At 38.5% G+C, this 263,829-nt stretch overlaps 10 protein-coding genes across 11 annotated transcripts; 3 read left to right on the top strand and 7 right to left on the bottom strand.

Moving 5' to 3' along the window:
* Positions 1–26,449: 26,449 nt before the first annotated feature.
* LOC139738351 (uncharacterized) lies at positions 26,450–36,168 on the bottom strand. The gene is made up of 9 exons (XM_071648988.1): positions 35,772–36,168; positions 33,110–33,262; positions 32,601–32,747; positions 31,613–31,714; positions 30,277–30,474; positions 28,469–28,633; positions 28,008–28,134; positions 27,048–27,292; positions 26,450–26,620 (listed from the first exon to the last, which is right to left on the bottom strand). The coding sequence occupies exons 1-9, from the start codon at positions 36,012–36,014 to the stop codon at positions 26,450–26,452; spliced, it is 1,551 nt and encodes a 516-aa protein (XP_071505089.1). The 5' UTR covers positions 36,015–36,168.
* Positions 36,169–41,725: 5,557 nt separating this feature from the next.
* Positions 41,726–71,113, top strand: LOC139738361 (STE20/SPS1-related proline-alanine-rich protein kinase-like). Its single transcript, XM_071648999.1, has 13 exons — positions 41,726–41,840; positions 55,042–55,154; positions 56,299–56,407; positions 57,323–57,464; positions 59,392–59,557; positions 59,956–60,057; positions 62,227–62,360; positions 65,272–65,389; positions 66,199–66,390; positions 67,786–67,889; positions 68,568–68,689; positions 69,308–69,369; positions 70,880–71,113. The coding sequence occupies exons 1-13, from the start codon at positions 41,726–41,728 to the stop codon at positions 70,952–70,954; spliced, it is 1,554 nt and encodes a 517-aa protein (XP_071505100.1). The 3' UTR covers positions 70,955–71,113.
* Positions 71,114–82,725: 11,612 nt separating this feature from the next.
* On the top strand, positions 82,726–138,673 carry LOC139738360 (cAMP-responsive element modulator-like). Of its 2 annotated transcripts, XM_071648996.1 has the most exons (9): positions 82,749–82,802; positions 107,408–107,493; positions 110,918–111,058; positions 117,420–117,514; positions 125,313–125,455; positions 133,443–133,583; positions 134,393–134,555; positions 136,308–136,456; positions 137,267–138,673. In XM_071648996.1, exons 2-8 carry the CDS (start codon positions 107,440–107,442, stop codon positions 136,450–136,452), a joined length of 882 nt encoding a protein of 293 aa, XP_071505097.1. In that variant the 5' UTR covers positions 82,749–82,802; positions 107,408–107,439; the 3' UTR covers positions 136,453–136,456; positions 137,267–138,673. The 2 variants fall into 2 exon arrangements, with proteins under 2 accessions (XP_071505099.1, XP_071505097.1); XM_071648998.1 differs by lacking the exon at positions 110,918–111,058 and having other exon boundaries at positions 82,726–82,802.
* Positions 138,674–146,499: 7,826 nt separating this feature from the next.
* Positions 146,500–164,984, bottom strand: LOC139738350 (tRNA wybutosine-synthesizing protein 4-like). Its single transcript, XM_071648987.1, has 14 exons — positions 164,866–164,984; positions 162,872–163,075; positions 161,914–162,085; positions 161,081–161,255; positions 160,308–160,374; positions 159,338–159,369; positions 157,843–157,933; positions 156,418–156,525; positions 152,366–152,450; positions 151,430–151,708; positions 150,375–150,694; positions 149,679–149,863; positions 148,400–148,547; positions 146,500–146,681 (listed from the first exon to the last, which is right to left on the bottom strand). Exons 1-14 carry the CDS (start codon positions 164,911–164,913, stop codon positions 146,526–146,528), a joined length of 2,070 nt encoding a protein of 689 aa, XP_071505088.1. The 5' UTR covers positions 164,914–164,984; the 3' UTR covers positions 146,500–146,525.
* Positions 164,985–168,852: 3,868 nt separating this feature from the next.
* LOC139738359 (cilia- and flagella-associated protein 221-like) lies at positions 168,853–207,389 on the top strand. Its single transcript, XM_071648995.1, has 19 exons — positions 168,853–169,006; positions 169,284–169,384; positions 169,939–170,121; positions 170,900–170,997; positions 178,665–178,925; positions 179,533–179,837; positions 180,044–180,096; positions 181,004–181,068; positions 181,865–181,952; positions 182,509–182,788; positions 183,784–183,902; positions 185,861–186,049; positions 186,780–187,016; positions 188,070–188,219; positions 204,058–204,158; positions 204,756–204,857; positions 205,643–205,768; positions 206,397–206,468; positions 207,263–207,389. Exons 1-19 carry the CDS (start codon positions 168,853–168,855, stop codon positions 207,387–207,389), a joined length of 2,811 nt encoding a protein of 936 aa, XP_071505096.1.
* Positions 207,390–212,382: 4,993 nt separating this feature from the next.
* Positions 212,383–226,242, bottom strand: LOC139738358 (ATP-binding cassette sub-family F member 2-like). Its single transcript, XM_071648994.1, has 13 exons — positions 226,162–226,242; positions 224,953–225,104; positions 224,222–224,428; positions 223,133–223,321; positions 221,671–221,938; positions 220,673–220,775; positions 219,402–219,497; positions 218,870–218,989; positions 218,275–218,364; positions 216,687–216,860; positions 215,881–216,009; positions 214,687–214,890; positions 212,383–212,895 (listed from the first exon to the last, which is right to left on the bottom strand). Exons 2-13 carry the CDS (start codon positions 225,047–225,049, stop codon positions 212,767–212,769), a joined length of 1,806 nt encoding a protein of 601 aa, XP_071505095.1. The 5' UTR covers positions 225,050–225,104; positions 226,162–226,242; the 3' UTR covers positions 212,383–212,766.
* Positions 226,243–232,386: 6,144 nt separating this feature from the next.
* LOC139738349 (uncharacterized) lies at positions 232,387–233,289 on the bottom strand. Its single transcript, XM_071648985.1, has one exon. It carries the CDS (start codon positions 233,287–233,289, stop codon positions 232,387–232,389), a length of 903 nt encoding a protein of 300 aa, XP_071505086.1.
* Positions 233,290–240,527: 7,238 nt separating this feature from the next.
* LOC139738356 (uncharacterized) lies at positions 240,528–241,755 on the bottom strand. The gene has a single exon (XM_071648993.1). The coding sequence runs from the start codon at positions 241,684–241,686 to the stop codon at positions 240,859–240,861; it is 828 nt and encodes a 275-aa protein (XP_071505094.1). The 5' UTR covers positions 241,687–241,755; the 3' UTR covers positions 240,528–240,858.
* A 6,258-nt stretch (positions 241,756–248,013) lies between these two features.
* LOC139738348 (uncharacterized) lies at positions 248,014–250,764 on the bottom strand. The gene is made up of 2 exons (XM_071648984.1): positions 250,639–250,764; positions 248,014–249,358 (listed from the first exon to the last, which is right to left on the bottom strand). The coding sequence occupies exon 2, from the start codon at positions 249,307–249,309 to the stop codon at positions 248,404–248,406; it is 906 nt and encodes a 301-aa protein (XP_071505085.1). The 5' UTR covers positions 249,310–249,358; positions 250,639–250,764; the 3' UTR covers positions 248,014–248,403.
* A 4,288-nt stretch (positions 250,765–255,052) lies between these two features.
* On the bottom strand, positions 255,053–255,961 carry LOC139738347 (uncharacterized). The gene has a single exon (XM_071648983.1). It carries the CDS (start codon positions 255,959–255,961, stop codon positions 255,053–255,055), a length of 909 nt encoding a protein of 302 aa, XP_071505084.1.
* Positions 255,962–263,829: the final 7,868 nt, after the last annotated feature.

Raw genomic sequence — 263,829 nt, 5'->3', positions numbered from 1 at the left:
ATGTTAAAGAGCATACAATTCTAGAGGAATTAAAAATTTATTTGATAAAGATCAGTTTTGAAATGGCTGAGATATCAAAAAACAAATTAAATCAAGAGATCGGAATGAAAGATGGGTCCCACCTTTTATTAGGATCGCTTTGTTTTGGACATTTCAAAACCGATTTTCATCAAATAAACTTTAAATTCCTCTTGGAACTATATGTTCTTTCATATTTCATAAGAGGTTTCTCATTATAAAAAAAAAAGAAAATCATCATCGATAAGCGTTTAAAATCAGACGCCCCATTTAATCGAAGCTGTACCATCCCTTGAACTTTCTTTTAAGTATACTTTTATCGTTTATAATTTTGTGGATGACGAAATAAAAACGAAATGTTCGCTCACTGTATTCTTTTTTTTTTCAAGGTGAAACTTTTTTTCTTTGAGTGGTAATGGGGTAGTGTGTCTAACCCATCCATAACAAATTCCCATGTCATCATTCCCATAGATGATAAATGTATACTTTATTTCATCAGCACAGCTGTACAGCTGCGCTGAATCATTAGTTATTCTGAACCCACTTCCTTGATTAGCTTTGTTCTTCATTCACGTGTCATTAGCAGCTTGTAAGTATTTCATATATTTGCGTTTTTATACATTAACAATTACAGTCATGCAATGTTGCTGTTCTTTGTTGTTTGTTTATTTGTTTGTTTGCTTCCTGTATTGTCTGTCCTGTAATGTTTGCCCTGTTTTGAATTACTTAATATATATTTTACTTTCGTAAGAAAGTCAAAGTTTTTGCATCAATTGTATGTATGGGTTGCCCACAGTCGACAAATAATACTCTTTAGTTAAACCTCTCATTTTTTTAATACTTTACAGTTCATATATGATGCAGCAAATTTGTTTTGTTTATGTATATGCTTCCACTGACTTCATCATTTTTAATTTTCATTTGCCTATAGTCATCTAATATGTACTAAAGATAATTTTGTAATTCTCGTATGTTATGTTTCATGGAAGAAAAATGGAAATAAACTGAATTGCTTTGATTGATCACGTCTATAACGTGACAAGGTGGAGTCATGTAAAATCTTGTTTGAGTCATTTGAGTTGTTTAAGCTTAGATATTTGACGATGTAAATGTGATAAAGATGACAACGGCTGCTTCGAGATATCAAATTCTTCTCATGTCACCGTAGCTTGCCTAGCCGAGGAGGTACCAGGCGAGCTGACCTACATTATTTCTTTGGCCTGGCCAGCGTTCGTATTCTTTCTCTGCACACAATTGGCGCATACAGAATTCTTCATAACTTATACCATATGAATAAACACACTACTAGTACTAGAGAAAAAAAATTGTTGCCAGAATACAAAGCATGTAAAAAATCCTATTAGTATTGTATTTCAAAGTTTGTTCGCTTCATTTATATACTAACGGAATTCAAACGTAAATAACATAGGTTTTCCCGGCCAATTTCGCACTTTTGTCAGTCCAATTGATAGATGGTTCATTCAATTTAGCAAAATCCCCCAATATCGCACAGTTTGTCTTGCAAAATTGCAACTTGTGCGTTCAATTTAGCATTTCGATTAATCAAATTTACACATGTGGCTTTCGAATTCGTAAAAAGGGCATTCAAATTAGCCGGTACCCCACGTTCATTCAAATTCGCCTCCACCCGCCGAAAAGTATATTTGAGTCATTTAAACTCGCGAATGGGCAGTCAAATTCCAAACATTTTCTCTCAAATTAACGTCATGTTATATCTTCTTTATTTTTTTTTTTTTGGAAAATGTGAGAACTTTTAGATGTGTATTTCTGTGTGACTTTTTGTTTCATCTACACACTGTTAAACAGTAAAAGTATCATATTTTTGACCCTATATAACTCGAGTTTGTTGTTCTGCACCGCCCTTTTTATTCATACATGTCATTATAGGCCTACATGTACAATACTACAGATTAACTTCATCTTCTTACAGTAATGACAGCACAATTTAGATACAGACGTACATCTCAAGAAGACAAAGAAAGAATCATAGGAACATTTGATGATCATAACTTCGACTTCCTAGAACCCTGGCCGACACACTCTGAATAAAGCGCTCAACGGCCAGATTAGTTGTGGCCACATGCACATTTTTTGGACTGGAAGACTCCTTGGGGAAAAAAAACTGCTGCCGAAATCTCTAAAATGAATACGAAAATATGAAATGTAACGATATCTATAACAAAACATTGACTATGTTGAAATAAAGAAAGAAAAAGAACCAAAGCATAAACATGTGTGCTAAATTTACTGCCAAAGACGTTAAATTGGGTGCCCCAAAATAAATTCGAATGAACGAGCGCATGCAGCATATATGCGTGATAACGTGACCATATTCTAAATTGATTGAACGAATAACGAAATGGTGCTTGTTTTACGGATTTCAGTTGAAAAAAAGTGTCAATTAGAATGAGGTTAAAGGTAATGTGAATGCTCCAAAAAAAAAATGAATTTGAATTTTGAGATAATAAAATTGAAATACCGAACATGTCATCTACGCTTAATTTTGGTAAATTGAATGCAGCAATAGGGAATTGGACTGACAAAAGTGCGAAATTGGCCGGGAAAACCTATATTACATATATTTCATGGAACATGAATCCATAAAATGTGTGGGATCACAGTACATTATGTCAAACATCGTGTATTTGGGTAGGTGTTTGTAACATTCATTGCAAAGAGTTCCTCACTTGCGAACGTTGAATTTCACAGTCTGTTCTTTCATCTGTTCATTAAGTTACAGAGGTAATTCAAACATAAATATGAACAACATAAACGGAACATAATTCTCTGTATATTTATCAGCTATTTTCTATAGTACATTCATTTTGAAACAAGATACAAAGAGAATTTCCGAGGCATCAGATGCCCAGTTTAGCTTGTTGGGAACTTTCTCAAATCACTCAGACCATTCATGCTGGTGTCCCGAATTTTGTCTCTGAATATTCATTTTTCTTATTTTTTTTGTGTGTATTACTTTTTTCAATATTCCGCCAAGGTGTGCACCTTTTCTTCCGATTTGAATGCCAAAAAAGCAGCTCCCTTATTGTGTGGGAGGGGGACGTATTCTGATATGTCTTCTGATAGTTTTAAAACTTCTTCGGCATCAAGAGAGATCATTTTATCGTTAGACCATCATTGTTTGCCACACTTCTTTACATTAAACTGCTTCTTGCACAGTGCAATTTTCGTCAGAACTCTGTTGAGTAACCAGACGTAACGATGACCTCATAGTCTGAGGAGATAAAGTTAAACCTTTTTTTGGTCAACTCGCATGCGTTTGACAGTCCCAAGTCAAGGGTGAGACAATGGACGTCCTTCTAAGACGTCCTTCTGAGTTTTGGAAGTAAAGCGGGGTTCCCACTATCACGATTGGCGCCACGATTGAAATCGTGGTCTTAATCGTGCAGCAAGCGTGATGGTCTTATCAGATTGTATCAGATCTTAAGGTCAATCGTGGCAATCGCGTTAATCGTAGGAAAATTTTGGACGGTTCAAAAATTTTCTACGATTATCACGATTAGTTTTTGATCGTGATCATCTCATCAGATCGTCTAGGATCGTATCCAAACGCAGCAAATCTCTTCTAATCGTGCTTCTTAATCGTGTTGATCGGGAACGACTTTTTCACTTTACTTCCGCTTATCATTATTATTATTTTTTGCCCATTTGCCCTTATGTTACTCATAAATTGATTTATTTTGTATTCTGATAGGTGGTCGCCTGCATCTTTAGATTATTTTTTCCAAACGGTAAATTCTATGACGGTGTGGGGTTTAATTGTAATTTTTAAGGTACATTATCAAAATAATTTTTTTAATGATTTCATAAAATGAAAGTTGTATTACAGATTTTTAGATGTTTTCATACATTATGTTAATGATGTTTTCATTAATGAGTTGCTATTACCATTATACAGACACACAAAACAGGATATGGGATAACTTTTGTAACCAAAACAAAAAATTAGCAAAAATAAAATGGCAATTGTATGTCTGCACGTATTGACTAAAGTCAGTACAAAGATGAGAATAGTTTAATGAATCGTGCTTGAATGGGTACATATCAAAGGCAAATGGTTTATTTTTAAAAGTATATTACAGAGTATTTTTTTTTTTTGGGGGGGGGGGTGCAGTATCCTGCTGTTTGTGTATTGTGCATAGTAATTAAGAGTTCTTGTTTCATCAGCCATCGTTTGACCCCTTTACATCTATTTTGACACTTTTCAATGTCTTTTTTGTATGTTTGGTAGCACATAATTTTAGAGGAAAATGGTTATATTTAACTCTCATTATTACTGCAAATGTAAAAGTGACCATTGTCGTGGATGCGAGATCACTCGTATGATTATGACAATGAAGATCACTCTTATTATTTTTCACAGTTAGTTATTCAATAAGTGTAGCAATATACCCCTGCGAAATAATCTTGCGTAAAACCTCCTTTTTTGTTAAAAAGTGACATCATTTTGATTAGGGAATCACTTTTCTGTTATGTGTGTGTATCAGTTATGTTAAACATTGTTAAGTAAAACACTAAATCAAGCCGAATAAACCAAACTTTTAATAACCCATGAGATAACGACATTTTGAAATAAAAAGGCATATGATACATATACTTTGCGAATATGAAATTGAACACATAAGCAATACTATCCATTCGGCCAACTTTCTTATATCGAGCGTATATAACACACAATACTATGTTACATAACATTCAAAATGATCCCATCTTTCTTAGCTTCCATTTCATCATGTAATTATTTTCTTCATGTATTGGAGAAAGGTCATTTTGTCTTGCTGTTTGTTTTTTTCTGGGGAAGAGGGGCAATCATCTGATTTTATGTATTTGGGTTCGTTATTTCATTCTTTTTTTGTGAGGGGGGAGGGTGAGCATGTCGATTTAATAATCTATTAATTTCTTTACGCTTAATGTTAGACGAGGGAATATCTGAGGTTATGGCTGGCCTGGGTGCTGTTTTCTTTCTGATAACATAATCGTTATTAGCAATACTGCAAAGGTTACGTTGTCATCATCGTCAACCTGTCAAGCCTTGCCATCATCAATGGTTGTGGATAAAGTTAATAGGCCTAATCACTCTGCATAATTTAAGGGAAACAATAAATCTATCGTCAGCTGGACTATAATATTCCCATTCGGGTCCAATCGCGTCTTAAATGGGGGTCGCTTCTGATCCCGATCGTAAAAGATATCGTATCTTATCTCAGCAGCCCGTATTGGTTCGCGGTATTCGTATGGGAACGTATCAGTACGTTGCTGCACGTACCAGATCGAGGATCCTGATCGTAATGGTCATGTTAGATTGGTACCAATCGTGAACTCAATCAGGACAATCCTGTCGGATCGTATTTGAACGGCAGACCAGATCGTGACAGATCGTATCGCTTGAAATAGACCAATCGTGACCATATCGCATCCAAGCGTACCAACACGTATTGACTCGCATAACCTCGTATCCAAACGTGATATATCATACGAGTTCAACAAATTTTCCACGATCAGTTACGAATGTCCAATCGTGGCGTTCGCAATGGATCGTACGATAGTGGGAACCCCGCTTCAAGGTTCATTCTTTGGTTGCCTGTCATTAGAATGATGGCGCTATTCTTTAAGTGGTCGTGGTGGTACTCGCACATTCGGTCTACAGATCCAGGAATCTTGCTATCTATACTGACCGGCAAGCACCAAGTTTGTTTGTTTCTTTTTTTCACAAAGAAATTGTATTAACTTATTGACATGCAGGTACAAATGAACAAAAATCATAATTATGATACATAAAACAAATCATACGATTTGACAGGCAGCTACAGGCAGCCAAAAACAATATAAATACGATTCCAGTTATTACCGGACACAATTATACTTTCAGACATATTCATCTACTTTCTTCGTTTGCTTTAAAAATGGAAAAGAAAATCTTTTTTTCGCAGAAAATGTAAACTACTTTGCATAAAAAGCATATTGTAACACTTAAAGGCATAATTTACCATTTGCACATGAAAAAAAAAACCCAGCATTAGTGCCTTGAGATAGTTTTAGAATGTGAGTTAGGTATAGAAACAACCACTGTAAAAATCTGAACCGCCAAAAACTATATAGATATACAAAATGTGAATAATAGTTATAATAAGAATGTTTCCAGACTAAACCGTCTACAGTTACGGTTCATTGAGAAAAATACAGATATCTCTTTATATTTTAGGCTTTATTGCGAAATTTTTTTTTATATCATGATAGGATGTTTTGTGCTACAACAGACCTACACATGTGCATCAAAATAATATCATATACATGAAATGTCACGATTTTTTTTTAAATCACTGTTCTCAAAGGTAAACAGGACCTTTAAGGTCTTCTGTAGAATCAAGAAATAGAAATACTTTAAGTAATTTGAGTTTGATGTCGTAACACACTGGCGTAGCCGGGGGGGGGGGGGCGATGGGGGCGGTCGCCCCCCCCCCCTAAGATTTGGACCGGGGATTTGGGAGGCGGAAAAAAAAATGCGTGTATACTGTATGCATGCACATGAAACGGGTCTCCTTTGCAACCTTTCATCAAATAAGATATTTTTTTGAATATTTCACTCAAATTGTGCACCAGATCGTTGAATTTCAATTCAAAATATGCAAAATCTCTCGTGCTTGGGAGGGGGAAACCCCCTCCCAAACCCTCCCCCTCTGTGCCTCTTTCCCTAGCTTAGTACACTTTTTAGATTTGCACAAAAATTATGAATAATTCTGAGTGCACAAGACTTATCACTTATATTCCGAAAACTCAAGGTTCCCTCATGTATAAGGGGAGTTTCCCCTTTTAATCGACCCTTTCCTCCCTCAGTCCCCCCCCCCTCCCCATCAGTTGGGTTTTTTTTTGTGATTTCCCAAATGTTGATTCCATCAAAATAATATGCGTATACGAGATATCTCAATTTCAACCTCAAAAAGGCAAAAGCTCCATCGGAAGGGAAGGGTGGAGATAACACTCGCCCACGCCTTCTCCCTGCTCGCCCGCCCCTCCCCCCCCCTTCCGCCATGCATAGAAGTAGACTGTGGCTATACCCAGATCGCTTTATTTCAATTCTAAAAACGCAAAAGCTCCGCGAGCGGGAGGGGAAATCCCCCTTCCCCTAAGCTCTACCTCACTAGACTTTATACATACACACAGATGGTGCACATTCGGAATAAGAGCTAAATTCCGTGATTTTAACACTTCGATGAAAAAGTATTGCACCAAAAATTTGCACCAGATCGCTGAATTTCAGGTCTGAAAACGCAAAATCACGTTCGTGTGGGAGGGGATATGCCCCTATCATCTACACCCTCGTGTGCATGCTTTTTCTGTTTGATTGCTGAACAGACAGCGTTCATGATATTCAGTGTAAGAATTAATACAAGAAGATTATTTAAATGATACCTTTTTATAAGCATATTGTTCAATAATAATCTACACTAAAACATACTGCAACCTTAAACAAGTGGGACTGTTTCAACTCGTTAAAACACGCAAAAACATGCATCAAATTGCACCATTTGCAACATCAAAATGCAAAAAGTTCTCCCACACCTTCCCCTCCCCCCTCGCTCGCTCCGCTCGTTCGGGTTCAGTCGCGTTCATGATATTCAGAGAAAAAAATTAATACAAGAAGTGTATTTAAATCATTCCATATTACAGGCTAATTGTTCAATGATAATCTACATCAAGATATACTGCAACCTTAAACAAGTGGGACTGTTTCAACTCGTTAAAACACGCAAAAACATGCATCAAATTGCACCATTTGCAACATCAAAATGCAAAAAGTTCTTACCGTGGGAGGGGGGGGGGACACCCCCTCCCACCCCCTCCCCTCCCCCTTCGCTCGCTCCGCTCGCTCGGGTTCAGTCGCGTTCATGATATTCAGTGAAAAGAATTAATACTAGAAGTGTATTTAAATAATACCATTTTATAGGCAAATTGTTCAATAATAATCTACACCAAAATATACTGCTACCTTAAACAAGTGGGACTGTTTCACGTCGATAAAACGCGCAAAAACATGCATCAAACTGCACCATTTGCAACATCAAAATGCAAAAAGTTCTTACCGTGGGAAGGGGGACACCCCCCTCCCACACCCTCCCCTCCCCCGCGCTCGCTCCGTTCGCTCGGGTTCAGTCGCGTTCATGATATTCAGTGAAAAAAGTAATACAAGAAGTGTATTTAAATCATGCCATATTACAGGCAAATTGTTCAATGATAATCTACATCAAGATATACGGCAACCTTAAACAAGTGGGACTGTTTCAACTCGTTAAAACATGCAAAAACATGCATCAAATTGAACCATGCATTTACAACATCAAAATGCAAAAAGTTCTTACCGTGGGAGGGGGGACACCCCCTCCCACACCCTCCCCTCCCCCTTCGCTCGCTCCGTTCGCTCGCGTTCAGTCGCGTTCATGATATTCAGTGAAAAGAATTGATACTAGAAGTGTATTTAAATGATACCATTTTGTAGGCAAATTGTTCAATAATAATGTACACTAAAATATACTGCTACCTTAAACAAGTGGGACTGTTTCACGTCGATAAAACGCGCAAAAACAAGCATCAAATTGCACTATTTGCAACATCAAAATGCAAAAAGTTCTCACCGTGGGAGGGGGGACACCCCCTCCCACACCCTCCCCTCCCCCTCGCTCGCTCCGCTCGCTCGGGTTCAGTCGCGTTCATGATTCAGTGAAAAGAATTGATACAAGAAGTGTATTCAAATTATACAATTTTACAGGCAAATTGTTCAATAATAATCGACATCAAAATAAACTGCTACCTTAAACAAGTGGGACTGTTTCACGTCGATAAAACGCGCAAAAACATGCATCAAATTGCACCATTTACAACATCAAAATGCAAAAAGTTCTTACCGTGGGAGGGTGGACACCCCCCTCCCACACCCTCCCCTCCCCCTCGCTCGCTCCGCTCGCTCGGGTTCAGTCGCGTTCATGATATTCATGAAAAAATTAATACAAGAAGTGTATTTAAATAATACCATTTTATAGGCAAATTGTTCAATAATAATCTACACCAAAATTTACTGCTACCTTAAAGTTTAAGGTAGCATCAAAATGCAAAAAGTTCTTACCGTGGGAAGGGGGACACCCCCCTCCCACACCCTCCCCTCCCCCGCGCTCGCTCCGTTCGCTCGGGTTCAGTCGCGTTCATGATATTCAGTGAAAAAAGTAATACAAGAAGTGTATTTAAATCATGCCATATTACAGGCAAATTGTTCAATGATAATCTACATCAAGATATACGGCAACCTTAAACAAGTGGGACTGTTTCAACTCGTTAAAACATGCAAAAACATGCATCAAATTGAACCATGCATTTACAACATCAAAATGCAAAAAGTTCTTACCGTGGGAGGGGGGACACCCCCTCCCACACCCTCCCCTCCCCCTTCGTTCGCTCCGTTCGCTCGCGTTCAGTCACGTTCATGATATTCAGTGAAAAGAATTGATACTAGAAGTGTATTTAAATGATACCATTTTGTAGGCAAATTGTTCAATAATAATCTACACTAAAATATACTGCTACCTTAAACAAGTGGGACTGTTTCACGTCGATAAAACGCGCAAAAACAAGCATCAAATTGCACTATTTGCAACATCAAAATGCAAAAAGTTCTCACCGTGGGAGGGGGGACACCCCCTCCCACACCCTCCCCTCCCCCTCGCTCGCTCCGCTCGCTCGGGTTCAGTCGCGTTCATGATTCAGTGAAAAGAATTGATACAAGAAGTGTATTCAAATTATACAATTTTACAGGCAAATTGTTCAATAATAATCGACATCAAAATAAACTGCTACCTTAAACAAGTGGGACTGTTTCACGTCGATAAAACGCGCAAAAACATGCATCAAATTGCACCATTTACAACATCAAAATGCAAAAAGTTCTTACCGTGGGAGGGTGGACACCCCCCTCCCACACCCTCCCCTCCCCCTCGCTCGCTCCGCTCGCTCGGGTTCAGTCGCGTTCATGATATTCATGAAAAAATTAATACAAGAAGTGTATTTAAATAATACCATTTTATAGGCAAATTGTTCAATAATAATCTACACCAAAATATACTGCTACCTTAAACAAGTGGGACTGTTTCACGTCGATAAAACGCGCAAAAACATGCATCAAACTGCACCATTTGCAACATCAAAATGCAAAAAGTTCTTACCGTGGGAGGGTGGACACCCCCCTCCCACACCCTCCCCTCCCCCTCGCTCGCTCCGCTCGCTCGGGTTCAGTCGCGTTCATGATATTCATGAAAAAATTAATACAAGAAGTGTATTTAAATAATACCATTTTATAGGCAAATTGTTCAATAATAATCTACACCAAAATTTACTGCTACCTTAAACAAGTGGGACTGTTTCACGTCGATAAAACGCGCAAAAACATGCATCAAACTGCACCATTTGCAACATCAAAATGCAAAAAGTTCTTACCGTGGGAAGGGGGACACCCCCCTCCCACACCCTCCCCTCCCCCGCGCTCGCTCCGTTCGCTCGGGTTCAGTCGCGTTCATGATATTCAGTGAAAAAAGTAATACAAGAAGTGTATTTAAATCATGCCATATTACAGGCAAATTGTTCAATGATAATCTACATCAAGATATACGGCAACCTTAAACAAGTGGGACTGTTTCAACTCGTTAAAACATGCAAAAACATGCATCAAATTGAACCATGCATTTACAACATCAAAATGCAAAAAGTTCTTACCGTGGGAGGGGGGACACCCCCTCCCACACCCTCCCCTCCCCCTTCGTTCGCTCCGTTCGCTCGCGTTCAGTCGCGTTCATGATATTCAGTGAAAAGAATTGATACTAGAAGTGTATTTAAATGATACCATTTTGTAGGCAAATTGTTCAATAATAATCTACACTAAAATATACTGCTACCTTAAACAAGTGGGACTGTTTCACGTCGATAAAACGCGCAAAAACAAGCATCAAATTGCACTATTTGCAACATCAAAATGCAAAAAGTTCTCACCGTGGGAGGGGGGACACCCCCTCCCACACCCTCCCCTCCCCATCGCTCGCTCCGCTCGCTCGGGTTCAGTCGCGTTCATGATTCAGTGAAAAGAATTGATACAAGAAGTGTATTCAAATTATACAATTTTACAGGCAAATTGTTCAATAATAATCGACATCAAAATAAACTGCTACCTTAAACAAGTGGGACTGTTTCACGTCGATAAAACGCGCAAAAACATGCATCAAATTGCACCATTTACAACATCAAAATGCAAAAAGTTCTTACCGTGGGAGGGTGGACACCCCCCTCCCACACCCTCCCCTCCCCCTCGCTCGCTCCGCTCGCTCGGGTTCAGTCGCGTTCATGATATTCATGAAAAAATTAATACAAGAAGTGTATTTAAATAATACCATTTTATAGGCAAATTGTTCAATAATAATCTACACCAAAATATACTGCTACCTTAAACAAGTGGGACTGTTTCACGTCGATAAAACGCGCAAAAACATGCATCAAACTGCACCATTTGCAACATCAAAATGCAAAAAGTTCTTACCGTGGGAAGGGGGACACCCCCCTCCCACACCCTCCCCTCCCCCGCGCTCGCTCCGTTCGCTCGGGTTCAGTCGCGTTCATGATATTCAGTGAAAAAAGTAATACAAGAAGTGTATTTAAATCATGCCATATTACAGGCAAATTGTTCAATGATAATCTACATCAAGATATACGGCAACCTTAAACAAGTCATTACAATTTCTAAAGTGACATCTTCCATACGCAGAGCGCGTTTTGAAAAAGCACTCATCTGAGTGCATAGACAGGTATAGGGCTAATACACGCAAAGTCTAGTTCATGAGCCCAAAGCTGCGCAGTAATATCTCGGGAAGTAAAAGTAACTCATCAAAATGGAAATGTAGGTCGTACACAAGGAGTAGATGCAGAAATTTTACATTTCTGTACACATTTTACATAGGTACCTTTTGAGTTGAAAATTAGCTGTTTTTCACCTTAGGATTCAGTACTCCGCATAAGGACACACATTTTCGCGCGTTATATGAACGGCGCGGTGCGCGCGAACAGGCAGGGAGAGGTCCCATCAGAATGACCTACTTCGAGACGTAAAAGAACCACTATTCCTGTCGCACAACCAAAAAGTAACTCCTTAAAATGAATAATCATATTCTAATGAATATTCATGTAAAATATCTAGCCAATTGGAAAAACTTTCCCATAGGTACCTCTGCAATATTCATATTCCTTAGCTGCTGACGGAATCTGCCTCTGATACACTGTATTTAACGCGTGCCGCACTTTAGGATACCGCATTCTGATTGGCTAATAGGTTTTCGGGCAATCGGTCACCGCGTGATCATTTCATTAATATTCATCACTACTCACGCCACTGGATCGCTGTGATTGGCTTCATGTAAATGAACCTCAGATTCAAAAATAATGATCTCGCTGCATCGCGATCGGATACAGTGTACTTTGTGACCTCCACACTCTGTACTGTTCATGGCCGCCTTACTACATCGACACTCTTTCCTGTCCACTCATTTACACCACACACTGCACTGGCGTGCTCTGCATCTCCTGCCTTCTATAATCCCTTCCATACACTTTTTTTGGACGTACTACTACTACTACTACTACTACGACTCCTCCTCCTCCTCCTCCTCCTCCTCCTCCTCCTCCTACTACTACTACTACTCGTACTACTACTCGTACTAGTAGAGTATGACAAAATCAAAATACGGTATATATGCCCATTGAATATTAAAGACAGCTCGCACAGCTAGAAAAGTATTACATCAGTAATATAAAAAAAATATCAATTTGATCATTACAGAATTGACACTTAATCATTCGGATTAGATTTTTGTGTACGGCTATGAATAAACTTCGAACTATTAATCACTTTTCAATGTCGTTGTGTGGCTGAATTGCATAATGTACTTGTATGTCACTGCGCTCTGCACTGTCGTAATTACTTTTTGATTCCGTTGAGTTCGATCCCCCGCCACCCCCCCCCCCACTCTCTCTCTCTCTCTCTTACACACACACACACACACACGCACACACACACACACACACACACACACACACACACACACACACACACACAGGCACACCTCTACCCAGCAAAATCGACACAAGCACATGCTGTATACACATGTCATACACTGACAAAACCTTTTGGACATAAACACAAAACAGTGTATATATGAAGGTAGACCAACAGCCATTTGCTTTTATTCAGTCTTTTTTTTTTTTTAGTCATCTGCAAAATTACAATACGTGCAAATTCTCTAACAAGATACAGAACTGGTACAAATGCTCTAACAAGAGACAGAATTGGTACAAATCATCTATTGTCTTTATCAATTAAATATTTAGTCCTACAAGGTAGTAGATATCTGCAAAACTATGTGACGGTTTAGAAAAGAATCCAGCGCGTGTGAAATTGAATAACAAGTCATTGTGTCAACAATGTACGGATTAATTTCATGGCAGGATTGTACCTTTGCGCGTAAAACTTGTAACAAAAAAACAGGGGTATATTTTTGCTTATACGAATATAGTGTAATGTATACATAATACACTGAAGTTTGGAAAAGCGCTGAACTACGGGAGCTGTGTGTATAATTGCATTGGCTTGAATGGTTTAGCTAATGAGACGTACAGGATGTTTCACCATAAGGCTCATCAGTGACTGACCATTTGTTTGTTTTGTTTTGCTTCTTTCATTTATGAGGGAAGAAGACGGCACGAAGGGTTGTATCGTCTTCTCTTTTGAATGCAAAAATACTGGTCAGTGCTGATGAGCTTTCGGGTGAAGCAGGCTGCATGACTCATAAGCTAAACTATTCCAGCCAATACAATTATATTTTTGATGACTTTATCTTTAGGATATTTCGATTATGAGAGAGTCAATTTATACATTTCACGGAGGTTTGGAAAGATTTAAAATGAATTACATTATAATTCACCACATTCCCTAAAAAAAAAAAAATAACCTTATATAAATTTCATAATCTGCAACGATAACAAGGAACATCATGAAAATTTCAGTTGCAAATATAGTACAATGTATTACCTGTTTGTATCATCATTGTATCAGAGTGCATGTATTCAGAACTACCATTTAGGAATCCATATCCAAAACTCATTTCTATTTCAGAACAACTGGGCCATGTGTTCATTGCTTCTAAGTCGTTTAACTGATATACATGGATATGATTATGAACACTTTTTTAAGTGTGCACGACACAGCACTTTAGCATGTACTGTGAAGGAATACAATAGGTCCTAACAATGATACTGCACTATCATTTGCAAAAATTCAGAACACCTTATAAAAAGTAGAATTTGACCCAAAGCTGTACTCTATAAACGTGAGATATGTTTGAAAAAAATCAAATATAAACATTTTAAAAATTATTTCAAAATAAAGTTGAAGAAATACTAGTAGTTTGCATAGTTGCAAGCCGTAGTCATTATCATGATTATTGCGTAAAGACTTACGGCTCAATGAAGTGCACATAATGTTCAAGACATACCAGTAATTGAGACCTGCGATCATAGAAGCTAATGCATATTACATCAACGATTCTTTTACGGGCTTTTTAGATGGCATTGTATTCTTTAAATCATATACAATTGGTAGCATTTTGATTGATCCACGGACGGACGGACAACCCGAAAACTTCTCGGACCTCTTCTGGCGGAAGCATAAAAAGTTTGCCATGTACATCCATCATAGTAACATTATTAAACATGAAACGGTGACATTTGAAAATAGAACTTTATACCCTTATATTCTCAGGAAAGATACACAATTATGCAATGTTCTTCAAAGGGTAATTTTTAAGTTTCAAAAAGTTGACTTCCATCAGAACAGTACTGCTCTACTTTGGCAATTGGAAGCAAATGACATACCATCCAATCTGAGTTAGTGATATTTTCATACTCTATCTAGTGCGCTCTTAGTAGTCAATTCTTGTGCATGGACACTCATCCTACCAAGTGATGTGCTGGGCAAGACATCATGACATTACATTGGCGTCAATAAAGAATGACAGAAACATTTATCTTTTTTTTTTACAATAACTGTCAGTTTTGTCAATTGATTCCTTTACCCAAAGTAGGGCAGAGTACCCCAAAGTTTAAACACCTGCGTTTTTCTCCTTTTTTTTTTTTGGACATGCATACTATCTTGAACATCAACAACATCTCTGTACTATTATACAAAACGATGAACATAAAGATCCATATTAATTTTTCATTGCTTCTGTATGGTCTGGGTGACTGGATGTGCATGAACCATTTATGATTCATTGTGACATAATTCTACATTTGACAAGTAGCACTATTATGGCCAGCATATTTGCCACACTTTCCACACTTGTAGGATTTTCGTGGAAGTTTTATGCCTTTGTGTGCACGGTAGAGGCGTCTATTGCTCCTTCGCATGATCTGGACTAGTGACTCAACTCCTCTTCGATGATTAGTACCTCTAAAGTACTCCGTTGTTGTCATGTCATTTAATTTTTCTAGTCCCTGAGCATTGAATATGTGGATAGAACCTAGCCTTTCTATGATATCAGCGGCATGTACTACAAAGAGATGCATGTAGGGGGTTGCTATCTTCGAAGTGCAAGCATCTACCAGGTTGTCATACCACTCAACCAAGTCATTTCTCAACTTTGTCAATTTGGCAGGCCTGTCAGGAGACATGGCCTCAGCCTTCTTGAATGATCGAACATCGTCATACAGAACCCTAAACCTGCGCCATGCATTTACCACTACATGTCCGTGTGCATGAGAGTCAACAAGCTTTTCTATGTCATCCAAGACTTTCTCAACTTTTTGTTTTTCTGGTCCTCTCAGATCCCGGCATTTGACCATTTTGGCATCTTTGTCATAAGCCAGAGGAGCACCACGCACACCTGCTTTCTTCAAGATGTCTTCCATCTTAGCGCATCTTTTCATTTTTTCAGGAGCATAACACCTACTCACTGATCCAATTTCTTGCAAGTCAAGCTCGTTGATCATCTGAATAATCTTCTTCAGTAACCTGTCTGTGATTCTAAGATACATGTGCAACGTATCAAAAACTACGTTCTCCGTTCCGATCGACTTGAATATAGGATCTCGTACACAGGAATATCCCTTTTCACCGATTCTCCTGGGCTGTTTTGGAGCTGTAACATGCAAATGTTGACTATCAATCAGGCAGTAGATACACGGATATTTGGAATTGGCCGCTCCCATTCCACAGATGGTTAGAAGAAACTTGTAATCTCCTGATAAATGATATCGAATAGTGTACTCCAACTCGTCAATGACAACACTTGTGAAGGAAGCTACATCCTGCACTATATCCACCAAGTGTTCTTTCAACTGACTGTATTTCTCTTCATCGCAAAGTATCGCTATGGGATGATGTACACTTGCGGAAGTTGCATTGGCTTCATCGTTTAGAATTGTACATGTGACATTCACGTAATGCCAATGGCCTACCACTGTGCCATCTCCAGTTATCTTCACATCTACGTTCTGCTTACCTTTTCCAAGTATGCCCTTGTCTACAAGACATTCAATTTCTTTTTTCAAAAGTACCTTTATATCTCTTTGAACTCCTGGGTTAGACGACTTGGTTTTGGACAAAGGGATATCCATTTCGCATTCAGTGATTGTCATGTGGCTTTTTACTTTTTTGAGATTCGGGATATTGCTGATACACGCAAGTGCATTCCAAGACTCATCTGAGATGCCATGAGCATCCTTTACTAGCACGGCGAGATTTACCCTTTGTAAAATGTCCTCTTCATTACATCCTGTCATGCTACACAACTCTTCTGTATCTTCAATCAGAGAAATATCCTTCAGTTCTCCACTGTTTGTGTCTGTTACAGTGATATGTATGACACGAACTCCCCACGAATCAAGAAATTGCAACCTGGCCCGACACTCTTCTTTGAGATGCATTGAGAGTCTCCTGGCATGTCTCCTTGAGTAATGTTCTTTTCTCATCCATGCTGATCGCTTGCCTGATTGTCTATTTCTCAGTAACATAGAGAGATGCAGAGCACGTTTCTTGTACTTTTTCCTGATCAATTCAAGGCGTTCATTCTTTTTCAAAGCTTTTCAAGCTTCTGTTTTATGTCTGTCAACTTCTCATTTTTTCTTTTCAGTTTCTTATGGTATCAAGCAGACTTTTTTTGCGGACATTCTGACTGCAAAATTTTAAGCTGCCATGTCTTTGTCTTTTTAAGCCACTTACTGAACAGAGCTCGCTGCTTCCCTCCACGTCGTGACTGCTTTATTCGAGAAAAAAGTCCTTTAGGTCTGATTAGATACGATTTTATTGCATTCAGTAGACGAGGAGTTGAAGAAATATTCATAGAATAATGTTGACATATAGAAGAAAACACAATGTTTGAAACCTGTTGTGGACCCTTATGCATATGTAACTTTGTAACTTCAGTAACAAAAGCCAAATCTACATTTAAAAAAAAGTATGCCATAGTTCATGAATGAATCAAACTGCATAAAAAATATGGAAATGACGTGTGAGTGTAAAATGTCTCAATAACTTTGAAACTAAGAAACTGTAAAACTCTTAAACAACCCTGAAACAAAACGTTGTTGTGTCTTGACTTCATTTCTGTTGTTTCCACTCTTCTCGAGTTCCATACGACCTTATGAACCTCAACATCAGATAGTGCCCTCTCTCCAGGTGATGTTCTTGCAGGGTACCACTACGTTCCACAAATTCGGTAATTGGTCTCATTTTCCTGAGCTTTAGGTAAAGGCCCTTTTCTTTCACGTATGCGAAATCCCCTGCCATATTGGTTATTCTTACGTTCCAGTCGGGTCCGAGGATGGCATTCAGCTCATTCATTAGGTTACGGTCTTGAGTATTTTTACAAAGTGCAAATACTTCCTCGAACACCAGTGGATCTACAGGGACACGTGCCACGCACTCCGGATTCTGGTTTATGCTGATTGTAAGTTTTTCCTTTATGGCAAGCCTGAGCGCAGTCTTGACATCACTTGCTGTTCCGCAGCTGCCTGAAAAATCTTCTTTGGTGATGAGATCCGCCTGAAATTAAAAGTCAAGTTCATACAATCTCTCTGTAAATCAAAGATGATAATACTAAGCACCCATCATTTATTAGAGAAGTGGTAAGTATACACACGAAGGATAAGTAGGTAGAAAGGAATCATGTACAATGTATAACTGAATTATAACAATGGCTTTATCCCTTCGGCAGTTTAATGTTAAACATGGGTTACATGATTAGGAATATACGTTTTCCTGTTCAATTTCGTATTAGTGCATGGAAGAGTATAGAGAGTCATTCAATTTCGATATAGGGCAACAAAAAAAAATTCATAATGGGCATTCAGTTTCACATTAGAGCAATCTACAGAGTAAAAACATTATTTAGATTCCATATACCATAGGGCATTCAAGTAAGCACGAAAAGACACGTGACTGAAGATTCCTGATAGATTATTTGAATTATGTTACACAATTAAGAACAAGCATCTCTACCAATTATACATGTTGATTCCTGGTGACGTGCAATACCGCATACATCTCATTTTATTGCGTTACTTGTTCATCTTCACATTGTATACAATGTATGACAAATTTTCTAACATTTTTGTCAATCATATCATTTCCTCAAATCTAAGCTTCCCCCTAAAAACAAAAATATAAATATAAACAACCCTCCAGATCACACTCTATAAGGTGACATCATTTGTCAAACGCAAGTCAGCTAAACTAAATTCTACAATTGACAGTGGAATTTAACTTCCCAAGAGCTTTTGGAGCATAGGACTTTTTTAGGGACTTTGTACAACACATTCACAGTGCCTTCATTTTCCAAGAGATGGACAGCATTTCTGACATAGGAATTCTCTTCTATGCTGGTATTGTATATAATTATGAAGAAGTGATCAGCTCTGGGAAGACAACATTGCAGTATCTATTGTACGTTCCTGTTAGTTGAACTGATTTGTGTTTGGCAAATGATGTCCTCTCCAGACTGTGCTCTGGAGTATTTTTTATCTTTATTTGAGCTTAGGTTTGAGAAAATGAAAAAATGTTTGAAAATCTATTCAAGTACATGTGAAGATGAATAAGTAGCACAATAAAATGAGATGTATGCAGCATCCATGCACATCAGCAGGAGTCAACAGGCATTTGGCTTTCCATTGACCATAGTTTAAATTTTGGAAAATACATCTTACCTTTTCCAGCCACTGATCCCACTGATCCCCCCATCCGGTATAGTGAACTAAAACCGTGTGATCATCTTCCTCCAGAATCTTTCATGTAAAAATAAACAGAGCATCAATAATTAATTGTAAGAACTAGAGTTTCTATGATAAGTTATCAAATGAAATGATGAAAACGATTTTCTAGAATGAGATGAACAATCTAGACAATATACTTAATAAGCTATCACCTTGTGCTATAAGTATAGTATAATACTCACGGAAATAAGAAAAAAGCTACCCACGCACTACTGTCTCTAAAGTGTTCGATATTATTTTTTTACTGGGACTTTTATTAAATACTGCTGTGCTTCAGTGCTTTAATATGGTTGACAGTTATTAAACACTAACGTCAGATTTACAGTCGATGAAAATGAAAATGAAATGATGAAAAAAAAAATTAATCCAATTTTTTCCATTTTTTCCCCCGGGTCGGGGGGAGGGGGGGGGGAGGGGGGGGGGAGACAGGAAGTAACCATGGTGTTACGATTACGTGGTCGAGGACGTGATGCGTTTCATGAAACGGTAAACTTTTTGTCAGTGATATACACTGACAACTGTTGAAAGCTACTGAAATCCTTGCGTCTGATTGGCTGATAGCAAATTTGTCGGTGAAAACCTCCGACGAACTTGTTGATGAAACGCCCCCCAGATGGGCGCTCATATCACCCGCCTTCCTGACAACATGGTCCATGTTGGGGGACCTAATTTACACCCTAAGCCTGAGGCCTGCTCCCGAGACTGTAACTTGGCTAGAACAATTGAGGGACGTTATTTAACTGCCGCTGAATACGCAAGAAAAAGGCTCATTCGTGTTAATTACCGCTCACTGACCCTGGTGGACCGGGTTACGGTTGGTGCTGTTACTACGTTAATACTACGTACTACTAGTTACTATAGCTAGTACACTACAGACTAGAGTGTATACCTTACAGTAAGTGTTACCTTACAGTAAGTGTAAGTGTATACCTTACAGTATACCTTACTGTTAGTGTTACTGACTGTTTTTACTAGTGACTGTTTGATGAATGCATAAATAGTTTTGACTTTTACTAGTTTAATCCCCTCTATAAATTACACTAGTTTGATTCGTTATATTCTACATCGGCGCTAACAGTTACATGAGACAATACTTAAACATGCTTCAAAATATTAGAATGATGTTTAGTAGAGTTTAACGTTAGGCCTACCTCGACATCAAATGCTGACTTTTTGTTCCACTGGCACTGCAGTTGTTTTCTCCTGGGTCTCCGCGGAGGCCTAATTCTGGAAGTTCTTGAAGTTTTTTGAAATGTCCGATGCAATATGAAGCACATCTTCTCCTTGGTCTTTGGGTTGGGTGTTCATTCATTGGTTCCAGAATGAAGTAGTCTCGTACTTGTAGAATAGAGGTCTAGAGCCCTACTCGATGAAGTCCAAATATGAAATAAGTTCTAACACTTTCTTGTGTTGCATGCATACGTAATATTACGTATACAACACATCTAGTCACATTAGCTATATTACTAGTATAGCTAGCTAGCTATCCCCTCAGTGCATGCATAATACAGCTAGCTGCGCGCATCGCATGCTGGTATTTCGCGGAGCGCGACCACGCTAGCCAGCCGTCCAGCGCTAGCTCGTGATTGGCTAATATCTTTGACCTGTGTTTGTATGCAAATGAGGTCAACGCGTGATCAATTAATGAATATTCATTATACACTACCAGCAACGGGTTTCAATTGGTTGTATGTTAATGAAAATATGACATCATACCTCATTAAGAGTTTGTCCGCCGACGTGTGTAGACTTTTTGTAATGTAGGGAGAGCTAGGAACATTGGAATATCTGCAAGGAAGCAATTATGTTTACAGATCACTATGCCTACACTAAATGACTTATAAGGTGTAAAAACGTGGATTTTTAGGCGATTTTTATATGCTTTAATTAGTCCACAGTAGAGCAGCTACTGCCGCTTCCGGTATATAAAATACGCTACTATTCACTTGGGTGCGGTTACCGGCAGGGGTCATGACTTGGCTGGCCTAGAATGAGCGAGCTCATGATTGTAATAGTACAATAGTATACTGGCGGCTGCAAGAGTGACAATGACATGCATTGAAATATTAACATTTCAAAATTCTTGAAGAATCAAATATGACAACAATTACCTTGACTTTCAGTACTGTTTCCACCCGGATTCCATAATCTCGGACAGTTTTGCTTCTCTTCAGCGTCTTGCCATCGAACCTCAACGTTACTTCTTCCGCGGGTGCTTTCTCCTCCGCAGCTGCTTTTTGGCACAGCTCGGCGACGGTCGTGCCGTAGGGTACGGGGAACTTAACGGTACGACCGCTGGTCAGCTTGATGTTTACGTCGACTGTACTAGACGGCATTGTCGGAGCCATGGTTTCACGGCAAGATTTGTTGACTCTTCAAATCTTAGTAAAGAGAAAAGGATTTACAATCGCGGGTTATATTCCTGCTTGGTAGGATCCTAGATGGTTACGCTGGCCAGTGTTTGGAGCTTGTCACTGTTCACAGCTACGGTGGCTCGCTTTTAACAACACCGTTGACTTCCGCACTATGGGTGTGTTTTATACTCGTCAGACGAGACTATTTTGGTCGGCCGTTCGAAGTGATGTAATGTTCTAAAAATAGTATCACACGTACTTCCCCGACTCCAACAGTACGATGTAGCAGAGAACATGCACATACACGATCCAGGGAATGGTAACACACTCTTGCACGTTTCAGATTTAGAACAATTTGAGACAAAGTCTAGAGGTAATATAGAAAACGGGAGAAAAGAAGAAGAAAAAGATGAAGATTTAGAAGAAATGAGGAAGAAGACAAATAGGAGAAGGGGTAGGAAAAGAGAAAGATGAAGAGAAGACCTGGGATTGCCAGAGCTGGCATTTTATTGTGCTCCAACAGTATGCAAAGGTATTGGTGCGTCAGCTGCACTAGTCTTTGTGCACTATGTCAGACTAGACCGTTTCATGAAAGTTGTCAGCGCTGACAAGTTGTCAGTCTCTAAGTGACCAGAGCATCTCAGCCAATCAAAACCAAGGATTTTGCTGAAATTGTCAGAGACTGACAACTTGTCAGCGCTGACTAAATTGATGAAACACCCCCCTGGTCGCTACATTGAAAGTTGACTGTACAATCATGCAAATAAAAGAAAAATAGTGATTTCAGGTGTTCTCTTAAAGTTTGCATCATAGGCTATATAGAACGAGCAAGAATCAACTGTATAAAGACATGCAATGTTACTGCCTTAAAAGTTCTTTCGAAAAATTGCTGTTCAATGGGTTTTGTTTTGGGTTTTTTGTTTTGTTTTTGTTTTGATATGTTTTTTGTTTGCTTGTCAGCCGATGAAACTCGGAAGCGACACAGAATTGATATTTTTGGCGCCCCTCCCCCTAGTTTTCGGAATTCCTGGATCAGCCCCTGAAAAGTGAAGTACAATGTAGTAGATATATACCTTGAAAATGTTGAAAAAGATGTGTGGTCATGCTGTAATGAAACCAACATTGTACTCTCCATCTTCAAAACATGGCAGCATATATGGACCCCGTAATTCGACCATGTACATGGCCACCTCCCTGATTCGACTCACAACCGGGACCCATAATAACTATACAGTATACAATGCCCGTTATCCCTCGTGGTCGTAGCCCATGATGAGCCTCATCCACTGATATGCTGTTTCATGGTTTGTTTTTTACAGGGAGGTGGTCACCTCCCTGGTTTATAGGAGCTGCTGAAGGAAGGGGGTTGGGAAAGCTGCAGCTTTTACTCTTTTTGCTCTAAAAAATGAAAATGAAAATAAAAGATAATAGGGAAAAATCACAACAGTGAAAATAACTTTGGGTTTCTGGAGATTATTCTAGAGATCCAAGCATTAGCTTTAATCATCAATGTTTCCCTTTCCAGTTTGTTTTTCTTTTTGTGGGTGATCAAATCACTCATAAATCCTCTACATTATAAGTGGTACTTTGTGACCATCGTCAGAATGATGTTGGAGTATAGACAATCTTATCATGAGTCTTTAATCTGAACCGCGAGATGGTACGAGTTGATTCTATTGCACTTGCTCGTCATAATTATAAAGACCCTTAACAAACCCATAAAATAAGTTCAAACGTCTTTTATGATGAAAGGCACTTTTAAGTAGGCCTACAATTATTCCTAAACAACATCATGGGCGAAAGAGTTAAAAAATATGTCTTTAACTTTTGTAGGCATATTTTTTTTAGACACATGCAAAATGATGGCATGAATATTCATTGCCATACGCAGTGGCGGATCCAGGCAGGGGCGCACCGGGCGCGCCCCCTTCAATAACAAGAAAAAGGGGGAGCGTGCGCCCCCTCCCCCGTTAACTTTGTAATGGCGCCCCCCCCCCCCCCCCCTCCCCCCCCCCCCTTTTACGGAATTCCTGGATCCGCCCCTGATATACACTCACAGTCATGACGCAGCTTGCTGCCTGAGAGCCGCTTTTGACGATCCCAAAGCAATGAAGTGTTTATATGGTTGAATTACGTGATTACATGATAAACGATGAGTAGTCTTCCCCACCATTGATTAAGAATTAAGTGCCTACAATCTTCTGCTATCTTGATCATGTGAAATCTCCTTTCTTCTGTTTTTTTTTTCCTTCTTAGGTACTCTTAATAGAAAAATAAGGACTATAAATCACCGTTCTGACTCAAGAAAAAACAAGACACGACTTTGACCCTGTTATTGTATATCAACTTATGCTTTATTAGGACATAAAGTAATTTCTGTATACAAGTATATTTTTGTTTTGCTTTTTTAGCAAAGCATCGCATAGAGGTACACATTATTTAATGCAAAAAAAAAATGAAATAAATAATAAAGACCACATCATACTTTCCCGAAAAATGATGAAACATTACAATATTGCTTTCAGTTGGAACATTATGAAACGGTATACATATAGTCATTTTCTGGGAGAGAAATGAGAACGGCAAAAGATGTGTACCATAGCAATGTAAATCATGATAAATATAAGGCTTACTGCTGTACAGAAAGCAGACATTCATCTGAAGAATGCTTTCATATTAAATATACATGTATTAAAAATATTAACCACCTCAATAATAAACGGCATGTTACTGTTAAGTCGATAAAAATGTATATTGTAACTTTAACACAGTCTATGCAAACACATTCATATACAATATACATACAAAAATGAAAGACTAAAGATACGACATAATGCAGGATTTATTAAATGGCAAGACTTATATTCTCACATTGAGAATGTGTACTCTTCAAATGAAAGCAAACTAAACATTCCAAGTATACAATCGATTGACTTATAAGCATCAAGCACATACCACAAAATAATATGCGCTTAGTTTATTATTGGAGGATGATTTGTAATAGGTTGACACGACAGTTGCTCCTGCGACAATGACGAAAGACGTTTCGTGACGAATGTACAGTTACAATCAGTAATGCCGTGTGGTGGGAGAATGAGAATTTGTAGTGTCTGTATGTGTTTATGTGTGTGAGAGTCACTTATTGGATGATGAAGAGATGATTGTGTGTATGTGTTTGTGAGTGTACCTGTGTTTGCGCGTGCGTGTATGTCTGTGAGAGAGAGAGAGGGAGGGGAAAGATGTGAATACAATGTTTATAAGAAAAGGAAGTAACCGCATGGGTCCCTTTTATTCAGTTTATGTTTATTCGTCACGTACAGTGTGTTCAATGTAGTGAATGTAATATATTTTATAATGAATAATGTTGTAAATGATGTCAATTGTTATTTTTTAAATAGTGATGAATGATTTGAAAATTGTAAATACTTTCTTTTTTAATCACGTATGTATTGTGTGAACAATACTAATGTTGCAATTCAGCCTTTTAGCTGCGAGAACATTTCATCTAATAAACCATACCAACCATGCAACCAACAACTGTTTGTGGGTAGAATTTGTGTTTGGCTTAAAGAGATATTTCATATGGGAACATTGTCGCAGGAGTAAATGAGGATTGTCATGTAACCGATTTCTAAAACAGCATTTGTATATAATACAGTATTCACATTGATGGTAAAGAAAAAAGACGCTTCGTGTCGAAGAATTTTCCGGAATGTTCTATCTAATCTGATCACAAATAGTAACACGACTACACCTGGAAGATGAAATTTGCACTGTTTCTGTATGTCCACAATCATTCAATTCTTTTTATCTGTATATATCCACTATGGTCAACTATTGCCCTAGCTGTGTCACTTTCTTATACCTGCATATAACCTTATCTGGATTCTATATTATGTGACTGGTTAGCCTTCACAAAGGGTAACTCTGAATGAGTTACAGGAAGTGTTGTTAAGGCTAGCAGGAAATTATCAGGGTATTTGATTGCTACATGTCACTGAGCAAAACTTTTGAGACTATGAGAGTACAGTGCACAATGCACTTCAGCGCAAGTGACCGGTATGAATAGATGATAGAGGTAATACAGCGGTACATGGTTGGATGGTACATGTATCAACATACACATGAATGGAAGAGCATAATGAAAAATGTGCGTATACATCCAACAGTAAACTTAGTATATACAGTGCATCTTGAGCATTTTTTTCTCTTTTTCCTCTTTTATTGTTTATCATTTATGATATACATGTACGTCAATAAATAACATTTCTATAGTCCTTATACATACGCAATGAATCTATGTTTCAAGAAATCTAAGAAGATCAATCACCTAACCGAAGAAACTTATCTAAATTAGCATGGCATTTTTGGTTCGTATATTTATAATACATTTATATTTTACATCTTATTTTTCGCATGATTTTGATATAACGTTGTGTTATTTGCTTAGTGGCTATGTTTCGAATATAATGTTGATAATTTTTTGATGTTGTTTTTTTCCGTGATTTATGTCATTCTATATTTCGTTGTGAAATACGAGAAATAGATATACATATTGAAAAAAAAAACATAAGTCATAATAATTGTCATGTCAAACTCTTCTTGACCAGGGGTATCTAAGTCAAGGTATATATTATATATGCATTTAGGGCCTATAATGTCCCCCTGACCAGAGATATTACAAGGACTATCTACATTAGAATGCATTCCTCCTTCAACTGTCCACATTTATTGCGGATCGTTGCTCCTCTACCCACGTGGATTCGGCGCCAGACGTCTCTCTTAGCGTTGTAGGTGAATCGCGGGCGGGTCTCTTGATCCAGATTCTGGTCCCACCATGGCTTTTTAACGTAAGCCTCCTCCTGGATAAACAAACAAACAAGGTGATGATTTTTATAATCATCATCAGCATTGCAAACATGCCCATCATTTCCCTTCTTTAAAAGAATGGCGAATAAATGTCTTTTCTTGGGCTTGTTGGGGTTTATTGTATAAGATGTGTGTGTGTGTGTGTATATCATGGAGTGTGATGGTTAGTGCTTTCCTTTAGATGTATAAATGCGCCAGTTTTCTGTGTATGCATTTTGCCACAAACACTTGTACAGACCGTATACCTTAATACAATGTAATTCATTAAACGAAAGATATGGTTTCCAACAAAATAAAGTAATTTCTAAAGGAAATGGCTTTAATTGATCTTCATATCATTGTCTGGAATGGGTTGGGTATTAAATGAGAGTTTGTTGTGAAAATGCCGGATATTTCCCGCGGGATGTTTGAATTTCTTACCTGTGGTTTCCGTGGCGATGGTTCAGCCGCTGCATCCGCAGGTTCAGCTGTTGCCTCTTCAACTTTCTTCTCCTCCTCCTTCTTCTCCTCCTCCTTCTTTTCCTCCTCTTTCTTTTCCTCTTCTTCCTCTGGTTTCTTCTCTAACTGCTGCATCACATCCATCATTTCCTCGGTCATCCTTCCCTCATTTTTCACCTCATCAACATAAGCTTTGAGTTGGGCATCGCCGGACTCCCTATAGCACACTACAACAATAAACAAAATAAAAATGTCAAAGGGTATAATGTATAATCATTTTATTTTGTGTATTAAAAACAGTCCCTATATAGATGCTCACCCAACGCCACCATCGGTAGAAGTACAATCATATGATAATTATATCATTGCATTGATGAGTCGACTGACATCAGTGTTGGTCTTTTGTATATAAGTTTGTAGAAATTGCTATAATGGCTGTTCGACTTGCATCAGCCTCACTTGAGGATCTTACGTTTGTTTTTATGGATTATTTTAATTAAGCGTTGTAATGAAATTCACTCAAAAAAACACTCGGCATCAATTCAATATTTATCCATTTTGTTTCCGAACAACTCGTGCCCAAAAACAGTCGATAAGGTTTTATGGATCTAATATTTGGAACTCCGGAATTCCGGAAAATCTTAAAAAGCTGCCTCTGAACAATTCTAAGAAAAAAATTCGATATGCTCTCTTGCCTTCTCCTCATTTTAGTCAAAATAGGAAATATGAATTACATTTTTTTATTATGCATTTTACATGAGCTGCAATCGGTAATGTCTTCTCGTACTATTTACACGTATTTTTGTATTCTCGTTCTATACCTCGTTTTTTTTTTACATATTTATTTTTGATCTGCACATTGAAAACAAAACAAAACAAATAGAAACATCCAAAGGAACGACGCATTGTTACAAGTTTATCAGAATAGAATTGCGGTCTTACCTGCAAGGAACATGTCGGTGATAAGCCCAAATTGCTGGAATTTGATATGAGCACCACCAGATTTGCGCGCAATGTACCCGTAGAAAGAATCGGCTGGATCATGGTCTTTTACCTGCACTCCGTACACCTGTAAAACAACAAAACTTGATTTAATTGTAAGAATCAGGTTTGCCTTATACGTGAATAATTACCATCAATGCCTCGCTCATGCATGTTGTATAAGCTTCAAACAATCTCATGACATTAAAGAAAAAGCAGTGAGCCATGCAGTCTAGTAGTTATCTAATTCATGTAAAGTGTTTTGAAAGTATACCATGAAGGAATTGGAAATAAAGTGCACTTATACTCTGTATACTTATACATGTTGTAATGTGCCGACACTGGAACTCTCCATAACACCCATAGTATCTATATTGTGGTGCGTGTGTACGCGCGCGTGTGTGTTGGGGGATGGGGGTTACCTTGACTTCCTTGGCGATTAAGTCATCAAGTTCTGCCCTCCAGTCCACCTGTTCAGTGGTGTAAGACTTCTCGTGTGGGACGACATCACCGATGATGACCAGAGCTTTGGCTGCGTCCTCACGCCAGGACAGATTGTTCGCATGTCTCAAGACCCACTCGTAACACTGGAAGATAAAAGTGGATATTGTGCAAACTAATGTCAAAAACATGAAAAGTATTTGCAAGTTGTTGTAAGGAATTTCAGTATAACAAAATGTGATCATATACATAACATAGCCACAAAAAAAAAAATGATTTGTTTTACTTATAGTCAAAGTAAGTCCTCTGGACCAAAACACATCATGATATTTCATATACCATGTTGTTTAATGTGACAGAAATCAGGGGCAGATCCAGAAAAAGTGGATTGTGCAATACCATCGAAAAAAGGGGGCATGGGAAGTTATGTAAATCATTGCAGGTTTGCCCAGATGAATTGCCAATAATTAGGTACTCATGCTTGCGCTTTTGATAATGTTTTATATCAAAATCAATATATCTGATAAAAACACGTCATGTGGATTATCACATGAAATATCATTATACTATCACACTACATGCAATTGCACAGGATACAATTCTAATATTTATCAACATGAATATCATAGCTACACACACATACATACACACACGTATATATACACACACACACACGAGTATATATCATACAAAGAGAGAACGTTTATTTTTCTGTGTTTTTTTTCGCTCCCTATTCTTTTTTTTTAATTCAGATGTTTGTGGTACTAAAGTGTATAAGGGGTAATAAAGTATAATACCACTGTTGCATACACACATACATTATCATATATATATATATGAGATTAAAACCTAAAATGGCATTAAAACGCTTTATCCTGGCGAGGAAAGCGCATGTTTTAGAAACAAGACACCAAACAGATATATATATATATATATATATATATATATATATATATATATATATATATTATACAAAGAGAGAGGGAGAGAATTTTTTTCTTTTTTTTTCTCTCTCTCTCTTCTTTTATTTTTATTTCTCTTTTTTTGGGGGGGGGAGGATTGGGCAAAAGATAATCTCCAAAAGCAGAGACAAATGTGGGGTTTTATTTGACTTGAAAATACTCCTTAGGGCTTTTTACACTTGCAAATTTTTGCTTAGTACCGTACCAACGGTGGGGCTAAGGGGGGGGGGGGGGGCCCCACCGTTGGGCTAAGGGGGGGGGGGGCCGTAGCCCCACCGTTGGTAACGGACTTTCCTTAGCCCACTTTCTGTTTACACTTGTTTTTGCCAAAGTGGGCTAGCCCCACCGATTTGAGTCCCGTACTATCTGGCCCTGTAAAACTGTAGCAGGGTTAGCACCGCAATTGCGGTGCCAAGCAAGTGAGTGTAAACAGAACGAAAAAAATAATCCGGGGCTAAGCGACGGAGACGAAGTCCGACCCCCACTGATCAATCAGAAACGAGATAATCAAGTGCTGCCGGTGCGTGTGTGTATGTGTACAGTGCACAGCGTAATCATGAATATTCATGTGGTTTGGAAAGTACCGAACTAAGAAATACGAGTGTAAAAAGGTCAATTTTCTCCTTAGCCCCGGACAAGAGCTTAGTACGGGACTAATTGGCGAGTGTAAAAAGCTGAAAAAATTGGTACGGGACTAACGATAGTCCTGGATCAGAGAAAGTAAGGGGTTAAGAAACACAAGTGTAAAAAGGGCTTATTATTTTAATGTTCTGTATTCTCTTTTTTTATTAAATGGGAAGAAAAACTATCCTACCACTGAAACTCACCGCATAACATCCTTCTCCTAGAGTGCGGTCCGTTTCCGTGACAAAATTCACGAGGTCGCTGACATTGGAGGAGAGATCATGCTTCCTCAGGACGTAAAACTTCTGGTCACAGTAGTCTCCATGAGCCATGATTCCAATCTGGATGTTGGGAATATCTGCCAGGAGTTTGGTGACTGACTGACGGATTCGTTCTTTGACCTGAAAACATAAAACGTTTATATGGTATAGATGATAGATACAGAAACATATTGACGCATGCTACATGAATATATGCATACATAATACAGCTGTAATATGTACAAACGTGTATATGAAACATATATTTTCACATACACATAACATTTAAATAGATATTCATTATTGCTTATTGTAGATTTGAGAGCTGTGATATATAACTAAGCACGACTTTCCAAAGATATAGGTGGTCTTGTATAAGACACTGCAAAGGTACAAAGTCACCTCCTTTTCTTTTCTTTTCTTTTCTTTTCTTTTTTTCCTTGGGTGGTTTATTGTGACAATATAAATATACAATGTGTATGTATAAATGTATATATTATACGTGATAGGTATATATATATATATATATATATATATATATATATATATATTATGATAAGAAAGGATGACGAAGTAGGGTGGTAATGCATTTTACTCCAACAGTGCTGTTTATTCAGACCAATTTTCGACGAATACATTCGTCTTCCTCAGGGTCGACAATGACAATTCTGGAAGTCATTGTCGACCCTGGGGAAGACTGAATGTATTCGTCGAAAATTTGGTCTGAATAAATAGCACTGTTGGACTGAAATGCATTACCACCCTACTTCGTCATCTTTTCTGTACTGGTACCAACACGCGGACTACAAGTATCATAATATATAATATTAATATATATATATATATATATATATATATACACTTGTATATATATATATATATATATATATATATATATATGTGTGTGTGTGTGTGTGTGTGTGTATACGTATTGTATTGTATTGTATTGATTCTCAGTGATTTAATTCAGATACACACCACGTGTGAATATTTGTATCGTTGATGTACAATTATATCATCGTTTATTGCTCACGTCATCAACAAAAATACTGCAACAGTTAACATAACATCAAAATCCAAGCCTAATATTATAATGATTCTGACTGCTCTGACAAATATAGTCGCTAGTAAAAATTGATACATTATAAGTCGTTAATGCAAGTGGATCCCTGAAGTATGAATATTAAGCACTTGCAGCTATATCATTGTAGAGGATCAATAAACAACAGGAAGTAATAGCAAGCTGGGTCGTCCTGGAGGTCGTCCTCGACCAACCTACCGTCGATAACAAAAAGTACATGCTACAGGTCGTGTCGAAGGAGAATACTACGTCGACTTTACGCTGCGATGTCATGTTGGCAGCAAAGCTGTTCAAAACTTCCTGTACGCAGGGAAACAAAATAAACATTTTACTTTGTAACAGTTTAGGTAATTGTATATGTTTGTGCAGTGTATATATATGTTTATACATATATATATATATATATATATATATATATATATATACATATATATAATTGTGAATTGATTATCAATATATTTCATCTTTTTTAACAGTTCTTCCAATGTGTATGCACAAGTGTATTTGATTTAATTTCAAAATTCTGTTTATCAGATGTCATTCTTGCTTTCTGAATAATGAGAGTGTAGTTTTATATCATATTTGAAGAATCATTGTTTGATTATGTATGTGATTACGAAATGAAAATGTACAAAATTCTGCAATGCAGCCATCTCCACGGCTGCAAATTAATTCTTAATAAAGCATCTTGCGTCCAGTTTTTCCATTGGTTAATAGACTACTTTTGGATTAAGATGTATTTGGAGTTATGAAATGATCCTATCGAACCAGATAATTGTTTTTAACTTCCACCTTCGCAAGAGGAACAGCCCATCCTCGTGAACATCATTTTATTACAGGCTAGCATTGGCTTGATAGAACGTTGTACCGACTCATGTGCACAATTCACAGGAAGTTCCTTTCATATCTCCTTGAAGAAGAAGATATCCTCATCATCCACCCGACCTATATATATGAATAATGACAATAATATGAATTTATATTGCGCTAAATCCACTCTGTAAGGTGCTCAAAGCGCGTACCTATTATTACCCCGGTCTCTATAGATACATTATTTCCCGCCCATTACTCATGAATAGACTTCCAAACTACCTGAATGCTACGTAAAAATCTGAACAACAACAACAAGAAAACTAGCACAAGAAACAAACTGTGCAAAGAAAATCTAGTTTCACACATCGCCCACCTGCTTTTTCTCCTCTTCCATTTCTTCTCCCTCCTCTTCCCCATCTTCTCCGGGTGGATCCTTCACGTGGATTACATCAATTTTTTCTCCATCTTCGAGACAATCTTCATAGGCGTAGTTTGACAGATTCAGCTCCATGTGACCCATCTTGAAGATAAATACAGACGACACGTTGTTATTTCACAAATTTGTCATCACATTAATGGTGACACAGGGAAATAGAGCTGCCATATTTAATGATACGTTATAGCAAGTATTTCTGTCACATGATGTCAATTCATTAACTTACAATAAATCTGTCTTCTTGAATTCTGCTCATGACTGACTATCTCATCCCAAGTTATACCATGCCAATAGGTAGACTGAATTTCGTTCCATTTATCTTTCATTCCAATAAAAGTATGATATACAATCATTAAAAAAAAATATTTTAAATGAATGAAAAATATTTCAAACATTTACAACTATTCATAAGTAAATTGTTGGAATATAAAGATAATATATCTTGCCTTAAATGTTATTAGTTTTTGCTGCATATCAGGCTTTTCTTGCACAAGTTTGTCCTTGATTTCGGATAGAAGGGATGTGTTGTCGATCGCAAAGGACACAACCTCATTGTCAGGCAGTTTCAAGTGGACCTGTAACGTCTGCTTAGCGATCATCTGCAAGGATGTTGGGGGAAAAGGATGAAATCGTTCCCACTTAACACCTCCCATCATGCACATTCATTTAGAAAATTACTAAATATGCTCTGTTCTCTGCAAAACGAAATTGATAAATTAATGACGATTCCAATATTGCATGATAATGGTACCACAACCTGAAGGGGGATAATGATTATGAAAACGTGCACGTTTACTATAATAGGATGGCATGATGACATCAAATTTCTATTTTACAGCAAATATACATCACTTATTTAACCTTGGCAATTAAGGAGGGAAATATTTGATTGTGATTGATTGTTGTGCTGGATTTATTGGCATGTGAACGGTCTTTGCACATCCAAAAAAACAAAAAACGAGCAGCACAAAATCACGAGAGGCAATATAATGTAATCTGGATTTAAAATGTCCGATGCAGATCTAAGATAGGGCCCAGCTACTATATATACACAGAATCCTATACGTCCGCGTGGGCACTGCAGACGCGGAATGCAGTATATGAATATATATATATATATATATATATATATATATATATATACATGTACATACATACATAATTATATAATCCACATTTATGCTGCTCTCTGTCTCTATTCCTATCATTAAGTGGCGTTGCCACACTCTCTCGGGTGAGGGCAAACTTGAGGGCAAATCCACGCGAGACACTCGGAATAAGTTTTGAGCATGCTCAAGGCCTTGTCATACCGTATCTGGGGAAGTTTTGCGGGTTGACTTGCGGATTTGCTAACCCGAGCTCTCTGCATGCAGTTGGTCCGCACCTGACAGTACCTGCGCGTATCTCGCCCGCAGTTGCCCGGATCCTGAGGTGCGCACGCAAGTTCGATTTACCCCCAGCCAAGTTTTGAGCATGACCAAAACTTTTTCCGGGTGAGTCGCGGGGATTGCCAGCAGAGGTCCACGCAGAACGCCAGTAGGAGGCCCTTATGCAGCAGCACCTCGCAGGCAACTCCTACGCAGGTACTTCGCAGTCCCCGTACAACTTCCGTACGCGGCCAAGATAATGACCTTCTGTGGGAATTCTGGCATTTCTTCAGAGGAATTTCTTCACTGAGTTGTCAGCACCCACGCGCCTGGCACGCAGGTCACACAGAATACCCGCAAGTAGAACTTAAGTAGAACGCGTCCAGCAAGTAAGACACATGCAAAACTCGCCCAAATTCTTGTCCTCTCTCAGAAATTGTCCGATATGCTGGAAAATCCCCACACGCAACAGTCTCGCGTATAGCTTGCATACCCGGAAAGGTGTGACAGGGCCTAAACATGGTTGCGGGTAAAAAGGATTTGCGTGCGCACCTCCGGGCAACTACGGGTGAGATACGTGCTAGGTACTGTCATCTGCGGGTCGTCATCTGCGGAGACCTCCGGGTAGTAAAATTGTTCTTCGCAAGTCGCACGGAAGGCTTGTCCGGAAAGGTGTGACACGGCCTGTAGGTGCACGTTTGTCGAGGTTCTGGTTGGATAACTATGAATAGCCGAGTTAAAGCGGAACAATGTCAAGGCAGTTCGTGGGAATGGAATCTGTACACAAATACTTAACACAGCACTTTGGAGGTAACTAATGTCGTAATGAGACCGTATAGTGAGTGTACGCAATTGAAAGAAAAAAATGATTGCATGAGTCCGAGTTCGTGCTAGTACGAACAGTTTTTGTTTGTTTGTGTTTTTTTCCTGAAGACACAGTGAGTTGAGTTTAGGCTTCTGACAAGGCCAAACGAGATTGTAGTTAGAAATATAAGGCAGTATGATGGAATTATAAATGGTTAACAGCGTAGAGCTAGAGTGGGGAATTCTAGCTTGTCTCTTTTACCTGAGAAAACTCTGGTTATTTTCAAAAGAGTATTTTTCCTATTTTAAGATCAATGATGGAATCATACTGACCCGGCAGTGTGCGACAGTACCCCTTTTGTCAGGTAAAAATATATAGTTCTGCAACAGGCCAGGTACAAATATATTTCTGCAACAGGCCAATGATGCATGTGCATGTGCATTCCCATAACTATCAGAATTTTCTTTGACATCTATCTCAATATTGATTCCAAGTATACTCCCAGGTATATGTCTGCAGTCAATACACAGAAATTTAAAGTAATGTCAAATCAATTATCTATAATAATTGTAACTTTATGGTCCAAGAAAACGAATAATTTGAACCCCCCCCCCCCCTCCATCCCCCGCAGAAAGAATGCAAAAGACGTGACATACAAACTCATATACGTGCAATCAACCCCTCCGGATAATCTTGTCGGCGCCCTGTAGTGGGCGCCAAAACGAAGAAGTTGGGAGTGTCGTCTTTCTTACTCGGAGTATACCTTCAAGGATTGACGAACTTTAATCTGTGTAGAGCTGTAGCTAAAGAAATCACCCAACAAAACTCCAGCAGGAGATAGTATTGAACTATGCTGTATTAACAAAACTTCAAAAGAAGTCAAGACATTAGTCTTCTTGAAGCATCAATACAGGTCCCATATAGCAATTTTTATACCTTGACTTTAAGTACTGTTTCCTCCCGGATTCCATAATCTCGGACGGTTTTGCTTCTCTTCAGCGTCTTGCCATCGAACCTCAACGTTACTTCTTCCGCGGGTGCTTTCTCCTCCGGCTCCACAGCTGCTTTCTGACACAGCTCAGCGACGGTTGTCTCCTGTGGTACGGGAAAGTGAACGGTGCGACCGCTAGTCAGCTTGATATGAACGTCCACTGTTTGTGTCGACATTGTTGGAGCCATGGTTCCACGGCAAGATTTGTTGACTCCTATGAGTCCGACTCTTATGTGAAGCTAATATTGTTAGCTTGATTACAGATGGTTACGGGTGAATTCACTTCTCACATGCAGTTGCCAGCTACATTATACAGGACTGTCTCCTTTCCGAAACCGTGTATTACCTTCACCGCACCCGATAGGGTGCGTTTTTTTCTGTACTATATACCTCTCTGCTATTAGCTTGCCATCAAGCGACTGACGGTGATTATACACACTGTACCATCTATACTTGATCGGCTACTCGAAGCGATGTAATGTTCTAAATATAGTACAATAACAGTGAATCACTGTGCTTTCCCTATAGGCTTTTTCAAGGCCCTCTCCCTGTATTTACGGACGAGCGAATCGAGCTCAGCCGAGTGCGACAACCAAGTCAGCTGATTCGCTCACCCCCATTTTGATCACCACCATAATACAGCGAGAGGGTCTTGGCAAAAGGCCATACTTTGCCTGCATGACTCGAGCAATGCAAATTGCAAAACATGCACTCACACACACATTCAGTAGTTCCCATCGTCCGTGAAGTACATTATCTTTTTATAAAATTAACAGATAAGTTTCAGATCGAGCATAAAGTTAATAGTACTGTAAATATTTAGCATCATTCTCTCCCTCCCACAAAGTAGACTTTTCACCTGCGTCGTATTTCTTCACAAAGGGGAATGAATCCCAAAAGAATGGTGGATTGACTGATAACAAACTGGTGAAGCTTGAGGAAAATCGGACAATCCGCTCGAATTGATGAGACTGCGAACTTGATAGGATAACCTATACATTTTTACCACAAGCGCAAGCGCTTCATGATAACTCACACAGCACATTCCCATTCCCTGGGATTCAGTTAGGGGCCCAGGCACCTTTGATCTACAATAAAGGGTGCGCACGCCACCACTGTGTCCATCCAACCTCTTTGGTCCACCCCACCCCACCCATTTCTTTTGTTTAAACGAAAAATAAAGAGGGGCGTGCGCCCGGTGCGCCCCTTCTGGATCCGCCACTGCATTGCCGTCTCATTTCTTGCTTTACTATTCACTAATTAAATGTGGCGTCATGATTATCTTATAATTATAATCCATCAGTGAATACATTCATGGGTATGTTCTCAATGTATACAAATAAAACGAGGGTCCGGCGATAACGAGGTAAATTCGCCGCACCCAAGCGGTCCCGTTCTGTGGTTCCCCTGTACGTTATTCATGTAGTGATCTGTGATCTATCACATGGACAGGAATATACAATGCAACTCCATATCAGAAATTAGGATTGGACGTTTGTGACTGACTTATACACAACTGGAATCAATGGAAGTTAAGTCCAATTTAGAATTAGCTGATCTGCTGCAGCAGATCAACCGAGCAATGTATATCTGAGTGCATTATCTGTATAAAGGTTCGTATACAGGTCAGAGCGTATACTTATGCCTAACCATGCGAAAAAGGCTGAGATAATGATAAATAGTAATGAATAATAATACTGATAATAATAATAATAATAATAATAATAATAATAATAATAATAATAATAATAATAATAATGATAATAATAATAATGATGATGATAATAATAATAATAATAATAATAATAATAATAATAATAATAATAATGATAATAATAGGTATTTCTACTGCCCTTTACCACTCAGTCTGGACTAAAACAGAACTCGTAAAAAGTTTGTCTCGATCTGTGCCAGTGAGATAGCGCGCGCCTTCCGCATCTGCAACGAATGGCTCGGTTCGGTTCGGTTCGATTTGTTGGTTTTTATTTCTGCATTTTCCAAACATACACAAAAATAACGTGACACTCTGTTTTACATGTCGCAAAATGGATGCATATGTGATGAAGTGTGATGAAGACAAGGTACACTATTATGATATGACTTAAAAAATACTAAGCCAATATAGTTATGTCTCTTAGATAGGCAGTCTACACATTGATGCACTGATAACATTATCACGCTTGTCGTTAATCTCTTTGAAAGAGTTAAGAAATACAGGAGACCGCTATCATAATGCTAAATATGGGGGCCTATGTCAGAATCGCGTTCCTTTTCGTGTGTGTTGTTTTTTCAGACTATCATAATTCTCTTCGTGACATTGTCTCTTGCGTTAAAAAAAAAGAAGAGAATGATGGAAAAAGTGGAGAAATGACGGATGAAACCCTTTCCCCGTTTAAGGGAAAACGAAATCAGCAAATTAAAACACTGGGTGCAAATGAAAAAGGAGTATAGAGTGAAGATGGATAAACACGCATATACATGGAGGAAGAAAGGAATTTGAAATGAAAAGAGAAGTTGCAAACACAAAAGGAAAACGAAACACATAAAAAAAATGGGTCAAACAAGAAGTTATGGACTTTGATTGTTGTAGAAATGGTCTGTTCAATTCCTCAGTAATATTATGAACAAAACTGAGGATCGACAAAGGGGTGAGGGTGGGGTTTTCGCTTTCATTCTTTGGCTGAATAATTTGCATAAGTATATTTTGTTTATTTTACACCGCTTAGGGGAATGTTCATATCTGCACCTTCCGCAATTAATATCATGGTCACTTCTAACCTTGTCAATGTTTATTACGGTGTTTGGTTAGGTAAGCGACAGTTTCTGCCCCAGCTTTCTATCAGCTCATCAAATGAAAATTTGTTTAATGAATCCAAGTGTTTAAGGTGTTTTAAAATCTTTCGCAATGACGATTGCCAATAAATGAATGCAACAATATAACAATTAACAATTGACATGACGTCAAACTCCTTGAGCTCATTGACATAGTAAAGTGATTGTATTTGAAAACAGAAAACAAAATAAGGTAAAAGCGCCATTTTTTAAACATTTCAAAGTAAGTCCATCAACAGATAGAGCAAAATATTAAACCTTTTCAATACCTCACTTGTAACATACCAAGGAATATTCTAAAAGTTTTGATTAAAAATATCCTGTATTTTCTTATTATTTTTGCTTTTTAAGCAGCTTTAATCACAAATATCTCAACTTAACCAAAATGGAGTAAGCTCGTTTTGCAATATAGCAGAATTACTCTTCACTTATTACTTCAACTCTCTGGTATAGGCCCTATTGGTTAGCCTTTGCCACATTCCATCCGCGCGTCCGAGACTAATCCTGATACTGATGTCTTGATGTGTTTTATCTCTCTGTAGCACGTATCATATGAAAATGTTTAAATGCAAAAGAAAACAAAAAAACCCCGGATTTTAATGCACCATGGTATCAATTCCAGATATTTGGGATTAAAGCTGTTGAGAAACAAAAAATATAAAAGTATGCGTGATAACTTAATGTCTTCACAATATTCTTTGTGGGATATGTAACGAGTGCTTTAGGCCCTATCATTAAAAAACATTATATTTTCTTTAATGATGATGCCCCATAAAACCAAACTTTGAAAATGGCGTTTATCTGTTTCTGCATTTATATACGAAGGGTTTGTTTGCAAAAACCGATAAGTCCATTTTTGAAGATTTTCAAGTACGATCTCTGTCATAAAGTACAAAATAATACCTTTTAAATTATATATTGGTCACTACATATACAGGTATATTTTTTAAGTTATCGTCAAAAGAAGCAAAAATTGTCTTATTATTCTCTTTATTTTTCTTGACCTTTAATCGCAAATATCTCCATTTGACAAATATGGACTTATCGGTTTTTGCAAACAGACTCTTCATACTGTTCATATTATGAAAAAGAGCTGGAAGGTTGAACAAAACGTTATTTTCCCAGATTTTCATCCATTTCTCTTTTGTCCATCCATCTATCCATCAATATCATTAGTTTGAATGCAAAAACAGATAAACGCCGCAGTTCAAAGTTTTTAAAATGTGGTCATTGTCAAATGAAGAAAATGATGAAATCTTTTGAATGATACTGAAATGAAACTTTTGAATGATACTGCATGCACTCGTTACATAACAAGAAATATTTGCGAGGATGATATCAAGATTGCCACATTCATATTGATAATATAGGAGTTTTAATCTCAGATATTATCTCGATAAACATGGATGTATGTCCGGGGTTTTATACATGAAAATTCCTCAGTTTATATCTCGGCAAAGACCATCTGTGTGATATATATGCACAGTCACTGCAAGAACGATCTCACATACACAATAGAAAGCATGGACGATAACAATCCGGCCGTCAGATGGTAAAACGGTCTATCTCGAAAATTGCTGTTCTGAGAAAAATGACTTTAAAGTTTAGGGGTTTGAGCTTTTTTAGGAGATGGGTATAATGCATTTTAGCAATGGGACAAGAAGAAGCATATTAAAGGACAAGTTCACCTTCATAGACATGTGGGTTGAGTGAATGCAGCAATATTAGTAGAACACATCAGTGAGAGTTTGAGCAAAATCGGACAATCCGTTAAAAAGTTATGAATTTTTGAAGTTTCTGCTCAGTCACGGCTGGATGAAAAGACTATCATAGCTTGTGATGTCACATGAGTACGACGATATAAAGAAAGAATAAAGAAAATTCAACATATTTCCATTTTTCTCGCATAACAAAAGAACACTCGACTTCTCTCTTTCAGAAGGCAGGGGGAATAATATTACCCTTAACATACGTCAGTAGCAAGTCGAAGAAATGTGCACTTTATTCAAAAAGTAAAGTTTTGTGAAATTCTCTTTTTATTTTCCTTATATAGTTGTACGCATGTGACATCATACACTGTAGTAGTCTTCTCTTCCAGCAGTGACTGCGCAGATACTTAAAATATTCATAACTTTCGAACAGATTGTCCAATTTTCCTCAAACTTTCACTGATGTGTTCTACCGTAATATTGCTGCATTCTCTCAATCCTTATGTATATGAAGGTGGACTTGTCCTTTAAACAGTGATAACTGAAGAATTTTGTGCTTATTTGGGGTTTTAATTATAAAATAAATGAGATTTTTGTGCAGACTGTTTAACCACAGCACATGTATACACTCCCGCTACACATCATAAGATGGTAAAATGGTCTATCTTCTAGATAGACCACAAACACTATGTAAACTGGTCTAACTCGAAGATAGACCATTTTACCATCTGACAGCGATGATTTAAAAAATCTCAGTTAAGAAGGTTATATGGTTTATGTAAAAGATAGCTCGTTTTACCTCCAAACGATATTACCGACAATGGGCTAACTCAAAATCGGAACAATTAATTATTTTCTTTCCTTCCTTCCCTCCTGTCCTTCCCAGACAAGCGGTATCCGTATGGCTGTGGATGAACTGATGCTCCTCCTTTGGTGTAAAAATAACGGGTAAATATGAGAGAAAATAAATTTGACATATTTTTGTGACTTCTCATCACACTGTATGTGTTTTGAATAACTCTCACTTCCATAGAGAACGCACATCCACACCCACATCCACTGCAACCGGCCCATAATGACCTAGTGACTAGTGTTGTACTGTATGTCGTGCACATTACCCATTATGAGCGACCGACAGTGTATTGTTAGCACTTGTGGTATTTGCACTCGCTCTTACATCTTTGCCTTTTCACTTCGTTGCTGCACAAAAACCAACAGAAATTGCGCTTCCCATCTGCAACACACACAACGTGCACACACGTACACTGAGTGCACTACCGCATTATTGCATACATTTTATCAAACACGTACGTGTATAGTACGTACAATGTACACTCAAAATTCATTCAACTGAAATCATGGCGAGCTCCACAGGAAATACCCCAGGAGGCCCTGCTGCTCCCGCCTCGGAACCTCCAACTGCCCAGCAATGGCCGAATACTAGGGAAAGCTACGAAATCAAAACAGTTTTAGGTAATGATCTGGATATTTACAGTTCTGTTTATGACTCGATTTTGCCGTTAACAATCAAAACATTGCTGCCTTGTCTCATAGCACACAGTGCGATTATTGAGCGATCACTGCTGCATGCAGCAGCAGGCCGGCTGTAGCTGTGCTACACTGCGTCACCCAGGCACGCGCTGGGTAACGTACGGCGATGACTTTTGTGTTTGGAGTGTTGAGTGCCGTTGTTGGATGTTGGTGTACACTCATGCTGGTCAGGTGGAAAGCATGTGTAGTCAAGAGCACGACTCGATGCGATGCGACGGCTGCTGCATATGCCCATATGCACACTGCACTGGTCGTGGCCGGTCATGGCCAGGGTGGTTCGGTCTGCCGTTATATGCAAAGTCGCTGTTTACTTTTCTTTGCCCCACTAAACATTAGTTTGTCATGTGTGCATCCAGTCTGGTGGTGGTAGATAATGGGGAATTGTTCTATGCGTTAAAGTGATGAAAAGTTAACATATTTCCACAGCATGTGATTAGTGTAGTGCCACGCAGCAGTGCAGTGGTACCAGCATCGCCATCGCCGGCATCGGCATCACATAAACTGCGACCGCAGCTCAAACGCGAATGGAGCACTAGGCCACTAGAAATGCATTCTACTGCTACTTAGTGCAACGCCCAACGGGGTTAGATTTAACGTTAGATCCTGTTTCATAAAGCTGTTCATAAAGTTACGTAGTTCGTAGGTCTATCATACTTATCAGAATTTCCATTTAAGTCAGCATAAGAACTGATCATCAGTAACGTTGCTTGTTCGTCGTTCGTAACGTTACGAACAGCTTTATGATTATAAACTCCCCCCCGGTGCCATTGCCCATGATGATACCAATCTGACACTCTCGTATATAGAATCTAGACCCTATTTCAAGTGAAAATAAAAAGAGAAAAGAAATTGTATTGAACCTGTGAGTGCTGTAGGCTTTCTAGATACATTTCTGGTATCAAACAAGAAACTGCAACATGGTCACTTTTTCCTCCGCCAAGGAAGGAGGAGGTTAGTGTATAAGCTGTTATTTTCGCGTACAGATATTTTCGCGAATTAGAAGGTCACAGACATTTTCGTGAGATGTTGTTTTCACGAATTGACACCAACGATATCTTGCATGCATTGTTACTCTAAACCAGTGTGTGGTGACATTTTCGCGTGTTGTTAAATTCACGATCCAACCATGATTCGCGAAATTTGCGAAAATTAAACCCTCGCGAAAATAACCACTTATAATACAGTGATTGATCATCGGCATTGCTTATTCATGGTGTGTCTTTTTTTTTTTTTTAAAGGACTGTACAGTACTGGTGATGAAGTGAGGATTCAGGTTTATAACATTCCTAAGTGAGATAATGAGAAACCTCTTATGAAATGTGAAAGAGCACGTAATTTTGAGAAGGATTCAACGTTTATTTGATGAAAAATTGGTTTTCAAATGGCTGAGAGTGAGATATCCAAAAAGGTGATAATAATAAAAGGCAACAGGCCACGCCTTTTATTAGGATCTCATTGTTTCATTTTGTTTTTGGATATCTCAGCCATTTCAGAACCGATTTTCATCAAATAAGCTTTTGATTCCCTTTAGAATTGCATGCTCTGTGACATCTCATAGAGTGGTTTCTGAATATCTCGCACAACGTTTAAAAGCTTAATCCTCACCTCAACCAGAACTTTTTGCTTTCAAGCACATTTTAATGAAACTTGCAGGAAAAGTCAATAATGACACAAGAAACAAATGATTAAATTTTAATAGTAGTGATATGGGAATTTTTATGGATTTTGAAGGATTTTTAAAAATCTTTTGGTATTTAAGGTCAATAAACTTGGGAGTTTTTATTTTTAGCTGCATGTACATGTACTGGAGGTTTACACATGCGCACTATTAAGCACATGCTCTGCTTGGTTTAGGCTGGAAGCTGATGGTGTAACAAAAGGCTTCTAAATTCATAAATTGCATTCTTGTACTGGTGGTATTCAAGGAGTTTGCTGGCTTGGCAGAGGTCTGCACTCTCCAAGTTCTTGTCTAGTTTTTATCAGCACCTAGCTTTTCTTAGCTCAAGCTTCTATTACAGAAAGAGAAAATGTTTGCGTTTAGTATTTTATGGCAGTCCAAGGCATTTGACCATAATCAGCAATTTTGATTGTGCTATTGGGACAAGATATAATCTAGAGTGCTCTAGATCATGTAGTACTAGGCACAGGTCTATGGTCTGTTTATTTTGTATTCTGTTGCAGTGTGCCTGATTGACGTGACTCTTTATAGATGGCATTGACTCAAGCACTACACGTTATATATGCTGACTTGAAATCAGTAATAATGCATGTTACACAATTGGTCGCTGTAGATGGATGCTATGTTGTGACAAAATTTTGAGAGCATTGATTACAGAATTTATACTGCAGTCTGAATGATGGTCAGCTATAATTGCATGGATGTGCAGAGATTACAAGTTGCAAAAATTTTTATGCGTGAGATTTTCATGACTCGGCGTCCTCAGCGCGGGCGCATGCGCGCGAGCAAGGGAGCGAAGCGTCCGAGCGGCAGGATCAGGAGCCAGTACGGAGCTTTTTCAATTTTTAGCTCTTAACCCTAACTAGGCCGGGCTATTTAGGTAGTTGATAGAGCCGGGGGGGGGGGGGGGGGGGGGGGGGTTAAATAGTTAAATAGTAGTTAAATACTACAAGCAAACAAATTTCACATTTTATGATTTTTATCGAAGTCATGGGAGTTGATTGCTACATTTTAGACCAAAGGAAATGCTGATCACTTTACATGCACTTGAAACAACCGTACTTGAGCGCATGCTTTCTTCATGAACCAATATAAAAACGCAGGGCTGTCCAATAGTTTTGAGAAATTTTTTTTTTTTTCAATGACATAAAGCAACCTGCAAACAGGGGTCAAAGTGCAATAGATCTTCAATGACTACAACATTTGCCTCGTGTTTGTTACTATATTCATCTTCTATCTGATCAAACTTTCCGTGAAATAGTTACTGTTATTTTTAGTATCCTATACTTCAGTAGCATTTAAGTGCAAACAGATTATAATTATTACAAACATTGTTGGTGTTTCTCCACTAGTGTGATCATGAAAAGTAGGATGGAGTGCATGTACATTGTACATTGTACATTGTATGTACAGCCTATACAGTAAGATCTTGGTCTGTAAAATATAGGGGCATTTCCAAGGTAATGGGACCCCCCAACGTAACATTTGGTGTTTCGGACATATCCACAGTGCTTTACATTCTAAATGAAATACAATGGCTTTAAGTGATTCCTGAATAATATATTTTTCTTTAAATGAGTCACTTTTACATTTTTTATTTCTGCAAATTGAAGATGAAAATTTCATGTGAACGTATGTAACAGGTGGACGGACATTGGTGTACTACATGTAATGTATGACAGTCAAATTAAGTACACTGTATCTTCCATGGAAAATGATCCTTTCTTTACTAAATGAACTGATATGGATGATAAGAGATAACATCATCCAAAGAAATCAAATTACCTGTGCATTAAGGTACAAAAGTTTAGGCTGAACGTATGTAACATGGACGGACAAAAATGTAACATCCACGTCTGTCCACATGTTACATACGTTCGATTTTTCTACAAGTGTACTATAGTGCACAGTTAATTTAAATTTTGGGGGTGATATTGTATAGAATTCTTATCCATATCAGTTGTTTTAGTAAAGAAAAGCTCATTTACACAGTTGTACCATAGAAGGTATTTAATTTGACTGTCATGCATTAGTACACAAATGTCTGTCCACCTGTTAAATACGTTCACTATTTTTGTGTTTTTTTAAATAAATTTTTATAGATAGCCTGCTTGGAGCAAAATCTGAACAAAGTTAGTGTATCTCTCTTAGGTGAGCTTTATACAGTGCTGAAGCGTTCGGTGGGTTGTTCACATTGGAAACATAAGATTACCTTGTGTCTTTGAAATGGACCCCATTACTGTGGAAATGCCCATAGAATAAAAGTCTAGCATCTCTTCTACTTAACTGTAGTGTGCATGGGCACACCTGCAGTAGTATGGACTGATCATGGCCTTTTGCACTTGCCTAGTCATTGAGCTACATGTACAAGTATGTGCTTGAAGTCACTGAGTTTGAATATTAAATACTTGAACTCTGCACAAAATGTTGCTCTAAAGTTACCAATGTACAAAGTGTATTGAACAAGTGTGAGTACCGTATATGAAAACATTGTGTAGTTATGACAAGACGCAATGAAATTTGAGATGGCAATATACAATGTAAGCCTGATGTGACTTGAAAATGAGTGATTATGTGTAGTAGTGAGTGTGTTTGTGTGTGTGTGTGTGTGTGTGTGTGTGTATGTGAGGCATGTAAAAGCAGCTAGTGGTGGACTTGTGGTGGGCTTGTGGTGGGTAGGTTGTGTGTTGTGGTGAGCTGTGTTGGGAAGGAAAGAGTGCATGCTTGCTATCCTCTGGAATGACTCACTTAGCCGGCGCTTCTCCCTTGCCTCTCTTCCTTCCTAGCTCCTTTTTCACACATCCCCAGTCTTCTTCCCAGGCTGAGCTGGCTTATTGACATTCTTAAAGGACTCGTTCACCTTCATTACATGTCAGTTGAGTGAATGCAGCAATATTAATAGTAGAACACATCAGTGAAAGTTTGAGGAAAATCAGACAATTTGTTCAAAAGTCATAAAAAGTACATTATTAAAGTTTCATTGCCGCCATCGCTAGATGAGAAGACTATTTTAAAGCTTGTGGGTCACATGCGTAGAATATAGAAAATATATTTTCACTTTAATATCTTGAATGATAAAGAGCACTTGAGTTGCCTCTTTCAGGAGGCAGGGGAAATAATTTTACCCTTACAATATGCTAGTAACAAGTTGAGGGAATGTGTGTGCTTGTTTAAAAAAAAATAAAAGAATTAAAAAAATAGAAATAATTCTCTTTTAATTTTCTGTACATCATTCTATGCATGCGACACCACAAACTGTAATACACTGTAGCTTTCTCATCCAGCAGTTACTGCACAGAAACTTTAAAATTCATAACTTTTCAACAGATTGTCTGATTTTCCTCACACTTTCACTGATGTATTCTACTGATACTGCTGCATTCACTCAATCAACCTTTATATGAAGGTGAACTTGTGCTTTAATTCATTTTTTCATGTGCAGAAGCCCCATGGTGTGTTTGGTCAGTGATAACAAACCATAAGTATAATCTCTGTCATCACTCTGTTGTCACTCATTGGCTATCCATTTGCATACAAAGTCAATGATAGACTTCTACATGGAGTCCCTGAAAGACTGTTCAGACCAATACATGTACAATGTATGTCTTGTTTGTTCTTGTGTTGTTTTTTCCATATTTTCTTGTTATACTCATCAAATTCCATGGCTAAAAGAAAATGCGTTGGTTTTCTAAATGAAATTGAAAAAAAAAATCATGGAGAATGTAAAGTTAGGTAAGACAACCAAATTCCCTCAAAGGAATGACATGTTCACAATAATCAATTTAATGACAATTTCATTCAAATATAATACATGTCATTGTTTATTTATTTTTGTTTCCTTGTCATGATTTAAACTTTAAACCCTGAGTAGTAGAATTATAAGAAAGTGACTACAAAAAAAGTATACATTGGCATAAAGTCTGCAGTTTTAGCACCTGATTTTGTAGGCTTACCATGTGTGCAATCTGAGTTGCCGATGTGACTGATCGCACTAATCTATTCCTGCCTCTCGAGAGATTTTCATTGCTAATGCCACCTTCTCTCGATATCTGAGAACTGTTGTTACTTCCCCGCTGAAAGTCGAAAGCAATCAGTGCACAGCAAATGTGCAGGTGTGAGACGGAATTTCAAATGAGGATGGTGTGTTCAGATTCAGCGTCGTCGTCGAGCATCGTGGGTAAGGGTGAAAAGAGGGCAGTTTTGCACCAATCAGATGGATACAGTATTTTAGAGAGCTTTCAGTTTTCTGCTTTCTGTTCAGGTATAGCGGAGAGTCCGCTAAATTCATTTAAAAGCTGTTGTGGTATTGCTGTGTTCAAGCATTAATGTGTGGGAAACTTTAATAGGTACTTGTGGTAATTAGTTCACTTTCCCCTCCTTAATTTGATATCAATATGGCTTTTTAGTACAATTTTTGCCCAAAGATTCTTCCATTGGTTTGGAAATTACAACAGCAGGACCAAACAATATGAGTGCTTCTAAGGAGGGTGCAGGAACATTTGATGAATTCAGCAGAGATAATCATTTTACACTTAGTTGAATCTAGCATTTTGATTTCATGATTTCACTTCTTTGCTTCAGTTGTCAGTATATAAATATATGAAGAGTTTATTTGCAAAAGGGGTTAGATCCACTTTTAGTACTTAAGAGAAAAATAGGTTTATTTGTGAGAATTTGTACACAAGTGTATGGAAAATCTACATCTAATTTTGCAATAATTTCTATTCAAATGGTTGTCTGCAGTTGAAATTTTCACTGTAGCTAACTCAACTGGAGTTCTGTGCAGTGATGCTAATAACTCAATTTTCATCAAAAATGGATCTAACCCCTTTTGCAAATGAGCTCTTCATATGTAAAATTATTAATGTATACTGCATTTGATATATTTTATTTTGATGAAGTTGTGTTTTGTGACTGCAACTCAGTGCAAGTCAAACTAATTTTTTTTTTAAACAGTCCATATTAACATATTAATGGCATTCACAAATATGTTGAAATTTTGCATCTTGTCACTTTGCAAATATCAAGTTTAGTAAATATCAACTGAAGTAACCAGAAACAGAATTTATGGAAACAATTATCATGTTTTCCAAGGAACTACGTGGTACTTTAACCTGTTGAGGACGAGTCCCGAGTATACTCAGGCAGGTGTCTATGGGAAATGTGAGTTGTAGCAAAATCAGCCCTTCCTCAATGGGTTAATTGTGACGTTCATGTATGCCCCCTCCCCACCCCCCTCCCACCCCCATGATGTCCCCCTGAACTGAGGATTCACAGTGTTAGACTGTCATTCTGACATGGTTATGCCTTCTGGGTAGGATTGACACAGAAAGAATGTTGCAACCAAAAATACTGCACTTCTGATACAGTAGGAGTAGATCCTACATGTATTAGGACATGTAGGTCTGAATCTTATTCCTCTGCATTTTTTTTTTTTTTTTGTAATGTGCAGTGGTTATAGGGTATGTGAGAATGAATGCATAGCATGATTGTACAATGTATGGTGAGTGTGAACTGCATACCGATAATGTATCCAGTTTGTGGGTGTGTGTGCCTGTGAGAGTATGAATCAATATTTTGCCCAATTGTGCAGACTCTCTGTGTACACAACAAATCTTTGCTTGTATGTGTTGAAACATGCAGCGGCTGTAACCTTCATGCCATTGCCACTATTTTCTCTTCACAAACACAAGACAATAGTAAGATGGGGATTGAAAAAAAAAAGACTAGATGGGGGGGGGGGGGGATATCCCCCCCCCCCCTCCACCTGATACACCTCTCTCAAACATGGGGAGCCAAGGGCTCATCCTTGACCTTTAGGAGTAGTTGGAGCTGAAGTATTCCAGGGGTATTTTGAGTCAGGGTGACATGAATTGTGTGCCATTTTGCCATTTGGCGGGACATAACTCATCGCCACATTAAAAAGGGGGTGGATATATGAAACGGTTCAGTGATTCCACATTGAGGAGATTCAAATTGACGGCTTCCATTACTGCTCTGTAAAACACTGCACTTTTTGCTGTGACAGATAGATTGAAGTTGCATGATGTTTATCGGCAGAAGAGGTAGATATGTAAACTGATTGAGTGATACATACTGCAATAAAGTAATTTGAATTAATGACTTTCAAGGCTTTACAGTGTATGATATTACAGAGGCCCTTTTTCCTTGATAGGTAGGGTTATGTACTGTAGCCATGCCTGTGCATTGTTTGTTCTGCTAGGAAAAAAAAAAAATCTGACAGTAAAAAGCTCCTTGACTTCCCACAACCTGAAAGTCCTTTTGCATTAGGCATACTCAACGGTTGTATGTACAAGGCTGAGTTCCCCAGTTGCTTTTATGGAGTCCTTGATATATATTTCAGTTTATTATTGGTAATAAAATAAACTGTGCATAACATATTGCAGGTGAATGCTGTTTTGTGAGGGCTGTGAATAAATTGTTGACAAGTGATGGGTAACCCCTACAAGGCATCAATGTTGGCAAAAACTGGCTCATATACACAATGTAAATCACCATAGTGTAAGAGTACTTTTTAGGGATGTCGCTTTATTTTCTGTTTCCAGTGTTCAACCTCCATACAGTATGATCTCCTAGAACACTTAAATGATGGATAACTTTGCCCTTAAATTGCTTCAAACAAGCAATCTATGAGAATTTATGCCAAAATGATTTTTTTTTTGGGTGAACATACCTAACATTAGACAGAAATCCACAATGTGTTGTACTATACATGTGAAGGTCAAATTACAGTGTATGATTGCGCCTGAACTTTGTTGTTTTTCATTTGATTGGCCTAATTTTGATGAGAAAAGATAATAACAGAGCTCTCTAAAATTCTGTTGAGCGTTATGTCTTATACCATTTGGACAGTCCATAAAATCCAGCCAAGATGGCAAGATCACTTTGAAGTCAAAACCTTGAGTGAAACAGGATGCATATTAACTACAGCACCTGTATAGGCCTACACACTATATTCCTTAGGTGTCGAAGAAATGCCAGCTCATGGTACTGCCCTGATGAAATAATTTCATGGCACGTCAAACATGTATTTGCTGGTAGTGGTTGTACTTGTAGGGTGCCAAAATTATATTTGCTCTACTCAATGGCAGTGCTTAAAGGGATAGTATTTGAGATTGGGATTCATGTTTTAACCTTTTGTGAGATAATTAGAAACCACTGGTATGAGTATATTAAAGAGCGTACAATTCAAAGAGGAATTAAAAGTTTGTTTGATAAAAATTAGTTGTGTGAAATGGCTGAGATATCCAGAAACAAAGTGGTCCAAATGAAAATATATTTTACTTTGTTTTTGGATATTGGCCATTTCAAAACCAATTTTCATTTAACAAACCTTTAATTCCTCTTTGAATTGTTTCCCCTTAATATTTCTTATGTACACTGTAAGTGGTTTCTAATTATCTCACAGAAAGTAGAAACCTGAATCCCCATCTCAGTGAGAACTATACCATCCCTTTAAATGGCTAAGTGTGTGATCTATATTTGTATATTTGCAGGCCATTTTATCTACGGTGTACCAGGTACTTGGTGAAGCCTTTGAGAGCTTATCTGCACTCACGCAAGCAATAGATACTCTGTTGAGTGCTTTGGTGCATTCAATAGTGCTTTTACCAAGGATCGTACAGTGTAATTAGTAATTTAGTGGTTATTTGTGTTTGATGTTTATTGTATTACATGTACATTGTATATTGATGGGATCACAATCTCTCTGGGTATGAACTCAATGATTATTTTTATTTTCTTATCATGTATATCGAAGTCATCATGCAGGTCTTCTGTTTTTTGTATGAATACTGTGACATTTTGTACTAGGGCTTCAAGTAAAAGCGATCTCAAATAGCTTGCTCATGGAATTGCTGTATTTCAGTTGTTGCCTTTCCTAGGAAGACAAAAGGTAACATCTTCATGATATGCATCTTGTTTAAAAGCAGTGAAATGTATAAAACCGCTCAGTCAGAGCATTGCTGCAAAGATCTGAAAAACAAAACAAAACAAAAAAGTCCTGATGGTGTATAAAATGCACTAAAATCATGAAATAGTCATGGGGTTTTATGGTAATGACTCAGCTAAATGCTGTTATTGGATCATGCAACCCGATACTGGCTTAACTTACTGTAAGGGCAGGACACAGTATCACGGAGTGGAGATGTAACCCATGACATTTAAACCCATGAAAGACACACTGCAAAGCAAATTATTTCAAAATGTATCCTGACAGGGTGCCACAAATTCACTTACCCCCCTCCCCCCACCAGTGCCTACCTGCAGCAAACATGTAGACCCATTGTGGGTGAGTAAAAACAGAATGAGCACTTGCCTGTTCTATGTACATGTATGTTACTGTGGGGGATTTGCCCAAGTGGTCATGTGGTCATGTGGAAAAAGTGTTTTGTGGCAACCTGTCAGATGAGAGATATCAGCACCTTATTGGGGCCTGGGAAAATTTTGCCACTGTAATCACCATCCCATCCTCGTTAACTTGGTAAATCTGGATCTTATATCATATCTTACATTGGAAAAAAGATTACATAAAACTAGTTCAATTTATTTGTTCTACACAAAATAGAAATCTGACAAAAGTTTGTTAATTTGACACTAGAACATTTACTTGGATCTCATAAAATGTTGCAGAATAAAGGATAACTTTTGAGTTTAGCAATTTAAAGGGTATTTATGAAGAATATTCATACAACATGGTAACAAACGAGCACTTGCTTTCTTTTGAAATGCAATATTACAGACTCTGGAGTAGAAGTGAATATTACATACCCCACAGAATAGCCATTCAGTCACAAAAACAAATAATCTTCAATGAAATTCCTACAAAGTTTTTTATCATTTAATACTGCTGGAATAAAAACTTTCAATTAAGCCCAATTTGGGTCATGGGCTATTGTCAATTTCAGATGAAGAATTATGAATACAGGTTCTGTCTCATGGTCATGAGTAATGTAAAAGGGAAAAAAAATTGTCGGCTTGGATCTGTACTGAGTAATCTTTACTGCATTGTGTATGCAGTGCAAGCCTTAGGGTGGGATTTCACGGAGCACGCGAACGATTTGCGAAGGACGCGAATGACAAAATTCAAAATTCGGATAAGTTTTTCTCCGAATGTTTTCCGATAATGAAGCCGAAAACTATTCTTGCGAAATTTGTGCGAAGTTTCCACGACGTATGTGCGAATGTCGTGTGTATCATTGCTAAAGTACAGCATGTTACGTACACGAAGAACACGCGACGGAAATGCGAACAACGAAAAATTTTCAATAATCATGGGAGAAAATGTACCCAAGGAGAGGTGGAAGCTGTCTGGAGTTGAATTTTTTTCTTTCCTCTATTTCTCCTTTCTTTTTCTCTCATTTCTCTATCGTGTGCTAGCCTACATTTTTTTCCTAGGACATATATCTCCACTATATAGTAAAGCATTTGATCTTTTTCCGCAGTTCCTCCAACACATAATCTTTATTAATTTTAAGTGTATTCTGCGATTTTTTTTTTTTATATCAAACATTTATTTCTCTTTGCTAGTCTTTAATTTCTTTTGTTACTATAGTTGTTAATAATTGTTTGATGTTTAGATGTATGTTACGATTTTTATTTGTAGAAAACGTATAGGTCATACATCCCCCAAACGTGCGCTAAACGTTCGCGAGAATGTCTCAAAAGGTACGCGAACAGTTTGCGATTACGTCGTAAAATGATCGGAAAAACTTCGCAGATTTCGCGTAACATACGCGAGACATTCTCCAAAGTTTCTGAGACTGTTTAGGGTTTCACGAACATTTTGCGAACATCGCGCGTGTCTTGCGAAGGTCTTGCGCATATGACGAGGCTTTAAAGACACTTTCGAGAACAATTCACGAGCAAATCACGACCAAGTGTGCGGAAAAGGTTCACAGAAAATTTCAAACTTTTTTGAAACTCTCGCCGAAGTAAAAACGACATTCGCGAACAATTGACGACGCTTCCGAACCCTCACGTTCGTTTGGCGATCTTTTGCAGACCAAAATGCGAATGCTGGATTTTGCCATTCGCGTCCTTCGCAAATCGTTCGCGTGCTCCGTGAAATCCCACCCTTAGCACTACAGTTTTGAAGGAAATTGGAGAGTTGCATACTGAGGAAATAGATTGTATCTGTGCTTGTATTTTTTTTCTTCTTTTTGCTGCTTCCTGAAGTATTGACTGAGAATGCACAAGCTATGCTAACGACTATGGGAACATTCATGTCACACACACACACACATCACTCTGATGCAAGATGTGCATTGTAATGGAAGCGACACAGCAGAACCTACGTATGTCCAATAGGACAGGAGTGTGGAGAAAATATGGTTATGCAAACGCAGGGGGAAAAGCAAATAGGTGTGAAGAAAGAGAGGTGCACCTTGAGTCCCCACTCGACAGGCAGTGTCTGGGAGTCCATGTTGAAATTCTTGCCGCTTTGGGATGCTTGACTTATTTGAGTGTGTGTTCCAGATGAGTGGGGACCCCTTGATAATCTTGATTATGCGCCCATGCCGGAGGCAGATGCTGCAAGCAATCTGGAGTGATTGGGAACAGGGGTGAGGGTTACTAGGAGACGTGATCTTTAAAGAAAGAGGAGGGAAGAGGGAGGGAGGGAGGGAAGGAGGGAAGGAGGATGATGGATGGGCTGAAGACTAAGTAAGGACTGAGGGAGGTGAAGAAAAAGAGGAGAAATAGAGGGACAGAGAGGATGAAAGGGGTAATGTACACTATGTGCTGTATGTGAGAGAAAGGAAAGAGGAACAAGAAAGGACTGTGCTAGAATCGAGCCAGGCTGTATTTAACTCGGAGAGAGAGAATCAGGTTTCAAAGTGCATTTTGATTGCCATTTACAAACGTGGTTTGATATTTATATGCGATTCTCAGGGTTATTGATTAGAGAATGAAGATATCTTCCTCAGAAAGATACAGTCCCATATGAATAAAATAATGTTTAACTGTGAATTTCCCAAGGAGACATGCAGTGTATGCCTGTATGTAACTGTAATTGAAAAGGCAGTGAGATAAATCAAGCTTTCTCATTACAGTTCCATTCACACTGAAGGACCAAAAAATATTTTGATAACAGTCACTAGATTGCATTCATTGGAAGTTCTGCTTGAGATTAGAAAATGTCTTGCATGAGGAATAACTTTAAGAATTGCTCTTTTGAAGGGTTACCTGCAAAGATGCCCACTCAAAAAACACATTGGATGTGATGATGTATGGTAAAAGTGGAAATTTTCCCAGTGTGCAAATTTTTGAGCATTTTGCACTACCAGATATCAGCTTGAAAATTAAAGCACACCAACACCTTTTCGTGTTTATGTGTTATTGTAACATTATTTAATGTTTTGATTTTGCAGAATTATTGACATGTGAAATTCATCACAATACCTTCCTGTCTCATATGTATTGCAGGGCATGGAGCCACAGCGACAGTTCACAAGGCGGTGTGCCTCCCTCGCAATGAAGATTGCGCCATCAAGAGGATCAACCTGGAGAAGTGTAATACCACCATGGAGGAACTCACGGTGAGCAATTTGGGGACTGAACTGTGACCTCTCACCCCTCTGTAGAGGTCAAATGTTTTGGGATTCATGCAGGAAGAGATGCAAGTAGTGAAGAGGATGTAAAGGGTTGAGGGAAAATGTGAGCTGTTAGACTAATACCTGTGCGTGCAGGTTGAAAAGTCTCATTGACCATCAAATGCCTTATCACAGGCTTTTTTATTTGGCATAAATTTCTTACCATAATGCGACAAGAACACAAATCTCATGCTGGTCTACAGGAAACGTATTTTTCGTCTGTTAAACGATTTTATTTGTGCTTCTGTGTCTGTGTGTCTCATTAGTTTGTTTGCTAAAGTGATTCTGCTGAATCTGCAGTCAGTTTTTCATTTGCAAGCCATACTTGGAGAGACTGGAGGGCAAATGGCAGTATTTGACAGATTAAATATCGCACATTCGTTATATTTGGATGCAGGCAGCAATTTATCTTATTGGACCTTGACCTTTGCAAAGTTGATATTTTGTGTATATGTACACAATGGAGCTATCATCCAGTAAGTAAGGTAAGGCATAGCATCCACCCACCTTACAATGAATACCATAATGAACAATAAACTGATGCAGGACTGTATGGTAGACAAATGATGCACAGGTCTTAGTGCATCCAAGTAGGAATTGCGTGCACAAGATAACTATGGATTTGTTTAACCCGTGAAGAGCATCTGAGTGGTTTGAGGCCACACTGTAATTTCAATAGTTGGGATCCTACAACATGCAGAATATTCCTGCTTGAGGCACAAGAATCATGTGCATCATCCATTTTCTAGAACTATTCACAAATTTTTGCCGAAAAGTCAATTTTTTCTTTTCATCTATGAATCCGGTAATTGCCAATGCATTGCAAATTTACTGTATTTATAGCTAGCCATCTCTTCTTAATGAAACTGCTTTAACTCTTTTTACCATTGTGTGATAGCATGTCTACAATGGTTTTCATCAGTAATTGTCATAATTATTTGATATTGAATGTCTGGCCAGTAAAAATCGACACACAATTATCAACAAATGAGATTGCCAAGTTTTCTCAACCGGTTCTATTAATGTGTATTCCTTGTGGCCCTGATGAGCATTTGATCTACCCTCCCCCCTCCCACTCCCCCTCCCACAGAAAGAGATCCAGGCGATGTGTCTGTGTAAGCACACCAACGTGGTGCAGTACTTCACCTCCTTTGTTGTCAAGGATGAAATCTGGCTGGTCATGAGGCTCCTGGAAGCTGGTAAGAGGGTTTACAACGCTGACATCTTCCTCAAGCCACTTAATCTCTCGGTGACATTTATGCCAGTTTAGAACCGAAGGAATGGTGGTACCATTTAGAACAGATATGGAGATGATGTCCTCTTGCTCACAAGAGACAATAATGCTGGCTGAAAACTGTAAAGAATGTGATAGTTTTGATAAATCTCATATGACCGTGATGTTCGTTGAGAAATGGAATAGAATTAAAGCCTGCTGGAGTTAAAGCCCTCTGCTTCTTAAGTAATAGTAATGTCATAGTGAGAACCAAGAAGATGTGCCCACTGCACTGAGTATGTGGAATTTACCTTACATCCTTCTGCCTCTCAAGAGACAATGATATCAAAGTGATAACCAACAGGATGGACACGTTGTACAGAATTAAGGTCTTTTTGCCTGTGATGTTGTGATGCATGCTGTACTTTTTAGTAAGATAATTTGTTGTCCTTATCTCCAACACTGTACCATGGAGAAAGAGATAAATTATGTAGTGTAAAGTCCATATAAATCAAGGTCCAGTTTGAAATTTCAAGGGATTGGTTCAGTACCATCACTGAAGTCAGCTACTTCGATTAAACACACACAAAAAAAAATTGATTTGAAAGAGCAATGGACAGAATTCTTTAGTCAACATGTCCTATGTGCCATATATCCAGTATTGTTTTACTGTGGAATATATAAGTGGACATTTTCATGGCGTTGAAATTTTCATGCAGAAAGAAGCATGAAAATAAAAGCACACAAATATTTTTGCTTGCCTGAAAACAGAGGGGGAAGGGAGGAGTTACAGTGTGGCACACAAAGAGTTAATTTGTTGTTTAAAGATTAAAAGATATTAAATATGAAGAGGTTGTTATCTTTTCTTGTGATTTTTTATTTTCCTTGCATCTCTTCCCAGGGTCCTGCCTCGATCTGATCAAGCACATGTTAAAGAGAGGGAAGGGCAAAGGTGGTCTGTTTGAGGAGGCAATCATAGCAACCATTCTGAAGGAGACACTGCAGGGGCTGGAGTATCTCCACGGACACGGCCAGATCCACAGGTCAGTTAAAGGACAAGTCCACCTTCAGGGTCTAGGGCAATTACTCACTGGGCAATTACCCCGGACCCTTTCCTTGGCCCTAATCCTAATCCTAATCCTGAACCTAATCCTAACCCTAATCCTGAACCTAATCCTAACCCTAACCCAAACTCCTTACCCTAAACCTAACCCTAATCTTTACTCTAACCTTACCACTAACCAGTGTTTAGCCGGGGGTAATTGCCCTCTGGGGGTAATTGCCCGGATATGCACCTTCATATACATGTGGATTGAGTGAATATTAGTAGAACACATCAGTGAAAGTTTGGGGAAAATCAGACAATCCGTTCAAAAGTATCTACACAGTCACTGCTGGATGAGAAGACTACTACAGTGTATGATGTCACATGCGTAGAATGATACAACAAAAATATAGAGAGAATTTCACAAAATTGTATCTTTAGAAAAAAAGACACATTTCCTTGACTTGTCACTGACATATAGTAAGGGTAATATTATTCTTCCCCTGCCTTCTGAAAAAGGCAAGTCAAGCATTCTTTTATTATGCTAAAAAAGTAAAAATATGTTGAATTTTCTTTATATTTTCTTATATCATTTTACAAATGTGACATCACAGTCTATGACGGTGAACTTGTCCTTTAAGCAGATGTCTATGAGCAAAGTTTATGCCTGGTCGGACTTACGAAGTAGTAGAGCATCCCTGTCAGCAAAACTCCTCTTTTTTTTTTAATCACAGTATATAACTGATTTAAAGCAGGAATTGACACAGTATATGCTGTGCCATGCCGTGATACATCAAAAGCACAACAAAGAATTAAGAAAAGAATGAATACTAGTATTTTTTTTCCACTTACTTTCCCCACAGACTGTAATGCAAGATATTGAAGCAACATGAAATTTTGCATGAATTGGAGCTGTCAGCCTTTTTTTTTTTTGGTGGCATGAAATTTTCTCATAAACAATATAGCCATCCATCCAAATGAAACTTAGTTCAAGGAAAGTAAACACTCAGCACATATCTGACAAACAAGTCATTTAGATTTTTGCCACTTATGTGAAACTGTCGTCCCACATTATCAAAACACACTGTAAACCTATTTTGAGAACTATGCATTATGGAAGAGGCATACCAGTTGCCATGACAACATTGGTAGTTTCTTTTTTTTTTAACAAACTGTACACAATTTGTCATGAAGAGAGAAATGTACACCCATGTATATTGACACCCTGAATGAGATATACACAAAGTCATTGTAATGGTGACATATGAAGCCCATTCATTGTAATAATGACTTTGTCAAACCCTTTGGCCTGAATTCATGAAGGTGGTACAAATGAAACCATGATTTAAACCATGGACAAAAACCATGGAGCGCCAAGTGTCCCATGGAATATTTTGTAACGAAATCAGTCATTTCGTCGATAAAATGATTACTTTGTAACGAAATGACACCATTTTGTAACTAAATGAACATTTCGTCCAGGAAATGATAATTTCGTTAATGAAACGGTCATTTTGTCGACGAAATGACCAATTTCGTAACGAAATATTCTGTGCGACACTTGGCGCTCCATGGTTTTTGTCCATGGTTTAAACCATGGTTTCATTTGTACCACCTTCGTGAATTCGGGTCAATAGTGTAATGACTTTATCAAACCCATTCAATGTAATGACTTTATCAAACCCATTCAATGTAATGACTTTATCAAACCAATTAAATGTAATGACTTTATCAAACACATTCAACGTAATGACTTTATCAAATCCTTTCAGTGTAGTGCATTCTTTTGAAACCCATCCAGTTTGATGATGATGTAATAAACATTGTAGTAATGACTTATTAGACCTATTCAGTGTTTAGATAATGTATGACACCCATTCAGTGTAATGATGACCTGTCACACCCATTCTATGTATGCCATGCAGGGATGTCAAGGCAGGTAACATTCTCCTTGGCTCTGACGGAACGGTCCAGTTGGCTGACTTTGGGGTGAGCTCGTGGATTGCCACAGGTGGCGACCTCTCGCGAGACAAGGTCAGGACAACATTTGTCGGAACCCCATGCTGGATGGCGCCGGAAGTTATGGAACAGGTGACAGAGCCGAAGGGTTAAAGTTGGTTGAATTTTGATGCGACCTCTTACGGCCTTAAGGTCCTTCATTTCCTGTAAAAGTGTCGATGATTTGATTTTGAATGACAATCATAAGTGGGAAATTTAAATGCATCACTGAAGCTGTGAAAGCGCTGAAAGGTGTGGAGATGTTAGTGCGTAAGTTTTTGCCTGGGGAATTTGATATTTTCTGTCATATTTTTTGTTCCTTTGAGAATTACTTCATTGGTCAGGTGTGTGAGGAGCTCTGAATGATGAGAAAAGTCATTATTTTTCTATTGAGTCTTCTCTTAATTCCAATCAGGCCAGGCTTCTGCCCTGGCCTTATTTAAGGTTAGAGAAAAGTTTTGGTTCATTTTTTTTTTTATCACTCTTAACAGGTTGCTGGGTATAATGCCAAGGCAGACATCTGGAGCTTTGGGATCCTGGCCATTGAGCTGGCCACAGGTGCAGCACCCTACGCCAAGTTTCCTGCAATGAAGGTTCGTTGCAAGCAAACCTGCAGATTCAGAGAGAATCATGGTCATTTGTTTGTGATGTTGATCCAGGCGGCAGTGCCAAAATTTAGTCAGCTTTGTTGCAGTATCAAACATTAGCAATGCTGTTTAGACTCTCAATTTTGTTGTTTTTGAAAAAAAAGTGTCTTGTCCAACTTGGCCACGACCCATACTTTGAAGTCCTGCCTTACAGTTGTTTTAATGTGAGAATGCAAATAAAAGTGCAACTTTACAGAACAGATCAGTTGATGTACAGCTCTTTATCCCATAGATTACTCAGATGTGATGTTTTGTTCAAACAAACTGCTCATTTTTTTTCTTCTTCAGGGAATATTTCTAGACTTTGGGTAATAGAATAATTATGATTATCATGAAGGTAAAGTGTAACCGAGAGCTATTTAGTAACTTGGATATTAAGGAGTTTTTACGTTTAATTGTGAGTAGCTGAAGATTATAACACATAAAATACTTGTTAATTTGTCCACCCTCAGGCCATGATTATGTCATTAACCCGTTGAGGATGAGTCCCGAGTATACTTGGGCAAGCGTCTATGGGAAATGCGTGTTGTAGCAAAATCAAACATCAGGGAATAATTTTCCTGGTAGCGCATCACAATTTGCTATGCATTTTTACACCACTGCTACACAAACTATCTTTTGTGTAGCAGTTTTTTTTCCGTAGAAGTGTACAGGATATCATTTGAAATATTGTTCATCCGCTGAAATTGCTAATCAAATTTGAGTTGGAAAATTATTCCCTGAGCGTCCTTAATGGGTTAAGCGTAAAAAGATGTGCACGCATATACTGTATACGCCATATATTTCACGAGTCTGAATTTTCGCGAATAGGGAATTCCCGACGATTTCGTAAGTGGTTAAATTCGCGATCGTGGAGTCCTGTAGGCACCTACTGAATGGAGAAATGTACCATACGTCACATCCACATCGCGGTCAGAGTCAATATTTTTGCATGTCTTTAGTTTTGCGAAAAGCACCTGACTCGCGAAATTCACGAAAAATTAAAACCACGTGAAATATTCGGCGTATACAGTAAACTACCTTGATTACTTTATTCCTTTGCCTCTCATGCACAAAGACGATAGGAAAGCGTTAGTCCATGTATCACAAACTTGCTGCATTTGTGAACCGTGGGCAGGACGCATGATGGTTAAATCCATGTGTTTCATCAAAGTTTAAACTTCTGCTATCATTTTTTTTTTTTGTTAGCATCTCTTCATGTATATGACATTTTCAAACTATTGAATGATTCTCATGTTGTGGCAATGTCACTTCATTGGTCAGCTGTCATTTTTGTTGCAGAAAATTTGATAAGAAAAACCGGCTGTCCCAAACTTTAACACATGATGGTTTCATCACAAAACCCATCTGTAGACATGTGAGCTTGGAGGACTCCCATAGAGCGTGAGGGCTTCTTCCTTCTGCCAAAATTAATTAATTTGAAGTTTTCAGCCAGTTCATCATTAGGGGCCATGATATTGAGATGATTTTATCAAGAGATGCCATCAAACCTCTCTCCGAGAATGTAGAGACCCTCCGTGATGGCTGAAATGCCAGCGGCCCTGCTGTGCCGTCGTGCTCGGTGGTGCCTGTCACAGCAGTAATTAGAAACTGTGACCTTCCCCCTGCCAAAGCATGGCAGGCCCATAGTGTGTGGCCGTCTGCCATAATAGCATGCATCATAGCGTTTTGTTTTCGGGTCCTTTGCTACCTTGATGTAAGACAGAACATTCAGTGACTTTTCCCAGATATGCTGCATAAGATATAATGTAGATGGGCTGACTAGGTATTGGGAAAAATCCCAGAAGGTCAAAGGTCACTTTTCTTTTGCTAGATATCTGGGTTTGTTTTTTTTATATAGCTGTAACATTTTCTAGAGTTTCACGAAATGAATAAAATCTGGTCAGAAGACTGGATGTCAATGAACAATGTATGAAATGATATTGGTGAGAAATCATAAAATTCACATCTGGATATACCATTTTCTGAGAAAAAAAAACCTTGCCACAAGCATATATGTCTAAATTCCATCATGCCAATATTTTTCCAATGTGAACGGGTCCAGTGCTGAGAATCAGTGGAATTGTGCCTTCTCACATTGCACTTATTGCTTTACCCCACCCCCTTTTCTATCAGGTTCTGATGCTGACGCTGCAGAACGAGCCGCCAAATCTGGATTCCTGTTCAGAGAACAAGGACGAGTACAAGAAGTACAGCAAGGAATTCCGCAAGATGATCTCCAAGTGTCTGCAGAAGGACCCCACCAAAAGGTGGGTTGCCAGGAAAATGCTGCCCCTTGTGGGCGGACTTGAGATGGCAAAACAACAAATGTCAAAAATTCACATGAAAATTGACCTAGTCACATATTTCAGTTTGTTTCAGTGTAATCTACAACAGTGTAACTCTGAAACAAATCTCGAAATCAGAACGAAGTCCGTTACTGAGATATGACACCCCCTCCCTGTAGGAATTGTTATAATTTTGTTGGCAAAACAACTTGAGCGGCGATACGCTTGCCCCTTCTCAACAGGCGTTGTATATGAATTTGGCAAAACAATGTATCTACTGGGGGGTGTTTCATGAAACTTTTTGTCAGTGATTTACACCGACAACTGTTAAAAGCTACTGAAATCCTTTGGTCTGATTGGCTGATAGCAAATTTGTCGGTGAAAACCTCCGACGAACTCGTTGATGAAACTCCCCCCAGGTGATCTACATGAAATGCATTGTTTTACTGTAGCAATAGCTTGGTTAGGTTGATGCATTAAAACAATGTATGTTTTGATTCATGCAAATTATCCTTGAAAGTAAGGGGTCTAAATGAAATCAATTTGCATGCAATATATTGTTGATACTTTTGTTCAGTTTAGGGTAAGATGTGAAGTATTAAACAAAAACAGAAATAGTTGTACTTTTGAAGAACTGTAAATTCGACTGACTGTTAAAGAGGTTGCATGTAGATACATTGTTTTTGCCATCTCACGACCATGGGTTTGTTGCCCTCTGTCTCAGCAGTAATGTTGTCTTGACAGGCCTGTCCAGACATACATGAGGAGGGGGACACATTGACCCTCGACCCAACTTACCACAAGAAGCCACCTCACCCAGCACTTCTAAAAGGTTGTGGTCCCTAGAAATATGTTTATGGAGTCAATGTATGTGAAGTATGAGAGAGTGCTGACTGGAAGCTGGTGCTTCTTCAGTCATGAGAGCTGACTCGACCAACCACCAGAAGTCACTCCACCCTGCTCTATGTAAATGGTTAGCCTCTGTAAATGTATTAATCATGTCAATGTATTCCAAGTATGGGAGAGTGCTGACTAGAATCCATTGATAGTAACTAGTTCAGTAAAGGGAGCTGAATGGTGCTTCCTCATGTGTTGCTGCCCTGTATTGCTTTCTTGGGGAAAACACACACACACACAAAAACAATGACTTGTGACGAATAACACACAAAGTTGACACACTGTGAGTCATTGTGACATCATCGCCACAGTCATGTCACCCTTCATTAGTAGGATGTGTGTTGTATGGGCTGCAACAGAAATGGTCACGCTCATAGTAGTCTATGAAACTAGACCCTCTTTAGATAGTTGGGAAGAGGTGTTTATTCAGAGGAGTATGGATTGCTCACAGCAGACATATTTTGATTACTCTATGGGTGTGGTCCCTGTAGCAGAATGAAAATTTCTAAGAATGATCAGATAATGGGGTACAAGACAAATGACGGTAGCATCAACTGTAAGGGTTTGGTGTAGATTTAAAAACTTTAAAGTTCCCAAAGCACTTTAAAGCTCCCAAAGCTTTTTAAGAATTCAGTTACTGCAGCAGGTAATTATGCTTCATTTGGATGCTGTCTATCATTTTAGCTGTACAAGTCACATCCCCATTCCTGCTACATTTTCTCATAGCAAGCCAGATTTTTCTCAGTGTTTTTATGAAATCCATGATCCCCCCGACTTTTCTCAGAAGTGTGACCCATACTGATTGTATAGCTAGCTGCAAGAAGAATATACTAGTATCATGCTGTGGTGAACACAGAACTTGCCTTCTGTAGCCTTTCTTCCTAACCATTTACCTAAGGGGGGTGGGGTTGAGACTCAATTATGAGACTAGCGGTAGGCTAGGAAGGAAATGAGAAAAGGACCTATGCTTCCTTCCAGGCTGGGACAGAATCCTGGCAAAGTGGTCTGTGGAGCCATGATTAATGCTTTAATGTCCACGTTGAATGACAGGTGATAGAAAAGACAGCTCCATATCCTGCCAAACTCTTCAAACCTAGTGAATGAAAGAAAGGGTTGCAGGAGTGTAGGTCATTTATGAAGATTTTTTTTTTTTCCAGCAAAAGACCAGCACTCATCACGTAGAGTAAACTTACTAATGTGTCTACAGTGCAGTCACTTTGTGATAGCAGCACTTGTAGACTTTTATCAAATTCTGTGTGACATTAGCGTGGTATGGTTCGTGGGTTCGAGCCCACGCCAAGCCCAACACGATTGCCCTTCAGCAAGACACTTTATCCACATTGCTGCTCTCCAGCCAGGAGTATAAATGGGTATTTGGTAGGATGAGAAAGGTTATGTTGGTTGATCAATGTGTGCATGCCTTTAAAATGGCTGTGACTGGCTGGAATGCTCCCCAGGGAGTGGAGAGTGAGCACTGTCAGTGCTGGTTGGAAATTATGTATCCAATGACTGGGGTAATAATGGTATGTAAAGCGCATTGGGACACTTAAGAAGTATTAAATGCACTGTATAAAAACCAGCTGTTATTATTTTTTTTTTTTTAAGTGCAAGAAGACAATCTTTATGTTCTCTTTTCATCATCAAGGTAGGAGATGACCCAGTCATGAAGTTTTGTTGTAATTCCTTTCTGATGCCAACCACCCACTACAGATAGAGACGTGTTAAATTGCATACTGTAAAACCAGAAATGTCTGCATACATTTTAATTTTGCGAATTTCACAAGAGTCAAGACAAAAAATGCAAGTGAAAGTTCTATGCGCGTTGAATGCCAGTGGCAATTTGCGAAAATTTCATGCCACGACAAAGTCTGTCGGCTCCAATTCGCAAAAAATTTAATGCCGCAAAAATATCTTGCTTTACAGTAATTTTCAAAGACACTTTACAATTGTGAACTTATTGGGTTTGATTTTCCTCTACCCCTGACTTCCTCTGCAGGCCAACTGCCGCTGATCTTCTGAAAAGCCCGTTCTTTAAGAAGGCCAAGGACAAGAAGTACCTTGTTGAAGGCCTCATCGAGGAAGGTCTGAAGATCAGGAGTGCCTCACAGCAGACGGTAAACTCTCTTTGTTGTTGCTCAGAACTCACCCAAGAATGTGTACCAATAGTCCTTTTTTTTTAGGACTTTTACTTGTTATCAAGACAAAACATCTATAATCCTTCTTCCCACCAAAGTAATCAACCTTGAAACAACACATTTTGCAAGATACTCATTAAAAAAAATAAATAAATCTGCCAAAAGCTCCTCTTGTTAGACAGATTATGTGCCAGATTCTATCATTCTGTGCAGGGTATGCATTAACACTCCAGATCCGCAAAACAGCTTACAGCATATCGTCGCTTGGGTGACAAGACCTCGTATCTCAAAAATGACAAATGTTCAGGAGAGCAAAAAAACATGGCGGCCAAAGCACTGTAGTGAATGGGAAAGCCTTTCCTTTGACATGTTATGGTGGCTTCATTTCTGGAGTAAGACAGTTGGGATTTGGCCAAGACATCACTTGACCAATTATTTGACCATTAAGCCAAAAAAATTTTTTTTGACATTTTTGAGATACGAGGTCTTGTCACCCCATCGACGATATGTAATCCAGCTTTACAGGCTGTCATGACATTCCAGGATTTTGGATTGATACTCCTATCACAGGAAAACCTTGTTCTAAAGAGATTGCCGACTTAAATTTAAACAGATTTGACAAAATTTAACTTCGTTATTACTGGTATCAAGCCGTAAACATACTGTAAAAATGGACCAGCTAAATACAGTGATGAAAAATCAGGACAGCTGAATTACCTCATTCAAAGTGGGCCTCATTGTAAGCCTGCTTGTTATGAAGGGGTTGCCATGTACTGTCCCTTATACAGGTGAAGCGGGTACCCGGGTCCAGCGGGCGTCTCCACCGCACGGTGGACGGGGGCTGGGAGTGGTCCGACGAGGAGCTGGATGAGAACAGCGAGGAGGGTAAGGCGGCCAGCATCGGCCGCTCCCCCAGGGTTGGGGCCAACTACAAGGAGGCTCTGGAGCAGGAGATGGGAAAGAAGAAAGAAGAGTCAGAGGTGAGAATTAACAATTAAAGGACTGTACAGTATTGTTTAAGGTGAGGATTCAGCTTGTAACGTTTTGTGAGATATTTGGAAACCATTCTATGAAATGTTAAAAAGCATGCAATTCTAAGGGGAATCAAGAAATTGTTTGATGAAAATCGGTCTTGAAATGATTGAGATATCAAAAAACAATGTAAAACAAAGAGATCCTAATAAAAGCCATGGCCTGGCGATTTTATTAGGATCGCTTTTATGGATATCTCAGCCATTTCAAGACCAATTTTCATCCAATAAACATTGAATCGGTCTTGGAATTACATGCTCTGTCATATTTCATAAGAGGTTTCTCATTATCTCACCAAAAAAATGGTATAAACCTGAAGATAAGTCTCAACCTTTAATCTCCTCGTCTTCAGTCTCGTGCTCTGAGACTTTGTTTAACTGTAGAAGGTGTTTTCTCCTGTTGAGGATTTTAATTGAAATGTAAGGTTTCGAATGTCCAGTGTGTCCCTTATTATGACTGCTGAGCTCAAAACCCATAAAAAACAGGTCGAAAAAAGAATTCGAATTTGTCTATATAGCTTAGATCAGTAAGATGTAAAGCTTCAGAATGATATATAACTTGTTGAAATTGGACCATCCTAATCCATTCAAAAAATGCTTGAAATAAGAGAGATTTAGGAGGTGCAGTTTCATAGAAAAGGGGGAAAAGAGGATTAGGACCCTGAGGCGTGCTGTGCAGAAGTATCAATTTCCCATTGAAAACAGCACCTATCCAGATAAACTGCTTATATCTCATTTTCGAGTTTGTTTTTCACCCTCAAATTTTGACAGTAGATAGAAAAAAGATTACTTTCCCAGGTTAGAAATGCAAATGACTTACTGTGGTCCATTTACAGAAAATAAAGAGAAGATAAACTGCTGAAAGAAATAGAAGCATACAGCAGGGCTTGACATTAACATTTTCTCTGATGGCCCGTTCTGGCCACTAAAGTTTTCACTTTTGAAATTTTGGTGGCGCAAAAAAGGAATATAGTGGGCCAAAATAAAAGGAAACATTGAATTTCATTTTGAATCTTAGCTGCCCGATCAAACCACCAAAAGATAACTTTTTGGAAATGTGGTAGTTCAACATCAATTTTTAGTGACCCCTGGCTGCCAGGCCACTGCTAATGGCAAACCCTGCATACAGGCACCATCACCCTAGACTTTTCCTATTGTTTTATTTGAGTGTTTGAACCTTCCTTGGGTTTAATTGACAACATAGTTATGCAGGCAGCTTCATGCAGCAGCAGTTAGATAATCCTTGTATATTTGTGATGAATGTATTCCAAGTAAATCTTCATACTTGTATATAATGGATGGATCATGTTGACATAAACTTGTTCCTCTGTCAATCCGGAGCAGAAAATTGAAGAAGCAGCTATGAAATCTATCGATGCGACCAGCCCAGAGCCAAACAGCAGTGGCGACGGGACTGAGGTCCCGCTTCACCTTGTTCTACGTCTGAGGTGAGATCAGGTTGCTGTAATGATTTTAATTGAAAGCTGCCCTGACCTTTATGGGATAAAATCTTTAAATCTCAAATTATATTGTTGTATTTATTTATTATTTCTTTTTTAGTGATTTTCATATTTGAATGCTTGTCTGTGACTGTGTTTGCAATGAATGCAACATGTGTTGCAACCTCAAATTCCTTAAATGTGATTACCAATATGAGTAATAGGTTGTTCTTTTCAGAATTGATTTATCATGCTGTGCTGTAAACACTGTAACTGCATGTACGCTACAGTTGAAACTCATTTTAACCACATCAGGGTCCCGTTTCATAAAACTTGTTACAACTGCCACATTTCTAGGACAAATTTGCTCGTAGCCAATCAGATGCATGGATTTCAGTAGCTTTTAACAACTATCACAAGTTGTCACTGATAACAAGTTTTATGAAATGGGGCCTGGATGCAGTGAGATACCTGATATAACGTGGCATTGTTGCTGGTCTCATTCCTTTCATATTCTTCTGTTTCTATCCCTAATGTAATGAGGTACCTGACATAGCGAGGAAATTTGAGTGGTCCCAAGCAGTTCGTTATAAAGAGGTTCCCCTGTAGTGCTGAGTAGTGCATGTGCCTATCCATAGAACTCCAGGAGTAAGTGGGTATTTTGTCTATTTGTCTGTCAAATGACAGGAATGCCACCAAGGAGCTGCACGACATCAGGTTTGACTTCCGCATTGACCAGGACACGCCCAACGGTCTCTCCCAAGAACTGGTCAAGGAGGGGCTGGTGGATGGAAGGGACGTCATTGTAGGTCAGTCTGTCATGCCTTGGTGAAGACTAGAGCTGCAATCAACCCTGCAATTAAATCTGATTGTAGCCTTTGGTCAAGACTGGTCTCCTTATATTTTCTCTACTTTGCTACCCCCTTCCTATTTCAAAATGTGTTGACTCATTGATTGTTGTTGTTGAGGTTTTTTTGTAAATTTTGTAAGTATGTATTAAGTAAGTAATGGCGAATATCATTTTTACAGGTAAGTCTTTTGCTTGTTTATGGAAGAGCGTTTAAACTTCAGGCTAGTCTGTGACATCCTGTCCATGAATGGATTTGTTTTTGAGACTTTTTTTTTTGCAATTATTCACTCTTAATAGATTTGAGAAGATGTCTACATTTTGTCACTGGAATGCTTAGCATGTAACTGTGTTCAGTTATCAGCATTGTCTCCAGGGCTTATTTCATATTTGATTTACCTCATGTTTAAGCAATATGTTTGTTGAAACTTGTCATTTGCTTAAGTTTTTTCTGAAGATAATCACCAATTGAAACTGCAAAACATCTTCCAGCAAACTGTGAATGAATTCAGAAATATTTGGCAGATTTGCCACTTCTTTGAAGTCTTATTCTGTCTTCATATTTCCTTCTTCCATCTAGTGGCAGCAAACTTGGAGAAGGTGATTCAGAACAGGGAATGCAAGTCTCTGACTTTTAGACTGGTGAGTATGCAGCTCTATGGAGGAGTTGGCTCATGCAGCCCTACTCCCCTCCTCCCCCGCCCCACCCCACGACAAAACAATGTGACTTAACAAAAACAAAACAAAGCAAAACACTCATAACACCATACTCAAATGAATGAATGAATGAATGAAAATAAATAGGTAGGTACATAAATAAATAAATTCTTATATACATACGTACGTACGTACGTACATACATACATACATACATGCATACATACGTACATACACACATACATACATACATACATACATACATACATACATACATATGTAAATAAATAAGACATATACCTTAGTGGTTAAACCAACAAATCACTCCTAGTAACTTGTGAAATAGCGACTTAGTCCTTCAGAAGGGACTTAAAGCTGTCCGTCCTGTGGTTACTTGTTTCCAACACTCATTATGTCTTTAGGGACCACGCAAGTAAAGCAATTCAATCCAAACCAGACAATCCATCTGTGAGTGAATATGCAATCTGATGGAAAAGCTCAAAGCGCGTCTAGGTCACATGATTTTGATGTCACTGTATACACTTCTCTTCGTGTCCTTTGTGCCCAGATAGAGCAAAGACCCAAAGGCCCGAATTCACGAAGGTGGTACAAATGAAACCATGGTTTAAACCATGGACAAACACCATGAAGCGCAAAGTGTCACACGGAATATTTTGTTACGAAATAGTGTACAAAATGACCATTTCGTTATCATTTCATGGACGAAATGTTCATTTAGTTACAAAATATTGTCATTTAGTTACAAAATAATCATTGTATCGACGAAATGACTGATTTCGTACCGAAATATTCCATGCGACACTTGGCGCTCCATGGTTTTTGTCCATGGTTTAAACCATGGTTTCATTTGTACCACCTTTGTGAATTCAGGCCATAATGTTACATATTCTTGAACCATGTTTGGATGGATATATACAAATTCTTTCTTGCTTACAGAATGTAAGAGAAGATATATCCCTGATATATTTCCATAAAAGGTATCTCTCATAATTACAATTACCTTCCCTCCATACATCCATTGCACCATTATACACCTTATACCACTTTCTTCTGGATAGATATGATTACCATTTGAGCAAATCATGTGTGGTTTGTTTGTTTGTTAGTTTGTTTGTTTGTTTGTTTGTTTGTCAAGTGAGCCAGAGATATTGTTCATTAGTCAGTTTGTTTGTTAGCTGGTCAATCATTTGGTGTTTTTGTTTGTTTCTTTGCTGTGCCAAGAGTCTTGAAGACATTGGCATCCCAGGCAAACAGTACAGTGCTTGGCTATCACCCCTCCTCTCCTAGATTATCTCTTGTCTCACTTTCAAAAGCAAAGGGTTAGAAAGTACAAGATAATTTCGTTTTTCTTTTAATGTCATTTTTCAAACATTTTTCCCCTCCCTGTTGCACATTTTTGACTGCAGCAACCAAGTTCCCACATACTCTTTATCACTGTGTGCTCTTCACCATTTCTCTGGCTGTCTTCCCCCAGAACTCTGGCTGTGGAGTGAACGAAGTGCCAGACGACAAGGCCCTCATAGGCTTCGCCAACCTTTCTGTCAGCTAGTCTCCCTTCAAGTCACTCCCAAACACCGGCCACCTGAATGTGTTGATGTACAGAGAGCTCTATAGAATCAGCAGGAGGCAGTGTGTAGCTAGTGGTGAGATATTCCTCATCTGCACTGTACCTTCAAGGACTAAAATGGTAATGGAAAGTGAAAAATAAAAAGCATTTAGGATGAAAATTACTCTTCAAAAGATAGCTATGTGTAGAAAGAGAGGATTCATACTACATCTTTACATGCGAGAGAAGAGCACGACTTTTGACCTGTAATATAGTGGTTTGTTGTTTCTTCTTTTTTCAATACATTGATCATGAATCCGTGAAACCTGTGTGGATTATTTGCTATCCATGCACCATACTATTGTGAAAGTGCCACTATCTTATCATTTGATACCAAAAATGTTGCAGTTTGTTTAGAGGATTTCTCACATAGCTAGTGCCTAGTATTGTGGAAATTAAATGGGAGTGAAAGTCGAGTTTGCATGGCCAAGGACCGAGGCAAGTGAGGTTTATGTCCGTAAATCTAATGTCCAGTAGTATTTTGTCCCCGAGTGTGATGTCTCATACAGTCAGTGGGTGTGCTCATTTGAAACCAAACCCTACCTCACGTCAGATTCAAATCGGCACTGTTATCGAAGGAATTTTGTCACTGCAACTCATGAGGTCCTCTGTGAGGTAAAATATGTTATTACTTTGAGTTTACACACTTGTCACTCTACCAAATGCAGCGAAAGTTGACTTTTTGTCATCCAACTGCAGTTTCTGCTGGTTGCATCTGTCATCACTTGGCCATATTTTATCCACGTTACATGGTGATTGTCAAAGTAGATACGCTCTCATGGAATGAGAAAACTGCTTGTATAATAGTCTTTTTTGTGTTTCATACAGGGGGTTTAGGCAAGCTCATTCCCCATAGTACTTACATCAGTTACATGCATGTGTATGATTTCTACTCGATGCTAGCAATTTCAATATCCTTTGTCATAGTCAGCGAAAGAGACAAAACTCAAACGTAGACTGAGCACTTTAACAACCACCCCAAGCACTCTTCAAATGAAGCTACTACAGCTGCTTAATTCAATATTTTGTCACTATATTATAAAAGGACATTCTGACGTTGTCCTACAGCATTCTTCCTTACAGCCTTCTTGTAATATCATCTCATGAAGGTTAAGAAAAAAAAACAAAAAACAAAAAAAGAATTAGCCTCTGTTTGTTATGATAATCCCACATATAGCAAGGACTCTCTCGTACTCTCCCGTGGTTCGAGGTAGGCCGTGCCTAGTATCAGATTGAAATCTGATTTTAAAGTTGTAGAACGTTAAGCTACCGATTCTGGTGAGTGTACTGTGATTATGATAAAGAGACACAGTAGCGCTAATGGCAAACATGATGTATGAAATCATATGTGTGGTAGCAATAGGAAAGAGATGTTCAAGTTCAGGCAGTCATCGATGTTATCTTGCTGTTGCTATGGAAACTGTCAATCTGCTATGCACTCGTAATTTTTATAGGCTTGTTAAGATAACAGTGGCATTATTTCCCCTTGTATACAGACCATATCTTATTCCATGCATTAAAAGGGTGTATAATCTGTACCGGTACCGGTAGTCTTTCTCATGCTAGAGCTATTGATGTTTTAACAGAGGAATGTGAAATTGGAAAGATTGTACGTAGGGGCAAATAATGGCTTTATTTTCGAGGTTTTATAGGATTGTTACAGAGCATTATGACATGATTCTTGATCAAATTGACAATGTGATGTCAGAACACAGCAAACAAACTTTATTGAATGTTGATTTGATGAACGAAAGATTATAGTTCAGCATGTATTCCTTATCAGCTCTTGAGTAAACAGTAATTGTTTAGAGTGTAAAGAAGAGCACAGAAGTAAGCAGTGTGCAATCAAAGAAAGATTTAGTCGTAGGTCTTTGATACAGTTCATGGGCTTCAATCAATGCTTCATAAGAAATATTGATTATGGCTAATGATGCTGTGATAAGAGTTAATTCCTAAAGCCAAAGATTTGTTGCTGGCAGGTTATGTCTGTCATGTGAAAACATGTACACGATATGCAGCAGAATTTACTTGTTTTCATTAAAATGATTATTTCTTTTTTTCATATAGTCATTTTAAAAAAAAACTTGTTTTCATTTTGAAATACAATGATCGAACATCAGTTCTTTGCCATTCTAGCTTGATAATGTATTACTAAACAGTGGGATGCAGAACTGCATATCATATAATTTGCAATACCATATCTTGTGCATAGACAGTTTGGGAGGACATCAATGATTAAGGTTGGGTCAGTGAATAAATAGAAAAAAATATCCCATCATCTCTATCACAATGTCTAATGTATTCTTAAGTATCCATGTATCTAATTGCGACTTGGATCATGTTGCACAGGGCTTAACATATCTATATGCTACCTGTACCTTACTCATTAATTCCCACTTTCGGATGTGCTAGTCTAAAGAGGAAGGATTTTTGGCAGAAATAAGTGAGACAAAATGTTTGCAAAACGGTGAAATTGTGACATGGATGAAGAGGCTGCTCTGCTTGTTACAATGTGTGACTGTACAGTGATTGCCGTGTCTTTGTTCTGTGCCGTGCTCGATCAATGTTGATGATCGTCTTTTACAATAATCGTCGCGTCGTGTGATTGTGGAGTGGTGTCAGTGACGTTGCCAAATTGATATAGTAACACAAGACTGATTGCTGCATTATAATAGTATGCAAAATGACTCAACAGCTGTTTCGGGGAGACTGACAGTGTACATTAGGTTTTGTTTTTGCACAAGTCGTCTTTACAAGTAGCCAGTGTACGCTGAGGCTATTATCTGATATTCAATTTGATCAAGATATCTAGCTACTAGGGGGATTTTCATTCCCTCGCCAACTTCTCAACTTGTTAGAGTGTCATCTATTACAGCTTTTGAATATTCTTCTCTTTTTTTTTTTTTCAACTATAAGATCGCAAAATGGCTACTTGCTTATCTGTTATTTCCACCATGTCTTGTATAATGCAGTTATCATTGTAACCTATTGACTCTTTTATGTGCCAGGTTTGCACGCTCGACTCAGTCGACGGCGTGCCAAGTTCGCACATTTTGCTTGAACGCACAAACCCGCCCAAACCGATCGACAGATAGCCAAATGCCACAATGCAATGAAAGCGTTTATCACAATTCCATTCCTGTAACTTCAGCTTGCATTTAATGCGGTGATTGACTATCAAGCCGAGTTTCCTACTGGATTTGCTAGTAAATTCTAAGTTATGGCCACTGTTTTGTATGCAAATGTCATGCCTTTACAATAATGTATATGTAGCTACTGGTCATTGGAAAGAAAAACAAGCAGATTTATCATGCAATTTATATCAAAGCAAAGTATGGCATTTTCTCTACGTCGTCAGTCATTACGTGTTGTGGGTAACAAAAATATATAGATGTTACACAGATTTTATCAACAGAATGTTTTCCAAAAGCATGATTATGTTGCAGTCTCAGAATAATGTGGCACACTGGGGGTTTACACCGTGGCACATAAAGAGTTAAACAGGGGGAAAAAAAGAAACTCCCTAGGTTCTGTGAGATACTGTACATGTATGTATGTTTGTAATTTCTGTTACACTGTAGTTTCATACTCTCCTTTAAATACTGTACTCAAACACAAACATGCGGGCACACACACACACACACACACACACACACAAAAGAAAAACAAAATAAAAAACAAACACATACGCATACACACACACGCAAACACACACGCAAACACACACGCACACACATATGCATGTATATGCACCCAAAAGCCATACCGTATTAAAGAGATTCCTGTGATCTATATACCCCAAACCTTTGTGTATCATCACGTATAGAATTGTGAGATATCAAGATACAGCTGTACAACTTTGCTTTGGCGAGTACATGATGTATGAGGGGTGTCTTATATATGTCTCTATTTCTTTCCCTCTTTGTGATCTGTATGCATTATTTATCCTCTTTTTTTTTCTTTGTTAACTTCCTATATCTCCTTTAGAAAGAGCAAGATTTGTGTTCAACGATGTATTCAAACTCATTTTTGTCGGCTCCTTCTGACCAGATAGTTTTGCAGTAATTTCCATGTGATGATCCATCAGAAAGGTTTGCATTGTGTTCAACACACATTTAATTGTTTCCTGAAAGGATGTGAGGGAAAGTTGTCTTTTCTTGTGATCCATTGCCATGTACAGTTATTTGTGGATATATTGTATCCATTTTGAGCAGTTCTCTCTATACATATTACATGCAAGACTCTAGGACATGAGCAGAGAGCGCAGATTCCAAACTTACACTGTATGAAGTCTCACGATTTCTAAAACAATTGTGTTTGTATTGCTGTTGGTCGTATGAAAGTAATAAAGTGAAAGCAAAGCTGGGAATAAGTTCAGTGTGGTCTTCACTTGTATGGTTCTTTGTGGTGTTAGTTTTAAAAGGAGGTTTAAAGAGATGGAGTCGCAACATTATTCCCTTGGAGCCAGCCTTGAAGCCGCCACTCAAAAATGTTGGGAGTACAGTATGTGCCAAACTATATCTGCCCCACAGATAGCAAGACAATTGATTCATGTCTCATTGCATAATGACCAGCCATTCTTTACAAGTTAAGAAAGATATTTTTGACTCTGTGATGGTAAATAGCCTACTTTCACCATCTCTGCTTCTAAAACATTAGCGATAGGCCCATGGCCGGCGGAGCCGTGGGGGCTGTTGGGGCTCGGGCCCCCACACTTTTTTGTGCATCATACAAAGGAATACATAAGGTGTCATCACTTTGGGCCCCCACACTTTTTTTAACCCGGAAGTACGTAAGTGGCACTAAATAGAAATATATGGAAATCTTGAAGTGTGAGTGCGGTAAGGTTATGTTTTTCCACTGAAGACTTTTTTTTTTGTTAGCTGAAAAAAGAATGGAAATGGAAAGGGAGAGATGAGCTGAGGACCTTTTTTTTTTTTTTTTTTTTTTTTTTTTTGCTTGTCAGCACATGAAACCCGGAAGTGGGCCCCTACACTTTTGAAAACGCTCCGCCGGCCCTGAGGCCTACATAATGGCACAGACACAGGGATATACAAACCAAAGTTTGCATAAAGGTTGATGAAATAAAGATCAAAATTACTCGACGGACAAGTCCGGACGCTATGACACATTCATTTTTAAAGAACTATATAAGATTATATCACAACAGTTTATTTGTGGAAATTGATTTGAGAAGTGCCCCAATCAGCTTTCCAGGAGGGTTCAGTTTCAAACACTTTTACAACCTACAGCTCTGATGAACACTTTTACATATATTTGTGGACGGGATTTACTTTCATTTATATGTTTTATTGTAAGGTGAATAAACAAGCAAAGTATTCCTGACAGTGTGGTACGAGTTCAAAGTGAATCTTCAGATTGCTCAGAAAGATGGCGGCATCAAGCCCTTATCAAAGGCGCAAATGCACCTGTGGTATTTTATTTAATTCTATTGATATATATATATCTAGATATATCTATATCTGTCTATATATATATATATATATATATATATATATATATATATATATATATATATATATATATATATATATATATATGGGGTGGCAACTGTAGACTTCATAATCCATGCAAACACAGGTTTGGGTTGTAAAGCGTTACAATCGGATGTCTTAACATTCTCTTCACTTTGAAGCCATACTTGGCACCGCTCTATCTCCAAGGTGAATTTTGGAGATCAAGAAAAAGTTTCACATTTCACTAAATTACAAGCTGTATTTTCACGTAAGTTTTGAATATAATACTAGAGTTATTTATTTACAAAAGTGAGGGGGGATTCTAAGTTATTTCTGTACTCCTCGTGATATGCACATTGATATAAAATAGAAAGTAAGTCTGCTTCTTATATTTCTTCATGATGCGCACATTTTCAGAAGTTAGTTTTCTATCTCTTTATCTAGCATATTCTGTCTTCAAATAAATAATTGCACTATAGCGTGTTCCAGCGTGTTTTTCTAATTTTTTGTTGTTTTTTTTAATAGTGCGTTTTGATGTGCTGCTCTAATTCAAAGAACCGACATTGATGGTGCCAGCACAATGAAAGAGAGAGCGAACTGCAACCGTGCAGGGAGAAGTCTTTCGTCGTGATTTCTGAATGCCCTCTTTTGTCAAAGCACCAGCTGGTGCTGTACCACATGTAAGTAAAGGAAGCGAAAGCCCAAATATAGATGTGGATTGAGTAAAAGCAACAATTTTAGTTAAACACATCAGAGAAAGTTTGAGAAAAATCGGACATTAGACTCAAAAGTTATGGGTTTTTAAAGTTTCGGTGCTGTTATTGCTGGATAAGGAGACTGGTACGCTTTGTGACGTCATATTAGAGAAGAATATAAAGACAATATGAACAAAAAAAATCAACATATTTTCACCTTCTAGCAAAATGAAAGAGCACTTGACTTACCTCTTTCATAAAGTAGGGGTAAAAAGAAATGACAGTATTAACAAGTCGATGAAATGTGTACTTTTCATGTTAAATTAAATTTTGCGTATTCTCCTAATATTTTCTTTGTATTGTTATCCTTAATTACGTCATGAAGTGTAGGATCTTCTTGTCCAGCAATGACGACACAGAAACTTAAAAAAAGATCATAACTTTTGAATCGATTGTCTGATTTTCGTCAATCTTTCACTTGTGCTGATATGTGTTCTACTAGCTAACATTGCTGCTTTCAATCAATCCACATTTGTATCTGGGTTTTGACTTCCATCCTCGGCGGTGTCGAGCGTGACTTCTAAGGAGAACAAAAGCTTTCTTCATCTGTAACACCTACCCGGTTAGTTCACTCTTGTGAAGTCAGAGGTAGACCTACCAAGTCTCACGCATCAAAGGCTGAGACTTTCTGACGCTCAAGCTCTTTCTCACCGTAATCTCACGCCACATGAAATAAATAGATAAACAAAACAAAGAAAGAAAGAAAGAAAGAAAGAAACAAACAAACAAACAAACAGATTTCTAACGTAAAAAAAGAATCACATTTGGAACAACTTTTTTTTTTTTTTCATTATCCTTTTTCACATGAACTAGATCAATGCTAAAGGCTGGGGACACCTTCCCCTCTCGCACCTCGACTATGGAAGCCACCTGAAGGGACATTGAAAAATATTTTTTCTCGTCTCGAAATTTGAGTCGAAATTCACAATCATTTCACAAATATTCGTGAAATATTTGTGAATTCGTCGAAAAGTCATAAATAAAATTGTTAACACGCAGATAATAGTTTTGTAATTCAAGAACTATAGAGGGCGAACGACTACAGCGATGCAATGAAACAATAAAACACGGGGAAGGAATGTAGGAAGGGATATCAAGATCAAGAAGTGGGAAGTGGTAACAATTTTTCTCTCTTTCTCTTCTTTCTTTAAAACAACAACAACAAGTAGGAAAGATGGGGAAATTTTCTAAAGAGGACCTGATCACTTATTCATTTCATTATCATTTCATTTTCATTTATTGTTTCTGCATGGTATAATTCATAAACGAATCACTTTCGAAAATATACACGTTAATTCATCATTAATCATGGCTGACTTTGCACATGAGAGGTGAGGAAATCATTGTGATAGAAAACAGAGATATAAAGGGGGGGGGGGATCAAAGTATCCCCATACCGTAAGATCCCCAGTAAGCCGGGCCTCATTAAACACACAAAGAAATCTGAACGTCATTTAGGGAAAATGTTGAAAGAAGTCACAAAATCGAAGGAATGTTTTTGGCTGTTTCTGATTATCTTTTTAGTAGCTTTGAAACGCGAGAATGACAATGAACAGACCGGTGCGCATGTGATCAAAATATCGTACGAATCGTACACAGATCGCACATCTTTGCGCGGCTGCATGATACGTAATGAGGGCGCCCTGTCGGACTGTCTATCCACAGGGTGGATTCCTAGCGCATTATGAACCCATTGAGGAACAGATGATTCATGCAGTTCGTCATCACTTCGTGCATATCGGTGTATCAGTGTACATTATTTTTGTATCTTCATCTCATTGCCAGCGCCATCTGTCGGCAGACGCATCCACCTTTACAAGTCCAGTACAATCTCTCAAAACATTCAAGCTTACACAAAATAGTACACCTAGATCATTCAACACTAGCTTATGACATTAAACAAATTTGAAGTATCAAAAGATGCATTATTGAGCCATGCGACTGCACGAAAAATAAATCTTTCCTGAGTCAAACCTAAAGTTATTCAAGGGTGGAGCACGATTCAGAGCGATCACACGATAATAGTCACACTTTATACAAGGTTATAATAATTCTGGACAGAGGTTGACATTGAGACAACAGTAAAAACTTCCGGCATTTTTCCTTCTGTCTGTAGTGCTGCACAGGAAACGTTTTGTTTTGTTTCTGTTTTTGCACCTATACACAAAGCTCCTATTATGTTGGCAAATTGTAGAAGCATAGCGATATGTATAGGTGGATAACCACAATGTTAATTTTCATTCAATTTAATTGACAAAGTAAATGCGCCGTATTTCAAGCTCCATCATAATAATGACTGATATACCCTCTGTCAAAAATTCGCAAGTTAGCTATACCAAGGGAATGCTGAAGAAAAACCTAAAAAAACACCCAACAACATCACATTCTGAAATAAACATGGCGACGAATCGAATCACTCATGCAATTTCAGAAGTTGAAGACCCAAGTCCGTTGTCCCGTCGTGACGCGTCGGGCCGTCGTCTGGCCCTAGCCTCTGTCGTCCGGTGCCTTTGATGTTAAAGGTGAAATCTAGCTCAAGTTAGTCTGATAAGAAAGAGCAAAATATTACAAGTTCAACAGTAAAATTTTGATTGAAATTGGGTAACAGATAAGGAAGTTATATGATATTTTGAAGTTTCACTAATATTTCAGGAAACAGTTCTTGAACGGTCAATATGAATAATGCAAATGGCAAAGTGAGCATGTCATCCCCTCACAACTTGCCATCTAGTTTGTACATAAAATTGTGAATTTCCCGTTTTTCATTCAAACACAATCATGCCCGAGGCTCAAATCCTGGTATATATAACTAATCACTATTCTGAAGTTATTCAACCAGGAATAACATCATGTTTCACACTTCAATGTTAGAAACTTTGATATTTTTTTTCATTTTTTTTTTACACGATCAATGGAAAATTGGGAGGGTATGACATTTTAGCTCACTTTTTTGCATATTCATATTCACTGTACAAGAACTGTTTTGCAGAAATAAAGCAAAACTTCAAAATGTCATAAATTCCTTATTTTACCACGTATTTTTTTAAATCCGATTTCAGTCAAATTTTTACCGTTGAACACGAAAGATTTACTATTTTTTATCTGACAAACTTACATTTGGACCGGATTTCCCCTTTAAAAGGACTGTGGACAGTCAGTTGTGTATGAACGATTTGCGTTTCCCTGTGCAGTCGGCACTCCAGGCATATAAAGGGTTGATAGTTTATATTTTATTTCCCTCGCTCTACTTTTTACATTCTTCTTCCTCTCCCAACACTCCCTCTATTTTTCTCTCTTCTCTACCTCAAAAGAAACTCTCAAAGAAAGAGAGAGGAAAAAAAAAACAACAACTACAGAACGCTCCAAAAATGGCAAAATCGGATAAGAAGTAAGGAAAATATGAGATTTTGAAATTTCACATTTCTTTTAAAGACATTTCTTGACCACTTGTTATGAATATTCAAATGAGCGTGTTAATGTCATGCCCTCACAATTTTTAATGTACATTTTTAAAGAAATTCGGAAAAAATGTTATTTTTAGCTAATACAGGTAAAAGCAAATTTCCCATACCAAAATGTATAAGAGTTAACATTTGTTCTTTTGGATGTTGGGTGGTTTTAAAGCAAGTTTTATATCAATATAGAGTTGGAATGTGAGTCTCATGGCCGGCGCAGCCGTGGGGGCCCACACTTTTTTTTGCACCATATACAAAGGAATACATAAGGTGTCATCACTTTGGGCCCCCACACTTTTTTCAACCCGGAAGTACGTTAGTGGCACTAAAATAGAAATAGATAGAGATTCTGAAGTATGGCGGCGGAAAGGTTATGTTTTTTTCTCTGAAGACCCTTTTTTTTGTAACACCCGGGGAGAGAATGAGCTGAGGACCCCCCCTTTTTTTTCGCTTGTCAGCTGAAGAAACCCGGAAGTGGACGGGTAGAGATGAGCTGAGGACCCTTTTTTTCTTTGCTTGTCAGCTGAAGAAACCCGGAAGTGGACGGAGAGAGAGCTGAGGACCTTTTTTTTTGCTTGTCAGGGAAGTGGAGAAGAGATGAGCCGACGTGTTTTTTTTTCTTCTTTTTTTTTGCTTGTTAACTCATGAACCCCGGAAGTGGGCCCCCACACTTTTGAAAACGCTGCCCCTTGCCTGAGTCTTTTGCCATTTCTGTATACAAAATGAATAAGAAGTTGTGAGAACATGACATCATCAACTTGCTGATTTGTTCGTAAAGACTATAGTCAAGAAGTGTTTTCCGAAAAAATGAAATCTAAGAATATCATAGTTCCCTTATTTCTTATCCGATTTTGATCATTTTTGCAGTGTTCTGCAGGATTTTTTCCTCTTTCTTGAGAAATTTATAACATTTTCGAGTCGATCGCTTCTTTAACAGCGTGACCTTTCACCCCCTACCACACGTACAGGTATCACAGTTTGATCACCGAAGTTCAGTGGCGTTCGCCCTTGAAGAATTTGTCTTACATTGATCAGAGCAATATAAAATCTGAAAATGAGCTAAAACTCATGTAACATAAGAAGGGTTGGCTGACTAACGTACAAGATGAATCAAGAAAATGCAAACCATTTTCTTAAAAAAAAAAATCCTCACATATTTGGGACGTACACAGGCGGGCGTACGGACAACCGGATATCCGTTTTGTGCTGATGGCATAGGCCTAAACAAATATTTTTGGTCGATGCTATATCAGTTGTATCTTCGATTTTACTCAGTTCACTAAAGTCACCATGTCCACATATTGTCACGGCGCATTCAGATGCTAACCCCTCCACTGAGGCCGATTCAAAACATAGTGCCATCTTTTTTTTTTATTGTTATTTTTTGGGGGGGAACTTTTATTTTTTGTCTATTTTTGTGTTTTATTAAGATGCCACTGGAAAACAAAATCACATCCGAGGAATCAAATAACAAATATTTTTGAGTCAAATATTTTGAGAGTAATCATCTAACTGATAAATACAAATTGTACTCGTGAAGTATAGATCCTTGCATGTTTCTTCAACCGCATATTTTCTCACCTGCATTTTTATTTTTATTTTTTTTTCGTAGAGCTTTGAAAAGTGCGCATAAGCTGGGGCGTATTGGGGAAAAGTACGCAGAGTTGTGCCTCATATTCTGCGGCAAGAGACGATAGAGTCCGTCAATAATATGTAAGCGCACACTTCCTTCAATCTCCAAATCCCGAGATAAAATGGTTTTAGTTTAAGAAATATGTTGAATCAATGAATGCGGTTGCCCTGTAAATATCACAATTCACATAGCAAACTTGAGTAGATTTAGAACAATTCAAGTAGTTCCAGACAATTGCTTCCTCTTATAGAACCAATGAAATTGAGGCTTCATGACGTCATAATAGTTTCTACCAGGAATTTAACGTTGTAGCCCGCTAAGCGGATGAATCGCAAAGGGGTTAAAAGCAGTGAACAGGCTCGTTGTTGTTTGCTTGCTGTGACGCCGAACGTGTAGTTTGACGTGGTGCTACGTAGACAATAAGGTGTCCATTCCCATCGCTTCTACGCTGTGACGAGAAATACGTAACCGGTAAGTACTTGCCAAAAACCAAAACACAAAAGCATGACATTCGCGACATGTCGAAGGGTGCATATCGTACCCCTTGTTGGGCTGCTCGATAATGTGATATTACGGACGATTGAATGATATTTGGTGTTGCATTTATGGTTGATATGTTATGTGTGAATGTTCTCAACCGTGTTGTGCATGGTGTAGTAGTTGTCGTTGTGCGTACATGTTGGAAGGACAATGGCTTCGTCATTTCTGAGGTGTTCATTTAGCGTGTAACGAGAGGGGACGGTAGTAGACGACGCATACGCGTTCATTTAGTGTGTGGCTTTGAGGCGATGCTGCTGTGAGGCCAGTGCGGCGCTTCCTGTTGTTCCTGCAACCTCTGCCCTGCCCTGGGTCGTGGATAGTGACCCCTGGGCTTACCCCATCCTCAAACCCGTTATAATTGCAGCTATCACAACTTCACTGCCTGTGTTCAGTGATGTTTAGCTCGTAAAATTAGTTATTATGCTTTCAAGCGGTAGTTGTTGTACATGACCTACACAACAACACCTACGAGTCGAGTGTATGTAGAGAAACAAAAGTAAGCCCTACATAGCATTGTGTGTGTAGTAACATTTGTCATTACATTCATTGAGTGCATTCAATGAGGAACGTACACACGTTGACACAGTGAAGGTCCTACAGGACGGGGGGGGGGGGGGGGGGGGGGGGGGGTATACCGCCTACACAGGTCATCAGAGCAAAGACGTGGTGCTGGCTCAAAGTGGCTGTCGATCAATTGTGCATAGACAAAAGACGGCATAGAAAAAAGTTTAAATAACGTCTGTAAATAACCTAAAAAAAAAAAAATTAAAGACATTTCTGTATACTGAAAGGAGGAACTTTTTGGCAAGGGCACAGGGCTGGCTGCATGCGGGCACTTGGTCCGATGGTCCCAGGCTAGTAAAAATCACTGTCGTACCAATAACTTTTTCAGGAATTCAACGGTAAAAAATGGAAAGAATGTGTATCAACACTGGACTGATGGACAGGTTGGACCAGTAGACGAAATGGGTTAGTGTGCAGCCATGTCTTTCGTTAAAATATTTGTACAAGAGCATTTCCAAAATTGTATAATTCTGTACATTTATTGGTGGTAACTATGTGGCAATGAATGCTTGTTAGCTAGCAAGCAGACCAGCAGCTTTAAGTCCTCTCATAACTTGCATAATATATGAAGGACTAGCATTGTGATGCTGGTATTAAAATCCCTTCCCTTCCGGCACAACCAATACCATTTCCTATGGCCAGAGGATTTGGACTAGGGACCTTGTCTTATTTGGCTATTAAAGCGGCAACAGTTCACTATAAAGAAGCCTCCTCCCTTTGGCAATCTTTGCTTGTGACCTATGAATTTTGTCAAAACAGTCCAAACACATATCACAGTGGGTAATTTCATACCATGAATTAAAGGGAATATCATGAATTAAAAGGAATGCCATGAATTATAGGGAAATATCCACGTTGATATGTTGCTTTGTATGAAAACAGAAAATCAAGATCAAATACCTGGTACTGTTGATGGGTTACAATTTGGGGAAAATCAGCGATGCATAAAAAAGTTATTAACTTTACAAGTTTTTACATAAAGAGCAAGCCATATTGACAACTCTGTGTTGTATATATGCTCTCCACTGGGTTTGTAGGCCTACACAAATTCACCATTTTTTTTTTTTTTTTCCAAGAGAAAATTTTATCAGACCTGTTCTTGGTTTACAATAAGATTATACTTTATGTGTTTGCATATCCCCTTCAGCTGATGGGTTCTGTCTGTGCTTTTGCATTTAGCGAAAACCATAAAATTGGTGAAATTTTGTGCACAAAGCTAATGGAGAGCTGCTCAGCACCTACTGTACATTTTGTAGATTGTAGAGAGTTGCCAATTTGTCTTACTCTAATAACTTTTACAAAAATTCATACCTTTTTATGTGTCAGATTTTTCCCTCAAATTTTTAGTGATTTATAACTGATTTTTGTTTTTATACAAAGTAACTTAATATCAGGATAGAATGTCAAAAAGAGGTTCAAAAACAGTGTCATCTATTATGAATGCTGTCCCAGAAGTGTCTGTATAGCTCCAGGGCTCTGTTGCATAAAAGTTTAGATCAAACATATAACAGTCAGAAAATCAAACGTAAGTCTCTATTAAAAGTACCCGGTTCTGATTGGCTAATACCTGACTTATAGATGTTTGACTTTCTGACTTATGTTTGATTGCATCTTTTATGCAATAGGGCCCAGGTCTGTGTCAAAATATTGCTGTCTTTACCTCCTGGTATACATGTACAATATAATATCTCACTTTTTCTGTTAGGCCTATATTTGGGGATTAAACACAATTTCTATAAAGTAATCTACCGGTATACATTGATGATTGAATGAATGCAGCATTACTTATTAGTAGAACACATCAGCGAATTTTAAGGAAACTCAGACAACCATCCATTCAAAAGTTCTGAATTTGTAAAGTTTCATCTGGACAAGAACAGAAGATTACACCTGTATCTGAGATTGCACAGTAGGGAAATGATATAGAAAATGATAAAATTCCACTTAAAATTTTAATTTTTCTAGCATTATATACTGATTAATTCCCCATTATAGCAGATGAAAGATATTAAAAATATAGACCCGCTAGTCTTTTAGATTACTGTGAAATTACTGTGTGTGTGTGTGTGTTGGAGCATTTACCTTATGTGCCAGGTTAAAAGAAAAATGTATTATTTGTTTTTTCAATTTTGTTGTCACAAAAATCCAGTTATAAATTCATCTCACGAATAGCAAGCATACAGACTTGAGCAGGGATGATATCAAAAGACACACCTTAACAAACAGACATGAGAAATTTAGCTCTTCTATGCAGTGGACATTTTACAGAGATGTGAATGGCCAAACATATCTGCACAATTTGTACACCCATTTACTTACCATTAAGTTGATGCAAAGTGGAACAAGGCAGAAGGAAAAAGACAAAAATGAAGAGATTAGATGATGTTTAATTTTCTTTTGTAATTTTATTTTTCAGACTTTTTTTTTCAAATGCTAGCCGCTGCAATGTGACAAACAACCTCTATATTATTAAGACATTTCTAAGACTAAATGCACTATCTGTACTAATACTTTGTAGCCAAGTATGCAGTTGTCACTGAGAGCACATGGGGTCTATCATCACATAAATATGAAAATTGTGTGTATGGACTTAAAAATATGGTCACTGTGGGAAGTATTTCATTGACTGTGACTGTTATGAAAGGGGAGAATGGAATTTGGACTTGATTTGCGATGTTGAATTTACATCAGCGAATTTTGGTTTATTTATTGGGATTGTTTTCCAATAGACCCATAACTTGCTAATTGATGATATCACTGATTGCTTGATGAGTCAACCATTAGTGATATCAGAATAGAATGATCAATAGCAGTTTAGAAAAAAGTTTCTATTGGTGTTCAGTTTTGCTTTGTGTTGTAAATGTTCCACTGAAGTGCTGCTCTCAAAAGCTTTAATACTTTTCACCATACGCATGTACTTTACTTACATGGTCATTGTGTGCAATTCCTTCTCTATCCACTAGGAATTACCATTTGTAGGGCCTATGATACTGGTGTCTAAAAATGGTGAACATCTGTTATATTGATTTGAGGGTCAAAATTAGAAAAAGAACAATTGAGAAAAATTTTTATTGAGAAGACCAATCACTCTTAGAGTTAACTCAATTCACCATCAGAATCGACTTCAATATTTCTGTAGCTCCATTGATTTTGCAAAGATCGAAATGGAAAACCAGGGGTCGCACTTAACTTTTTTTTTAACTAGCCAGGCGGACTACTTAGAATCAATTTTGACACTGAAGCAATATTTTGGCTAGCCAGACGGACTAGTTACTTCAGAATTTTATGATTTTTAGCTAGTCCGACATGATTTTGGGTGGCCAATGGCCAGCGGACCATCGCCAATTTCGAACCCTGAAAACCTGTTATGGTGCATATCATACACTTGCACAACTAAAAGATTAAACTAGCCACAATAAATGTGATATACAGTAGCAGTCTAGTGAGTTTGAAATTGATACAGGGGGAGAGTTTTAGGAGACGAATGAGTAATCCCCGGTTTCTAGAAATAACCGTGGCTCAAAGGAAACCATTCATTACAAGGAAGGGAAGAGGCGCACAGGAAAACACTGGCATGGAAGTCGAACTTACTCACGCTGGTCTGCGCAACCAGTGGTATGTGGTGTGTGTTCAGACAGTATGGGACATGAAGTTGCAGTGCACCTTAGCGAACAGCAGGCCTCCCTAGCTCAGAAATAGTACTCAATGTTCAACATTTAAAAGGTTTGTTTTAAGATGAGTAATCAAAGAGGAGCACACCTTACGCGTTAAACCAGTCTTCCATGTTAATGTAATATGCCCTTCTCCTCTTTTATGTCAATCTTAGTGTTTTATTTGAAACCCTTCTGCTCCAGCATGCAGCAATTATTTTCTGTATATATCCCCATGAAACAAACTTCAGTGCAGTTCTTCATCTTGCCTGGACTAACAGATGATTTGTTAACTACTGGAGATTCTTTGAGAAGAGCAGTGTGCAGTAATGTCTGCATCACTTGTCAAATGTCAAATCTTGGAATTATCTGCAGAAAACCTACAGGTACCGAGAATTCTTATAGAGAGATGGACAGATACACATTATGTATTTCCAGGCCAAGCACATATGTTGGCAAAATGTGAAGCATAAAAATGGAGAAGAGAGTTCTCTCCCCTCCCTCCCCCGGGGCTCCCTGTCTCTATCCTCCTGTGAACAGTATCCCAAGCTATACCTAGGACCATTCAGGGCCTGTGTGGTGACAGGAGCACTGAGTGATGTCACCACTTTTAGAACAGACGGGCTGAGCCCGCCCAGGGTCCCAATTACGCCAGCGAGGGAGTCATTTCCAGAGCTCCATGCTGACTGGTCGGAAAAAGTGGGATTTTTTTCCCTCTCTCTCTCTCTCTCTCTTTTTATGTGTTCACGAAGTCAGAGTGAAGTCAAACTCCACAGCTACTTACTTTGTAATTTAGGCACTGGCGTCTTTCCAAGCAATTCCGTTCTTCTACTGCTCAGGGGTGTTGTCTCTCAGTCTGATCACAGCAGTGTTGTTCCCTTAACCCTTTTAATGTCACAGCCAGGAAATGGTTTGCCATCCTGTGTTATTTCTACCAAAAGATCTGTTTGTATTTGAAAAATAGACAAAAAACAGTGAAGAGGTCACTGACATTTATGTGTCTTTTTGGTTCATCTTCAAAAATGAGTGTTGAAACTTGGGATTATTGTGAGATGTAGCAACTTATCAATTTTATTTCTAGTAAGCATACTTAAAATGATCTGTTAAAATGCACATTCTATTTTATGGGGAAATCGGGCATAAGAAGGGCAACCATGTGTTTTAATATATCGCATGAAATCTGTTTGAATATCGTGAAGAATTTGGCTTTGCATAAAATAGTTAATACTGTAAAGCTGGGTAAGAACCCAGCATGTTCCACCCACCTGCAGTTTTAATATGGCGTTAGTAATGCAAAGTACATATAAAATATTCACTGCATTCTGAGAAATGGAAAATCAGAGCTCCGCAGTCACTTGGTGACGAGCAATTAAAAAAAATTGCTGTCATTTATTTTCCACATCATCGATATAGCCCCCAAGCTTTTCTAATTGGATTAAAAAGTTTTTGCTGTCATTGCTACCCTTTCCCCTTCATCGTCCCGCTGGTGTAGCTACAATGTAGTATTCTGACGTCACGAGAAGAGTAAATTGGTGTCAACTATTCCAGTATAGCCTCAGACTAGTCTTAGAATCAGACATGAAGCTAAGTGTACAGTGTATGCTTTCTGCTTTTAGTACTGCATCATTCATGTATTGAAACCAAATTCAACATTTTGTGTTGGACAGACTTTTAATGCTGATAGTCTGAGCATAAAGTACTTTAATAATCTTTTGTTTTATCATGGGATGAGATAAATTGCAAGCTTCCTTTTCATAGCACTGTACATTGGGCTTCCGGATAGCTTGGCCTACAATGCATCAATGTGCTGTAGAGGCTGCGTGATGTAGACTAGCCATTGTAGGTTATTCGGCAGCTGGCGTCCGATGGTGACGTCACTGCTACGTCGATTTGCTGGAGAGCCAGCCGAGGGCCGCTGCCTCATTCATGGAGAGCATCAGAGCCTTGGGGAGGGAGTTAATTTAATGGCATCATGTCTGAGAAAATGATGAAAGTAATTAATAATGCCAACTAGGGATGCTACGTGGATGTGATCATGCATTTTTGGTCGATATTACTTAAATTGATCATACTATTAAGACCAATGTGGAAAAAGATCAAGGAAAAGACATTCTGACTTCAAATGATGCTATCTCACAAAGTCTTTTATTATTGGGCAAGTCCAAGATAATGTCCCCTCAGATGCTCAAAATTTGTCTTGATTTAATCGAAAAGTTATTGATATCATGTTGTAGCCAAAGAGTTAAATTATATATTTCCAGCAAAGAAAATATAGAATTATGCAAATTTATGTAAGAAATATGACCTTAATTTGCATAAAGTAAAAACAAACCTTACGTATGGGACAAATTAAAAATATCCATATAAAATCAGTTGAATTTGTCCTTGACCTAGTTCCTTTATGGACATGACCCCTGTATGAGCTAGTATAATTTCTAATTGGTAAGACAAGGTCAGCACATTAATTATGCAAATTATGCACTTTCCCAGAACGAAGTGTCCCATACGTAAGGATTTGAGTATGTTTTTTTAAGTTTTCTCTGAAGATTTCTAACATTGACCAATCATACTTCAGGAAGTTCTAATTTATTCATTTTAACTCCAAATTAGCAAAACTAAATGTGGAAATTTAATTAGTCCTTCGTCTTATAACTAATTAAAGTTTGCTTACGTATGGGACAAATGCCTTACGTATGGGACATTACATGCAAAGTGAATGGGAAAACCGCCTTTTGACATGGATGCTATATGTCCTTACGTTTGTTTGGTTAATGGTTATCTGTGCACCTACTCTGAAGGATATGTCTATATATCTGCCTCTCCTACTCAGATGACATCAGGGAGAGTGTAAGAACAGCATTATTGAGTCATTATATGATTAAGAAAGGAAAATAAAGAATATTCATTTATTTTCTTATTCTCATTACAGGCTGTGCAGCTGGTCTTCAATTAGCATTCCTCCCTTTAACATTTTGATATTGGATATTTTCTTAATTCAGTTATCATTTTCAACTTTACCTCTCTACAAAATGACTTTGTCCAAGAGAATGGGATTCTCTGAGTGTCATTTTAGGTGCAGTACATTGTTCAGCATGTACTACAGGCTGTACAGCCTCAAAAGGGAAATCAAAACAATTGTGCTTGTGGAGCTCATCAATGACAACATTACAGGTCTTACTGAATAGAAAAATCACTTGGGGTGACAGCAGGTAACTTTGTCATTACTAGAGTTGATACTGGATAGCAAAGGAAAAACCCTATGAGAATACTTTTTATTTTGATATGATGTTTAATATTTCAACTGCACACCCTCAGAATATGTCATGACTTATCAAGGTCATGAACATGATTTCTGAAAATCTGGTAAAATGAAGACTATAGTTTACATTTACCATGAACCACAATATCAATACTGGTTCTCTGGTTGGAGTGCTAAAAACACAAACCACACAAAAAATAGGGAATTCATTTTTTTTTTCTATTTTGTGTTTGGGGAGACAGATGTGCTCTGAGACACCTTCATCAAATCATACTTACTTTGTACCCCACATCTACACAATTATCAACATACATTCCAATCTGGTAGTGTATGATCAAATGAGGTTATTAGAATTTATCAAAATTGTAAGTTTTGGATCAGTGAGTTACTTAAGTGTTTCAAATCTAGAATTACATTTTCTCTTAAGATTTGAATACAAATGATAATCTTTCCTGTTTCACTACACAAGCATTATGTACTGTATGTACAAAGTAAGTTGTATCAACACAAATTTTGTGGTCTTTGGTTTCATAGACTTGAAGCCATGCAATTTGAGAAAAAAAGCCAGCATAGGTACATACATTCTTTTATCTCTTTGTTCTACCACGGCTTTTAAAGTCTAAAAGTTTCATTAAAATTTGATTGATTTTGCAGAAGCTAAAATTCACGTGGCAAAACATGATGATTACAGAGCAAAATGAATTACTCTTGTTGTTGTGTTTTGTGCTGCATTTCAAACAATTATAAAGCTCTATAAAAACTTAGACAACTTGCAAGGTAAGCCTAGAACTACTGAAAGTACCCACTTCAAACTGTATTTGCAAATTACACTGTACATGACATTTGATTTTACAGTTGAAATTATCAAGACTACAAATTAGTCATGGTACATGTGCATGTATGCTACATCACGGTCACAAGCTACTGTAGAATTCACACATCTTTTTTTTTCAATTGATAAAAATATTGACCAGAGTATTACAAATGGGCTAGAAATAGAGTGTCAGTATTGTATACTGTATCTGTATGTTAGACATCATGAGGACAGTGTTAATGCATGACAGAATCCAAACTAAGATATTTAATTGTAAATTGGTAATTACTTTTATTTGTCTTATTTTAGCTTTTGTTAGGTACCTGAACTGGGAAAGCACCTACTTAGCAGTCTATTTCATTTGTTAAATGTTGTAATATGATTTGTGGAACTGAATATGACACTATGGGAAAATTCAAAGTCATTCCCATGAATACACTTGTGCACTAAAGACATATGTCCCATACGTAAGTTGAGCCATGTCCCATACGTAAGGTGTACTTTCGTTAATTAAACCAACTTCATGAAAAAATGCTTTATTCTTTTGCAATGAAACTTTGCTGAAAGATACTTCAGTATTGTACCTTTCTTCACTTCTAAACAGAACTTGATCAATAAGGTACTTTCAGAGAACTTTCAAGTCAAACCTTTTTTTGAAAAATCCAGTTTTTCTCTGGTCCCATACGTAAGTTGCCATATTTTTCTTAATAAAATAATTAACCCAAGGTCAAATGACATCAAACTTAAACACAATGTTCTTCTCAGGGATACCAGTCATCCTGACGATAAACAGTAAAATCCAAATGCTCCTTCATTACTTTTCAGAGGTTTGAAATCTCTGAATGTCCCATACGTAAGGTGCGCGATATCTTGGACTTGCCCTATTATGTTTTAATGTCTTCATTTTTAGTACTGGTCAGTTCATTTGGAATGGAAAGCACATTTTGTAATCACTCTATAAAAGATAGCCATTAAAGGTGTTATAATCATGAACTTTTGTTTGTTTGTTTGTTTGTTTTTCAAACAACACAATAGACTGATCTGTGAAGTGGCTTGAAAGACAGACAATGAGAGGAAAAATTTTGCAGGGAAACGCCAACCTAATTGGAGATAACATACAGTACAATGTAGTTGTACAAAATATCGATCCTGAGTTGGACATAGTGATGTTTTAGATAGAATTTAAGCTTTGCTCTTTTGAGTTATGACCTTCAATTTGTGATATTGTAAAACATGATATATTTGTGGCATGAAATTTTTGCGAATTAGAGCTGATGGCCTTTTCCACGGCATGAAACCACCGGCATTCTGTGCATATAGTGTAGACAAGAACTTTCACCCTCATTTTAATTCTGTGAATCTTGGCTCTCGTGAAATTCACAAAATTAGAATGCACACCAACATATCTTGTTTTGCAGTTTTTAGTTCTTTAAAAGAAGAGCCTAACCCTTAAATTCTCGCATCAACACAGGTAACTTGCTTGTATACAATGTTAATGACGTTTGTTGAGGTGATGATCCTTCATACATACAATTTTTGTACTTTACATGAGTGAGTTGATGTCAGAGCCTCAATATGAAAGTATCTGAGGGCTTTGACTGCAGTTTTGTGACCTGCAGTTTGCTGAACAATGCTCAAGCATTCTTGACAGCGAAGAAAATTTCAGGGCATGATGTGCAGTGACATTTACAATGGGCTTTCTCTTGAAATTGTGTGTCACATTGAATTTTCTGATTGCGAGGGAAGCTCAGGGGGAGGTGGAGGGGAGGGGGATGGGGATGTATCTGGGCAAGTAAAAGGAAACACATTGTCTGGTTATGTATTCTTTGTTTTTCCCCTCTACTCCTTGATGCCGAAGTACAAGTGTATGCCCTGTAACTTTTTATTTAAAGAAGAAATCCACCCGAAAAATTAATAAACTTCAAAAGAAAGAGAAAAATATTCCTTACAGAATAAACAGAATGATACAAAAATAACAAAAATCGGATAAGAAATAAGGAAGATTTTCAGACATTTTTTGAAATTTCACATTTTTTTTTTTGGAAAACATTTCTTGACCAGTCCTTACAGATATTCAAATTCAAGCAAGTTGATGATGTCATACCCTCACAATTTTTCATGTACAATGTATGTTATAGTAATAAAGTATATAAAATGTATAAGAATAGTTATTTTTAGCTAATACTTTAAGTAAAAGCATGTTCCTTTACCAAGATGTATCAGAGTTAACTTTTGCTCATTTTTATTTTGGATGGTTTTAAGACAAATTTATATACTTTATACAGCTGAAATATGAGATTTTTGTCATTTCTGTGTATGAAATAAATGGGACATTGTGAGAGCATGACATCGTCAATTTGCTGATTTGAATATTCATAAGGACTGGTCACGAAATGTTTTCCAAAAAAATGTGAAATTTCAAAATGTCATATCTTCCTTATTACTGATCCGATTTTTGTCTTTTCTGTATCGTTCTATAGGGAATATTTTTCTTTTCCTTTTTAAGTTTTATTTATTTTCGGGTTTGATTTCCTCTTTAAACTTAGATAGTCTTCTCTTTTCTCCCCCATCCCATGAAATGCAGTGAGATTATTCTTCTTTGTCTACCACCTCATTCTCTTTCTCTTCTTCTTTCTTCTTCCTTCTTCATCTTGTTCTTGTTCTCATTATTTTCCTGTTATCAATTATAAAATTATTATTATTATTATTATTGTTATTATTATTATTATTATTATTATTATCATTGTTATCATTACTACTACTACTACTACTACTAATGTTGCTATTGTATATTTTATATTGATATTATTATTGTAATCACATGCTTGTGGATGGATTGTCTTTTTTTGATTGATTTTATACTTACTGTAAGCTTAGATTGCATTAGCTGTCATCATGCTCTTTAACAATGTACATGGGCAAGTCCAAGATAACGCGCACGTTACGTATGGGACATTCAGAGACTTTTATGACCTGAAAAATAGTGTTAATGGCCTTTGATCATATTGAACTTCATCATGGTGATTGATATCTAGAAGAAGTATAATCATGTAAAAAATTGAGAAAAATGACCTTGACAATTATATTCTAGAAGAGAAAATATGTGCCGTTACGTATGGGACCAGAAAAATTTTGTTTTTTTGAACATTTTTTTCAACCTCAAAACTCTCTGAAAGTATATCATTCTACAACTTGTAACTCACTGTGATGAAAGTCACAACACTCAAGATTATCACAGGTAAGTTTCATGTCATTAGGCAAAAAGCTCTAATTACAGGTTCTAATTAAAGACAGACATGACGTGTTACGTATGGGACAGTTACGTATGGGACAGTTTGTCCCCCATTCATTTAGTGTGTGAAGAACCATGTTTATGGGTATTTTGCATAATTATTGAAGTAAAATCAGTTGAAACTACTCAAATACTGATCCAGATTGTCAAGGAAACAATATTCCCCAAATATTCACCATCATAATCATATTCAATCATATTTTTATATTTTTATGACCAACCTGGGTATGCATGCCCTTTATCCCCCATTCGTTTAGTGTGTGGAGAACCATGTTTACGGGTATTTTGCAAAATAATTTTGCAAAATACCCATAAACAAATTTTTGCATAATTATTGATGTGGAATCAGTTGAAATTACTCAAATACTGATCCAGAATGACAAGGGAACAATATTCCCCAGATATTTACCATCATAATCACATTCAATCATATTCTATATTTTTTATGACCAACCTGAGTATGTATGCCCTATTTTTTATCAGGATAGTTACTACTGAAAAATTGAATAGTTTAAAGTGTTTACTTCCATCTTGATGAAGGGCAGTTTGCTATTTAGTTTCAATAAAAAACAACTTGACACAAGAAATATTAAGTTTAATAAATAAGCAATACCTGCTGCGTGGACCCCCAGTGATCGAGTAGATATATGATGTCTGTCTAGCAGTCAGGTCATTGATTCGAGTCGCACCTCAGTATGTATACCCATGAATTTTGTTGTGGCTACTACTGAAAACTGAATAAGGACAATTTGTGTATCACTTGCAATAAAAAAAAAATCATTTTACTTTTCTTTTTAATATATATCACAACCATTTCAAATTGGATCTCCATCACATAAACTTTGAATTCCTCTAGTCTTAGGATTTTATGCTCTTAAGGAATTCATATAATTGGTTTCCAATCATCTCTTTAAATGTTGAATACTGAATCCTCATTTCTACAAAAAACTATACCATCCCTTTAAATGCTGATTTTTCATTGTGTATTTTGCCATTTTCCCCTCCCCCTTTCTGAAAATTGTTCAGTCAAGTTCATGTATTGTTTCAAGTGTCTATAACTTAAAAAGTAGCTACAATGTTGGGATGCTTTCTTCAGGATGATTGACCATTTGTGTACTGAGAGACCTTCCCAGCTAGCTACATGCATTCACATGCAATAGGTATGAGGATGTCCCATACGTAACGCATTTGTCCCATGCGTAACATTATTTCAATGCCTAATAAAAAATATTTCTTTTACTTTTTTTACTTTTTTCTCTGGTATTTAATTTCTCTAAACAATAAATTAGAACTTTCCAAAAGGGCATTAAAATAACCTTAGCAATTTCAGAAAAAACCTAAAAAAATGACCTCATTTTGTTACGTATGGGACATCTCATGATAGGACACGAGCTAATTTGCATAATCATTTGCATAATCCCTAAATTTTCATACCAAGTTAAACTATGTGATGAACTTCTTATGTCCACATATTAATCAAATATTATTTGATCTCCTTTGAATTAATATGAATTTTTATAAATGTCCCATACGTAACGCTGTGTTTCACATTTATGCAAATGAAGCCCTTGAAATTTGCATAAGTTTACATAATATCATTTTTCCCTCCACGGAAATCAAAACTTCAACTCATAAGCTTCAAAATGATACCAAACATGTCAATATTGAGCAAAGATGAAATTTTGCCTTCTGAGGGGACCTTATCTTGGACTTGCCCACATAATTACCCACTTTATCTCCAAAGTCTATATTAAAGCGCATAATATAGACTATGACACAGTTGACATGTAGTCAATGTGTCACTACTGTTGTATCAATGATTTTCCTGGAATTGGTTGTCCTGGAAATTAAACAAGATAAAATTTGATATGACAAAAACTTTGAACATGATTTTCAAAAAGAAAATAGATTTGGTCCATTCATTTATACAGTTGTACCTTTGTACAGAAAGCTTGTTCATCTCCTCTGTATCAACAGCTGATATACTTAAAGTAATACAGTTGAATGCTGTAATAAAAGTGCCCTCTAGGATACTGATCTATGAATATATGCATATCTCATGGGAATGTCTGTTACTAGCCATTTAAAACAGAAACGCAGTGTGAAAGGGTCAGTGTGAAAGGGGTTGTGGAAATGGTGCTTTTCAGTACAACACGTACTCAGCACCAACGCATGCTGACACACGTGACTCAACAACACAGTTTGACTGCAGGGATAAAGCTTGATGTCAAATTCACAATCAAGACGGAATGCTGAGTAGCCTCTGTGCTTTGGAAACTCACAACAGAGAGTAACCCTTGGAAGTTTTGAATCATTTCGTATGAAAGCCGTTAAGATTTGGGGATGGAGACTAATAATAGCTGGCCCACAAATGGCTAAAGAAAGTTGGTCTTTGTCAGTACTGAAGATTAATGCTGCGCAAGTTAGGGAAGTCAAACACAAAATATACAGCAGTTTGAGTCATGTTTCAACTGCTGTGAGGTAAGATGATTATTTATAACAAAAAGGTTTTCTGTGACATGGACATTTTTGACATGTTGTGAAAATTGAGATCACTGTGTTTCGCCAAATTTAGGTCTACAGGCCACATGTTAAATTTCTGCTGAAAAATCTGTCTGAATAAAAAAAAAGATGAATGCATCGTAATCTTGGTTTTCCCCCAATTCTTTGATGACTTGTTACTGTGAAGTGGAACTCTCTATAATGTTAAATTTGCCTCCATTTCATGTGAGGTTTGTAATATGATACACTGAATAAGCAATAACAGCATATAAAATACTGTATTATATATTTCCAACTATAAAGCAAGGCCTTTTAAAAGCTGCATTTCACAACAGGGTGGTGACGAAAAACTGGATGAAAGATACTGCCACTGTTAGTTTAGTGACTTTTTGAAATTTAATGATATGAAGTGTGTGTCTTGCGGTCTATTATTCTTTATCATGTGGAAACCTGCTTCTTTCTGTCCTGTTGCATCAGTTTTGTGGCATTTTGAGGAAATAAATTTCTTGAGATGTCTCAGCAGATATGAAGTATATTTTTCGCTTTTCTAGAAGCTCTCAATTACAACTTCCATCACATTTTTCCACCATTGTCATCTTGTTCTCAAAGATTTTTAGTGTTTAGCAAAAAGGCAAGAATTGCTTTTACACTGATACATTTTATTTACTTTTTTTTTTAAAGCTGACAAAGTCTTATCAAGTGGAATAGAGATGTAGGGCATCATGAAGGGAAAGAAAAACACCCTCTAAAATCGATTGAGTATTAAAGATAAATTGTGTGCCATACCACTATACAAAAAAGGCAAAGAGTTGTATTTTTTTTTTTCGGTGACACATATTCAAAGGAAACATGTCAACTTTCAAGGTAGGCCTACATCATCTCATCTTCTGTTTTTGACTCATTGCTGACTAAGATATTTTAATGTCCTTTTTTTAAATACCATGTTGAAATTGATATGCAATTGATACCCATTTTCTTTTCTTGTAGATTAAAAACAACAATCAGTACTCCTGCAATATCTTTTCCCCCCTTCTTTTTAAAGTCCGCACAAGGAGGCACACTGTAAATATAACAGAAATACTCCTAATGACATTGAAGTGGACCACTGAAAACTATAATTGTACCTTGACATACAGCGTAAGTACCAGAGGTAATTGACAGGTATCTTACTAATCTGTACTTTGCTGTAAAAGGTAATTTATAGACTACAAGAGGGGCTGATAATTGAGATTTCATCCTTCACTGGAGGAGATAATGCATGGGTCAGAGCTCAAATGTGAGATTACTGTGGCCTAATCAGTGTGACAGTTGATATCCGCGCTCTGTACATTGTACTTTATGCCTGTGTCTCCCCTGGCCGAGCAGTCCTTGGAGGTCGGGCCACCTAACTAGCCTGACGTCACGGGACGGCGATGGTGGCCGACAGACCCCTGGCTACCGTTGCTCCCGTCACGGCTCCATTTAACGGCAGTGATGTCATCACTGACGTAGACTGTTGAATTTGATGAAGTGGATTGTCCAGTCAGCCAGAAGGGGTTAATTCATCCTCTTTTTGAGTTAATCTTCTTGCGATATTGTGACCCTCCATGGATGTTTGTCTTGGAGATAGTTGCATCTCCTGTGGCAATTCCTGGAACAAAAATTGTTTTTACCGGAGATAACCCTATCTTGTTTGATTTTTTTTTTTTAAATTTTCTAAAGACAATTGTTGCATGTATACATAATGAAGTTAAAAAACCCACCAAACTTCCAGATACACTTTTCGTAACTCTGACTGTCCATGAAAGAATATTCATAATGCTTATAGTTAATTAGTTTCGCCTTCTAAACCATCATTACAGTAGTTACCATTTTTACAGACCTGTGTGTTATATGACCACTGCTCTGAATATCCCTTAGTCATTCATCATCACTTCTTTTTCCTCCTTTTATAAAAACTATTGTATTAAAATCACATTTTTTGTTGTTGACATTAATCAGAATTTATTTTGTGTTCATATAATACACAGCAAATGCAATGTAGACAATATGGTTTGAAGAGTGCTGTAATGGTTTGGTGATTTATGTTCAACTTTATCTTTTGTTTTTGAAGGGGGGGGGGGGGGAATAACTTTTTTGAATTGCTGGAGGTGAAGGAACACTGTAGGTTGTTAACATGCCTGGAATAAATACCTAGGCCCTACTGGATATTCCATCTAGATTGTGATCTCTAGAATTTCATAGGCTCTCTCGAGTGTGATAATATTTTCATTCAAATGTTGTAGCCTACAGTCTCATCCTTTTGTGCGATGAAAAAAATCTCCCCAGAATGGACGGGTAGCGAAAAAGGCAGAAACGAAGGAAGAAGAGCGCGGTGGAGAAGCTCTTGTGTGGCAAGGCACGATCAACATCTTGTTCGTCTTTGCGCAAATGTCATAAGGCGAAGTTAAAGGTCATTCCTGCTGGTTGATGCATTCCTCATATTGCCCCCTTCTCACTCTCTGGCAGATTTCCCCCCTCCTTTATTATTATTCTGACAAAGGAATTGGCACAGTTTTCTGATATTTAATGCTCCAGCAATTGTGAGAAATGTCGACAAAGTGTTAATCTGTTTAATGGCTTTGTTATATCTGTCTTTCTAATTTGATCACCTCCCCCAGTCTTCACATGAACCCCAAATACATTGTAGCTTCATACATTGTACGTATGTACAGTCTATGTCTCGCTGCATTTCAACATACATTGTGTTTATGTGGGCCAATGAAAGTTATAAGCAAAATATCAATTTGATGTAGGTTGAACTTTCTATGAAGTGAAATTGCCTATGAAAGGTCATGCAGACACAAAGTCATGGTTACTGCCCACTCGTGTTATAGCTTTAGCATCATCAGCAATTTGGGTATATTTGGTACTACTTTGTACATGTAGATTTAAACACAGGAAGTGTACATAAGGTCTCCATCAACCTCATTTGCAGTAAATGGTACTTTATCTCTCAGTATTTCACTTAATGCCTCTCCCATTTTTGTTTTTTGTTTTTGTTTCACTTTAATTTCATTGCATTTGTCACCATTCAGTTGCACTGCTGTTCAGGGTCATGTGCCACCATATGCAGCTAGATGAATGGAACTGAAGATAGGAATAACAGTGGTTGAGCCCTGTAAAAGTTACGAGCACATTAGATTGTATGCACACTACATGTACAATTCATGTCCCTTCATATCTGCTCTCTGCACTTAAAAAAAGGTACCCTGAAATACTAATTTATGCATGTTGGTTTGTGTTTATTTATGATACCCATAACATCACTTTTGCGGTGAAACAAATATCTAGAAACATTCCATATATTTTTAACTATTTTTCTTCAGATTACTTGGATATGCCCACAAAAAATCCTTCCAAACCAGTACTCCTGTTGTGACCTCATCTGTCAATCATTGCGAAAGTACTGATCTGTTTCACAAAAGACAATGGAATGCACCTTCCCCTCAACTCAGCATAACTTGCATGTTCCCTCGCCATATCTTTTGTTAGTCACATTAATATCACAGAAATCAGTACTTTTGTAGCAATGATTGACAGATCAGGTCGCAACAGGAATATTGGTTTGGAAGAATTTTTGTGGGCATATCCAAGTAATCTGAAGAAAATAGAAGAAAAATTAGTTAAAAATATATGGTATGTTTCTAGATATTCGTTTCACCGCACAAGTGATGTTGAGGGTATCATAAATCAAAACAAATCAACATGCATTAACTGTATTTCAGAGAACCTTTAACTACAGTACAATGCATTGTAGTCTTGCCATAGTGAGGTGAAACATAAGGAGAATGTGCTTTTAAAGGGGCATAGTCCCGGTAGTGTAGAGGGCGCTGTTGATGATACTGCTGATCACCGTTAGCATTGATATGAAGATAACCGAAGTTGAGCTGTCATCAAGAGCAAAGTGCATAGCTGTTGCTAAATAACGTTGCCTTCGTTGTCTTCTCTGCACATCGCGCAGTCTGTAGTAATGCCAGGATGCGTGCATATATGTGCTTGTTATTATGACATCACAAAAGAAGTTTGCTAAAGCTGTCATCCCCCTCAGCCGAATTATGAGCCAAACTGTGATCCGACCACTGACTACAGTGAATCGGACTTCTTCGGACTCAGGGAAGTGGGCCAAAGCGTAAGCGCTTAGGAGGAGTCGATAGCGTAGGTCTCTATAGGAAACTTGCGCCGTGCGCCCGTGTATGCATTTGACTAAAACACGGGGACCATGCACCTTTAATGTGGTAAAGTGTTCAGTCCTGATTTTATTCTATGTCTTAACCTTGATGGAAATTCAGAATTTCTTTCATTGTAAGAAAATTTTGAGCACAAAAAAAAAAGAGGAAAAAAATGATTTGTGTGGATATAAAGGGCAAAATTTACCATCACAAACCAAACAGTGGGCAAAGTTGTGTGCTGTGTCAAAACCTGCAAATTACCACTGTCTTTGTAAAAGTCTATGTGCTTGCAGTAATAAAGTGATTTAAAAAAAGTTTAACATTGTGTTTTGTGGAAAGTTCTACCATTCAGATTTCAGTAAATTTGTTAAGGTCAAGTTGATCACGATGTTGCGTTATGCTTTGATGAAGACTATAAAATGGTCAAATAGAACTGCATCAAATCAAGGTATTATGGGTTGATCATTCTTTTTTTGGGGGGGGGGTGGGAATGGAGGAAATGAACTTTATTGAGCATTTCTTCTTTCTTCTGTCAAACTCGTGGGAAGGATTCTTGGCAGTCGCCAACTCCATCATTTCCTGAATCGGTGTCTCAGCATCCTAAATTTAGTCGTTTCCCCGCGCTCTGCTTGTGCAGGACTCTGGGAATTTTTCTTCTTGCTGTTCTCAGTCTCCTTTTGTCTGCCGCAGTTTATTTCGGTACAGCATGGGCTGGAGGTGGACTTGCACTTGTAGGTGGCAAATTGAAATAAAGGGGATGGGGTGGGATGTGTATGAACATGCGGCTGTTTGGATTAAAAAACAAAAACAAAAACGGTTTCTCCACTCATGCCTCATTGCAGTTAATATACTTGGAAGGAAGTACAATGTATCATGGTGGCCAGATCTGAAGTAATTGCAAAATTAATAGTCAGGAGTTACAGTGCTCTGTGGCACTAATGCAGTCTGGTTGATGATTATTTGACATTTTCTCTCTTTTTTTCTTTGAGGCTGGTAGAGTGTGAATTTTTCTGATTTTGTTTGTCTTTCTTCAGGTTGCTGTATAAACAGAAAACACAATGTACACACACAGTGTACATCATAGACACACTCACACATGTACATTTGTACACACAGACCAACATAAGCAAGCCTGTTGAGAATGGATAGAAATAATTCAATTTGTAGTTTCATGTTTGGAGCTTTCAAACAGGCAAAAATGGTCAGTTCAGGATGTGTGGCATTGCTGCTAATATTGTAATGCTATTAGGTTCAATTGAGGCAAGCTGAACTGTAGATTGTTACATACAGACTGTTAAATACAGATCAGACTTCCGATAACTGCATCAGTGCAGTGTTTACATAGTACGGTACTGAGACATTTTTCTTTTTTTTCCCCCTGTGTGTCAGGTAGATGTCCTTTCTTGAAGAAAAATGAAGATTCGATCACTACCCTTACTCCATGAAAATAATGACTTGCAAGTACTTGTCAAGCACCAATTCTACCTCGAGTATGATGCTACATAGAGGAGCAGCTTGAAATCATTAGCTTGTAAACAGCTCAAAAACAAATGAAAACGACTCAAGAAGAGGAGGTAAATGTGTAAAAATGAGATTGATTGAATGAGCTTTCCTGAAATCAAGTCTTTTAAGATTCAACAGATGTCTTTGATAAGGGTGACTTGTAAGCCCTACACTCTGTACAATTTTGTTACATATTTTGATAGCCATAATCTGAGAAAGAATTATGTTGATCATTTTGATGAATATGACCTAGAGGGTGAATGCATAGTGTAATGAGACAGGTTTTTTTAAAATTATTATTATTATTTTTTTTTAGCAGAGACCGTGACAAGAGACCATTCTTGTTTATGATCATAATTTTCCATACTTTTTGTTACATTTTGTGTTTTTATGGATTCTATTGAAGTTATTTCTTTCCTATCTTACATGTCACAAATTGTGAGTGATCGCCATTGAGACAGGAGGATTCGTTTGTCTCTCTCAAGTTCGAGAAAACTTGAACTTCTCGTTGCCTAGCATTGCCTTCCACTGGAATTGTCAGAAATCTAATATCAGGATAGCGGGTCTTGAAATTCAGTGGTACCTTCACGTTCTAGAAAGAGAACACACTGAAATTGTAGGTATACAGTTTAAAGAAAAAAAAAAAGGATGAGGGAAAGAGAGAAAGAAATAGAAGACACAGCCACAAATAATTTTCCTGCTGGCATACGATTCCAGAGTAGAGTCCCTGAAGTCAAACAGGGAAGATTAGAAGTGGCGATGGGATGCATTGTAATTGTGATGTTTATCACGTCACATGGACCGTGAACTAGAAACACCAACACCCTATGAACCCGGGAAAGTGGTATTCCACCGCACGTGGACTGACACCACGGCCGATCGGCACTGTTTTGACTCAGACGACGTGTCGTGCACGTGATATCTCTCTCCGGCGCACTCCGCTCCCTTCCCCGATCCCCCTTCATCCCGCTATAACCTGTTGTCATATTGACATCATCAGTGAGGGAGATGGAGTGTCGGGGAATTGGCATTTATGAGTGAAAGAGAGAGTGGGCTGGGAAAGGGAGAGGGAGATTGTGGATGGAGAAAGAGGGGGAGGGGGAGAGATGGATTGATAGATGGATGAAGACAGTGATGCAGTGATGACACGAGCCAGAGACTTTGATTACATTGCAGCACGTCAGCATCCAATGAGGTAGGCAGACTTTGGCTTTTTTGTGATTTGCACTTCTGCATGTGGTATAGGGACTCGCTCTTGGGGGCTAGCTAGGTGAGCCGGTGGTCGTTCACTGCGTCCATCTCTTGCTCGGCTACATGTATCTTGACAGTGCAGTTAGGGGGTCATTTGCTGCACATCACTAAAAAATCTCATATTTTTGTCAGTTCTCATCATTTGTTACTATTTCAACGTCGTAAGCCATTTTGATTGAGTTGTAAATGCCGGATCATTGGTTCTAATCATCTACAATGATTGGTAGGCGTGTATTTAATTTCTGTTTTCTTTTCTCTGGAGTTCTGGCTTTACAGTGCTTTTTCTTTGTGTGTCTTTGTTGTGTGCACATATGTACAGATGTTTGTACATGCATTGTATGTGTGTGTGTGTGTGGTGTGTGTGTGTGTGATGTGTTGGCGTATAACACAAACTCCCACACACTAAAACTTGCTTGTACTGTATAGACCTATTTACTTGAGCAAATAATCCGTTGACTGAATTGCATTAATTAGTCATTGAATGCTCAAGAAAAATCCTTCTTCACTGTATTGGGTGAGTATAGATCATATATGTTTTGATGCTCCCTGAATATTTTTGAATTTACAGAATTGTGCTATGGAGTTTTGATGTAGTAATGTAAAAGAACATTTTAAAGAAAAAAAGTTGCTGTCTTTTTCAACACAAAATACTTGTATGTAAAAGTGAATTTGTCCATTTTTCAAACAACAGTTTACAAGATTCTTATGTGAATGAAATGTGTGCTGAGCTATGTCAAAATGATATTGTGATGTCCATTTTAAGAGGTCTGGGCATAACATTGTACATGTTGTACTAATTTGTGAAGGGATTTAATTAAGAGTACAGGTAAGTATAGAAGCTATGGCGATGGTCTTTTACACATGTGTGTATGCTGATTGTCACTTTAGGATTTTACATGTAAGGATGTGAAACAGAAGGGCATTTCCACAGTAAAAGGGCACATTCCCCCCCCCCCCCCCCCCCCCCCCGCATATAATACCAAATTAGAACACTTTATGAGTGATCATTTTGCCCCCAAATTGCTTCATAGAAGCAATCTACTGAAATGAAAAAAAAAAATGGGAGTAATTACACTGGACAGACATCTGATGCATTAACATATGGAGGTCAAATAATGAATGCTCATTGAAACTTTGTTTTTCAATTGAATGGCCTAATATTGATTAGAAAAGATAATAACAGTTCTAAAATTCTATTGGACATTGTGTTTTCTACCATGTCGTAGTGTGTAACGTACAGCTGTACGTAACGTGGACAGTCAAAACTGATTGCATTTCTGTCTGTCCATGTTACAGTACAAATACGTACTGTACCTTATACACTAATTACACAATTTTAGGCAAAGTTACCTCTCAAAACGTGTTATAAAAGATTGTATTGTATTGTATGGGGGGGGGGGGGGGTAATTGCTTATTGGAAACAGAAGATAAAGCAACATCCCTGAAATGTACCCTTTTACTGTGGAAATGCCCAGATCTTATTATGCATTATTCAAAACCACGTTGTATGGAGGATGGGGAGCTCACAAAATACAAAAGTTAATCGATTGAAAATAAGGATATGAGTTCATATTTGCTTGTTTGGAATCTGTGAAGTTTCTTGAAGGGTACGGTTAGATTTTGGTGAAAAATATAAAAGTGTGTATGAGTTGGCGCTGGCTTTTGGCAAATTTTTTGGCTGAGCTGCTTAGCACAATATTGAGGTCTCATGATTTATTCTGAACTGGAAATTTAGGAGTTTCAGACAACCCTTTATCAGTGATTCTTAGGACAGGTGTTACATAATTTTGTAATTTCACATTGATCAGAATTTCCTGTGGTCTAGGGGGCATTTACACACTGTACAAGGGTGTAGTAATCAATTTGATCATCAACCCACCTTTGTGCCCCAGCCATGCCCATATGTTGTTTAATTTTGTTGCTCCAGTATACATGTATCATGAAATATGATTGAATAATTAATTGATTCAATCTATCTGAAAAAGTAAGATATTTGTTTAAACTTAAAGGGATCGTATAGTTTTGGTTGAGACCTAATTTCAGGTTTCTAACATTTTTTGGTGAGATAATGGGAAACCTATTATGAAATATGAAAGAGCATGTAATTCTATGAGGAATTCAACGTTTATTTGATGAAAATTGGTTTTGAAATGGCTGAGATATCCAAAAATGAGCGATTCTAATAAAGTGTGGGACCCACACTTTATTACGATCACTTTGTTTTACTTTGTTTTTGGATGATTCAGTCATTCCAAACCCAATTTTCATCAAATAAACTTTGAATTCCTCTTAAAATGGTATGCTCTGTACTATATCATAAGTGTTTTCTTTGTATCTCGCAAAAAGTTAAAAGCCCAATTCTCATCTCCACCAATACTGTACCATCCCTTTAACATCAAGGTCTGAAATACATGTTATTGAAACTTGTCAAAATTGTTCAGATCAAGACTTCCAAGAAGTAAAATAAGGCATCAGTCCTCTGACTTTAAAAAGGTTTTTGAGATAGTAATACAAAGTACATAATTTGTATGCACAGTTTGATAATAACATTTAGAGCTGTTGGCACACATTTGTGCTCTTGCAAATTTATGAATTTGCTTACAAAGTTGTACCGACCTTTTAAAACCTACAGGGAGAGCTAGTCAGTTCTTCATCATATATATATAGAATTTTAAGGTTGGAAAGTTTCATTAAAGAATGAACTTGACGTTTCCTGCGTGAAACAGGATGTGTTTGATAGAGTGTGGGCTTCAGCATCAAAATGAGCGTTATGTGAATTGCTCTTTCATGTATTCATTGTGTAGAAACCAGAAATTAAGTTCACTGTGCTTGTACTACATGGAGCAAAATGTTGACAAAGATTTTTTTTTGTTTTCATTATGATGTGTAATATGTCATGAAAAATCTACTCATTCCACAAGCCACCAGTTACACATTAATTAATAAACAGTGGTTACAGAAATGCATTTAGCCTGTATCTTGCCTTTTTTTTTTTGCCACAAAAGGGAAGAAAAAATAAATTGAAGGATAATCCGTTTTAACAAGCTATCCATAATTTTGAGCATTAATTATAGACAAAGAAATTTGGTATGGATTTATCAACATTTTGCAAATTTTGTGTAATCTTAGCAGTGAGCAGTCAGCTCTGTAAAAGAGTTGAAAACTTTCCCAGATCCCTTCTATTGTCTTTAACAAGGTTGGATATCTGTGAGTATAGGAAACTCCTTCCTTTGGCGAGAGATGTAGCACTGATCTATTTGTAGAAGGCACTTTTACATCAACCTGAAAACCAAAACAACATCACGAGCACCGGCCAAATAAGTTGTTGTGGAGCGCGGGTAAGGTGGCAGTGATTTGAAGAAAAAGAAAATCATTGTTACTATTTCCTTCTTTTTTTTCTCTCTCTCTCTGAGGGGGTAATTCTTTGGGCGTAACCGTCATTCACAAGCGAGTATTTCACATTGAAATTTCATTCTTTGTGTATGTGTCTTGTCTGCCTACCCCCTTCCAGGTATATCCCCCGACAGCAGCTTGGCGTCTAACATGGACGGAGTGGAGGAAGGCAAGGTAGCCGCACAGGAAGAGAATGGTGCTCAGGTAAGAGGGAGAGATCCGCTCCAGCGGGGACGGGAAGTGGGGAATGAGGAGGAATGGAGAGGGAAACCAGATTTGGATTGGGTTGAGGAGAGATAATAAAAGGTTTAGGATGAATCCACTGACACCCCCCTCTCCCACTCCACCCCTACCCCCAAACAAAACAATTTCAGGAGGTTCAAAGTGTCATTTTGTGGAGTTAACAGGAGATGCTAGATTAATGTGTCTTGAAGCACCTAGAATTACGACAACTAGAGTCAAAATTCGTTCCCATTGGGGGCTGTGTGGAGGAAATCATCTGTATTTGCATGCTGTCTGGTCTTGTTCTGTCTGGAGAAAATATTCATGGTTGTCTGCCTATATTGGGCAGTTGATAACTTATTTTTAGTCTATGCCTAACCCCTTGAATAACTTAAAATGTATACATACACTCTTTCAGATATGGGATTTAAACTTTGCTATTTCTCATTTCTTTCATGTGTGTGTGGGATAAAACCAGTCACAGGTGGCACATCTCTACCAAATTAAAAAGAAGACATATGCACACAATGTCACTTTGTGAACATATGGATGCACTTCAATGCAATATCTTAAGCAGTATTAGAAATTAAACAATAACTAGTCAAGTGTTAACAGAGCAGTACTTAGTGCTATTTGGAATTATGAACATACTATAAAAGCTGTTGATTTGGGGCTCAGTGACGGCAGAGAGTAGTATTCAACACTTACTGTTAATGTACTGAAATAATAAAACATTTGAATGGCTCATATGAAATTTCGTGGAAAAATAAACTTCACAAAAAAACTTTGTAAAAGTAGGTTGTAGGTGGACTTACATCGCAAACCCAAATATTTGTCAAAATTTCTGTGTAGTACTGTGTCTGCGTTTCTCCCCATTCAAAGTAAGATACTGCTGTGTATCTGTGTTTTCACTCTTCAACTCCCCTTTTCTGGCTGTGTTTACATACGTGTGCCCACGATGCTGTTTACACTTAAAGTTGTTTTCTACCCGTGCACTTGTCTGTCTGTGTGTACCACCTACATTGATATAGCCTCGCTGTATTCAACAATGAGTTGAATCTGATCAATGACTCCATTCAAATATTTTATCTGCTTTCATCGAGGAGTTGTTTTCTCTGTACAATCCCATTTCGGTATCATATTTCATCTATGTATCTGTTATGTCCGCAGTCCATGTTCTGTTTTGATTACCTCTTCCCTAGTACTGTGCCTACAAACCAGTTGTTTTCAGTGGAAGAGTGAACCTGTTTATGTTTTTGAAGTGGTACATTCTAGATTTGCATGGACTAATAGAAGAGATTATTTCAAAACAGCTCTCTGATATTATTTTACTGTTTAAAACAACATCGACAATCGATAACTGACCAGTAATCAACAAAGAAGCATGTTGCTGGGGACCTTAATGAATCTTAATGTTGTATTCGACCAACATGATATCATCTCCCTTTTTGCTTACGTTGACAACTACATTGGATAACATGTTTGTTTGCGGAAAGATGTTATTTAACATACAATACACAGTGAAGGGTTCATACAAATGCACACTCTGCAAAGATGAGCACACAGTGTGGTTCTAGGAAAGACACTTGTCCCAACGTTCATGCTGTATTGAAATGGCTGCCGTCTAATGTTTCCTTCTTGTTGCCATTTAGATCTAAGCATACAAACGTGTATATTCACAATGACCAACCAACAAAAACAAGTGTGATGCTCAATATTCAGATAAACAGGGCATAGCATAAATGCAATTGTGCACATGTTGTCAGTTTTCAGGCAGCCACATACACGTATGCAGTGGTCGAAATGAAGAGAAGAAAACAGTCACAATAAATTTTAAATACACTTCAAGCAGAGAAAGGTGAACTAAACCAGAATGGACTTGCCAGTGATTTTAAAGGGGATTTGCATAGCACACTGCTCTATCTCTTTAAAAGGTAGTCACATGATATGACATTGATGATGGAGTCAAAAGGACAATTTTATAGTTAGAAGTGAGATTGAAATTTAAGAGTGTCACTGCATTCTGTGCAATGTCATTGAAGTTCAGCTTGAATATTATATACTTTGTGTTGATATAAATCAAATACATTCTTTAATGATTAGCACTTTTTAGACTAAAACCTTAGAGGGTTTGTATGAAAACTATAATCTGTGCATCTTCCCAAAAGGTTCTTAAATTCTTTAATCATTTGAATAATAATGGAAAATGTTTGGAAACTCTGAATGCGCGCTGTACAAATTACCGTACGTTAGAAAATGGGAATATGAGTGACAGTAAGAAAAATATTACGGAATAACAAGGCAGACTGTTTGCAAGATTATCTAAATCTGGAAGTGAAGAAATGGAGAGAAAAATCTTGCTTATTTACCATGTACTGATTGACTTTGCATCTTTAGTAAAAATGTGTGTCTTGTTGTGTGGAAATTTGATGATATATAAAATGAAAAATGTCATGCTGAAATACTGTACTTTCAGTTGCATACATTACTGTGCTTCTTGTGTTTACAATGAATTGTTGAACATGATGGTATACATTATTATGTGCATGGTACGGTTGATGTGTGGTATCATTCCTTTTCTAACCTCCTAACAACCTTATTTACATTTACGTATGCTTCTTGTGTATACTTCTTTGATATCATATGCATCTACTAATTATTGCTAACATCCATCTCATTATGCTACACTAATACTCAGTACCCGTTCTCACCTTTTGTTTCCTTATAATCACAAATCTACTCTATGATTATGGTTGTGTGCAGTGCGGTGCATGTTCCTAACCCTACATTTTGGTGATTGACAAAGCCAAACGTGCCATGCTAAGGTGGGACCCCTTAACTTATAGCTGTTATGCCAGCATCAACTTCATCAACACCTGGCAACCTCAAGCTGTTGTACCACAACTGAGGCAACTTCAGCAACAGATCTAATCAAGAAACACGCCCTGCACAGCTGTAAATTTGGCATCAGAGCATAGTAAGGGAAGCGGGGATGCATCGAGACTATGATAGTGGATACAGGATAGCGTATCATGCAGATAAGTGCTTTAGCAGTCAGTCCCTTCTCGGGTGTGCAGAAATAGCTCATTCACTTCAAATTCTTGCTCGAGTGTGGAAGATGATTTTAGATGAAACGCATCAAACAGATGACATTGCACTGCCATTGTCAGTAATAGAAAGGGGGGGGGGGGTGATGGTGGTGTCAAACCATTACACTGATATCTAGTGAATCATTTTACGAAACGGTGGGAAAAACTTTGGAGGAAACCTGCGAAGTGGGAGGAGGAAACGTTTGACATGACCCCATCTAGGAAGGTCGATGCTCTCCCTCTGCTAGACGCTGCAGAGTTTTGAGATCCATCCAAAATTCTGTTTGGTTTCACTCTTTGTTCCCCCTTCCCAACAGGTGAACGCCTCGTCACCTGTGCCGGTTACCGTGGTGATGGCGGCGTCGACGCCTCTCAGTCAGGCGGTGCCTGTCCAGTCTGTCATTCAAACAAACCACCAGCAGTCTGTCATTCAACCCACACCCATAGTCCAAGTTCAGGTTGGGACTGATTAAAGATAGAAAATGCCATGCAAACTATCATGCCTTTGAGCTCATTGTCATTGCGTGGGATAATTTGCCAATAGTAGATGTCACTGCAAAAGTCAGAAAAGAAAAAACCAAAACAAAAAGCAAATGCAACAAAACATGGCTAACAAAAGCTTCAGATAGAAAGGGATTTTTGTCTTTTTTGTGGAAAATTATTGTCGCTGTTCCAGTTTTAGGGAAGCCTGTACTGTGAAGTGTGATGTACGTTGCACATGTAGGTGCTTCAGTTAGTCTCGTCCCCAGCCTTGAACGATGCTTCATATTGCTAAAAAGAGCTACACGTGCTGATTGCCCATACGTACCACCTTCATAGCAAGTGCTTACATCTTTATTGTTTTTTTCACACCTTGCAAGCAAGAATGGGTATGATTAGTGGATGTAGAATGTAGACTATAGCTGCTTAGTTTGCAATGATACCCGCCAACCAACTCCCCCTTTCCCATCTTTCCCCAGCCCCTCCCCCCATCAAATGTGTGTGATGTACTGTAGCTGCTGTGAATTGGACAGTAGACTTGTGTAGACCCGTGCACTCCCACGATATGGCAGTCCTGCTTGCATGCTGTTGCTTTGAGCAAGGAATATTACCGTGGGTACGCGCTTTGAATCACCTAATAATGTGGTTCCATAGGTTGTACAGTGTAGTTTGAACCACGCACAAAGCATAATATCACCAGATAGTAGTACTGAAAGATGTGCTCTATTGTAGAACTGTCAGTGTTCATTTTCTTTACAAGCAAGAGTATGCGTATTAGTATTTTTTAAACAAGCAGAACGACCTCCCCAAAGAAAAACAGGAGAAAAACTAAAACAAAACAAAAAGATAAAATAATTGAAATGGATTTAGACCAAATTTTTTGATTACCTAGTAGCTAACACATATCTTTTCAGTCAAAACTGCAAATATTTCATATTTGGAATTTATGATTATGTGTTTTGTATGTATGATAATAATACAAAATAATGATAATGATATAATAATAATTAATATTAATAATAATAACAACAAGAATATTATAATAATAATAATGATAATAATAATGATTTTGTAATTCCCAGTGTTCGTATGCAGTCAGTTAGAAAATACTGAAGTGTGCATTCATTTCTAACGTAAAACTAACCATTCTTTACTTGTACGTGAGCTTTAGTTTTTGTACAATTGGGCTTTTGCTTTTAAATTTGTCCTAAGCCCAAACTTACCTACATTTACATTGTAAACTCCTTCAGTGGATCTAGTGACTACAATGTATGCTGTTGGTCTTGACATTGTATAATAGAAAAAAAGACACATTTTCGGGGGGGGGGGGGGGAATAACCATCTTTATTACATCAGTACTTTTGAACAATCAAAACCTGCTTCACATGATATGAAAATAGCTACATGAAGGGATCAGTGCACACACATTTAATGTGAAGACACTCTGCTACAGACGCTTTTATCTGCTCCAGTGCTTTTGCTTAAATTTCAAGTACTAAGGGAGTAATTGTTGGACTCTTTACTATGTGAAAACATAATCTCATAATCTCATTTATATCATTCCCTCTTTTATACATTGTAGTAAAAGAAACTTCACAGTGTGTAATTGCAGTTATTGAATGACTTAGTTTGAGAGGGTCGTTAACCTGCTCTACCTTGTATCTGGAGAACCTGGGTTGTGAATTGAAGGCACTTAAATAGGAACATTGCAAGTCCCACGCATGCATTTGTGTGCAGTAGGCTGGAAGAGTTGGATTTTCCTCTTACACTTAATAGGATTATGAAATACTGTTACTGAACTGAGTCTAATGCAGTAAAAGGGTCGGTGGCCTGCAACCCACACATCTTGGATGTCACTGTGCGACACTGATGTACAATTTCTGGGAGGGTAATGCCACTCTTTAACATGGTACAGTTGTACATGTACATTGTATGTAGAGTAGGTGGCTGTAAACTGTGCTGGTGTAATACTGTATACGCCAAATATTTCGGGAGGTTTTTATTTTCACGAATTTCACGAGTCAGGTGTTGTTCGCGAAATTGAAGACATGCGAAAATAATGACTCTGATCCGATATGAATGTGACGCATGTGTATCACACATTTCTCCGTTCAGTACAGTACTCCAAGATGGCGAATTCAACCACTTGCGAAATCGTCAGGAAGTCCCTGTTCACGAAAAGTTAGACTCGCTATTAAATATATGGCATATACAGTAGCTGTACTGCCACAAATATGCATCAGTTTTCAATTTTCCCTCCTGGATAAGATATCCTGTAAATAGTCACCTCAACATATTCATGGCTGATAGCTCAAACCACAAAGGATGAAGGTGATAGTATAGTTGTACTTCTGATTAATCACCCAAATGAGTAGGGGGTATAAGTCACTTTTGATAAAAGATGTCTCTTCCCCCACTTGCTTTTTCCCCTCCCCCAACTTTGAATCAGAGTTTTGGCTGGTGTTACGGTCAGTGTTGAGGGTACTGGATATATCATGTCTGGGACATTCAGGATGTGGAAAAAATGTGTAATTTTACATACGACACATGTGCAATAACTTACAATTGTATATACGACATTCATGTTGTCAGCAGAGAAGCAGAAGGGTGCTATCACATTGTGAGATTTGAGCATAAATTCAAACGAAACAATTAGTTTTTGTGAAGTAAAAAGTTTGCGTATAAAAATCAAAAGTAGATTTATAGGCATTGTTCCAAATATCAGGTAAAATAGTGCCCTTATAAAATGTAAACTTGACACAATAATGTGTAGTAGAGAAAAGCAAGCTCTACAACATGATATCAATAACTCAGTACTCCCGCAACTTGTGATAATGCCCTTATTGTTCTCAACCGACGATATATTCATACACATACATATTACATACAGTGCGCTTCCCTTATTTGCGATTATTGTAGTGAACATGGTTTGATGAAATTGCATTACTACAATTGTACATAGTACAAGTTCAAGTCTCAAAATTAAAATCAATAATACTTTGTTTACTGTCTTTTCTAAAGAAATTTTGATAAAGCAAAAGAAAACTTCTGGTCCCAAGAACTACATTATAATGGTAGTTTCCTGTACATACACACATGCACACACATACACACTCACATACAGCCAGGACTGGTGTACACAGTACATGTATGTGGTGTCAGCATGCTTGGTTCATATCTCCAGTAGATAAGACGGCACTGAGTAGAAATGTATAGCTGCAATGTGTAATGCACAGTGATGTCTAAAATGGATAATACTCCTGGTTTTAGTCAAAGACATAATCACTGTATACAAGTGCCCACATGTGTTTATAAATGCCTTAGTGATCAAGGCTTACATAATACATGTCAAAGCATATGGGTATTCAGGAAAAAAAAAAACAACAACCCTGAATAACAGTGCCACATTGTTTAGAGGGGCCTACAATAAGTTGATTTCTTCACCTGTTACATTTGTCTACTTTCAATGTATTTGCAGAAGGGTAATTTTTTTTTTTTTGGCACTTTATTTACATGTATATACTGGGATAGGAAAGGTAGATAGGTGTAAAATGGACTCTTCAAAGAACAGTGCTATTTTACAAACTAGTATGAAATGAAGACATTACGCAAATTAAGTATTACAGTTGAAACGTCTTTTATAGCTAATAGACAAATGTTTCAGTCCCGCTTGTAAGCTTGAAATCCATGCTGTGTAAAATTATGTAATTTCAGAGAGCAAATGTTTGTGCTGCATAGCCTTTTATTTGCTACTTGTTGAAGCTATGTAACCTGCACTCGCCCAGACAGATGTCGCACGCTGCATTCCTGGCACTTCTATCAACAGAAATGTGTGATGGGGTGGTGTGTGAAAGTTATCTCTCTATTATCTGTGCTGCGTATCAAGCTTCTATTAGGTCAGTCTTGTTTGGATAGTGGATATTCGGTAAGTGTTATGCTTACAAGTACTTCATGTTCAGTACCGGTACCATAGAGTTTCTGTCATGTTTGTTCTGCATGGTAGGAAAATGCAGCCTTCTTCGGACATTTAGTAAGCCTGAAATGTTTTATGTGATGCCTAACTTTGCGAATTGTGATAAAAATGCTTACCTACAGGTGTGCAACATGTGTCTTTTGAGAGCTTAGGGGTTCATTCTGTGTTGAAGCCATGCAAGTAGTTTGGCAGTTTAGCTTGGTAGTATTTTTATCAGCTACCATGTATGTAAAGTATCCAAGGAAGTTGACAAGCTTTGAGAATAACAGGCACAGTACTCACATGTTTTCCACAAAACAAATGCTTCGAAAACAGCAGCCATATTGAGCAGAGAGGTCCATTGTAGCCATAGTTTAGTAGGTCTTTATCAAAAGTCTTAGTACTCTCAAAACAACCCTTTTATACTGTGAGCATACGCTTCTTGTACACATGTAGGTAGTTGGTATTCTAGAACATTCAGTCTGTTGAAATATGATGATTAACATCTTTAATGAGTCCTGTTCATCTTTATATACGAAGAAGGTGCAGTTGTATAAGCAACATTAAAGAATACAGGGGCATTCAGCCAAGTTTTATTTGTAATTGATACACACTTTTCATATTTTCTTTTTTTTTTTAAGCTGAAGTTTAGTACAATTCAACATGATATTAAGTAAGAATGTAGAGTGAATTATTAGAAGGAGATAGACCCTGTGACTTTGAAATTGAAGATTTATTAGGGAAAAAAATTCACATTTTCCAGAGTGTGAACACATGTGCTTTGACTGAAAAAGTTATTTCTGTCTTCAGATTTGTTTCGACAGTTATTAGCATTGAACTCACATTATGGGCTACATGACACTTTTCATCTACAGGTATACTTGTCAGATTATATGAAGTAAGCATGCATGATTACAATTCTAGGAAAAGATGGATTAGATGAATAAATTCCTATTTTAAGTACAATTTGTTAGTACACATACCAAATTGAAAATTCAGATTAAGGAAGTATATTTTTCTAATTTTACTTGTAACAGTTGTCTTTTTAGATTGGCTGTAGCAATGATTAAATTCAAATATTAAACTTTTTTTCAAGCATGGTTAGCAAAAAGAAAAAATCCTGAAAGGAAGGTCATTAAATTAAAGGACATTTGCAAAGACAAGCCTTGTACCCTGATCCATTTTATTGTCCTCTTAGTCTAGTCTTTGTGAAGGACACACATACACTACCCTACAGAGTTCTGATTCAAGAAGGACAGCTCTGGGTGACTGTCTGCTGTGCAATGCGGATGACTGCTCACGCATCTTTGACTTGATATTTGGACATTACTTTGTCAATGTGATAAGGCTTGCGTGTTCTATAGAACATGCCTGTGATGTTCCACTAAACTTTTTGTTTTCTAGATGTGCTGCATGAAGTCATACTGTATCCCATACTCTGCAGGAATGCCATGGACTGTGACTTGCATAAAAGCTGTTTTCTTTAATTGTCTAAAGATTTGTGCTCCATTTTGCTTCATACTTATGTACATATGTATACATTTGTGTGTGTGTGTTTTCTTTTTTCATGTTTATGTTCATGTGTTTCTTGTGTCTTGGTGGACATAGCTAACCTAGAAATTTACAGGGGCGGATCCAGGAATTCCGTAAAGGGGAGGCACCTTTGCAAAATAAGAGGAAAGGTGCGCGCACCCCACCCCCTTTTTTTTTTTTGGTTATTTCTTTTGTTTTTACCAAAAATAAAGAGGGGGCGCACGCCAAGTGAGCCCCCCTCTGGATCCGCCACTGATATAGAATGAATGTGCAGTATTTGATATAAATATGTGTTTGCTCTACAGAGAGCTTTTACAGTGTCTGCATGAGGAATTACATGTACACTTCTTTGATACTAGTAGCACTAATTACCAATGCAGACTTTTACTCATGGTTCCTACATGTTTTGACTGACCAAATAAAAACGATTAGGAATGCTGAAAGACTTACAGTATGTCACAGTATCTGTCAGTTGCATTGACTAAACCTTCTGTATATGATGTCAATGGCATTCTAAGATGGCAGTCCTGAATAGGTTAAACTGTATTTTATCGTCTTCTCTACATTGATCCCTGCTTTTCTCCATCTGTTTCTATACCTACCCTGTTTCTTTCTCTCACCCTCTTTGTGTCATCCTTTCTCGCTTTCTTTCTCTCTCTCTCACTCACTTCTCACCCTGTCTCTCCTTTCTTCTCCCTCTCTCTCTCTTCCTTCTCCTCCCCCTCCCCTTCTCTTACTCTCGTCCTCTCCACCCCCTCCCCTTCTCGTGCTCTCTCTCCCCCTCATCCCCCTCCCCTTCTCTTTCTCTCCCACCCTGTCACTGTCTCCCTCTCCCTCTCCATCTCGCTGTGCAGGTTGGTAGTAACGTGGATGAGGAGGGCATCTCCATTGATGGGGAGATCGAGCGGAGGAAGAGGCAGGAGATTCTCTCGCGGAGACCCTCCTACAGGTAAGGCATGTTGTCACATTCCTGTTGCACTGTCTCCCACAGGCAACACACTTCTTCTTTTTCTCTCTGTAGATCTCTTTCTATTCATGTTTTGCTCTCTTAAATCTCATTACAGTGTTCTTGCTTTTCACTTTTCTTCTTGTCACGATGACAGAACATGAAATTTGTTTATGATTTGAAAGAAATTAAGAGTCTAACAACTTCTTGCACAATAAAAGCCAGCTGAGTGCTTTTATTGATACGGATATTGACAGTGTATGCATACTAAAAGTATCAATTCTCTACATGTGTTTCATACATGAACTTCCATGCAATCTGTCAAACTACAATGTACAACTATGTAGATTATTTGTGTTTGCTTTCATTTATCTTAAATCATGACATAATTACAAGATGATAATAATTAAAAAATCTAAAACCACCTGTTAACCCAACTGTTTCAATTCCAGTGTAATGAATATGGATGGTGTGAGTTTGGCTGTAAATCTTTGCTCTGTGTATGTACATTTTGCAAGTCAAAGCCCACCTATACGTGTGGATTGGATAAAACATACTTCTATGTGACTACAAAGTACAAGTACTTGTACTTAGATAGGACCTGTGTCACCTGCAAATTTAAATGTTGAGTACACCGCAGTAGTTGATCTCAGGTTGCCCTGTATTTGGACTTTAGAGGGCGCTTGTGGCAATGCCCACCGAATTGGATGAGCCAGTTTCACAACAGAGTGGAATGTATTTAATCTCTTTAAACGTATTCAAGATTGTGAATATTTTTTCAGGGAAGTTGCAAGTCTGGTCATATGCATGAGATGCACAAATTATTCAATAGTACACAGACCAATAAAATGTCTACTAGTATTTGGCCACTGTTTACTGCATGTCATTGAATAGGATAATTTTGAAATGGGTAATGATATGCACAGACTGCATGATGTACCGTTCTTGTGGTAATTGTTATCCTACTGCAGCAAAAAACAAAAAAGAAATAAGAAATTGTCCCTCAGAATGAACCAAGTTTGAAATGACAAAATGTGTCATGTGCAGTTGAAATGTTGCATAGCTCTGACTTAAGTTAGATTTTATGTTATAGTCTGTAGAACATGTCATTCACTTTTAAAAATCCTTTTCATCTCACGCCTTTCCTTCATCTATTTTAAGGTCACATTCAAGTTTTTAAGCAGTCTTGGGAAAGAAAAGTTCAAATCACCAGCGATACTTTCTATGAAGTGAAACAAAATATGGTCATGATCAAGACTTAAATAGCCATAGATTCTTTGTGAATGCCCTCTCTTTTTACAAATATTAATTTTTTTAAGGAAACCCATACATAAACTTCTAAATATTACATTACAGAGACAATCAGTCTTACCAACTTTTAAAGGGACTGTACAGTACTGGTTGAGGTGAGGATTCAGCGTGTAGCATTTTGCAGGATATTTAAAAACCACTCCATGAAATGTTAAAGAGCATACAATTCTAAGGGGATTCAAAAGTTAATTTGATGAAAATTGGTTTTGAAATGACTGAGATACATCTAAAAACAAGGTAAGACAAGGAGATCCTAATAAAAGTCATGGCCTGTCAATTTTATTAGGATCGCTTTTTTGGATATTTCAGCCATTTCAAGGCCAATTTTCATCAAACAAACATTCAATCCTTCTTGAAATTACATGCTCTTTCACATTTCATGAGAGGTTTCTCATTATCTCACCAATAAATATTATAAACTTGAATCCTCACCTCAACCAGTACTGTACAGTCCCTTTAAATGTTACACTTGATTGATAGAATGGTTCGATATAGTGACATAGTGCAATGTATAATTACCAGGAGGACAAGCTTTTGGTAAGCCTTGAATTAGCAAGCTATGAGTGTATGCTCTGTGCTTAGGGAATGTTTTACTTGTTCTTTATTTGATATGTGCATAAATTTGAATTCTCTTAAAAAAAAATACACACATGCAATGTTATACACACACACACACTTTCCTTATTGCTTAGTCTATCACAGATTCAGTAGCTCTCAAGCTACATCTGTAGGCTGTCGAGGGAAGAAGAAAAAAATGGAACACTGCCATGAGAGAAAATCTTTATCTGTGTTTTTTTTTCTTTATTTGTTTGATAGCTGTCTTTTTTCCATTGTGAGTGTCTAATGGCTAGGAGTATGGTACCCTTGTGATAGGATGAATAAAAGCACGGAAAGCTCACATTCTATTCAGGGGCTGGTGTACTGTATGCTCGTTGTGTACACTGTAGGTTCTCAGGGTGCATGATTGTTCATAAATGTCAGTGATTTCAGGAGAACATGAAAAGAGAGTCGGGAGAAGTGGTCTCTCCTCCAGATGGCATAGGATTGTGATCCAATATTAAGAAATTTTATAATTTCAGTTGCTGTATGGAAAAATTATAGATTACCGTACACACTCTGCTGTATTCTAGCTTAGCCGGTGGTCTGTACGTGTTGAAACACACACAATCTGAACCGTATGAATGTTCCATTGTGACAGCAGCCTGTATTTTACTCCAAATCTGGATGGTTTGAGAGCAGACTACTGTATGTTGGTAAGACATGGCATCACAAGTTCTTTCCTCTGTGTGCCATACAGTTTGAAGCCTTTCTACATCTATACGTGTAGGCCTACTTAATATATTTTATAAATATATTGCATTTGAAAAATTATCTAGGTTTTTTCTTACAGGCTACACTGTACTACAACAGTGTTCTGCTTCCGTAGGAATGTGTTTGCTTTCCAAAAGTGTGAAAAAAAAAAATCAGAAGTGTTTTAGAGCTTCTAGAGCTTGCCACATGATGCATTTATATGGAGTAATCCACAATAGAGTGTGTAAGCATGTCTTTTGCCATCACCCTTATTGAAATAGTGCATCTCAATCTGTAGTGATGGAGATCTGTCTTTATGATAATTTAATAGTGTTTTAGCAATTGTTCTTGTTGCTGTACTTCTGCTTCTCTTATAAACAGGGTTCACAGCCCATCAGGGAAATGAGGGGAAAATATTTTCCTTTTTTTCCAGTCCATGGAAAAGTCAGGGAATTTGATTAAAAATGCCTCAAATCAGGGAAAGGTCAGGGAACTTTGATTGGCCCAAAAATTGAAAGTACGTGTACATGTAGTCAGTCTGACTGTTATATTTTGTTGCATATTTTTATATACCAAAACAACATAGATGGGAAGGGAGGCCATTACATGCCTGCACAGGGTTGTATACTGCAAATAGTCTACTGCAACTACATAGAAAACATGTGGAACTGGAAATGAGTTGAAATAATTATCATAAGATTTTGAGGCTTCATCAGGGAAAAATCAAGGAAAAATCAGGGAATTTTGTTTTCTTGAAATGCTGGGAACCCCCAATAAATCTTCTTGTTTGTTTCATTTGTCTTTGTCTTATTGTTTTTTATTATTATTAGTAGTAATAGTCATTGTAGAAGCATTAGTTATTTTTTAAAGATGAGGTAAGATATTGATTCATGCCAGAATTGCTTTCAAGTGGTCCTTAAAGGAATAGTTGAGTGTGTGGATAAATGCGTTATGCTTGTTCAGATATATTTGAAAATTCAGAGTAATCACATGACTTTTCATATACACGTGTACAGTTAGTGTACAGTGTACTGTATACGTAGATGTGATTTAAACAGACTGTATACCACACTACTAGTTTTGATGGAATTTGTTGGGGCATACTCTTGTGATTTTTGAGTTTTGATTTGATGTTTGCCAGCTTTCACAACACAACTTGACATTAAATTGATTTGAATGGAAGGATCATTGATAAGCGTAAATAGTACAAATTTGTTTTAGTTGAAGTAAAACTTTCATTTAAAAAAAAGGAAGAAAGGTGGATATTAGCTGGGATTTCTGGAGAATGAGGGCTTTGTGCTTATTCTCCAGCTATTATGTTTGTGTAATTAAATGGTGTGCATTATAAGCATAGATGTCAAGTTCCAAAATTTTTTATGAGTGAGATTTTCATGACTCAGCATCTCGGTGCGCGCTCATGTGCGTGAGCGAGGGAGCGAAGCGACTGAACGAGGGGAGGGTGTGGGAGGGGGGTGTCCGCCCTCCCACTGTAGGGAGCTTTTTCAATTTTTAGCTCTTAATGGTGCAAGCTGGGGCATACTTTAATGACTATTTTTTACTTATTTCGAAAGACAAAAGGGAAATATGCCTTCGATTGCAACTCTCACTTTAATCCTTTAAGCTATGCTCCCAATGCGTGAGAAAAATGGGTGTCATGCGTGAGATCGTGAGACAGACCCTAAATGCTTGAGTCTCACTCACAATGCGTGAGACTTGGTAGCTCTGCATAAGTTACAGATCATATGTGACCGTGCACCACAAAACAAACAATAAGTCGCACCCCTTGATTTTAAATGAGGACTCAAAAAAGGTGAAATGGTTCAAGTCAGTCAATCCTGAGGTTTTCATATTTTCTGAAAGAGCTATCCTTTTTCTACATTATTCTTCAGTTTGGTATCATAACATGAATTGGAAAGTGTGTTTTTAGCAGTTTTTCTCCAACCCTTTTTGGGCGAAGAGCAGAATGATCAGGTTTGTCGTAGAGGCCACATTTCATGTCTTGAATTCCTCTGCACACTCTTCACTTTCAAATCTAATAACTTTTGAAAGGATGATGCTACTGCTTTGAAAGTTAAATTATTCATGGACAGAATGTGCTAATAGAACATGCTCAATTTTAGCTTAATCTGATAATCCCTTCTTGTTGTTTCTCTGGTGGTTTACATCCTGTGTTTTGTCCCTTTCATGGCACAGCTAGCACGGCTTGGTAAAGATTAAGCGCTTGAATAGACCGTGTACTTCAGAGCCTCTTTTCTCAGTTCACACTTTTCCAGAGTGTTTGTTTTCTTTCCAGTATTAAGGTTGGTTAGGGGAGTCCATTTGGATTGAGTTATACATTGTTTTAAAGCTAAGAGTCTGATCTTTCAGAATCTGCCCTTAACTGAAAATCCATGTCTAACGACTTTTTGTTGGTTTTGTGGTGCAAAATGGGATGATACCTCAAGGAGAGAGAGAGAAAAAAGAAGTACATGAGTAGTATCATCACAATTTGTTGTTCGTGCATGGACATAGTACATGGAAGAAAAGAATAGAAATGGAAGAAAAGAATAGAAGAGCAAGTCAAATGGAATTTGGAAAGGCTTACATGACAGAATAAAGCTAGATCACCCCCAAAAATTTATCTCATCTTTGTGAGCATACACTTGGCAATGCATGAGGAGTCATTGACCCTCAATCAATGGAAGATTCACTCCGAAGATGAACCTGCTTGATTATCAGCTCAAGATCTAACGAGTGCAGGGTGGGAATTCGGGAAAATGTGGTGGGAAAGTTACTAGTGAACGATTTGAGTGTGAGCTATCCGATGAGCCATGCACAGTGTATGGACCTTGACTGAATCCGTTCTAGGTTACCTGGTGGTGTGAGTCAAAAGAATCAAAGCTCACCGGAGGAAATTCTTGAGGGAAATAGGTACGATCTGAAATGTGATAACCCGCTAATCTATCATGTACATATTATCAAGAACCACCTGTAGATAGCCACCTGTTGAAATCTGATGTGCATACACTGAGGGTTGTCATTTGTGTTTCAAAATTTTGGATGTACGATTGTTTTGTTCTCCATGTTGAGAGTAGATTACTGTGCACTCCTGTTTTGATGAACGCGGTTATTACAAAATTCTGATGACAATGGAGTAAGAATGCAGGTCGCAACATATCCACTCTAATAAGATGTATTTTTATTACCTCCGCCAAGGGAGGAGGTTATGTTTTCGTTACCGTTTGTTTGTTTGTCCGTGTGCAAAATAACTCAAAAAGTAGTCAACAGATTTTGATGAAACTTACAGGAAATGTTGAGAATGATACAAGTAACGAATGACTAAATTTTGGTAGTGATCCGAGAATTTTTTGGGAATTTATGAAGGATTTTTTATATTTTGACAGGTAGGGTCAATGAACTTGGGAGTTCAAGCTGCACATTTTTGAGGTTTTCAAATGCGCAGTAAAGTGCATGCTCTAGTTTTTGCTAGGGTGAGGCGCGCCGCGCAGCTGAAGGTTTATGACGTAGCAAAGGCTTCAATATTGAGAAATCGGGCGATTTTTCAGCATGTATACCTATGGGTGGGAATCGCTGATCTCTATGGAAGAGCCCAGAGCTTTTCCCCAGTGGTGGAGAGGAGAAAAATCTCTTTGGGAAGAGCAAGATCATCGGTGGAAAGTAGCTGCTTGGCGGAGGCCTGCGCTCTCAGAGTGCTTTTCTAGTTGTTTATTTGTTCGGTTATATTCATAACAAAATTTTGATCTTTTAGAATGAAAGAAAACTGCGAATCTTGAGGACTTTGTGGTAACAGGAGTCCACTGTTTGTGTTCTTAAATATAATAATCTGTTCTGATAGCCACATACATGTCTATTTTTTAAAAATCTTTGTCTCCTGTTTTTACCAGGTAAGCTACTGGGTGCCTCAGCGAACAGCAACAAAAACATTGCATGATTCACATGAAAACACATGTTAGTTTCACAAGGACTGTCTGTAGGATGTACCAAACATGTGACCAGCATTTCAATTGAATGCATAAGAAGTAAATAACAAGTATATTTGTACGGTGACAAGGCGTTGTACACGTGACCACCAAGACTTGCCGGGGGGGGGGGGGGGGGGGGGGGGAACAATGACACACATTCATTTTCTACAAAGAATCGCCGTGTCTTCATAGCTGGCAGAATTCATCCAAACATTTCGAAGCAAAACACCCCTGAAAGGGCAACGATGTTCAGAGGAACAGACATACTTGTATACAAAAATATCCTCACCAATGACTTTGTAGTCAGTTGATGCTGAAGGGCTTCTTGAGCAGTCAGCAGTAACCTGGGATCTAGGAGCAGTACGTCCTTGGAACTAGAGAGAGAGAGGTTGAGAGAGAGACAGAGACAAAGACAAAGAGTGAGAGAGAGAGAGATCATATATGGGAGAGATGTGGAGAACGATTGGGAGAGAAATGAGGGAGGGGGAGAGAGAGAATTTGAAAGGGAGAGATGGAACATACAAGGATGAGTGTCAGAGAGTGGAATTAGAATGTTGTGTGTGTAATTATTCTTCAGGACTTGTGGCATCCATCCATTGATGGATGACTGTGTATAGCTTCAAGCTCTGCTGCTGAAATCATTTTCTACATCAGTGTGTTCAGAAACCTTTAGGAAGAAAGAGGAGTGAGATATACACGTACTATTATTCGTTACATTGCCCTCCATGCTGTATGTGCGTGATAAGGTATGGTCAAATAAACTGCGTGGTATGATGGCTTGTGCTTGTATACTTCATGTGGCTATTTTTTATTTTTTTTGAAACAGCTTTAGTGTAGGCCAACCTCTAATTCTCTCTCTTGATTGCTTTGCATCGTGAGGCCCCAACTTCAGGAGCCGCCTGCAGGAGTGCCACTCAGAGTGTAGTGAACTCTTTTGTGGGAGATTGCTGTTAACTTCCAGAACTTGAGTCCAATTGACAGTTCTGACTTCTTTGGTGGAGAAATGCAGCATACTTCCAGCATTAATGTACCGGAAAAATTCCACCTCGATCAGTTTGATTTGTCAAGTGTGAAATGATTTGTAAAAAACTGACATGATGTTGTATTTGGAAGAAAAAGGAAAAGAAAAACCCACTCAAAGTAAGATTTTCTTTGAGTGGGAATGGTTCTCCTCCATGAGCCCACTGTGCACTGCTGACCTTTGACCCTTCTATCTCATGATGGTCTTTGCTCCGTAGGAGGATTCTCAACGACCTTTCATCAGATGTTCCAGGAGTGCCTAAGATAGAGGAGGAGCCAGCGGGGAGTGACGAATCAGAGGGGACCCAGAGCATCATTGTTTCTGGAGCGACAGCCTCGGCCATCCAGAATTTACCCACAGGTACTGTCCCCACTAGTTACGTTCACACGCAATCCTAAACGCAAGGGCTCGAATTCATGAAGGTGGTACAATCTTGTCCATGGTTTAAACCATGGATAAAGACCATGCGGCGCCAGGTGTCGCATGGTCTAATGGAATATTTTGTTGACGAAATGACCATTTCGTTTAAAAAAAAGATTATAATGTTGTCGTCAAAATGTTGTCATTTCGTTACAAAATAATAATTTCGTCAATGAATTGACTGATTTCGTAACGAAATATTCCATGCGACATTTAGCGCCCCATGGTCTTTGTCCATGGTTTAAACCATGGACAAGATAGTAGCACCTTCGTGAATTCGGGCCAAAGATTAGCTTATAGTTTAGCCCTGTGTAGGCGCACTGGAAAGGTAGCAATCTTAGAGATTCGTTGATGATTTGAATCACAAGACATCTTTGGGTTTTACGCTCCATCCACATACTACAAGGGGTCCCCACTCGTAGTCCGGCATCTTGCGGACATTATAATCAGCGATCTCAAAAGTTATCATGACTTCTCCATGAACTCTATTCCCCCTCAGGTTTCGGGTCAACCTTCAGTGCATATTGTAAACTCTTTATCATGGTAAATTATATGGTTTATCACTGGCATTGCATGTGTGTATTTCTTTGTCTAATTCTCAGGTTAAATCATTGAGTGGGAATGTCGCTAGAAAATTTAATCTTTATGATTAGGTGTCACGTGTGCGCGCATCATAGTCTAAAACTACAAGCTAATCCATCAAAGTTTAAAACTTTGAAGATCATAATCGTTCCGTGAACATAACCACATTGTACATTGTATTTCAAGTTCACTAGAACAAGGACTTCTCTCTTTTCTTTTCTTTTTCTTCGGCAATGCATTTCATTATTAATGCATTCATCTTTAATATCATTGATTGAAGGGAGGAGTATCAAATAAAAACTGAAAACTGAAATATTCTTGCTACCACATGCCTGTAACTATAACTTTTTTTGTTTTTAAAGAAAAAGCAGCATGAACTACAACATGAACTGATCTTCAGTGGTCAAGCTTGTAATGATTTGCCCTTAAAGTCTACATGCCCCATGGTAATTGTTTGATCAACTTTGTATTGGAATTAATTAAATTAACCATTTTGAATAGAGAAAAATGAATAGATTGAAATGAATGACATCAGAACTTGTCTTAAATTGATTTTCCATCACCTTGCCTGCAAATGGACGTCACATGGATCTGCAAAATTAATAACTGGAGAATGGCAGAATTCCCCAAAGTCCAACATGGAATGCCTGGATTTGTCTGAGCTGTCCATCAGCAAGAGGGGATTAAGGGAAAAGTCAGGAGAATTGATTTTCCGAGTCACTTTTGAGTTGAGAGGCGTAGCAAGTGATGTCGTGGCAAGGGCTGATTCCTAGTGTGATAAGCTTTGATACTAAAATTGATTTGGTTTGAGAGGAGTTTTTTTTTTTTTTTTGGTATAGGAGAGAGATATTAGTAGATTTTCTGGCAGCTTTGACAGATCCAGGGAACAATTTTAAGCATGAAACGGAAAACATTGAAATTAGTGTATAATACGTTCCTATACTTTTACTGAAATATATATTGATTAAAAACTGTGGTCAATGAACCCGCCCTCGTTCACTAGACACCAACTCTTCACGTGTACGCTTTTAGATACAGGTCTGTGCATTCACAAAACTGAGGCAATCTACATATCTTCAAATGTGTGCACATGTCATGGTACAATTGCACACTGCATGACTAGGTGAATGCATACGTGACTACATGCCATTATGTATCATCACTGTTACCATGGCAACAGCTAGGTATTGACCAATCAGCTGTGGGCATTGAATTTGTTGCCATGGAAAATATAAACCTCACAACTGACCTTTGTCTCCTTTTGAATCAAGGTCCAGAAATTTTTCTGTCTTTCATTTTTACAATTATTTTTATGAAGGGTTTAAAAGACAATACAAAATACCATAGCAAGCCCACAGGACGAGTTGAGATAGTTTACACAGTGACAATACATATATCAATATCACATACAATTCATATGTCAAAATAAGTCACATTATAAAACAAGATGATTGAACACATGATAACATGATTACTACATACAAATATTACAACTCAATTCACAAAATACAAGTAACATCCAAAGGCAATGTATAATTCATATTTTATATGATTTATCATTTGTGACCGTGCACCTCAAAACGAACATAAAGTCGCACACACTGATTTTGCGTGAGGACTGAAAATAAGTGAAATGGGTCAACCTAGCCGAACTTGACTTTTTCATATTTTCTGAAAGAGTGGGTCTTCTTTTACATTATGCTAAAATTTGGTATAATAAAACCGGCAGGAAAGTGTGTTTTTTTAGCAGTTTATCTCAAACATTTTTGGTAGAATAGTGTGATTAGGTGTGTCTTTAGAATCCCTTTTTCATTTCTGAAAAACCTTGTCCACACTCTTCACTTTCAACTCTAATAACTTTTGAAAGGATAGTGCTACTGCTTTGAAAGTTGGCATTAATTATGGACAGAATGTGTTAATAAGGCATATTTAATTTCAGATTAATTTGATAATCCATTCATTGTTGTTACTCTGGTGGTTTACTTCCTGTTTTTTGTCCCATTCATCGCACAGCCAGCACGGTTTGGTAAAGATTAAGCGCTTGAATAGACACTGTACTTCAGAGCCACTTTTCTCAGTTCACACTTTTCCTGAGTTTGCGCTTTCTTTCCAATATTTAGATTCCATTTGATTTGAGTTATACATCATTTTAAAGCTTAAAGTCTGCTCTTTCAGAATATGACCTTAACTAAAAATTCATGTCTGGCGACTTTTTGTTTGTTTTGAGGTGCAGGGTCACATTTATACTTGGCCATGATGAATATGAGCTCCTTTCAGATGGGATTTTTTTTTTGACTTCTTGGAACTGTCAGGGTTTCCACAGAAAGACCAACCATCTCAGTCCTTGATCCATATCTAGATATAGATCAAGTCTTTTAATTGCCACCATTTTTATTTGAGTTTTTCATTATGTCCATAAGCAATTACTGGTAGTGCATGTAATTGCTAAATGTGAACCGAAAAGGACAGTTGTACTTTTGTATTGTTACATTCTGCGTTGTGATGATATGTTTATAGTTTTTATATGTAATGCATGTAATGCATCTTATGACACAAATTAAAAACCATCGAAAGGCCATATTCTTCAATGGAATGGATAAAGAGCACACATTTTTACTTTCTAAATGAGGAATATTTATCAACACGAAGACTTTTCCCTCTGTCTTCTGCTACTGTATGGCATAAATGCTGAAGGGTGTATATGGTATCATCTTTTGTGATTTCCTATAATACACTGCACTGGTTATTTTCATTATATTGGTATACTTGGAGTGAATACCAAAAAGTAACATCAAAGGAGAGAGAGAGAGAGAGAGAGAGAGGAGAAAAAATGGTGCATTTGTGTGGATAATCTCTGGTTGGTGCACCCGCATTTTGTATTCATGGCATCCACACACGTGAGTTGAGAGTTAGATTGATGGACTTTTCAATGAGAGGATCAAAGCCATCATATTAATAGGGAGTGATGGCTCAAAAGAAACAGGACCATTGTCGAGGGAGGAATGTAGATGGGGGGAGTTGACAAGTAGATACAGGAGGGAGATTGAAAAGGAAAAATCAGAAACACCACAAGAATGATCAATGTGTCTTGAGGCAGTACGTACAGTATATTACAGAAGGCATCGGAGGGTTTGGGGTCGGGGAGCGGAATGGGCGGAGGTTCAAATCAAATACAAAGCTGTGAATGAATGCTACCTCTTCTCTTTGCCCAGAGGTATTTAAGCCAGTGTAAGAGGCTATTGGAGGCTATTTGAAAAGCTCACCATTCCATTCATAGTTCACAGTGGTGGTTGAACCCCCCTCTCTCTCTTCCCCCTCGCCCCTCGTCTCCCTCTCTTCCTCCTCCTCCTCCTCCTCCCTCAGTGGTTTGATGGGGGATCAGACCCTTTTGGTGTGATCCTCCGGACCCTCTGGTATGTCAGAAGGGGTTTGAAGCTGGCGAGCCGCCTGCCCCTCTTAAATGTCAGCTCCTCAATTATCCCACCAGCTGCATTACCTCCGATGCCCGCAGTGTGTATCCAGGTCGCGGCGCACGTGCTACCGGTGCATGCTGGGGGGATTTCTCAATTTTTTTTTATGTTGTTTTCTCTCGGCAGATGGAGCTTGTTCCTCTTTCCACGTGCTCGTTTATTTGATTGCGGCTTTGGATTTGATAAACCTTTGATTCCTAATAAATTTGTTGTGTAGGATTTTGAGACAACCTTCCCCTCATCCTCAAAAACTTTTCTGTGCAAAGCTTTGTGCAACTGAAGAAGTGGACTTAGCATTTTTAGCAGAGTGTGATAAAATCATTTGAAAGTTGCAATCAATTCATATTCCATAAAAATGCCAGTTGACTAGGGGTGGCAAACTGTATGAATTCCTAAAGTGACAACAGACGACTGGAGGTGATTTCAGTGAAGACTTAAACCTGAGGCATCTGTGTGTTTTTGGAACTTAAGATATAATGTTTCTCAAGTTGAAAAAAAACAAAAAAAACAAAAAAAACAAGAAACCCGGCCATATCAATTTTGAGTGTGTATAATTTGATGGCCTGAATTGGTTGTCAACCATTTGAATTTTCTGTCTGAACTTGATTTTTTCATATGTTGAGAAATGCTTTCTTTTTTTAGAACAGTTTTGAGGAAAGCAAAACTTTGGCTTTTATGCTAATTATATTGTTTTCCATGAACTTCAATCTGTTTGCAAACCACTGTGGTGTGACTACAAGACTTTATTTTCTAGGAAAGGTGACTCAAGTTGTTTTACTCCATGGCAAACAAACAGATGGTCATAGTGTTTGTCTCTCTTGTGTGCAGTTCAAAGCAGAAACAATGATAATTCAAAAATACTGTAGAGACCCCGTGTGCTAAAAAAATTCAAATTGTCCATAATGATTTTGACCTACATCTGTGCATATGTGACCCGCTACAACAAAAGGATCCTAAAGTCGCTGATGGCTAAGCCGAGAAAATTGAGTTTGAAGTCAGATCATCAAAATTAGTCAAAACTATCAGATTTCTGTTTTTGGCATAATTTTGTAGTCCAATGTATTGTCTAACATCTGCCGAAATTTTGAAGCTAAATAATGGAAGGAAAACCAAGAAAATAACGTCTTTCTGGGCCATGATTTTTTCCGACTTTGAACGGAACAGAAACGTGTCTGAAGATGTGGATTTAGCGCTGCAGCTAGACCCTGCCCCTAGCAATGAGGAAATGATCTTATTGGTCAGTGCATGACATCGTGGTTACTGATTGGTCATGCTAGACCGCTGGCGCTAAGCTTGAATGAACATCCCGGAGGTTGCTAGGAGCGTACCTTCTATTGTCAAGCGGTGAAAGCTGTCTTGCCTCTCCTTGATCATGATAGCGTGGGAAGGAAAACTTTGAAGGCGTTTTTCTCCAAACGCTAATTTCCTAAACCACTCAACATGCGCTAACAAAATCATGGATATCGCCACAACCGAGTACTTTTATGATCCGTGTAATATACGAAATTAAAGTGGAAGAGTAAGGGAGTAATGTCATGTCATTTTCAGAAAATTGTCCTCCCCCGACTTTAGGATCCTTTTGTTGTAGTGGGTCACTTATTGTACGAGGAATTTGCTTGATCTTCAATATTTTGTTCTTGAGAAAGTTTCTGTTTGTCCAAACTGTCCTTTCATTTGTTGCAATTATTTTTCTTCCAATGTTATGAAGGTGACTTTTTGATAATTCACCAAAAATACTTGCAGGAAAGATACAAGTATGATACATATTGGAAATGAATTTTTCACATAGATTCCTGAACTCATAACTCATTACACTGTATCTGCATGGCTGATCATGTTCACTTTGTTTTTCTATTTGATGATTCCTTTCTTCTTTAAGACAGATTTTGAAAGAGATTTCTTAGAAGTGGATAGCTCTAGAAACATTTCAACTATTCACATTCCCCAGAATCAGATGTCATGTGTATGAAGCAAGTTAGTCCCATTCAAAATCACTGATTTCCCCACTTAATCCAGTAATGCCATTCATGTATTTTGAGCTCAGATGTGGCAGGTTTTCATAGTCAGTGGTTTTATATTCGATTTCAATTGCATTTGATATGAATAATTTTCAGTATAAAACCCACAACCAGCACCAGTATACTAATCTGAGTTGCCGTTGTTGTATTTTTAACCAGAGGTGTCAATAATTGCAAAATAACACATTTGAAAAATGCTATCTAGATTCATGAATAGGGAATGAGTAAAAATGAAATGTTAATTTCGTGTAAAACTCAGAAGAAACAATGTCTTTTCCCCGCATGCATTTTTATTGAAAGCAGTAGCCTTGTTTGTGAAAGAGAAAACGCTGTATGTACAGTATTATTTGCATTTGGCAGTATCAAAAGCTTGTGTAAGATCATGATGCTATTGCTCCTACAATGGTAGTAAATGAAAGCTGTTCTTGTGCCCCATATCTAGGGCAGATCAATTGTGTGTAGATTCAGTCTTTCATTCAAAGCCCACATACTGATATATGTACACACACAGTGAAGACATTGGTACTGAGTGAGGAGAAGCCCTGTAGTCTGAATAATTTTGTTACCATAGCAACTTTCATCTGTAGTTCACGTCTTTGTATACTTATTGGTTTGCACAGTGTTATTTATTCATATACATGTATATATATTTTTTAAATAAATATTGGTGAAATGTATCCACACTATGTATTTTAAAATGAAAACAAACTTTTGAGGGTCGTGTAAAAGGTGTTTGGTGGTAAATGTGTTGCAGCCATTTTTTAGAAGTTATCAGGGAATCCAATCAGGGGATTATGTTCAATTCCCTTTCACTGAGCTACGTGTAAATTAGCCTCAGCCAAAGGAATAGAGAGAAATTTCAGAGATATCCAAAGCCTTGTGTCATTTGTTGTTTCTGGATGACAAAGATGTTTATTTTTGAGTAGACGCATTGAAATGTAATGGTTTGTTCAAATGTTTTTTTTTGTTTTTTTTTTCATTCAGTATTTATTGGTAAAAAGCAAATGCCATTTACAGCAAAGAAAAAAAAATCAATCAAATTACAGAATCACATAATAAAAAAGTGCAGCAAAACAAAGTGGATACTTAAAATATCACATATCAAATATGACAAAAATACCTTGTAAAAAAAGAATACAGTTCAAATGAAATGTCAAACCTCCATTTTTGAAAATGAATACCAAGTTTGCCTTTCTTTTTAGAAATTCTATATTCTATTTCTTTATTATTATTTAAGTAAGTCTGGAAAGATTCCAAAGTAGGGGTTTTATTCTGGAATTTACAGACATATATGAAATACTTTACAGATAAAAAAATATATGATATGTAAGAGTCTCCATAGAGACCGAACATCTTCTCAAAATTAGAAAATATATAATTTTTCTTTTCCTTGTGATTTATAATATCTATTATCTTTTGCCATAAAGTTCAAATGTTGGTTGCATCCCCTCAGGATCACAATACACACGATACGTACACACTGTACTCTTCTTGATGCAGAACTGACTACTGTTCTTGTTTAAATGAGCAAATGATGCCATATATCAGTAAAAGGACAACTATATAAAAGTTGAAAATTTTTTCTTACTAGTTCATGTTAGGCCAAGTTTAGAAGATGTTGCTCGTATACATGGATGTAGGTTTGCAGATTAACAGTTTTTTTGTTGTTGAATACATACTTTCATATCCAAAGTCCAGTTATGTATCATGTATTTTCATGTTTGTGATGGTTCTGTGAAGTAAACTTCCTCAATTTGTAAAGATTTCCACACTGTCTGTGGTTATCCCGCCTGTATCAGAAGGAGTGAAGATAGACCATTAAACTGCTGTACCCTGTTTCTGTGTTGCCTCGGACAGGTGCGACGATCCAGATCGCTAACCCGGGCGATGGTGTGCAGGGTATTCAGACCCTGACCATGACCAACTCTGGCGGGTCCGGCATTGTCCAGTCTATCCAGACGCAGGATGGCCAGCAGTTCTTTGTGCCAGCGGCTACTGGTAAGTTTGCGTCGTCGCAAGCAGCACAATGACAGGTGTCAATCTTCATAACTCCCTCGCTCTCTATATAACTTGCTATGCATTTGTGTCAGTCGCTGAAAAGGGTATGGGTATGTCTTTGATAGACACATGGCATTATCAGCGTTTTAAAAAAAAAAGAATAAGGTGTGTTTTTCTTTCTCTTTTTTGCCATATGGTAGTTCTCTTTCAGAAAACAGGTTTTTGACTTTCAGGGAGAAAGATTTAAAAGATTAGAATTAAGATTACTACTACAGTGTAGGCATTGTGGATGAAGTACAGTTACCATAAATCAGAATTCTTTGTTGTATTTCAGGGCAGATTATGTTTTGGTTATTTTCTGGCAAATGAAGTGAGCATTTATTCAAGATGCCATTGTAGGGTTTTATTCTTGGCATCATAACTAAATACTGAACTTCAGGGTTTGTTTTATGGATGTGATGCCATTTATGGGTGCAGATTGGATGTGCTGTAATACGTCATGTACATCTTTTTGTCAGGTGTGCGTTTGGACGTGACTAGATAGCACATTTGACTTTAGAGTGGCAGCCTATACCTGTAGCTCCCTGAATTGCGTTACTGCATTCAGTTTATGCGCTACTAAATGGTTATAAACTTGAAAACATATGGTGTAAGTAATTTGTGATGTAATAGGTGATCCTGCATAAGGATTTTGAATAGGCCATCTTATGCCTTTGTCACAAGACACAACGTTACAGTTCATGAGGTTCCTACTTCATGTCTCAGACAAAAGGATTCAATCTGTGCAATCTTGTTTCTGCCCCATACAGCGGTAAACATAGCTCGTCTAGGTGACGTCCAGGCCTACCAGATCAGGCCGGCCACATCGTTACCGCAGGGCGTCGTCATGACAGCGCCGGCCAACATCCAGCAGCAGGCTGTTCTCGCCGAGGAGGCGGGGAGGAAACGGGAGCTGAGACTGATGAAGAACAGGTTCGTTGCATGGGATGAGAAGTGAGAGAGAGAGAGAGAGTAATACAGTGCACTCCCATTATAACGGTCGCAAGTAAAACAAAATTCTCATTGGAAAGAAATAAAAATTCAGTCCCATAGTTACCACGTTTATTTCTTTTGATACTCACTATACTGTTCGGCTAGGATGAAATTTTGATATATCGAAAGAAAACTGCTGGTCCCTAAGACTTTGTTGTAAGAGGGTTGCCTGTACTGAATAATGAACTTAGGATGCAATATCACTGATGCAAGAATTGTCTTTATCGTACCCGTAAGTATCAGTATGTATGTCTACATTCATATTGTGTTCATTGTATGGTGGTGTGAAGGTATCATGTTCGTGTCTGTGTATAGATTTTCTAATTATTTTTTACTGAGACTGGTGTGGTTGGAATGCACTTTTAAATGGTGACGTTTATTTACTGGGTAGTAATTTTTTTTATTTTCCAGTATGCTAGATGACATGCATGGTGGCATGGCAAGTTGAGAGGTATACTGTCAACCTTGCCTAAGCGGAATCTATTTTGACGGAAGAAATAGCTTAGACTTAGAGAAAAGTTGACTTATGAGGGATTAAAATCAGTAGAGTATAAAGAGAAGAGGACTTGAAAATACCTTTGACCTAGGCGATTATTCGACTTATGTGAGGTTGACCTAAGCAAGGTTGACTCTAATACCCCGTTCAGAGTCCCACTTAGTCTAGCACAACCTCTAGAGGTTGTGCTGTGATCACGCCAGACGATGGGGACTCTGAACGGTCTCGGCGTAAGCATCTAGCACAAGTCTGGAGTGAGTCTGGCACGAGTCTGGCGTGAATGTCGTGCTAGACAGCCTAGCACGAGTCTAGCACAACTTCTAGAGGTTGTGCTGTGTTCACGCCAGACGAGGGGACTCTGAACGGTCTCGACACAAACACGGCGTGAACATAGTCTGGTTTTCAGACTCTTTGCCAACTGTACTCCTTTAAAAAAAGGAACCCTCCACAGATTTTGTTGCCGCCCTTATTGAAGTCACCGTTTTTGTCAAAGGACAAGGCCCATCAGCTTAACCTGCTACTTCTTTTGTTGTTTTACTGAAATATTCTGAAAAAGGAAATTAGTGTGAGAAAATGGTCTGAAAACCAGACTAGCGTAAACACAGCACACACTTCCAGTGACCAGCACTGTTTGTGGTGGAAAAAAATACCCTTCCATTGATTTCCATAGAAATGTATGCGGACCTCACTCTAGACAACAAGGGGACTCTGAACGGGGGTCTCTGTTACCACCCACTCTGTTTGTATAAAAAATATCTAGTTTTCATGTAGCATGTCCTCAGAGACTCCAACTCTCCTGTTTTCTACGGGAGATCTCCCGCTGAAAACCCATTTTTGCAAAATCTCCCGTTCTCCCATTTGAGATTTAATTTCTCCTGCCCTGGCTCAATGTCTCCCCTTGGAAAGGATTTCTTACTTATTGCTATCGTATGTTGCAAAAATAAGCCTTAGATAGCACCAGAGAGCATCTGTAACCCTAGGAACTTCGCGCTTCGCACACATAAACTTGGAGTCTCCTGTTTGCTAGGGGTTTCAGGCGGGAGAATCTCCAGATCAGAAGGGGCTTCGGGTTGGAGTCTCTGTGTCCTCCCGAGGTCCTCTAGACAGGGGGACTCTGAACGGGGTATATGTCTGTTTCAAATGCAGGATTTAACCACTTTCTGATAACCTTTCGTTATTCCGGTTCTTGACCACAGAGAGGCAGCCAAAGAGTGTAGGAGGAAGAAGAAGGAGTACATCAAGTGTCTTGAGAACCGGGTGGCGGTCCTGGAGAACCAGAACAAGACCTTAATAGAGGAGCTGAAATCACTCAAGGAGCTCTACTGTCACAAGTCTGACTAGGCAGGTGAGTCCGACGCACACCGACGCAGTCCGGTCTGTCGTTTTGGGTGAACGCACTATAATGTATTCGTCATCGCTATGGGAACTGCCTGCCCTTGAAAGCCAACTAATCAGAACTCGTCCAAACATTTGGCATAGGTATACTGTAAAACACGATATTTTCGCGGCATGAAATTTTTGCGAATGGGAGCTGACGGCCAAAATTTGCAGCATGACATTTTCGCGAGTTGCCTCTAACATTCAGTGCATATAGTATAGGCAAGATATTTATCATGCATTTTAATTTCGCGAAACTTGGCTCTCAAGAAATTCGCAAAATTAAAATGCACGTGAACATTCCTCGTTTTACAGTAATCAGTCTTCAACAGGAGTGTAATGGAATCGGGGTGCAGTTGGTTGGTTGGTTGGTCTGTTACAAATGTGAATCGAACTACTTCACTTTCAAGTGACACAAACAAAATTTACCGCACATGTTGAGGTCGCTATGAAGTTGCGCAAGACACATTTTTCAACAGTAATGGAAAGTGCAATTCCATGGTCACAGTGCATTATGGTCCCCAAAATAACATGTCAGTTACTGTCTACTATTTTGGCAGTGTGCCAGTACAGAAGTGTTGGGTGGAAGTATTATCACCTTCAGTGATATTTCTGATTTTACCTATATTTTTAACTTACATTTGCATTTATCTCAAACAAGTATCTTTGCTCCTCACAAAGTTTGTAGTAGTTTCAAGCATGCGAAAATTGCTCAGTAAAACAGTAACTAGCAGCTACTTAAGTGATTGTTCATTTTACTTCTGTGTCTCCCATCCAGGTGAATGCAGAGTGAATACCACGGAGTGTTTACTGAAGAAAGCCCATTGCAAACCAGAGAGCACAGGTTATTTTTTTGACCGAGCACCGTGTTTCTACCTTCCGCGCAGACGCCGCAGACGACTGCCAGACTCTCGCACTGTCGATGCGTCAGGAGGGGGAGTGGCTTCCGTTTGTCGTCTGGCTCGGCAGTCAGCTGGGAGAGGGCTCGAAAGGAGAGATTGAGAGAAAGAGAGCGAGTGGGAGAGAAAGAGAGAAAGGAAGTGATGGTTAAAGCTGTGTCTATGCCTTGTGCAGATATCGTATTTTACGACTATGAATATCTCTCTGTGTTGTCACACCCCGGCTTTACTGCACAGAAAATGCCCCTACCCTTTGAAAACATGACGGACAGTCACATAAACATGAACACCGCACCTAAGCGCAGCGCTTGTAAAAAGCCGGTGTGAAGGAATTCCGTCAGGATTTTAGAACATTGCTCAGCTTGCGCCAAACAGGACATGAATTGCAAAGCAAGCATATTTTATTGTGTAAATATATAAGTAATTTGATTCTGCTCATGAGCACTGAGCACATGACCGGATTTAAGTGAGAGCATTCTGCAATGACTTCGCCTTTTGAGTGAGGCTCGGTGACATGTGTCTGTTGCAACTGTATGAGGTCAAATTGTCAATATTTTTTTACGCCAATGTTGTGATTCTGCCCTTTTCGTTTGAGGAGTCAAGTTTTGCCCATTAGGGTACACTGTTGCATGGACAGTCAACCCACAGTTCTCCGCTCTGTGTGAACTCTGAACTACAAAATGATCGGTCGTGTATGGCAAGTTCTGGTGAACATCTTTTGTTGTGATGTACCTCAGTATGTGAGGATGTGTGATACAGCTTTTATCCTCAAAAGCATCCAGAAATGTATCTTTATGATGAGGTTTTCATGAATCTCAAGTGGGTTAGAGCAAAATACACTCACTTACACTTACACTTTGGTTTGTCAGACTGAATTTCAAAAGGGTTTTACGAAAAAAAAAGAAGAATTTCTAAAGGGATCACATGTTTAAGAACACAGTACAGATATTTTCTTATTTGGTCGCGATTATGAAAATTCTCTACCAAGGCCGTACACCCTTCCCCTCTAAAAACATTTTACTGTTGGGGTGAAGAAAAGTGCTCATGCCTACCAATACTTGATTATGAAATACTGGGTCACTTTCATAAAGCTTGCCCAATTCTTTGCGACGGCCTTTGCGTATCATTCATGTAAAAGGGTATTAATGTAAAAGAAAATCTCCCCAACATTTCTGGAATTCCACCAGGTCTTCAGACACTGATTGCTGTTCACATTTGAGCCAAGGTGGTGTTGCTAGCTCTTTCTAATGACCTTTGACCTTTTATTTTTGTACTTTCCTTCTATTCATTTGCACAGTATGATACATCTAATGACAAATATTCATTTGATCTAATTTTGTGTTATCAATTCCAGCACCACGATGGTGTAAGCAAAAATTTAAAAAAAAAGTGATGTGCATTTGATCTTTCTGTATGTTTGTCTTGCCATGAATTTTGTACTGTAACATATGCATACATATGTAACTTTGAACTTGGTATTTCTCTCAGAATTTTCTATTCCAGTTAATGTTCATGCATATCTCATGGTGTTTTCTCAGTGTTCTGTGAGCTTTTGAAGGGTACTTGGATGGATGAATCTTTAATTTAAAAGGATGATATTGTATATACTTTTGTTTTCCCTTTTTTGTTTGTATCTGGCAGCTCATGTTTTGTTGTGAGCTTGTGGTTGTACTATATTCTTTTTTGATGACCTCAGAAGGTGGTTGTAATCACGCCATTGAGGTGTAGATAGACACCTTCCGACATGAATTGTATTTGGCATAGCTACTATGAACTACAACCGAGTATCTTGTGTCATGAAATACATCTCAGACCCATCACCCATTAATTTTTACTTAACACTACTGGAATAGATTGAAATAGAGACATTCATGGTACACATATTACACTACACTTGTGGTAACGGTACATACATATATATTCTGATGCAGTTATCTTCATTTATTAAACAAAGGGACAGTTGAATGATGTTGCATTGTTTATGGGAAGCCACCTGATTTTGTATCTACCCTTCTCATTTAATGGTAGCGATGACCCCAAACCGACTCCCTGGCGCGTTTTAACAGAGAATGTTATTTTCCATTCAGCGGCTGCTATCATCTGGGCTTTCATGCCCTCCTTCATGGTTACTAACCTAATATCACCCGGCAGCATCCCTTGTAGTTGATTCAGCCTCCCTTTCACCGCTCCTCCCTGTTCAGAGAATGCTCTTTGAAGAGCTTCGTTTAATAATGTTTGATGTCCATGTACAAATTTTTTATTGTGCCTTTTCTTTTTATGTGTTCACACTTACAAGACATGTACATATATTCTTTTTAGGACCTGTCTCTCATCTAGACACTCAACTTGTATGCCCAATTTCTTGTGGTCAAGTTCAGTGTGTTTCTCTTCTTTTCTATTGCTAGGTCTACAGCAGGCAGATAAAAATCAGCATCAGAGCTTATGAAGTGGTCACAGATTTTTATAGATGTGGGACTGTTAACCGAGGAGGAAGGGTATTAACAGCTTCTCTAAAAACTGCCTGAATTAGAATTCATGGAGGGCGAATGGAGAGTGGTTCTTGATCAAGTTTCTCTTACTTGCTGCTGTACATATTTCATATTCTCACAGAGAGAAACTGCAAGACTGGTAGCTTGCTGGGCAAGCAGAGGCATATGCCGTTGAATCTGGAGTCATGCCCCCTTACTTGGCAGACTCTCGTTAAAAAGGTGTTGATGGAGCCCTTTAAACTGATCGCTCTTACTCAGAATGAAGGAATTGAAATATATCATTGCTACACAGTTGGAAAATTCATATCTTTATAATGAGAACGTCTTTATATGCATATATGTGAAGCTTAATTAAGGAGTGTACAATGTATGACTTTGAATAACACTGTTACTTTGGTGAAATATGTATTTGACGTATACAATGTGTTCTGATTTTACTCTGTGACTTTTTTTTTGTCACTTGACAAATTTGTACTATCGTATACCTTCTAGGTCTTTTATTTGAGTTTTTATACGAGTAATTGGCAATTTTAATTTGGAAACATTTACTGTAACTCTTGGCATATATTTTTTTCTACAGTGGATGAGATGAGCACATGTCCAGAGCTTAAGACACGAGAAATAAAAGAATTGTTGACCATGCACCTCATATTCAATCATCACTCGATGGATTTGTCATTACCATGAATCAAACTGAGCTTGCTGTAAAGTATGAACCTATGCACCTACAGTATGTCTAAATTTGCTGGAAATACACTGTACCACACACACAAACACACACAAAAGAGCTTTGGAAAATGCTGTAATATACACTGCATGTTTTCATGCATTTTTCTTGGAAAATTCTAGTCATGATATGATGTTGTAATTTGTAATTTTCTAAGCTAATAGTTATATTATGAATATTCTTATACTGGGAATGAAAAGATTTAAAAAAATATGAAAATCATGTTAGTGTGTATGTGTTTTTGTTGAAATCCCACAGTTGAAATGTTCTCAGAGTTCATGCGCTTCAAAATGTCTTCGCCCAACTGGACACAGACCTGGTACAATGCTGTAAAAGTGGATATTTTCGCGCCAAGTAATTGTTTGCGCTCTGCCACCTCAGATAAATTTTGCATGTTTTTAATTCCGTGGAATCAAGATGTGACACAGTGGTACATGTAACAAGCAAAAATATTCACATGGCTTTATTTTTCATGTTAGTTTCTGGTAGCGCAAAATGCGTGAAAATTTCCACTTCAACAGTACTTTTGGAAATGTCGGTGCTAAATGAATATGAGTACCAAACACATGTTCTGGAACAAATGTACAAGGGAAGCTAGGTGTATTATGAACAGGGAAAGGTACAATTAATTTCTAGTACTACTAGTGAAATCAGTTTGTTTTATTACGATTTGGTTGTACACTATCTGAGGTCGAAAAACAATACAAGACTGAGAAACTTTGAACTCTGAACCTTTGGGCGAGAAAACTTTCAATATCAGTAATCTCTATTAATGAGTCCACTGTAGCGTCTTTGCCTGGCACAACGAAGCAATGAAAGCAGGAAACAAAAACACAACCCAACAAAATTGTATCTTTCCTTGAAAAAAAAAAAATTATTTCAAAATGTTGCATGACTGAAGACATAAGGCATATTATTATTGTAAATTTAGTGAGGTGTAGATGACAAAAATAATGGAAACCATGAGCTACGGTTGACAAGTGTACAATTGTACAAGTAAACTTCACTTTCTCTTAAGTCAGTCTCACAAATACAGTAGTGTGCTTAGGGGTTCTACAGTAGGCAGCCCTTCTGGGCCTTGTCTCTATGACCAGGGAAGAATGCACTGTTATTATCTTTTTTTTAAATTTCTTCCCGATGAAGAGATATTTGAAAACCTTTCCAACTCACAGACCAGATTGAGTGATGATGCAAGTTGACAGAAAACGTGTTGTATGAGGCCGAACTCTGTCAATTACTACAGTGGAACTTCATTATAAAGAGTTCGGTGTAACAAAACCTCTTGGGATGATTTTGCAGGTCGCGACGCTTTGTATTTCTTTGTTTTTGTACCTTGATATAGTGAGAAACCTGATATAACAAGGTAATTGTCATTGTTTCAGGTTCCCCTGTACTTCAGTTTGTGATCTTGTCTCTCCAATGCAAAGCAAGAATCTTTGAATCCCAAACTTCAATGGCACTGTATTTGTTTCTTGTTGACCTGGCTACTGGTTGAAACTCGTGCATCATCTTTTGTTGTTGTTGTTGAAAAGTTGTTGAATATCCCATGCAATTCATTCTTGTACAATTGCATGCAGAATGTACATATTTGGCATGCTTTCCAGTAAATGGAAAACTTCAACCACTGAACAGCGTTTCTCTACTTTGTTTTCTTGTGTCTGAGAAAGGGTAGCAAAACAGGATATGGGCTCACATGTATCCAATTACACAATAAAAGAAAGAATGTTTGCATGCATTTTGATTTCGCAAATTTCTCGAGCGCTAAGATTTAGCAAAATTAAAGTGCATGCACAAGTTCATCTACACTGTGTGCATTGAGTGCCAGTGACAATTTGTGCAAATTTCATGCCATAGAAATATCATGCTTTACAGTATGTGCATGAAATATGTACAAAAGGAAAATGGGGAGTCAGTACTTTTGTATATTAAATTGATACATGTATGAATCCATTGAAGAATCCTATTCACACAACATTCTGTCATACGACAGAAACTCATTTTAGATTCGTCCAACTCGCCAAAGAAGGAAACTTGCATTTCAGCAAGTATTCAACCCAAAGTTTGTTTCTACGTGAATGTTTTGGCAATGAATTCAAACCATATTGCACCATTTAACTTGGGACTATAAATCAGGTTACATTTTCTGTGGAAGATATGGTACAATGACGTGGGTATGGGGTAGTGTGGTGTCGTAACACATGTGGCATTCCATACCTGTACTCTAAATGAATATTGATACTGTCTGGGTGAATATCAATAATCTTTGTGAGATTTAGCTAGTGCATGAATAAAACAAACTCAAATCATCAACATTAACCCTAAAAAGACTGGGCTATTTTGGTAGCTCGAAAGACTGGGGGGGGGGGGGGGGGGGGGGCCTAAAGGGCCCCCCCCCCCCCCCCCCCCCCCCCTTAGGATCTCGGCCGTGGATCACGCGATCGCCGCGGAAATTTGCACAATGGTAGTGTACGATGTAATCTACAAGATCGTATATTTAAATTTTCCAAAATAGTCTTCTTTTATTTTATTTTGATTAATTATGCTAATTTATGCAAGAAATCAGATTTTTTGATCTAAATCAGTAAATAAAGCTCCAAAAGTGCTCATTTTTGGTCTAGATATTCTTTGTGGCATTCTTAGCAAATGTACTTGAAAAAAATTCAGTATCAAAATTAATTTCTTATTTATTTTATTGTTTTATGAATTTCTTATGTAATTCCTTGTTTTTCAACCTTTTGTTTTTGTTGTTTTTTCAGCAAAATTTGTGGCAGACCCTTTTTGAAGCATAATACTACTAAAACAAATTGATTTTAGCCATTGAGAGTAAAAATAAGCATGTTTATATGAACCATGTGATAAAACTCAATTTGTATTGACTTTGTACACAAAATCACATTTTTGAGCCATTTTCGGTCTCACGTGCATGTACAAAAAGTTATGTAACTTCAGAACCGTACCCCCGGGCGTCACAAATTTGGCGTCAAAATGTGCGGGAAACTCGAAAGAAAAAAGTCATAGAGCATCGCGGCGAGAGCATTGCGTGTTGCTGAGTAATCGCGTGAAATGTCGAGGGGGGGGCCTTTTAGGCCCCCCCCCCCCCAGTCTTTTTAGGGTTAAGGGGAACCCAAACCCAAAGAGCAATGTGGATTGAGTGAAAGCAGCAACATTAATAGAACACATCAGTGAAAGTTTGAGGAAAATCTGACAATCGATGCAAAAGTTATGAATTTTTAAAGTTTTGGTGTTGGAACCGCTTGATGAGGAGACTACTAGAGGTTATGACATATGTGTGGACAACAATATAAAGAAAATATAAAGGGAATTCCACAAAAATTCAGTTTTCTAGCATAATGAAAGAGTACTTGACTATTAAAATGGCTTTCAGAAAGCAGGGGGAATAATTGCTACACTTAACATATGTCAGTATCAAGTTAAAGAAATATGTAATTTTCATGAAAAATGAATTTTTGTGGAAATCCCTTTATATTTTCTTTAATGTTCTCCACACACGACGTCAAAACCTCTAGTAGTCTCCTCATCCAGCGGTTCCAACACCAAAACTTTTAATAAAAATTCATAACTTTTGCATTGATTGTCCAATTTTCCTCAAACTTTCACTGATGTGTCCTACTAATGTTGCTGCTTTCACTCAATCCACTTTGCTCTGGGTTTGGGTTCTCTTTAAAGTAAGGAACAACAACCTGTCACTGAGATACATATTAAGCACCAAAATTCAATTTACTAGATCAGTTTGATTTTAATGTTATGTCTGAACACATAATAGCAGTGATGACAACCATTATACATTTTTATTAAAAGCATTTCTTAACTAATAAATCTCACCGATATATACGCAAAATAATACAGGCAAACCCAGTGCTTGGGAACTGTGATTTCTTTTTTTGTTTCTCATTGTAGGGAAATCTGTTGGAAACAGAAAACCATGGGTTGCTACACAAATACTGTGACAAGGTTTTCAACATAGAGATAGTGGCATATGCAATGCAGAAGGACACATTGTCAGATTTGGCCCTCGTATCATATGTGACCCGCTACAACAAAATGATCCTAAAGTCGGGTGAGGTCGATTATTTGAAAATTGCATGACAAACTTTCCTAATCTTTCTGCTTTAAATTGATATATAACACATCTTATGAAAATAATCGGCTGCGGAGATATCGATGTTTAAAAGAGAGCATGTCGAGACGTATCGAGAAAAGCGCCCTAAAAGTTTTCCTTGCGACGCAATCGCGATCAAGGGACATGCTAGTCAATTTTCACCTCCGGACAATAGAAGGTAAACCCTAGCAACCCCCGAAATGCTCATTCAAGCACAGCGTCGGCGGTCTCCTCACCGACCAATCAGTGACCAGGATGCCAGGAGAAGTGGCTGGGCATAGCGCACCCCGCCCGCACGCACCAGTCGACTTGGCAGTGTGCGAGCTTCACGCTTCGGTTAGCGGCAAGCAGCAAACTGACCAATGAGATCACTCCGGTCGTTGTTAGGGGCGGAGCCTATCTGTGGCGCTCAATCCAAATTTTTGAACCGGTTTCTGCTTGGTTGAAACGCCAAAAACATGGCCCAGAAAAACGCTATTTTTTGGTCTTTCCTTTCATCATTTTGCTTCAAAATTTCGACAGATGATAGAAGACATGTCAGACTCCAATAATATGTCAAAATCAGAAAATCGTAAGTTTTGACCAATTATGATGCTCCAACTTCAAACTCGATTTTCACGGCTTCGACCGTGCGCGACTTTAGGACCTTTTTGTTGTAGCGGGTCACATATATCTTAATTGATATATGTTCATCAATATTATTCAGAGCTCCATGGAAGACTACTACTTATTGGTGAATGGGCTACCTGACAAAAGATTATCAATAAATAAATGAATATAGGTGTATAAAAAAGGAAAAAAGAACGAAAGAAAGAAACGAACGAATGATAGACAGACATTATGGGCACTACTACACCTGAGCATACACCCTGATGCCATTGATGTAATGTAAAGCAATGTATTATTGTTGGCCCCTGCATGCACCTGATAGCACCTTTTGCATATGCATGCCTGACAATACAGCTCGTCTATACAATTGATTTATACCTATTTCATAGGTGTGCATGAGGACGAAGATTAACTGTTATCAGTACCTAATAACTCAGAACCACTAAATGTCCATGTGAATCATTACAATGCGCAAACAATTAAAACTCACATACTAGAATTAATGTACTTGATAAATCTCATGAATGCCATTAATAATTTTGTGGTTTTCTGTTAAAGGCACATAGACCCGGTGGTTTAGTCGAATGCGTACATGGGCGCACGGCGTAAGTTTCCTACAGAGACCTATGCTATCGACTCCTCTTTAGCGCTTAAATTACGCTTTGACCCATTTCCATAAGTCCGAAGAAGTCTGATCCACTGTAGTCAGTGGTCCGATCACAGTTTGGCTCATGATATGGCTGATGATGAAAGCTTTAGCAAACTTCTTCTGTGACATCATACTAAGAAGAATGCACCCTGGCATCACTACAGACTGCATGATGCGTAGAGAAGACAACAAAAGCAACGTTACCTAGCAACACCTACGCACTTTACTCTTGATGACAGCTCAACTTCAGCAATCTTCGTATCAATGTTAACGGTGATTTGCACTATCATCCAACAGCGCCCCCGCAACTACCCGGTCTACGCACCTTGAACAAAAGTTTTAGCTGTGATACAGATACTTTTGACACAAAATAAAAAACAGATAAACAAGAGTTTTTCTTAGCCTGGTGGTTTCCTTCAACTTCCAGTCTGCTACACGAGTGCAAACAAGCTTGCAGAGAAGGAAGCTCTAGTGCTTCTCACAGACGGGAAACCTACTGGGCTGATGATAACCTTGGATATTCTTAGCATCGTTCAATGTCCTGCTATCTGCCTTGAAGGGCTTCTCTGACGTCGATGAGCACGGGGCTGCGGTTGAGATGGGTGCCGAAAGAGAAGCAGTTTCCCCCTCCACCGATGACGAGGATGTAGCCCTCCTCCGGCCGCCAGTGACTGGTGTGATTGTGAAGCATGAGGGGGTACTCCACGTCAAGCTGTAGTGGGTGGGGCAATGAAGACAGATAACAAAGGAACATGTCGCATAGTTACTTCCCAATGTCTACACAGGGGAGTTTCACTTCATTTCATTTTGTTTTCTTTCATTTTCAACACATAATTGATTACAACATTTGAATACACATATACTAATGACACAACAATGCAATGAAAAACAAACTATGAACAATAATACAAGTTTGTAATTTCAAGACAGTACAGAAAAAAATGGTTGGAAATGGAGGGGACTGCTGAAAAGCAGAGCTTGTAGTCTGCAGTCCCCTCATAAAAAAACTAGTTACAAAATTGATGAAATGAGGCACTTATAACTGATGTCAAATCCCAACCGACTGCTGATTTACTGTGTTCTGGACATGTCTACCCTGAACAACACCCAGTCAAAATGTGTTGCTTCTTGTAAAGCAATCAGCAATACTTTCCCACAAAGCATATCTGTTCTGAGATTATTTCTGTGAAACATTTTTTTCTTTTAAAGTTTCTTTCAAGACCTCTGCTTTTTTTCAGACCCATTTTCATGGTGAGAATCTTATCTGTGAAATCAACATCTTGGTCTCTCAAAGGACAAGTTCACCTTCATAGACGTGTGGATTGAGAGATTGCAGTAATATTAGTAGAACACAAGAGTAAAAGTTTTGAGGAAAATTGGACAATCCATTCAAAAGCTATGAATTTTTGAAGTTTCAGTACGGCCAACACTGGAAGGGAAGACTACTACAGCTTGGAATGTCATATGTGTAGAACAATATAAAGAAAATATAAAGAAAATTCAACATATTTGCACTTTTCCCGCATAAATAAAGAGCAACACACTTGCCTCTTTCAGAAGGCAGGGAGAATAATATCACCCTTAAAGGTACTAGCCCACATTTGTAAACCTGCAGCAATTGGTCTCATAGTTAGCATGGAGTTTGGGTATGATTGCAGTAACACCTGTGCAAAATTTCGTTCCAATTAGTCCATTACTTTCATAAAAATAAATGAAAATGCACCGTATGCATGCGTATAACGCTCGCTATAGCTCCGGTCCACGTACGTACTACATGCATGCGATACATGTGTAAGTTACATGTACGTAGCTAGCCCGTGCTCGTAATTCGATTTTGGGTCGGGTTGACCCGGTTTGAAAATTGATTTTAAAACGATGATTTTCTCTCTTTTATCGAATGGTATAGACAAAGAGCAACAGGTGAGGTATGTTACTGTTATAACTTGTACTTGAAGTCATATTGGACCTATTTTATGCAGTTTCGATTTTCGTGGGTTTGCAAATGTGGGCTAATACCTTTAATATACGTCAGTAACAAGTTTAATAGAATGTGCTTTTTTTTTTAAATTAAATTTTGTGGAACTTTCTTTATATTTTGATCATATCATTCTATAAACTGTAGTAGTCTTCTGATCTAGCAGTGACTGCGCAGAAACTTTTTAAAAATTCATAACTTATGAATGGATTGTCGAATTTTCCTCAAACTTCCACTGATGTGTTCTACTGATATTACTGCATTCACTCAATCCACATGCATATTAAGGTGAGCTTGTCCTTCATATAAATGTGTTTCTCACAAATAAAAGATAGAATGCATTTTGAAAATATTGACAAATATTTCAATTTAAAATCTCACAAGAGGAATAAATGATATTATGGTGCTGGTTGAGATAATATAATTCCCATCTGATACCCCACATCTTGTCTACTGACCTGCAAGTATATGTATTGCATAGAGCCTGTTGTGAGATCGACAATGGTGAGTGAGGGTGGGGTGCTGTGTGTCGGATTGACCCCACCCACAAGGATAAGCTGGTCATGCACAATGTGTGCAGTGTGGGAGTACCTGCATCAGGTGAGAGGGAAAGAAAGCATCACTAAAATACTAATTGATAATATTACAATTGTAAGTACTATGTATTTCATTCAAGTATACTTTTACAGAGACTCCAACCCCAAGCACCTTCTCATCTGGAGATTCTCCCGCCTGAAACCCCTAGCAAACGGGAGACGTCTCCAAGTTGATGTGCGCGAACATCACAAGTGTGAAGCGCGAAGTTCCTTGTGGCCGGGTCCAGGGCCTGCTTAAGGGCCATGGTAGACAGAAAGATCCATCTGTCCGGAAGAGTCTTTCACTTTTCTGACGTTATCGCTCTCCTCCGGAGACCGATCCGTGAAGCCAGACGCAGTCTCCGCGGAACATATCCCCGATGACCAGATACAGACCGATCTTTCGGTCAAGGGCCATGGAAGCTCTAGGGTTCTAGACTAGATGCTCTCTCATGCTATCTAAGGCTTATTTTTTAACACATGACGGCAAAAGTAAGAAATCCTTTCCAATGGGAGACACAGAGCCAGAGCGGGAGAGTTGGAGTCTCTGCTTTTATCAAGTTTTCTGCAATAGCAACTTGCTTTTAGTAAACATGAACAAACATGATGTCTTGGGATGTCGTGCAAGTCTCAAAAGTTCAGGTTAAAGAATCTACCGCAATTGGTAGTGAGAAAACAAATGATCAGAGCCAGAATACTGAAGTAATCACAAAGACCAAATTTACATTATATCAAAATACTACAATGAAACTCAGGTGGTATACCTGAAATATCAAAACACTGTAAATAAATACTCTGAAAGGGATTCATGTGGTCACCTGATACTGCTCAAATAGAAGAGATGATTCTGCCAGAGCACTGCCGGTTCTGAACCTGATATGATGTCACAGCACAGAATTCACAACGAAATGAGACCTGGGCCCTGTTGCATACAAGCTGAGATTAAAGACAAGTCAGAAAATCAAGCGTAAATCTCTGAATACTCAATTTTGATTGGCTGATACCTGATCTATGTTTGATTTTCTGACTCATGTTTGATTGCAGCTATTTATGCAGCAGGGCCCTGGTTCTCACACAGATGCATTAGGTTACACATGAAGATGGAAAATGATTTAGAATTAACCAAAAGGCACTATAAGATTCTCACCTTGGGGGCAAAGCAGGACTGGTATTCAGTTTTTGTAATGACAGGTTCTGAAGGTTAACAACCACTACGGAGCTGAGAGGGGTGCAGCCGTGCCCCAGACCACCAGCTACCACCAGACAAGAGTCACCCCATGGGGTGGCTGTGTGGGAGTGTCGTGCCTCAAAGCTGCTCTCCTCAAAATTGAGCTGGAAGGAGAAGAGAACAAGAGTTTTAAAGTTGAGATTCAAAGACACTACCTTTTAAGCTATTCAGTGACAATGTACCATTTCCAATCATTCCTGAATATTTCTTTGAATGAATAACCATTTATCAAAACAAACAGGCTTGTAGAAACTTTACAAGTAAAGGTCAAGTATTGTTCAGTTCAGAAGTCATAAATAATCATTAATATCCATGAAATCAATGATCTTGTCCTATGTGTAGATACCCACTATTGTCTGAGGATGGTCAAGATAAAACACAACATCTGCAACGACTTCAAGTTTGACTTCTGATCAACAAAACACTAAATCCCCTTTCCTCTGTTCTTTGTCCATCAATACATTCAAGGTGGACTATCAAAATATGATAAACTTTTGCCGAAGACATACATACCAGGAATTGCAACAATATCTGTATTGATAAAGTGACAGCTAGCATGAGGAAATTATACATTAGGTCCCTCTAAAGAAACTCTCATTTGCACAAGACTTTTACCTCTTTCCACGTCAACGACCCAATGTCCATCAGCCAAGTGTCACCCAAAGGGGTGCCATCAACGCCACGCCCCCCGATCAAACACACCCTCTCCATTCCCTCCAGCGACACTGCTGATGCCGTATGTCGCCACCTGGCACAGGGAGCAGCGTCCGCACCTGGCGGCGTCAGAGGTTGCAGGGAGTACTCTGGGGGCCATGTGGCACCAGACAGTGTCAGGAGGTAGGCGTCCGTGCAGGGCTTGGCCGGTGAAGTTCGGCCCCCAAACACAAGGAACCTGCCATCGGGGAGGGCTGTGAGGGTGTGGTGCATTCTGGGACCTGCAGAGTAATTCAACACAACTATTGTCATTAGTTTTTTTTGTGGATGGCAATGACATGACAGAGAAAGTATTGATCCATTCCATGTAATATCAAGTCTTCAACACAAACTGTTCTGTACTACTAGATTCTCCAAATACATAAAGGTGATGATCAAAGTGAAGTGCTCAAGCATAAGTAGCCTTCGTTGTTACTTATACCAAATCCTGTCCCCTGAAACAGCCATTAGATATTTTTTCACAAGTTGTTGTTGGTTTTTTTTTCTCACAATTTGCTAGAAGTTGTCCTTCCCCTCCATGAAATTTTCATGGTTTCACTTACCCAGGTTGCCTCAATTCAATATGACCCACGTGGTAGATATATGACTATTAAAGGGGCAGATCCAGAAATTACGTTGGGGGGGGGGGGGGGGGGGGGGGGGGGGCTGGTGCGCCCCCACCTGTATCCACCACTGTATTAAACAGGATTCCTCTATATAATTATCTGGAATGCTCTTGAGGTATCTGTAATATGCTGTATCCATTTGTACACACTGAAGGAAAATTTACATGTACATACTGTTTCCTGTTTCACTGCACACTCATTGATATAAATTTTGACCACTCATTGCCACAATGAAATATCAAAAAGACTTTGAAGGCAAGTAAAAGAGGGCATCTAGCCTCATCGCACTGTGGACACCAGCCAGTCTTTGGGATTTGATTTGTCACAAAATCTTCTCATTCTCTCCCTCACCCAGCGACGCTGCACCAGACTTTGGACAAAGTGTCCCGACCTTTCTCGTTGCCAGGTCGATCAACCTCAGCTCATCCAGTCTCCCGTGGCAACCATTATGGTCTCCGAAGCCACCCAGGACAAGAACGTTGTCTGTGCCTGGCACCTGTACGCTGGCATGCGAAAACTGCTTCAGACACACTGAGGACTGCAAGTTGGACCAGAGGGGCAAGAATGATGGCGTTGCTGGTAGCCGGCTCTCCTCAATGGAATCGCTGACTTTTGTTGGACTATTGATATCTGTATATCAGTGCAGAGAAAGGCAATAAGAGTAATGAAGACATTGCTGATGACGATAACAGTAAGATCAATAAAAATAATGATAATGGTACAATATTTGGGTGAACAATTCTGTGCACTCAGCTGGGAAAGACAAATTTTATATGTTTGTAATTTTGCAGACGGTCATGACAATTGAGCAAGCACTCCAAAGAGCTTACTGCCACACACTGCTACTGGATTTGGCAGCACATACTATGGTCAAAGGCAACTTGTTCCCATGATGACAGCATACTCAATCACTCTACAGGACTGGTGAATGTGAATGAAACTACAAATAACAAAATAGTTACATTACATTAATATACCTATGTTGAAATCAAAGATATGAATAATATTACATTGAACAAGCAAAAATTTTGCACACTCTTATTTTCTCCATAGATTTATGTTATGCAAACTTTACTAAAATTTCCACTTTTACGGTATTACATCATTTATAACCATTCACAGATTACTGGTAATGTCTAAATATTGAATACATGTCTGACTGGGACATCTTGTAAGCTATTTCTGCCATGCAAAGTATAACATTAGCAGACGTCACCACAATGCAAACGAAAGATCACAGGCCAAAAGGTAAAACAATCCACTGAGTCAAGTTCAGAAAGTACGTACCAGGGAAAAGCCTCTCTCTGGCTACAGCACAATCTCCATTGAAGGCAGCTACCACCACGTAATGAACACACTTCAGATGCCATTCCTTCAGAAAACAGGGGAACAAATACAAACACACTTTGAATGATGAAACAAATTCAAAACCTTGCGACACACCATGTTGATCCTCTGCAACTAAATGTCAATATACTTTTATTGCCACTACAATGGGGTTCTACATTTCCAGCCTATTTTCCACTAATCAGAAAGTCATGAAAGGTTTTAGTTTGATCAATTTATTGGGGGATTCAGTGAAGTTGTATATGAAGGAATATGCCTATCTAAAAATAGTGCTTTTATTTTGCAGAAATCTGAAACAAAAATCAAACTTAGGTAAATTCAAAAAGTAGAGAATACAAAGAAATGTACAAAGTACGAAGTACAGACTGCAAAGAATTACAGAATACCCGTAGGCAAAATACTCAAGAAAATGACCCCACCAAAATAACTTCATCAAATGAGCAATATGTGTACACATACATACCAGAATGTAGTATAACAAGGCAGAAGGAAGCTTGTAATCAGTACAGGCCATAGAATTTCATATGATATGTAAACATTGTGGTAAAGAGGTTCACACTAAAAAAAAAAAAAAAAAAAAAAAAAAAAAAATATATATATATATATATATATATATATATATATAAATGAAATAAAAATAAATATTGCCCATGTGTTGGTCAGGTTCAGGTGCACTAGCAGCAGACAAACATACAGCAGCAATGAGATACAAATTCAACCCAGCCATAATTCCTATTAGGCCAAGTAAAAAAAGAAACCAGTTTCTCGTCCTCGCGCGCATCGATTTTGGCCGCCGCATCGATTTTTTTACTATTTACTATTTTCAAAATGGCGCTGAAAATACCAAGAAATTCATAATTCTCGTCCCAGCCCGCTCCCCGCCCGCATCGATTTTCAGTTGCCGCATCAACTTTTTTTGATATTTACTATTTTTTCGGCCGCCGAAAAAAAAAAAATCAACAATTCACCTACCAATCGTGATGTCTTATTTCTAATTACGCCTTGCGTCCTCTACTTAGCTGTAGTACAGCTGTAGCTTCTGTAGTGCGTATGTAACAACACATGCATTTCACACTGCGAGCTCGGCAAGAAGGAATGACCCACAAGGCAGTTGAACTAACTGTAGTTGGATGGGCGGCGGGCCTGGGCTGTGATGTACAGCGCACTCGGTACGTCGTGATGTAGACAGGACGTTGAGCACCTTCTGTACATTTCTCTCGTGCTGTTGCCCGCTTCGTGTGCTGCTAGATTGATTGCGCAATGTGTAACCACAAACCCCGTTATTACGAGATCCGTGGGACCGGCGATATTACCTCGTTATAACCGGTACCTCGTTATAACCATACTCATTAAAAACAAAGAAAAACATAAGCATGACGCCATATACCCATCCATGAAACTTAAACATATCCTTTGCGTTATTATTACACAATTATTGAGCGTTATTATTGAGAGAATAAAGGGAGATTATTTGTGAATTAGATGAAGAAATAGAGGCTGAAATGATAAGTTAATTCTTTATTGTAATTCTTGTTTGTTAAGCTTTTTCTAAACACCAGCGCAAATATGGGGGCAAACATATACTGTAGAGTAACATACAGGCCTTGTTTACCGTAACTTGCTAGGTATTTTTACGCTGTTGGTGCCCAGCGGGAATGCGACGATTTCATGAATCATTTCGGCTGTATCTGGTACTGTACATGTACAATGTATGATCGTTGCGCCCAAATGGATTAAAAATGCGTTCTTTATTTTCTTCCGAAAATCTCTTCGCGTTTTGTACGACCGTTCTTGAAAATATGTGACAGGATTGAATGTGGGAGGTTGTCATCCTGTTTACGCAAATCTGTACCAGATCTATTCAAACTAATAAATGCGTTTGTTTCTTTTTCTGATTTAGGTTAACATGCGTCATTCAACTTTTTTTACGCTATGCTGTCACCTGGCGAGATCGCGATGATTTCAGAGTAACATACGTGCGTTGTTTACCGCTAACTTGCGAGGTATTTTACGCTGTTGGTGCCCAGCGGGAATTCGATAATTTCATGAATCATTTGGCTGTAATTTTATATAATGTATGATCGTTGCGCTCGAAGGGACTAAAAATGCGTTCTTTATTTTCTTCCGAAAATCTCTTCGCGTTTTGTACATCCGTTCTTGAACTTTTGAATGCGTTTGTTTCTATTTCCGAGCACCGATTAAGTAGGTTAACATGCGTTATTCAACAATTTTTACGCTACTATGTCACCCGGCGAGATCGCAATGATTTCATTCATTATTTCGGCTTTAATCATACACACTCATATTTAAATTATCATTCGTTAAATGATGATGAACACATCCAGATCTATTCAAACTAATACATGCGTTTGTTTCTTTTTCCGAGCACCGATTAAGTAGGTTAACATGCGTTATTCAACTATTTTTACTCTACTGTCACCTGGCAGGATCGTGATGATTTCACTAATTATTTCTGCTTTGATCATACACACTCATATTTAAATTATCATTTGTTAAATGATAATGAACAAATCCAGATCTGTTCAAACTAATAAATGCGTTTGCTTCTTTTTCTGAACACCGATTAAGTATAGGTTAACATGCGTTACTCAACTATTTTAACGCTACTGTCACCCGGCGGGATCGGGGCGATGATTTTATTATTTCGGCTTTAATCATCTAAACTCATACATTTTGCTCAAAACCAGCAAAAGAACTGGAAGTCGGAACTAAAATTGGAAAGGATATAATGATGAGTTGCACACGCATTCCAATTGTCCATTTTTGGTCAAATTTTATTGTCGCTACATGAAAAGTTTTTGAATGCGTTATCTATTTTTTTTTTCTCGTTGCGCTGTGGTCTGACCTCATAATCACGCACGCGTTTCTCGCGAAAAAGAAAACCGAATGATTATGTTTAGTAGGAACATCGGAAGGTGTTCCTGTGTCTTATCGCATGATTAAGAAGAAAACATGGAAGGAACGGTTCTCTGCAAAACGGGAAAAGACGTGGATAGCGAGATTTCGGTTTCCAATGTTTCATTTGTCGCGTGTTTGAAAGCGGCGATTTGGTCAAGAAACGGAACCTCGTTATATCCGATCAAATTGTTTATGTTTTTCTTTATCATGATTTAGCGAAATTGTCCTCGTTATAACCGGAATCTCGTTATGACCGAACACGTTATAACCGATTCGTTCTGCCATTACACGCAAAGGAAAACGGGACCGACGCGATCACCTCGTTATAAGCGGTTCCTCGTTATAACCGAACTCGTTATAACGGGGTTTCCCTGTAGTAGAGGGGACCAGCCAGCCAGCATAGCATGCGTTCTGGAGCTGGAAAAAAAATCGTGGAGTGATGGAGAGAACCGATCTCAAACGCACGTGTGCACAGCGAACGGCTTTAAATATTGAATATAGTATTCAACTGGTTCGTCTTGTCTTTCCAGTAAAAAGGAAATCAGGTGGTTGTTTCACAGGGTTGACAATTGGCAGCACTGTCTGCGGCATTTTAAATCCTTGAGCGAATAAGTTTTCATATGAGAAAAGATCTAACTCAGTAAGTTTGTGTTGTGTTGAAAGGCAAAAATAGTGCTATGCATTTCCAGAGATAATGGTTGGATTCGTAGGTTCAACAAGTGATGCATAAATGTGTATTATGTTATGTTAAAAAATTGTGTTTTTTTTTTCCATACCCTTGATAATAAATGACTGAATGAATACACTCACAGTGTAGTTAAATTGGTATACTTGTCATGCATAAACAGCAATATACGCAGATTTGGTGCATCACTCAAATGATAAGTGGTTTATATCACACATATAAACACATATTACTTTCATTTTGACAATCCTCGAAAAAAATAGTAAGATATCAAATAGTAAGGACCTCCCTCATCGCCTTGCTCAAAAAACCCGGACGAGAAACTACTTTCTTTTTTTACTTGGCCTTATCTTGGTCTTGGAAGACAACCATGGAACTTTCAACCTACCTCAAATTCATCAAACAGCTCGATTGCTTCGATGCGCTCCCTCTCAGCACTTGTCAGAACCTGGGAGTAATACTGGTACATATTGATTGCACTGGAGACTTGCCATCCCTGCATGATGAAAAAGATGAAAACAACAACAAACTTTGGAATTAGTTCACATTTTAATGTCGCACTTGATTGCATGTCCATGAACACTCACAAGCAGGCTATATGTGACCCGCTACAACAAAAGGATCCTAAAGTCGCTGACGGCTGAGCCGAGAAAATCGGGTTTGAAGTCACGTCATCAAAATTGGTCAAAACAATCAGATTTCTGTTCTTGGCATAATTCTGTAGTCTAATGTTTTGTCTATCATCTGCCGAAATTTCGAAGCTAAATGATCACAGAAAAGGCCAGAAATCAGCATTTTTCTGGGCCATGATTTCCCGACTTTCAACATAACAGAAACGTGTCTGAAGATTTTGGTTTAGTGCCGCAGCTAGACTCTGCCCCTAGTAACAAGGAAGTGATCTTATTGGTCAGTGCGTGGCATCCTAATTACTGATTGGTCGTGCGTAGACTGCTGTCGCTAAGCTTGAATGAAGGAGGTCGCTGGGAGCATGCTTTCTATTGTCAAGCAGTGAAAACTGTCTCACCTCCCCTTGATCATGACAGCGTCGCAAGGAAAACTTTGAAGGCGTTTTTCTCGAAACTCTGATTTCCTCAACCACTTGACATGCGCTAATAAAATCATCTATATCTCTGCAACCGAGTACTTTTATGAATTGTGCTACATATGAAATTAAAGTAGAAGAGCAAGGGAATAATGTCATGCCATTTTCAGAAAATTGTCCTCCCCTGACTTTCGGGTCCTTATGTTGTAGCTGGTCACATATCAACATTCAAGCATTCAATGTACAACAAATTCTAGGAGAAATCACACACAGAACTGTCACATGGCCCATCTCATATGTGTAGTGGTATAGAGACCACAAAACCAGGGTTACATGGAGTGTTGGAGAACGGAACATGTCTGTGTATTTTATGGCTGCAAAGCCCACTATAATAACCACAAATTGTGACTGCCTCTTTAGCCTCTGATAAATTTCGTTATCTCACTTACATGCTACACACATGCAGAGCTTTCAAAGACATTCAGACATACACAAACACAAGCACATTTACACACACACGCACACCCAAACACACGTGCACACACACCCATGTTCACACCGTTTATTGAACCCACTTGTGCTCTTTTACATTTAACTCTTATCCATGAACTTTTCTTCTGTAGTACATGTGCCTTTACTGAAAGATCATTGCATGTATTTTAAAGTCATACAAGAGACATTCAACTCAGCTACAAGGCCGAGGGTCAATATTTCTTGCTAACAACCTGTCCAGCAGTTTAGCCAAGCTATTAAAAAACATGAACTATTTACCTGTTGGATGTATCTGGCACAGTGTTTCTCCATGGTGCTGTAAGTCTGGATTGCATTAAGCGGTGAGTTGAGCTTTATGAAGTGCTGCTGCCTGTAAGAATGAAAGGAAGAAGAGGACAGAAATAAGAGAAATTTGCTATCTATCCTTGATACTGTGACTACTTTCAATAAATTCTAAAACATGACAGTGACATCTCGTGTTTTATGATTGTTCTGGGAGGAGGCAGTCCTCAATGCAGTGAATTCTGTTGACCATGCAAGGGAAACAGAAAAATTGTCTTCAAATGAGCATGTTTTTTTGACAATGCAGATTCTTTCACACTCATAAACAGTCACACACATAATAAACACAAAACACAAACACACACATCAAATTCTAAGAGGAAAACAACATGAAGTGGTATACTGTGAAAGTGGATATTTTCGCGCGACTAATTTTTTGCACTTAGCTGGGTAAGAAGAGGTTCACATGTTTTTAATTCCGCGGAATCAAGACATCACGCACAGGAACATATGGCAAGCAAAAATATTCGCGTGCTTTTACTTTCGCGCTGGTTTCTGGTTGCGCGAAATGCGCGAAAATTTCAACACTGCGAAAATTTCCACTTTTACAGTACTGTATAAGCTGTTATTTTCGCGTACACATATTTTCGCGAATTAGAGGGTCACAGACATTTTCGCAAGATGTTGTTTTCGCGAACTGACACCAACCCTATCTTACATGCATTGTTACCCTAGTGCATGGCAACATTTTCGCGTGTTGTTAAATTCGCGATCCAACTGTGATTCGCGAAATTCGCGAAAATTAAACCCTCACAAAATTAACTGCTTATACAGTAAATGAGCTGCTAGGCTTTATAGACAGGTGTTTTTTTATAGCTTGATCTCTCCGGTAGGCATGATTGCATAAATTCCAACATTTCCCTATTCATGAGATTTTACATCATCATGCGAAAGACTTTTGGTGTCAGCATGATCCTTGACAAATCTGTCTCCTTGTGCGGCAGTTATGAGCTGAACTGCTCATTGACGTTCTCTTCAACACATGTGCATGGTAACTTCGTGTATTTCACAGAAAGAACACAGAGAAATCCTTTCAAGTGAATACAGTGGAACCTCATTTAATGAGCTCGGATATAGCGCGATACCTGCTACAAGGTAATTTTGCAGGCCCCGTTCCTTTTATATTCTTTTGTTTTTATCCCTAATAAAGAAAGGAAATTTCAAAGGTTCAAAGGAATACATTATAACAAGATTCTCCTGTACAATGTGTTAAACAAAATTGAAGAAACATCTTGTCATCATGTTACTTTTCAAAGAGACTTTTTCCAAAATCTAATGAACCTTCAGGGATTCTGCATCTATAGCCCAAAAACATTTGAGAAAGAACTTGGAAAAGCAATACATTGTACGTACACAAGGAATGATTTCAGCACCCTTGACATGGAGGCATTCAGACAAGGAAATTTCACAAGCTTTCCAAAACAATACTTACATCACTATTCCAAAAGGATCATGCGGCTGCACCTGAGGCAAAAGAGAGAACAAAAGGGCATATTCTTTGATATTTAAGAGGGCATTGCACTTATATGTGTGACCCTGCACCACAAAACAAACAAAAAGTCGCCAGACATGGATTTTTAGTTAAGAGCAGATTCTAAAAGAGCACACTCTAAGCTTTAAAATGATGTATAACTCAATTCAAATGGACTCTCCTAACCTATCTAAATGTTGGAAAGAAAGCACACACTCTGGAAAAGTGTGAACTGAGAAAAGAGGCTCTGAAGTAAAGAGTCTATTCCAGCGCTTACTCTGTTCCAAGCCACGTTAGCTGTGCCATGAATGGGACAAAAAACAGGGTGGTAACCATCGGAGCAATAATAATGAAGGGATTATCAGATTAAGCTGAAATTAGGCATGCTTATCAACACATTTTGTCCATGTTTAATGACAACTTTCAAAGCAGCAGCATTATCCTTTCAATAGTTATTAGGGTTGAAAGTGAAGAGTGTTTACAGGGTTTTTAAGAAATGAAAAGGGGACTCTATTAGAAACATGTAATCACACTATTCTACAATAAAGTGTTAGAGAAAAACTGATAAAAACACAGTTTCTTGTTTGTTTTATGATCCCAAACTTTAAAATAATGTAGAAGAAGACTTGCTCTTTCAGAAAATATGAAAAACTCAAGATTGGCTATGTTGACCCATTTCACCTATTTTTAGTCCTCACACAAAATCACTGCGTGCGACTTTTTGTTCGTTTTGTGTTGCACGGTCACATATGTCGAGAGGGAAAGGACTTCTCTAGCAAGACAATGAATATACTCCTACACTAAAGATTCAGTGGGGGGGGGGGGGGGTGTTGACGTGAGAAAGAGGAGGATAAACAAGTAGAGAAATGAAATGGGGACACAGATGAAATGATAACAAAACTGGCTATAGCAATCGATTCAGATTTCTCACCTGTTCATATGAAAGGAACAAGCCATTTGGGAATGTCTTGCCAGCCCAGTTGATGAGAGCATCTGAGCTGTCAAAAGAAGAAAAGGAAGGATGTACACCGCTACTCACAGTTGATTGAGGATTTCTTGTCCCGCAAGTGAGGACACTACCAGAACCAACACCATAAAAAGGGGCTAAATAGTGGCTGATATAGTTGCAAAACTACTGATAGCTTCACAGCAAAATTTCAGATCGTCTTGCGATAAAAAAATTATCACCAACACCCTCACAAACATGGCTTCACAATGACACTTTCTTTGTTGATTATTTGACATTCAGAGCAATTGATACATATCATTCCATAATCATTTCCAAACAGAAATGAGAAATTTGTGCTTTTTTGTCTGTATTAGGCAAACAACTGCCATTTAAGATAAAGAAAGACAGAGTGAAAATGAGAAGGCTATGATGAAGAAGACATGTCCATTTAAAAGCACACATATACATGTACCGAGGCTTGACACTAACCCATTTTTTCTACTGGTCCAACCTGTCTGGGGGACCAGTAGGACCCAGTTTTTCCATTTCTTACTGGTCCATTCTTGAAAAAGTTACTGGTCCGACAGTAATTTTTACTGGTCCTGGACTGTCGGACCAGTGCCAGTGTGCAGCGTTGCATATACATATTAAGTGACACTTTCTACACAAGTTATTATTTGACACTACTATAATACAGAAACATGATCTTCTATCCCTTGCTACCCGACACTTCACAGATTTTATGGCATAATCACCTGGGTGTGTCTATGTACGTTATCACACACTCTGATAAAAGTAGAGTTGGCAGGGTGAAGTCAAGTCCTATCCTATGAAGAGCGTCCTCCAATGTCCGCAGGTTCTTTAGGTCCACTCCGAGCAGATGGTACTTGTTGGACGAAATGCAGAGACCTTTATATACAGAGAGAGAATGTGGAGGATTATGAAAGTCACCACAAGAAAACTAGATTTCACTGGGGGAGAAAGATAAGGGCATTAAGATGCCAATAATGCCACAGGTTATGGGAACCTAAAAGGGATACCTACATAACTCCGGGTTTCTAACACTTTTTGGTGAGATAATGAGAAACCTCTTTTAAAATGTGAAAGAGCATGTAATTCCAAGAGGAATTCAATGTTTATTTGATGAAAATTGGTTTTGAAATGGCTGAGATATCCAAAAACAGAGCAATCCTAATAAAAGGTAGGACCCACATTTTATTAAGATTGCTATGTTCTACTTTGCTTTCTGATGTCAGCCATTCCCAAACAGATTTTCATCGAATAAACTTTGAATTCATCTTATAATGGTATGTATAAAAGTCCAATCCTCACCTCAACCAATACTAAACCATCCCTTTAAGGCCCTTATCTTACTCAACCAATGATTTGACTTTGCCACCGAGATGAGTTAGTGCAGAGAGGCCAAGATTTGAGAGGAGCTAGGGGTGAGATTTTGTGGTGCTTTTGAGCCACCCAAGGGAGGGAAGCATCCGAGAGGGGGATGGGTGTCAGAGTGGGGTGTATATCTGAGGGTATGTTGCACAAAATTCACCTATTATCTCACCAATATCACTGGCATGCACATCATGAAAGATGGGGTTGTGGAGTTGCGTTTGGAGCTCAGGCGTGGTGGCGATTAGAGCAGCTTTCCTCGCGACAAGTTGTGGGAAATCAACCTCGTAGAACGATGTCACGGATAGGGCGCCCTCATGGTGGAGACGGAAGTACGTGGAGTCAAAGCCAGCACCAAGGGAAATGATCTGACCAATGGATGCATATTAAAAACAGATGTGATCAAAATCAAATCTAGAGTTCACTCAATCACCATCACATTTTGAACTCCGATCTCCCTTTCTTGTCTAAAGGAGATCCTCATCATAAGCCACACAACAGCAAGATCACACATGTAGAATAATTTTCATGTTTTAACTGTCATATATTGCACATCATTCTATAAAGAACATCAAACATTAGGATTTCCAAAAAGAGAGAAAGCTGAAAGAGCTTGCTTAGAGAAATGACACAATGCTAATAGCTCAAGCTGTTGGCTTCCATGTGGTCTATTCTTTGATATGAAGTATACTGCCATGATATGAATAAACAGGGTTAAAGTTGAAGGAAATTAGTTCATATGAGCCTGATGACAACTGCAATTGTCTACATATGTGTTTTCTCCTGGTGTAACATACGTGGAGAAGTTATGAACTGGTAGGCAAAACAAAATGAAACACCACTGCAGAAAACAGATAACGGTTCAATCATCAATCATTGTGCAACTTATCACTGTTAGCATACATTATATTCATTTGAAACCACTGGAACCCAGGGATGACATTGCAGTTGACTTACCAAACAACCAAAAGAGTATCAACTCAGCTTACCGGTAAGTGTTTTTGGTGGTCTTGCTGCATTGTGTATTCATTTTCAGTTGTTTCTGATTTCAGTTTTCCTCATATAGGCTGATATAACAAAATGTTTTTTGTTTTTGTTTTTGTTTTTTTTACCATACACATACATTGACACATCAAGGAGATGGCTATACTCACTTGGTTCTTCCTGTGGAGAAAAGTCTGGAGGAACTTGTGCAGAGAGTCATCGACAGCCTTGGCACGGATGAAGTAGCCTCTGTTGATGAGGGGTGCCCGCCTCGTTGCCTTGGAGACGAAGTGCTTGAGGAAGGCATCCTGGAAGTAACCAAGAGAAGCCACGGAACATTTGCTGACGATGCTGCTGTCATTCGTTCCCTGAACCTGATGAGATGGTGAAAGAGAAATAAGGCAATATTGTGAGGCAAGTGAGGAAGTAGCACTAACAAATCTGTATGCTGCTGATTTTATATGACCTTCTATTTTCTACTTTATGTGCTACACAATTTTTCAAGCTCTATTCAACCCTATGTAGCCTAATGCGGGTGGGGGGGGGGGCTAAATAAGCCTCTTTTTTTTTGGGGGGGGGATAATCTTATATTTCATTTCAACATATTTTGAAACAAGGAAAAGTAGAAATTACGCGGTGCATAATATATGTCCCCGCCGGAAGTAGCATTTAGTAGCAAAATGTACAATATAGGTAAAAAGATCAAGGTCAAAGGTCAAAGAAGTCAAAGGTCAAAATTCTATGTAGAAGTTTTGAAGCCCTCACCTAGTGCCATCACATAAAGCAAACGGAATCGAAATTGGGTTAGAAATGGCGGAGTAGCATTTTGTAGCCAATGTATAATATAGGTAAAAAATCAAGGTCAAAGGTCAAAGAAGTCAAAGGTCAAAATTCTGTGTAGAAGTTTTGAAGCCCTCACCTAGTGCCATCACTTAAAGCAAACGGAATTGAAATCGGGTTACAAATGGCGAAGAAGTAGCATTTTGTAGCAAAATGTACAATATAGGTAAAAAATCAAGGTCAAAGGTCAAAGAAGTCAAAGGTCAAAATTCTGTGTAGAAGTTTTGAAGCCCTCACCTAGTGCCATCACATAAAGCAAACGGAATCGAAATCGGGTTAGAAATGGCGAAGGAGTAGCATTTTGTAGGCAATGTACAATATAGGTCAAAAATCAAGGTCAAAGGTCAAAGAAGTCAAAGGTCAAAATTCTGTGTAGAAGTTTAGAAGCCCTCACCTAGTGCCATCATATAAAGCAAATGGAATCAAAATCGGGTTAGAAATGGCGAAGGAGTAGCATTTTGAAGCAAAATGTACAATATAGGTCAAAAGTCAAGGTCAAAGGTCACAACTGAAATTCTGTATAGAAGTTTCAAAGCTCCCATGTAGTGCTATCATATAAAGTAAACAGAATCAAAATCGGGTTAGAAATGGCGAAGGAGTAGCATTTTGAACATTTTGATCACACACGGACGCACGGACGGACAGACGGACAGACGGACACACACACGTACGGAGCCCGTTTCATAGTCCCCTGCTCGAACTCGTTCGGCGGGGACAATAAATTTGATGCTTTTTTTTGCTGAAATTTAATGACTTTTTTCTTTCACATCTTGCACATAATGTTGAGATCCAATTTGCAAAAACTGGGGAGATGCTTGCCAAGATATAGCACATTTTTGTTACCATGTCACTGAAAATGGCAGTTTCTAATGACTTTTCTGTCAGATGATTTTTTTCCTGGTTTTTCTCAGATTACATCCTTTTTGGTCATCACCACCTATTCTACTCTAGATAAAGAAACAGTGAAAAACAAGAATAAAAAACAAAGGAATACATATAGCAGTCAATAAAAACAACAGATAAGAAATTCATTTTGATACCCAATTTTTCATGTAAATTTGTTAATAAGACTAAAGAGAATATTTCAAGACAAAAAATTTGTCAATCTAAAGCTTTCCCTATACTACCTTTTTAAAAAAACGATATTCAAATTCTGCAATATGATTTATGCAAAGTATTTAATCAACACTTACTCTATTTACTGTATAATAGTAAATTTACAAACTAATAGACCGCATATCTGCAAAGAACAACAGTTCGGCACCTACACATTAATAGAAGTTTTAACAATCTTAAAAGTGAGGCACACATAAATCGTACTTACAGCTGCATCATTCTGAGTTTTCTTAAACTTGTCTCCTTTTCCTGGCATGGTCTGGACTGTAGTGTAACGTTAGAGAGGCTAGAGCTGTAAATCTGTTCACGTCATACTGGACTGTCATCAGCCCTGATTATACAAAGGAAGAAAAAAAGTAAACATTAAAGTTTAGAAGAGTTAAGGCTTGCCTAACATTTTGTTTGGGATAGCAAGGGAAGAATCGCGATGCTTTCTTTCTGTTGTTGTTGGAGGGGAGGGGCTTGTTTGAACTTGTGAACGATAGATGTAGACCTTGTCCTATATCCTTATCACTATCAGATGATTGTTTTTTCATAATGGTGAGAAATGGGAGCTCCACCGGTCCTTTTCCTTGAAGTTACTTTTCTGGAAGATCACCATAAATGATGCCAAAGATCCTCAGATCTTTGATGATGTCGCCATCGCATCGCTATAGCGGCAACTCACCAGCCTCACTAGCTAGCGAGCCCACCCACCGAGCGCCACGCGGACGGACACGGCAGGTATCCACCTTCGCTCCTGCTGCTGGGCACGGGGAGCTGTGGGAGCCAGCGGTGCAACTAGCCCAAAGGTCTCAGCGGGAACGAGGGCAGTGGTACGGCGCTGGTGCTGGCGGCGTGTGGTTGGTGCCCGATGGATTGGGCTCGGCTCTCGCTTACGCTTCGAGCTGCACAGCATGTGGGTGGCGGCTGGCGGGGAAAATACAGGTGGCGATTTGGTGAAACGAGTTCTACATGATTACCAAACAGTTGTGAAATGACAAAGCCTGGGAGCATTCCCTCCCCCCCCCAAAAAAATACAGATAATTACAAAAATTTATCATGTTTACTTACTCCAAAACCTCTACTTTTTCCTTGCTGCGACGACGTCACTTTATTGTAGTTATACATTTTCAAAGTAACGACTGGGATTAAAATCTAACCACCATCTCCATTTGTTTATCGGTCAAATTATTCGTTTCTCCACTAAGTGTTGTTATGGAGACTTGAAGGTCATTTCACATATTTATTTTCAGATATCACTTCGCAACATTATTCACTTACAATCTTTCTGCCAATTGTTGGCCTGATAGGTTCGTGTAATGAGACTTTGAAATATTAAAGTTAAAGTAAAGGTACAATTCATGTTTGATATCCAAGGCAACCATTAGCATTGTTGGCCTATTTGATTACCTGCGCGGTAGCTGCGCACTTACATATGTGTGAAACGGAAAATCAAATCGGGGCTAGCCATCCTGTAAAGTACCCTAAAAACACTGAAGGTATGTGTTCATCGTTTATTCAAACATATTAAGACAAAAATTGTATATTTAACGACTGATAGTACATGTATTTATAGATGAAGATGTATCTGAAATTGTTCGTTTAGTACTTCCTGTGACATATTTCACTGCAATGTCCAGTTGTAACAGGCTTCTGTGTATATTCAGTCCCACTCGTTTTAATTCGTGTTACGTTTATCGTTTTGTGTTTAATTTGGCAATCTAAGGATAGACTAACGTTAGGTCTATCTAGATCTAGACTATAAATTTTGCTCGTTGAAGAAAATATATGAAGTGTTTCCTGTTCTCATGGGTCTTGTGCCTATCATAAAATGTAGCTTGGTTCAATTTACCCCAATTTGACGGTAGCATTTGTTGCGGTTAACCAGGCCCTATTATTCCTTTGCCCTTTGGCTTCGGTCACCTGGCATGGCTAGCCGGCCTAAGTTAGGTTACACTAATTTGTTACAGTATTACATCAGTAACGTTAGAGGTAGACAGTACTGGAATTCTATCACTTATCATTTAGACACAAGCTAGCAAGTTCTATTGTCACAACACATGCAAGTCACATCATTTCACGCACTGGCACAGTTGTTCACAACAGGAAAGTCCCTGAGCTGATCAGTCCCCTCCAAAAATCAATCCAAAATCCCAAATTTCGGCCTAAAAAATGCAGAATTGGCGCAACTTTTCTAAAGCGTGTGCGAATTAAGCCCAGTTCTAAAGATAGTTAAATTCATATAAAAATCAGATGTACACCAAGCCATGAAATGAGATCAATTATCCGTAGATTGATGCGTAATATACACATGAAAACTGTTGAAATCAGCCGATTTTTTCGTTTTCTTGTAAAAATCTTGCGCTTTAATAACTTTTCGCGTTTACGATTTTCCCATTATAGTAGCGAGCACCCTAGCGGCCGCTAGCAACCCTAGCGGCTTTGATTTGCCGATCATCGTAGGTAGAGAGCTGAGCCAGCGTGCGGCGTCCGCGGGCAGTCGTAAATCACACAACACCCATATCGACTCCCGCGGCAGCAACCGCGAAGCTCTTCACGGGCTCCGATCGGGCCAGCCAATTTCACTGAAACAGGCATTGCAAGGTCCATTTCATGTACTGTTCTTGCCACATGAGCTGACAAATGAGCTCGATAAATTTTCCTTTCAAAAAATCAGAAAACACTTCAATTTTGAAAAAAGTGAAGTTTCGATACTGCCATATTTTGCGCAATGTGGATTAAGTACAAAATACACCAAAGGTCACGACAAATAAGTGCAAAATTTCGACATAGCATGCCGAACAGTTTGTCCTCCTCGGGCTACTCGCGGTAGGTAGCAGACGCAAACCCACGCACAGGATGGCAAAAGTAGTTCAGGTTTGTGATTCGAACATGTTGTTTGCAGTACGGCCGTATTACTTTTGAAAAGAATGATATCAATGCACCCCTGTCATAACTGCTACAGCTAGCGAATGGGCTCAGAAACTGAGCACACTGCGTGTGTAGTAAACGATGTACATGCGCGAGAGCGCCATCTAGTGCTGAATGACGAACGCTACTAAAGAGTCGGGGTCGCCGGAAAAGCGCTAAAAATCAAGAAATAGAACCTCTATGCCATTCTCTTGCGAGATTTTTTGCCTATGGCAAGCTCAGAGTATGATACGCAAAAATGCAAAAGAAAAACAAATCTCCATATGTGCCGATTCAGTAACTAAATGTAAGTTGTACAGGGGTTGAATGCAAGTGCCAACTTGCCAGAATTCGGTCACCAATGGGTGCTGCAATGTCCCAGATGCAATTTCGCGCCAACATGGTATGGCGCTGTGCTTTTTTCAGCGGCCTTGAAGGTGCATTGACAATGAACGCGCATATCACATCACCTGACTGAATTCTGGTTGCGTTGACCGTATTCTGGGGGATTATCAAGATGATATATTTTGGGATTTTGTGAAATTAACATTAGACATTAACCTTTCATGGTTCTCTACTATGTGCAAGCGAAGCACAACATCAGACAGTTGGAGCCTCGCCATCAAAGTGGGGAATCACAAGGCAACTACAAAACTTATATCAATTTGACATTTGTTTACTCACGTAAAGTGCATGCTTATATTACAGAAGGTACATAGGTCCACAGAGAGCCCTCACGGTAAGTCCATTAAACAAAAAATTGGCACTTTCTAGCGCAATTCCTGACCGTCGGGGTTCATCGTTGCAGAATTCAAAATAGCGCGTTGACCACTCATCAAATTATGCGTGCGCATGCGTGGCTGGAAGTGCAGCGATCTATTGCATGCGTGCGCTCTTTGGTAGCAGCACGGTCGACAGCGTGATCTTTAAAAGTGCATTCAGATCGCGTGAACTGCCGATTATCAGATGTACCGTTCACACATGCTGCATAAATCTCCATTTTCGGTAAGTTGTGAAATGTGTAATGTCAATATCGATAACATATGTGGTGTCATTAATGAAGATTACATTTAATAAGTTTGAGGTGACAAAAAATGATATTCAGTATCAAAACTCAAAAGCGATCGCAATGCGATCGCTAAGCTCTCTTTGTGTTGTGGGTTGTGACGGTACAGCCCTGTCGCTATTTATACAGCGACTGGGCTGTGTATAGTTACTTATGAACATGTTTGAAAGGAGAACTTACAGAACATGAAACCTTTTCACCATGTCTGTACAGATCCCTGCCACCTCAGCAAGGATCATGGCAGTGGAGAGGCCCCTCAGTCAGCTAAATGCTGACCCCCTGTCACCCCTTCGCAGCAAGTCTGGCCTCAACGGAACATCTATTGTTTTGCATGAGTCCCTGGTAGCACCAGAGAAGAAGAAGACAGTTCCTAACCATTTGCTTGACACAAGTAAGTCCAACATATGCTAATTCATATTGATCTCTAATGTTAGTGCTCCTATAGTATTAATATCATGCAGGCACATTATGTTAAGCCACAATCCATACGAATTTTGTATCTGTGTATTCAGTGTTCTTATACTATGCAAACCAACGTTAAAAAAAAAAAAATCTGCTGTATCAGTAACTTTGTGTACCTATCACCAATCAGGTTGTCTTGTTTGTTTCTGTTTTCCAGTGATCAAAACTCATGTTTTTCTTACAATGTGGCATTGCCTTCCATTCAGAGATCTACCACAAGTTGTCCTTCAATGATGTGCTGCAGGTGGAGCCAGCCATCGTTCACTTTCCTGGTTTTGAACCAGGAAAGGTTCATCGACAAGTCCTGGTAAGATTCTTGAAGAGCTCTGTGAGATATACCAACGTTCTAAAAGCTTGCCAGTCCTCTTGAGCAGATCCTTACTTCCAGTGAGATTTGCTCGCTGGAACACAGTGCTGTTCAAGTAGCCACATGTAGAAGACTACCAATGTAGCTCTTGCATTTTGTAGACTGTGATCAAAGAATTTATTCAGTTGTGATTTCAATTTTGCTATCACATGCCACAAAACATGCTATTTTAGTTGGATGTCATTTTAAATGCGTCATGATTTAAAACAAAGTATCTTTATCTTTAAGAAAGCCTTGCAATTTTTACATGCTGTTGAGCTGATGGTGCTCAAAATATCATGCCTTGGAAGATTCACATCGCCTGCTTTTCTTAGACTATGTCCATGAATGAATTTGTGCTCTGTCTACGACTTATTAACTTACTCAATACTGTATGAAGTGATGTAAATAAAGTTTTGCAGTAAACCTTTCACAGCTCTAGTTTTCTCTACAAAAGTCACTACCAATTCCTTCTACTATTGATCTGATTGTACACCCTCCCTTTGCCATCTTAGAACATCATTAATGTGTCGTCAGAATGCCAACAAATGCACATCATCCCACCAGCGACTCACTACTTCAAGGCATGGTACAAGAAGCGGGACCGCCTGGTTCCTGGGCTCTCCATGGAAGTGACTGTGGAGTTCCGGCCAGACGAATGGCGGTACTTCTATGACTGCATACGTATACACTGTCAAGTAAGCAGAGTTTCTGTGCTACCCAATGGGTATCCTGCTGTTTTACAGATACATGTGAACTGGGCAAGGGAAATTTGAACGCTATGTGGTTCTACTTATCTTATCTGCAACTTATTTGACTTTAGATACACAATGTTTGTTGATATAATTTGTCACTAAATGATTTTCCACTCACATTTGACAAGTAAGGTTCACAGTTCATGATTAATAATAGCTATCCGTCACAGCGACCAAAAGTGTGTGTTGCACCCCTTCACTGTCATGTGGTTTCAGCATTCCATGATACTTGTTGAATCAAGGTGATGTGATGAAGCTGTTCAGAATGGAGGAGATTTGGTAGTTAAAACCAAAACTATACAAACTGATTTACAGTGTCTCTAAAGATAGCTATGCATTGAGATTCAAATGATCTAAATAAACAATTACTGAGTAAATATTAGCTGTAGCTGTGATAGAAATTAGAGAAAATATTTGTCCTCTGTTAGGGAAAGCGGAAGTTATTGACGTGGTTAAGATTATAGAGACATGTTTTTTCCATTCAACCAACATTGTAATAGCTTGTAAGTGAGACACATTGGCTTGAAGTGCATCAGTTAGGGTGTTGTTTTCAGTGATATCCTTTGTGAACGTGTCGCTGTCAGGAAGAACAATGCTTGTGAAGTAATTTTGTTTTAATTTAGTAGCTGCTTTGCTGCTGCATAGTAGGAATTGTGAATGTCCAGTTTGATTAGATTTGTTTTTTAATATTCCCATGTGAATCGCTCCCTTTTCCTCACAGAGTACAGAGCATTTGGTGATTCCGGTCCATGCATATCCTGTCATGTCAACAGACTTCCCAGAAATTGTCAAGTTTCCAGCAACCCCTGTATCACAGAGGTAGTTATTGTCTCCATATTTCTTTCACTGCAAAGCCAACTTAATCCATGGAAACAAAAATCACACAAGTTATTGTAAGAAGCAGAACAACACAACACCGTAGTATGACTGTAACCTTGCAATATGCTATTGAGTTAAGTCTCAGAAAAGTTGCAGTTTGCTGTGTTGTGTAAAAGCTTTAACATCACCTTGTTGCTTTGAAATATGTAGGTGGTATACTCATACATCACAATCTTAGATTTAAGGATTGGGTTCTTTTTTTTTTAGCAAAATAGAAGTTTCATTGTTAACTGCATAGCTTATCCCTATATTAACTGGGGGTGGGGGTGGGGGTCAAATTCACCCCCTTCAACATTTTGCCCCAAGATTCTGCAACGTGCAAAGATTATGCCGCGTCGTTTCATGACTTTTTTGCTTGAAGTCTCCCGCATATTTTGAGACCAAATTTGCGACGTCTGGTTACACAGTTCTGAAGTTACGTAACGTTTTGCATATATGCATGTCAACCTGAAAACAGCTCAAATTTATGATATTGTATGTAAATCCAATGCAAATTGTATTTTTTTGTTAAATTGATATAAATTTGATTATTTCAACTTCTAATCATAGAAATATCTCAATTCTAATGTAGAAAAGCTTGAAAAAGGCTTGAAAAAGAATAAAATACATAAGAAATAAACAAAACAATAAAAAACAAAAGAAATTGATCATTTGATTGTGCTATTTTTTTACAAGAAAATTGTTTGAAGTGTCTTGAGGAATTCTGACACAAAACTTTAGCAAATCTTCAGCCGTTTTTAATGGAGTAACAGGTGGAACTATGATTTAATGCATAAATTTGCATAATCAATTTACTAAAAATAGAAAGTCAATATTTTTCTATTGTCTGACCATGTAATCTTGTAGATGACATCCGGCCCTATGTTCAGGCAAAATTTTGCGGCGATCGCGCGATCGGCGGCCGAGATCTAAAGGGGGGTCAAATTGACCTCCCCCCAGTAAAAACTTGGTCTAAAATAGCCCAGTTGAAATAGGGTTAAAGTTCTCAAATCAAAATAATTCCATTCAGTCAGTCCACAGCGCGTGCGATAATGAGGCTCGAACGACAATTTTATTCAGAATCACGTTTGCGCAGTTTGTGCCCTTGAGACTGACGAGATTTCGCAATACTTTGCGAGAGTTTTTGCAGAGGTCGCATCAACAGCTTTCATAGCTTTTGCAGTGCATTGTTTGACCCAGGATGGTTGGGTAAGTTATAGAGCTGATTATGCTCATTAATTTGATACCTAATTTCCCTATTTTTGATCTCAATATAGTAGTCCATTTTAGCATCAAAGTAAATGATTATTTTGCCAGTGTTCAAGAAGCTTTTAGATCATAGTTTGAAGTTTTGCTAGTTCCTGACTGGTATTGAAAATAGATCTCCGAAATTTCCTCGATTTCACAATCATGAAACTTGAGCGAGTATGATCAATTAAAAAACGAAGAGGGGCACCATTTTCAAGGTTGTGAATTTTCCTGTTGAAAACAAGGCAAACGAGACATGAAAACTCGTCACATTGAGGACGAGTTAGGTGATACGCTTGTGGTCATCAGATGACGGTCATCTGTGATCGACAAGAAAAGAATGTGATATAGGCACCTTGAAGTTATATTGAGCGTGCATGCGAAACCGTTTCTGTAACCACTCGGCCACGGGTCATCCACGGAAATGGTAAGACAAAAAAAAAACCAACAATGTATAGATATAACAGGGGGAAAGTCAATGCCCACTCAACTAACGTGGCCGTGTGAACATCTATTGCATTGCTAGACGGAAAAGCGGCCTTGTAACGACTGAGGTCGCTATGCCATTTCTGGCAACTTGGGAAAAATACGTCCAACAGACATAAAACCTATAATCGGCTGGTTTTGATACCGTGCCTTTAATCACAATTTTCAGTGTAATGACGTCATCAAATTACAAAACAATGACATCGTCTTGAAAGACAATTGTTCAAAGTACAACACCTCAGTCGTCGTCATTACATACTATGATCGGTTTGACAAAGTCAACCTGCAAAATTTTGCTGCAGTCGAAGCAATGTGGTCTCCAACACACAAAAAAGAGGGATATGGCGTGTGTGTGTGTCTGTGTGTGTGTATAGGTGCGTTTATATACGAACGTGATTTCTACATGGACGAATATGTAATACAAAATTGAAGAAAAAAAAAGTAAAATAGCTAAGTATTTTGTTTCGTGATCTTGTGGGGTTCGAACCCGCAACCTCAAGTCTCTGAGACGTCGCCTTTATCCACTCGGCCGTACGTCTCGACGAGAAAATATGGGGAACGTAAACTTATGTATGTGAAAGATACATGAGGAATCGTTTTGTCCACATTCCATTTTCATTTTCAGTTTTAAACTGCAAAATTGTCAATCTGATAAGAAGATTTCAAAGAATAAAATGCATGATTACTGCAGCTTATTGTCTCAGCTACAACATACTAAAGTTTGAGAGGAAATGAAGCAAAATCAGCTGAGATAAAGGTGCTTAAACGTTGTTAAGTCAATGCATGGTTTAAAAAAAAATCACCTCCCATAGACAATACACGTAAACTTGTCCGATTTTGCGTCTTTACCTTTAATCACAATTTAAGGTATGATGACGTCATCAAATATCAAAAGCATGACATGGACTTAAAAGGCAAATGTTCAAAGCAAAACATATCTGAATTTGGGATAATATTGAGCTTAAACAACAGAGATACGAGTAAATGAATGTCAGAAACAGTACCTCAAAAAAATTAATTCCACTTTTTTGATTTCAGATGATGATATGATGACGTCATGAGTTTTCCTGGCAATATTGGTACTTGAAACGTTATTTCCAATTCATATGCTTTTGTAATATGCAATAGAAATATAGGGTCACCAGACGATTTAAAGAGCTATGGCGAAATAAACAAAGACATGTTTTTTCACCATATTTGCAGAAAGACGCGCGCGCGGAATTTCAACTTTGACGCCAGTGCATTCCTTTGTTATAGGTCAAAATCGATCGGAAATCAATGAATATTGTTACTCAAAGTATTAGAAATCCAAATCAGTCAAAAAAATTGCATTTTCATGTTAGTTACGCCCTCTGCGCGCGAAATTGCGCGGACGGACGCGCACGCGAAAAAATGTTTGAAACGCTTAAAATTGTCTGAAACTTCGAGATTTCCCATTGGGAAGTCGTTTTGAGCCTTTTAAAATTTTGACGCGCGCAAGCGCGCGCGTAATGATGACCTGTGTAACTAGCGTTAAAATGTAAGATAGAGCGTGACCTGAACTTTATGTCCACCGAAAATGATACAGAAATGATATCTAGTTATGAAGTTATGATCGATCATGTGACAAGGTCCGAAAATCACAAAATGGCGCCTAGATGACGTCATAGATATGTTACTGTCATGAAAACCTTATTGTGGCTAGATATTGTTATGAGACATGTTGACTGAAAATGTCATGTTATTCCGTAATGTCATTGTTGAGATATTGACGACACAAAATGTGGCAGAAAGAAAGAAGAATAAAAAACGAGACATGAAAACTCGTCACATTGAGGACGAGTTAGGTGATACGCTTGTGGTCATCAGATGACAGTCATCTGTGATCGACAAAGAAAAGAATGTGATATAGGCACCTTGAAGTTATATTGAGCGTGCATGTGAAACCGTTTCTGTAACCACTCGGCCACGGGTCATCCACGGAAATGGTAAGACAAAAAAAAACAACAATGTATAGATATAACAGGGGGAAAGTGAATGCCCACTCAACCAACGTGGCCGTGTGAACATCTATTGCATTGCTAGACGGAAAAGCGGCCTTGTAACGACTGAGGTCGCTATGCCATTTCTGGCAACTTGGGAAAAATACGTCCCACAGACATAAAACCTATAATCGGCTGGTTTTCATACCTTGCCTTTAATCACAATTTTCAGTGTAATGACGTCATCAAATTACAAAACAATGACATCGTCTTGAAAGACAATTGTTCAAAGTACAACACCTCAGTCGTCATCATTACATACTATGATCGGTTTGACAAAGTCAACCTGCAAAATTTTGCTGCAGTCGAAGCAATGTGGTCTCCAACAAACAAAAAAGAGGGATATGGCGTGTGTGTGTGTCTGTGTGTGTGTGTATAGGTGCGTTTATATACGAACGTGATTTCTACATGGACGAATATGTAATACAAAATTGAAGAAAAAAAAGTAAAATAGCTAAGTATTTTGTTTCGTGATCTTGTGGGGTTCGAACCCGCAACCTTACGTCTCTGAGATGTCGCCTTTAGCCACTCGGCCATACGTCTCGACGAGAAAATATGGGGAACGTAAACTTATGTATGTGAAAGATACATGAGGAATCGTTTTGTCCACATTCCATTTTCATTTTCAGTTTTAAACTGCAAAATTGTCAATCTGATGAGGAGATTTCAAAGGATAAAATGCATGATTACTGCAGCTTATTGTCTCAGCTACAACATACTAAAGTTTCAGAGGAAATGAAGCAAAATCGGCTGAGATAAAGGTGCTTAAACGTTGTTAAGTCAATGCATGGTTTAAAAAAAAATCACCTCCCATAGACATAACACGTAAACTTGTCCGATTTTGTGTCTTTACTTTTAATCACAATTTAAAGTATGATGACGTCATCAAATTTCAAAACCATGACATGGACTTGAAAGGCAAATGTTCAAAGCAAAACATATCTCAATTTGGGGTAATATTAAGCTTAAACAATAGAGATACGAGCAAATGAATGTCAGAAACAGTACCTCAAAAAAATTAATTCCACTTTTTTGATATCAGATGATGATATGATGACGTCATGAGTTTTCCTGGCAAAATCGGTACTTGAAACGTTATTTCCAATTCATATGCTTTTGTAATATGCAATAGAAATATAGGGTCAAAGGACGATTTAAAGAGCTATGGCGAAATAAACAAAGACATGTTTTTTCACTATATTTGCAGAAAGACGCGCGCGCGGAATTTCAACTTTGACGGCAGTGCATTCCTTTGTTATAGGTCAAAATCGATCGGAAATCAATGATTATTGTTACTCAAAGTATCAGAAATCCAAATCAGTCAAAAAAATTGCATTTTCATGTTAGTTACGCCCTCTGCGCGCGAAATTGCGCGGACGGACGCGCACGCGAGAAAATGTTTGAAATGCTTAAAATTGTCTGAAACTTCGAGATTTCCCATTGGGAAGTCGTTTTGAGCCTTTTAAAATTTTGACGCGCGCAAACGCGCGCGTAATGATGACCTGTGTAACTAGCGTTAAAATGTAAGATAGAGCGTGACCTGAACTTTATGTCCAACGAAAATGATACAGAAATGATATCTAGTTATGAAGTTATGATCGATCATGTGACAAGGTCCGAAAATCACAAAATGGCGCCTAGATGACGTCATAGATATGTTACTGTCATGAAAACCTTATTGTGGCTAGATATTGTTATGAGACATGTTGACTGAAAATGTCATGTTATTCCGTAATGTCATTGTTGAGATATTGACGACACAAAATGTGGCAGAAAGAAAGAAGAATAAAAAAAAAGAGAAATTTTGACAATCACAATAGGTGATACGCTGATAGCGTATCACCTAAAAAGAGAAATTTTGACTATCACAATAGGTGATACGCTGATAGCGTATCACCTAATTATGTTTTCTTACCGGAAGTGGGGTAGTGAATGAACACGCGTGGAGTGTGTTGTTGATACCCAGACAATGGTCGTGTACAATGACCAGGATTGGAATCCTTCATGAGGAATTCCACTATCGCAGCTAGTCTTTGTTCATTCTGAAATGTGGTGTGTGCAAGCACATGGAAACATGTGCTTACTTCTTTCATGTGCATGCATTTCACCCTGTGTCAAGAATTCAGACTAGCAGTGCTCAGGGCAATCCACATGAATAATTGATAAAGCATTCATGTGCCTTGCAGCAGAGCTTGGAACAGGTGGTAGCCAGGTCCATTGTTCAGGGTCATTGTAAGTGCACACTCACATACACATCATGGGTTCCTGTGTAAAGTTCAAGTTTTGTATAGAGAGTGAAAATTCGATCACAATCTAGAACCAAACATTTAAAAAAATCACGGATTTCATGAAACTGATATAGGCTTTCATTTTCAAATTACCTCCAGCTCAATTGTACACTATTCAGCTTTTACTCATATCAATGACACGTTTATATGATACATAGTTTTTGAACTCACAGCATTGAGTCAGCAGCCAATGGATACTACGCAATGTGACACGCCGCGTCTTGCGACAGATTTCGACCAATCACAGACCCGGAATTCCGGTGCGAACGCGAGGATAATCTTTTTTAAACTCGACGCTAGACATGTCTCTAAATTTTGCTAGTTCCTGACCCGTATTGAAATGAAGATGAGAAAACGTGCCCTTATTGTGATACTATATACTTTAGCGGACATAGTCTTCACCATATTTTAGAGGGGCATGAAAGATTTCAGGTTAGTTTTTTGGCGTCAAACGTGAAGGAATATTTTTGAATACAATACCAAACTTCGAGAGAGATTTTGATATTCTATATTCTTCTTTTCCGTTTTATTTTGATCATGAGCATATTTGCTAATGTTTTCTCTTTCAGTCGATACTAAAAGTGTCGAAAACTGACAAGAAATACTCGTTCTACACGGATTTATTCATGACCATGTATCTGCTCATTACGTGTGCAAGCACCGCTCAGCCGTGCATACGAATTGAATAAATACGTGCGTTTTCGCTCGCGCTGCGGACTGACTGCATTTCAAGACATTCAGTTTATACAAATATGGCAGTAAGTCCAAAGTTTGTGCAAGGAGGTTCGAGAGATGGAGTTACAACTGACTATAATTATTCAATCAGCTGTCAGTTTTCTATGGATGGACAAAAGAATTCCACAGGTGCATTTGTGCCTTTGATGTTCGATGCTTGAAGCCGCCATCTTTCTGACCAATCTGAAGATTCATTTTTAACGCTAACATAATTTCGGGTACATGCTGCTCGTTTATATATCAAATGCAATGAAATTTCACCTAATGATAAAGCATATAAAAACAAAAGTCAATTCCGTTCGAAAATATGTGCAAAAGTGTAAATCTAAGCTGTATTTTGTGAAAGTGTTTGAAATTTTACCCTCATGGAAAGTCGGTTTTATCACTTTTCTCCTTATTTCTGCAAAATGAAACTAATATGGTATCATCTTCAAGTATAGTTCTTCATAAATTAATATGTCAGATTAGCGTACAATCACGCACATTGGAGTAATTTTGATATCTATTTCAGCAATATTTGAGCAATTTCTATTCGCGCACCCCCGTGCCTTTACCATTGTCTACCGCCCATCGTTTGTAAATAGGGATAGCGAAAAGCAATTACCATCACAAAGACATATCTTCCTCGGAAAGTGGCTGTGATTATGCAATGAGACACGAGTCAATTGTCTTCGCATCTGAGCGGCAGATCCAGTTTGACACATACTTCAAATATTTTTGGTGGCGGCTTCGAGCATAGGATCAAAGCGAATAAGATTGTTGTGACTCCATTTCTTGAACCTCCTTATTGGATTTTGTCAACCTTCTCAATATGGTCATACTTTCTCACTTATGATGATTCTCTTCACAGGCAAACCAAAGTGATCCCACTCAAGTGCAATATTCCAGTGGACTTTGAGTTTCAGCTCAAATTCGTGCAGCCTCACCCGGCAATATCCATAACACCCACCACGGGAGTTGTGCCCGGCAACGGCCAGGTGGACCTGACAGCAACATACGCCCCGTCTGACTTCAGCACTGCCGTCGTGAAGATGCAACTGATCATTTCCCAGTTTAACACCAAGCCTCTCGACTGCACACTCATTGGCTACTCCAGTCCAGGACTGGCAGTGTAAGGGCACTCTCCTGTTTTTTTTTTTTTTTTCCTTCTTCATGGTAGAGGGTTTGATAACCTGTTACAATAGATTCGACAGTCGGTACTTCACAAAATATCTTGTTACCTATGAAGGTGTTTTATGAACCTTGATGTTTAAATCTACGTACTGCCATGCCTACATTAGGTCACTTACACCTGTTTCCACTGAAGTTTTGAGGTAATTTTCCTTGTTTTACATGAAATGCTCACACCAACAAATTACAATCCACATCAAGAAACACTAATTTTTGACAAAGGTTTTCTTTTAATATTACAAGTGATTTTGTACCCATATTCTGCTTTTAATGCCAGCATTTCAAGGAGATAAGATTACTGCTTTATGAAGGCCACATTTTGTTTTGTAATAACAGACAGTATCCAAACTAAGGAATTGGCATCCCAAAAAATATGGAGAACTTCACTCTTTTGGTGTTTCCTTGAACAATTGCATATAGCCTACCATATGTCTACATTCAATTGATTTATATTTTTTTTATGTGTCTGGACCATTTACGTAGATAGAGTCGTATTAGTTGTTGCTGCAGAACAAATTGATATCATTCGGTCTTTCTGCACTAAACAGTCCGCAGAAGTCAAAGACAAATCAGAGTGATGTTGGAACGGAAGGCCCCTTGTCTCCAGCTAACACCGCCATGAATGCCAGCCAGCTGGACCCCCACTCCATCTCCCCCATCTCCATGGCCAGGAGGAAACGGCAGTACAAGGGGACGGTCAAGAAGGTGACCATCAAGGAGAAGACGAAGCCAGCCAACGAGGGGGTGGAAAAGGACGGGGTTCGCTTCCCGCAAAATCTGGACGTCCAGCACTCGGTCAATGCCGTTCTGATCCAGACGCCTGGCAAGCTGACAGTGAAAGAGTTGCGTGAGGGTAAGTTTGCGTCATAGACCCATTGACGAGTCATGCATTGGTAAATTTGGTGCATACTGTAGCTTGGCACTATAAAGTACCATTTTCCATTTGCTTATACCAGAGTAAGTGACTTAAAGTATAGTGACACTTGTTTGTGTTCAGTTTACATTGATTTAATGCAAATACCGTCTCATGTCAATGGTTATTTTTCTGTTTGTTTACAGCCGTTATGTCCAAATCTGGATCTGCACAAGCTCTGAACCCAAGACAACTAAAGGTAATTTGTTTTTTCTCAAGATTTCCCAACTATCTGGTTTGACATTAAAAAAAAAAGAAAATGCACAGTCTGAATATCAGTTTAGCATGATGGCACCAGTGTGGACTAGCTGTACACACGAGATTGTTGTTGTTGGTTTTTTTCTACTTGTGAGAAAATAAGCAAATATTTTACATTCTTCTACTCATATATATGTAACAAGCATAGAGAGCTGTGAGACCCCCACACATGTGAGCAGTGTCTTGAATATCTGTTTGAGTCTGAAATGCATGTAGAAAGGGGGGAAAAAAAATCAAGATTTTCTCCCAACATCAAGTAACAGAGTAGCAGTGCAATTTTATGTAGCTGTCGTCACAGTAAAGTAAACACAATGATAAATGTTTGATTTTCAATTGGCACTATGTCATCAACTTACACTGCAGTGACTAATATCCAAAATAAAGAGAAAAAGAGAATATACATGATCATTGTTTGTAGTAGATAGCAACAAACAGAGAAGTTGCAGGGCGGTGAGTTGGCTCAGTCGGTAGCGCGTCTGCCTCACGATCACGCGGCCCGGGTTCGAACCCGAGTCTGGACTGGGCAATGTTGTGTGTAAACATACCGTCCCCTCTAGCAAGAGGCAAAACACTCTGTCCCTCGGATAGGACATAAAATGGAGGTCCCGTGTATGAGAGAGTCACAGCTCATGCACGTAAAAGATTCCGCTTCATTCATTCATCGCAAAGAGCAGGGTGTCTAACCCGGTGAAGTGGTCCCACCCCACATCCAACTGGACCCCATGGAAGACCAGCTTAGTGTAGCTGAATATGGGCTATCCAGCCATCTTCACAGATGGAAAATGAACAACAACAAAGTTCCAAATGCTAATTGCTAACTCAAATCTTTCTGTCTCATTTGTCTCTAGGAAGCCATTTTTGATCGTGAAGTGAGAGAAGATGTGCTTGCAGAGAGGAAAAACCAGCTGAGATGGTAAGTCCATGGGAGCATGGAAGAGTAGGTTGAGCACATTATGCCATCATGTGGCCATATGTTTGAAAGACAACATGAAACCATGAATGTGGGAGCTCTGTGATGCAAAGAGGTAGAGGTAGCACTGTGAAGTCAATCCTGCAAAGTCACATAAATATCTTATTTTGTAAGCATGACATGTATATGTCTCAACTCGGTGAACATTTCGTTTTTGAAGTGACTGCAGATTTTTCATATCTAATCAGATCAATGAAGTCACTCTCAACACCCAGAGAGTAATAATTTCTCCCCCATATTTGAGATGTGTATATTTCATACATGTACTCTTGAGATTAGAGCACCATTTCCATAAGCTGTAAAACCAGAAACATATGCTGCGTGAAACGTCTGCAAATTGGAGCCACAGCCTTTTTAGCATTGTGAAACTTTGGACAATTGCCACTGGCATTCAATGCATTATGTAGACAGACACTTATGCATGCGTTTTACTTTCTCAAATCTTGGCTCCTCGCGAAATTCATGAAAGTTTCGTGCACACAAACATTTATCGTTTTACAGTAACTTTGTGCCAGGAATGTGAGAGTCCAGTGATGCTATTGGCAAATTGATTTCACACAGAAGAGGGTTTCCCATACAGCGATATCATATTTACTCGTATGGAAGAGATGCTAATAGTCATCATTCAATTGAGAAATAGAGTCATAAATGGCTTCTGCGTAAAATGCTAAGTGGAGTCCGTACACACATTTGACTGTGCTTGTGACATGTCTGTGTCATTGCTTTTATTCCCATCTAGGCAAGTTCATCTTGGCAGAGACCAGATGACACCGGAGGAGAGACTGGAGATCACAGAAGCTAGGAAGGAGGCTGTCAAGGACTATCATGTGAGGAGAAAATTTCACTTTGATGAAATACTAGTTTATATGATGATTGTGGTATACTCCATCACACTCCTGCAGTTTGTTTGTGTAGTTGCACCCAAACACTTCCTTTAAAAGAAAAGAGTGAGGGACTGTGATTGCTAAGGATTGATGACAGGTAAAATGATGTGAGATGTTGAAGCCTTTGGGTTGTGTTCCGTGCAGATTTTGAATTTTGCAGTTATATTAGTCCTGACCATATATCATGTTCAACTTTTTCTTTTTCGTTCGTCATTCATGAGGTTAGATCAAGTATATCAAAAACAAGAGGACTGAAGAGGATGTTTGCAATGTTGTTTGTGTGTTTGTGTGCATGTGTGTGTGTGTATGTATGTGTCTGTCTGTCTGTCTGTCTGTTTATGTGCATGTATTACCGAGGATCAAAGGAGGAACAGCTTGGAAGAATATATGAAATTGGAATTGAAACGCAGCCAGAAAAGTTCAGGTTCAAGCATTTTATCAGTTGTAAAGTACTTAAAAAAAGTATAACTGTCTTTTATACATCCCATGCCCCTTGCAGTTTAAGCGAGGAGACCCTCTGGCCGAGATGGAGTTCAGCCGGGGCTGCACATCTTGCAGCCAGCGACGCACCTACCGGCGGGCGGAAGAGGTCCCGGGCCAGACGGCCCAGTTTGATGCCTATCGAAACGACCCTTGGGCCCTGAAACACCGGGCCATCGGCCGCTTCCAGCAGGCCGTTCTCAAGGTCATCCTGCGGCAGCGGGCAGACGACAAGTGGTCACTGCTGAGGAAGCTCGTCGATGACTACCGGTCAGGGAATGCCGGCAAAGTGGACATAGGTGAGAAGCTTGCCCAGTTGGGTTTGTGGGGATACTTTCAAACTTTTTTCCCTCAGTAGTGGGTAGCTGTGTTATGTACAGTGTGGTATTGTGTTTTGAAAGGACAACACATCAGTATAGGCATGCGTAGTTCAGAATACATAGAGAAAGAGGTTTATGCTTGTAGAAAGCAACATAATTAGTAATCTTGACTCTTCGGAATTACAACTACTTCAATTTTATGCCCATTTCCCAAGACTAGCTATGATCTTCAGCCTTGACCTCTCTTTTGATTCTGTTTTCTGTTCAGTGGAGCAATTATTTTTCTATATGTGAGGTTATTGTGATTGTCCAGGCAGAAGCAAATCAGCTGCCAGCTGTTTTGTCAAATACTGATCTATTCAGTATCAAAGCAGGTACCATATCAAGTCTTTGAAGAACCATGACACTGGATTATTTGTCTAATTACTAAGCCCCAGACACCGGAAGTATTACAAATTGTTAAGAAACACCACTCTCTATTGAGAAGAAATGAGGGCATAAAACTCATAATCTCAGGAGTTTCTTCAAAGGTGATTTGATGTCATATTTTCATTTGGACATTTTGGCAGGTGCAGAATTGTATATCAACTTAAAATGTGACTATATCTCCCATCCGTGGGTATTTGGTTAATTAGAATCATATCATCCAGTGCATTATGAATGTATATTTACCATTATTGTTTGTGTAGTAGTACTCATAAAATAGTTTCTTAGGTATGCAAAGAGATTGAAATGAATTGTCGAAGTGAAAATTTCCTGGTTTATCAGTGACTTCAAAAGAAAAAGTGCAGTGCTGTTTAATACAACTGTTGTGAATTATGTTTTGTTTAATATTTTTGTTTTCAGACGTAAAAGAGACAGAAATTAATTGTTGAAGTATAAATTTCGTAGTTTATCAATGACTTTGAAGAAGTGCAGTGTTGTTTGATACAGCTGTTGTGAATCATGTTTTGTTTAATATTTTTTTCTTTCAGTGACCTTTGGTGGAAATGGTGAAGCCAAGTATGACTACCTTCCTCTGCACATCAGCTCAGAAAGTGTCCTAACCTATGGCTTCCCCTCTTACATAGCACCAGACTACAAGGATGATATGGTACGGCAATGTCTTTTAACTTCACGTCATCTAAAACTTATTAAATCGAACAACAGAAGAGTGAGTGATGATGCATTTAGGCTGTATGGAGAGTGTTTGTACAAGATCTGCATAAAATGTTGTTTTGTTTTTGCTCAATAGTAGCTCTGCTGGTTCAGAAAAAAACAACAACAAAAAGTGCAAAGGATTGATCAGGAACTTTGTTTGGTACTTGTGTGTATTTTTGTATATTAAGCTTGTGTGTTGTTCTTACAGAAAGAGATCTGTACATTACCATTTAATCCTTATTATCATTCCTTATCATTTTCAGCTGCATGAAAAAATGTGAGATCATCTTTGCTGTGGGATAGACTGTTGTTTTCTATTTTGGCACTTTTTGAGACAAATCACTGTGGATGACTGTGGTGACAACTGTAGCATTGGTGATAGACTACCGTAAAGTTCCGTGTATAAGACGCACTATTTTTTCGTCGGAAAACGTTGAAAATCGGGGGTGCGTCGTATACACGGGTACAGTAGAATCACGGAAAAAAATCCGTCATGTACACCCAATTTTATAAGGCCAACTTGGGGCCATGTATGCCCATCGACGTTTGGAAGGTAAGCAATCACTAAAACTTACGGATAAATTAGCGATCTTTCAATCTGGACACACACAAAAGCTGCAAGTACGAGATAAACTTACATCGGCCTTGTGCAGTAACGATGTATCAATCTGGCCATAGACAACAGCTGTAACAGCACTGCTGTATGCTACCGATGTCAGTCTACCAAGCTACCAACAGCCAACCTAGTAGCTGGAATACACGATGTACAGGTATCATTACTAAATTACCGATACCATAAAACTTATCAATGTACTAGTATCAATATGGCCATAGGATCGACACTATATGTCACCGCAAATATGAACGATGTGTGAAGCATGCATGCATATCCATGTCGTTCGTTTGCTCTTCATTTCACGAGGCCAGCTAGGATAGCATAGCTACACTGTAGCTAGCTAGCAAGTCTTTGGCAAAGGCAGCAGCTAGCTGCAGAGAGGCTTTTGCAATGGACTCGCGTGCACACAGCGATCGGATCGAAGCGCGCTTGCCCGTTGCGCGCTGTGTGTGCAAGTCCATTGCTCTCTGTGTGCGTGTGCTGGAAATTATAGCGAGCTGCCTTTTGCAAAAGGCTAGCACTGTGCATACAAGCATGGTACAAGAGACACACGTTACTGGTAGTGCATGAGTGTACTACCGTACGCACCGTACGTCTTGCCGTATGATCCCTCTGCTACACTTGTTGATGTTTTTCTTATTTTCCGTAATGAACCTTCCAGTCTGACATGCGTCAATATGCGAGACCCTCTGCTATCATGACAGCAAAGATCGTACTGTACACTCATGAGTACGATATGCATGACACATGTACCACGATTGAAAGGCAAAACAATAGCAAGTGAGTACCGAGACAAGTCTCGCATTTTCCGACTTCCATATTTTGCCGATGTCCGATGAATACCGTTAAAAGAAAATATAAAAGGAAACGAAAAATAGAGCAAATACATGCTGCATTCTAGGGAAATTTTGAGCTGAAAAAATATGTATGACACACGCAATATTTGCGTGGAAATTTTCGTGTTTTTTTTTTTTTTAAATTTTAGGTCCGAAAGTAGGGGTGCGTCTTATACACGGGTGCGTCTTATACACGGAACTTTACGGTACTTAGTGTATGCATGTACAGAAAAGCTTGCAAATGGAATCATTTGCAGTAAATGTGTCGTTCATGGATAGCCACCCAACAGTTAGTTTGATAAGACTAATGTAAAATACATGAAGATTGGCAATAAAATAATAATGGTGCAGTCAATGCACTGATTAAGGGAAAAACATTCACTGATATATCTTTATTTCTATCTGCTCCATCTTTATCTCTGTCTGCTCCATCCTCCCCCCCCCCCCCCATCCCTCCAGGCACCGGATGCCCTGGGCATTGTGCCTTCCAAGCCAACAGACATTGTAGTGAAGAGGAAGGTGCCCTATCTGGGCCTGAAGGTCCCCCAGCAGTATCACCTGATGGGCTACAGGCCCCACAATGTCCTGGATGCTGCAGTGGGCTACGTGGCCCCAAAGTTGGTGCGCACACTGAGAACAGGGGCTGAGGTGAGTCTAGTTGACATTTACTATTAAACCCCTTTGCTCAGGATCAGCCCTTTTTATCACCCTTTTACTTTGTATTGCAGGTTTTTGAGAGGCTGCTCTTTCTAATCTCTAGCTCTCAAACAGAGCATACTGAAAATAGCATTGAAAATAGCATTGTTCAAACTTTGATGAGTGTATACCTTTTGAAAGGTGTATTGCTGCTTTTTTTTTGTTTGATACTGCTTATTACAAAGAGATTAAAAATGTTTCTAGAATTTTGAATTATTTTCTGCAGCTGTCATTAGTTTTGTTTGTTCATTACTTTGTTTGTTTGTTTGTTTTTCTGGGACAATATACTAGTAGCCTGTGCTTCTATCTGCCATATGAATAATGCAGAGATACCAAGTGTTACTTTTTCACAGTATTTTGTGATCCCCCCCCCATACTGCAGATTTTATTGAAAATACTGTTTTTCCCTGATTCTATTACTGCCCATGCCTATTGCAAGAAGGGCAAAAATGCTGTTTCCACCAAAAATACACCTTTCAACCCTCAGAATACTGCAATGCTGTTTGCAAAGTTGGAGTCCCTGATAATGATGAAGATAGAAATGGGGAAGGAACAAATAATGTGATATTTATTCAAAACATGTATACTAACATTTCACGTTGGGCACTGCCTCCACAGCTTCTATCTTTACCAAGTGAGACTTACATGATTAATCAAAGAGATCCCCTTCATCTGTTGTCAGGACGAACTGATCACCATGCCGGTGCCCGAGGCAGCGTGGCCGGACAAAGACCAGCCTGCCGTGGACCGCCTGGAAGGCATCCACAGGGAGGATGGAGATGATGATGGAGAGGTCCGGGATGAGGAGGAGGAGGAGGAGGTCATTGAGCTGGTGTCTGGTGAAGACAGGAAGGCTGTGCCCCTCGTTCCACCAGCAGCCCTCTTCAAGTCCGTCGACTACCCGTCTCTGCACATATTTGTGAGTCCAGTTCCTTCATTCATAGTTTATCCAACCCCATGCCCATTTACTGCAGAATTGATTGTTCATCTGTACCGACTGTGTTGCACTCCAGCTGACATGTGATACATGAAGTAGTCACTCCTTGATTGAATTTGACAGCCTTTATGATGTTTTACATTAAGAACAAATGAACAGTTTCAACCAAGCTCCGTATGCTAGAATGATCAAGTCATTGGTTGTGCATGTCAACAGACGGACAAAACAAACATGGTAACCAAGTTGGGAAGTGAAGAAGAACCCCTCATGTGATTTTATTCAAACATGTTATATCTCATCCGATGGGGGATAATGAGTTAAAGGCATTCTTTGGTTGTACAATAAATTCGGAGGACATGTTTCTCATGATGTACTTTTATGACACAAAACCCAAGTGACCAGTATTCTTTTAACAAAGGAAATATCCCTGTGATCATTTAACTTGTTGAGGACGAGTCCCAAGTATACTCAGGCAGATGTCTATGGGAAATGCGTGTGGTGGCAGAATCCGTCCGTCTTTGACAGGTTGAGCATACATTGGAGCAGTTGTATTCAGAAGCAGGGCATTTGTTTCATGAATAGCAGGGTTCGACATCTAAGCAGTGACCTGGTGGCCTCGAGCCATTAAAAATGGATGTCGGGCCACCAAATTTCCAAACAGGCTTTCTTTTGGTGGCCTGCTGGGACAGCTAAAATTCAAAATGAATTTTTAGATCTCCTTTTATATCAGGCCAATACATTTCTTTTTAGGGCCACTGAAATCTCACAGTGAGAGATTTTTGTGACCTGAACAGGCCACCAGAGAGAGAGAGAAAAAAAAAAAAAGTTAATAATTAACTTTTTCTCTCTCTCTTATTTTGAGCCCTGTATATAGTTTAGCCATGTGGAAGTGTAAAATTGTGTGGATGGCCTCAGATGCTTATGCATAAATGGTAGATGGAATCCAGCTCTTGATGTATGACATGGTGTTGAGTTGCTTTATGGATCTTTCTCATGCCTCATGCCTTTACCTGCTGTGTCCTCCTTGCTCTGTAGAATCCTGCACCTGGCCTCCAGGTCTTCCTGCCACCCCTCCCATACTCGGAGGTGGACCCTGACTTCCACCTGTGCCCCCTACCGAGGTACACCCACTCAGACCCCAGGAACAAGCATGGCGCCACCCTCAAGAAGTACTTGGACCGCGAGGTGAGTTTGAGCATCCTCATGTAGTGTACATGCCATTTACAATTCCCAACCCTGGAATCTCTGTTGTACAAAAACAGCAAAAAGAAATATATCTTTACACGCATAGGCGTACCCAGGATTTTTTAGAGGGGGGTGTTCAGTGGCGTACCGTGGGTCAAGACATTGGGGGGGGGGGGGCGCACCTCATGGAAGCAACATCAGAATTGCATAACTGTACAATTAAATGCGAGCAAGAGGAGCGAGCGAGCTTGAAAATTTTGACATTTTACAGCCCCACTGCCGTTTGTAGCTATATATAATAATATATGTATTTGCTTTGGAAATTAAGGGGGTTGCGCCGGGTGCAACTGCTGGCAGTTGCTGGCAGTAACATCAGGAGAATGGCATGACGATTAAATGCGAGCGAGCAAAGCGAGCGAGCTTGAAAATTTTGACATTTTAAGTCTCCAAACTTCCGTTGGCAGCTATATTTTTTCGCTTTAGAAATTAAGGGGAGGGGGCGCACCGGGCGCAACTGCTGGTAATTACTGACAGCAACATCAGGACAATTGCATAACGATTAAATGCGAGCGAGTGAAGCGAGCGAGCTTGAAAATTTTGACATTTTACAGTCCCCAAACTACCGTTTGTAGCTATATTTTTTTCGCCTTAGAAATTAAGGGGAGGGGGCGCACCGGGTGCAACTGCTGGCAATTACTGACAGCAACATCAGGAGAATTGCATAATGATAAAATGCGAGCGAGCAAAGCGAGCGAGCTTGAAAATTTTGACATTTTACAGTCCCCAAACTGCCGTTTGTAGCTAATTTTTTTTGCTTTAGAAATTAAGGGGAGGGGGCGCACCGGGCGCTACTGCTGGCAATTACTGACAGCAACATTAGGAGAATTGCATATAACGATTAAATGCGAGCGAGCGAAGCGAGCGAGCTTGAAATTTTTGACATTTTACAGTCCTCAAACTGCCGTTTGTAGCTATATTTTGTCGCTTTAGAAATTAAGGGGAGGGGGCGCACCGGGCGCTACTGCTGGCAATTACTGACAGCAACATTAGGAGAATTGCATATAACGATTAAATGCGAGCGAGCGAAGCGAGCGAGCTTGAAAATTTTGACATTTTTACAGTCCTCAAACTGCCGTTTGTAGCTACTGCAAAAACAGTGGTGTTAGATTTAACACCACTGGTGTTGAATCTAACACCGGCCGAACTTCAATAAAGGACCACACCATCTGGTGTTGAAGTAACACCGTCTCTGGTGTTAAAATATCCAACACCCATGGGTGTTAAAGGGTGTAAAAATATACCAACACCAGCCTCGGTGTTTTTTCAACACTTAAGAGAGTGTTAAGAAGTTGACACCATAATGGTGTTCATTTGACATCCCAACACCATTTATGGTATAAGTTCAACACCCGTGGTGTTAAAATATACCAACACCAGCTTTGGTGTTGCTTAGATTATTGATAAGTTGACACCACTTTGGTGTTCTTTTGACACCCTTTAACACCAATGACGGTGTAACTTCAACACTATTTGTTGTTAGAATCTATACCCCAACACCTGTCATGGTGTTATTCTAACACTTCAAAGTGTTATAAGTTTGCATTATTTGGTGTTTATTTGACACCACAGAAGTGTTGATTCAACGCTTCAGAGTGAGAAATAAATTCCAAGTGATGCCAACTTATTAACAATTTGAAGTGTCGATACCTCGACATCATTTCACACTCTCCACATTCAATCGCACAAAATAACACAGTAATGTAAGTAGGTGAAAGACAGTCACGTGCTACTAGGTTGATCAAAATATTTAATAAATTCTGTCTGTCACAACAAATCACAATAATTCTATTACATGTAATGAAAGCCTCATCTCTACAATATAAGTATCAAAATGGAAAACCTTTGACCCTGTCAGTTGGTTCTTTGATTATCTATGCAAATGAGATACATTATGGCTATTGTAGGCTAAAATATCAAATGTAAATACTCACTCTGAATACCTTTGGCCTTCTTGGCACTATCAAGTTGAATTTTCAAATGAAATTGATACTAGTATTATATCTTCTTGGCTCTATCATTCAAATGTTCAAATTGAATTGCCTACTCAGCTGTATAATTCAAATATTCAACATAGATCATCCAGTCTGGTTGTAAAATGTTAACATAAAAAAAAAAAAAATTACCTGGTATACTCTTTCTTTTGATCAATGCTATTGCAAGTGATGATACAAGCATGTGAAATTCGGATCATTTAAATATTCAAATGACACACATAAGGCCTTCTTGGGCCAATATTTTCAACTCGAATTGGATGTAATTGATACCCCCACCTAAAACTTAGAGAGTTAGCTCAATTCATGATATTCTTGTATGCCTTTTGTTGAAAAAAAAAGTACAATATAACAAAAGTTGTTACCATAGCAAGATTACTCAACAGTGAGATCAGTGTGCGACTCATTTTAAGATTACACTGGTTACATGAGCGAAACCTCAAGTCAAATGCTAGAAAACTGAGGAAGCTCACCCAATTCACAGTATTTTTTGTTTGATTTTCATTTTAAAAGATGGTTGCCATTACATTAGCACTCTGTGCAATATTTCAGGCCAGATGCTCAGAAACTGAGGGAGATTGCATAATCAACTGTTGTGTAAGTTTTTAATTTGAAAATGTCACTGCCATGATAACACTTTCTTTGACCGATACAAATGATGACATTTGCACATTAGAGCACTACAGTGGTCACGTGCCAAATTTCAAGTCAAATGCCTAAAACATGAGGGAGTTATGAGTCAATCACAATATCTTCCATTGCTTTGTATTAAAAAAAAAAATAAGTTAGCATGGCAACGCATTGTTTAACATTGACGAGAAAAGTGTTTTGCACATCTAGAATTTATCTTGTCACAATATATAGGTGTCATATCTCAAGGTTATTGCTAAAAATTGAGAGAGTAAGCTCAATCCACTTGTAGTTTATACGATTCTCATTACAAAATACCATTAACTTGACAACATACTATTTGACAATGACGAAAAATAAAATTTGCACAGGTACATAATACAGTGGTCACATGTGCCAAACTTAAAGTCAAATGCTCAAAATCTGAGGAGGTTAGCTGAATCCAGTGCCGTATATTAAGAGAGTCTGGCCAACTCGGTTTTCGGCTTAGGTGTTTTGAAGCCTGTGATTGGTCAAAAGCTGGTCCCGTGACCTACAGGCGCCATGTCGTTACCAAAGTCAATCACGCGGGCGCGAGCAGAGCTCATACGCAGTGCCCATTGTTCATTACGCGCAGCTACGCGCTAATATTGCTTGCCTTGGGGACTTCCCCTGAATATCAGTCATGGTGCAGTGGGGATATGTCATTGCCGTAAGGTTGTCAACTTTATTGAAGTAGAAGGTACAACACGAAAGATATTTTGATATCTTATTGCCATAAACTGAAGATTCGTCATGCCTTCCTGCGTAGCATGGCGTTGCGCGAACCGACCTGGCTCTTAGTGTAATGATGCACCGCTTTCCGACAGATCCAAAACAAAGGAAAAAGCGGGAAATCAGAGTGCGACGGGAAAATATATATCTGATTTGTTTTCTTTGGATTCCTCGCGGTGTCTTTCAGACTATCCAAGTTTTTATTCACATTCGTATGTCTCCGCCATAACATACGAAAGTGTCGCCTGAGGCATTTGTTTTGGTCGTCTGTCCGTCCTTTCGTCTGTCCTTCATATCGCAATCAATATTGTGGACACCGTTTGAGGTAATGGAACTTGACGTGTATGCTTGTGTGAGTGGACGAAGTTTTGTTTTTAGCTTATAGGGCCTAAACTTTTGTGTAAACACGCTCAAAGTGAAAGGTCAAAATCATGTATATAATGGTTAAATTCTTAAAATATCACTATTTCCCCCCTGGAGGTATAAGTACAGGTATTTCCAAACGAAACTTACTGCCTGACCGTGATTTTCATTTTCTCGTGATTTTATTTTATTTATTTATTTATTTTTTTTATTTTTTTTTGGGGGGGGGGCCGGGGGTATGGGAGGGGGGTAAGGGTCAAGGATCAATGTCAGGTAAAATGTAATGTTAAAATTCTACTCTCTATTGTTAAAATACTATTACCCATGCAGTTCCTAAATACCTTGGAAATTACCCAATTCACAAACTTAAAACCAAAATATGGTATACACGTATTTGCATGCCATCATTACTACACAATGACGCGTGATAGGGAAAGATTTTGACCATGATGGTCAAAGGTAGGTGAAAATACTGAAATGACAGAATTTTCTATATGTTTTTAAAATAACCATTGAAAGTATTGCCCTGAAAATAGTAGTAAGTAAAAAGTAGTGAGAAGAAGTAAGCAAAAGTAAAAATGCTCAAATTCCTTAATATTTGCTCTCTTAAATAATAAAAGACATCCATTCATACCTAGTTCATGGAGAGTAAACATTCGACGCATTAAATTTAGTGACAAATTTGGCATTTTTTCTGCCAATTATGTGAAACTGTCGTGTAACATTGTCAAGACGTACTCTACACCTGCTAAGAGAACAATGTAATATGGCGGAGGAATACCGGTCGCCATTAGGACATCTTTATTTATGTGGGTTTTTAAAATTATTATTTGGTACAGATGTCACTGAGGATATCCCTCATTATTATGTTATCCAGGTAAAGTACTTGTGCTTTCGTTCAACATGTCTTTTTGTAAATATCATTTTTAAACAATTTTAGATCATTTTACATACCTTAATATCGGTGACGTCACTTTTTTCATGTTGTACATTGTACATAGGTGTATTCCTTTTGAATTACATACTAATCGGCCTTCATGTCAGTTTCATACATATATGGGACTAAATAGGATGGTAATTGATGATTGCTATGTATTAACGTGCGAAACAGTAATTACTGTGGAATTCCTCTATCCTCTGCACAGCTAGAATTGTAAATTTATATATCATGTTGTTATGCAATATTCTGGTTCCCTGGACAACTTGCTAAATACAATAAACATAGCATACAGTCTAGTGAAAGTTGACGATACGACTTACTGTGAATTCTTCCTTTATTTTCACAGCATATATATTCAGGAATTATGTCCTTTAGACAGCTTCCCTATTATTTATACGGTATACTTGTGAGCTTGTGTCTATTTGAATGTGTAAAAATGATTGATTGCTGGCTTTGTTCAACATGGATGGAATGAAAGAATGTCCCTCCCTCAACCTACTCCCTTTCTCCCCCCCCCCCCCCCTCTCTCTCTCTCTCTCTCTCTAAGAGAAAGAAAAGCCTGCGCGTACACACTTAACCCTCTAAGCGCACACGCTAAAACCATAAGCGCACTGTACGCTGGGTAACGACATGGCGTCCAAATTATGAGTTGGCCAGACTCTCTTAATATACGGCACTGGCTGAATCCACATCGTACTTGTGGATGATTTGTATGAAGATGCTGTTGCCATGGAAACGGATTTATGACCCCCCACAAAAAGTGTCTTGCACGATAACATATTATCATAGTGACCATATGTATCAAATTCAAATTTAAATGCTAAAAAAAAAGAAACTAAGAGAGCAGCGTGATCCACACAATTTTGTATGATTTGTTTAAAAACTGCAATTGCCATGGCAACAGATTTCCGGACAATCGAATTTCAACAGAATTGATTTAAAACTGAGTAGCTTGATCCACATTCTGTATTTGTAATCTTTATGACAATTTGATGTTACCATGGTAATGCATTACTCCATACTGACACATGTAAACTAGGACATGTAAAAATTACAAGGTCATTGTTCAATGTCCCCTGGACTAAAGGTAATCACCTCCTCATCAAAAACTGTCATCGACTAATGGAGAGTACTGCTTCATCAACTGTATATCATCAGTCTCTATCTCGGTTCCTCCATAGAACTGGACTTGGAGTATCTTCACAGTTTCACTGTCACAATGATGATTCTTCAAGTGTCTTCTAAAACCATTGAACGAATCAAATTATGTCCGTACACAGGCCCCCTGGGCGCAATTTATTGTTTGTCCATCACTCAGTCCATGTTCGTATGGCAAACAGTGAAAAAAAAAGCAGTTTCAGTGGGAACTCCTAAAGAATGCATCACTTCATTATCTATTTGAAAGTTCAGATCTCGGTTCACGAACTCGGGGTAATTCCAAATGTCCAAAGGTTGATGAGAGGTTTTGCATACCGTAGACAAAACACATATTTAATGTGCTTTGAACAATGTGTCGAAGGCACTCTGAATGATATCACCAGAGCAGGGTAGTACCAAGTGGTCAACAATAAAGTAATATTGGTACACATGTATGTTATCCTTCTGACGTCCTCTGTCAAGCAAGCTGCATCTTCTGATCTTCAAGCAAGCAAGCTGCATCAAGAGCTGCATCTTCTTCTGCTTTCCCTCTTCAAGTGGTGATCAAAACTAGCATCAGGCTGAAAATGTAAGGAAACAATGAAAAACAAACAGACATTGTATGAATCTATTACAAATAAAAACTAGACAAATTTGACTGTGACCTTTATTTCGATTCCATAATGCAATTTGATTGACTCAGTCACACATAGGCTTAACACATTTTATTCACATTTATGATTATTTTAACAGATTTCAAGCTATCACACACACGGAGGGATGGACTACTCAAAACCATAACAATTCAGGCACCACTTCTTGGCAGAGGATAATAAATGGATCTTATTCCATTTTACTTAAAGATCACTATAATTTCACAATTAAAACTCACTTATACCTATTTTTTCTTAAAGAAGCTTTGAAATTTATCACTTTTCTCTTATTCGTGACTGATCAAAAAGCAACTTCAAAATTTTAGCCTACATATGGGGAAGACAATCTTTAAAGTTCAAGGATCGACTTTGAAGCATTCACGAGTAAAGTTCTCGTCGACATCAGGACATAACCCTGACAAAGGCAAGTGCGCAAAAATATTCACAACATCCAAAAAAAAAGTTAACCTGTGAAACATTGAAAAGCAAGTGATCTTAATAAATTACATAGTCCAACAACACAAAAAAACCCAGAAAATTTCCCTTGACCTCTAATTTCTTTTCTAATACAAAAACAGATCATAGAAAGTAGAAAATGCAAAATCAATTAAACTCGTAAAAATCAATTTCATTTTCAGAATACCAAAGTACTGTGAGTTCTAATTGCCTGTCCAAAATGACTCATAAAGGCTTGTTCAGATATGATGAGTCAAACTCCGGCAACATTTTAGTGCACAAATCAATGCGATATGAGATGGTAAAAAACAAACAAATAAACAGATCAAAATGCAACAAAACAAAACAAAAACACTGAGGCAAGAGGAATATATTTTGCCACACAGTGGCAAGAAGTTATGGTGCAATCAAGCTCAAAAGTAAGTGAAGATACAATGTCATGAGTTTATCTTTATCTTATTTTTTTTTTGAGTCATGTGCATTCATTAACATAATGAAAGTGGCGTGGTTCGGTGCACCATATCTGAACACTAAAAATGTCAGGGGGTTTGTCGCATCATATTTGAACAAACCTTATAGTCATGTAGACTTACCTTTTGAAATCGGATAAGGTAGTCTATAGCCAAAGCCACAGAAATCTTGCACAATCCTTGCGCCCTGGTTCACAGGTGGAAGCAGATAGAGAACAAGAAGGATTTGCAGGTTACTTACATTCTATGCTGTGTTGTAAGAAATGCATGTTATATACAATATATTCTACGACTCATTAACAAAGTATCCAGGTATCAACAGTAATTATCAGTGAATTGCACTGCATAATCAGGGAGCATTAAGTAAAACATATGATCCTTCATGTAGGATGAACCCATGGGTTGTTGTGTGACTTCTTTAAAAAAAAACAAGAAAAAAAAACTCTTCTTTATTTCTTCAGCATCTCCAAAATAACAAAATTACATTACATATTGATTTGTGACTGTGAACTTTTATATTACAATTGAGTTTGGTGAAATCCATTCATCTGCCTTTGAAAAATCAAAGTCACAAGATATTTCCTGCATTTTTTTTTTCATAATGAAGGGCTCCTGACCCTTGATTATTGACCTCATGACCCTCATCGACTCCAGGGAAACGTTTGATAAAATGTATTGTCAGATGCAAAGATTTCAGCTACTTATAACAGTTGTCACCAATGACAAGTTTTGTGGAACGCCCCCTGGATTTACATAGCCTTACCAAGTTTCATTCACAGATGATTGTTTTCAACTTGCGGCATGATACACAAGAAACGATATTGGATGGATAGACATCTAGAACATAAAAAAGGGGCTTTCAAAACCTATAGTATTGTGCATACCCTGACTGCTACCAGGTCTGGTGGTACACTATTTGATGATTGCTCCAAGTCTCATGAATCCACATCAGTTTTCCGCATGTGTTCTCCCAGCAAACTCAACAGCTTGACTGTGGTTTCTGAAGGCTTTCCTCTTGCTAGCTTGACAAGACCTTCTACCAAAAACTGGCCACTGCTCAAAAAAGCTTGGCATCGTTGCCTGGGAGAAGGAGTGAGAAGTACTGTTCAACCTGCAAGTGTAAGGACCATGAACATACATAATTATCAAGTGGCTACAAGTCCGCAAACTGTCAAACTGGTGCGCAAGGTGTGATGCACTGGCTTAGGATTCAAAGTACTGAACATCCACATAACTGCACTAGTGTATTTACTGTATACAAGTGCATGAAACAGATTTATCTTGTGTGCATGAAAGATTTGATCAGAACTGCAGAAAACAAAGGGTTTTGTTCAGGTGGCTTCAGATTAATTCAGTCGGTGATTCTATTATATATACCTACTTGAGATATGCTCATAATTTCAAGTTCGTTTTAATTAGCCACCGGGGGGGGGGGGGGGGGGGGGGGGGGGGGGGGGGGCAATAATATCCTGCTTCCAGGTATTCATCATCTTTATGCAGTGTACATTTATGCAAATATTATTTGAGGAGAAATGGAAAAATCAAATGCCATTTTGCAATTGATCTACTCTCATTTTCAAGGTTTTTTAGATAGATAATACAAGTAAAAGGTCTTTTTGCAATTCTGTCATTTTCAAGATTCTCAAGTGCACTATTGCCAATATCATTAAGTGTGGCAATAACATAAGTATGGGGAAGAGGCATATTCCAGAAGGGATTTTTTTTTTCAAGAGATTATTTCAACAACTACCATCAAAGTAGACGTATATTCCCTCACCTGAATCATGAAAAAAGCGATGATACATGTATTCCATTTTGACTCATTTGTGAAATTTAGGATCAGTTCTCAGACAGAGAACAACTGCCAGTTATTAATATGGGCTGTGATTCTGTTTCTCGCTACCCTTGAACTCGCACCTTACAATTAGATCTAGAGTCTAGAGTCTTAACATGGACTCGGTGGAAATACCGGTTTTACATGCATGTGACGTCATCAACTTCATAAGAGCATATTCTTAAATTTGTAAGCGGTTAGCAAACTCATAAATAGTAGTACTACTCATATTAGAAACTAGTTAGTAGATTCTAACGTAAGATCCACGCGCAAACACTAGCGTCCTATATAGGCCCCTACGTTCCTACGTGTAGCTACTGAAAACATCACGTAACCTGTTGTGATAAACAAAAATCGGGTCGGGAGAACCCCCCACCCAGCCCCTTTAATCGGGTATTTACGCTCTTTTTAGAGCGATATTTGCTACTAGTACCTAGTAGTAGTACTAATCTAAACCTAACAGTTTGGACCTAGAACAGTTACAGTAGGCCCTACAAAAAATATAGTAGGCCTAGAGGCCTACCAGTATACCTACGAACATGTACAAACCTACGAACATGTACGTACACTTGAACATTGTTCGAACTTCGTCTTCGTGCACGTCAGTAGCGGGTAATGATTTGCGCGCTAATAAAGATCCGCACCAGAGCCTCAGAGGTAAGAAAACTACATCAATAACAATACAAAATGCCACGGAACCTTTTATATTTAAAATTTGATGATATTTTTAAAATGCAATTATTGGACAAAGGAACCCTCAGCGAAATTCGGACTCAATGCATCGCGCAGCGCGTTGGTGTTATGGCCTATTATGTATGGCAAACACTATAGGGTACATGTACTTAGTATGCTGCGCTACATAGTATACTATAGTATTATGTGCGTGCTAAGACAAAGTTGTCTATAATATGCGATGAAATCCGTGAAAATCATGCACATCGTTTATGATAGAAAATAACTGGTACAGGAAATAATTACCTTAAAAGATACTTATCCCCGCTGACAGACTTAGCAAAGTCACCATCATAGATTCAATGTCATTTTTAGCCCCAGACGACATCGAAAACCTGACTATCGCGATGACAGACGTTGACGACTCCGCGCCACAGCAACAAATTTCAGGCATTGCCATGTGTAACCAATGAGATCATCGGACTGCGAACACGTGACTTTCTCTGGTGGACAACTAACACCGATACGGTGTTATTAGTGAAAACCCCCTTTTCATGACAAAACTATAACACCACTTGGGTGTCATTTTAACACCGAGAATCTAACACCCAATGAATGAGAGTATGTTGGTGTTAAATTAACACCGAAGGGTGTCAAATTGTGTCAATTTAACACCAAATTTAACACCCACAGTTTGACACCCGGTTGGTGTTACACTTTTAACACCGCATTTTTTGCAGTGATATATATTTTGTCGCTTTAGAAATTAAGGGGAGGGGGCGCACCGGGCGCAACTGCTGGCAATTACTGACAGCAACATCAGGAGAATTGCATAACGATTAAATGCGAGCGAGCGAAGCAAGCGAGCTTGAAAATTTTGACATTTTACAGTCCCCAAACTACCGTTTGTAGCTATATTTTTTCGCCTTAGAAATTAAGGGGAGGGGGCGCACCGGGCGCAACTGCTGGTAATTACTGACAGCAACATCAGGACAATTGCATAACGATAAAATGCGAGCGAGCAAAGCGAGCGAGCTTGAAAATTTTGACATTTTACAGTCCCCAAATTGCCGTTTGTAGCTAATTTTTTTCGCTTTAGAAATTAAGGGGAGGGGGCGCACCGGAAGCTACTGCTGGCAATTACTGACAGCAACATTAGGAGAATTGCATATAACGATTAAATGCGAGCGAGCGAAGCGAGCGAGCTTGAAAATTTTGACATTTTACAGTCCTCAAACTGCCGTTTGTAGCTATATTTTGTCGCTTTAGAAATTAAGGGGAGGGGGCGCACCGGGCGCTACTGCTGGCAATTACTGACAGCAACATTAGGAGAATTGCATATAACGATTAAATGCGAGCGAGCGAAGCGAGCGAGCTTGAAAATTTTGACATTTTTACAGTCCTCAAACTGCCGTTTGTAGCTATATTTTGTCGCTTTAGAAATAAAGGGGATGGGGGCGCACCGGGCGCAACTGCTGGCAATTACTGACAGCAACATCAGGAGAATTGCATAACGATTAAATGCGAGCGAGCGAAGCAAGCGAGCTTGAAAATTTTGACATTTACAGTCCCCAAACTACCGTTTGGTAGCTATATTTTTCGCCTTAGAAATTAAGGGGAGGGGCGCACCGGGCAGCAACTGCTGGCAATTACTGACAGCAACATCAGGAGAATTGCATGATGATAAAATGCGAGCGAGCTTGAAAATTTTGACATTTTACAGTCCCCAAACTGCCGTTTGTAGCTAATTTTTTCGCTTTAGAAATTAAGGGGAGGGGGCGCACCGGGCGCAACTGCTGGCAATTACTGACAGCAACATCAGGAGAATTGCATAACGATTAAATGAGAGCGAGCAAAGCGAGCGAGCTTGAAAATTTTGACATTTTACAGTCCCCAAACTGCCGTTTGTAGCTATATTTTTTCGCTTTGGAAATTCGGGGGGGGGGGGGGGCGCACCGGGCGCAACTGCTGGCAATTACTGGCAGTAACATCAGGAGAATTGCATAACGATTAAATGAGAGCGAGCAAAGCGAGCGAGCTTGAAAATTTTGGCATTTTACAGTCCCCCAAACTGCCGTTTGTAGCTATATTTTTTCGCTTTGGAAATTCGGGGGGGGGGGGGGGGCGCACCGGGCGCAACTGCTGGCAATTACTGACAGCACAGTCAGGAGAATTGCATAACGATTAAATGAGAGCGAGCAAAGCGAGCGAGCTTGAAAATTTTGGCATTTTACAGTCCCCAAACTGCCGTTTGTAGCTATATTTTTTCGCTTGGAAATTCGGGGGGGGGGGGCGCACCGGGCGCAACTGCTGCAATTACTGGCAGTAACATCAGGAGAATGGCATTAACGGTTAAATGCGAGCGAGCGAAGCGAGCGAGCTTGAAAATTTTGACATTTTTACCGTCCAAAAACTGTCGTTTGTAGCTACATGTATATTTTTTTCGCATTGGAGGGAGGGGGCGCCCGGTGCGCCCCCTGGATCCGCCACTGGTAGTCAAGGGTGTCGGTTTATGTTCATGATTGGGGGAGGTATGACCAGCGAGGGGGCGTCGAAGTGACCAAGCGGGAGAAGGATGTCCAAAATCTGCACTTTATATAGAGCATCCCCTAATTTGTTTGTGTTTATAAACATCATATAGATGGAAAAGTTAGGAAATAGCCAAGGTCAAGTCTTATTATTGGCAATGCAAGGCATTTTAGTATAGACTAGTATGTAAAGCAACACTGCAAAATCAATGATCAAGCTTTGATAGTAAATGTGTACAACCTATCAAACATTGCGCAACATTGCAGCGACTCTTTTTGCCATTCCGATATTCTGAGTACACTGCGCACATCCTGCTTGTATTCAAAATGCCAACCTGGCAGGAATCACGCTGAATCACAATCTTTTGTCGTCTCCGGGCTTTTTGAACAATGTTATACCTCTTTAATTATAATATGGTTAAAAGAAATCTTAGAAAAAATATCGTTTTTTCTTGATCATCCTTTCATGTCGATTTCAAAAGCAGTTTACTAACCTTTGAATTTTCGTAGGTTTTTTTTTCTTTTTTTTCTTTTTTTTTCTTTTTTTTCTTTTTTTTTTAATCAGCGGATGGGGGGGGGGGGGGGGGCACGTGCCCCCCCTCCATGCCCCGTAGTTACGCCACTGTTCCTAGACCTAGATATCTAATGAATTTTAGACGCAATAAAGTCATCCAACCACAATTTGTAGTGATATAGACTCACACTCAGTTATTTTTCAGTTTTAACTTTCAGTCATTGAAAAAATTCATATCTACTATTACTAAAGATTACCAAGTCCATGTGCTATTACTAATTACATTGAGTAGCAAGTAACTTGCTACTCCCAGAGCTTCCAGAGCTTGCTGCTTCCAGTAGGCCACTATACTGACTTTACTTGGTAGTCAGTGGCGTATCTAGGGAAAACGGCGCCCGTGGCAAGCGCGAAAATTGCGCCCCTAATTTCTGAAAAAGTGTTCAACCCCAACCCCATCCCGGTAGGGACTTAAAAAAAGTCCTCATGATATGCTTTTTGAAGCACTTAAGAGGGGTCTTTTGAGGGTGATTTAAATGTAAATAGGCAACCCTAAATTTTGTTGTGTTTTGGCGAGCGAGCGCAGCAAGCGAGCCGAAAATTTTTATATTTCAGCTTTATACATAACATGGAATTCTTGTCATTTTTGGTTATCAAATCTTCGAATTACAATCTAATCATAGTGACGGCCTTATAGATAACGATTTGTACCAACAGTGTCCAACCCCATCCCGGTAGGGACTTAAAAAAAAGTTCACATGATGTGCTTTTTCAAGCACTTATAGAAGGGGTCTTATGAGGGTGTTTTAAATGTAATAGATATTGAAGAATTTTGGCGAGCGAGTGCAGCGAGCGAGCCGAAAATTTTTGTATTTCAGCTTACAAAACATGGAATTCTTGTCATTTTTGGTTATTAAATCTTCGAATGACCATTCTAATCAAGATATAGTGACGGTCTTATAGATAACGATTTATACCAACAGTGTTCAACCCCAATCCCATCCCGGTAGGGACTTAAAAAAAGTCCACTTGATATGCTTTTTCGAGCACTTAAAAGGTTTTTTTTTTAGGGTGATATAAAATCTGATAAATTTTGATAAATTTTGGCGAGCGAGCGCAGCGAGCGAGCTGACAATTTTTGTATTTCACCTTACAAAACCTGGAATTCTTGTCATTTTTTGGTTGTTAAATCTTACAAATTCTAATCAAGATATAGTGACAGCTTCATAGATAACGATTTATGCCAACAAACTAAGGACTTGGAAAAGTACTCTGAATTACTACCAGTGAGTGAGCCGAAATTTTTATATTTCCACGTCATCATTACGTTTTGCTCTTCTTACTTTTTTTTTTTGGATAAATTTTGGCGAGCGGGCGCAGCGAGCGAGCCGAAAATTTTTATATTTCAGCGTTACAAAACATGGAATTCATGTTTTGTTTTTATCTTGTTTGATTTGGTTTTCTGCCCCCCCCCCCCCCCCTCCCCATTCTCCTTCCCCCCGTCCGGGCGAGGTTTTTTTTTTTCTTCTTCTTCTTCTTCTTTTTTCACGTGCCCCCTTGCCCCCCCCCCCCCCCCTAGATACGCCACTGTTGGTAGTTAATACTACTGACTTAGCATGCAATGTGCCTATAATAGGCTGCAGCGCAGCATGCATTGTACACACATAATATTATGCATCATACACAATTTACGGTACCGAGTACAGTATAATACCGGTAAACGGTGAACATTATCGCAATGTATCTTCGCGATTCGGTCAGAAAGCAAAGCAGGGATCGGGAATGTCTACTGTTTGCGCGTCAGCTTCGCGCGCGGTGCAGTAACGTAGTATTAACACGTACTGTACACGAGTTCTTTAGTGTGTATAATATCATGTAACTCCATAATGTATCATCATCCACACAAACATAAAAACAAGGAAGAGAGAGAGAGAGAGAGAGAAAATGAACGCAAAAGAAAGGAAAGGCGGAATTCAAAACGGAAATAAAAGCGGTAAAGACAGCTTTTGTTTCATTTGTCAACATCTAAGCATTGCTGAAGAGGGGTGTTGAATAGCTCAAACACCTCCCTTTTGCCCAAGGGGGGTGTTTGAACACCTTAAACACCCCCCTTTTGGCAAAGGGGGGTGTTTGAACACCCAAAACACCCCCCCTCGGTACGCCCTTGTTTACACGACATTCAACCTTACTGTGATGAAATAGACAACGTCCAGCAAACGAATTGTTTACAAGTAATCAGAAAGGGGCAAGTTTTACAGTATAGTGTACTGTTTGTGGGAGCACATGTAGTAGTGAATAAGACTCAGGATATCCGAACAAGAGGCGATGGGTTGAAATTGTAGTTAGTGCATTCGTCCTCTAACAAGATGATTTATTCACAGTGCACCTCTTGACCCAGTTTTATTAAATGGTATGTGGTCATGTCAGGGTAAAAAAGAAAGGAAGAAAGAGAATTGCAGGACCCTGTGAGAGAGCAGTGCAGTACAATGTTATCTGCACACAGCAATTGGATTTGGATTTGGATGCCAGTTTGATTTTACTCAATTCGTTCACATCAATTTGAATACGGTATATACCACATATTTCAAGGGATTTCTATTTTTTGCGAATTTCGCAAGTCAGGTGCTATTCACAAATTCATAGGATCAAAGTTATCCATTAGAGATGATAAGTCTCTGCATTGTGTGTGAGGATTTACTGCCTTTTTTTCATTAGCTTCCCTACCTGCATTGATAGTGTATATAATTTTATGATCCTCCACAATAATTAGCAGTCACCTAATGGTAGCCCACACACAGCAGGAGGAGATGCAAGTGTGATCAATTTGATTTTCTTTTCAGGACGTGATCAAGGGTGTGATGGCGTGGAAGAAGTTTCCCTCACAAGGCTTGGTGTCCCTGGCCAACACTCCGACTCTCACCAATGTCTGGGTCCCCCGATGGTGAGTCTGAGCTTCTCTATCTTTTTGAACTGAGCATTTCTTATGTGTGAAATACATAGTCTTGATGGGGAAGAATTTATATTACTTGTATAGGAACCTTGTTACCTGTACAGCAGTACCTTGATCGCAAAAGCTGCTTCCGCATGCTATGCCTCCCTAGTTTGTTCTTTGGTATCTTGTTTATCAGCTGCTTCCATTTATATGTACTCATTTTGGAGGCAGAAATATAATTTCTTGTATGCATATAATTTGAACTTGTGCATAATACCCAAGCTATATTGTAGCTGCTGTCAAGTTATGTTTGTGCGAGACATCAACCAGATAGAGTTTAGTTTTAAGCATTGGTAAGATAGATAATGATGTGTAGGTAAATTTAACTAGTGCTCTAGCTTATCAAGTGCTCTGATTAATATCTGAGCACTTGTCCTGACTTCGGAACTCTTTTTGTAAATTGGACCCCATCTGTACAAAATATAAAAAAGAAGAGAGCATAATATTCAAAATGCAAAGGCCTGTTGATCATAGAATTAAAGTTTCATGAGGTATGATCCTGGAGTTTGACTGTAATTCACTACGTATTCTGTCATCCAAATTCAGGACTGACACATTTGGCACCGACCTGCTACCAGACTCTGTTCCACCACTCTTGGATGGTCTCCCTGAAGCCGACAGGGAGAATATCGTCCTCTCTGATGACTCGTGAGTATGACGTCTACTTCACCACTCGTTAGGCAAAGATAAACCATTAAAAGTGAAGTGTATTGGTAGATGATATAAATATATTCTTTCTTATATTCAGTTAGATCTCTTTCATATGTTAGAATGTATAGAAATCACTCCTGTACCTTATTCTATTCTTTTAGTACACTCGAAAGTCTGTCAGATCTCTTCCAGAAATTTTGCATGTGTAGAAAATTCTCCTCTACCCTAATATCTTTTCTGTGTACAGTCAAAGAAATTATGTGTTATGTCATACTGAAGATGCTCACTGCTTTGCAAGTTTGTAGCGTGGTCAAGTTTGGTAAATCACCTATTCTAATCATAGTATTTAGTGGTGGTTGGAGTGAAGACAAAGCAGAGCAGTGCATGATCAAGATATTTTTTAGATGAAAGCATCAATTTTTCTTCCACAATTAACTTCGATATTCCATGAAGCTGTCAGACATGGTCCATCTGGACATTTCTGATAGCCTCAGGAAATATTATTGATAAATTACGTAAAAGAGTGGTAGAGGGAGGATCTTAAATGCCAATGCCATGTCGTCTGTATCACCACGTAGATTTGTACACTGTATGCACAGCATTAACACCGATTCAGACTCTAGCTCTGCACATGTTCTGTACATCCCAGGCAAGCTGTTTGTTTTTCATTCCAGCTGTACTGGAATTAATGGCATATGCCAGACCATGAATATACACTTCTGGTGAAGCTACAGTTTTGTGGTGAACGGTGAGATGATTTTTGTTGTTATTGACATTTCTAGGGATGGTGAGGAACCAGAGACCAAAGAAGTGATTCCAGAAGTAACCTTGACCCCCAGCATGGTGAATGCAGAATTCCCCTTGATCAATGCACCACAGACACCAGAGGTGCAACAAACACCTGATAGGTGAGTCTGCAAGATTTACTTAGTGCACCAAGTTGTCTTCTAAGTATGAGTACTTCTTCTCATATGGCGTGATGTGCCTGGTTGATACTCTTAGGTTAGCTGACTATTGCTAGTCACCTGGGGCGTACCTCAAGTGATGAATGATTTAGTGTGACACATCTTTAGCTTGATTGTTTTATGCTTTGTGTAGGTAGTGTACGATGGAAGCTTCATTGGTTGAATGCCAACTGAAAAAAAAAATACCAAGGAGTATCGGTCACATTTACATGTGACACACAGTGTGTACACTAGAAAAACGAGAAGGTTGTGATGTTACTGTACAGCAGTTTATGTCAGTTATGAATGTCCAACGATATGTATACAAATGCAAGTACCTGTACCTTGATGAACTCAGCCTTTGTGAATGGAGAATCACATTCAAATTGAAATGGAAAACTCAAGAGCTAGTCTTGATTCTTACATGGATCTTAGTTGATCGAAAGTTGAGTTATGTTCTAGTTTTTGACTTGCTTTTATCAACCACAACTTCACTAGCAAAAGAGTCTCAGTATTGGAAAAAGAAGTGCTGAAAACAAATATGTTTGTATTCTGAAGGTAAGGATGACTGATTTCTCTGTTGTCATTACAGTGAAGAGTTTCCATTTGGCACCAAGCTCCCCACACACAACAACCCTGTCTCGAGCAATGGACCAGTCCCAAGGTGAGTTACTATATTTCTTTTTCTGTGGCAGTCATTCTTTCTTCGTTCTGAAGATGATAAAAAAGTGTGATGTAATTAGTGGTACAGTCAACCTAAGTCGACAGTCTTTTCAAGTCCTCCCTTTCATATTCTATTGATTTTAATCCATCATAAGTAAAATTTTCTCTATGTCAAAGCTATTTCTTCAGTCCAAATAGATTTGACTTAGGCAAGATTGACTATAGTCATTACAATTTTCTCTCCTTTATCTAAATGAGGCAGTATGTAACAGAATGTGGTATGATAGGATGTTCTAGCCTTTTGATATTAGACTAAGTGAACAAAGCACATCGCAGTCAACATTGTGCTGTTTTTTTTTAGTCATCGGTACACGTACTGCACATAGCATGTAACATGAGGAAAAAAACACAGCATCATGCCATGTGTACATGCTATGAAAATGTGCTGCATGTGTGTCATCTGCAAAGTCCTTCCAAAATCCGAGTACATGCCTTTTCATCCTGTATTTCAGTATATTCATATTTATATGTACTTTTAGTGTGTATCCTGCTCAGATGCTAACATGCTTTAGATTTGTTGGCTTTATGAATGGCTATCCAGTTGCTTTGGAGTCTGTTGTTTTTGTCCGTTATGGAGTCAATGAATACATCTTTTTAGTTGTCGCAATGCATCTTCTACGTGAAAAACACTGTACGAAAATAAAATTTCCTTAACGATAATTACCTTTAGTATCGTTTGAATCGATGAATTGAATCCAAATCAAACTTAATTTTGTTTGTTTGTCTGTTTTACAGAGAAAAGAGGGAAAGTGAGCTTGAAGTCTTCCTCAAGAAGCGATACAACCGGCTGGGAGAGAAGATCCAGGAACGCGTCTCCCACGTGAACACGCTCACCAACGACCCTGACCTCATTCTGCACTGACTGCATCCCTCGACTCCATCACCCTCTCTTTCATCTGTCTAATGAGGGGGCACTCCTCTCTAAAGTAACATTGCATCAGCTGAGGCTGAGGTAGCTTTTCAAGCAATCTTTCTGCGTCGCGGGACTGGTCACTGTGGACGGCAAGCTGTGCCGTGATCTATCTGCCCCCTGGGAGAGTGTTTGCAAGTCCCAGTGCTGACGAATATGTACACCTGACTGGTTTCCGCACCATTACAATGACCAATGTGGAAGAAACAAGTCAAATATGTGAAGACATACACTGATACATATGATGTGCAGATTTATTGCAATGACTTCCTCTTTGAGTTTTCATGAAAGTGACATATGCTCCATCTTTATCATGGTCATCGAATATTACTCAATAGCTTTTGGTGAATCATTAGGCTCATTAGACTTTTGCTACAAAAATCTTGATCTCATGTTTTTATTTCATTCATTCAGGATACAGATTCTTTGAGAGCAAAGAATAAAGATCATTTTCCAAATTTTATTTGGCAGAAAGTTCAATAAAACACCAGCGTTTCTCCCATTCCAAATATCAATATAGTCTTTTTTTTTCATGTACCAGATATCTATTTGATCTGATAGTTCTCAGATGAACGATGAAATGAGCATGAATGATTTTATCTTGTTGAAACATATAGGCCTTGTACTGTCTATTGTCAGCCACACTGTACTTTGATGGGGCTGTGTACCAATGGCTGTGTGTACGTAACGGTACTAGTGTTTCAGTTAAAAGAAAGGAGAAAAAATACTGGCCCTTCATACATTTCAGCTGAATGAAACATTCCGTCCATTTTTCGACATCATGATACAGGTTAGAGACTTTTTTCAAATGGAAGTTTTTGTACTTGAAATTTTACTGGCATTTTTTCTTTCTTTGAATGTTTTCTGGTGTATATTGTACATAATGTATGAAATGTGAATATGTATTATTTATAAAGAACTATTAACATTATCTTACAGGCTCTTGTCAAGCTTTCAGACATTTGCTGTTCTATGTTGAAAAGAATTCCAATCAGTTTGCACCGGGCCTCCATTTCTTTGGGACTCACAGATATGTGTCATTTCAGTCCTAACTTTGATGGATCAGTTCTCTTCACTTACAGCAAAACGAGTGATCATTTAAGTGTACATGTGACATTGACATGGAAAAATATTTGAGGAAAATGAAGATTTGTGAACACATACCCTGGAATTCACCAAGGTAGCTTATATATAGTCTATGCATCATGCAAATTTTGACAGTAGGACAACCAAAAGACATCCACTAAAGAACATGTGCTATCATCAGCATAATTGAGGATACAGGACCGTATGCCTGTTTCTGCCTTGTTTCTGTCCATGGGCTTAAGTTTAATGTGGGATTTGATTCATACTACCTTTGTGAATTTGGACCAGTTTTCATTTCACCCTGTTTGTATTCATTGTATAGCATCATTTCTCACATGTTGTTGGAATAAAGATCAACTGTAATATACCCTGGTAAATACAAATCCAAGAAACAAAAACACACCTGTGACTGTGCTTGATTTTGAGTGCATGTATTGTCAAAAAGATATGAAGTTTATGGTATGGCATACCCTGGTCAAGTTTTGCATCCATGTGATGTTGACCATATAGTTTCAGACTAGTATCTCTTTACGCAGAAGTGGTACACACATACACACATACACACACACACACACACACACACACACAAGGACAAGGGATAGAAAATGACACTTTACAGCTATCACATAGCCTACACAAGTACATTCTCGTAAACTTTAATGATTCAGTAATAATAATGTTTCTTTTTTCAGTTTGTAATTAGCTATAATTTCATGATGCATACAGTAAAGGTTTAGGGTTTATGCTGTTGGCTTACGTTGACATTTATTTAGGCCAATGAGTTCACATGAATTATATATCGATACATCTGTAAAAAAATTAGAAAAAACCCACAAAAAACAAGTTACATACTAATTTTTTCATAGCCAGGACTTGTCCCCACCCCCCCTCCCAAAAAAAAAATGTTGGTATGCAAGAAGAAATGAAAAAAATTTGCCCTTGCTCTGACTGTCAATGGTTCAAGTCCTATGATGGTAATTGATACCCCTCGGCCTCCATACATGTTGATATATTGCCAGTATACGTCAAGTCCGTTTCATCCAAGCGGTGAAACCACTGCCCCTTTATCAGATTTCTTTTCATGGCTTAACAGACGTGATGCACATAATCTATCTTTGATAATGATTTCAGGTTGCTGTCAAGTTTTGATTCCTCAGTAAAATTAAAATAAATTACATATATAATTACATCATAAACTCCAAATCCACAAGTCAGAATTCCCATATATTTTCAAGGTCCAGGCAGACAAAACAAGCCCTTCAAGAAATACTTCTCCATGACCTATATAAAAACAATATTCACAATTGATTGTGCAGTTGCTTAATACATAATTTGTAGTATATGACAAAAGATTTACAAAAAAAAAATAAATAAAAATAAAGCAGCAGTATTAAGTGATACTGGGGTCTAGTCTACAAAGTCTCCGGTTATGAATTGTCTTTGCACAACTCTGGTCTCCATTTATTCAGCAGTATTCCGCAACCACCAGAATGTGGTCTATGGCAAGCAAATGGTATAGTGGATGATACTTAAGTCTCAGCATTACAGGACAGGTAAATCAAAGCTTAATTTCATGTTTCACAGCCAAACAGATAATGTTTTTCTTCTATTTATTCTCACAAGATGCCATTTAAAATTCTTTTTTTTTTCTTCAACTCATCCAATGCATATACCATCTCCCTATTAACATAGAATAATACCTATACAACACATGAGAAATAACAGAGAAATATAAGTTATCATTATGACTACACAATCTATCAGCTTCTTAAATAGATATGATAAATACACTCAGTGCAATTTACATAATGTATCCACTACTATACATTTGCATAATGCCTGAAAATATGCTTGCACACACTTGCTTTGGAAAACGAAAAAGCAGAACTTTTTCAGAGATCGTACACATCTTGGAGTCGTCTTTTCCGTATATAAAATACCCAGAAATTCTTCTTGTCTCGATAGACAAGGGAGTAAAAGATAAGGGAATAAGAAATAACTATTCAATCAACAGCATGAATAAAGGAAGCATGCAAAACTAACTTTCTGGCAAATACATAACGCAAATTCATCACGAATCTGGGATGCTTCCATCTGGGGGTGACACAAAATAATATCTGCTCACAAATTCTGTGAGGGCAGCAACACTCCAAACAAATTCAATACCCGTCCTTGCTGATGGATATAATAGTTCACACGCTCCTGCTCAATAATGACCATGACAACCGTAAACTTCAGACTTTCCCTTCCTGCACACTGAAATAAACATGACGTTCCAAAATTCATACAGTTCTCAAACAATTTACGGCCATCAAAGTTCTCACACAGAGCCTTACTATACAGGAAGAAAAAGTGCCACAGTCAAAGAAAGAACAACCTCCCCCCCCCCAAAAAAAAAAAAAAAGAGAGAGAGAGAGAGAGGAAAAAAAATCAACCATGTTTATGCTTGAGACTTCACGTAAGGGATGCCAAGGCACTCATTGACAAGCCTTGGCTGAAGAAGATATGCACCCAAATTGTATGTAGACCCTGACAAGTATTACCAGTAAGATGACTGTTGTGATATCACAGACATGATCACAGGCTGTGAATAACAGTCCCCTAATACAGCGATCCAACAGGGAAATCACCCCCAGATGTGATCAGTTAACACATTATTTTGCAGACAGCAGTGCATACAACTGCACGTTCAGTTGCAAGTAAACTGTATGACCTAAAGTCGATTACAAACCAGAAGAGTCAGTTGTGACCACCCACCTGGTTCTGAAATCATACTGTCATATCGTTTTACATCTTCACAAGCTTACAGTCCCCCAAAACATCAAAATGATGTCTACTGTGCAACAGAATACTCTTTCATCAAACATCGGATCACATGAGTAGGTTTGATGAACATTCACTTCGAAAGAAAAAAAGAGAAGAAATGATATGCACACATAAAAGGTAATGCATATATCAAATGAGTGTTCTTTTTTTTGAGTATTTTCTGTATTCTTGTGTGTGTTTGAGCACACTGCACCACTGAATGAATGATAAATGGTTGCCTAGCTATCAAGCAAACATTTCACTTGCCCGACACAGAACAAGGACTGCCCCAGGCAAGCACATGGAATGGACTGATAGTCCTGTTGTCTGAATGTCTGTACTTTGGGTTTAAAGACATCACTTATTGCTTGGCATTGAGTATGAATGTACATTGTAGATAAATCTTGTATCTGCTTCTGTTTCAGAGTTGCAACACTTATCCTATCGCAGTACCCAAACAAATCCCTACTTGGCATGGAAAATTAGAGGATTCTTTTTGGACAGGCTATAGCTGACATGTCATAAATATCCTATTTGTGCGTCAAACAACTACCCACTACTTCAACCCACGACAAACATAATATATGGCTTGTCGTGTAAACCAGCATTTGCATTCCTTGCATTCAGACATTTGAAGTGTTGCTCCATCAAAAAATATGCATTTACTAAAAGAGAGCAGCCAAGATTGCTTCAACTTTTCTAGAGTACGTTTGTCATATGAGTCACTCGTTGCATTCCCATCTTAATCTATGAACTAATGACTTAGGGTCATGCAAAAGGGATGTATTGGTTGAGAGGAGAACTCAGCTTTTAACTTTTTGTGAGATACTTAGAAACCACTGTATGAAATATTATAAAGCATACAATTCTAAGAGGAATTCTAAGTTTATTTGATGAAAGTTGGTTTTGAAATGGCTGAGACATCCTAACAAAGTAAAACCAAAACTGTACCATCCCTTTAACCCGTTGAGGACGAGTCCCGAGTATACTCGGGCAGGTGTCTATGGGAAATGCGTGTTGTAGCAAAATCAAACCGTCCTCAACGGGTTAATAATGATTCTTCAACTTTCGAGTCTAGGTAGAGATGATGTCCCCAGTATGATAGGCAACAAACAGTACTCACTGTCATTATTAGGTTCTGCCATGAATGAATGCAAGACAAAAATTACTGCTCCCTTATCTCACAGCATACATAACGTTACATGGGTTTGACATCAACATCCCAAAAGAATGAAAAAAAAAAACTCTGAAAAACACGGCCTAAGCAAAACTGCTTGGGCAAATTTTGTGCATACACATCCATTTTTTTAAGAGCTTGCGACAGTCATGTTAGTAGATTGATGGCACAGGAGGTATTAACTATCCATCCAGATATCTGGAGTAGTTTGGGAACACGTTAAAAACACCAGCTATCCATATCATGTACCAAAAAAGCTTCTTATTTTCCGGCAACCATCTTGGCATTTTCCTTCATGATTCTGTCCTTGAGGGCGCTCTTGTATGAGATGATGTCCCCCTTCCACTTGGTGACGGTCTGCTTCTCACACACCCAGATCTCCTCCGCAACCTGCAGCATGAAATGTAATTTTGTTGTTTACTTTAATAGCCCTTGTTTTCATATCAATGTAAGAGGTTAAAAAGGGGATAAATTAGCAAAGAAAATGGGATTCCATCGGGTTTCGAACCCGAGACCTCCGGATTGCAAGCACGGTCCTCTACCGACTGAGCTATAGAAAGCCCTAGTTCAGTGTTCGTCCCAGAAACCCTAAATTCTCAATGCTCGGATGGTCAGAAGCTATAGCAGTGTGTTTGTGCATGACACACACGCACACACTTAAACCTGGCACAAACCCAAAGGATACTTCAACTTAGGGATAAATGCGAGGGATTACCGAAGCGATGCAGGTTTTTGAGTATGTAACAAATGGAAGGGATCTGACGCTTCACATACCAAATTATAACTGTTGGCTCTTTCGACGAGCACATTGAGTGTACATTGAGTGTACATTCTATGATAAAAAACAATTGTGTTTGGAATGGGCAGTTGAAACTACTTCGTGACTTTGCTGGGGGAGTACAGTTATCTCAAGTGTCATGACTTCGGGGTTTTATCTTATGCACATCTTTTTGGTGCTTGTGTCATGTGGCACAATGGGGCAGCAGTTAAGTTGTACTCAATGGCTAGTTACAAGCTTTGATTTCCTCAATTAAGTACTTTCACACTAATGTAACAGCAGTGGATATTCTTTGTTTTGGACAAAGACTAATTTGTGAAGCTGCCAAATATACTCAACGGAATTGAAATACCTCACTTCAAAGCAAGTAACACCAATCTTGATCAGACTAGGGAAAGCTTTCATGATGGGAATATTTAACAGTCAAGACAGCACTACCACATTGAGAGATAGTATCATGTACGAGGCAAAGAATGTCAAATTTGGTATAATTAAAGGACAAGTTCACCTTCATAGACATGTAGGTTGAGCGAATGCGGCAATATTAGTAGAACACAACAGTGAGAGTTTAAGCAAAATCGGACAATCCGTTAAAAAGTTATGAATTTTTGAAGTTTCTGCTCAGTCACGGCTGGATGAAAAGACTATTATAGCTTGTGATGTCACATGAGTACAACGATATAAAGAAAGAATAAAGAAAATTCCACATATTTCCATTTTTCTCCCACAACAAAAGAACGCTCGACTTCTCTCTTTCAGAAGGCAGGGGGAATAATATTACCCTTAACATACGTCAGTAGCAAGTCGAAGAACTGTGCACTTTATTCAAAAAGTTAAGTTTTGTGAAATTCTCTTTTTATTTTCCTTACATAGTTGTACGCATGTGACATCATATACAGTAGTAGTCTTCTCTTCCAGCAGTGACTGCGCAGATACTTAAAATATTCGTAACTTTTGAACGGACTGTCCAATTTTCCTCAAACTTTCACTGATGTGTTCTACTAATAATGCAGCATTCTCTCAATCCTTATGTATATGAAGGTGGACTTGTCCTTTAAAAATCTATATCGGTTGAATATTAGAAACTGTCCATGAATAGGTCGTGTGACACAAAGATTTCTCATCAATGCAATATTTGCATCAAATGACGCCCAGCTTGTGCTGTGGCTTCTCAAAATAATATCAACATAACAAAAACCAATTTAATTTAATGGAGGAGTTTGTGCATGTGAATTGCACCAGATTATGTATGCCCATGATTTTTTTAATGCCCTTTACTAAAAGTACTGAATAAGTGGTGTTTATTTACTCAGATGAAGGGCAATTTGTCAATCAGTTGCAATAAAACAAAACTAAACGAAAACAAAGTGAGCCGTCAGCATCTGACCACACTCGGCTCTCACCTGGTTGATCAGTCGGAAGTCGTGACTGACCAGCACCAGACCGCCCTCGAATCCGTTGATGGCTTCGGCGAGGGCGTCGATGGTCTCGATGTCGAGATGGTTGGTGGGTTCGTCAAGCAGCAGCATGTGGGGTGCCTGCCACGCCAGCCAGGCAAAGATGACGCGGCACCGCTGGCCGTCAGATAAGTTTCGTATAGGACAGATCTGTTCTCCACAGATGGGTGGGAAATACAGGAAGAGCGAAAACTATGTGACATTTTGAGCAACAGTTTGTGCATGAAATTAATAGAATACGTGATGCTTCTCTTATTGACCTGCACTTCACTGGAAATCACACTACATAGGCTTGCTGGTCTAGCTTTTTTTTTTAATTCAATGTTGTCTTCATTACGGAAACACAAATTGATTTGATGGCTTCATACAGGTAAACAAAAAACCCATAATTTGTGACTGAATTACCTTTTGTAGCTGTAAACACGGAAATCAACCACCTCACATTGTTTTCTATTTATCATAACTGCAATATGTTGTCAGAAAGAAACGCAGGAGTCAGATCAAGTGTTATCGCTTCACCGTGTTGTTGTCATCGTTACCCAGACCAAAGGTCAAGGGTCACTGTAATTCGGCCTTTTTTGTCATCATTCTCCATGCATTTCAATGAGATACAGAGTGTACTTCAAAATACAATGCACCTTAGAAGACTGTTATCAAAACAGAAAACACAGTCACTCTGTTCTGCAAAACTGACAACTCACAATGTGATACCTTATGGCAGCTACATACAGTATATCCATACTCTTATGACAAAGCACTTCTATGTCAACCTGTTTTGTGCCATGCAAATAATGTGCAGTGCACAGCTAGAGAGAATTATGCACCAAATTGGCAACATTTTGGAAACTAACATATTCGACGCTTTCAGATAACAGAAAAAAAAAATTATAAGGAGGAAATTGAAACATTAAAATGTATTTCAGAGCCAGAAGTTAACCTGATATTTTGGTCTATGAGTAGGCAAAGCAGAAATTTTTTACATGAGAGTAGCTATACAACTTGATGACATTAACATTAGCCAAAAATTAACTTCTAGGCAAAATAAAGTGCAGCTAAAAGAAGAGCAAGCAAAGCATTTTTTATACTGGATGGAGAAAGAATGATTTTTATGTGGATGACAATTGAGAGCAAAAATCTGACCTGCTGCTTTCCGGTCAGCCCATACCGGCCGATGATTCTCCGCATCTCCTCTCGCTCCTTCACCTCAGTGAACTCCTTCAGCATCCAGTCCAAGGCACTCATGTTGAGGTCAAGCAGATCTTGGAGGTGCTGTGGAGGACATAGGGGATGCAGGTGAGTCATTGTCACAATCACCATCATCAGCAGCATTACATCAGCTTCATCATCAAAATCATCTTTATCATCTTTATCATCAAAATCTTCATCATCTTTATCAGCACCATCATTGCAATCTTCATCTTCATCATTATCCCCTTCTTCATACTCATTGTCATAAAAACCATCATCATCATCATCATCATTATAAAAATCATCATCATCGTCAACATAGTCAACATCGTCATCATCATTATAAACATCATCTGTATCATCATCATCATTATGAAAATTATCACCATCACCATCACTTCCATCATTACTGCCAGTAGTACATTTGTATCATTACGCTCATCTTGAACCATCATAATTATCATCCTTCGAGCAATACCATTATCAATTTAGTTGGCAGTTTCATCAATACCTTCAGTCTACCATCCATATAAATAAATTAATATTGTCCACATTAATTTTCTGTGATTCTATCAGCAAGTCTGAAAGAAAAACAAAATATATTTTCAGAAATATCATCACCAGAAAAATCTTCATGCACCCATTCTGAACTTTCACAATTTAGTGATGGCACCCCAACAACTATCCAAATTATTTTAGAAGTCATTATTAGAAACACCTCTGACAAATATTGACAAGTTTTTGACCTTTGACCTTACCTGATGGTACCTCCCTATCCTGAGGTGAGAGTTCTTCCTGATGAGACCGTCGGTCGGGACCAGTTCCCCGACCAAAAGCTTGAGGAGTGTGGACTTGCCAGCCCCATTAGGACCCACCAGGGCTACCCTGCTGTCCAAGTCTAGACCAAACTCTAGGTCCTTGTAAATGAGTGGCTGCACGGAGTACAAAAGTGAGAGGGCAAGATAGGGAAATTGAACACTTTTTATTTGTTTGGTAGTTGCATGTTGCATAATGGGCACAAGAGAAATAAGTTAAACTCCTGAATATCTGGTTGGCTCAGTTAAACACTGTTATATTAACAGGCAAAGAATATTAATATTTATGTTTCATGCAGTATTAAATGCATTATTCTTTTTGTCATTTATTACAACTAATACACTCTGTAGAATTTATGAAAAAGAAAAAGAAAACCAAAGATTTATGTCATCTTAGGTTATTGATTAAATGCTCTTCACAATTGCTGGGCGTGCCTAAATTCAGCATCTAGAAAATAGCATAAGATACAATCGTCAATAATAATCCCAATTGTGTCGCATATTAGGGTCATATGTGTCAGATATTACAATCATGTGTCAAGAGTAAGACAAGCCATCATCATAAGAATACCGTATCCACACACAATGGACTCATTCGGAATCTGGTAAAGCAATAGGTATTTTGTATAATCATCTGATGGCAATGTTTCAACTCTCGGCACGCAGAACAGAACATACCAACTGGCACTAGTTTAAGTTATCATTTCATATTTTCATCCTAGAGTCTTTCCTGACAATATCTCAACATCATTCACGATACAGAAGATATGTGTACCTATGTCCTTACTTGGAAGAGATACCTTTATGTTCACTAACACTTTTGGAAGGCCATCTCGAAAGTGTGCCAAATTTCATGACACTTTTTAAAAAATCATTCTGTGTAAAATGCACACATGGCACGTGTAATGGTAATGCATACATAAAATAGCAGAAAATGATTCACGGCACAGTTTGTAAATCATATCATTGTACTGCGAAGAGTAAGTTATAGTGAGAACTTTTACATAAACAATTCAAAAAGTATCAACCTCTTGGTCACACCAACTCAAATTCACATTTTCACGATCTGAAAATCGTAACAGTCTACACATACTTTTGACTTGCATTTTGCTGCATCAAAAATCTTTGCGCTAACTTTCTAAATCTAAACCTACTAACAAATATTGTGCTTAGTTTGCCAATCGGCACAGATATCTGGAAAGTAACTGTCAAGGAAGAGAGATTACCTAATTCCCTAATCCCTGTTATGCATCGTGGCTGGCATGTTGGACTGAGGCATGTTGCTAAACCCACATGGGGTTGCTAACTTTACAACTAGGTCAAGACTGGATGGATTTAATGCTGACAAAAAAGCAAGTTATCGGTCTAGGTGCATAGGAACATAAAGGATGAATAGATCAAACATCAGCATGTATACACCCCTCTAACACGTTTCTCTATATATGAAGAACTTGACACATATTTTATTTCATCTTTCTCCTCTACCTAGACTGTCTCAAGTCCATCATTGTTGGTTGTTTTTAATTCATACCTTGCCATCGGCATATCTGAAGGATACGTGCTGTACCATCATGACAGGGGGAGGGACTTTGCCACAGTCCGGGAAGTAGAAGGATATTGTCTGCAAACAAACAAAAAACACACATAAAAAACGACCAATGGAATTCATAATTTTTCGGTGAAGGCACCCTCTGAATAAAAACAAACAAAGAAGGCATTCATTCATTCCTTCATCAGGCTGTAACTGTCACAATTCTCTGGTTAGTACGATAGAAATGTAATGATAGAGATATCTAGAATGAAATATTTGCAATCTCTGATGTTTCTCAGAACAATTGTCCAGTACTAAAAAACCAAAATAAATAAATAAAAAATTAAAAATAACAATCATGTCACTGATGTGTCTGCACTGAGATGCATGCTGGATGGTATGATATCATTTTGTTTCCTAAAGATGGTCAAATTTAACTAAAAGTTTCATTGACTACTACTACCTTCCGCCTTTAATCATATATGTATGTATGTAACTATGCATATGTTTTCATAGGTGTGTATACACAATTATACCATTCGAGATCCACAACATAGTATATGAACATCCCACTGTTTCTGCTTGATCGACTTACCTTATCCGATACAACTTTCTCTGTGAGTCCTCCAGCTACCATCTTGCTGAGAGTTTTCTCTTTGCTCTGGGCTTGTCGGGCTAGCTTGGCACTACCGTGACCAAACCTTGCTATATAATTCTGTCATAACAAAGAAATTAGACACAAAGTACATTAGCCCTTCTTTATGTCCAGAGATTAGATTCTTACTCCTGAGAAACGTGAACATGGTTTTGACATAGGATGTTGATACAGGCCACTATTAAACAATTAATCAAAACCAATAGACACGAAAATTCCTGACTACTAGTATCACATCTTTGCGACATGAAACCCTTGTACATCCATTCAATACCAATCTCATGGAGAAGTTTTCAATGAGGAAAGTTAAAAAAATTGCTATGAACTCAATGCAACAACTCAAACGCAAAACATCAACTGGCTGTCGCCTAGCTGCTTCTGCAGCAACTGCACAGTTATCACAAGCTGCATCTGTCACTAAGTGCTCTGTGATATGGCCCCTGGCATATGGCTCTAGTGCAGTGATACTAACCTTCATGTGAGCTATTTGGTCCTGCTCCCATTGGTAACGCTTCATCTGATTCTCTTCCAGCTCAAACCGCGTCTTCACGTAGCTGTCAAAGTTACCCTGATGAACCAGAGAGACATGCATTTATCAGATATCTTCTTCCCATATTCCACAAACTCCACAAGATGGCCGAAGGCTCATAATAACATATTATATCGATCAAATATACACAGGAACACCTTGCTATAACAGGGACCCAAACCCATGTTAATTACCTCATTATATCAGGTTTTTACTATATCGGAATACAAAACACAGAAATGTACAAAGGTGGGACCTGCAATCAACAATATCATCTTGTTTAATTTAAGGAGGTTTACATATTTGATCTCATTATAGAGAGGTTCCACTGTATCTATTCATGATAGTAGTACTTTGGTAGTATACGAATTATTACATGTCTTTGTGAAATTTGCAAAGATCTTTAGTGATAAATCACTGTCCCTTCCAACCCTGCCAGACAAGATCCCTTCAGCTGAAGAGTTTGATGAGTCACACAGACGATAAGATTCATCAATGCTTATCAAAAGTGCTGAAGAAACACATGCATATGCATTTTCAAGACAAGATGCTGGACTTCCTAAATTCAAGGAGCCTGTGCTTTTCGGTCTGCAAAACTGAAAATCTTTCATGGCTTCAATGCATGGATCCAAGACATTGTAATGTGACTGCTAAGTCTCTGCAGTAATGCCATCATATATTTCTATCATATGTATGAAACATCAACATCAAACTAAGTGAATAGCAACATTATCCAAACAACCAAACAAACAAACATGCCAACAATGACACCTAAACACATGTTTATATCCACAATAGTAAGCTAAATAAATGTTGAACAAACAACCCCCCCCCCCCCCCAAAAAAAAAAGGAACAAGAAAGAAACCCCCCTTCACTAATACAAATGGTCACTGAGAAACCAGTGGGAAGCATGTAAGTACTTCAATACATTGAGACCTGATGATATGGTCTTCAATTCTGTTTTCTTCTGTTCTGAATTCTTAATGTTTTTTAAATTTTATTTTCGTGTAACTGCAGATCTCACTCTTGAATTCATTGAACCCCATCGGGACCTGCACACAAAATCTGCTTTAAGTATTCTTGAACATTTTCTTTTTCTGGATATCAAAACTTCTTCTGGATGAATACCATTTCATGAAACCATAATGCTATGGTCACAAGCCGGTTGATGTTGTTAATACATTACAAACAGAAAAATAATGCTGGTACTTACACCATAGCTGTTGATCTTCTGTTTGTGTACATGCAAGATGTTGGTACAGACCCCATTCAAGAAGTCCTGAGAATGTGATATAAGCACTAATATTCTCTTGTATCTAAAGGGGTAAAAAAAAAGGGAAAGAGAGAAAGAAAACATGTCAACAAAATATCAACTCAAGATCTATCCACGTGATGTCTTAGGTTTAGAGCGACCATTTTCAAATTAGAACATGAAACAAGATTTCTTCACGAAAGTAGACTTAAACATGCAATATTTCACAAATATGTCCAACATTCAACACTAACCAAAGCATAACAGGATGTCATGCTAAAATCTCAGGATGATAACATCTTGTGATAACATATCAGGATGTAAAAATGACATACAGATATGGTAGCAACACTTGGGTTTCAAAAGATGGCGGTTGACTTTGAGTTGAGAATGTCATATTTATCTCCACAGCGTTGTCCAGCACAGACAGGGTGCAATGAGCAGGCGCAGATACTTTTCTTTCTTTTAGAATGTATCAGAATGTTCTACATACACTACATACTCTGTGGTGGTCTAATTTTCGAGATCTTTGTGAATGGAATGATATTCATGGAAGGAATAAAAACCTCCTTGTAACATACTTGCAATCTATATCATCTCAATAAAGGAAGGGAACAGTAAATTTTGCTATTTGAAAGAGATAAACAGCATTTTTCTCATTCTGCTACTGTGCTTCTCAATTACAAATTGCCCTGCTTGTAAAATTGTTGTCTAGATTCCCCAAGTTGCATACCATGTACATGTAAGTGAAAACGGTATTTTTTAACGCAGTGTTCTCCTGAAAGGTAAATCTGCATTTACAGAACATGAAGTTTTCTTTTCTTACAGTGACTGCACAGGTAATAAAGAGGAATATTTTTCAAATAATTTTTCTAAATTGAGCTGCATGGTTAAAACACAACTGATAAAACCAAGAAAGGGAAAAAAGTTCAATGATAAAGGCAACTTGAGTGTCTTACCCCTTGAGTTCTTCTTCTAGCCACACACACGCTTCTAAATCTAGATGGTTTGTTGGCTCGTCGAGTAACAGTAAGTGGGGCTTGACGAACAGCGCCCTCGCTAATGCTATCCTCATTCGCCAGCCTCCGGAGAAGTCCTTGGTCTGTGTCTGCATCATGGCCTTGTTAAAGCCCAGACCGTTGAGGATTCTAGCGGCGTTCACCTCCGCCTTATCGGCGTCCATCTCCTCCAGTCTCTCGTAGATGTCCATTAGTCTTTCCTCAGCCTCTTCAAGGGGACAGAAACATAAAGACATGTGTTAAAATCAATGTGTGGTTTGGGATTCCATCAGAAACTTTGATTCAATTCGATTTTATTGTCGAAATGACATGCAAACTGGTCGCTACAGTGCAGTGTCCTCTTTATTCCAATGCAGAGTTTTACGTTCATTTGACAATCATATGAAGATTGACAGCACATTACAGGTGCTCATGAGAGGCTGACAGCCCAAAGTTCTAAATGATCTGATGTCATGTCCACAAGGGTATGGAATGTCCCTGAAGTGCCCTTAAAAACCCATTCCATATCATTTAATCATCTCTTTGATGACTAAGAAACCCACATCTGGACAAATTTGTCATTAACTATAAAAATACATTGTAACAAGGCAATCTTATCTTGCCACTTTTCTTTAAAAAAATCTCAGTTGTGTCTTTCATCATATGATATCTTTCGAACTATGCAGCAAGGTTTACAAATGTCACATAGTCATGTCAGATACATGTTGGGACTGCTTTGTAGACTATCCTCATTGGTATTTACAGAATGCCAAACACAATTCAGCACATCAACCACCAGTTTTCATCATGCATGCTTGAAGGAGGTTTTAATATACAAATACAGGTTAAAATGTATTTTTGTGTGTTCACGCCCACAGGATTAGACTACACTGACATGCTACTGATGGATAAATCCGGTGCTATATTAGATCACAAATTAAGTCATACACCTAATAAATTATCTTGGGTCAAATGCCTTTGGAATACTGGTATACAAAAGCTGAATTCTCTTGACGGGACAGCAGCTCAAAAAAAAAAGGGAAAAAAAGTTTTTCCCAACTTATCACACGGGCAAGGGTCCATTTGTCTTAAAACATGCATGTGCTATCACTTCCCCCCAGTGAGATTAACTGCAACAGACATGTGGGCCCACTGGTTTGTAAGCAGCTTATATGGAGCTTATCACATGCATTTGTGCCAGAGGAATTGATGTAAAATAAAGACGATGTAAAAAAACAACAACACACAACTTGACGAGGAACATAATGTGATAGTCCATATCCTCTTTCTGAAGGCTGTAACCTCATCTAATTTGCTCAACCCCCCCCCCCACCTTTCTCTCTCTCTCCCCATCAAACATGAATCAATAGATGCTCTCCTCTTCCATTCCCCCTTCGTGCTAGGAGTCTACATTGAGCAGTACCTGGTCCTGTCATGTGGGAGAGCTCCTCCGCCTCCTTCTCCAACTTCATCTTCTCCTCATCCACCTCCAGCACGCACTCTATCGCCGTCTTGTCGCTGGCTGCCATCTCCCGCGTCAGGTGGTAGATGTCCATGTGCTCCGGGATGGGCACCTCCCGGTTACCGATGGCGTGGAGTAAGGTGGACTTGCCTGCAAATAATCGCAAAAGCAACATTTCAGTCTCGGGGGAAAAAGAATGGTTATACAGTCTTGTATTGTGCATTTCCCTAACACTTTCCAACAAGTAATATGTGTACCTTCTAACCATATTGTGATGTTTATATCACTTTAAAGCATACTATTGCCCTTGCGGATAAAATCAAACTGCATGCAAACAATGCATCCTGCCCGCCCCCTGGGGTGAATTTCAGACAAGTAGCTATTTTCTTGTGCAGACATGATAAATCCAGCCACCAGAAGTTCAGCTTCCTATTGGGTCGCCATTTACACAATGAGGCAGAGAGAAGTGCTTCAGATAAAGCGTCTTGAAATGGTTTGGAAAGTTGAGGATACACTACACCACGGGCCTGCTCTAAAGTCAATCCTAACTTCAATTTAGATGATCTTAGGGACAATTTTTAGGGACAAAGTTAGGAACTATTTCAGTACTGAAAGCCACTTGGGAACAATATCTTGTGCCCACCAGCCAGGGTTATTCTAAAATACATCTTGAATATCTTTCCCAAACTAGATATGATGTGAATTTGTCCCAGCATTGGGTTCATTGTTTGGCTCAATATACTTCCAAGTTAGTTAAACAGGACTCAGATCACCACCACAACTGCTTGCACTAAGATTTCCACAGCATGCTGGGGGTAGAAGAGATAGAAATTCATTTCCCACATGTAGATTAAAAAATAAAAATCAACAGGACATCTAATTGAGAGCAAGAGAGATGGAAGGGTATCTTAATCTTTTTTTCCCCCCCCCAAAAAAATGAAGCTCACTCTCATTCCCCGCCACTTTCTCTCTTGCATTTTGGATGCACATGGCACAATCTCATGCACCTGGCGATCGTATAAGCTGGGCTTTTGCCAGCAGCGTCCTTACCTGACCCATTGAGACCGAGCAGGCCGTATCTCCTCCCAGAGTTCAGCTCGATCTCGGAGTCGACAAAGAGCTCCGCTCCGTGGAATGTCAGACTGAAGTTGATGATCTTGAGATCACAGCTGCTGGGGTGGGAGGCAAGCACGCCGGTGCACGCACGAGCGTTTCCCGCTAGGGCCAAGTCATCCAAGCCATTTGTGACTCCATTCACTGCACAAAAAGAATTTCAACTCAAGTGCTTAAATTACTCCATAATATTTCTGAGACAGATCTGTTTGATTTGAAACAAGGTTTTGTGATTGAGCTTTTTGGTTTATAGTGCACAGATCTGGCAATCTGGTAATTTATTGTTGTCAAATTTTGTTTTTGGTATTAAGCACATTTTGATTAGTCTATAATCATATGATAATCATATGAAATACTCTCAGCTTCAAAAGAATAATTGATCAAATTATTGCACATTCTAGATTTTACATGTAGGCCCTAGTACTACATGTTTTCACACAGGTCTGTTGGGAATTTGACCTGTCAACATTTGCATGTGATTTTTTTTTTTTAATGCAATGTCACATGGAAGTTATGAATCAAATGAAGGAAACATATACACACAGCTTATCTTCAAATGTTTAATTTTTGAACACTTCAAAGCACTTTAATGAATGAGGAGAATTCATGGTTTTAAAAGTGATTTCATGTCAATCTGCATACATCATCGCTTCCACACGTAGGCCTACCTCCATTTGTCTCGACCTCCCCATTGGCGACACCGTTGGTGGCGGCTGCTTTCTTGGCGGCCGCTGCCTTGCCCTTTGGAGCCCTCTTCTTTGGCATGGTTCAGCTTGGTGACAGCCTAAAGAAGAATGAGGTTCAGGATTCAGCCCAAGTTCTGCTGTAATATGTGACAAAGAAACATATTTACATTATGTCACTATATTTGTTCTCTCTCCTTTTGTTATTATTATATTATTATTATTATTTTTTTTTTGGGGGGGGGGGGCTGAGGCTGGGATACGATGGTGCTTTCCTCACCAATGCTGTAGTTTAAACCTAATTTAACCTATCTCTGTTGCATGATCGTAAAAGCATTAACCATCCATGAAATACAGGCACTCTGTCTACAATTTGGGAACCCTACCTGGTACCGGTAAGAGCACAAACTCTATGTCTATGTGCTGCTAAAAAAAGACAGGTCAAGACCCTCGAGAGTTTGAACGCTCGGAACAAAATCATCCTCCAGCTGCGATATGATAGACGCCACCCCCATTTACACATCCTGCATTTACTCCCCCTGTCACTGCATGTTTACTCCCGGGGCGCTCCATCGCAGTTATGTCAACCTCACTAACGTTTACTCAGCTTGCTTACTGTCCTGATCAAAAGGGCCTATACATAAAGCTCTAAAGGTAATGCTTCACACAACTTAGACAGAAAGATCTGTCTGTCCAGAGTCTTCTTTTATTTTTTTGACGTTATCGCTCTCCTCCGTAGATAAGCAGGGGATCCGTGAAGCCAGACGCAGTCTCCGGCTCCGCAGGAACATTTCCCCAACGACCAGATACAGACCAATCTTTCGGTCACCACACATGCCCACACGTCCACAACTAAGATTGTAAGAAAACTCCAAGCCATACTAAAACGGCAGTGTGAACTCAACCAAACATCTTGTAGGACTAACGCTACGCCTTAGCGCTGAGGAAGACAACGAAAGACCGAGTAAACCAGAAACGTAGTGAACAGAAGACCATCTACTCCGATCCAGCTAACGTCATTGAACGTAGCGTAGCAAGTCATACTTAGTCAAACATGAAAAAACCCCGTCATGTTTGGTTTCGTTTTTCGCCTATCATTTACTGAAAATTTGTCATAAGGCGGCTTTATAATGATTCTACGCTATCTAATGTAATGTAATGGCAACCAAGGTAAGTAAATTTCAACATACGTACCACAATAATCACTTTCTGAAGAGTCTTTGTTGGACAAACCCGATTGTGAGAAGGCAATACACACGTGTACGTACCGGCGCGGGATTTCCGTGGAATCGTAGGAAAATGGACGGATGTGAATGAATGGGCAATGTCATGTCGCAATGATCGGAGGTGACGTCACGAGCCGGCGTTTTTTAGCGATTAGGCTTCATCCAGGCGTTTCATTAACTAATCACTCGTGGGGTACGTGGGGTCCGCACCACTGATCTCGAGAGGGGAGATCAGTGGTCCGCACCCTCTTGTCAGCTGCTAAAAATGGGTCCAAGACTCTATGCACACATTGCTTTTATTCGCACGGTCGTCTGAATGACCGACCGAATTAAGGCGGCGCAGCGGCCCCATGCATGAAAGACAATATTCATTGTATTGTTAAAAAAAAAAAAAATCACAGACCAATCTTATAAAACTAAATAATGCACCATATCTACGGGTAAGTTCCTGATGTTATTGGACATTCAAGGACAAGTTCACCTTCATAAAGATAAGGATTAAGAGAATGTAGCAATATTAGTAGAACACATCATTGAAAGTTTGAGGAAAATCAGACAATCCGTTCAAAAGTTATGAATTTTTGAAGTTTTTGTGCAGTACCCTCTGGATGAGAAGACTACTGCAGTGTATGAATAACTTAGATGTCACATGCGTACAACAATATAAGGAAAATATAAAGAGAATTTCACAAAATTCCATCTTTTGAAAAAAGTACACATTCCCCTGACTTGTTACCGACAAATGTTACGGGTAATATTATTCCCCCTGCCTTTAGAAAGAGGCAAGTCAAGTGCTCTTTTATTATGCGAAAAAAGTGAAAATATGTTGAATTTTCTTTTACATTTTCTTTATACTGTTGTACGCATATGACTCACAAGCTGTAGTAGTCTCCTCATCCAGCGGTTCCAACACAAAAATTTTAAAAATTCATAACTTTTGCATCGATTGTCCAATTTTCCTCCAACTTTCACTGATGTGTTCTACTAATATTGTTGCATTTTCTCAATCCTTATGTTTATGAAGGTGAACTTGTCCTTGATTCAGCACTCTCGGACACACAATATCATGCCTACATAGGCCCCTGTGGTATACTCAGCTGCGCCTTGCGCATTTTGCGCGATTTCAGGCACAGTGTCAGGCCGGTTATACACTCTAAAAATGATATGGTAATGAAAAGTCAATGTGAGGATTTAGTTTTTAACTTTTTGTGAGATATTCAGAAACCACTCTATGAGATGTCAAAGAGCATGCAGTTCTAAGGGGTATCAAAAGTTTATTCGATGAAAATCGGTTTTGAAATGGCCGAGATATCCCAAAACAAAGTGAAACAAAGAGATACTAATAAAGTTGGGGCTTGTCGCCTTTTATTGTTAGCACTTTTTGGAAATCTCAGCCATTTGAAAACCAATTTTCATCAAATAAACGTTGAATCCTTCTTAAAATTACATGCTCTTTCATATTCATAAGAGGCTTTTCATTATTTCACTTAGGAATGTTCAAAACATGAATCCCCACCTCAACCAGTACTGTACAGTCCCTTTAACTGTTGTCACTCTTGTCCAGTCAAGGAAAATGTTAGATCTTACACTCAAAATGTTACATATTATATACGAGTCAAAATGTTAAATCACCATTTTTCAGAAATTGTAATGCAACAGTTCGAATGTAAAATCTATTTAACTGATAGTGGCAAAACTCATTCTTCCCCTATGCAATTTTTCACTGGAACAACATCCCAAAAGAAATTGCAACTTCTAACAGTGCAGAAGTATTCAAAAACCAATTAAAGATGTACAAAGTTTACATTAAAAGGTAAAATAAACCTGATTAGTTCTGCACTTTCGTCACCCCTGAGTAACGGTATATACCCTTCCTGGCTTCTGGAAAATCCTGGCTTCTGGAAAATCAACTACAAGGTAACGACAAGGCACTTTTAACTAAAAGGCTGGAGAGTGACAACATTTAAAATATTGATTTACCGTTTATTTTTAAGTGTTTATAAATAGTCGTATATGGATCGAGTTATAATGACGAATATAGGTATAGATTCGAGTGAATGCGACTTTATATATTTAATAGAACGCATTCAGATTGGAGGTTTGAGGTTTGAGAGGAAGATCGGTAAATCCGTTCAAAATGCTCTGCTGGATGAGAAGACTATGATAGTTCGTGACATCACCCATCGGACAGAAGATATTAATTCCACAAAATTTCATCAAAAATACAGAAAAAACCACTTTCCATCTTCTTGATACTGACATGTGTTTTGATAGGGTAACATTATTTCCGCTTCCGAAAGAGGTAAGAAAATCCAGTGCTTTGTCATTAAGTTAGATCCAGTAGTTTGTATTTCAGATACCCCAAAATGGGGGATAAGATAATTAGCCCTATAATAATTATGTAAAATTTGAGCAATATTATCAATTTTCTTCGGGTACATAGATGCTTTCTGCAAACTGAAATGTCAAGGGTAAGTGTTATTTCATTATGCTCAAAAAGTGAAAATGATTATGATGTTGAATGTTCTTTATAAGGGATTATTTTCTTTATTTTTCTATCATTGTCCAGCAGTGACGTCACAAACTGTTATTGTCTTCTCATACAGTTAAAGCGCCACCAAAATTTTTAATCGCATTCAGTTTCGTAAAAACTTCACCATGATCTACTAAACATTGCTGCATTCACGCGTAATCCACATTATGTAGCTGGATTTCCTATACCGATGCGCCTTGAAATCTGCATGTTAGTTAACTCTAATACGCTTCACTTTACCATCTACATATTTTTGTTTGCAACTAAGTCGAAATGAATCACCTTTATAATATATTTTTGAGCTTGTGTGTACTATTAAGATTGTTATTTTGTACAGTGTGTGCATAAAACAAATACGTGTATAAATGAAACAAGAAGAATCAGAAGTATTAGGCTTTTTCAAGGAACATAACGACTAGATGCGTTCATTGCATCTCCCGGTGGTACTTGATGTGCACTATTCCGAAGGTTCGTCCAAAGGATCGTTACTATATACGAAACACAAATCCGTTTACTCAGATGTTCGTTAATCCGAAAATGAAATGTAGGTTCGTTAATCCTAATTCGTTAATCCGAAAAGTTAAAAGACAGGTAAAAACAAACAAATAAAAACATGTGTGTACTATATCCTGACAAACCTTTGGAATAATTCGCCTTCTGGTTAACGAACCTTTGAATAACAAACCGTCTTAATGAACCTTTAGCCCTAATTCATATTCGAAATAATCAACGGGGGGGGGGGGGGGAAGGGGTGTCTCTCTGTGTGATGATGCTCGTGAAAGACAAGGGGGGGGGGGGGTAAGAACACACTCGCCATTGAAAAGTTATCATAATATGTGTGCGTGTGTATGTGTGTGTCGCTCTCCGCTATCTTTTCCCTTTTATGCATCTAAGTGTAGAACAAAAATTATTCGGAATAAGAAACCTTATTTCATATTGTTTTTCGGATTAACGAACCTTTGGAATGATTACGAAGTGTTAACTAGGTCCTTATTGCATCACCATAAGGCGATTGACATTGTGAATCACCTCCCACTATCTACTATAACCAAAAAGAACAGCAACTTCAGTCCATCTCCAAATAGGTCAGAAGCATTCCAGGGTCCCGTTTCATAAAAGATGTTAGGATGGCAACTCTTGCTTGAATGGCAACTTCCAATAGCAACAGCCAATCGGGAAGCTGGATTTTTTTCGTTACCATGACAACTGCCATTCCAGCAAGAGTTGTCATCGTATCAACCTTTTATGAAATGGGGCCCTGGTCTTGACAATGCTCGTTCCTCAGTACTGGCGAGCTGGAAAGAGTGATTTTTTTTTTATTTGTCCGTGTATATCTCTGCCAAAAAACAAAACTGCACATCTCATTTAAACGGCGAATCCGACATCCTCGTTGGCTAAATGACAATTCTGTTATAGAGCTGGACACTCAGTCATTATACTATCGTCTTCGCCAAACCACAAACTTAGTAATCACTTCAGGGTCCTCAAAATCTGGTAAAGTATAATTTTTGGAGAATGCGAATACATCTGCAATATAAGAGTCTCAAAATTTGTGAGAATTCCTAAGTCTACAATGGAGCGCATAAGCGCGGCAGATACTACAAAATGAACTGTATACGAGGAAAAATAAAGTTTGGCATGACTGCTTGTTAAGCGACTTTAACATACTTTAAGCACAATAACATTATTTTTTCATTCAAGGAAAGAAAACACTTTTCGATTATGTCCCACTAAATCAACAACAGTGACGTAATTACTGTATCTAAAACTTTATTGTCCACATTTGTCACTACAAAGTTTACTGATCGGTAAAATTCTTTTCCGTTCAAATAACGTTTATTCATACTTCAAATAACAAAGGTGACATCAAAATGCCGTTTACATACAAAAATTAGAGAGAAATTGAAACATAATCAAATAAATAATTTGGAAGATTAAACAGAGTTTTCCACATGGCTGTCGGTAAAACTTGATGCAGCGCTGAAAACACGAGTGCAAAGGTCTGTGAAGCACCGAACTGCCCGTGGACTTTGCGCCCTGGAAATACACTGTTATGTCAGTATACCATAGTGTCATGTTCAGCTGATAACTCCGATTTCACCACTTGCAAGTTCACATAAATACGTTTTTTTTTTTTTTTTTTTTTTAAGATAAGATCATATTGTAGGCCTACCATATCATATTGCATCATGAATTAATGTCATTGTTTTTATGCATAATAATACAACCTGGATTTACACTCTATAATGCAGATCTGTATATCATATAAAGAAAAATGCTATAAAAATTTCGTTTGCGTATATAATAATTTGAAGTTGGTATTTTTTGGAAATTCTAGTCATTGAACAATGACTTGTCCTTACATATTGCAACATGGAGTATACAACTGTACAAATATCCATGATGCTTCCCGTCTCATTAGTGCAATTATCTCGCATGAAAATATTTTCAATAAATCAGTGTCAGTTTCAATTCAATCATAGTTTATTTCCAATCAACGAAAATCAAAAACATAGTACAATGTATACATGTCATTAAATGATATTGTTCAAACGCTTGCAAAAGATTCATGTAATATACGAGACAAATTATAGAACAACATATATGTACAATAATAAAGAGGAACACTGTACAAATACTACGTGGGCGAGCGGAAAATGAATTCGATCATGGAAAATAGTGATCCACTAAAAAGCAAAGCTTGTCGGACGTGGATCGCTAGATAAATAATGAGTGAATGATATACTATTCTATAACAATATACATGTAGTTATTTTGAGATACACAGGTCGGGAAAAAATATAGAATACCAATGCTATAAGTGCCCGGACACTGTTCATTGAACCACGTGTACGTGTTATTACTCAATACATTATTCGTGAAAAATAAAATATATGAAAGTGTATATAACATACTATGTATATTTAAAATTTCGTACTGATATGTTGATTTGTTGATTAAAAATGTAATACTATGTGCAAAAACAAGCAGATTTAGAGTATATCAGGCAACTTACCCGTTAGTGCCGCGATAGTGCCCTTTTTTGTTAATCCCACATACAAGTACCACGTTTTACAAGTAAACCATAAACACAACAAGAAATTGAATATGCAAATTGTCGAATACAACAAATAAGAGAAATACAAGTACTGCTTGCAGGGCGTAGACTCCTAAAAGGTAAAGAGAATTCTCAAATGAAATCTAAGGTTGTAAAGAATGACTAAATATGAAGGATATTTAGAAACATGATATGAATTAAGTCGAAGAATGCAAAAATAATAATAATAATAATAATAATGATAATAATAAGAATGATAATAATAATAAAATGAATGTCCCTTACATTAAACTACAAAAGAGTTGAGCAATTTTATTAAGATACAAATTCCATGCCTCTCACAAGATTTCTATAGTTTTTATTTTACAGGCAGGTATTATGTTACACTTTCGGCATGACCTGAAACATCTTTATAGGAAAGACTGCATGTGACAGATCGGAATATACATGGCGATAAAGTTCAATCTTTCGGTTTTGCAGTTATATACTTATTACCGTCATATTTACAAGAAGGGCAGAATTCTGATGTGGATACATTTGAAGTCTTATTAACTCGTAAATAAGAGTACATGCAAAGTTTGACGCCCGTTGCAGTTTCATTATTATTTATTAAAGTCCAACTTGACATTGACATCATTCAGCGCCGCTTGAACCATCTCCTTTGGTATTTGTGGGAAGAAGCGTGTATAGGCAGCAAAAAGGTCGTCCCAAGATTTCAAATAGGTCTTTATCACTTTTCCTTCATTATTCTCCTGGAGCAGGGTGGTGTCTTTGATGGCCAAGAAGCGACCGTTGGGGAATGCTGTAGACCGAGGGCTCGTCAAAAAGTTTGAGGAGGGAAAAACTTGGGTGTAAATCTTATTCATTGCTTCTTTAAAAACAGATAGTTCAACTGGCGTTTTGTGGTGAATGACGATAAAAGGATACCAGCCCTCAACAACTAAGTCTCGGCACCGTGCCGCGCCTGCCGGATCAGTGTCAGCCTTGTGCAAGCGTCTTATGATGTCACCATCCACGACAAATTTGTACCTCAAGTATGAGTGGTGGTATTCCGGTGAAGTATTTTTGAAATCGAGTGCAATTGGAAGGAAAGTCGGGTAGCCAGTCCCTACGTCCACCATGTGCCTGCTGCCTTGGTCTGTGAGGTTTTCAACAACTGAAATGACATGGTCATTTGCCGAACCAATGTCACTCGCCACCAAGATCACGTTAAAACCCAAAGCTCGAAGGATCATGTAACAACCCACGTTGTTTTCGTAGCAGCATCCACCAACTTTGGTAAAGATACGTCGCTTAATGTCATCAATCGTTGGGACGTGGCGTTGCTCGTGGGGTGTGGCAATACTCGTGATCGTCTGGAATGGAATGTGCTGATGCCAGGAAAACACGATCTCTTGCAGAAGACCTGTTGGGTCGTCTTTCATTTTTCTTTCAGGTGAAACCACCTCCAAGACATCTCGTAGGAAAGCGTAAGCTTCCTGTGATGTTAATTCCTCTCTCATCATTGTCGAAGAATTCGTTTTTCCTGGATGCGATATAACCTTTAAACACAAGGAAATACATGCTTGAGTGAGCATCAGATTTGTAAAAAAAAGCCAACACATTCTAAAACATGGCTATATCCAAAGCTCCCGTTTTAACGTAAGGCTGATTTTCACATGATTTTCACAATGGAATTATGAGAACTGTAGCGATATAGTTAATGATCAGATCTGTTACCATTTTCATGTAACGTGAATCAATAGAGGCATACGAAATGCCCCAATGTCAATCACTGCAACAATCTTCATGCAGTTCTTTCGTGTTAAAGTTAGCAAGTTAGGTTTTTGTTCAATGCTCTCTGTTAGTTATAATGTCGTTGAGTCATCACCGGTCATAGTCGATGGAGTCTAAGTCGTAGTGGAGTGTATTTTTTTCAATGGTTAACAGTTCGGCCCTTCCTTTAATTATTCTGTTCTCTGTGAGTTTCTCCTGTATTTTGTCCATTATTCTCATGGTAATATCATAATGGAGCAATATGGTCCAGTAGGCTGCATCTTGTGATGGTTTTCTAGACCATGTAGGCTCTATCACTTTACATTTTGAAACCACGGTCAAATTGGACTATGGACCATTATTAGATACAGTCTGTTAATAGACTGTATCTAATAGTCCAGTGCTTCACCCTCCGTGCCGTCTATATAGAAACCACTATAACGGATAGCCTATATAGGCAGTAAGGGTTTTTAAATCACAGTCCATTCAAATTCTACGGGTAAAGATCATAGTGCAGTGAATTTTCAAGCTGGATGTGCATTATTTACCCCCAACAGTTCACCTTACTGCAGTATAATATTGCTGTGAAGACTTTGATCCCACTTAAATGATTATTGTACAATGTTACCACGAGCAACATGGGCGCGTGTACGTTATGCACTTACACGTTTCCGAGGCTGAAAAAGTTCGTAAAACCTACCACGAAAATGGCTGCGGTTCTGTTGTGCAGGGAAAGTGAAGACGACTGTTACACGCTCTTGTCAACCTCGATACACGATATATCATATGTGATGGTATAAGTAGGTACCGACAAAATGCTACTTCAACAATGTTCAATGTATGGGGTGGAGTGGAAAATACATGACAGGCCGGATGTGTCATTCAACAGTCAGTAATATTAAATGGGTTAGTCAAATACCGGTTAGTGATTGGCTAAACACAGTCACGTGATGGAGGCACATTGGTTAAGTTCACCCATGGGCAGAACATTTTTGTAATGTTCTCCCATGGGGAAGACATTTTCACGTGACAAAATTTATAACGACAAACGATACCAAACGATTGAACAATCAATTTTTTTTTCACGTAATCGATAGGATGAATTTGCCTATTCCATATGAAATGTGAAAAAGCAGATGACCGGTTATTGTGATGCATACGAAAGTGTGATTTGAAGGATCCGCGCATAGTGAATTTGGCTGGCTGCGCGAGCGATGCGTTGTGCTGGTGGTTGTATTTGACTAACCCATATTATATTATATATAATATTATATACATTATATATTATATATATATATATATATATATATATATATATATATATATATATATATTATATAAGATGATGACTTTTGTTGTCGGGAACATGTACCAAACTTTCCATCCTCAGGGTTTGAAATGCTATATTTCGGGAGGCTATCTTAATTGCATTTCAAACCCTTCGGGTGGAACATACAGTATGTTCCCTCCCCCGCCAGTCATCGTCTATTGTATCGACTGATAGATCACGTATACCGTCCTTCATGGAAGTGTGGAACAAGCCGACTAAAAAAAGGATCAAGGGCCTGACTGGCAGGAGTGGGATCGGCGCGTGATATCTCTCTACCTGATTCCTGTCAGCAACAGTGTGACCAGCGAAAATGATATGATTGTGCTTGAAGCGGCCTAAAATTCTGTTAAATTGCCTGCCATGAAATTATGTCACATTAAGTCAAGCAATTGTGGTGCCAAATAAGCTGACAAGAAAAAAATATCCTCAAATTCTATGATCACAACTGAACTTTGGCGCTCAAATGGCAAAACAAAGCAAAAAAAACCAACAACAACAACAACAACAACAAAGATACAGAAGGTGATCCGAGAGGATACTCGGATCACCTAAAAAACAGGTCTTAACAACTTTTAATTTTCAATTTCTTCAAATCTTCTCACAAACTATAACAAACCACCCAAAAAGAGGTAGGCCTACCCTACCACAGTGTACAAAACTATGTCTATAGCATACTGTAATGCAAGATGCTGTTAAACGTCTAAAATTATGCCAGAAAGCATGTGCCAACTCTGGCAACATAGCTCAGCAATGAGAGAAAAAAGATCAGCCAGCCTGCAACCTAATCAGTACACACTGGTTTGCGTCTATCATACTAGACTGCCATATCCACGATCGCGCCAGCCATAAATATTGCACCTGAATCTACTTGATTGAAATGTTAAAGTAAGGGGGATGGGGGGGGGGGGGGGGACGCAACTTTTATCACGGCCGGTGCCAAGTTAAAAAGGTGGGGGGGGGGGGACTTTGTCATTTCCGTGCCACTTCCAGGTTTCATCAGCCGACAATCAACCCCCCCCCCCCAAAAAAAAAAAAAACAACAACAAACAAACAAACAAACAACCAACCAAACATACAAACAAAAACAGATATAAAAACAAAAACACAAACAAAACCAACCAAACAAAAAACTTCCTTACCCGCACTTCTACCACTTCAAGGTTTCGTCGGCTGGCAAGAAAAAACAAACAAAACAAAAACAAAAACAAAAAACCAAGTGGTTTAACCTATGTATAGGCCAATACCCTATGCATCATGCATAAAAGTGGGGGAACCAACCCCCCGTTGCGTCGACCCTGATTATATACATACGTGGATTGAAGGAGTACAGCGATACAAAGTGTATTAGACAATTCATAATAGACGTGTGCATCAGCGGAGAAATTCCGCCGAAAGTTTATAAAGTTGTAAAGTTTCGGTGTCACGCATGACGTCACGTACGGGTGCCATAGCCAACTCCCCCCTCACCCTTTTTTTAAGAGCATGATCCTCTTGGAGAACAAAAACGGACATAAAACTTGCTACACTGTGGGTGACCACAGGACCATAATAATAATTATGTTGAATACAGAATACAGAATCCTCTAGTGATTGGTTTATAGAGCTTTTCCTGACTATATGTCAGAATTCTAACTATGTCAGAATGTTGACGTATTTGACACTCCATGGCGTACTATATGCAAAATCTTATGACATTTTCCAAATACTATATCAGTATACAAATAACCTGTACCTTGCAAGTTTCTGGTTTAAACTATGGGTATGATTCCCCAATTAGTTCTATTCACTGAGGGGCGTTATTTTTAGCCCCGAAGTGAATAGTACTTTTGAAGGCACAGATCTGGTCTATAGTTTTCACCAGAAATCGAAATTAGGCAGAGTATGTATGTTTTATACATTTTGGATCAAAAATTTAGGCAAAAGAAGAGGAAATTGTGAGGAGAAAAGAGGTATGGTGGATGTTGTAGAGGGATCCTTCATTGACCGTACGAAGCAGCGTAAGATGCCAGGAGTGCTGTTAGTCCAAGAGGTCAAAAAAGGCCTAAACCTGGACATTTTTGGTAACAAGCTGACTTTTTCAGGATAGGTCCAGAAAAATGTCTAGAATAACATAATAAAAGTCCTCATTTCCGCAATCCAAGATGACGTCCAAAATGGCCGCCATTTCCAGAAATTCTTGTAACTTTTCAACCAGAGAACCAAAATACAAAATTCAAATGTCTAGATATATGTTTTGAAGCATGAAGAACTCAATAAAACACGTATCAAAAGATGTTGATGCACGCAAGTACCGAAAGCCAAGATGCTTAATGCTTAAAAGCTTTTCAGACAGGTAACCCAAATACAAAATTTAAATGTCCAGATATATGTTTTGAAGGATGAAGAAGTCAATAAAATACATATTAAGAGATGTTGACGCACACAAGTACCGTAATCTATGATGGCATCCAAAATGGCCGCCATTTCCTGAAATTTGTATAACCTTTCAACTAGGAAACCCAATACACAATTTAAGAGTCTTACATGTTTCGAAACATGAAGAACTCTATAAAATACATATTTTAAGAGATTTTGACGCACGCATGTACCGATTAAACCGCTTGAGCTCTTCTTAAAATGCAAAATGGCGTGCTAAATGGCCAGCAGTCACAATTTTATCCCACAATTATGTAAGTAAATGTCAGTATAGTTTATACGAAACTTTTTACTTGAAAAATAGTTATTATGTGTAAAGTATACAAATAAAAAACATGTGGATGTTAAACTTAAGGAGTGTCTCCTTGTTACGAGAGAAACATTTCACCATCAGATTCGTTGCTAAACAGAGAGCCTACTAGAAGGCAATATCTTTTTACCACATGGTCTATTTTCGTCACCTCAAGCACATGAGATAAGAATTTAGTGCTTGCCCCTTTTTATTACCAACGCATTTGATGTCTACCATGAGGTGAGTTCCAGTTGAAACTGTCAGTTATCACTTGAGAAGTAAAAACAATTCTTTTTGATATTTGTGCTACATAAATGTTCAAAATAGTGCTAAAAAATGATGTGTAATTCATCACATGACAGTGAATTTCTTTGGCAAAGTATATTGCTCCACCGAAACATATTATAGTGTCTATATTATCTTATTCATTTCGTGTAGATCAAGGAGGTACTAGGCGAGCCTATAGTACCTTTTTGGTGTAGACTAGGTAAAATTAGAATAGACAGAAATCAGAGAATATGGCACTCACAGTGATTGGTAAATGGAGGAGGGATACTCCTCTCCCACACGAGGGATCTTTTTTTTTCTTTTATTCGAAAGTAAAACATATAGTGCAAACGTTTGGTAAGATATTTAATAATTTCCATCAAAGAGTAGGAGATATTATAAAGTAGTATTCTGGGAAATGGGCAATATATGGGAGGGTGTGGAAGGGGAATCCCCTCCCCCCCCCAACATGAGGGACATTTTGCATTTTCAAACTTAATATCTAAACATTTGATGCACCCTATTGGTGAAATATAAAATTTTTGTTTCCATCAAAAAAGGGGAAAAAAGATGTATAATCATGGAAGTGCGCCTTCATAAAGGGTTACCCCCTCCCACAGGAGGGAAAATTTCGTATTTTCAGACTTGAAATTCACAGATCTGTTGCACCCATTTGGTGAAATATCCGATATTTGTTTTCTATTTGAAAACGTCTGGAAAAATATATGTTCAAGAAAGTGTCGGGAGGGAAAAGTGTGAGAGGAGAATACTCCGTCCCATACAATGGAGATTTTGGCATTTTCCAATTTGAAATTCAGAGATTTAGCGCACTCTTTTTGGTGAAATATCTGAGATTTGTTTTTTCCGAAAAGTAGGAAAATATATATTTATGGAAATATGCGGGGGAGATGTATGAAGTGATGCACCCTCCCGAAAATGGATGGTTTTTTTTTTTACAGGTTTTATGGTGCACATTATTGATGAAATACTAGATTTTTGTTTCTATTAAAAATGTGTAAGTAGAAGTAATACTAGTAAACTAAAGGCAATGAGCTGGTAGAAGATGTGCGGGGGGGGGGGGATCACTTTCGACTGGAGGGAGTTTTGCGGATCGTCATTAACCGGCCTAGTGCACCCTTGGTGTTATATTGATTGTCCATCCTCAAAGAGTAGATAAAATATAGTCTCAGTATCCCCATCCCATCCAACACGAGGGCGCTTTTAAACTTGAATTGAAATGAAACTAATTATATCATTTACACACATTAAATGGAATATTTGGGAATTGTTAATCACAGGGGTATTTAATCTATATTGGGGGAAGTGAGCGGTGGAAGAGTTAGGAAGGGCAAATTACCCTTCAATATGAGGGAACTAACTTTTGCAATTTGTATACGCGAATGATCTAGCGCACACTTTTTGATGACATATTCAGAAATTTGTTAATTTCAAAAATGTACAAAGTCTATGGAAAGGGGCCGAGCGAGGAACGTTTAGCATTTTTATGATTGCAATTCAATGACAAGTGTCTCTTGAAACAGGCTAAAAACAGCAATTTTTGATAAACAAACGGCGGCCATTTTGGGCAATTTGGTTTTCACGAAGAACTCACGTGGTTTAATTGTACTTACGTGTTTCATGATCTCTGAATAAGTACTTCGTTGGATTCCTTATTCTCTCAAAATAATATTTATACATTTAAGTGCGTATCGCGGTTACCTAGTTGCAGAGTTATGAGAAAAACAGGAAATGGCAGCCATTTTGGACACCATTTTGGATTCCTCAAAGTGTGTAAGTGCTTTATTTGTGTTTCTAAATCTCTGAATAAGTATTATATTTGGTTCCTTGTGACTCAAAACGTACATTTCGACATTCCAAGTGTGTACAGTTGAAATCTACTTGCAAAATTATGAGAAAAAAAATCAGGAAATGGCAGCCAATTTTGGACGCCATCTTGGATTACAGTACTTGCGTGCTTCAACATCTTTTAATATGCATTTTATTGAGTTCTTCATCCTTCAAAACATATATTTTGACATTTAAATTTTGTATTTAGGTTACCTGGCTGAAAAGTTATAAGAATTTCAGAAAATGGCAGCCATTTTGGACGCCATCTTGGATTAAGGTACTAGCGTGCATCAACATCTCTTAATATGTCTTTTATTGAGTTCTTCATCCTTCAAAACATAATATTTAGACATTTGACTTTTGTATTTGGGTTACCCGGCTGATAAGCTATAAGAAGTTCAGAAAATGGCGGCCATTTTGGACGCCATCTTGGATTTCGGTACGTGCATGCATCAACATCTCTTGATAAATATTTTATTGAGTCCTCCATGCTTCAAAGCATAGTATGTTTAGACATAAACATTTTGTATTTTGAGTCCTCTAGTTAAAAGGTTATAAGAATTTCTGGAAATGGCGGCCATTTTGGACGCCATCTTGGATTGCGGAAAACGCTCAAAGATGATTTATGAGGACTTTTAGTATGTTATTCTAGACAATTTTCTGGACCTATCCTGAAAAAAATCAGCTTGTTACCAAAGATGTCCAGGTTAAAACTAATACTCTTGGACTATTTGTGATGTCACGATTATATTGTTAGAAAATTGTTACATTATTAGAGAGACGTCAAATAGTGCGCGCCCGGTGGGCCCCCTCTGAATCCGCCACTGAATGCCTATCATGTATTTTATAGTGTCGAGTTTCATAGACCTCGGTGTCCAGAATTTCTGTTCACTGTGGGGCCCAGAACCTCAGTGAATGGTACTATTTTGGAGACACTCTGCCCATATGCAGTTTCAAGCAGAAACTCTCAAGGCAAATTACATATACTACTATAATGTCATAATCGACATAATACATCAATGAGATTGAACATGGCGGGAAAAAAAAGACAAGATCACAATCATTACTGCTGTTACAACGACGGCAGAATCTATGAGCTCGTTACTCTTCATGAGTGAGACAGGCATGCTTTCACGTATGTATATATCCAGCTTACTTCATTTAGACCTAGTCCTTACTGAAGTCCAATTTGACATTAACATCATTTAGCGCCGCTTCAACCATCTCCTTTGGAATCTGCGGGAAGAAACGTGCATAGGCAGCAACGACGTCGTCATGAGATTTCAGGTATGTCTTTATCACATTTCCTTCGTCATCTTCTCGGATCAAAGTGGTGTCTTTGATGGACAATAAGCGACAGTTGGGGAATGCTGTAGACCGTGGGCTCCACAAAAAGGGTGGGGAGGGGAGAACTTGGGTGTAGATTTTATTCATAGGCTCTTTAAAGAATGATAGGTCAACTGGTGTACTGTGGTGAATGAAAATATAAGGGTACCAGCCATCCACAACGAAGTCTGAGAACCGTGCCGCGCCTGCCGGATCACTGTCGGCGTTATGCAAGCGTGTTATGATGTCACCATCCACGACAAATTTGTACCTCAAATAGGAGTGGCGGTATTCCGGCGAGGTCGTCTTAAAATCGAGCGCTATTGGAAGAAAGGTCGGGTAGCCACCAGTGCCTACATCCACCATGTGCCTGCTGCCCTGATAGGTTAGGTTTTCAACTACTGGAATAACGTGGTTGTTTTCCCAGCCAATGTCACTCGCTACCAAGACCACGTTAAAACCCAAAGCATGAAGAATCATATAACAACCCACGTTGTTTTCGTAGCAGCATCCACCAACTTTGGTAAAAATGCTTCGCTTAATATCATCAGTCGTTGGGACGTGGCGTTGCTCGTGGGGTGTGGCAATACTCGTGATCGTCTGGAATGGAATGTGCTGATGCCATGAATACAGTATCTCTTGCAGAAGACCTGTTGGGTCGTCTTTCATTTTTCTTCCTGGTGCAGCCACCCCCAAGACATCTCGTAGGAAAGCATACGCTTCCTGTGACGTCAATTCATCTTCCATCATTCTCGTAGAATTCGTATTTCCTGCATGCAATCGGCCTATAGCCTATGAGGGCAAACAAATACATCATAATAGAGTGAGCGTCGGATTTGTACAAAAAAAAAAAATGCTAAAACATCAATGGCTCTACCGAAAGCTCCCATCAACGTAGAACGTGAGTCCGATTCTAACTTGATTTTCACAATGGAATTATGAAAACGAGGAACATGATATGGTCGGATCTGTTACCATCTTCCAGTAACGTGACTCAATAGAGGTATAATACTAAATGCGCCAATGTCAATAATCATAATTGCAACAATGGTCATTAGGTTATTTCCTGTTCAGGTTAGCAAGTTGGGTTTTCGTCCATTTCCAGCTTTCAGCCTCTAACAGTCAGTACATATTTTCAACGAGTATAGTCGATGGAGTTTACTCTCTAAAAAAAAATCGAGTGAAAATATTCACTCTTAAAAGAGTGAATATAAAAAAGAGTGAATTTAGAGTGAAATTGGATTGATTTTTGAGTGAAAATGTTAATTTTCACTCGTTTTAGAGTGACCTCAGGGATCACTCCAAAATCTTCGAGTGATCCCTGAGGTCACTCCAAACTGAGTGAAAATGAACCTTTTCACTCAAAATTCACTCCAATTCCACTCTAAATTCACTCTTTTTTTGTATTCACTCTTTTAAGAGTGAATGTTTTTACTCGATTGTTTTTAGAGAGTAGGTCGTATATACAGTGAGATTTTATTTTTAAGTGCAAGCAACACCCAATATATCCCATGGCAATTTGCAATTCACTTTTAACAGTTCCATGATATTCACAACATTTGAAGACTCATATTATAACGTACTTCTTCTGGCAACTACATGCATAATGATACTAAACTTCATAAAATTACAGTGGCTTGAGAAACAGTAATATAGACTAATATGAAAAGTGCGCGACAGATGCTTGCAGATACGGCAAGTGAAGGCGTGTCACAGCGTTTTAAGAACGGCTTTATTTTTATGAATATGTTTGACAGCATGCAGACGCACCGTCCTGACAGACACAAAGCAGTCCAACGAAAGAGGACATTATGAAAAGGTAGGCCTACTGGTGAATATTTAATTACTTTTATTAACTGTCATTCTATACATGTAACACGTAATTTCGGCTGTCAACTACAGCTGAAAGTGCCCGATGTTTAAAAAAAGGAAATCAACATCAGGATCCACGAACGTTTCATGATACGTTGTGCCAGAAAAACTCTACACCTCCAGAAATCCTTCCCCAAAAGTGTATGTCGACATGGCGACGACATTATCTTGCGATGTCGACTTCCCCATAAATGTATGTCGACATGACGACATATACACCGACTTGCCAAGATGATACAATCTCTCTCTCTCTCTCTCTGCATGTGTGTTTGTGTATGTCTGTATGTATGCATGTATGTAAGTATGTGTGTGAACTACAAGCGCGTTATCCAAGTAAGTCCCGACCATGCGTCGTAAAAAAAACAACACACAAAAACTCGAGCACGAAACAACAAACAAGATGAAACAAAAGAAATCTTGTAAGAAATCGAAACCTATAGATAAAATGAGTGCTGATGGTGGTCTAAGCAGACATACACACACAGACACACACAAATGAATTAATCACAATGGCTGATTTGCTTTTCCTCAAAGAGAGATATCCTGTAAAATATACTGGTATATGGATAACTTGGACGTATTGTAAACAGTATAGACCTACACTGTTCCGTAGTTAAAGGCATAATATATCATTTGCAAATGAAACAAAAATCCAGCTTTAGTGCTTCAACATAGTTCTAAAATGTGAGTTAGGGATAGAAACAGCCAATGTAAAAAAAAAGTAAAAATCAGTATAATCAATGGATAGAAACTACCAATGAACAAATGTAAATCAGTGTAATCAATATTAAATACTGTTAAATATACAAAATGTGAACAATAGTTAGGTAATAAAAATGTATAATAAACCGTCTGATATCTCCTTATATTTTAGGCTTTATTGAAAATTGTATATATGGTAGAATGTATAATACAAGTTTCATACAACTGACCAACACAATCATAATGCGATAATTCGAACATTTTTCAAAATCACTACATTCCCAATGGTAAACAGTATAGACCCCTTTCATTAATCATTCTGTTCTCTGTGGGTTTCTAATTGTCCATTATTCCCATGGTATTCTAATGGCGCAATAGTCCAGAAGACTACATCTGTGATAGTTTTCTAAACCAGTAGGCTCTATTTCTATATCTTCCAGGGCTTCACTGGAAGATTGGACCACGGACTATTATTAGATACAGTCTATTAATAGACTGTAAATGCTCCAGTGCTTCGCCCTCTATTGAAAGTCAACGGATAGCCTATGGGCAGAAAGGGTTTTTCTAATAGTCCATTCAAATTCTAGGGGTAAAAATCATAATGCATTGCATTTTCAAGCTGAGTGTGCATTATTTACCCCAACAGTTCATCTTACTGCAATACAATGTTGCTGTGAAGACTTTGAACCCATTTAAAATTTGTACCATGTCACCACGCGATCAACGATGGGAGCGTGTACAGTATATGCCTACCAGAGTACCTTATACAGTTACACTAACATTTCTGAGGCTAAAAACCCCAATCCATTACGGGCTTTTACACAGCCCAAAGGTATGAGCATTAATCAAGAACAAGAAAGTTTGGAAAACCTACCACGTAAATGACTGCAGTTCTGTTGTGCAGGAAAAGTAAAAAAGACGTCGACTCTCCTGCCAACCTTGGAACGCGATATTTACAGTGGCGGATCCAGAGGGGGGCGCAACCGGCGCACGCCCTCCTTTATTTTTCGCTAAAAACGAAATAAATAAAAAGAAAAAAAATGAAATGAAACCCGGAAGTGGCACCAGAAATATTAGTCACGCCCCCTTTACAGAATTCCTGGATCCGCCCCTGTATTTATGTGACGGTACAAGTAGGTGCCGACAAAACGCAGATATAAAAAGCACGTTTAATACTTCAACAACGTCGAATGTATGCTGTGAAGTGGAAAGTATATGACAGGCCGAATGTGGAATTCAACAATCAGTAATGTATCGACTGATAAGACCATGTACCGTCCTTCAGAATCAATGGAACTGTGGAACAAGCCGATTAAGAAAAAAAGAAACAAAAAGAAACAAAAAAAAGGAAGCCTGACGGGCAGGTATATGGGATCGGCGCGTGATGATCTCTACCTGATTCCTGTTAGCAACAGTGTGACCAGCGAAAATAATGTTCTATTTCAGGAAATTCTATTGCAAAAATGATATTTCGTCCTTGCTAATTTTGCTGCAGCCGACTAAATCGCAGCAATGCTTTCTTGTTATTATTTTGCAAAGGATGAACAAAAGACAAAGCTTAATAGTTTATATAGTTTACACGACCTATTGTGGTGCCACTTCCGGGTTTGTTCAACTCAGAGGCAAAAAAGAAAAAAAAAAAGAATAAATACCTGGTACAACTTGCATTCAGCTTCCTATCGACATCGACTAACAAGCAAAAAAAAAAATGGTATTAATAAAAAAGGGTGGGGGAGGGGCCGAGCCCCCTCCCTTCCCCCATCCCCCCCCCCCCCCCCCCCCCAATCCAGCCCCCCGTCACGGTGACGTGCTCGGTTCCGAAGTTCAAACCTATTACAACGCAACAGTCACTGCAATGTGAATTCCCCAGATGTATTAATTTCAACAAAGAGATGATAAGAAAGTTTCTTTGTGACTCGGGATGGGGCTTTAATCCTTTCTTAGACAGAGGTTCTGAATTATTGGGTCGTGCTCAGTCTGCATACCCTGAGCACCACATCTGAGCACCTCATCAAGAGTACGCGGTATACAAAACTGCAGGACCTGTATTATATTAGCTCTACAGACAAATGCAACCCATCCGTGTCCATGTCTCATGATAGCCCGACCAGACGCCGTGTTCTAGCACGGCACTTGTGTATACATACAGTGAGAGGGCTTTTATAGCTACTCAGAATGTTAATGGACTGTTTTTGTTGTCATTAATATTACGGCATACCCAATATTTCATTTCGTTTCATTTCGTTTATTTCATCTTTAACACAGAGTGACAATGTTCAAACATAGCACGAGAGCAGAATAAATAAAGCAAAAATAGGCCTACATTCTCAATACCATATCATATCATATAAATTACACAATGAACAGAGGAAGAAATAGATAAACACAGGAATGCTATTCACTGCATGATGTTATTAATGGAGGGGAACCTAAAAGCAGAGCTTGTAATATGCTCTCCCCTCAAAACCAATAATGATAAAGTACGAGTAACCATGATCGGTGGACAGAAGTATTAAAACGTGACTAAAACACACCGAAAACTAGCAACAGAACTAAAACCTTACAAAGCACTTCACAATGTCGCCTTCTTGCATCATTATGTATAAGACCCTAAAATGACGTAGTACCTGTAAAACATACCTTTCATGGCGTCATCAGGGGATATGGTACCAAGTACATAATATACCCTTAACAATATTTTAAATAACTATTTCTTACTGTAGTTGGGAAATAGCAACAAAATAATACTGTCCTGACTTACAACAAGAAATTAATGTCTGATTTAATTGTATTTAGTGGTGGTCTCTAAATCATACTTTCGAATTTAATTACACCATGATTCACAGCCAAATGAATGGTTACATTGGGTTAGTTGTGCTACAATACAGAAACTAGTCGTTGGCCTGCAGAGTTTTTTCTTCTCATATTCATTGGTTAGTAGTTTCCAATCTACATATTAGATGCTAAGAATTTACATTTTATTGGAAACCTTCAATTCCTATTTCCTACAATTTTCCTTCACGTTTCTATCTATTCTTTTGCTCGAGTAATGTCAGCATAACTGAAAGTAAATGCTTAAAGTAACCCCCTTCCCTTATAGCTCAAGCTAGAACGTAAGTAGCAATATATTTTCAATTATAATACATTTTGTATAAGATCCCCTGAACCGTACTACATACTCTTAGAAATGTGCTAGTAATAATGACTGCTAGCATACACTCTTAAAACATCCGAGTCAGAACTTACCCGGAACTGGGTCCATTGGGGTCACACACCGTTCCGGGTCAGAAATGACAAGGAATGGGGTCAGATATGACCCATTCAGAGTCATGAATTGGGTCAGGGTGACGCCATTCGGGGTCTACATGACCAAATTCCAAGTCATTTTTTACCCAGAATGGTGTGTGACCCCAACGGACCCAGTTCCAGGTCAGTTCTGACTCGGATGTTTTAAGAGTGTATGTTGCCTTCAACATGGAAAACGGACTATTATTGTATATAAGTCGTGAGACAGCTATAGCTCCTTTACACTCCCCGTCCTTTTCAGCCGCCAGTCCCTTAAAGAGAGGGGGAAGGGAGACTTCATTCTTTGAAAGTCATGAAGCTCTTGTACAAGAAGTAATGCTTTCAAAAGAATCTGAACTAAACACTTCTGATAACAGAGATGCCAACTGTTACTTAGTATACTGCAAGTTTAATGGAAAATACAGTTCTTCCAAAATTATATTGCAACGCATGTCTACTGCAGATTTTTTTTTTTCACCAGACAAAAAGCCCTTTTCAGCCCTCAGCAACTGCAATGCTATTTCCAAGGTTGCCTTCCCTGCTACCGTTGCTGCATACGCAAGCCATTCCTTTTTTGTTTAAATTACCCCCTTCGAAATAGTGGGTTAACCCCCAAAATAATGACATCTAGGGTGGCTTTGTGAGACAAAGTTGATCTCAGATAAAACCAGAGACTCCAACCCCAAGAACCTTCTGATCTGGAGATTCTCCCGCCTGAAACCGACAGCAAACGGGAGACTCCAACTTGATGTGCGCGAATCGCACATCACAAGCGAAAAGTCCCTTGCGGAGATGCTCTAGCGCTCTCGCGCTATTTCAGGCTTATTTTTCAACATACAATGAAGATTGGTAAGAAATCATTTCAAGCGGGAGAAATTAAATCTCAAGCGGGAGAACGGGAAATTCTGCAAAAATGGGCTTTCGGCGGGAGATCTCCCGTCGAAAGCGGAAGAGTTGGAGTCTCTGTAAAACAAAAAAACAAACAAACAAACAAAAACGTAAGAATTGGCTTTCTTCACCCAGAAAAGCCCCAAAACTGATTTTGTTAGTGATTGTAAGTTTTTTTGTTTTCTTAAGTGCTATCTATCTTTAAACCGAAATGGCAGCCATATTGGATTTTGCAAATACGGCCGCCCGAGAGGGCGCCCTTCTTGGCGCCCATCAAAAATTGAAATACTTTGGTTTGGGCTTCATGTATGCCAAATTTGGCGTTTTTGGAAGAATTTAAATAAAAAAAGTCCATTGGGCATTCCTCTATTACAGAGTTTGTTCACGTAAACAAGCTCCCGAATGCTCTGCATCTTGCAAGCTTTCTACCTTTAATAACGGGCTGGCATTTTACACTTTTGGCATGAGATAAAAGATGTGAAGTGGCACTATCAGACCTGGATAAAGGAGGATTTGGTAATGATGTTAAATCTATAAATTTTGTATGAAGTATATTACCATCGTAATAAATTCTTAACAAAATCTTATAAACTCATAAACAATAGTAGAACAGGTATGATTTCATGAATACAATTTCATTCACTCTTTATTGAAGTCCAAGTTGACATTGACGTCATTTAGCGCCGCTGCAACCACCTTCTCTGGCATCTGCGGGAAGAAGCGCGAATAGGCATCAAGGACTTCTTTTTGAGACTTGAGATAAGTTTTTATCACCTTTCCTTCATCATTCTCTTGGAGCAAGGTGGTGTCCTTGATGGCCAAGAAGCGACTTTTGGGGAATGCTGTAGACCGAGGGCTCGTCAAAAAGGGTGAGGAGGGATAAACTTGAGTGTAGACTTTATTCATTGCCTCTTTAAAGGAGGAAAGTTCAACTGGCGTTTTGTGGTGAATGACGATAAAAGGATACCAGCCATCCACAACTAAGTCTCGGCACCGTGCCGCGCCTGCCGGATCAGTGTCAGCCTTGTGCAGGCGAGCTATGATGTCACCATCCACGACAAATTTGTACCTTAAATACGAATCGTGGTATTCCGGTGAGGCCTTCTTGAAGTCGAGCGCAACTGGAAAGAAAGTCGGGTAACCAGTGCCCACATCCACAATATGCCTGCTGCCTTGGTAGGTTAGGTTTTCAACTATAGGAATGATATGATTATTTTCCCAACCAATGTCACTCGCTACGAGGACCACATGTAAACCCAGAGCACGGAGAATCATGTAACAACCCACGTTGTTTTCGTAGCAGCATCCACCCACTTTGGTAAAGATGCTTCGCTTAATGTCATCAATCGTAGGGACGTGGCGTTGCTCATGGGGTGTGGCAATAAGCGTGATTGTCTGGTATGGAATGTGCTGATGCCATGAAAACACCATCTCTTGCAGAAGACCTGTTGGGTCGTCTTTCATTTTTCTTTCTGGTGAAACCACCTCCAAGACATCTCGTAGGAAAGCGTAAGCTTCTTGCGATGTTAATTCATTTTTCATCATCCTCGAAAAATTCTTCTTTCCTGGACTCGGATGCGACAGGCTCTATAACCTATCAAGGCAAATAAAACACACCATAAGCCTACTGAGTGAGCCATAATTTTCAGATTTGTTAATCGTTGGTATACCCTCAACCATCCAAAACCCCCAAACCACAAATAACAACAGCAAAAAAGAATGTAAATCGATAGTGTGTGGAGACCCGTCCGAACTTCGGATGTGACCATTTAGCATCAGAAGATGCTTTTAACACCATAGACCGAATTTACATTTCGCACAAACACCAAATGGGGAATCTAGCAATAATCTATCGGTAGAAAAAACTGACTGAATGATTTATTAGCAGTAAGTAAAAAAACAACAACTTACAAACCTATTAACAGGTAATTTAGTGTAGCATGCAAAGGGCCATTGAAGGTATAAACATTCGGTCTCTCCTCTACCACGGATTGATGGGTAGGCCGGTTGAAATCGCGTGCGTCGTATACACGATAAGACTGGCCACATTGGAGGTTCATGAGTTTGGCTCTACTATCAGTGCTGAATTAGCGTTACATTTGCCTTATATAGTTTTTCTACTGTGACATCACGAATTTTTGTAATCTTTAATTTTGAACCGAGACGTCGACATCACATGAATTAAGCTAAAAAAAAAATTCAACTAGTCTTAACTTCTATAAGAATGGTACGATCTTCCTCAATTACAGATGTGAGCTCATTTTGCATTTGCTGAAGCCAAGGAAAATATTTTGAGAAAATTTCTAATTAACGCTAGTTTTGGTAATTTCATTTTGTTTTAAATGAGAAGATGGAAAATATCACCTGCAACTGCCATCCCACCCAAGCTTGGCAGGTTCTTTGTGACCAATCGGACCTGTACTGGTATCTGAGGACCATAAACACTGTATACCTACATCACCTCCAAGAGTACATATAACTGGAATACAGCTTTGCTGTAAGACTTTGTACCATGCAAAACGCGATTGTTCACGATGGGCTCGCTTCAGTGCATAGCAGACAGACATTGACATGACACACTGGTATGAAAGTCCAATATATTGCTGGCGGGTTATTAAACATGGCTACAATATTTTAGAACAGCAGTATAAACTCAACGAATATGCCGAAGAAAGACGACGAACATGAGGAAAGATTGCACATAATCTAGACACGACCCATCCTGAGTGATCGTATAGTGATCGGTGGTGAACCGCCTGCTTACTGAAAAAAACCAAAAACAAACATATTCATGAGACGACTTCAAAAGGACACTCCACGATATTCAATGTAAAATGTTCGGTTAAAGCAGGTAAGTGAATTGAAAATACGTACCACAAAAATCAATTTCTGAGGTATCTCTGGACTTGTAGAAAAGCAATTCACAAGAAGTGTACAGGCGCGGGATTTTACTATAGAATGATACGGAAATGACAGGCTATGAAGAAGAATGTGAATACAAAATGTTATGTGGCAGTGGTCGGATCCTGTGAGGTTATGAACCCTGCGTCTTCGAGATTAGACCAAAGACTCTACATAGGATCTTTGATTAGACTTCATTCCATGCGTTTTGTTCACTAATCACAGTCGAAAGAACACTCAAAATAATTTCAGTCTCAGTTCTTTTGATTCGGCAATCGCTACTGGCTGATTTCGACTACAACATGTGGATCCTTCAAAGACAATGATTATTTGGTTGCTAAATAATTGTTGAAACTTGTTTGTAAATACATGTAACAAATAGGTATAAGTAGATATACAGTCGCAAATACTTAACAGTCGACGGATTGTTGTGTATTAGTGTCAGACTAGATCTCTATCCACAGTGATATTGTCGTCCAACACGCATCTAACCTACTCGTTAACGACCATTGAACCCACACTATATAGAGAATGCATGCGCGATGCTCGGATTCCTCTTTGTAGCACTGCTCCCCAGGGGCCTGCTACCATAGTGTATAGATAATAGTATGGTTACACCTATACCTGGATCGAGGCAAACGAGTCACTGTTCTAGCACGAGTCGAACCCACAACATTTTTATTTACAAATCCTCAATTTTACAGACCTACCGTGATGCTCCTCAGTGGAACCGACAAGACACAATAGATTTCTGTCTTTCTTGAAAGTTCATTCTTCTTCCGTCAGGTATCTTGATCTTCCAAACTGCACCTCCACCTAGTTCATTTCATTTATATTTGTGCCTTAATCTTCGTTTCCAACTATATCAGAATTTATCGTCCAATTCATGGTAGGCTTATGGTACTTTTAACTTATGTGTATTTAGATTTTTATCTAATGCATGTCAAGTGTAAAGGAAACAAATGCGAAATTGCATGAAAAGAACCTAAGAGAGGTCTCCTCAAGAAAGAAAAAGACAAAGAAAAAGAAAAACATTACCAATGGAAATTTTAACGCATCCCAACAATGCCTATGTGTAAATACGCCGATTGAGTTTATCAACCCACTTCCCTAAACTAATATCCCAAAAAATGAAGTTAAAACAAAATTCATGTTGTCAGTTATGCACGATTAGAGAACCCAAGATTGTAAATTGTTGCAAAATGACATTGTATTTAGAACTGGACATGTAGTAATTAGACCTTATACTGTTGTGTTTACCAGGTCCAATGCAGCAATCAGAGAGAAAGGTCCACCCGTCTATCACAACTATACATACAAATGGGCCCCATGGACGACCTGCTGATGCAGCTGATGATGCAAATGCTGGCTTTATCCAGCCATCTTGTCAGATGGAAAATGTAAAATGGAAAATATCAAAAGTAACGAACAAACACACACACACACACACACACACACATAGAAAACCTGTGAATGTTTTGCGTCTCCCACGGCCAAACTGCCAAATTCACGATAGTGCCAGCCATATACATTTCGCACCTGAGTCCACTGGCAAGATATTCGCCTGTAAGATTTAGGCGAAATAATTATGTAAGAATTAAGCAAAACACTTAGTTGGTATAGATCACACTTAAAATTCTGGAAAAGCTTTTACACCCTTACTAATTTTATTGCGTTTACAAAAGAGAAAATTTTATGTTAACCAGATAATGAAATATAAAAATGATATAAAGAATATTTGGAAAACAATAAAAGATGTTATGAATACATCTAATGATGTATCTTTCAGAAGTACGATGGGGTAATACCTCGAGCAATGTACCTGCTGGCATGGCCGAAATTTTTAATGATTTTTTTTTTTTTTGGCATTGATTGGGAAAAACTACCACAAAATATCCCTTCGTCTAATAAAGTGTTTTGATTTTTTTAGATATACCTAATCCTAAAACTGTTTTTGGACCCCACGTATAATGAAGAAGTTATTGATATCATTTATGATTTGGAAGAAGGGAAAAGCCCAGGTTGCGATGGAATCGATAATTATTTGTTGAAAAATATAGTTCCTCAAATAATAGATCCTTTAGTACACATTATCGATATATCGCTTTTGACTGGGCTTGTACCAAATCAGATGAAGATTGCCAAAGTTATACCTATACATAAGAAAGGGGAGAAGAATGATGTCAATAATTACAGACCAAATATCGTTATTAACTTCAATTTCCAAAATTTTGGAAAGAATAGTATACATCCGAACTGTCAATTTTTTTGATATGAGTAATATATTTACGAAATTTCAATTTGGATTCAGAGAAAATCACAACACCACCCACGCTTTACTTACCTTTGTTGAAAAGATTACACATGCACTTAATACATTTTCGCATACAATAGGCATCTTCCTGGACTTTTCCAAGGCTTTTGATACGATTAATCGATATTTTCTCAATTTCTGTTATTTTTGTGTTTTGTGTTGTTATTGTTGTTGTTGTCGTTAATTTTGTGTGGCCGATTGTATATCTTCCTTTCTGGTCAAGTTTTCTGGCATACCTGGCCCTGTAGTGTCTGTGCCATAAATGTGATATGTTATAGTTTATACGTTTGCATTCTAAAATCATAGTAAGTATTGTTTATAGTATCAGCATCATATATCAATGTGTAAATGTACAATAGTATATAGAAGAATTTAAAATGGATATATTTTATTGGTATAACAAATTGGTGCTGTTGTTGCTTTGTTCCAGTGTTCCACGTCTTAGCTTATAAGTGGAACACTGTTTTCCATCGTTATGATAATTTACTATTTTTGTTGCCATGGCAAAGTGCATTGTTTCATTTTATGACATCATTCGTGCACATACTTTATATTATATTTGAGAAAAATGCCTTTATCAGACGAATAAAAGACAAATTGAAAAAATTGTACCACTTTGGATCATGTTCCCTTTTTTTAATGATGGAAATAAGTAAATTATTGAAAAGAATTGAATTGAATACTGAATAGATCAAGGCATGATCATCAGCTATCTCAAGGAAAATTCTTATTTCCAGCTTTTTTTTCTTTTTCAACTGTTTACAAGTCATGTGGATCACAGTTTAACATGGAAAACAGACACCATTTACTATGCAATCTCTGATGTACTTGTTCAACAGTTGTAAGATACCCTCAAACATCTCATATCACACTTCTACCGTATTTTATATCATAGCGACACCAAATTTGTACACAGACTGCCCACATACGCTTAGGTCAACTCTAGTGGCCAGTATTGGCAAACAATAAAGCGGAATTCAAGGAGCGTAACCACGTGACTACTGAAGAGATTTGATTTACTCAGTGTAGGTCTGTTTGATCACCTTAGACGTAAAGCAAATACAAAGCATCAGGTCATCGCAAGTAACAAATTCTTTTATAGGCAACAATGAAGCAAAATAAGCTAAAACGATTACACTCAGCAAACAGAGACTGAGGAAGTTGGAGGCCTTGTTGTAAATAAAGAATTAAAGATAATGTAATTAACTTAGAGCAATACGCGTTCGAACTGACGCCTCCAACATCTGTATTTCTTAGATTCCTTCTGTTACGTACGTAGGCCTACTGCACAGCAAAGAATTCAATATGTGACACCACTCAAAGTAACATGAAATAAAGGTTTAAGAAACAGAGAAGCAGGTTCATCGGCTTACCCCAGCATTGGTTCATCTCAGCATTTGGGGGATTCCCTAGAAATTTGTTTTTAAATGATCTCAACTCTGTTTTTATAAAAAGTCCTTACCGTGGGAGAGGGGCATCCTCATCCCACACCCTCTCCCACTTGGTCACTTCGCTCCCTCGCCTAGGATCTCACACTGTCACATTATGTGCCACCGTCGAGATTCTGACCCCCCCCCCCAAAAAAAAAAAAACACCCAACAAAACAAACAAACAATAACAATAACAACAAACTTAAAACTAAAAGCTACAACTAAAAGTGTTCCGGCGTGCTTGGACCAGATAGGTTGTTATAGAGGTGCTCAGAAATCAAGCGGACCATATACTGTCTGATTCATTTCAGAGCTAAAACAGTTTTTGAGGTTCACATGGTGATAGTCTGTCGATCGGCGAGTTGGATATGTGTGTATGAATATTTGAGTTTACGTGAACTTTAAGTGAAACTTAATTTGCTAAACTGCGGGTACAACATGTAGTTACAAGATTATAGGACCATAATAATCATTACACTATACATGCATTGTGATATAATCCATCATAATAGGTCTGTGTAAATACGTTCTTGGAAAAAAGACCACCACACCATAATCATTACCTAGATGTTGACTACCATGGCAAAATTTTATCAGCTCGTAAGAGTAACAGAGGCATGTATCCAGCTTACTTCATTTAGGCCTACTCCTTATTGAAGTCCAATTTGACATTGACATCATTCAGCGCCGCTTCAACCATCTCCTTTGGAATCTGCGGGAAGAATCGTCCATAGGCAGTAAGGAGTTCGTCCCGAGATTTTAGATAGGTCTTTATTACCTTCCCTTCATCATTCTCTTGGAGCAAGGTGGTCTCAATGATGGCCAAGAAGCGACCGTTGGGGAATGCTGTAGACCGAGGGCTCGACAAAAAGGGTGGGGATTGAAGAAGTTGGGTGTAGATTTTAGTCATAGGTTCTTTAAAAATGGAAAGCTCAACTGGAGTTTTGTGATGAATGACGATAAAAGGGTACCAACCATCCACAACAAAGTCTCGGAATCGTGCCGCGCCTGCCGGATCGCTGTCCGCATTGTGCAGGCGAGCTATGATGTCACCATCCACAACAAATTTGTACCTCAAATACGAGTGGTGGTACTCCGGTGATGCCTTCTTAAAATCGAGTGCAACTGGAGATAAAGTCGGGTAGCCACCAGTGCCTACATCCACCATGTGCCTGCTGCCCTGATAGGTTAGGTTTTCAACTATTGGAATAACATGGTTGTTTTCCCAACGAATGTCACTAGCTACCAATACCACATTACAACCCAAAGCTCGAAGAATCATGTAACAACCCACGTTGTTTTCGTAACAGCATCCACCCACTTTGGTAAAGATGCGTCGCTTAATATCATCAATCGTTGGGACATGGCGCTGCTCGTGAGGTGTAGCAATACTCGTGATCGTCTGGAATGGAATGTGCTGATGCCATGAAGACACAATCTCATGCAAAAGAGCTGTTGGATTGGCTGTCATCTTTCTTTCTGCTGTATCCACCTCCAAGACATCTTGTAGGAAAGCGTAAGCTTCCTGTGATGTTAATTCATCTTTCATCATCTTCGAAGAATTTATCTTTTCCAGATGCGATAGAACCTATGAAGGAAAAGAAATACATCACAATTGAGTGATTCAGAAGATTCAGACTTGTGAACATATGAAAAAAAAAAACGTTCGGTGAAAAATAAAAAGAAATCCCATTCGTTAACTACTGTTTTTTTTTTGGGGGGGGGGGTGTGAAAGAAAGAACAAGAGATATTGCGAGACCAATATCATTTCCTTACAACTTGACTCAGTAAGGGTGTATAACAAGTTCCAGTACCAATTACCTCATGCCGCGATAACGTTAATGTGTTTCCTTCTTTTGAAATTTATAGCAAGTTTGCTAGCCGTTACTTTGCAGCTTTAAATCTCAACCAATCATACTGCGAAAATGCGTGGAGCGATGTCAATCTTTCCGATTTAATTCAAATCAAATTCTATATATAATATCACCTATTGTTCTCGATACATATTCTCGGTATCGCCAATGCGAAGAAAACTTCTGCTCACACTGAAGAGCTCTGCTACAGATGTACTGTGGGATTTCTCGGTGCCCTTGTTCACTTCCGGTTGTCTCACGCGAGTCGCAGTTCGCATACGATTAAATTGAGTTATTTGTCTGCTTTTCCGTTGTTACGCCTATTTTTTCTTGGCTATGATTCAGTTTAAAAGAGTTGAAAGTTTCTAAGCTTTACTTATTTGCGGTCACTAGAATAATGGTTCACTACTGCAAGGCTTCAATGTGCTGGTCACATGATGGAAAGCGAAGAAGTCTTCAACAAAAAATACCTCTGAATATAGACAGAGCGTGATCTGATTGTATGTGCAGCCAAGACCGGGAAAAGTTTGTTCCTCGAGATATCCCATGATGGCGATTGGTGTTCAAACAATTTTACTGACTCTTGCAACTCGGCGCAGCTCGTGTTAAACGCGTAATGTATACTCAGATTACTCGTAACAAGAGTAATGCGAGTTTTACTATGAGATGCAGCACTTGGCCACATTTTTGAACATGTTTAAAAATTGAAGACTTGGTCGCGACTTGAAGCAGAGTTGTGCTGAGATTGTAGATGTTTTTTTCCCCTTAAGTCGGCAGATGGTTGTCAGTGTTTGGCGATCGATTTTGGCCGGTTAGGTTTTCGATGCCCTGCATCGAAAACTCCTTTCTTACCAAGTTATGGTCGCTGATCTGCCGATTGGGGCTTGTTGCGGTCCACTATGATCGTTAATTCATACACTTTTTCCTGCCCAACCAAAGCGATGCTTTATAAATACCAAAATGCGACTTTTACCGATTTTGACAGCGTGTGGACAAAAAGACTGTCTTTGAAAGCATTGTGCAAATATAAAGATTCAACTATGAACTTCCATATGAGGAAACCGGTTGTGATAGAATAACCACACATTACTCATTATATCTATGCTGCCACTAATTTACATATTACTCGAAAGTTCGAATACAAGACTAGTTCTGCTTGCCACATTAAGGCGCAGAAATATATGTGAAGGTACTATACGTATTATAAGATATACCATATCTAGAGTTTATTGCGAACAAGAGCTCTAATGGATCGACACCCCCATGAGCTCAGAAGTAGACTTACCACTTTGAGGATCTATCTAACTTCGATTCAACATCCTTGTCATACCCCTATATGTGTGTAAAGTATTGGCTCAAAAGCAACTACCGGTACCCCTTCACGGGCCTACCTTTGCGGCATCTACGAGTACACACAAAACGAAAATTACTACGTACTTGAATATACAAATTACAGTGTACCAGATAAAGCAACCATGATTGAAGTACACCTGCAATTGTAACTCTGTTTCAGCTCTTGCCCAAGTATCTAGAAATTAACTGTATTATAGGCGTATGATAGGTGTATTCACACACGTTAACATAATGATATGCACACAATTTTTTGTATTCATACTTCCTTAAAATCACACTTTCTTACCTATAGGTTCACATTCATATAAAGCACGTGAAGTGGTGGAAAAGGTTACCTGGTACCTCTTCGTGGCGTTAACGGTTAACGGTGCTCAAGCAGGGTTCCGTATTTGGTCGTGTGAATGGACATTGTGTGGCAGGTAGCAATGATAGGAGACGACCCAATTCAATTCAATTCAATTTTCATTTTCCACTCATGGGGTTGAACACCCTCGTCAGCCTAAGGCTGGTTTTCAGAGGGGTCCACACAGTATTATAATATGGGCGATGTGGAGCGTGACTGGTATTGGTCAGGTGTTTACATAAAGGCATTATCAGAGCAAAGGCTAATCTGTATACATTGGAAATTCAACCATTGACCGTCACGTGATCAAGGCAAAAACGGGTCATTCCGCTGATGAAGGCTGTAACACTGACAGCTGAAAATTCCGGATTAAATATTTTGTATTGAGATTAAAAGTTTAACACCAATTTCAGTCATATAATTATCTATATCTATTGTAGGCATATCGAAGTATGTGTGCAGGGGCGGATCTAGCTTTATTCCAAGGAGGGGGCTTTAGTGGCTGAGCTGGGTATTGCGAGGTTACCAGCTTGCGATTGTAAGCATACTTCCATGATCTATTTTAAAATTTTTTTCCCCCAAATAATTGGGGGGGGGGGGTGGAGGATTGCACACTGGAACACTGCTTTCTTCTTTTTTTTTTTTTTTTGGGGGGGGGGGGGGGGGCAAAATCTCGACGGGGGCACATTCATATGACGGTGTGAGTTCCTCGGCGAGGGAACGAAGCAACCGAGCAGGGGTACCACGGTAGGGACTTTTTCTAAAAACGGAGTACAAAAGCCGCGTTTATATAGAGCATTTAAATGCAAATTTCTTAAAATTAAACAGTGGAAAGAATCATTGCGAAGGACTATAAATGATTATAACATACGGGGTACTTTATGTTATGTGACGGTGTGAGATCCTCGGCGAGGGAGCGCAGCGACCGAGCGTGGAAGGGTGTGGGAGGGGAATACTCCTTCCCACCGTAGGGACTTTTTGTAAAAACAGAGTGTAAATGTCGCCTTTATAGAGCATTTAAATATCAACTTTCTAACGAATTAAACATAGTAAAAATATCAATTCGAAGGACTATGTATATGTTTATAACTTATGCAAACTATTCATTTTGCTACAAGTATACTTTTCCATTCGTCTGAAATGTATTCATTAAAAGCTAAAACGTAATCGCATTGCTCGAGTAATAAAAATCATTCTTATATTTCTAGAAAGCCAAGAAGAAAAGGAAAAATGTAGGGTTTACTAAAGTTGTTCCACGGGGCACACTCGAGGAGGACACGTATGAGGCTACCATCTTGACTTAAGCCTATACTAAATTTACTCATTAGTAAGTATTAGTGTATAGATATAATAATTTGTATTGTTAGTGTATTATGATTTTCGTCCCGTTAGGGGCTAAATTTTATATTTTCAATTGTGAAATTGACAACTTTTAGACAAAAAAGTACTTTTATGTTTATTTTGGTCTTAAAATAATTGTTTAGTTATTTGTTGCTTGTTTGTGTTCTATTTTTTCCCTTACTTGGCAGCCTGAGGAGGGGGTTTAAACGCCCTAACCCCTTTGTAGATCCGCCACTGGTGTGTGTGTGTGTGTGTGTGTGTGTGTGTGTGTGTGGAGGGTCACATGCAGGCAGCTGCGCCAGGCCTAAAATGCTATCGTATAATCATGAGTGCGCTGAACCTGCTGGGAACGCCCTTACTGTGAATCAGAGAACAAAAAGAAACTTGTAAATTGATGTAGCCTTCAATAGATTAGGTATAGAGTCTTGTTCAAAATTATTGAGTTATTGTGTGAAGTAAAACGTATTGAAATCTGTCTTATGAAAGTCAAAGCCTTATAAAGTCAAAATACAGTTAAATCCACGGAACCTAAGATTTTTCTTCCGATTTATCAATTTCTTAAGCTCTCTTCAATCCCAGTATTGCAAATCGTAACTTGGTAATTCTTAGGATTTGCAACATTTTCACTGCATGAAGCCGCACTGCGTGTAATGATAAGGCCTATAAAAAACGTGTATAAACTGCGTATAGATCCAGCTCTATTGTGTTGCCATGTCAGAAACGCGTTAGAAGACAAGTTCACCTTCATAGACATGTGGGTTGAGTGAATGCAGCAATATAAGTAGAACACATCAGTGAGAGTTTGAGCAAAATCGGACAATCCGTTAAAAAGTTATGAATTTTTGAAGTTTCTGCTCAGTCACGGCTGGATGAAAAGACGACTATAGCTTGTGATGTCACATGAGTACAACGATATAAAGAAAGAATAAAGAAAATTCAACATATTTCCATTTTTTTTCGCATAACAAAAGAACACTCGACTTCTCTCTTTCAGAAGGCAGGGGGTATAATATTACGCTTAACATACGTCAGTAGCAAGTCGAAGAAATGTGCGCTTTATTCAAAAAGTAAAGTTTTGTGAAATTCTCTTTTTATTTTCCTTATAGTTGTACGCATGTGACATCATACACTGTAGTAGTCTTCTCTTCCAGCAGTAACTGCGCAGATACTTAAAATATTCGTAACTTTTGAACGGATTGTCCAATTTTCCTCAAACTTTCACTCATGTGTTCTACTAATATTGCTGCATTCTCTCAATCCACATATACATGAAGGTGGACTTGTCCTTTAATCTCTCATTTTTTTGTCTCCTACTTTTTCGATCTCTTTCATGAATAGATATGGAATGTGTGATTAAAGTTGATGCTGTGTTAATGGAAAACGTGAGACTGTAGTACGGCGACCTTGTATAGCCCATTATTAGCTCATAGACAGCAAGATACATTGTTTAAAAAGCTTCAGCTTGATTCCACATGAGCAAATGCATATAAGCAGGAGGTTTCTTCTCGCCTCCCTGATATCAGTAAAGTGTTGTCTGTATGGTTTCTCTTCAAAAGACAACATGCCAGTCTGTATAGTTGGTGCTTTCACACCTCAGGTACTGTTTTCTTCTGTATAGTATACATTTCGCTATGTATCAATATTATTCAGGGCCCCACCCAAGGAAGACCACTATACTTATATCGGGTGACAACAGAGTAGAAATAGATAGATAGATAGATAGATAGATAGATAGATAGATAGATAGATAAATGAATAGACAGATTGATATGGAAGGACAAAGAGATTTATAGACAGATATGGGCTAGATAATTGTATAGATAGACAGATAGATAGGTCGATGATAGAGACAGATGTATAGATAAATAAGTAAATGCACAGCCATGGCATAAACGCTCTTGCACACACACACACACACACACACACACACACACACACACACACACACACACACACACAAACACCTGCCAGCGCTATAATGCGTCTCCCACGACCAAACTGCCCAATCCACTATTGTCCGAACCATGCATTTCTCATCTGAGTCCAGTGGCAAGATATTCGCTATCAGCAGTACATGTCAATATTCACGTGAAATAATATGTAAGTATTAACCAAACATTTTGTTGCTATATATCACAATTTAAATTCAGGAAAAGCTGGAAAAGCTTAGACTGGATAGATCAATTCATGGTCATTAGCTATGTCAAGTGAAATTTTTATTGTCACCTTTTTTTCCCCTTTTCAACGGCTGACGAGTCATGTGAATCACAGTTTGATATGGGTAAGAAACACAACTTATTATGCAATCTTTGATTTACTTGTTCAGCAGTTGTGAGATACAATCCTTATTAACATCTTATATCACGCTTTCTATGTTCATAGCGACACCAAATTTATACACAGGCAGGCTGCCTATATAAGCATAGGTCAACTCTAGTGGCCAGTATTGGCAAACAATAAACGAATTCAAGGAGCGTAACCACGTGACTACTGAAGAGATTTGATTTACTCAGTGTAGGCCTGTTTGATCACCTTAGACGTAAAGTAAATACAAAGCATCAGGTCATCGCAAGTAATGAATTCTTTTACAGGCAACAATATAATTCAAAATAAGCTGAAGCGATTGCATTCAGCATACAGAGCTTAAGGAAGTTGGAGGCTTTATGGTGAATAAAGTTTGCGAGTTCGACAGCTGGATCGACGTGACTTTCCCCTAGAAAAAAGCAGAAAAGGAAGAGTTGCATGATATGACAGCATGTAAATGATAAGGTTTTTTTTCAGATTCTATTCTATTCCATTCTATTCTATTCCATTCTATTCCATTCTATTCTATTCTATTCTATTCCATTCTATTCTATTCCATTCCATTCTATTCTATTCCATTCTATTCTATTCTATTCTATTCCATTCCATTCTATTCCATTCTATTCTATTCTATTCCATTCTATTCTATTCTATTCTATTCCATTCCATTCCATTCCATTCCATTCCATTCTATTCTATTCTATTCCATTCCATTCCATTCCATTCCATTCTATTCAATTCCATTCCATTCCATTCCATTCTATTCTATTCTATTCTATTCTATTCCATTCCATTCTATTCTATTCTATTCCATTCTATTCTATTCTATTCCATTCTATTCTATTCTATTCTATTCTATTCTATTCTATAGTGTTATATTCTATTCTATTCTCATTCTTTTCTATTCGATTCTATTTCATTTTATTTTATTCTACTTAATTTTATTCTATTCTATTTTATTCTATTCTACTCTACTCTGTTCAATTCCAGTCCATTCTATTCTATAATAATTATTCTATCCTATTCTTATTCTCATTCTATTCTATTATATCATATTCTATATCATTCTGTTCTTTAACTATTGTATTCTGTTCAATTCGATTCTATTCCTGTCAAAAATGTTCTTGTGACTATTGTTGAGTTTCAATCCACTTTTAATCTGCTGTTGTGAGCTTCACTCTGCTACCTGTCCTTCATAATAGGCCTACCATATTTTCATTTTCATTTGATTTGATACTTATTGCTCTGTCAAGGACATCCGTTTTTTCCGTGCAATCATTGAAATCACAAACCATCATGACAAAGCTAAATATAATAGCTGTCAATTTCACAAAATGATTATATCAACAGGAACAGTTGCTATGCATCAGCAAATAATTACAGAAAATTCGGAAACATTATAATCATCTATTAAACAGTACCGTCATCTTGGTATACCCCCTTCCTTACCCTATAAGGCAGATCTTTCTTTTCTCATATACAATATACGACCAATTGCAAAATGCGATTTTTTTTTTAAATTTACGTATTCCATATATTGGAATCTTATATTGCATTTCTTAATTTTGAAAAATTGTCTCGTTAATTTTGGAAAGTAGATATTATGTTTTTGATATAGGTTGACTTTTCCCAGCATTGAATATTTTTCATACTGTGCATTCAAATTCACACAGCGCACCCACACGAAAATATTCGGGTATTCAAATACAGAATCGGAACAATCAAATTCATTTCGTCAAACGAAATTCACGCTTGGGCGTGCAATTTCCAAATGCGAGCATTGCATTTTCTTTTCGTGCATTCAAATTTACGCGATAGTCATGTGATAGCCCCGATGAGCTTGTTTGGAGGTTTCAATTTCATTTTCAGGCGATCAAGTTCCCAGTTTGTGCAATCAATTTAATGAGAATAATAATGGAGTAGACTTTTTTTAAAGAAAAGAAAAAGGGCATTACACAACCCATAAAGGCTTGCATATAGTTGAATTATGATTGTTTTCTTTGTTTTTAAAATCAATATAGCTTAAATTGTAAAGTCAAATCAGCATTGCATCCAAACAGCACAACGACAATCTAATAATATTATTTCTTGATAATACGCTGTATACTGCATGCTCACAACGCCGCCAACACTAACCACACAGTACATCAATCTAAAGACAAACAGACACACAATGATCTCACTTCTAGTCCTGCAAAAGTAAACCAATAAGATTCAAATTTTAGA

This window comes from Diadema antillarum, unplaced genomic scaffold, assembly GCF_040938485.1.
Source record: "Diadema antillarum isolate AM-2024a unplaced genomic scaffold, OU_Dant_1.0 seq00000738_RagTag, whole genome shotgun sequence".
In the NCBI taxonomy this organism is placed as follows: domain Eukaryota; kingdom Metazoa; phylum Echinodermata; class Echinoidea; order Diadematoida; family Diadematidae; genus Diadema; species Diadema antillarum.
This window is presented reverse-complemented; position numbering and strand designations above follow the sequence as displayed.

Bases quoted from the DNA above. Each gene is read 5' to 3' on its own strand.
- LOC139738356 (XM_071648993.1), bottom strand. From the start codon at position 241,686: ATGAAAGACGACCCAACAGGTCTTCTGCAAGAGATACTGTATTCATGG.
- LOC139738349 (XM_071648985.1), bottom strand. From the start codon at position 233,289: ATGATGAGAGAGGAATTAACATCACAGGAAGCTTACGCTTTCCTACGA.
- LOC139738347 (XM_071648983.1), bottom strand. From the start codon at position 255,961: ATGATGAAAGATGAATTAACATCACAGGAAGCTTACGCTTTCCTACAA.
- LOC139738360 (XM_071648996.1), top strand. From the start codon at position 107,440: ATGGACGGAGTGGAGGAAGGCAAGGTAGCCGCACAGGAAGAGAATGGT. The intron at 107,494-110,917 runs GTAAGAGGGAGA...CCTTCCCAACAG, and splicing joins AGGAAGAGAATGGTGCTCAG to GTGAACGCCTCGTCACCTGT. The intron at 117,515-125,312 runs GTAAGGCATGTT...TTTGCTCCGTAG, and splicing joins TCGCGGAGACCCTCCTACAG to GAGGATTCTCAACGACCTTT.
- LOC139738351 (XM_071648988.1), bottom strand. From the start codon at position 36,014: ATGGCTCCAACAATGTCGACACAAACAGTGGACGTTCATATCAAGCTG. The intron at 31,715-32,600 runs GTGGGCGATGTG...CCCTGCGTACAG, and splicing joins TGGAAGAGGAGAAAAAGCAG to GAAGTTTTGAACAGCTTTGC. The intron at 28,135-28,468 runs GTAACCCCCATC...GTTGTTTTACAG, and splicing joins TAATCGCCAAGGAAGTCAAG to GTGTACGGAGTGCAGGTAAA.
- LOC139738350 (XM_071648987.1), bottom strand. From the start codon at position 164,913: ATGCCAGGAAAAGGAGACAAGTTTAAGAAAACTCAGAATGATGCAGCT. The intron at 163,076-164,865 runs GTAAGTACGATT...CCATCTCATCAG, and splicing joins AAACTCAGAATGATGCAGCT to GTTCAGGGAACGAATGACAG. The intron at 149,864-150,374 runs GTAAAAGTCTTG...TTCTCCTTCCAG, and splicing joins GGTCGTTGACGTGGAAAGAG to CTCAATTTTGAGGAGAGCAG.
- LOC139738348 (XM_071648984.1), bottom strand. From the start codon at position 249,309: ATGATGAAAAATGAATTAACATCGCAAGAAGCTTACGCTTTCCTACGA.
- LOC139738358 (XM_071648994.1), bottom strand. From the start codon at position 225,049: ATGCCAAAGAAGAGGGCTCCAAAGGGCAAGGCAGCGGCCGCCAAGAAA. The intron at 221,939-223,132 runs GTACTGCTCAAT...GTCCCCTTGAAG, and splicing joins CTCCCACATGACAGGACCAG to AGGCTGAGGAAAGACTAATG. The intron at 218,365-218,869 runs GTAAGTCGATCA...GTTTGTTTGCAG, and splicing joins AGAAAGTTGTATCGGATAAG to ACAATATCCTTCTACTTCCC.
- LOC139738361 (XM_071648999.1), top strand. From the start codon at position 41,726: ATGGCGAGCTCCACAGGAAATACCCCAGGAGGCCCTGCTGCTCCCGCC. The intron at 55,155-56,298 runs GTGAGCAATTTG...CCCCTCCCACAG, and splicing joins CCACCATGGAGGAACTCACG to AAAGAGATCCAGGCGATGTG. The intron at 56,408-57,322 runs GTAAGAGGGTTT...ATCTCTTCCCAG, and splicing joins CATGAGGCTCCTGGAAGCTG to GGTCCTGCCTCGATCTGATC.
- LOC139738359 (XM_071648995.1), top strand. From the start codon at position 168,853: ATGGCAGTGGAGAGGCCCCTCAGTCAGCTAAATGCTGACCCCCTGTCA. The intron at 180,097-181,003 runs GTAATTTGTTTT...ATTTGTCTCTAG, and splicing joins TGAACCCAAGACAACTAAAG to GAAGCCATTTTTGATCGTGA. The intron at 182,789-183,783 runs GTGAGAAGCTTG...TTTTTCTTTCAG, and splicing joins TGCCGGCAAAGTGGACATAG to TGACCTTTGGTGGAAATGGT.